The 244,620-nt window shown below is 34.6% G+C and overlaps 3 protein-coding genes across 21 annotated transcripts; 1 reads left to right on the plus strand and 2 right to left on the minus strand.

The window, feature by feature from the left end:
- Positions 1-43,458: 43,458 nt before the first annotated feature.
- Positions 43,459-61,392, minus strand: LOC149769962 (V-type proton ATPase subunit F-like). The gene is made up of 5 exons (XM_089949584.1): positions 61,260-61,392; positions 55,672-55,753; positions 54,035-54,117; positions 49,463-49,585; positions 43,459-46,415 (listed from the first exon to the last, which is right to left on the minus strand). Exons 1-5 carry the CDS (start codon positions 61,308-61,310, stop codon positions 46,386-46,388), a joined length of 369 nt encoding a protein of 122 aa, XP_089805710.1. The 5' UTR covers positions 61,311-61,392; the 3' UTR covers positions 43,459-46,385.
- Positions 61,393-62,249: 857 nt separating this feature from the next.
- Positions 62,250-82,403, plus strand: LOC149769963 (uncharacterized). Of its 2 annotated transcripts, none has more exons than XM_089949611.1 (3): positions 62,250-62,335; positions 67,128-68,249; positions 77,353-82,403. In XM_089949611.1, exons 2-3 carry the CDS (start codon positions 67,177-67,179, stop codon positions 77,726-77,728), a joined length of 1,449 nt encoding a protein of 482 aa, XP_089805737.1. In that variant the 5' UTR covers positions 62,250-62,335; positions 67,128-67,176; the 3' UTR covers positions 77,729-82,403. The 2 variants fall into 2 exon arrangements, with proteins under 2 accessions (XP_089805737.1, XP_089805738.1); XM_089949612.1 differs by having other exon boundaries at positions 62,250-62,312.
- A 7,985-nt stretch (positions 82,404-90,388) lies between these two features.
- LOC149769964 (bromodomain adjacent to zinc finger domain protein 2B-like) lies at positions 90,389-222,335 on the minus strand. 18 transcript variants are annotated; one of them, XM_089949591.1, is made up of 40 exons: positions 222,252-222,335; positions 193,325-193,446; positions 191,247-191,471; positions 188,361-188,552; positions 182,168-182,517; positions 179,215-179,331; positions 178,022-178,255; positions 177,093-177,299; positions 173,738-173,927; positions 172,455-172,616; positions 169,537-169,721; positions 168,122-168,223; positions 163,707-163,944; positions 162,178-162,270; positions 158,829-158,944; positions 157,117-157,182; positions 153,432-153,461; positions 144,021-144,065; positions 141,536-141,649; positions 139,673-139,735; positions 135,730-135,807; positions 134,303-134,414; positions 131,777-131,919; positions 131,444-131,551; positions 130,255-130,364; positions 128,467-128,541; positions 127,302-127,554; positions 124,813-124,869; positions 117,717-119,100; positions 112,265-112,423; positions 110,889-111,292; positions 109,282-109,451; positions 107,756-107,969; positions 106,897-106,986; positions 106,223-106,279; positions 103,482-103,594; positions 102,356-102,398; positions 101,450-101,661; positions 98,151-98,294; positions 90,389-95,928 (listed from the first exon to the last, which is right to left on the minus strand). In XM_089949591.1, exons 2-40 carry the CDS (start codon positions 193,392-193,394, stop codon positions 95,733-95,735), a joined length of 6,921 nt encoding a protein of 2,306 aa, XP_089805717.1. In that variant the 5' UTR covers positions 193,395-193,446; positions 222,252-222,335; the 3' UTR covers positions 90,389-95,732. The 18 variants fall into 18 exon arrangements, with proteins under 18 accessions (XP_089805717.1, XP_089805724.1, XP_089805722.1 ...); XM_089949598.1 differs by having other exon boundaries at positions 163,776-163,944; positions 179,215-179,334; XM_089949596.1 differs by having other exon boundaries at positions 141,536-141,601; positions 157,123-157,182; positions 179,215-179,334.
- Positions 222,336-244,620: the final 22,285 nt, after the last annotated feature.

Genomic DNA, 244,620 nt, shown 5'->3' on the forward strand with positions numbered 1-244,620 from the left:
AAATATGCGATCATAAGAGTCCATCTCAAATTATCGCAGTTGCTGGTATTATCTAAATTGCAGATTTGTAAATGCAGATACTAACAATTTTGTGATCTCTCTCTCTCTCTAATAATATATTTTGGTATTTTCCAAATGATCACCAAAAAGATTCTGAAACATTTTAAAGAATTCTCAGAGTCCATAATATACAAGAGCACATAATAACACTATACATATTGACGATACATTTACATCTTAATGCTAATGTATTCAGGACATACCGGGTAGTGGTCATTGATTGACCGCTCCAGTGGCCTAGTGGTTAGAACGTCCGCCTCGGATGCTGGAGGTCGTGGGTTTGATCCCCGGCCGAGTCATACCAAAGACTTATACAAATGGTACTAACAGCTGCCTCGCTTGGCGCTCCGCATTAAGAGGTTAGTGTTAGGACTGGTCGTCCTGGTGTCAGGATAATGTGGGTGGGTGTTGTGTATATTTAATTTAATTATTTGTCTGTTTTAGAATAAAAATACTATACAGATGGTATTATTTCGCTTGTCGCTCAGTATTAAAAGGGTAGTGTTAGGACTGGTCGACCTGGTGTCAGGATAATGTGACCGGGTGGGACATCGTGCTACATGTCTGCGGCATGATGCCCCAGGGCTAGACATCACTAGAAACTGTCACACTGCAGACATCGTAGCGATATGCCTGAAAAATGTTAAAGTTGCTTTAAAATAATAAAAAATCCAAATCCCAAGTGGTCATTGACGTTACGGACGAGTAACCTCAACTTTCCAACTGCATGTTTAAGGAATCAGTTCAAATGGCTTTGTAGCTGTTACTAGAAAATGGGTATTAACATCGCCATATGATGAAAACGATTTACAGGAATTACATCTGTGCCTAATCATTCTACTTAGATGAAATCCGATCCTATCGTTTGTAACGTGTTTTCGACCATTTAACATGGAATTAGACTGCATGTGTTATTAAACGCGACAGCACTCTGCTAGTAATGATTATTGTCTACGTCATATATAAAACCATAGTATAACATTGTTGATACCGGTCAATATGCAACGGTATTTATTGTAGTAAAGTAAAAGGTATGTATGTATGTTTGTTTGTATGTATGTATGTATGTATGTATGTATGTATGTATGTATGTATGTTAAATAAAGAAAATATGAATACATTACAATATTTATACAGTGACGAGAAAAGAAGAAAAAAACACGACTGATATATGAATATTGAAAATTTACGGCTAAGTGATCGTTAGTTACTGCTTTTAATAAAAGAGTGTGTGTGTCAAACTGACTTTTGATTTTTTGAGTGACACCCTTATCGTGTAAATAAGCGGGAAAAAACCGGCAGCTGGCCTTATCCGACCTTTTGACTTTTGGTTGCACGTGAGTACTCCACATTAGATGCTATTAGAATATGATGAATTATCTTCTGGCAAAACTGTTACACGAAAATACTCAAAACCCAGATAGTGTTAACTGTATCAGGAGTTACATATAACGATAGTACAGCATCATTAAAACAAAAATGTAGTGCTAGACCTCAGTACGACGATGCGTACATTATTACTGTACAGAGATTAGTGTGCCAAATGGTTTTATAAAACGGTTTATTAGCCAAAATAAAAACTAAATTTGACTGCGCCTCGAGTAGAAAAGGTACACTGTATTTCTTCTTCAACCTCACATATAAGAAATGATTTGTAAACATATTGCGATTGAAAAAAGGTAGACTATATATATATATATATATATATATATATATATATATATATATATATATATATATATATATATATATATATATATATATATATATATATATATATATATATATATTAGGCAAGGTTTTCAAATCATGATTTGTCTAGGAGCACCAAATCTAATCGGGTCCGTAGTTGGCCGAGTGGTCTAAGACGCTCGCCTTTAAAGATCACTGACATCTCACCGATGTCCGCGCGGGTTCTATTCTTGGGCTTTGTCGATTTTGGTTTGTGAGAAAGCTTGCCAGTATCTTCCCGTCGCTCGATAGTTTTTTTTTCTTCCGTTGTTTCCTTGGGTTCTATCTCCACCAGATATAATGACCGCCGTGTATAGGCAATCTTCTGCTGAAAATGGCATCAAACCCGTACCCATAACAACGAAAGCTAATCATTCATCCACCATGCCAGCATGCATGTAAGGAAGGTAGTTCCAAAGTATTCCAGAAAAAAAACCCACTTCGAACTGAACACCGGAAATATTCCAAAGTTAAAGTCGCGTGTTACACCTTGCACCACAATCCGTAATTTTTTCAGTTCTAAATGTTTTTTAACAATTATAAACGGCGCAGGCTTTCTTTATTAAAATTTTATAAAAGTAATACCGAAAATAAAATGAACTTTCCTTCTTTCTTTTTAATGTATTGTGAAATTTGTCAGATGTAAATAGAAAAGGGTGACCATTCCGTAGCATAGGACACACCACTTTGGAAGTGGAGTCACTGATTTTTGTATAACTTATGTTTTATAGCAATTTATTCAAAAATATTTTTAAAACACCCTCCAGACAGTCATGCTACCCTGTCGGGTGCATGACTATCATTCGTTCTCTTAATTAACGTGTGATTTGTAAAAATATCTTGAACTGCATTTACAAAAGGTGTAAAAATGAGCATAAACCACATGCTATATTTTTCACATTAACAGATTACGTCCATGATATCTACCAGGATGAACGTCGTCTTCAGGATCGAGCACCAGATCAGCACTAATGGTAGTTCTGACGTCATCGAGACGCACAACTATGAAAAAAAGAGGCCAATACATAGAATGGCCGAATCCTCTTGGCAATCACCCCTTTAAATTGATACAACAGCCAGGCGGTTGCAAAATGAAAGATGACCATGTGATACTAGTGACTGAAGACTGTCAGAACCAGAACCCAAGCCATGTGATGATGTCATTTACGCCAGAAAGGAGAACAAGGGCAACTGAACCAACCAATAGAACACCCACCAACTCGTCACTGAAATCGTCAAGTGGAATTAAATCAGATGCTTACAAATGACAATGGTATTTATTTTTAAATAAAGCAAAATGGTGAGTATCAATTATCTATAAGCAATTTTAATATCACCCTGCCCCGTGGTCTTTTTTGTGTGTGTGGGGGGGGGGGGGTTGTAACCTGCTTTAACGCGGTGTCAAACATTTGCAGTTCTGGAGAGAACGCATCTCTGAATGACTACATGAATACAACATTTGTTTTCAACGGTAATGAAGACAGAAAAATGTATCGAAATTCCGATCACTATTAGTTGTAAATTGAAGCGAAGATACAAGCCCTGAACAAAACTCCAAGTTGCACATTCTCTTCGTTTTATTCCATCCAGTAAATGGTCTTAAAAATGATTTCTATTCTGATGGGGCAAATCATCTTCCGGAAGTCAGCCAACGTTAGCATCTCTCACAGTGGACAAATGCATCCAGTACACTGTTTAGAATACTGTATAACGTTATGACAAATGCATCCACGATTCTGTTTAGAATACTGTATAACGTTATGAAACTTGTTGAGTTGTCGTGGCTGATTTTCGGAAGTGATTCTTTCTTATTATAACTTGTGTATATTTACAAGAATCACCGGTCTTTACGACATATTTCATAATTACTAAATCAGCAGGCTCTATCATTTTAAATGACTTTTTGAAGCATTAAGAATTTCCTTCTGACGACAAAAAAAAAGACATTGATCTTTAATAGATCAGTTTCAATCAGCTTTTTGAAAATCTTCATATTTAAGATCTTTGATGTATGCACGTCCTGATTTTTTAAAAATTAAATCGAGAAAAGTTGTAACTATGGGTATTAAGCATTGTTTCCATTTTTGTCATTAACAGAATGCGTCAACAGTATCAGCCAGAGTAAGCGTTAGCACCCGATCAGCACTAATGACAATTCGGACGTCATCAAGACACAAAAGTATTTAACAGACGCATGACTATAGTACTACCAACTATACCGCTACAGTTACAGTCTTGTCAGTAGCCAGTAGACGACAACAACCGGTAGACTGCAAATAAAAACGATATCCTCTACTAATCTGTAGACGGTTAGTGCATGAATGTGATCCATTCCATTATGAAGAAAACGATAATAACGGAAACAGAGCCAGACATGAAAAGAACGTCATCACCCACTGACATATTTTCTTCTGATGACAACAAAACAATATTGCTATAATTGGTAATTTTCAATCATCGTTTAAGTGACTTTTGATATTGAGATTTTTTGGACTTCTGTAATTTCGTTAGTTTGTAAATAATCGTAAGAACGAAAATAAATTGAGGGAAAAAAGACTTCTATAAGTTTGTATCTTTCTGTCTGATTATTATTTTGTTGTAGAGAAATGAGTTATAATTGATGAATTATAATTATGCAGTACACAAACATTAAATTCAAGGACTGAACATGCCAAGGGGGTATGAAGAAATATGATTGTTATTCCATATGTATGCTTTGCTATAATAACTAATTTTCAAATGAAATGAGACACAAGACCATGCCGACCACTGAATTCTGACCTACGTCCACGTGGCATCAATTCTCGGGCTTGACCAATGGGAATGTGTGAGAATGCTGCCAGTAGGTTCGCGTGGGGTGGTAGTTCTTACCGAGCTTTTCCCGGGTTCTCCGTCCTCCACCTGCACTTACGGCCATATAAAGTCTCTTGCGCTGAGAAGTGGCGCTAAACCCGGAAACGACAACATAACACCATCAAATAAGCATCTTTTTGAAAGGTCAAAGCAAGCGTTTTTCCGAAAGGTCAAAGCAAGCGTTTCAGTGCTTCTAAAGAGAGTACTGCTGTATACGTCATAATCTGAAGATTCATAACTTTATAAACGCAAACTGTACACCAGATGGCGCTGGTAGAAAACGACAATGTCTCTGTACAGACTGCTCGACTCCAGATCGATCACTTTTGCTTGAACTTGATTAGTGAATTTACTTTTACGCAGAGGTTCGATTAAAGTAATATATTTATGAGAATATTGGAACTAACACAACATGAACACTAGCCTGGTTATAAAGTGAGAGTTCGGGGCCCCGATTGGATTAAAGCGCTCATCGTTACGGATCACTGCCATCTCATCTTTGTCTGCGTGAGTTAGAGTCTCAGGCTCGGCTAACGTTGGTACGTGAGAAGGCCTGCCAGTAGCTTCTCGTGGGTCGGTGGTTTTTCGTTGGGTTTTCCAGGGTTCTTCCTCCACTATTTATACTGGCCGCCATGTATAGCCTATCTTGTGCTGAAAAATGGCGTTAAACCCTGCAACAACAACAACATCCTTCAAGAGGCACGATGAACAAGGACAAATAAAAATGTAAAGCAGAATCCTAAAAAATATTGTCACGCAAAAAGTCCCTCTACAGAGAGAATGACTGGCAGTCCTTTGTTTGCCCCTATTTCAAAGGCCTACAAGACAACATGACGCGCCGAAACTGAAAACAATGTCCTCTCCTCAACCATTGACCACATATAATACAACTATAAGTTATCATTTGCATGACTTCTCATTGCTTAAGATTCGCATAGCTTCTCCTTGTTAAACTTTCGCGCGATTGACCACTAATCTTTTTCAGTCGAACATTAGTACTTCCGTTTCCCTACCTGAGTAATTGAAAATCCGGCTTTGAACCACATTTCTCACCCTCGTGTGCTCTTCCACCACACTGCGTTCACAACTAAATAAAATGCCTCTCAAAATAAAGGAATGGAATGGTTCTTTCTCAGTTATGTCATTGTAAAATAAACATATCTCCCTGTCAGGAAGATTTTACACTAAAAGGAATAGCCAAACAACATGGCCCCCAAAGAGTAAATTAAAACTACATTTTGTGTAGTTTGTTGTTGGTTTTGTTCATCCAATAATAATAATAATAATAATAATAATAATGATAATAATTTATTCAGAAATTTAGACCACCGGCCTATATTACACGATACGATACAAGTAAATATAGTGCGTCCACTGGTGTATAGAAATTAAATGTGCTGTTCAACATGAGCATACATACATAATTTCCTAAAAACAATAACCAGTAAATAATATTATAAAGGTGCAACTACCACTAAGTAGATCATATTTCATTCATATGAAAGATGCAATTTGTCCTACAGACGGATAGAGATAGCGAACTTCATTAATATATTTCTTTCTCAAATGTTCATTATCTTGACAAACACAAACAAATGGAATTCATATTTTACTAAATAAACATTTTTTCCGGCATAATTCCCAATATCTATTATTTGTCTCAATCCAACTATGCCTACTTGCCTCTATTAGCATGTGCGCTGAACATCTAAATGTGGCATATAACGTCCTAACAATATGATAATTGACCTGAGCTTTTTTCCATTATAATTATTATTCAGTTTTATACATGCTATAATACATACATTTACATGAATTGTTAGTATCACGTTGCCAGTTTTCAAATGTCGATTCCTTCATTCTTTGTAAACGAAAATAGTGAGAAAAATTGTTTTCGGTCTTACATCTTGATTTAGCCAGACCTACCTACAACCGACGCAAAAAGTCTTTTACTTTGGAAGTCCAGGTGAATCTAATCTTTTCCACATTAAATAGCATTGGTGTGGGTAGCGAATTGAAGGCATTTTAAGAACCTCCAGCCAGTATTTAATACATCGTACAATAATTATTTTACGTATAACGGTTCTGCACTCCCATAACACAATAGCACTATTGGAAGATATAGGAACACAATTTCAATATCTCTACTAAATTTATGTCCCCAAATTTCTGATCTATAGCAGAACATATATTTGAACTACATTGCAACCATTAAGGGTTAAGCATGTGAACTGACCATTTTTATCATCGAAGAGCCTTCCATTCGTACTATGAATGTTACAATTTCTGTACATAAACCTATTAGAGATAAGCCAATAAAGTTATACACTTTATTGTCTTTTGTATGCCTCTGCATTGAAAAATTATCTGCATCGTAATCAAATGTGTATCCATACACAAGGTCAAGTGTATCATCCGGAATAAAATCTTCCAGATTCTGAATGTTAGCATTAAAATCTTCTGAAAAGAATACATAATAATTTCTATATTGACTTCTGAAATAACAATTAAAATCCACCGTAATTGCTATTAGCATATATTGGAGAATATTCAAGGGAAATGTATGTAAATACTATGAGCATAGTTTTATCATTATGCGAAGTTGCGGAGCGTAAGTATCTTGCTGGTGTCTACACATGGGTGTATACAATCATTAAACGTATTGAATACCCTTTTCTTCTGCAAGATCTTTAATCACGACACATTTGCACGCAAAAACGGTTACTCCTGCCGAATTCCATCCTTCACCCACTTTTCTGCGAACACAACATAAGTTGATATGCAACGTTAACATATCATCAAAACAATCGAATAGATGTCTAAACAATAGCGTTTGTTCAAAACCTTCCCTACTCTTTCAACATTCCTTATAAATGTAAATAATTTGATTTCAGGTGAAAAGAAAACGAGGCGGCTAGAGATGAGTGCTGTCACATGTCACGTGTGCCATCAAGAAAAATTAATGTTGCGAAAGGAGGATATTTGGGCCAAATCCAACGTTTGAAAAAAAAATTGGATTACAAAAAGGAGAAAACAAATATTCTAAAACAATAGTTTGTGTATAATAATATATTTAGAACATGTATTATTTTGTAAGATCGGATATCAGCATAAGATTGTAAGGAAAGCATTTTGACCTTTAAGGAATTACTATAGCCCATCAATAACTGTCTCCTTGACGATTCAGCGTGTTACTGGCCCTCTTGGATAAATGTCTTAAATGGGTGTTGACATACAGATTCAAAGTTTCGGCTTGTAGTACATTAGTAGCATACCTAGTAAATTATGTAGGCTTCGTTGTCAATGCTTCTCTTTTTATCAACACCCCCTCTAATGTTATACCTTTCAGCTGATTGTGTGAATGTAATCACCCTCGTATATTAGTTCTTAGAAGATCACGTATTTTGCAATTAACATGCATATAATAAATTCGTCTACTAAACGGTTCTGATCATTTTATTTTAGGGGGTAAGTGGGTAGGACTGCAATAGTCTTTGAAACTATTTTAAACTTTTTCATCTCATTATAATTTATTTCTTCCCTTGAAAGGATGTGCTGAATATAGCATGTGTAATTTTGCTGTAAATCAGAGCAAGGTATTTTTCACCTGTAATAGCTTGATATTTTTAACACTTTTCATGCCCTGCCACAAACAATTTAATTGTTGGTCCCTAATGTAATTGCGGTATACCGTGGTACGTATGGCAGTGTGTTCAGAAATACCGCTGTATTCCGCAGTACAGAATTATTGATGATACCCAGCTGCAATGATTTAGGAGTATATCTGAATTTTTTTTTCCTTTCTTACTTCGATTTCACCATTTAGAACAAAAATCTAGAGTTGCACAATGTTTGTATTAAAAGATTGTGCAAAATATTTTTGCGATTAATTCACTGTATGTTGTGGGTCTACACCAGAGGAAGAGAAAGACACCAGCTTTATTATAAGACAACAAATGTATATAATTTATATCCATTACAAGCCATGATTTACGAATTCCAAGACATTGGTGTAAACACAAGCTAGTCGTGGTATGAGTGTACATAGAGCGGTTCTAACCAAGCCAGGTATCATTGTACCATGAGGCTCGTGCGTGAGCTAAGGGTAAAGTGAAGCTGGAAATTGTAAGGCATGCCCTTTTATGGTAAAGCCGATGTCTCGCAGAATAGAAGTCGACTATATACCCTACGCCCCAAGGGTTCACCACGAATTGCCGTACACTTAGACATCGACTTTGTTTTCCAGGTAATAGTAATGTAATTAGTTATTATTCAAGATATTTCTGTGAAACACGTTTAGAGATTATTTGATCTGCCTCTGGAAATCTTGTAGCATGTTGTTGTTATTATTATTATTATTATTATTATTATTGATATTAGTAGTAGTAGTAGTAGTAGTAGTAGTATTAATATTAGTAGTAGTAGAAGTAGTAGTAGTAGTAAAAGTAGTAGTATAAATTATAAATTTTTAAATATAGTGTTTCATGGACTGTTTAAATTTATTTAGAATTGGTGTTAATTTAGAATATTGAGCTTGGTTTTTGTAGAAATGGTTTACTACCAACTTCATGCTACGAAATAATTTTATTTTATTTTTTAGAAATAAAAATGCCTTCGAAATTACAGAAAACATTATTCTATTTGAGAATTAAGATTTAATTAAATACATTGATTGCAAATAACCTTGGTATTCATTGTAATATTTTACTCTATCACTTTTGAACCATTGGCAAATTATTTGGATTTTAATTCTGAAGTACGGAAATTTTAGAATTGTGTGAAAATGGTTAGCTTTAATTAAAAGAAACATTTTTATTATATATATATTAAATGAATTGTGTGTAATTTGTCTTCAATATCTAGTGTAGTCTGTTTAATTTTAATAAAAGAATTTCCGTACACTTAGACCTCGACTTCCTGTATTCCAGTTCCATCCCACACCTCTTCGTACATATTAGCAATATAACCCCTATATCGCTAGTGTGACACCGCTTATGAAAGTCGGAATGTCATATTCTTTCTCTTCCTCTCATTTGATATACGACAACAACAATCAGATTCATTAAACATTCCCATTTGCATTTTTTCATGAAAGGTCCATGGTGAATGTCCTTTTCACTTCGTCTTATTAAATCTGAAAGTAACACTACAGGAGTAACTTCTTTATTTCATCACAAAATTCAAGCATTTTACATACTTGACTTGTCAATGAGTTGCCACCAACTGTAGTAATAGATCTATCGTACTAATAACGATATGGGTTTTGATACATGCCTTTAAAGAGGAGTTTGTCTGGGTTATGCCTCTACTTTTCACATCTTTCTTGTTTCAACTCACGAACGTGGATTTCACCAACTTCATTCCAAAATTTACTGATTTCAGGATGTAAATATTTATAGTAATCATGTAGCTGCCCTGTTTTCACTGCTTAAGAGCGGTTGGTTTCGTAGCAATCTCAGTAGGTTTTGTTGTAACAACGTTGGGGTTTCCAAAACAACCATCGATGGATTCGATTTGGATATTGTTGCGCAAACGATAAGATGCCTTTGTATGCTTGAGATCAATTTTCGGCACAGCAATCTGGACGAATACATATGGTCTTGTTGTGGGTCACGCACATGTTGAGTTCTCCCAGCATAGTGTCTCTGATGATAGAAACAATACTTTTTTTCATATGCCCATGGTCTTCAATATTGTCCTATATATGCTGTATGTAAAAATGCTATATTGTTGTGATTTTGGTATACGATTTTTTTTTGTAAAGACTGGCACCGAGTAGTCGTATTCTTTCTTTAGTTCTTTTTTACTTGTACGTTTATTTTAATAACGAAAAAGGAAAATGGAAGACGGGAGATTCTGAAAAAATCTTTATCATTATGTTTCTACTAAAGCTTATTTTCCAAGATTCGTAAAATTGGCTTTTGATAATTGTTATGTTTTGAGGAGACACATTTGTATGTAGGGCTAGTAACACGTAAAAATTAGAACGAAAATAAGCATTGTTTTCCCTTGTGCTGCTACTTACGCGTTATGCTTGTGTGATACTAATGCGTATATATTACATTCGTATCCTCCTAGTGGCTGCAAAGAGGACGCTTTACAGTGCCGTGTGAGGATTCATTTTCATTATTCCTTTACACCACACTGTAGAAGCTTCTAAAGGGATAAAACGTCGATCTATGAAACACAATCAACCCAAATTAAAAACAAGTCCAAAGGTCAAAGAAAGAATAACAAAAAATAAATTAAAAATTTGTAAATTTATAAGAGAAAATCTGCCTCTTAACTGAATGAGTACACATATATATCTTAGAAAATAGGTTTGTATTTGCAAAGTGTTGCATGTGTTTTGAAAAAGAAATATGTTTGTTTTCTATATGAGTGTAACTGTGCTTGTTTTTCCTTATTTACTTGTACTCTGTCCATTTTCCGTGTTCTCTGTTACAATTCGCCCCTCTGCAGGCCTGTCCACCTCGCGTGAGTCATGTAGCAGAGTACTGCAGTCTCAAAGACTTTTACTTACCGGGCGACTCGGGGCCTCAAAATCATCTGCTTTCTTTTTTGTACCTACCCGTGAGAGCTATGACTATGATAGTTTGCATAAATTAGATTGTCCTTTTCTTGTATGAGTTTTTCTTTCCTTGTTAGTCCTATGTTTTAATTGGGACGATACAGGGGAGTCCCTTCATCGTCTCAATTACTTATGGTCTGTGTGGTTTTATTATTTCCTTCAAACATGCAATGTGAGGGATAACCAGCACGCACAAGCGACGCTGACACCTAGTAGGGTGACCACAGGGACTCCTTCCCATACAGTTGTCCCTATATCGTGTCCCATGTGAGATCAGTACCATCATTGGTTGATCGCCTTTAGGTCTAAAACTTGGAGCCATATTTCTCCGGCTATGGAATATGACAATAACTTGTTCTAGTTTATGTTCGTAATGATGCTTCAGTGTTATATACTATAAAATTTAAAACATATATTTATCTGCAATGTTATCCATGTATAAAAAAATGATTCGTTAAAATGTCCCGTTTCTTGTATTTTATCCTTTATTTTTTAACTATGTTTTATTTGCATTACATTTTTCTTATAGGCCTCTGGGTAAAGAGACCACTTTTACAAAGGGGATATTTATTTAAGATTCGTATGATGTGTCCACATGTGGCTACCTCTCGTGTTAGCCATACGTCGTGTAAATATTTCAGCATCATGCTTTTCTGTTTAGTTGATTTTAAAACCGCCATTGTACCCATACTCGTTTCCAGTCTACATCTGGGTTCTTAAATTGTACCCTTATTCATTTATTTCTAGTGATGTTATGATACAATTTAACCGTCTATTCCCTCCAATACTCTCTCTCTCTCTCTCTCTCTCTCTCTCTCTCTCTCTCTCTCAATAATATCCAAGTTAATTTCAGTAGTTGGTCTTTGATACTTGTTTCTTTTTTATAAATTATTCCTGTTTATCTTTAATTGTGTTTCATTACAAAGCATAGCTATAATTGTATGGCTATTTACTATTTTAACCTGTTTTAAGGAAGGTATATTTACGCCACTTACCCTTTTCTCACTATATCAACTCTCTCGTGGCAGATAATGAATTTTCCATCGCCATATATAATTTATTATTTTGTTATGAAGTGTATCTAACAATTTATTATCTAGGTTTGGCGATTTTCGTAAGTAGTACACGTTACTGACCGTTCCTTTGGCCTACTGGTTAGAGCGTCCACCTCGGATGCGAGAGGTAGCGGGTTTGAAACGACAGCAGAATCATACCAAAGACTTATAAAAATGGTACTAACAGCTGCCTCGCTAAGTGCTCAGCATTAAGAGGTTAGTGTTAGGACTGGTCGGCCTGGTGTCAGGATAATGTGACTGTGTGCAAGACATTAATATAAACTGCCACACTGCAGACATCGTAGTGATATGACAAAAAACATTTAAAGCTATGTTAACAATCCAAATCACACACAGTAAACATTACTGCATATATAGATTTGAGCAGCCTGTACCCTTTCTATTATATCTAGAAACGTTATTGCCCATGTACCAGTGTTTGTTCCGTCTCCCTTAATATGCTGTTGTTTTTTGGGGGTTTTGCGTTCTTTCCAAAGACAATCCTAATCGCTCTGACTCTCGTCTTAAACACGTGGTGTGGGGTTCATAATCATCCACACCAAACCCCCGTCCTCTTACCTGTTAGTTAGATCTCAGTTTATCTTGATTTTTTTTTTTGCGATCCCGACGTTTATCCAAAATCGCAGAATGCTTGTTTGAGGGAATTGTGGTGAGTTGTAAAATTTTTGCAATCATTTAAATGTTGAATCATTCTTAATAATTCTTTGAGATTGGGTATCTTAATAATCTTGATGCTTTTGTTCTTCCTACATTTTGAGCACAAAACTTCCATTGCAATTACATATCATAACATTCCGAGGGGACATTTATGTTTCACAGACATGACTTCAGTTCCTGATTATCCTAATAGCAAAAGTAGAATATGCTAAGGGTCCCGCACTTTCAAGGGTCCCGCACTTTCAAGGGCCCTGCGCTAAATGCTTTCAAGCTATCAATTACCATCATGTAAATAATAATATTACTGACATGTCAGACGTATTTATCGTATTATTATTTGACTGTATATCAAATGAAAAAATAAAAATACTTTACCATGCAAGTAACAATTAAGTGTTTTAATATTGATGTGCTTTTGTTTTAAATTTAGGGACCCTTTATAACATATGCTATATGACCCGGACTAGTTTAATCCGGCAGTCTAACTTTACTAAATCCTTTAGGTGTCGTTCCATTCTCCTGTACCGCTCAAAAGAATTTTAGTCCATACGCAGAAGTTGCTCCCAAGTCCATATTTCTCTAAGATTTTCCCCGCGTACTTTAATTCCAGTATATCAAAGACCTTTTTTCTTGGTCAAATATCATTGCCCCCTTTTTCCCTTTCAGTATTTAGGTAATCAAATAATGTGTTTATACTCATAGTGTAATTCTGGATATTTCTCCCTTCCTCACCGCCTCTTTGTTCTTTATTTGCAACTCTACAAATACAATGCTGAAAATAAAATTAATAATCTCATAATTTCTTATGATATTTTGCTTTGAACTGTTCATCTTTTGTTTGTGATTTAAACTTGCATTTTGCTATTTGCTATCGTTGTTCCTCTGCAATATTCTTTTCCTACCGTGGCATATGTACAAGTGTGTCACGGGTAGAAATAGATTCCTCTGAGGTGTCATAAAATAAATAACGTAATATCCGAACATTCCGATCAATTGGTCGTCTGATTGAAATCATGTCAAGGAAGTATGAGTGAATACGTCATTGTTGTCTGACATGCATGGTTTTTTTCTTTTGGTTTTTTTTTGTGCATATTATGCATTAGTAAATTTCAAAGCGTAAAGTCATTACAACATTCTAACTATAAGAGCAGTAATTGATTGCAGAAATGAAACAGGTCAGAAAGGTACAATGGTGCTTTTCGACCAAGAAAAAGCTTTCGATAGATTAGAACACACCAATACGCAAAAAGTTTTAGAAAAATTTGGTTTTGGAAAAGAATTTCAAAGGTGGAACGAAATCCTGTACAAAAAGATAACCTCAGAAGTACAGGTAAATGGCGCTGTCACGAACGAATTTGACATACAAAGATCGGTGAGGCAAGGCTGCCCACTGGCTATGCTATTATATGTAATAGCGATTGAAATCTTAGGCCGTAGGATAAGAAACAAGAAATTTTTTTACGGTATGTGTTCAAAATGCTCCAGCATGCAGATGATTGCACCAACTTTATAAGAGATACCAGATCATATCCAATACCTAGTAGTAGAATTTGAAAAAACATATGCTAGATCATGTATAGGTAATATGGACGGCTCCTTCCCACTGAGTACATACATATATGCTAGCTGGTTAACAGTGCTGACGTATTTTAAAACCTGTTCATCATGATGGCACAGAGAGAGAGAGAGAGAGAGAGAGAGAGAGAGAGAGAGAGAATGTAAAGGAAAAAAGTCAAATAGGTCTGAATATCATAATACGTGCTGAATAACATGTATATATATTGGCAGAAATGTTTCTAAAATGGAAAATAAAATGGTTTCAAGTGTTATCGCCACTGTTCCGATAAAAGTGTTATCGCCATTGTATGGACATTATTTTCTCTATCTCATTCTTACGCGTTTCCTGTACATCTAGTGTAGTTTATCGTGACCATTGTAGGTGTTATCAATCATTATATCATTCATAATAATATGATATTCATCAAGTTCGGATATGACGTTGCATCCATAGCTTGTAGGTTAACATTAGTCAATACAGGTTCTTAGGTCGCCAGGAATTTCAACATATAATAAATTTCTTTCAAATTTATTAATTGCTTCCTTTGCTTCAACTATCCGTAAGGCATAAAGGTAATACGTTCTTGCCTCAGACTGATAGATTAGTTGGTGCAAAAGAATGCATTGCGTCACAGCTATTGTCAGTTCTATATCCTTCATAGTGCTAGCCCTTGCATAGGTCATACTTTCAAATGCTAGAGCAGCAGAATTATCAGTAAATAATTCCATTCTGTCATTTGCCCTATCTTACTCAACAAACAATTGTATTTGTTCCTAGTTGCACGGTTATGGAATGAACAGTGTTTCTGTGTATGTCTGTTTATTTTTCTCCCCCCCCCCCAATCTCAAGGGATCTGTGTATAAAGGTTATGTCTGTTTGGGTTTTCGTTGGGTTTGCAGTTTATGCAGCCATTTAAAGTGATATATATTCGGTTTGGTGTGCTCTTTAATATATCTTAAATTGTTAAAGTAAACGAAAAAACCCGGCTTTATACGCGTTATTGTATGTGTGTTTGAGTACACAAGTCTTGTATAAATAATACACCGATAAATCCGTTATGTTGATTACTTTTCAGCATTAATATCATTTTTTTTTGAATATCTGTTTTGTTGGATATGTGTATTGGTTTTCGTTGGATATTTGTGTTTGCTATTCTCTCTCTCTCTCTCTCTCTCTCTCTCTCTCGCACCCGCGTATGTGCATGTGTTTTGTGTTGAATGAGGTACAAACTTACCCTACAATCTAACCATTCTAAGTGTGGTGGTACATGTGAAGTGAGAGTCACTGGTTTCAGTCGCTCAGTTAATTGCGTACTTAACCAAATGGGTCGGTGGGCAGATAAATGGGGTTTTAAAATATCCAGCACTAAAACAGGAGCCATTATGTTCTCGCCACACAATAGAAATACCATAAAATACCCTAAACGGCACATGCAAGGGAAAATAATAAAAGTTGTCAAAATAGCCAAATTCCTGGGAATGTTCCTAGACGAAAACCTACCATGGAAACACCACATTAAAGAACTCACCCAAAAATGTAAAGCTGATCTAAGTCTATTACGTAACCTCAAGGGAACTACATGGAGGGCCAACTAAGAAACGCTTTTATCAATATATAAGGCACTTATAAGAGCACAAATAGAGTACGGATGCCAAGTCTATGCATCAGCTAACCAAACATCACTTAATAAACTAGATTCCATACAACATAAGGCACTAATTATTTGCACTGGAGCACTAAACTCAACCTCCCTAGAAGAGCTCCAAATGCTGACAGGAGAACTACCACTGCAACTAAGAAGAAACGAAAGAATATTAATATATGCAGCACGAGTATCGATCTACAAAACAAGCCGCCCCACCAGGAGAATTATCCAACAAAGTAATATCCCTTTCATTAAAAAACTGAAACCACAACCACCCGGTACAAAACAATCAACTAACTAAAGATCTTATCCTACCCACTCTATTAGCTGAAACAATACAGTTACCCCAACCCAACACCATGGACGGGAGGTAACCCTAATTGTAACACAATAGCCCTTACTTATGGCAACAAACAAGACCAGGTACATGATATAAGGACAAAATATTAGCCGAGCTAGACGAAAAATACAAAGGGTACACGAATATATACACCGATGGCTCAAAACTTACAAAACCGCACAAAACTGCTGCGGCAATAGTAATTCCTGAAACCAACAGAGAATTCGGAGATATATTACCCGACATCTGCCTCATTTACACAGCCAAATTCTGAGCCATTTTTGAAGCTCTAAAATGGATCCAACTAACAAACACTAGACAAGCAGTTATCCTTAGCGACTCCCTTAGCATCATCACCTCGATTAAATCAAACCGCTCTTATCACAAGAAGCAACTTCCTGAAGGAAACCAACCACTTAATTAAACAACTGCTAAATAACAAACATACAACAGAGTTCATGTGGGTGCCCTCCCATATCGGAATAGCAGGTAACGATAAAGCATACCAAGTAGCTAAATAATATCCCCATGACCTGGCTCCATAACATTATACTACAGCATCCAAGACTTCTATAGCATCATCAGAATTAAATTCGACAATAAGTGGCAACAACAATGGGATAGCAGCAAAATGGGACGCAAGCTATACTCCATACTAAATAAGGTCGCAAGACATACCAACCCACGACAACTCTTTAGAAGTCAGGATCAAAAGCGTATCAATAGGATACTAATAGGCAAAACTAAATTAGCCAGCAACTTTGGGAAATATTTGACAATCAACATAAACGCAAATGGCAAATGCCCGCACTGTCCACTCCAAGAAGATTTAGAACATGATTTTAACAAGTGCCATAAGTATGAAACTAAAAGAACTAGGTTTATGACTAAACAACATAAAATAGGGTCCTCAATGACCCATCCAGGTTTCCTTAAAGAACAAAAGTTAAACAAGGACATTACTTACACAAATATTGTAAACTTCCTCACCGACATTGGGGAAAAAGGGAGAATTTAAACAAAAGTGTATGACCAAATATACAATAAATAAATGCCATTCAATTAATTACAAATAGGTGGCGGGCTAACAAACTAAATGTAAGGAACAACAAGATCAGCTGTCTTTGACATGTCTTAGCGAACCGAGTATTCGGCAAAGATATCTGTCTTATCAAAATAGCTTTAGCCTGAAAATAACATCACATAAATTACTATATCCACAAGCTAGGATAATAATCAAGACAAAATAAATCCAAACCTACCAAAACTAGATTTAGCATAATAATAGAAAAACTTCACATAAATAAAACAACATCGGAACAATTATCATAACTAGTAGACAGGCTAATAAACTTAAAATTAAGGAATAAATAAGATCAAATGTCTTTGACATGTCTTAGCGACCCGAGTATTCGACAAAGATATCTGTCTTAATCAAACAGACGTAGCCTCAAAATAAAATAACAACATACTAATAGCTTCATCCAAACAACTAGGAAAATAAATCAAACATAAAAATAGATTAGCAGCTACAGTGCTCAACACTACAACTACACATATAGAAACAAATCAACAGCAATAAACTTTAATCTAAAAAAAAATTTTTTTAAAAGTATTGTCTTTCTCGTATTTTGTTCTTTCTTTTAAAATAATTGAATTAATTATTTTTTTATGGCACCACAATTCTACAAGAAATAAAGGACCCTAACATATTTTCCTACCGCAAGGTCATTGCAGATTACATGTAGTACAACAAACGCAAATCCAATGAGGCACAGCCTCTCCTCGAGGCACTAAAAACAATTAGAACACCTAGGTAAGACCCAAATTACTAGAATATATAAGGTGGTCTAAAAAGCCTAAGACCATCAGGACCCGCTGCACAAGGAAGCAAGTTCTTTCAAGATAGGAAAAGTTACTATAAGCCCGAAATTAATACCTATAAGGTGGTCCAAACCCCAAGGTCCATCAGGCCCGGCTGCACAAAGTGGCACACCATTCAGCCTAGGAAAGTTTAAATAACCATAGACAAAAGGACAAACACTAACCAAGAGCCACCCCACCCAAATCAGACTCCATAGACAAAGTTTAAATAACCATACAGACTATCACTAAGCGGTCACTGGTACGGTACTGTCTTTAAAAAAAGCACAGAATATATCTCAAAAAATCTATCAAGACGACAATTCATTAACCTGTTGGCAAGGGAGTAAAAAATATTATATCCTGGATAAACCAAGGTGCCTTCCTAGTGAGCAGGCTCCTCCCTGACAGAACCTTCCACCAAATATTAAATTCATAAACATGCATAACACTTATTAACTACATGAAGGGAGAGGCACTTTTTCCTCTCTTCAAGAACAACTAATTAACCGTCCACATTGGAATAAAAACCTAGGTGTCCCGATGTGACGTCATAGTAGTGACCAATCGCTACTGTTGTCACATACAGCTTGGTTGACACCTAGCGCAGTTAATGCAGACTGAATTGCTACCTTTAACTCGAGTGTGTGTTGGGTCTATCCCCACTCGAGTATAGCCTTACATTCAGGTCGCTAGGGTCTATGGAGCCAGTCACATTGACCTAAGATCTGACGGCTCAATTAAATAGTGCCTTTTATGCACACTAATGCCTGTGAGATGAGGCTCTAATTCTTTCCCCCGGGATCAATCAAATCGTCTGCTTATGGACATTAACCAGGCGGTACACATAAAGAAGGCAGGACCGGAGTATTAGGGGCTCATGAATGGATGCAGTCGGCAACAGCAGGCATTTTTCAGCACACAATAGGCTATACATGGCGACCAGTATTAATGGTGGAGGAAGAACCCGGGAAATCCACGGAAAGAACCACCGACCCTCGAGAAGCTACTGGCAAGCTTTCTCACATACCCACATTGGTCGAATTCGAGACTCGAACCTACGCATACAGAGGTGAGATGGCAGTGATCCGTAACGGAGAGCGTTTTAGACCACTCGGCCACTGTACAGAAAGGAGTGCGTTGAATAATATAATGAAACATTTTATTAGCCAAAATCAAAACTAAATGTGGTTGCTCCTCGAGTAGAAACGGTGCACTATTTTTCCTCTTTATTTTCGTGTATCAGTGATCATTTGTAAACATAAGAGCGTAATCTAAGGGCATATAAATTAATGCCTTCTTATGCCCGAGGAGTGTTTTAAAATAGTGTCTGGATATTTTTCTTTACTGCTCAGTTTACAGGACAAAAACGAGTGCAATTGTAAAAGTAGATAGGACCACGAATTTATATTATTTGACTTGCCTTGATTATGTTTACTTTTCGGGGTACATCAATGCAAGGTGAATTATAATGTACAATGGGGATGATTTACACTGATTCTAGATGGAGAAACATGGGGATTTACGTTTTCACTGTCTTCTTAAATCATTTGAAGAATCACACTATTATTTCATTTAGCGTGCGATAAAAAGTGTTTATATCTTTGGCATGTTTGCTAATTCTCAAATAAATGTCCGGAAAATTGTGGCTTCATGCTACTTTTAGATTTCAATTTTAAATCCGCTTTTGGCGTAATATCTTCCGGTTTACGAGTAAAAAAAGTAAAATAGAAACATAAATATGTAATAATGAGGGTAAGTCAAAAAAAGTTAACTTCTTAAAATGCATTTTTCAAAATACCTTGAGCATAGCTACATACAACCTTATAAGTGTTCAGATAAATTTAATAAATAATCTAAAAATAAAAATAGGAAGCATATATATTTTTTTTATCAAAATACCACTGTCTAAACACGCAAACCACGGCATTAATGGACTTCAAACCCTAATACAGTATTATTAAACAGATAGCAAATCTGGCATAGTAGTCAATAAATGAAACTTAATCTTACTTTTAGCCAAAGTATCCAAAAGATAATACCTATGAGCTGTGAGAATGTGTACACAATACCCATAAGGAACAGCTTCAAAGCTTGTTACAGCTGTCTAAGCTATCTATGTATGCCCCATCAACAGGGGCGTATCAGCACAGAACACTATTCATATACTGGTGAGGAACAGATTAAGGTCAGAAAATAAAATACAACAGATTAATACGTATTCAACTAGAGGCAACATATTTTGAATATTTTAATTTAAATAGGACTCAAACAGAGTATACTGGAAGAAAGTTAGATGGATATTGATGTAAAAGTATATAGTGAACTATGGCTTTTTCCTCCTCTCCCTCCTTTTCGTACTACCAACCCCAACCCCCAACCCAACCCAACCCCCCATTTTCAATAAAACACTTAAGTTTATACATAAATAGATACAATAATACTACATTGCTAAATTTGTGGTTTGGCAAATATGTATATTTGGTGTTGTTAAAAAGTTGGTTCGAGGCAAGAGAAGTAACTCGCGTTACACAAAAATAGAATACTAGCAGAGTAGATAAATCCTGTTACATGAAAACAGCATTCAAGGGAGGGAATTCTTGAGTGCTTGCCATCATTTTTGTGTAAAGGTCAATATATTTGGTATCATCAACTGCAACAATTTTTGTGTAAATCAGTATAAAAGATATTGTCCGCAGGCAAAGCCACCATTGTTATGTAAAATCAATAGATAATCACCATTATCAGACAAACATTTTGTGTAACCAAACACACAAGTAGCTTTAAATGGTAGTATGATCAAATGGGGCTAGTAGGCTCACCATGCGTTATTAAAAGAGCTAGACCAAAGTGTCTTCCGAAAACAAACGTACGCAGATAAGATTCATTAATTGATGTGAGCCGATGGTGGCATCCCTATCTCTCGATGAAAACTGATCGTTCATGTCTGTGCATCTGTGCATCTTTCGTTATACAGAAAAAGTTTGATGTGGTCTTGTAGTTACGACACAGGAGAGGCAATAGCCATCTATTACCTTCCTACTAGCTATTACCACGGAACTAGCACTCATTAAAGGTAATCTTCATTAAATCAACAAACTATTTCAGTTTAATGGCCCAAGCATTTATCACGTAACTGGCGCTCAGTCGATGCAGTTTTTTGATAAAGCCACAAACCACTATCGTTCAGTAGTCTAAATTATTACATCAAACTAGTACCCATTCAGTGTAATATTTATAATTTCCATTCAGTGCAATATTCAGATATCCATTCATTGTAGTATTCAGATATCCATTCAGTGTTAAATTCAGATATTCATTCAGTTTAGTATTCAGATATCCATTCAGTGTAATATTCAGATATCCATTCAGTGTAATATTCAGATATCCATTCAGTGTAGTATTCAGATATTCATTCAGTGTAATATTCAGATATCCATTCAGTGTTAAATTCAGATATTCATTCAGTTTAGTATTCAGATATCCATTCAGTGTAATATTCAGATATCCATTCAATGTAATATTTAGATATCCATTCAGTGTTAAATTCAGATATTCATTCAGTTTAGTATTCAGATATCCATTCAGTGTAATATTCAGATATCCATTCAGTGTAATATTCAGATATTCATTCATTTTAGTATTCAGATATCCATTCAATGTAATATTCAGATATCAATTCAGTGTAATATTCAGATATCCACTCAGTGTAGTATTCAGATATCCATTCAGTGAAATATTCAGATATCCATTCAGTGTAATATTCAGATATCCATTCAGTGTAATATTCAGATATCCATTCAGTGTAATATTCAGATATCCACTCAGTGTAGTATTCAGATATCCATTCAGTGTAATATTCAGATATCCATTCAGTTAAATATTCAGATATCCATTCATACTTGTTTGTGTTATCATACATACAGTCCATTAGATTAAAAAAAAATGGTCATAATACTTGACCTTGACATTAATGTCATAAGGCTGGCTACCAAAGTCTTTGTTGAAATGCAGCCAAATACAGTCTGGCCAAAATCAATTATTTATTAATCTGCGATCCCATCTTCATTTTTCTCAAATATAATTTTTTCCCCGATTGCCTTCAACGGAAATCCCAGGACAATATGACAGGCTATTAACAACAGGATGCTAAGTTACATTGTGGAAATATTTGTTGACCTATCTGTACCATTTTAACTGAAAGAAATTACATACTAGAATATGTATATTATAGTATGTAATTTCGTTTAGATAAAATGAGAGATACAACCATAAGTTCAAGAGAATTAACACAACAACAAAAAGATTTTCAAGATGGCTACCATAATCACCATTTTGGAACTCATACCAGAACTACTTCTGCAACCAATACCAACACGTGTTTTGTGAATTTCCAATTTTGTCGAGAGTAGTGATACATAGATGCGTAAGATAGCCACAAAGGCACTCACTGTTTGGGTCAAAAGTGCACCACTTTCATTTCGGTTGGTTGGGTTGGCTGTATAGCGCTAAGCAAGCGGAAGCTAAGTACCTTTCTCCAAATACACTCTGAAACAGCAAAACCCAGGCTGACTTTGGAAGGTATCGAACACACAACACTTGGGTTAAGAATGTGACACTTTATCAACTGAGGTGTTTTGACTTTCTTTGATTTAGGACTATGAGTACGCTTGCAAACAGTTGTGAAGTGAAAACCCTGTTTCGTGTACAAAACTTTATATTGAGCACCCCAGGCTGATATGACCATCTCTTCAAAGGCAGTTAGAGTGGAGGAAATATTTGCAACATTTTCATTTAAAATAAACTACATCTTGTAAGAAATGGTTGGGTTAAATCATCAAATGCAAAGAAACACTTATTCAGTAGTTACAATAATATTTTTTCTACAATGTCCACCTCATTCTAGAGACCACAATATATTTTACATTATTTTCGTTTAGGAAAAACTATATAAGACAAAAGGTATATTAATCTGATGTAACCATCTGTTCAGGAGGCGTAGCAGGAACAATGTTTTCAAGCTGCTTACTACTCTGGAAGCCATATTGCTTGCCAAATAGGCCCTTTTTCATATAAGACCAACTAGCTTCATGACGAAACTGTTTGTCATGCTGCTTGATTGTTTAATTAATAACTAAGTGTTATATGTATTTATATTCTTTGCTTGACCTTGTCTTTGATCGATGGTAGTTTTTGGGCCTACCTGACTTTTGTCATTTTTCTAGAAAGATGTTTAATTGGATTTAAATTCTTGAATTATTTTCCTAGGTGATATTATGGTGTCAAGTGAAATTAGTATATATAGGTTTATTAAACGAAGTCTTCATTCTAGTTTAATGACGGTCTTCGAGAACCTATGAACAGAGCTTTTAGTTGTGTTCCGATATAATATTAGAGGAATCATTTAATTAAATTATTCACTGAAATTACAAAGTGCTCATTCACTTTTTGAACTAAAACAATACTATCGGATTAGTGAAGGCTCATTCAAAGACATTCTGGATTATAGCATTGTGATACATCAAAACTTTATGCTCAACACATTCAAGATTTTCGATACATTAGTACATTCATAATTTTTCGAGTTAATTCGAAACATTGTATAGTTTGGACTTTTGAAAGAACATTTAGAATTAACTCACAATAATGTGTTTTTTTTAAATTGTTACTTTGTATTTTAAGAAAATAAGTTCCTGAATTTAGCAAAACTAGATGCTTTTACCTACTTATGTTACTTGTTTTAAGTTCTATGAATCATAATAGAAAGTGGGAACGTTCCGGGAATTCAATTTCTTGAAAACAATTCGGACATATTAAAACTTTTAGGATGACTTTCTTTCGGAAATTTCTTTGTTCTTGGTAAAGACTTAATTTCACACAGTTAAGAGACCTGTAGCGAAACCAGAAAGCTTTGACAATATTATCTGATGTACTGACCTTTGTTTCAAGTTCAACACAAGAAGGAGTAGAGTTAATGAAAAAAAACACGAGTTTCATCCTCGACCTTGACCTTGCAAGGAAAAACATCCTTGACCTTGCAAGTAGTATGATCTTTCTTAAACGAAAGATTATTTAACAAAGGACGAAAATATTTTGTTTCTATTTGATATGATGTAATATTTTGATTAGTATCTCTGGTTTTGATAGGAAATAAAAGGAATTGCAGATTTACACAAATTCAACCAAAGACGGAATTTGAATTAACAAAGCGTCAGCTTCAAACGGAAAGTATAGAAATGTAAATTCAGAGAGGGGAAAATGCGAATGTAACAAGAGGGCAGAGAGAAATAGGAGAGAGAAATACAAAAGCAGAGAGAGAGGGAGAGAGAGAAACAATTACTTATGCACATAGAATATAAGGAAATGCAGAGAGACAGACAGACAGAGACAGAGAGAGATGATGGTGGAAAATGCAGTATGGATTAACATGTTCAGACTTTGGTGTTACCAGAAATATTAGAATATTAGGTCCGTATCCCCTTTAAAAAAATAAATGCTACTTTCCTCACTTTCAGAAAATTGCTGAAAACTTAAATCAGTTGAGAACATTGGGTTTTGTTATTTAAAAAAAGTGTGCCAAAAGGCAAAGCTCGTGATGTCTACGCTTCACTGTAGTTACAAAAATGTGCTGATAATAACGTGGTTGACGATCGTATTTTGAAGGGTTATTAGTTCGTACCTGAGGTATATCAATAACGATTCAAGAATTGTAGAAATGAAATTAGATGAACCATGTTCAAATTAAATGGGGAAAAGAACAATCATTTCATAGGTGGTTCTCAGTGAAGAAAGTTTACGGTAAATCCAAACAGCTCATACTAGCTGATGTCAAGACCTGTCTCAATGAGCAAAAATGTGGAAGATGCTGCTCGTACAGCTGATGATGATTCCCTGACTCACAAAGTTTCATTTGTCAGTATCTTCCTTTAGCAGTGTATTTTGTAAAAACAACCTAAGATTCATAAGAGTACTTCTAAATATCAATTCGAAACAACTTTGAGAAATTAAACATCTGATAAGACCGGTGAGAAACTCTTATTCCTTTATACATGTTCCTATTGTATTGATATGTCACAAATCATTCCTGAATAATACAGGTTTAAAAAATAGTCAACATAATAAAGACAGACCTGTTCCATATGCTCTATCTCAAAGAGGTCAAGGTATTGTTGTTGTTGTAGTTGTTGTTGTAGGGTTTAACGCCATCCTTCAGCACACGATAGGCTATACATGGCGGCCAGTATTAATGGTAGAGGAAGAACCCGGGAAAACCCCGGAAGGAACCACCGACCCACGAGAAGCTACTGGCAAGCTTTCTCACATATCCACATTAGCTGAATCCGAGACTCGAACCCGCGCAGACAGAGGTGAGATGGCAGTGATCCGTAACGAAGAGCGCTTTAGACCACTCGGGGCCCCCTCAAGGTATTGTATTGAAAGCAATATCATTGGTTGGTGAACGAAACCCCAGTCTAATTCTTTTCTAGATCATTCTCAACCAGATTCTATATCATTTATTGGTGATTCTACCAAACCTATCCCTATTAAAATAGTAAAGGACAAAGTTTTTTGTTATCAGGTAATTTTAATCTGAGTGAGATTTCTTTTAGTGAAAGTGTTTTTATTCGGGGAATAGAGTGCGGCTTTGTTAATACTCCTGTCCATTATGTCGGTTTGGCATCAGACTTAGTCTCAGGTCCTGTGAATTCTTTACCGATTGAGGGTATTCATTATATTTTAATTAGGATATGACCTAGCTGGATATAAGATTGTGGTTAATTCACTTGTAACTAACAAGTCTTGCTTGGATCAAAAGGTTGATCCCGTTAAGAATGCAATCTTTACCCAGTACATACATATATGAGCTATTGCAGAAAGATCTCTTGAGAAAAATGTTTATCAGGAATTTATTTCTTTAGCTGACACATTTATGTGATACCTTTAATGAGGTTATTTTTGCTCCTGGTATTGATCAACCATTATAACAATGATCTTTTCGCTTCTCGTTTTCTCGAATCAGGGTGACAAAAGACAACCACTCAATGTCGAATAGGAAGATTCTGATATCTGCTTCTTGTTTCAGAATGCTATTAGCAATGATGACGCCACACAAATCCCATATTTTTGTTTATTAAAATTGGGATCCTTATGAGACACTGGAGACAACCTGAGGTACCCGCTGGCGACGAGTGATCAGTGACGTCATTTCGAAGTTATACCGACAGGAAATTGTTATTCTAGCCGATGGAACTCGTTTGCTAGTCATTTAGGAGTCAGTAAGACCAATCACAAGGTACTGATTACATTTTATTGGTTGACGATTATAAGTGATGTTTCTAAATACTGTAGATCTTGCCACAATTGTCACATAGTATTAAAACACAATCAGAAGATATCGAAGGCTCATCTGCAACATAAATCCTTTATTTGAAGAACTATATAGCAGAATAACTGTAGACGATGTCGGTTTCTTACCTAAGACCAAGTCAGACAACCAGTTAATCTTGAACATAATGTTTGCATCAACAAGATTTCCAGAGACAATACCTTTGAAAATATAAAATAATTTTTTTTAAAAAAAAAATGTAATGAAAGCATTGATAAAGTCTTTTACTCTGGTTGTTCTTCCAAGATCTTTCTAGTCGGATCATTAATCAAAATTTGTCTGGAATTTTCCATTAAGTTATGTACGAATTAGCATCCCACACTTTAAATCTTCCGACTATCACCCTCAAAGTCAAGTGATTTGGGAAAAATTCATAACCTTTGAATCACTGGGGGAGGGGTTGTCATTTTGAACTGATCATAAACATATTTTCCGTGGACCACTTAAGTTGTTAAATAGAGAAACGTCTTTCAAATGAATATTCCAAGATAAATATTGTTAGATATATCTCTGAATTTAGTCAAATATGTAATTAAGGTATGACAGAAACACAACGAAAAGGAATGTTTAGTTAGGCGATATAGTTCTAGCTCTCTTGCCCATACATCAAAATCCTCTTCAGGCTAAAGTGTATGGTCCTTATACAACTGAAAAGAACATAAATGACTTAAATTACATCCTTAATACTCCTGGGAGGCAGAAACTGAAACAACCCTATCATGCAAATATGTAAATATGTTAAAGGAGTATTTTGGTAGAGATGTCCTACTCAATCAATTTAGTGATACCTGTCCCAGGAAAAGATTGGTCAAAACAATTATTATCAAGATATGAGCACCTTTTTCCTGATCTTTCAACACAAATAAAACATATACTGACGTCGAGATTGTATATTCTACACCTGTAAAACCGCATCTTGACGGAATGATTAACTTCAATCATTAATATTTTAAAAGAGAAATTCAATATTTGCTGGAGAATGATTTTATACAACAAATTAAAAGCAACCGGAGTGCACCATGTATTCTTGTGGCTAAACCTTATAATACATTCCGTATTTGTACTGACTATAGAAAAGTAAACTTAACTACCATCTACAGAGATTCATATCCAGTGCCAAGAATTCAAGAATTGACCATGTGTACAACTTCAGAAAAGTCGTCAATATCACCATAACAGAATCATTTCAACTGCTAATAGATGTGTGTGTGTGTGTGTGTGTGTGTGTGTGTGTGTGTGTGATTTTGATTTTTAACGTAGCTTTAACAATTTTTCAGTCATATCGCTGCAATGTCTGCAGTGTGTCAGTTTATAGTGAAAAATAGCACTGGGGCATGATGTCCCACCCAGTCACATTATCCTGACAACAGGCTGACCAGTCCTAACACTAACCTCTTAATGCTGAGCACCAAGCGAGGCAGCTGTTAGTACCATTTTTATAAGTCTTTGGTATGACTCGGCCGGGCATCAAACCCATGACCTCCCGCATCCGAGGCGGATGCTCAAACCACTATGCAACCGGAGCAGTCCCAATAAGAGATGACTGCATTGACAAAATAGTAAATGCAAAATATATCACTAAATTTGACGTTTTAAAAGAATTCTGACATATTCCAATCACGGAAAGAGCAAAAGAAATTCAGGTCTACTAACCCAAAATAAGACCTTCTCAATAAGGCCGTCAATTCGTTTTCCTTAAGTTGTACCAGTTTTCAGTAAGGTGTAACAAAATATATTGTATCGATATGGTCAAGCTGGAAAATGCATATTTAAATTAAAAGTCAGAAAGTGTGATTCAAGACAGATGCAAGCATTGGTTTCAAATCATACATTATTTAAGTTTACTCGAGTCTTAATATTTTCCACAGAAAACTTTCCCAAACTGCAGTGTAAAACCATACAGAGTTCAAAGGCTTTGTGACATATCTCAACTTGACGTAATCCTTAAAAATCAATACATTTCACGTGGGCTGGGACGATGGCAATTATCTTTCCAGCCATGTGACATTCTCAGATCAATACATATTATGTCGCCTCAGCATATTTTTTAGCTTTCCTGCTTTCTATCCAAAGAAGCTGACTATTCCTTTCTATTTGTCTGTACTACTAAAGCTTTTTAAGAGGTTTGTTGTCCATTTTGTCCTGACCTGTTGCTTGTTGGATGTCATTTGTAACATAAGTAAGCAAAAGAGCAAAGTGCGGGAGTTTTTGCACCACAAAATGTGAGCAGTTTAAATCATACGGGGTATTGATAAAGTTAGTATGGTTCCCTAATTCCACGAAGTCTAATACGAAAAACCCCAGATCTGAATCAAATACGATCAAGCCAGCATCTAGATTTTACTGCAAAAATATGTACTTCATAGTTGTTGCTCTTATTCCGCAAGTCGGTATTTTACGCATGATTTCCATAAGACTTACAGTTGGCAGGTCTGGAAATACACCATTTACAACTCCAGATAGACTGTATTAATATCACATGGTGCCTTTTGGTGTGAAAACTTCTCCATTCCGTTTAATAAACATGACCAGAATCTGGTCAAGAAAAATTTTGTTGCATATATCAATCACCTCATCATCTTCAATGATAAATGGAAAGATCGTTTGGAAACCATTTGGAAAATCTCTAATCGACTGAATGATTCAAATCTGACAGTTTAAAAATAGGCAAGTCTTGCCCTGCATGTGTTACATTTCAGGACAAGATCAAGTTAAAGCTGCAGAAGAACAAGTCTGTCTCTGAATTCCCAGAGCCTGTTAGTAAAAGGCACTTGATGAGATTTCTGAGTATGACTGTGTGTGTGATTTTGGATTTTTAATGTAGCTTTAACTATTTCGCAGTCATATCGCTATGATGTCTGCAATGTGGCAGTTTATAGTCATGTCCAGCACTTGGGTATCATGCCGCAGACATGTAGCATGATATCCCACCCAGTCACATTATCCTTACACCAGGTCGACCAGTCCTAACACTAACCTCTTAATGATGAGCCTAGCAAGGCAGCTCTTAGTATCACATTTTTTTATAGGACTTTGGTATGAGTTACCTGGGAATCGAAACCTGCAACATCCCACATCAGAGGCGGATTCTCTAACCACTAGGCCAACTGAGCGGTATTTAGTATGACCGGATATTAGTAATTTTAATTGAATTTTTCATTATTGCTGAACTTCACAAATCTATTGAGTTAGAAATGCAAGTTTCATTGGTCTAACAAATGTCAGGAGGCCACTGATAAAGTAAAGGCCATACATATGACTGTATCAGTTCTTTCAGCTCGAAATCTCAATTATTTAAAATGTCTGTTGATATAAGTTATGTTGAATTGGTGGAGTATTTATTTAAGATGATAAAAATGGCACGGATCACCCAGTTTGCTATTTTTCTTTTTAAAAAAAAAACTAAACAAGCACCAGAGAAAATTATTTAACAATTGAGAAGGAATGTTTTAGTCTTTTTTGAGTTTAGCTCCTACCCTGATTATTATATTCAGTGTTCACAACCTGCTTACTTTCATTAACAAAATGAAAAGCAAAAATCAGATTTGTTGTGATCTAGTTTGATGGAATTCAAAATCCGACATTAGGCACATTAAAGGAAATGATTGAAGAAACACTCCCAGATATATCTAACTAGTATAATTCTTTGTCATCATAAGACATACATAATTTTAAGTATTATAATATCGTATGTTTATTTGACTAATATGCAAAAGAATGCTTTATTTATATAAATCTCTTTTTTTCTATACGATGAAAAGTGTTATGTACTCTCTCTATATTTATAGTGTGTGCCTGACATATGTCCATGACTGAGGGTAGAGTTTTGGCATGCCAAATTCTGCCATTCTTTTTAAAAAGATGTTTACTTGGAAGAGTTTTTCCCTAAGAAATTCAATTGCCTTAGGTCAAGTGAAATATATATATATATATATATATATATATATATATATATATATATATATATATATATATATATATATACATGTATATGGAAGGAAAACAAAATATAAACATATTTTAACTATTTTTATTAACTTTTCAATACACAAATAATATTCCTTAATATTTCTAATAACTTTAAGTTTCAATGCTTTATAAATGAATTAAGCACATACATGAATTAAATGAAACTCTTTTTCAACAAATGTTTTCATCACTTGCAGACAAAACTCATATATATATATATATATATATATATATATATATATATATATATATATATATATATATTAGATTTGCTTATCCCTCTTCTGGTTATCTGACATTTACATTGGTATATAAAATAATATCAATTAATTTGCCAGTTTGTTTAAATTGATGTTTTTGTAGGCACAACTTGCCTTGGATAAATGATATTACACTGCATTTCATCACCAGTAGTACTGGTTACACTGTAAAGATTTACAAATGCACTTGCCCGACTCCCAAGAGAAGTGTACTAGCCCAAAGACAAGGCCATTAAATTGAGAGAGGGATACAATATACAAGAAAATTTATTGAACATCAGTGGTCTGGGTAAAAATACAGTAACTATGTGTTGAGCTGCAATCTACCGAAAAAGGGTTGTGTTAATTTCCTAATGCTATATGTTCTGTATGTTTTATACCCTACGATCTTTCCAAAATACTTATATCAATGCCTTTTTAGTGATTATATGTAGCATTCATCCTCTGCATACATGGTAACAATTTCTTTCATCTTTCATCATATGTGTCATTGCCCTCTTATCAATATCAAGCGACAGTCTTGCATTTCCTCATGCAGAATATGCATTCATAATAAATATTTTCTATTTAAAGCCAGTTTATATATATAAACTTGTATTACATGGTAATCAACATGCTGACTTTAAGGTTCCAAGTTAGCTTCAGGCAGTTTGTCAGAGATTTACTAAGACTGTTTTGATTCATGCTGATGTTTATATGATGAAGTGTTAATTGCTAAAAGTACAACTTGTAATATTTCTTTGACAGGTGTGTATTTGGAAATAAAAGGCAGCCATCTTTAACAATGAAGTGGAATATTTCATTCAAAGTGCGATTATTTTAGGAAAATGAAGCACCCACAGGTAGAGTTTATATACTGTTATATAATAATTACAGGACACCCAATATATACTTCATGGCAAAAAATTAGATGGACAAAAATAGATGTTCCCAAATCATTCACAAAAGCTGGATTAACAAATATTTTAATGCATGTTGCTTATTTGAAGGCAACTTTATGATAAATGTTCAATTAATGGACCAAATAAATTTTAACAAATCTTTGAATTGTGAGTAGAAATAAATCATTACATTCTTACTTTAATTCTCTTTCTCTCTCTCCATGAAAATTGTCCCTACAAACATGTATAACTATGCATTTGAACCCTTTCAAAGACAGAGAGAGAGAAAGAGCATTAACTATTGGCATATGGTTGTAAGCTGCCAAAAGAAATACAAAGGGGACAAAAGTTTCAGTAAATATAATATGATTTCCTGAAAATATACCATATTTTGTCTTATTGTTTGACTCATGTTGGGATATTATATTTGGGGCAATCTGAAATAACCAAGGACAAGTTTAATTTTCTAGTCAGATTGCCTATTATAAAATTTTTAAATCCCTGCACTTTATTTCACTAGCCATTATGCCAGTGACACTATTTCACCATCCAAGTTAGTTGTTAAATTGTTTCCCTAGCAATAATGCTGGTTACATTGTTTTTCACCAGCCATGATACTGACTACATTATTTCAACACCTTTCATAAACTGTATTTATCCTGCAAAAGCACTTATTACACCGTGTTTTACTAGCCATTACACTTATTACACCGTGTTTCACTAGCCATTACCCTGATTATATTGTGTTTCACTTGTCATGATTCTAGTTACACTATTATACCATCCATGATAAACTGGATATCACCAGCAATGACACTGGTTGCAATGTGTTTCACTTGCCCATTACACTGTATTTTAAAGCCAACGCACTAATTACACTATATTTCACCAGCCATTACACCAGTTACAATGTATTCCACTAGCCAAGACACAAATTACACTATTTCAATGGCAACATTACCTGGTCATTCATCTTGTATCAATTATCCAGTCAACAATATCTATTGCTAACATTAACAGTTAATGAAAAATTTCTGCAAATAGTCTAGTGGAATGTACATTATGTTTAGCTGTCACATTTTTCTACAAAATGCATTCATGATTATAAAAAAAAAATGCATTACATCAGTGACAGGATTTTGCTGAAATAGCATGTTCTGACTTGTAAATAAGACATGAAAGCTTCTACTATTGTAAACCAAATATTTTAAGAAACGATTTCTACCTGTAAAGATCTTTATCAATAACTTGCTTTCAGATTATATTCACTGCATTTAAAATAATTAAAAGCTACTGTATTTCTTCCACTTTTAACATGTAACAGAATTTAGGGAAATTTTCCATAAAATAGAACTGATTTCTATTCCATAACTTTATTAAACTGACAATATAACAGATCCATACCCTTGTAAAGATTGTGCAACTTGATATTGAGAAGAAAATGAAAAAGAAACATATCAGTGTCTAATGTTAAGTACATATTTACAGTAAATACCAATGAATAAGTGTCATTTTATTCCTACTAGAAAATTCAGGGTTCAAATATTAACTTGTAAATAGCTTAGGACTTAAAATAAATCTTGCTGGACAACTCAAAGTTAGTATTATCTTTACTGAACATTACATTACACATGAAACATAACCTGTAAATCTGTTATTTCATCAAAAAGTCTGGTTCTGAGCTTGTAGAAAGTTTTATTATTTCAATGGTCCTGCAATTTTTAAATTTCTTAATGTTTACCTTATATTTACCCAAAGAATTTCTATCTGGCTATATAATAAACTATATGAAGATGTTGACACTAAATTATATAAAGTCTTCATCTCAAGTCTTCAGCAGAAAACATCCCCTGAAAAAATGAAAAATGTTCCCATAATTTGTACAAGAATTGAATCATAGAAAAATGTTCCCATAATTTGTATTGAAAAATAGGAAAATGTTTCGCATAATTTGTACAAGAATTGAATAATAGGAAAATGTTCCCATAATTTGTACAAGAATTGAATAATAGAAAAATGTTCCCATAATTTGTACAAGAATTGAATAATAGGAAAATGTTTCCATAATTTGTACAAGAATTGAATAATAGGAAAATGTTTCCATAATTTGTACAAGAATTGAATAATAGGAAAATGTTCCCATAATTTGTACAAGAATTGAATAATAGGAAAATGTTCCCATAATTTGTACAAGAATTGAATCATAGGAAAATTGTTATGTAAAATCAATACATAATCAACATTATCAGACAAACATTTTGTGTAACCAAACACACAAGTAGCTTTAAATGGTAGTATGATGAAATGGGAATAGTAGGCTGACCATGCGTTATTAAAAGAGCTAGACCAAAGCGTCTTCCGAAAACACTCTAATGCAGATAAGATTCATTAATTGATGTGAGCCGATGGTGGCACCCCTATCTCTCGATGAAAACTGATCGTTCATGTCTGTGCATCTTTCGTTATACAGAAAAAGTTTGATGTGGTCTTGTAGTTACGACACAGGAGAGGCAATAGCCATCTATTACCTTCCTACTAGCTATTACCACGGAACTAGCACTCATTAAAGGTAATCTTCATTTAATCCACAAACTATTTCAGTTTAATGGCCCAAGCATTTATCACGTAACTGGCATTCAGTCGATGCAGTTATTTGATAAAGCCACAAACCAATAATGTTCAGTAGCCCAAGTTATTACATCAAACTAGCACCCATTCAGTGTAATATTCAAATATCCATTCAGTGTAACATTCAGATATCCATTCAGTGTTAAATTCAGATATTCATCCAGTTTAGTATTCAGATATCCATTCAGTGTAATATTCAGATATCCATTCAGTGTAGTATTCAGATACTCATTCAGTGTTAAATTCAGATATTCATTCAGTTTAGTATTCAGATATCCATTCAGTGTAATATTCAGATATCCATTCAGTGTAGCATTCAGATATCCATTCAGTGTAATATTCAGATATCCATTCAGTGTAGTATTCAGATATCCATTCAGTGTAATATTCAGATATCCATTCAGTGTAGTATTCAAATATTCATTCAGTTTAGTATTCAGATATCCATTCAGTGTAGTTTTCAGATATTTATTCAGTGTAATATTCAGATATCCATTCAGTGAAATATTCAGATATCCATTCAGTGTAATATTCAGATATCCATTCAGTGTAGTATTCATATATCCATTCAGTGTAGTATTCAGATATCCATTCAGTGAAATATTCAGATATCCATTCAGTGAAATATTCAGATATATATTCAGTGTAGTATTCAGATATCCATTCAGTGTAGTATTCAGATATTCATTCAATGAAATATTCAGATATCCATTCAGTGTAATATTCAGATATCCATTCAGTGAAATATTCAGATATCCATTCATACTTGTTTGCGTTATCATACATACAGTCCATTAGATACAAAAACAAGGTCATAATACTTGACCTTGACATTAATGTCATAAGGCTGGCTACGAAATTATTTGTTGAAATACAGCTAAATACAGTCTGGCCAAAATCCATTATTTATTAATCTGCGATCACATCTTCATTTTTCTCAAATATAATTTTTCCCCGAATGCCTTCAACGGAAATCCCAGGACAATATGACAGGCTATTAACAACAGGATGCTACCAGTCAGGAAACAAAGTTACATTGTGGAAATATTTGTTGACCTATCTGTACCATTTTAACTGAAAGAAATTACATACTAGAATATGTATATTAAAGTATGTAATTTCTTTTAGATAAAATGCGAGATACAAACATAAGTTCAAGAGAATTAACAAAAAAAAAATATTTACAAAATTTCAAGATGGCTACCATAATCACCATGTTGGAACTCATACCAGAACTAATTCAATCTGAATTTGCAATAATTACCAAAACGTGTTTTTGTGAATTTCCAACTTTAATGCAACCCTATAGTTGAGAATAGTGATGCATAGATGCATAAGATAGCCACAAAGGCAGTCACTGTTTGGGTCAAAAGTGCACCACTTTCATTTCGGTTGGTTGGGTTGGCTGTATAGCGCTAAGCAAATGGAAGCTAAGTACCTTTCTCCAAATACACACTGAAACAGCAAAACCCAGGCTGACTTTGGAAGGTATTGAACACACAACACTTGGGTTAAGAGTCTGACACTCTATCAACTGAGGTGCTTTGACTTTCTTTCATTTAGGACTATGAGCACGCTTGCAAACAGTTGTGAAGTGAAAACCCTGTTTCGTGTACAAAACTTTATATTGAGCACCCCAGGCTGATATGACCATCTCTTCAAAGGCAGTTAGAGTGGAGGAAATATTTGCAACATTTTCATTTAAAACAAACTACATCTTGTAAGAAATGGTTGGGTTAAATCATCACATGCAAACAAACACTTATTCAGTAGTTACAATAATATTTTTTCTACAATGTCCACCTCATTCTAGAGACCAAAATATATTTTACATTATTTTCGTTTAGGAAAAACTATAAAAGGCAAAAGGTATATTAATCTGATATAACCATCTGTTCAGGAGGCGTAGCAGGAACAATATTTCCAAGCTGCTTACTACTCTGGAAGCCATATTGCTTGCCAAATAGGCACCCTTTTCATATAAGACCAACTAGCTTCATGACGAAACTGTTTGTCATGCTGCTTGACTGTTTAATTATTAACTAAGTGTTATATGTATTTATATTCTTTGCTTGACCTTGTCTTTGATCTATGGTAGTTTTTGGGCCTACCTGACTTTTGTCATTTTTCTAGAAAGATGTTTAATTGGATTTAAATTCTTGAATTATTTTCCTAGGTGATATTATGGTGTCAAGTGAAATTAGTATATATAGGTTTATTAAACGAAGTCTTCATTCTAGTTTAAAATCGGTCTTCGGGAACCTATGATCAGAGCTTTTAGTTATGTTCCGATATAATATGAAATGGAATCATTTAATTAAATTATTCATTGAAATTACAAAGTGCTCATTGACCTTTTGAACTAAAACAATACTATCGGATTATTGAAGGCTCATTCAAAGATATTCTGGATTATATCATTGTGATACATCAAAACTATATGCTCAACACATTCAAGATTATCGATACATCAGTACATTCATAATTTTTCGAGTTAATTCGAAACATTATATAGTTTGGACTTTTGAAAGAACATTTAGGATTAGCTCACAATAATGTTGGTTTTTTTTTAAAAATTTTACTTTGTATTTTAAGAAAATAAGTTCCTGAATTTAGCAAAACTAGATGTTTTTACTTACTTCTGTTACTTGGTTTAAGTCCATTGAATCGTAATAGAAATTGGGAACGTTCCGGGATTTGAATTTCGTGAAAATATTCGGACATATTAAAAATTTTAAGATGACTTTCTTTTGGAAATTTCTTTGCCCTTGGTAAAGAGTTAATTTCACACAGTTAAGAGACCTGTAGCGAAACCAGAAAGCTTTGACAATATTATCTAATGTACTGACCTTTGTTTCAAGTTCAACACAAGTAGGAGTTAAGTTAATGAAAAAAAGACGAGCATCTTGAGCAAGACAGTATGATCTTTCTTAAACGAAAGATTATTTAACAAAGGACGAAAATATTTTGTTTCTATTTGATATGATGTAATATATTGATTAGTATCTCTGGTTTTGATAGGAAATAAAAGGAATTGCAGATTTACAAAAATTCAACCAAAGACGGAATTTGAATTAACAAAGCGTCAGCTTCAAACGGAAAGTATAGAAATGTAAATTCAGAGAGAGGAAAATGCGAATGTAACAAGAGGGCAGAGAGAAATAGGAGAGAGAAATACAAAAGCAGAGAGAGAGAGAGAGAGAGAGAGAGAGAGAGAAACAACTGCATATGCCGATAGAATATAAGGAAATGCAGAGAGAGAGAGAGAGAGAGAGAGAGAGAGAGAGATGATGATGATGGTGGAAAATGCAATATGGATTAACATGTTCAGACTTTGGTGTTACCAGAAATATTAGAATATTAGGTCCGTATCCCCTTTAAAAAAATAAATGCTACTTTCCTCACTTTCAGAAAATTGCTGAAAACTTAAATCAGCTGAGAACATTGGGTTTTGTTATTTTAAAAAAAGTGTGCCAAAAGGCAAAGCTCATGATGTCTACACTTCACTGTAGTTACAAAAATGTGCTGATAATAACGTGGTTGACGATCGTATTTTGAAGGGTTATTAGTTCGTACCTGAGGTATATCAATAACGATTCAAGAATTGTAGAAATGAAATTAGACGAACCATGTTCAAATTGGATGGGGAAAAGAACACTCATTTCATAGGTGGTTCTCAGTGAAGAAAGTTTACGCTAAATCCAAACAGCTCATACTAGCTGATGTCAAGACCTGTCTCGATGAGCAAAAAGGTGGAAGATGCTGCTCGTACAGCTGATGATGATTCCCTGACTCACAAAGTTTCATTTGTCAATATCTTCCTTTAGCAGTGTATTTTGTAAAAACAACCTAAGATTCATAAAAGTACTTCTAAATATCAAGTCGAAACAACTTTGAGAAATTAAACATCTGATAAGACCGACGAGAAACCCATATTCCTTTATACATGTTCCTATTGTATTGATATGTGACAAATCATTCCTGAATAATACAGGTTTAAAAAATAGTCAACATAATAAAGACAGACCTGTTCCATATGCTCTATTTCAAAGAGGTCAAGGTATTGTATTGAACGCAATATATTCGTTGGATGAACGAAACCCCAGTCTAATTCAATTCTAGATCATTCTCAATCAGATTCTATATCATTTATTGGTGATTCTGCCAAATCTATCCCTATTAAAATAGTAAAGGACAAAGTTTTTTATTATCAGGTAATTTTAATCTGAGTGAGATTTCTTCTAGTGAAAGTGTTTTTATTCGGGGAATAGAGTGCGGCTTTGTTAATGCTCCTGTCCATTATGTCGGTTTGGCATCAGACTTAGTCTCAGGTCCTGTGAATTCTTTACCGACTGAGGGAATTCATTATATTTTAATTAGGATATGACCTAGCTGGATACAAGATTGTGGTTAATTCACTTGTAACTAACAAGTCTTGCTTGGATCAAAAGGTTGATCCCGTTAAGAATGCAATCTTTACCCAGTACATACATAAATGAGCTATTGCAGAAAGATCTCTTGAGAAAAATGTTTATCAGGAATTTATTTATGTGATGCCTTTAATGAGGTTATTTTTGCTCCTGGTATTGATCAACCATTATAACAATGATCTTCTTTTCGCTTCTCGTTTTCTCGAGTCAGGGTGACAAAAGACAACCACTCAATGTCGAATAGGAAGAAGATCCTGATATCTGCTTCTTGTTTCAGAATGCCATTAGCAATGATGACGCCACACAAATCCCATATTTTTGTTTATTAAAATTGGGATCCTTATGAGACACTGGAGACAACCTGAGGTACCCGCTGGCGACGAGTGATCAGTGACGTCATTTTGAAGTTATACCGACAGGAAATTGTTATTCTAGCCGATGGAACTCGTTTGCTAGTCATTTAGGAGTCAGTAAGACCAATCACAAGATACTGATTACATTTTATTGGTTGACGATTAAAAGTGATGTTTCTAAATACTGTAGATCTTGCCACAATTGTCACATAGTATTAAAACACAATCAGAAGATATCGAAGGCTCATCTGCAACATAAATCCTTTATTTGAAGAACTATATAGCAGAATAACTGTAGACGATGTCTGTTTCTTACCTAAGACCAAGTCAGACAACCAGTTAATCTTGAACATAATGTAATGTTTGCATCAACAAGATTTCCAGAGACAATACCTTTGAAAATATAAAATATTTTTTTTTAAAAAAAAACGTAATGAAAGCATTGATAAAGTCTTTTACTCTGGTTGTTCTTCCAAGATCTGTCTAGTCGGATCATTAATCAAAATTTGTCTGGAATTTTCCATTAAGTTATGTACGAATTAGCATCCCACACTTTAAATCTTCCGCCTATCACCCTCAAAGTCAAGTGATTTGGGAAAAAATCATAACCTTTGAGTCACTGGGGGAGGGGTTGTCATTTTGAACTAATCATAAACATATTTTCCGTGGACCACTTAAGTTGTTAAATAGAGAAACGTCTTTCAAATGAATATTCCAAGATAAGTATTGTTAGATATGTCTCTGAATTTAGTCAAATATGTAATTAAGGTATGACAGAAACACAACGAAAAGGAGTGTTTAGCTAGGCGATATAGTTCTGGCTCTCTTGCCCATACATCAAAATCCTCTTCAGGCTAAAGTGTATGGTCCTTATACAACTGAAAAGAACATAAATGACTTAAATTACATCCTTAATACTCCTGGGAGGCAGAAACTGAAACAACCCTATCATGCAAATATGTAAATATGTTAAAGGAGTATTTTGGTAGAGATGTCCTACTCAATCAATTTAGTGATACCTGTCCCAGGAAAAGATTGGTCAAAACAATTATTATCAAGATATGAGCACCTTTTTCCTGATCTTTCAACACAAATAAAACATATACTGACGTCGAGATTGTATATTCTACACCTGTGAAACCGCATCTTGACGGAATGATTAACCTCAATCATTAATATTTTAAAAGAGAAATTCAATATTTGCTGGAGAATGATTTTATACAACAAATTAAAAGCAACCGGAGTGCACCATGTATTCTTGTGGCTAAACCTTATAATACATTCCGTATTTGTACTGACTATAGAAAAGTAAACTTAACTACCATCTACAGAGATTCATATCCAGTGCCAAGAATTCAAGAATTGACCATGTGTACAACTTCAGAAAAGTCGTCAATATCACCATAACAGAATCATTTCAACTGCTAATAGATGTGTGTGTGTGTGTGTGTGTGTGTGTGTGATTTTGATTTTTAACGTAGCTTTAACAATTTTTCGGTCATATCGCTGCAATGTCTGCAGTGTGTCAGTTTATAGTGAAAAATAGCACTGGGGCATGATGTCCCACCCAGTCACATTATCCTGACAACAGGCTGACCAGTCCTAACACTAACCTCTTAATGCTGAGCACCAAGCGAGGCAGCTGTTAGTACCATTTTTATAAGTCTTTGGTATGACTCGGCCGGGCATCGAACCCATGACCTCCCGCATCCGAGGCGGATGCTCAAACCACTATGCAACCGGAGCAGTCCCAATAAGAGATGACTGCATTGACAAAATAGTAAATGCAAAATATATCACTAAATTTGACATTTTAAAAGAATTCTGACATATTCCAATCACGGAAAAAGCAAAAGAAATTCAGGTCTACTAACCCAAAATAAGACCTTCTCAATAAGGCCGTCAATTCGTTTTCCTTAAGTTGTACCAGTTTTCAGTAAGGTGTAACAAAATATATTGTATCGATATGGTCAAGCTGGAAAATGCATATTTAAATTAAAAGTCAGAAAGTGTGATTCAAGACAGATGCAGGCATTGGTTTCAAATCATACATTATTTAAGTTTACTCGAGTCTTAATATTTTCCACAGAAAACTTTCCCAAACTGCAGTGTAAAACCATACAGAGTTCAAAGGCTTTGTGACATATCTCAACTTGACGTAATCCTTAAAAATCAATACATTTCACGTGGGCTGGGACGATGGCAATTATCTTTCCAGCCATGTGACATTCTCAGATCAATACATATTATGTCGCCTCAGCATATTTTTTAGCTTTCCTGCTTTCTATCCAAAGAAGCTGACTATTCCTTTCTATTTGTCTGTACTACTAAAGCTTTTTAAGAGGTTTGTTGTCCATTTTGTCCTGACCTGTTGCTTGTTGGATGTCATTTGTAACATAAGTAAGCAAAAGAGCAAAGTGCGGGAGTTTTTGCACCACAAAATGTGAGCAGTTTAAATCATACGGGGTATTGATAAAGTTAGTATGGTTCCCTAATTCCACGAAGTCTAATACGAAAAACCCCAGATCTGAATCAAATACGATCAAGCCAGCATCTAGATTTTACTGCAAAAATATGTACTTCATAGTTGTTGCTCTTATTCCGCAAGTCGGTATTTTAAGCATGATTTCCATAAGACTTACAGTTGGCAGGTCTGGAAATACACCATTTACAACTCCAGATAGACTGTATTAATATCACATGGTGCCTTTTGGTGTGAAAACTTCTCCATTCCGTTTAATAAACATGACCAGAATCTGGTCAAGAAAATTTTTGTTGCATATATCAATCACCTCATCATCTTCAATGATAAATGGAAAGATCGTTTGGAAACCATTTGGAAAATCTCTAATCGACTGAATGATTCAAATCTGACAGTTTGAAAATAGGCAAGTCTTGCCCTGCATGTGTTACATTTTAGGACAAGATCAAGTTAAAGCTGCAGAACAAGTCTGTCTCTGAATTCCCAGAGCCTGTTAGTAAAAGGCACTTGATGAGATTTCTGAGTATGACTGTGTGTGTGATTTTGGATTTTTAATGTAGCTTTAACTATTTCGCAGTCATATCGCTACGATGTCTGCAGTGTGGCAGTTTATAGTCATGTCCAGCACTTGGGTATCATGCCGCAGACATGTAGCATGATATCCCACCCAGTCACATTATCCTTACACCAGGTCGACCAGTCCTAACACTAACCTCTTAATGATGAGCCTAGCAAGGCAGCTCTTAGTATCACATTTTTTTATAGGACTTTGGTATGAGTTACCTGGGAATCGAAACCTGCAACATCCCACATCAGAGGCGGATTCTCTAACCACTAGGCCAACTGAGCGGTATTTTAGTATGACCGGATATTAGTAATTTTAATTGAATTTTTCATTATTGCTGAACTTCACAAATCTATTGAGTTAGAAATGCAAGTTTCATTGGTCTAACAAATGTCAGGAGGCCACTGATAAAGTAAAGGCCATACATATGACTGTATCAGTTCTTTCAGCTCGAAATGTCAATTATTTAAAATGTCTGTTGATATAAGTTATGTTGAATTGGTGGAGTATTTATTTAAGATGATAAAAATGGCACGGATCACCCAGTTTGCTATTTTTCTTTTTAAAAAAAAAACTAAACAAGCACCAGAGAAAATTATTTAACAATTGAGAAGGAATGTTTTAGTCTTTTTTGAGTTTAGCTCCTACCCTGATTATTATATTCAGTGTTCACAACCTGCTTACTTTCATTAACAAAATGAAAAGCAAAAATCAGATTTGTTGTGATCTAGTTTGATGGAATTCAAAATCCGACATTAGGCACATTAAAGGAAATGATTGAAGAAACACTCCCAGGTATATCTAACTAGTATAATTCTTTGTCATCATAAGACATACATAATTTTAAGTATTATAATATCGTATGTTTATTTGACTAATATGCAAAAGAATGCTTTATTTATATAAATCTCTTTTTTTCTATACGATGAAAAGTGTTATGTACTCTCTCTATATTTATAGTGTGTGCCTGACATATGTCCATGACTGAGGGTAGAGTTTTGGCATGCCAAATTCTGCCATTCTTTTTAAAAAGATGTTTACTTGGAAGAGTTTTTCCCTAAGAAATTCAATTGCCTTAGGTCAAGTGAAATATATATATATATATATATATATATATATATATATATGGAAGGAAAACAAAATATAAACATATTTTAACTATTTTTATTAACTTTTCAATACACAAATAATATTCCTTAATACTTCTAATAACTGTAAGTTTCAATGCTTTATAAATGAATTAAGCACATACATGAATTAAATGAAACTCTTTTTCAACAAATGTTTTCATCACTTGCAGACAAAACTCATATATATATATATATATACTAGATTTGCTTATCCCTCTTCTGGTTATCTGACATTTACATTGGTATATAAAATAATATCAATTAATTTGCCAGTTTGTTTAAATTGATGTTTTTGTAGGCACAACTTGCCTTGGATAAATGATATTACACTGCATTTCATCACCAGTAGTACTGGTTACACTGTAAAGATTTACAAATGCACTTGCCCGACTCTCAAGAGAAGTGTACTAGCCCAAAGACAAGTCCATTAAATTGAGAGAGGGATACAATAGACAACAAAAATTTATTGAACATCAGTGGTCTGGGCAAAAATACAGTAACTATGTGTTGAGCTGCAATCTACCGAAAAAGGGTTGTGTTAATTTCCTAATGCTATATGTTCTGTATGTTTTATACCCTACGATCTTTCCAAAATACTTATATCAATGCCTTTTTAGTGATTATATGTAGCATTCATCCTCTGCATACATGGTAACAATTTCTTTCATCTTTCATCGTATGTGTCATTGCCCTCTTATCAATATCAAGCGACAGTCTTGCATTTCCTCATGCAGAATATGCATTCATAATAAATATTTTCTATTTAAAGCCAGTTTTTGACAAAATAAGAAATATATATATATATATATATATATATATATATATATATATATATATATATATATATATATATATATATAAACTTGTATTACATGGTAATCAACATGCTGACTTTAAGGTTCTAAGTTAGCTTCAGGCAGTTTGTCAGAGATTTACTAAGACTGTTTTGATTCATGCTGATGTTTACATGATGAAGTGTTAATTGCTAAAAGTACAACTTGTAATATTTCTTTGACAGGTGTGTATTTGGAAATAAAAGGCAGCCATCTTTAACAATGAAGTGGAATATTTCATTCAAAGTGCGATTATTTTAGGAAAATGAAGCACCCACAGGTAGAGTTTATATACTGTTACATAATAATTACAGGACACCCAATACATACTGCATGGCAAAAAATTAGATGGACAAAAATAGATGTTCCCAAATCATTCACAAAAGCTGGATTAACAAATATTTTAATGCATGTTGCTTATTTGAAGGCAACTTTATGATAAATGTTCAATTAATGGACCAAATAAATTTTAACAAATCTTTGAATTGTGAGTAGAAATAAATCATTACATTCTTACTTTAATTCTCTTTCTCTCTCTCCATGAAAATTGTCCCTACAAACATGTATAACTATGCATTTGAACCCTTTCAAAGACAGAGAGAGAGAAAGAGCATTAACTATTGGCATATGGTTGTAAGCTGCCAAAAGAAATACAAAGGGGACAAAAGTTTCAGTAAATATAATATGATTTCCTAAAAATATACCATATTTTGTCTTATTGTTTTACTCATGTTGGGATATTATATTTGGGGCAATCTGAAATAACCAAGGACAAGTTTAATTTTTCTAGTCAGATTGCCTATTATAAAATTTTTAAATCCCTGCACTTTATTTCACTAGCCATTATGCCAGTGACACTATTTCACCATCCAAGTTAGTTGTTAAATTGTTTCCCTAGCAATAATGCTGGTTACATTGTTTTTCACCAGCCATGATACTGACTACATTATTTCAACACCTTTCATAAACTGTATTTATCCTGCAAAAGCACTTATTACACCATGTTTCACTAGCCATTACCCTGATTATATTGTGTTTCACTAGTCATGATTCTAGTTACACTATTATACCATCCATGATAAACTGGATATCACCAGCAATGACACTGGTTGCAATGTGTTTCACTTGCCCATTACACTGTATTTTAAAGCCAACGCACTAATTACACTATATTTCACCAGCCATTACACCAGTTACAATGTATTCCACTAGCCAAGACACAAATTACACTATTTCAATGGCAACATTACCTGGTCATTCATCTTGTATCAATTATCCAGTCAACAATATCTATTGCTAACATTAACAGTTAATGAAAAATTTCTGCAAATAGTCTAGTGGAATGTACATTATGTTTAGCATTAGACTGTCACATTTTTCTACAAAATGCATTCATGGTTATAAAAAAAATGCATTACATCAGTGACAGGATTTTGCTGAAATAGCATGTTCTGACTTGTAAATAAGACATGAAAGCTTCTACTATTGTAAACCAAATATTTTAAGAAACGATTTCTACCTGTAAAGATCTGTATCAATAACTTGCTTTCAGATTATATTCACTGCATTTAAAATAATTAAAAGCTACTATATTTCTTCCACTTTTAACATGTAACAGAATTTAGGGAAATTTTCCATAAAATAGAACCGATTTCTATTCCATAACTTTATTAAACTGACAATATAACAGATCCATACCCTTGTAAAGGTTGTGCAACTTGTAATTGAGAAGAAAATGAAAAAGAAACATATCAGTGTCTAATGTTAAGTACATATTTACAGTAAATACCAATGAATAAGTGTCATTTTATTCCTACTAGAAAATTCAGGGTTCAAATATTAACTTGTAAATAGCTTAGGACTTAAAATAAATCTTGCTGGACAACTCAAAGTTAGTATTATCTTTACTGAACATTACATTACACATGAAACATAACCTGTAAATCTGTTATTTCATCAAAAAGTCTGGTTCTGAGCTTGTAGAAAGTTTTATTATTTCAATGGTCCTGCAATTTTTAAATTTCTTAATGTTTACCTTATATTTACCCAAAGAATTTCTATCTGGCTATATAATAAACTATATGAAGATGCTGACACTAAATTATATAAAGTCTTCATCTCAAGTCTTCAGCAGAAAACATCCCCTGAAAAAATGAAAAATGTTCCCATAATTTGTACAAGAATTGAATCATAGAAAAATGTTCCCATAATTTGTATTGAAAAATAGGAAAATGTTTCGCATAATTTGTACAAGAATTGAATAATAGGAAAATGTTCCCATAATTTGTACAAGAATTGAATAATAGAAAAATGTTCCCATAATTTGTACAAGAATTGAATAATAGGAAAATGTTCCCATAATTTGTACAAGAAATTTGTACAAGAATTGAATAATAGGAAAATGTTTCCATAATTTGTACAAGAATTGAATAATAGGAAAATGTTCCCATAATTTGTACAAGAATTGAATAATAGGAAAATGTTTCCATAATTTGTACAAGAATTGAATAATAGGAAAATGTTCCCATAATTTGTACAAGAATTGAATAATAGGAAAATGTTTCCATAATTTATACAAGAACTGAATAATAGAAAAATGTTCCCATAATTTGTATTGAAAAATAGGAAAATGTTTCGCATAATTTGTACAAGAATTGAATAATAGGAAAATGTTCCCATAATTTGTACAAGAATTGAATAATAGAAAAATGTTCCCATAATTTGTACAAGAATTGAATAATAGGAAAATGTTCCCATAATTTGTACAAGAAATTTGTACAAGAATTGAATAATAGGAAAATGTTTCCATAATTTGTACAAGAATTGAATAATAGGAAAATGTTCCCATAATTTGTACAAGAATTGAATAATAGGAAAATGTTTCCATAATTTATACAAGAACTGAATAATAGGAAAATGTTCCCATAATTTGTACAAGAATTGAATAATAGGAAAATGTTCCCATAATTTGTACAAGAACTGAATAATAGGAAAATGTTTCCATAATTTGTACAAGAATTGAATAACAGGAAAATGTTTCCATAATTTGTACAAGAATTGAAAAATAGGAAAATGTTCCCATAATTTGTACAAGAACTGAATCATAGGAAAATGTTCCCATAATTTGTACAAGAATTGAATCATAGGAAAATGTTCCTATAATTTGTACAAGAATTGAATCATAGGAAAATGTTCCCATAATTTGTACAAGAATTGAATAATAGGAAAATGTTCCCATAATTTGTACAAGAATTGAAAAATAGGAAAATGTTCCCATAACTTGTACAAGAACTGAATAATAGGAAAATGTTCCCATAATTTGTACAACAATTGAAAAATAGGAAAATGTTCCCATAATTTGTATCGAATAATACTAAGATCCTATATTGAGGGATTTAAAAGTGTTCTTCAGATATGTCATGCAATGAGCATAATGATATCAAATTCAAGAAACAAGCTTCAAGATATCAAATCCATAAAATTAGCTCTATGATATAAAATCCATGAAACAAGCTCTATGATATCAATCCATTTAAAAAGCATCAAGATATCAAGTCCACAAAACAAGCTATATGATATCAAGTCCATGAAACCAGGTCTATGATATAAAACCCATGAAACAAGCTATATCAAATTCAAGAAACAAGGTTCAAGATATCAAATCCATGAAACAAGCTATTGATATCAAGTCCATGAAACAAGCTATATGATATCAAATCCATGAAACAAACCATATGATATCAAATCCATGAAACAAGCTATACGATATCAAATCCATGAAACAAGCTATACGATATCAAATCCAAGAAACAAGCTATATGGTATAAAATACATGCACAGATTTTTATAATTCCATTGTCAATTTCAAACGTATTACTCAATATATTTCATAGCTTTAATACATGTGAATCATTTAATCACATAACATCAAAGTCCTTGTCATAGTATTATTTCTTGTGCACGTCACAGTGTAACATATTATGCATGTCAGTGTGACTTATATGATGCACATCACAATGTATCATACTGGATATGTGTGACATCTTACTGTTATTAAGAGCAAATAAAAACCTTGTTTTTCAACTTCCATGAGCTTTTATTCGTTCTGTCTGAATACATGCATTACATCAGTAATGTCAAAATTAAGGATAAAAACGTGAAACCTGAATCAACACTAGAGCCCAGTAAGACAGCCAATAACGTTCCATATTTAACGAAATAACACATACTGCACTTGTAGACTAAATACAAGCATTTGAAAAGTTAAGAAGTGTGATTTGATGTGGTGAATGTAACATGTTGCTTTTGTGGGTTTTTTTAATTAGGGTTTAACATCATTTTCAGCACAAGATAGGTGGAAGAACCCGGGAAAACCCGGAAAGAACCACTGACCCATGAGAAGTTACCTGCAAGTTTTCTTACATACTCACAATGACTGAGCCAGAGTCTTGAACACATGCAGAGGTGAGATGACAGTGATCCATAACGCTGAATGCTTTTGACCAAACATTATGCTTTATCCAAAGTGTTCATCAAGTACATTTTGACCTTAAAGATCTCCAGTTCAGTCTCAGAAACTGCTGTTCCAAACCCCATGGAAGTCAGAGACCTCTTGAAAGATTTCACAACTTTATGTAGTTCTAGCTGGATTGGTTATGTTTGGTTTTTTAAAATTATATCACAAGGAACAAAGTATGTCTTCCACTGTGACAAGTACTCAGACTGATATGACACAATCTCCAATAAATGTAATGACCAAGATCAGTACTCAGATTGATATGACACAATGTCCAATAAGTGTAACTGCCAAAAGCAGTACTGGCCCTTACATGACACAAGTACTCAATGACAAGACACAATGTTCAGTAAGTGTAATTATCAAATGCAGTACTCAGATTGATATGACACAATGTCCAATAAGTATAATTACCATCAGCAATATTCAGACTGATATGACACAATGTCCGATAAGTGTAACTGCAGAGAGCAGTACTCAGGAACACAAGTATCCAGCCCGCATTAGCACATGGGGTGTTTCTCCACACTGAAGACTTTGTCCATCCAACAATAAAGAAACAAGTCATTGAACAAGGTCAATACTGATCATTGAAATCACCATTTTAACAACCTTCCCAGATGCTGAGTATTGTACTGTGGCAATATTTCTACACTATTTTCAAAAATGGGTTACCTTAGCACGTCGGAGAATGGAATCTTTATTGGCATCATATGGACACTCCTTGCTTGGAATTTCCAGAACAGCTGGTATGGGCTGCACGTGACTGTCAATTACATGTCGGATCATCTCAGCCACCTTAAATTAATATTAATAATTCATCATAATTTATTAAGTCATGATGGACTTTTTCACACACAAAAACAAAACAATGATCAACAATTGATCAATCAGTTTAGTATGTTCTAGTACTGTAAAAACTGTACTGTAAAAAAAATTCCATATTGTCAACATGCAATATACAGCAAATAAAATGCTTTCTCTGTAAGAACTTTTAAGTTTGATTCCCCTTGTCAAGCTCCTAATTTCTATTGTTATATACTCCAAATGCATTGTTATAATGTTCCTTTCTTAAGATGTTTAATTGATTAGAGCATTTGAACTGTATGATCCATCAAGGAAAATGAATTCAATTATACTGTTTCTCCTCTCTGGATGCAACGAAGCCACATAAACAATGGAGGTCATAACAAAGGTGCAAGGTAACAATGGTGTGATAATCAATTCATTTATAATTGTTAAACAACAGAGGCACAAGGTAACAAAAACATGATAATCACCCCTCATTTATAATCAATAATTCATAACCACGATTTGCTGGTTTGTTGTAATTAAAGCACGAAAAGAAATATTTTCTTGTCATTTTTGTTGTGTGGGTTTAATGCCAGTTTTGCTATGTGGGTTTAATGTCATTTTTGCTGTGTCGTCATTTTTGCTGTGTGGGTTTAATGTCATTTTTGCTGTGTCGTCATTTTTGCTGTGTGAGTTTAATGTCATTTTTGATGTGTCGTCATTTTTGCTGTGTGGGTTTAATGTCATTTTTGCTATGTGGGTTTAATGTCATTTTTGCTTTGTGAGTTTAATGTCATTTTTGCTGTGTGGGTTTAATGTCATTTTTGCTGTGTGGGTTAAATGCCATTTTTGCTGTGTGGGATTAATGCATTTTTGATGTGTGGGTTTAATGCCATTTTTGCTGTGTCGTCATTTTTACTGTGTGGGTTTAATGTCCTATTTGCTGTGTGGGTTTAATGCCAGTTTTGCTGTGTGGGTTTAATGCCATTTTTGCTGTGTCGTCATTTTTGCTGTGTGGGTTTAATGCCATTTTTGCTGTGTGGGTTTAATGTCATTTTTCCTGTGCGGGTTTAATGTCATTTTTGCTGTGTCAGTTTAATGTCATTTTTGCTGTGCGAGTTTAATGTCATTTTTGCTGTGTGAGTTTATTGTCATTTTTGCTGTGTGGGTTTAATGTCATTTTTGCTGTGTGGGTTAAATGCCATTTTTGCTGTGTGGGATTAATGCATTTTTGATGTGTGGGTTTAATGCCATTTTTGCTGTGTCGTCATTTTTGCTGTGTGGGTTTAATGTCATTTTTGCTGTGTGGGTTTAATGTCATTTTTGCTGTGTGAGTTTAATGTCATTTTTGCTGTGTGGGTTTAATGTCATTTTTGCTGTGTGGGTTAAATGCCATTTTTGCTGTGTGGGATGAACGCATTTTTGATGTGTGGGTTTAATGCCATTTTTGCTGTGTCGTCATTTTTACTGTGTGGGTTTAATGTCCTATTTGCTGTGTGGGTTTAATGCCAGTTTTGCTGTGTGGGTTTAATGCCATTTTTGCTGTGTGGGTTTAATGTCATTTTTGCTGTGTGGGTTAAATGCCATTTTTGCTGTGTGGGATTAATGCATTTTTGATGTGTGGGTTTAATGCCATTTTTGCTGTGTCGGTTTAATGTCATTTTTGCTGTGTGGGTTAAATGTCATTTTTGCTGTGTGGGTTTAATGTCATGTTTGCTGTGTGGGTTAAATGCCATTTTTGCTGTGTGGGATTAATGCATTTTTGATGTGTGGGTTTAATGCCATTTTTGCTGTGTCGGTTTAATGTCATTTTTGCTGTGTGGGTTAAATGTCATTTTTGCTGTGTGGGTTTAATGTCATTTTTGCTGTGTGGGTTTAATGCCATTTTTGCTGTGTTGTCATTTTTGTTGTGTGGGTTTAATGTCCTTTTTGCTGTGTGGGTTTAATGCCATTTTTGCTGTGTCGTCATTTTTGCTGTGTGGGTTTAATGCCATTTTTGCTGTGTGGGTTTAATGTCATTTTTGCTGTGTGGGTTTAATGTCATTTTTGCTGTGTGGGTTTAATGCCATTTTTGCTGTGTCGTCATTTTTGCTGTGTGGGTTTAATGCCATTTTTGCTGTGTGGGTTTAATGCCATATTTGCTGTGTCATCATTTTTGCTGTGTGGGTTTAATGCCATTTTTGCTGTGTGGGTTTAATGTCATTTTTGCTGTGTGGGTGTAATGTCAGTTTTGCTGTGTGGGTTTAATGCCATTTTTGCTGTGTCGTCATTTTTACTGTGTGGGTTTGATGCCAGTTTTGCTATGTGGGTTTAATGTCATTATTGCTGTGTCATTTTTGCTGTGTGGGTTTAATGTCATTTTTGCTGTGTGGGTTTAATGCCATTTTTGCTGTGTCGTCATTTTTGCTGTGTGGGTTTAATGTCATTTTTGCTGTGTGGTTTTAATGCCATTTTTGCTGTGTGGGTTTAATGCCATTTTACTGTGTGGGTTTAATGCCATTTTTGCTGTTTGGGTTTAATGTCATTTTTGCTGCGTGAATTTAATGCCATTTTTGCTGTGTGGGTTTAATGCCATTTTTACTGTGTGGGTTTATGCCATTTTTCAGTACATTCTATGTTAATCCTGGCAGCCAGATTATCTGGTAGAGGAAAAATCCGGGAAGAACCACTGACCAATGGGAAGCTGCTGGTAAGCTTTTCCACTTACCTACATTGGCTGAGCCAAGACTCAAGCCTATGTGAACCTAGGTGAGATATCAGTGATCTACAAAGGTGACCACTATGCCACCTGGGGTTCCGCTTTGTTTTGTACTTTTATTTATTTAAAGTATCACAATAATTATCTAAAAAGAATATTTTTATGTAAATTCATTTGGCCAATTAAGGTCAGAACTTTTGAGTAAAGGTGGTGGAACTGAAAACACATTTTAGGAAAATATAAAAGAGTCTTACTGATCAATGAAGAACTATTGCTTTTCACAACATGGGATAAATTCAAACAACTTGATGCTTGTATAATACAGATTTCATGGACCCTACATGTAATAAATTTAAACAAAATGTAAAATATTTGTCAAAGGCATGTAAAAAAAGATAAATAAGAACAAACATGTAACTCAAAAAGAAACAAGAACTTCTTGGCTGGCCTACTATGTCTGATCTCTAGGACCTACTACTGGCCTACTATGTCTGATCTCTAGGACCTACTATGATCTCTAGGACCTACTACTGGCCTACAATGTCTGATCTCTAGGACCTACTATGTCTGATCTCTAGGACCTACTACTGGCCTACTATGTTTGATCTCTAGGACCTACTATGATCTCTAGGACCTACTAATGACCTACTATGTCTGATCTCTAGGATCCACTACTGGCCTACAATGTCTGATCTCCAGGACCTACTAATGGCCTACTATGTCTTATCTCTAGGACCTACTACTGGCCTACTACGTCTGATCTCTATACTTAACATGACCTATTATTCCCCACAACGGAATTTGACCCTGATCCACAATAACCCCACCCCAACACTTACACTGGGGCAATAACTCAAAATCTGTTACATATATACCCTACTTAGGTGGCTATCTGCTAAGACCACTTAATTAATTATATGTTTGATAAAGAGAATAATCAGGTCACAGTAAATAAAATATTTTATGTTTGACCTTAAATCCTTTCCCAGAAACACCAGGAGAGAAAGCAAGTTGTTACCTCTCTTGAAATCCCAGTGAGTTGATAAATTCAAGAATAAAGGCAGTGTTAAAACTAAATCTGATAGCCCAATGCCCCTCTAATTTCAGATCGGGCGTGTCAGAAACAAAAATGTAATTTGCCATAGAAAACTTTTATTTTACTGATGACATGCATAATTTTATTATCATTTACTTATATGTACTTCAATCAAAAGCTATAAACTTTCTGTACAAAGTGCTCACCTGGTTTTGAACATACAAGTGATTATACTGGCAGCAGGACAAAGATGCAACACTGGTTAAAAATATTAACTGGCATCTATGAAAACATCCAAAGTATAAAAAGAAATTGCATAAAGCAAGAGAGCCTTAGATTCTAATGATCATCAACACCACTGATCCAATGTGTATGGAGGACACAGGACCTTGGGGAAAACATTGCTTTACATTAAATATATTGGGATCTGAATGATCACACAAGTCAATTTAATGATTTTATTTCTTGTCATATTTAAAATACAGCAGTTGCATCTTTGTGCAACAAACTAAGCCCTTATGGACACATGGAACTAAAGTCATGGCTCATGGCATTTGATTCCAGTCTTGTCATTTTTTTAAAAGTCAAGAGCCCTGGGCTTGTGTCAAGCACTGAAATGGCACCAATACAAACCCCATATCATCCAAATGTCTGAGGTCAAAGGGCATGCACAACATCCATGCTCTACTAATACCTCAAATGTAAAAAAAAGTTTACTTACATTTTGAACTATGAGAATTATGGCGATGTCTTCTCTCTTTAGAAATGACCTAAATGCTTCCTCTATATCAGGTACACTTGTATCTGAAAAAATAAATGGATAAAACAATTATTTGAAATACTAACTCAAAGACCACCCCTTCTGCCAAAACAAAACATAATGATTTCTCATGACAGGTGTCCATGGGATCCATAAAAGTCTACTACCTTATATTGAGAACACCTTATAGTAAATACATGATACAGTTTACCCTCTTTAAGACCACCCCTTCTGCCAAAACATAATGATCTCTCATGACAGATGGTCTCCTAACAGGTCATAACACTATACAATCAATAAATCTGTACAAGGAGACCCAGGTCTCTCAAGACAGGTTTTACTGTACATACAGTACTCCCTTGCCATAATATTTTCCATGGAAATCATAGACTGCCTTGTAGTGAAACTACCTTATCATGAAGTTCATATCTATATAATTGTACTATCACTTAATCAAACAGGATCTATATTTTTCTTGTAAAAGGAACCACGATATAATCAAGGGACATACAGTTTGAGTTAAAATCATTTAAGTCGGCATGTACTGAAAAAAACTGACGTCCCCATTTTATTTGGAAATGAAGACCTATACTGTCCACAGCTTAAATCAATCAACTGTATTTGTACAGCCATCAAAAAACCGTGATTGTTACAGACAATTGGTAAACAACAACGAGGCTTAATGACACTTAATTTATTTACCATATGTTATGTCAAAATGTGTGGACAATTTTATCCCAGTGTGTTTATTTAATTATTAACACCCTGACGGTGACTAGCTAAAACAGACATTGTTTATGCAATTGCTTGTTACAATATGGTCACACTACTTAGTTTTTCCACAAATATGATCCCGTGATCAATTTATAACTTTAAAATACCACTAGAATTTGACCAACCAGAGACTGATACATTGACACACCTCCAAATTTGCGTTGGTGAATCTGTATTATCTGACTGACTGTATTTTCACGTAAGATTTTTCAAATTTTCTTAATATTAGACAGATTATTTCCAGATTAAACAGAGTCTGGATTAACGAGGCTCCACTGTACATTGATGACTTCAGTGCTAGAAATTGACATCTACATAGCTGTCTTAAATGCTAGAAATTGATGACTCCATCACAAGAAAATGACATACATTGTAACTTTAATGCTAGAAATTGATGTCTACACAGCTAATGTTAATGCTAGAAAATGACATATACATTGATGACTTTATGCCAGAAAATGACATCTACACAGCTTTAATGATAGGAACTGATGTCTACATAGCTGTCTTTAATGCTAGAAAATGACATAAACATTGATGACTTTAATGCTAGAAACTGACATCTACATAGCTGACTTAAATGCTAGAAAGTGAAGACTTCAGCACAAGAAAATGACATACATAAAAGCAACTTGATATCTACAGCCACTAAAAACTTACTAATTTAAGGCCCTATAGCAAACAAGGGTGCTGGATTCACAATCACTTGGTTATGGATTCAAATTTACACACAAGCCATAATCAAACATATAATTAGCAGAGCATTGCCTTCTTGATGGATACAATTACCAAAAATAGAATTAAATGGTATACACATTTCTTACTTTTATCAACAACCAGAAAATTGGGCTCTCTCTTCTTGTTAATCTCCCCAATTCCTCCCAAAAGGAATCCAGTGCAGGTGTCCTGAAATTGAAATTATCAAAAACTTTTGTTTGTCATCAGTTAACAATCAAATCTTCTGTCGCAAATTCCCTAGCTGTTATTCAATTTTCCCTCCCCACCCCATTTTATGACACAACCCCACCCACCATCCCATGACCACTGATATCGTGTATTCCTCAGATACATGCTAATCATCAACCCAGATTTGTTTGTTTTTTCACTCAATATGACTTCCAGTTCTAACAAGGGGAATTTTTGAATCCCAAAATCGCACCTCTAGGGGATACACTGTACATGTATCACAGGGGCAGTGACTTTAAAAATCACTTACGTGGCCCAAGCAATGATGGAAAAACATTTACTAGAACGCAGTCAGACAAGAAAACAGTGTCAAAAAGGATATTCTTTGATTATCTTTTATTTGCTGATCTTAAAAAATTAAATAAGTGTACAAACTTGTGTGACACTTTCCATTAGGAGTGATGGTGAGATACAAGTATTGTGTGGAATTGCCATGAACTACTATGTATGTATGTGTGTCTATGTATGTATGTATGTATGTATGCACACACACACACACACACACCAACCTTGAAGGCCAATACAGTAATTTACCAGGTAACCAGATTTACAAAGCTGGTTACACAGGACAACTACAATGGATTTTCAAAAAAGCTGGTTGCCAAGTGGTTGCCAAGGGACATCCATGGACTTGTACAATTTTTCTACATGTAATTTTTACAGAACAAAACAGAATTTATATAAAATGTAAAAATTTAAATTATTAAAACTAATGGATACCTTAAGGGCCCTTAAAGCTCCACCCCAGTTTTGTAATTTGCACAGGTAAAATTTATCAATAGAAAAGCAAGTCCTAGTATTTGACCATTGGGAACATGTTATTATAACAAGAACTTGGAATGCTTATGTTGGCATAAATCAGTTTTATTAAGTATTTTGTGCATACAGTCAAATGCTGATTTAAGAAAATCTACATTTCTGCATTTGGAAACCAATCCATCAAAGCTGCTGTCCATTACTGACCGGATAAACTAAAGTAGTCATCAGTTTTATTGCCCCTAATAGAAGTTATAGCAGTACAGTTATATAATAGTGGCCTTCCATAATATCAAATGGAACTTGCCAATTGGCGGAACACTATTTTTATGCTGTACAAAAAGCATTTGATGACTTGCCCATTAAAACTCAACTCTTTTAAACAAATAAAACCCCAAAACCCACACTTTAAGTATTTGGACGTTGATGAGAAGGAAGATGACAATTAAGTTTAGGCAAGTAATCAGCTAATGAGAAATGAATTAGAGAAATGAGGATTGTATTTATTTCTTCTACTGCTAATAATATTCCCACACAGTGAAATATATCCAAAAAATATTCTCAAGTCCAGCCAATGTTTAATTCTTCCACACTGGGGATAGCACATGTTTTAATTTACTGAAGACCTGCTGTTTTTAAGTGAATTCCTCCAAGCACTTGCTACTGTAATCTACTTCAAAGATTATTACCAAAATTTAAGATGCTGGTTTGGTCATCTGACAAGTTTAATATACTGAATTTAAGATTATGATTTGGTAATCTGACCAGTTTAATATTACCAAATTTAAGATGCTGGTTTGGTCATCTGATAAGTTTAAGACAGTGAAACCTGTCTTGAAAGACCCCTGCTATGAGAGACCACCTGTCTTGAAAGACAACATTCTCAATGCATGGATATATTCATTATGTAGTGTTATGACTTGTCATGAGAGACCATCTGTCTTGAGAGATCATTATTGTTTAGCAGACGAGGTGGTCTTTCAAGACAGGGTCTAATGTATTATTATATTTAAGATGAAAACATTATTGTAATTTTTTTATATACAAAAACAATCATAATTAAATACATTTTTCAGCAGGAGTGAATTAACCACTATGCTTATTTTAACTTGTTGCAGATAAGACATCATTCAGTACTATACATTACAGTACAAATGTACTGCCAACTATTCCCTAGTGTCAAATCTGACCCAACTATCATTTATAAGTACTAAACACAAAACATTTTGTCACTAAAGAACATGTACAAAAAAGGTATTTTGACCGGGTTTAGCAATTAGGCCAACATGATGAAATTTGGCAATATTTAAAAAAGACAAATCAATAGAGATTTTAAAAAATTTGAAAGAGTAATTCATCAGTGATATAATACAGCCTTCAGAATTTGTGGACTTGACTTTATGGCCTTTGAACGAGAGTTAAACATGTTATATAGACTAGTTAAAGTGAATGACGTGTATTTTTTTTAAAAATCACAGGGATTTAACCAGTTTGTGATAAGAATTTTAACTAACTGCAGATCCAGGTAAGTAGCAGAAATAAATTATGTTTTTCATATGGTTTTCTGTAATTATGGCATCTAATAAATTTATCACTCTTTTTATGTTTAGATTCTGCTTTTTTGTCACTCATGTTTGAAATAATTATGCTTATACCTCTAAGGGGGATTGGCATGCATCAACTTACAACAAAGCAGTTCAATATAATTTCCCTTTGATCTGGGTAACTGATTATTAGGATCGTCGGGTTTCTAAAATTTTGACATCTCTATAGGTCTCTCTTGCTAGCAAGAACAGTACATTGGTACATAAAAAATGTGAACAGTGGCAACAATATGGCATAAATCAAGTTACAAAATACACAAAAAGTTCAATATCTTTTCATTCATTATACTAAATGTATTACAAAATTTGGGTACAATATTTGGTGTGTAATGTATTTTTGATGTTAAATGTGGACTTTATGTACATGATGGGTGATATCACTGGTAGGCCTATTTAATTTAAAATTTTCATGTTTAGTACAGTAAAAGCTGTTATGAGAGACTGCCCCTTCTGCCAACAAAAAACGGTCTCTCAAGAAGGTGGTCTCTCATAATAGGTTTGTACAAAAAGACCAGTTTTCAAGGTCCAGTTTCAGAACAATTTAAAGAAACATAATCACAACCACTGTGTATATATTCTATTTTCGATTAATAGTTCTTGCTAAATTATTCATCTAAAAAAAAATAATTATATAACAATAAAGATGTACTTCTATCATTAAACATGAAATCACATTTATACAGGAATATCATATGTACACATATAAACATGTGAAATCATTTCTGATTTACTCCTTTTCCTTTATAACACCCTAAATTTGTATTACCAATGTTTTAACTGCTATTTTTTGAGTGATCTGCTCTTTTTCACTTCTTTCAGTTATAATAATTATTATTTTCCCCATGCATTAAAATTTGTCTCCTTTTTGTTGGCAGCTCTTCCATTGTTATTAAGGTACTAGTTGTCAACTTTATTAGTGCTCTGTTGTAATATCGACTGTAAAGACGGCTTTGGGGACAGTATGATAAATCTATACATGTGCATTTCATGTGTGTAATTAATGAAATAAAAAGAAACAGTTATATCATCCTGAAACAGAACTCAGAAACAAAAAGCTTAACTGAAAGAAGGCATACAGGGATTAACTTAAATAAACTAAAGACCTAATAATGTTTCCTACCTGAAATATTCTCAGGATGATTTTTTTATTTTTTAATGTTTTTCTAATTTCATGGTGTTTGTTTTTGTAATAATATTATTATATGTTTTTTTATCTTATAGGTGTTGTCTAATGTTGTAAAGCGCTTAGAGCTTCTAAAGATTAGGCGCTATACAAAGTCTTCATTATTATTATTAACTTTAGAAAACAAAGTATGCATCCCAGTCGCACCAACTCGAATAGACGACTGGGATGTAGCAACATAAAGCATCACAAGCCTTTAACACTATTAGTTGAAATCCATCAAATGATTCTCACTTGCTGATTTAATAGATAAAGACCTTATTCACCCCCAAGCAATACAGATTAACTCTATTGACAAACAATGTACACAACCACTACATTAATTTGGGCACTAAAATGGCAAATTTGCGACATGCATATTAGACTGGTTTAGAGATTGTACCATCTGTCACTATATATAAACTAGGTAGCCAAAATCCTTTTTTTTTTCCGTACATGTTTTGATCAGAACAATATTTACTATTCAAATGATCGTTGTACAAATGAGTATACAAAAGTCAGTGGTGTTTGTCTCTGTTCTCGCGATACAGACAGTCGTTCAGAGTTTGATATGGCCAGGAACCAGGCTAAGTGCTGGAATACTCTACAGGTACTTTTAGTCCGGTTTACAATGGAAAATATGAAACACTAGAAACAAATTCAGATACCCATAGGCAGCCTCTTTTTTGAGAGGTGGGTGTTAGAACATCATTTGATTAAATTCAGTGGAGTTTATCCCTATTTTTGCTGTTCATAGCAGTATCAAAGTAAATATTTTGCCAAGACATCGTGGTTGCTGGTCGCATTCAGCAGGTGGTTGCTCATGACAGAGCCTTTATATAATAAAATCAATCTGTGCATTATGATTGTGGTAAAAAATTACAGGTGATCGCTCATTAGTTTTTACTGTATAAGCAAAAAGGAGGTAAAATTGAAATTATTTTGAAGAAGCAAAAAAATTCATGGCATTTATTGTGAATATAATCTATTCAGAATATTGACATTAAAAAGAACAATCAATCAAACCATAGCATGGTGTTTTCTAAAAATAATTATAAATATTTGTGAGAACTCGGTGCCAGTTCTGTCACTTGCACTCTGACTTAACAATTTAATACTACTCAATGAACTGTATAATGCTCAAAATTTAATGTTGCAACATAGACAATTTACAACACAGAAATGCAGATTGTCTGTAGTAATAAATTAATGGATAACCTGTAGTCTGTACATTATGAAAAATGAAATTGTAAAGAATTGCCCATGTGACTGACATTTGAAGAATTGTGGAAGTATTCAATGAAAGTTATTTTTCTGTTGGTCACTAATTTTAAAGATATGGCAACTTACCAAAACTATCTGATCATAATTAAATTCTTAAGTGTTTACTAAATTACAACACTGTAATGATTGTGTATGACTCGTCATTATATTTCATGCAAAATAGAAGGGGGGGGGGTGTCTTAATAAAAGGCACAAAAAGGCTGAAGACGTATTCTCAAAAAATGAAAAAGGTGTAATTATTATTTTTAAAAAATGACCGTTCAAAAAACATCTGTGTATTACTACTATATGCCAATTTGATCTCGAAATATATGAGATCAAGTTCTTGCAAAAATTGACAAATGACCAATATTAATATGGTGGAAGTTGCATGTGTTTGAATGCTTCCTGTAAATTTATCTGAAAAGATATCATGAAGATGAGTTCTTTTTTTTATTTATTCAGAACACTTGCATTGTGCAGAAAACATTCCATTTTTATTGATTTTGGATTGTGAAAAAATCTACCCAGTTTGCAATCTGCAATAATACCATTGTTTCTTTTAAGTTACTAGTCTAGTTTTTAAAAACGTGTTCACTTCGCACGAAAAGCGACGAACATTCTCATGCACATAAAATCTCTAATGAACTAATGAACTTACTTCATCTCCAATAACAGCAATTAAACGTCCTTTTTGAGAGGAAAGCGCCATCTTGAATTATCATGTGATAAATACAAACTTCAAGTTCCGGTGTTTTTCTCAAATCCGATTTAGCGACTATGGCAAAGAGTGGTGAAAAATATTCACAATTTCAAATTCCGATTGCGCGTCAGATGCCAACTTATTATACTTCCGGCGAATCCTGGTCCGATGATATTTAAGCACCTTATTCAAAGCAAATCTTACAACTTTAACACAGCTTACTTTATTTTAATGCAAAAAATTAAATTGATTAACTCTGATAAAAGTAGTGTAAACGGATCCAAGTAAAAATATTTTCCCCGTGTATCAGATGATATGAATTAACCTGGTATTTATCTCGAATCAGCAGCGTTTTTGATTAAGCGACAAGTTGTTTCTCTCTCTCTCTCTCTCTCTCTCTCTCTCCTGAGTTTACAAGTTATGTGTTCTGCATAGTTTTCAATAAGGTATTTTGATCATTAAATGCTATTATTTATAAGTCTGTCCTGAAAGAACCAGGTTCAGTGCTGACTGTTTGCATTAGTTGATTTCCCTTGTCGTTCGCAGTGTGTGTGTGTGTGTGTGTGTGTGTGTGTGTGTGTGTGATAATAATAAAGTAATCATTAATCCATTCAAATATGTTTACCTCTCTCTCTCTCTCTCTCTCTCTCTCTCTCTCTCTCTCTCTCTCTCATGGCCGAGTAGTCTTTAGCAATAAAATTTACAGAATTACATTATCACGCATCCATAACTCTGCAAAGTTTAACTAATATACAGCTGCGGATGTCTGAAGTCTAGTATTTATAATACTCCGTTTTGATTCGTCCAATTAAAGAAAAGCAACTAAAAACAAATGTTTTATAAGTACACGAGATCATTTCATCGGTATGAAATTCGTTCCTGGTTAATGGTAATTATCACTTACAAAGATCTCTGACGTTTTGTTAGCATTTCAATCTTAGATGGTACCGGAAGCGGAAGTATGTCCCCCCGAAGTTGACGAATGACAGGGAAGTCGATTTCTGGATTTACGTCAGTGGAATAGCAATTTTGAAGTAAATTGATTTATTTTATGCGTGTGTTTTGAAGAAATTCCAGTTAAATTTAATTCAGCTTAATGTACTTAACCTAATAACACATCGATTAAAATTAGGTTGCTTTTTTTCCAGGTTGAATTGCCGTTACCATCTCGAAATGTGGCAATTCAAATGTCATTGACTCATATGTTTCGGTGCGCTTAAGCACATTGTCCACCTTCTTAAAACTACACCTTTTAAAGTGACACCTCTTGAACCTACATACTTTTTATAGTTATACATTTTAAAACTACACACCTTTTATAGTGATACCTCTTAAAACTGCACACCTTTTATAGTGACACCTCTTAAAAACCACACACCTTTTATAATGATACCTCTTAAAACTATACACATTTTATAGTGATACCTCTCATTACTTTATAATTTTTTTAATTTATTTTAGCAACGTATAGATGGCAAATGACTGATATATTCCCTCGTACTCTTCATGACTTGCTTTCAGCCAGGCGACCCCTTCTTGGAAGAAGTCTTTCATTTTTTAACACCATTACATTGTACATATGATCTAGTCCTACAACGTAAGACACATCACCCGATACTTTTTTTCTGGAGTGTGATGGGTGTTACTGCCTAAATAACGGGGCTGTGTAGCGTTTTGATGTCCACTAACAGTATAACAAAAGTCAAATTTTCAGAAATATCACACACAACTGGCAACCAATAATGATGCTTTTTCTACAAAGTAAAGTTATAATATTTTTGTCAGACTTTATTTACCCTGATGTCTTTTCTCTAATAAATTCAAATTCTCACAAAAGAAATGGACCTGTTTTTAAGTTTTGTTGGCCTAAACTTCAGTTGGCTGGAAAGCAATGAAAGCTATGAATGCTAATATTGGGTTAAGTTGAAATATTATTTTTTTAAAAACAAATAAAAAGATATTATGCCCATTAGAACTGTAAAGCAACGTTTCGTTTTGTTCAAGAAATATATCTGCCACATGAACCTACTTAAACACACTTTGGCATACCTCGACTGCTGTCGCATTGCAAGAAATTAAAATGTCTGTCATGAACATGAAAATGCTTCCATTTGCTAGTGTCATATTTTCATTCCACCAGGACAAAACCAGCATAGTAAGTATATTAATTACACATAAATTGGTCGAAGAGTGTCAGTATATGCTGCCCAATGTGTGAGATATTCCTGAAACTTTGACTACTCATTCTGATGTCAACAACATCGGAAGATGCTTAACATGGTCATTATTTGGATAGTAAGACATAGCACTAAAACAAAACCAACATTTGCAATGTCTTAGTTGTTCAGTTAAATAAATGATGAGCATCAGCACCACATAGAAAACTTAATAGGAAAAATTACATAAATTTAATGTAACATCCCAAAAGCTTTTCTTGTATATAAAAGTTTGGTGTTGGAACAGATTTTGTTGCAAAAACTAAATGAATTAGAGTGAACACTCATGATGATATTATAATAACATTGTTCAGTTGTAGTTATAAAAAAATATTACTCATTATTTTTCAATGCTTAATTGGTATTGTGAACCAACTTGTGAATGTTCTATTTTTAGAACCTCAAAGCTATTCTTTACAATTTATTTCTCTAGAATAATCAGAAGCAAAAGTCATAATGTTTCATTATTATAATTCTTACCATTATTAAAAATTAAAACAGAAATTGGTCTAAATTAGTTGAATATCTAAATTCTCTTGAAGAATGATTGAAAATTTACTGTTAGAGTAAAATTGCTTATTTGTCATAAAAGTTCCTAATACTTTCATTTAAATAAGCAATTATGAGAAGCCGAGTGGTCTAAAGCGCTCTCCATTATGGATCACTGCCATCTCACCTCTGTCTGCGTGGGTTCGAGTCTTGGATCCGGCCAATGTGGGTATGTGAGAAAGCTTTCCAGTAGCTCCTCGTAGGTCGGTGCAGAAAAATGGTGTTAAACCCCACAACAACAACAAAAAAGAGAAAACTGATCCCATTGTGAAATATGTTATACAAGTTTGATATAAAATTTTCCAAGTTATAATAAGAAAGAAACATCAGTATCAACAAATCCACATATACCTTTATAATTGTAAAAAGTGTTACTCATGCAGTTATTAGCCTATAAGCCAGTGGTGACTAGGGTTCTTTACTTGGCAAGAAACTAAGCCTATAATCCAATGGTGAATAGGGTTCTTTACTTGGCAGGAAACTAAGCCTATACACCAATGGTGACTAGGGGTCTTGACTAGGCAGGAAACTAAGCCTATAAACCATTGGTGACTAGGGTTCTTTACTTGGCAGGAAACTAAGCCTTTAAACCAGTGGTGACTAGGGTTCTTTACTTGGCAGGAAGTTTATAGATCAGTGGTACTTATTGGGGTCTGTCCTAGGCAGGAAGCTTAGCCTGTTGACCAGTGGTTTCTACAAGGCAGAAAGTTGGTTATTTTAAGGGGAGAATTAAGTGGCCAGGGATAGATATAGGGGTCTGTAATTAGAAGGAAATTGGACATTTTAGGGGAGAATTAGGTATCCAGAGGTAGATGTAAGGGTCTGTAATTAGAAGGAAATTGGACATTTTAGGGGAGAATTAGGTATCCAGAGGTAGATGTAAGGGTCTGTAATTAGAAGGAAATTGGACATTTTAGTGGAGAATGAGGTATCCAGAGGTAGATGTAAGGGTCTGTAATTAGAAGGAAGCTGGACATTCAGGGGGAGAATTAAGAGACCATGGATAGCTGAATAGGTCTGTATTAGACAGGAAGCTGGACATTTAAAATGGAGAACAGACCTGCAACTTATCCCTGTTTATTTGGGATCATCAACAATATTTGTTTAAAGCTCAGATAATTCTGATTTTCTTATTTCTGGTTTGAAAATAAATCCAAAGACCACCTCCTTTCACCCAAAATAACTTTTTGTTCCACAGAAAACATTTTGTTCTCCATACATACAACACTTATAGAAAACATAAAATGTATTTATTTTACTTTTAAAGTTGGAGTTCAATTGCCATTAAAAATGGCATTATAGATTTTTAAAATATTAAAAAATGTTTCTACGTGGCTGATGTAAAAATGCATAATGAATAAGGAATATAAACTATACCAAATTAGTAAGGCATGATACCCAGCTGAAGGCATCTGCAGTCAGTAAAATGCATGGTAAAAATATGGCAAGTAAAGCAACTGAATTGTGGTTTAACAGCAAAATTCTTTGATTTGGTCAACATTAATGACATAAGAAATTGCTTTTGGTTATGTAGATATCATGCACTGCAGTCATGCACTCAGGTAAAGGTCAAACTGATGACAGTCCACGTTAATTTCCAGTAATGATAACATTATTTAATATCTGTTTTATGCATATCCATTCCTCCATCATTAATGTGAACTGTCACTGTGACTTAAATTTGCTTCAAGCATTGACTGGAAATTCTGGTACCATCAAGATTTTAGAGCGGTAATAATCCAGCATATGCATAGTGGTTTCGACATACCCCTCAATAACTCAAACAAACTCACATTAAGTCATTTTCCATATACCACTCAGGTGGCCTAGTGGTTAGGAACATCCACCTCATCTGCGGGAGGTAACAGGTTTGAACCCCAGCCAAGTCATACCAAAGACTTATAAGAATGGTACTCACAGCTGCCTCACTAGGCGTTCAGTATTAATAAGGTCGTGTTATGACTGGTCGGAATGGCGACAGGATAAATGTGACTGGGTGGGACATCATGCTACATATTCGCGGCATGATGTTCCAGTGCCAAACATCGCTATAAACTGTTACACTGCAGACATCGTTGTGATATGACTGCAAGATGTTTAAAGCTTTGTTAAAAATCCAAAACACACACACACACCATTTTCCATATAGGATAGCATCTAGCTCTATTGTATCTTTGTCCTCTCTCTCTCTTTCTTCTTTCTCCATCTTCTTTATCAAAATAATCACATATTTGACAGGCAGATTTACCACAAAACACGTTCCTTCTTCTGGGATGTGCATCTTCAATAATCCGAATGTTTACATGGCATCCGATTTTCGATAGAAATAGCTGTCTGAGTATGTTAACAATCCTATGTGCTATTTTCGGAACTCCAAATTGATGTTGTCATCTGAAGTCTGACTTGGATTACCTATGCCCATCCAAATGTTTGATATGTACTTGATGGGGAAGAAAGATGTGATTTTTTGTGCAAGGACAGCACTCCTTTTGATGAAATTTTTTCTTCTTCCCATATTCAGTAGTTCTTCTTTAATATAAAAAATGTAGATAATATACATGGTGGAAATCTATGAAATGTGACTTGATTATCAGTACTTCAGTATTAGTGGACAGCTGATGTATTATTATAATTAAATGTGTGAATCAATGTCAAGAATTAAAATAATAATGATAACAATAAAAATATTAGTATTTATTATTGTTATTATTATTATTATTATTATTATTAACAGTGACATCAGGATATATTATTATTATTATTATTATTATTATTATTATTATTAACAATGACATTATATATTATTGTTATTATTATTATTATTATTATTATTATTATTATTAACAATGACATATATTATTGTTATTATTATTATTATTATTATTATTATTATTAAACTTAAATGTAAAAACATACATATTATTTGGGAATATTTGTAGCTTAGGGAACAAGAAAAATATACTGCTGCTGATGTGTTAGATTGAAGTTTTGTATTTCATATTTATTATAAATCCATTACTTTTTATTAGTATGTAAATTTTGCATATAACTTTCATTCCAGGTTACAGAAGTTTTTGTGACAAAGAAGGAAGGAAAAGGACATCTTGAGGATGACCTGGATTGAGGGTGTTGGTGATGAGGTTACTGTCTTCTTTGGCGTTGTACTTATTGTGCTTGTTATCTCCCTTGCATGGCTTTCCACAGGAATAAGGGACATTCCTTTAATTGGTGTAATTATCATCGAATTAACAACTCGAAGACGACGGGTGTCACAGATAAATAATGAAGGTACCCCAACTGTGCGGACATCAGAAGATTCCACTCCGGAGACTGATTCCTCCACTGGTGACATCTCTCAAACAGAGGATGCCAGTGTAGTACAGGAAGATAATGGAGTGCAAGGTCATCAAGTGCAAGAAGGTCATGTAGTGCAAGAAGACCATGAAGGTCAGGGATTGCAGGAAGAGAGCACTGAGATTGCAGAAGGACTGGATAATATAAACTTGAACGAGGTTAGAAAAGGACAGAATGATTCAGGAAAAAGAAGTAATAAAGTAATTGAACACAGTGGGGATTCAGTTGAGGATTTTAGTGAAGCAGATGAAGCCATTAAAGCAAAGGCTCAGTCACAGGAAAATAAAGAGAAAATGTTGAAAACTGAATTATCAGAAACTGAGCTTAGGCATAGACGAATGACATTCTTTGAGAAAGCAAACAAGTTAGGTAAAAATGAAAGTGAGTCATTGGATCATAATTTCATTGAAAGCAGACCTGCTAATAATTCACAGACAACAGGTGTGGATAATTTTTCTATATTGGAAAATAAACCAATCTTACTCACTGATTTTGCAAAAGATAGTTGCTCTGAATGTGACATGAAAATGGCTAGTTCAGGAAATGGAGAAAAACCTGTGACACCTGATTCTGTATCCCCTGTTGTAGTGTCAAAGGGCGATAGGCCTGTAATGGAAAATGAGGGACTAAGGCTGCAGTCAGAGAGAGAAGCTGAACAGCTTTCCACCACACCACAGTCAGAAAATGTGACAACTCAACCAGATGGATCCGCTGAAGAGAACATGATAAGTTCAGACTCCAGCATGATCAGGATTAGACTGAAATATTTCAATGACAGTCAGCGACTTGTGTCAGCCTGTCCAACAGACACTGTGGAAAACTTCAGAAGGTAAAACTTTATATGCCATGGCCACATTGTTTCAGGGGTATCAGATTGTATTTTGGTTGCAAGTCCATCACATTTATTTTAATGCAATCAATAAAATTCCTTATCCTAGTTGTGAATCAGACCAAGAATGTAGATGCCTTTGGCTCTAGCAAGATCCCTGTTGGGGTCAGATTCAAGGTAACTACAGGTATTACTGAAAATAGAAAATTTGTTTGTGTGAGATTAACTGAAGGTCTAGATCCTGGATGTCAGTCAGACTCTGTCCGACTGTGTTCAGATAACTTTTGCATTGCAGGTTCGACCCTCCTTCGAGTCATTCTAAAGGCTTATGAATTGGTACAAACAGCTGCTCACTTGGCACCCAGCTTTAAGAGGTTAGTGTTTGACTTGGTGTCAGGATAATGTGACTGGGTCGGACTTATGCTTCATATCTGTAGCATGATCCCCCATTGCTAGACATCACTATAAACTGCCACTCCGCAGACATCGTAGCGATATGACTGATAAGTTGTTAAAAATCCAAATCACACACACGCACACACACCTTTTGAAAAATCGCTATTAATCTAACAATCTGTTGGTTGTAGACCTGGAACAGTGTTAGAAAAAGTAGAAATTTTATTTTGTTGTGATATTGTCAGTTTTCTGTTGGGGATGTCTACCAGACCTTATTAATGTTGATACTTCTTATGACTTTGATCTTGTAACAGAAAGTGAAACCAACAGTTTAAGTGAGTTCAACAAACAATATATTTCTGTACATTACAAAGTAAAAATTGAAGAAGGACTTACAGTATTGTGAATTAAATCATGTCAGGGGCAGAGTGGCCGAGTGATCTAAAGTGCTCACCATTACAGATTACTGCCATCTCACCACTGTCTGCGTGGGTTCAGATATTGGGCTCAGCCAATGTGGGTGTGTGAGAAAACTTGCCGGTAGCTTCTCATGGTTCAGTTGTTCTTTCGGGGTTTTCCAAGGTTCTTTCTCCATCGTTAATACTGGCTGCCATGTATAGCCTATCTTGTGCTGAAAAATGGCGTTAAATCCTATAACAACAACAACAACAGTATTGTGATTAAATCCCAAATAATCATAAATGTCCTATCACATGTCCGAAAGCATAGAATTTTCCAAATGAATTCAAGTTGTCTTGAATATCCTGATGTACCACAGTGACGTAATCCAGATTGTCTTTGAATGAGATGTCAATAATCCCAAAGTAATGTTGTAGTGCAAAACATCAATGAGTGCTTTGTGATTCCAGTGTATAATTTAAATAAATGATTCCTCCATAATTATATCTGAACACAAGTAAATATGAGTGATCTTTAGATAGGAATACTTATTTCACTTGACCTGCAACACAACAGTGTTTTTTATGGAAATATCCACTAACCTGTAAACAAGGCCAGGTCTTAAATTTTAATTGAAGTAAAGGTCTTGCTTACTTCTTAGAATTATGACCAAAACCGGGTAGGCACAATCCTCAATCCTGCACAAAACATTAAGCACACAATATAGATAAACATGATACCTCCCCTCATAAAGAAAAGAAAGAGTAGTACAATAAAACTTTCTTGTACATAGTCATCAAAAATACACATGATGTTATAATAATTAATATTATATGGGAAGTTGTTTATGAATGACATTCAGCTTAATGAAACAAGATATATAAAAAAATAAGCAATATAGCACTTCTATACTCTTGAAAATGAATCTGCATTGAGATTATCTTTTCACATGATGTGCCTAATGTAAATGAATATTTCTTGCAGTATCCAACTCAACAATATCTGCTTTTTGTTTTTCATTTTGTTAATGAAAATAAGCAGGTTGTGATCAATGGATACAATAATCAGAGAAGGTGTTGAACTAATATTTACTTCAAAATGTTTCAAAGCCAGTATCCAAGCTAAATATTCTTTCTTGATTGTGGAATAATTCCCCATTGCTTGTTTAGTTTTTTAAGGGTAATATCACACTGGATGATACACACCATTTTTATCTTCTTGAATCAGTACTCTCCACCAACCCTCCATCACTTGCATCATCAGGCATTATGAATAACTGGCTGAAATTTTGGATCTGAAAGAACTGGTGCACTCAAAAGTATGGTCTTTAATTTATTAAAAGCGGTGATCAAAGAATTTCTGAATAGTTTCCAGATATCTTTGTAGGTGATGATGTCATCAGTAGATGCATTAGAATTATCAAGACCAGGTTCATTAAATGCTGGAATGTTGACAGAAAAATTTTCATGCCAGATATCATTACTTTATATTGATAAAGTCCATCTGGAGTTGCAAATGCCAACATTTCTTTTGCTTCTTCCCTAAGTGGCATTTGCCAGAGACCTTTTAAAAGGTCAAATTTGGTGACATATTTTGGATTTCCAATGTTGTCAATGCAGTCATCTATTCATGACATTGGAAATTAATCTCTTTTGATGATAGTTTACTGACCACTCTGGTGGCCTAGTGGTTAGAGTGTCTGCCTTGGATGTGGGAGGTCCTGAGTTCGATCCCCAGCCGAGTCATGCCAAAGACTTATAAAAATATACTAACAGCTACCTCTCTTGGTGCTCAACATTAAGAGGTTAGTGTTAGGACTGGTCAGCCTGGTGTCAGGATAATGTGACTGGGTGGGACATCATGCTACATGTCTGCGGCATGATGCCCCAGTGCTAGACATCACTATAAACTGCCACACTGCAGACGTCATAGCAATATGTAAAATTGTTAAAGCTACATGAAAAATCCAAATTACACACACACACATGAAAGTTTACTTTTCTATAGTCAGTTCACATACAGAAAGTATTATCTGGTTTAGGCACAAGAACACATGGTGTACTCCAGTTACTTTGACTTGGTTCTGTAAAATCATTCTTCAGTAAATATTTTTATTTCCTTTTTCAAACATTCCTGCTTGAGAGAATTCATACTGTTTCATAGGTATAGAATCTACAATGAAACCGTCATGATAGATTATATTTGTTCAGTTTGGAGAATCAGGAAGCAAGTGCCCATATTCACATTATAACTGTTTTAGTACCACTTTTTCCTTTTGGTTGTTGATGTGAAAGTTTCTTGTCCAGACAGGTGCAAATAAATTGATTGAATAATTAAAGGTGCTATCTCTACCAAATTACCCCTTTAACACATGCACACACATACATATACACAAACTCAGGTAACTGCACAAGCAGGATATAAATCAGGGATATCAGGGATTTCACCATCTATCCAATCAATCTTTAGATCCAAGTAGATTAAACCAAAACATTATCTCCAGTTAGGTTATAATAAATGAATACCCTCAATAAGTACGAAACTACTGCACCAACAGGCACAGGTCCTCAGGCTAAGTCTGATGCCAGATTGATGGAGAATATTTGCAAAGTTGCACTCTACTCCCTGAATAAAAACACTTTTAATAGAAGATTTCTCAAAGGCAGAAGAAAGAAATGTACTTCTTTTTCTTGAAAAAGGGTTACTAACCTAATATATCTGGTAAAATTAAACCTGAACTTGAGTGTAAAGGTTGTGAGTGTGCTCTGCCTGCCAGTTCTGGTTCTGTTAATCTATATTGCGTTTCCTTTCTTTCTTCATTATTTCTCTCTCTCTCTCTCTCTCTCTCTCTCTCTCTCTCTGCACTTTCCTGTATTCTCTCTTTATGTCCCTTTCTTTTTTTCTCTTTGCCTTTCTCATTCTTCTCTGTGCATCTGGATTTCCCTAATTTTTTTCTGAAGTAGAAGCTTTTTTTGATACTATTTCCAACTATTTTTTTTAAACCATAATTCTTTTTATTTCCAATTAAAAACAGATACAGACCTATTAATCAACCCAAAACAGTTTAAAATGTTTCTCCACCAAAGCTTAATCAAAATATTCCTTATCTCTTGATTATTAAAGAAGATTTTGCTTCAGATAGATATTAATGTTTGGCATTAATGTTTGGCAAGCTCAAGCAACTTGTCCTTTTTGAAAGGCTCGAACCCTTTTTAGGTAGACTTTAAAATGAATGTTTTCCACTTTAGATGACATTGTGAAAACCTGATGGTTTCACTGAAGATTCTTAAATATGTGAAACTAAAATCTTTATCAGGGTCAACAAAACTTCTGAAACAAAGTCAGTGTAAATTTTAAAAACAGGTTTTTGTTGTATCTCTGAAATGTTTTGAACAAATTCAGATCCCAGATGATCTCCCGATATCTGTTATGACTCTGTGGTCTTAAACTAAGTAACAGAAAGAAATCAACACATGTAGTAACATTAAAAATAATTTATTTACAAAGTGGAACTTTAAGAGGAAAGTACAGTATTATGAACTGAATCTCAAATAATCCTAAATGTTCTATTGCAGGTCCAAAATATAGTGTTTCTGATGAATCTCAATATTGAATATGCTAACATACCAATAGTGTTGAATGTGCTGATGTACCAATATTCTTGATGTATCCAGATGATATAATCCAGTCTGTCAAATCTGTATTGATTGAGGGGTCATTGCCAAGTGAGATTATTTTAAGGGCACAAATTCTAAAAGGAAGTTTCGCACATAGATTTAGATAGCAACCAAAAAGTATACAAGCGATTCCATCTCAGTATTAATGAGCAAGAGACTGGTCTCTTGAGTACAAGTATCTGATAGTTCCAAAAGGTCTGAAACTAAAGTGAAGCCCACTGTGAACTTATGAGTTAGATTTTGTCGAAATTCCAGCCCAGAGAAATTGGAGTATTCAAGGGGTCCCTGTTCAATTTCCAAACTGTCAAAAAGGAGAAACATGAGAGGATGGAAGTGCATCCTGCCAAGGGGACCCATGTCTGCTATGGAGTTCTAGATCCCCAGCAGAGATAGAAAATGACAAGCTGACAACATGGTTTTTACTATTGATTCATCCAATAGAGACAGGATCTTGTCTGCTCTGTCCAGAGGGACACAGAGAGACAGGATCCGATAGAGAAAGGACCTTGTCTACTCTGTCCAGAGTGACACAGACAGGATCTTGTCTACTCTGTCAAGAGGGACACAGGATCTTCTATATCTGTCCAGAGGGACACATACATGATCTTGTCTATTCTGTCAAAGGGACACAGGATCTTGTCTCTCTGTCCAGAGGGGCACAGAGAGGATCTTGTCTGCTCTGTCAGAGGGACACTGACTAATAATCTTTTCATGAGGAAATTCATCTCCACATAGACAAAACATTGAGAAGGACTATGTTCTGATCTATCCAGATTTGGCAGAAGACCCATCCTGGTCACTCTAGACCAAAAGTAAGACAGATCTAGTCTGAGGAACTCAAGGTGGCAAGTGTGGATCAATGAGTGGTCAAATTATTGTATGATTTGAATACCTTGTGACCTTAAATGTACTTTATTACTTTCATGACTCTTGTAAAGCTCTGGGATTGGAGGTTAGGACAAACAGCAGACCTAGAAATTGGAAGAACTCCCCATCCAAGCAAAATCCAGAGGTACTTACGGTGTGGGGAGAAGATATGGATATGATGGCATGCATCATGAAGATTGATCACAAGGTCTTATGGCATTCCTGACTGAGACTGTGGCCTCCATCGTCAAAGGGACTCGCCAGCAGAAATTTGTTTAGGGTAGAAAGATTAATAATTAGATGGAACTTTCTCCTTTTCTTGGAAACCAAAGGAAATCTGGGACTAGGAGGAACTAGAAAGTCAGAAGTTGATTGGAAGAACACAGGGGACATTACTTAGGAGGGATTTCTCGAAACCAGAGCTGGTAGCCATCTTTTATGACAGAAACGACTAAAGACATCCCTAAGACTAGAGTTGTCCTTCTTTCCTTTTGATAGGGGAAGAACCAGCAAACTTTTAGCTTTTTGATAGATTTTGAATTTTTATAGGTATTTCACATTAATTTTTGTAGGTTTTTGACAAAATTTGGCTGCTACTGGAAATTATTTACTTGAAAACTAGGAAACAGAAGCTTGTTTAAGCAAGACATCTAATAATTTTCATAATGAATAAAATCATTGCAAATAAAGGTGGTAATTTATTGAAAGACATTGTGTACCTCTATGGTATACATATTTCTAATATACATGGTAGATACATACATGGTATATACATGTCAGTAATGTATATGGTAGACGCTTACAGTATATGGTATATACGTATCTGTAATATAGTTGGTGGATACATATATGGTATATACATACCTCATATGTATGGTAGATACATGGTATATATATATATATATATATATATATATATATATATATATATATATATATATATATATATATATATATATATATATATATATAATCTCTAATGTTTATGGTATATACATATATACATATCTCTGGTGACCTAGTGGTTAGAGTGTCCTCCTCGGACACACGAGGTCGTGGGTTCAAACCCTGAGCAAGTCATACCAAAGACTTAAAAAATGGTAATAACAGCTGCCTCGCTGGGTGCTCAGCATTAAGGGGTTAGTGTTAGGACTGGTTGGCCAGGTTTCAGGATAATGTGACTGGGTGGCGAGACATCATGATACATGTCTTTGGCATGATGTCCCAGTGCTAGACATCACTGGAAACTGCCACTATGCTACAAATCCAAAACAAACACACATACACACTCTAATGTATATGGTAGATACATATATGGTATATACATATCTTTAATATATATCTACATCTATGATGTATACCTATCTCTAATATATATGGTAGATACATCTATGATGTATACCTATCTCTAATATATATGGTAGATACATCTATGATGTATACCTATCTCTAATGTATATGGTAGATACATATATGGTATATACATATCTTTAATATATATGGTAGATACATCTGTGATGTATACCTATCTCTAATATATATGGTAGATACATCTATGATGTATACCTATCTCTAATATATATGGTAGATACATCTATGATGTATACCTATCTCTAATATATATGGTAGATACATCTATGATGTATACCTATCTCTAATATATATGGTAGATACATCTGTGATGCATACCTATCGCTAATATATATGGTAGATACATCTATGATGTATACCTATCTCTAATATATATGGTAGATACATCTATGATGTATACCTATCTCTAATATATATGGTAGATACATATATGTTATATACATATCTTTAATATATATGGTAGATACATCTATGATGTATACCTATCTCTAATATATATGGTAGATACATCTATGATGTATACCTATCTCTAATATATATGGTAGATACATCTATGATGTATACCTATCTCTAATATATATGGTAGATACATCTATGATGTATACCTATCTCTAATATATATTGTAGATACATCTATGTTGTATACCTATCTCTAATATATATGGTAGATACATATATCGTATATACATATCTTTAATATATGTGTTAGCCTATATTTGTCAGTACATAAACATTTCCATTTAATACACCATTAAAAGTAATAACTGGATAAAATCACATGGTGGTAAAAGATTCTGGAAAACAGATGAATACTTCATGTACATGTTCATGTCATTTTTTGGGTTTGGGTATTAAACATTTGAGCACTGAAATATCTGCAATTTAAACTTTACAAACAATCAAGTAAAACTGTTTTTGCAATAGCTACAAGAAAGTAAACAGACTTGAAACATTAGAAATCTGTTTTTAGCTAATTTGCAAATAAACAAAAGAAATAAACTCTGTTGCCTAAATTATAAATGACATGAATATAAAATGTTAATGAGATCTTTACACTACAATGTTGTGATGCAGTTCATGCATATGTACTACAGTGTATTCAGCACCCCCAACCCCCCAGTAGGTTGTACCCTCTTCCAGTTTTAAAACGAAATGTGAAACAGAGGGTATCAAAATTGCATAAAGCTTAACAATTTAATTGATTAGTTCATAATTTTAATACCAATTGTCACCAAGGGAATCCTAATATTGTCCTTGCATATCAGATGAAAGTGATTTTCCCTGTTTAAACCACATCCATATTTTTTATCAACTTGTAGAATAAATTTACAATTCTTCAGACTACTTTTGTGCATATTTTTAGATTTGAGGGCCCCATTGTTTTGTTTTTAAATATTTTTGGAAATATTAGAACTAGAAAATTAAAAATGCCATATGCTGATGACATAGTATTGAACTCCTATGTATATGTCATCCAAAGACCACACCTCTTCATTTAAAATGAACTTTTCCAGGAACCAGAAAATGACCACACCTCTTCATTTAAAATGGACTTTTCCAGGAACCAGAAAATGACTATGAGCATACTCATCATCTGGACATATAATGCAATTAATTTTACTATTTGTTCTGTACATTTGTTTCTCAGTACTGACCTTTCCACTGTGTGACAATCATTACAAATCATATGTTAATCTAAAATACCTTCAAAGATGACTTCACGGTGAAGTTCTTGTCAAAGGTTGACCTGCATTTTTGTTTGAGAGGCTGGACTGTCAACAGAGCAGCATGTAAACAGAACACGGGTTTCACTTCTAGATTATCAAGACCTTATTACTCACTGTGCCCTGTTGCCAAAATACACACAGTAAACCATATTCTCAAGAATAAACAATTACCTTTAAATCCCTACCAAAAATGCATAAATATAACTCTTCTGTCACCACCAAAATGAGAGAAGAAAAAATGTTCTAAAAATAGACTAGAACTAGATTCATGGGTACTGAACTGGAAGTACTGATTGTGACCTTATTCCATTTGCATTGGAAACTTCCATTTGGTATGAAACACAAAGGAGACATTGTTAGGGACTGTATGCTGATAATCAGGGTAGAAGTTATAAATTGATGAATGAAATGACTTCAATTTTGTTCATTATTTATTTCCTTCATGTTTTTCATTTTTAAAATTGAAAAAAGGGTACAAACTATGTTGTGGTGGTGAGGGATGTATGTAGACCAAAAAACGAAATTTGGTAGTCCTGGATGCACATGCTACCTATTTTTTCACTCCTGACCTCAAACAGTACAATAGTATTTAGTAAAGTTGAGTCATGTTGACCTATGTAGACCATGTCTGTTATCAAACTATTACAATTTATTTCATTCTTGCAGGACCCACTTTTCTGTGGAATTGTCGGAAAACAAGCTGATCAGGTTCATCTTCAATGGTCAAGAACTTCGCATAAACTCATCCACACTTCAGGCATACAACATTGTGGACAACAGTGTCATCCACTGTCTAATAAGCCAGAATCCTTCCCAAACTGATGCCGCACACACTTCAGATGATGACTTCGGTTTTGACATGGGTGTATTCATGTTTCCTTTGTTCGGATTTCTCCTTGCCATCATTTGGTATTTCAGGTTCACGTACAGACAGTTCTTCAATGTGACCTCAACTCTTTCTCTCGGAGGAATTACCTTCTTATTTTTAGCAGCCCTCTGTGCATCTTTCCGTAGACGTCATGGTCATGAGCACTTGGAATAGTGCAAACAGAAAATAAGTTAGTGAGCTAAATAAGTTGTGATGGAATGCCGCTTTCGTTGTAATTGCTGTTGAATCCTGTTAATTAATTTTCATTCGCACTGTAAGAAATAGTGAATAAAACCAGATGGCCTCACAATTCATTTCTGTTTGAATTCTTTTAATTTGTTTTCAGTCATCTTATAAAATTGAATACTGGATAAACCAATGGTAGATTGATGAAAATAGTCACTATAATTCGATTCTGCATTGTAAGTGTACCAGGTATGCTTTAATAAATGTCAATAAATGTCTCGTCCATTATTTCCATACAGAATATAAAGTTGAATATACAAGTAAAACAAAGTTTTCCTACTGATGTGTTTTCGTCATGGTCTGTCATTGCTAAAAAACATGATTTCAAACAGAATCATGTTTCACATTAGTGCAAATGGAAGAAAATGACGGTCAGAAGACAGCATAATAGTTTTATCAAGCAGGTGTTTTTTTTATGGATTTATATCTGGACATGTTCAGAAATGCACACTGGCCGACTCCTAATCTAAAAGACTTTCAATATGATATTGTAGCACATATGGCTAGATGTCCCTTGTGGAAATACAACATATGGCTAGATGTCCCTCATGGAAATACAACATGTGGCTAGATGTCCCTCATGGAAATACAACATATGGCTAGATGTCCCTCATGGAAATACAACATATGGCTAGATGTCCCTCATGGAAATACAACATATGGCTAGATGTCCCTCATGGAAATACAACATGTGGCTAGATGTCCCTCATGGAAATACAACATATGGCTAGATGTCCCTCATGGAAATACAACATATGGCTAGATGTCCCTCATGGAAATACAACATATGGCTAGATGTTCGTCATGGAAATACAACATCATGGAAATACAACATATGGCTAGGTGTCCCTCATGGAAATACAACATGTAGCTTGATGTCCCTCATGGAAATACAACATATGGCTAGATGTCCCTCATGGTAATACAACATCATGGAAATACAACATATGGCTAGATGTCCCTCATGGAAATACAACATGTGGCTAGATGTCCCTCATGGAAATACAACATATGGCTAGATGTCCCTCATGGAAATACAACATATGGCTAGATGTCCCTCATGGAAATACAACATATGGCTAGATGTCCCTCATGGAAATACAACATCATGGAAATACAACATATGGCTAGATGTCCCTCATGGAAATACAACATGTGGCTAGATGTTCCTCATGGAAATACAACGTATAGCTAGATGTCCCTCATGGAAATACAACATATGGCTAGATGTCCCTCATGGAAATACAACATGTGGCTAGATGTCCCTCATGGAAATACAACATGTGGCTAGATGTCCCTCATGGAAATACAACATATGGCTAGATGTCCCTCATGGAAATACAACATATGGCTAGATGTCCCTCATGGAAATACAACATATGGCTAGATGTCCCGCATGGAAATACAACATATGGCTAGATGTCCCTCATGGAAATACAACATGTGGCTAGATGTCCCTCATGGAAATACAACATATGGCTAGATGTCCCGCATGGAAATACAACATATGGCTACATGTCCCTCATGGAAATACAACATGTGGCTAGATGTCCCTCATGGAAATACAACATATGGCTAGATGTCCTTCATGGAAATACAACATGTAGCTATATGATTCTCATGGCATTACAATCTGTGGCTAGATGTCCCTCATGGCAATACAACCTATAGCTATATGTCCATAATTGCAATACAACCTGGGGCCCCGAGTGGCCAAGTGGTCCAAAGCACTCTCCATTATGGATCACTGCCATCTCACCTCTGTCTGCGTGGGTTCAAGTCTAGGATTCGGCCAGTGTGGGTATGTGAGAAGGCTTGCCAGTAGCTTCTCGTGGGTTGGTGGTTCGTCCCGGGGTTTTCCTGGGTTCTTCCTCCACCATTAATACTGGCTGCCATGCATAGCCTATCGTGTGCTGAAAAATGGCATTAAACCCTACAACAACAACAACAACAACAACAACAACAACAACAATACAACCTATGGCTTCATGTCATTCATGACAATGACAATATGGCTAGATGTCCCTCATGGAAATACAACATAAGGCTAGATGTCATTCATGGCAGTACAACACATGGCTAGATGTACCCACCTGACAATACAACACATGCAGCAATAAATTGATTTTCCAAGGTGATTGAGAATTAGGTCCAAGAATTTTCTGGGCAATTCCATCAATTGCATAATTTTCAGGAAAATATTAGATCACCTGTGAACAATTTTCAGATGTAATTTGTAAAGAGTGAGTTCTGTATGATTCTGAAATTGCAAAGTCAGAGGCTGAGCATTTGTGCATGATAAATCCATAAAACTCCCTGCAGACAATGTTCTTTTTAATAAAGTTCTTTGACATTAATAGATCAAAGAAGAATCTGTTGTCTGGTGCTTAAAGTATACCACAATATTTATTCTACCTAGTATGCTTACATTGAGTTCTTTTGTTTCCTTTCTCTTCAAGAGAAGTGTATATATAAATATAAAATACTGTAAATAAAATTTGGTTTAGAGTTCTTCTTTTCACTTAAATTCTTGTATTGTCTCAGACAGAAATACCATTATGGTATAAACATTAATGGGTTCATATTTGTTTTTCCACTAAAATTTGTACACCACAAATAACTATGATTCATGATATATTTTTCTTAGTGAACATTTAAATACCGTATTCGTTTGTCTGCTTTTTAGATTTGAAGTTTTGTGCCATTTTATTTTGTTCACCTGCAAAATTTATTAGCAAAATATCACTTATTGGTCATTTTGTCTTTTTGTGTTGGATTTAATTATAAATTATCTTAAGTATTAATAAAAAAAAGCTCTTACAGAAATCTCTTCATTTTTATCCTTTTTAGCAGTGTACTATGGAAGTTTGTGTCTCAGCTGTGTTGGAGACCAACAGACTCCATCATGTGCAGTGACATTCAGACTAATAGACTCCATCATATACACTGATTTGCAAGACTGATAGACTCCACCATATACACTGATATTCGAGACTAATACATCATATACACTGATTTACAAGACTCACAGACTCCAAGACATCATCATATACACTGATTTGCAAGATTAATAGACTCCATCATATGCACTGATGTTCAAGATTAATAGACTCCACCATCTACACTGATTTGTGAGTCTAATAGACTCCATCATGTACTCAAATAGATCGATCATATTCACTGTTTTGCAAGATTAAGAGACTCCACAGTATACAAAACTGACTTGCAAGACTAATAGTCTCATGTACACTGATGCATGAGAAAATAATATGCTCCATATACAATGACATGAGACTAAGAGACTCCATCATGCATTGGTGAGAGAGAATAATACTAATGTTTGAGACTAGTTTACTCCAGCACAGACAATGATATGTGAGACTAACAGACCCCATCATATGCATTGATAAGTGACACTAATATCCTCATATGACGTGAGACTAATAGAATCCATTATGTATGCTGATGCATGAGACTAATAGACTCCAAAGCTGTACAATGATATGTGAGACTAATAGGCTCCATTATGTACACTGACCTGTAAAACTAACAGACTCTCATATACATGACATGTGAGACTAATAGACTCCATTATGTACACTGACCTGTAAAACTAACAGACTCTCTCACATACATGACATTTGAGACTGTGTGATATGGAAATCCCACCTGAGGGTCAGAATTTGGGAGCAAAAATCAAGCCCTATAAAATTATGATCCCAAGGGTGGATTTTATATTATACATGCTTATATAGGAATAAGAGAAATTATGTATCCCTTTGAATATGATGCGCAAAAATGTGAACACAAAATTTTAATGTTTATAACATTCCACTGTAAAAAGTTACTTAAACAGGAGTAGAAAAATGGTGAAAATCCATGGTTGACCATTGGCAACAAGCTTAAATAAGCTGGATACCCAGATATTTCTGGTTGGTCAGTAAATTATTGTGGTTGTCCTGTATCTAACATTTTGAAAATGTTACTGTCAAACCTTTCTCTGTATTGTGAAAATGTTACTGTCAAACCTTTCTCTGTATTGTGAAAATGTTACTGTCAAACCTTTCTCTGTATTGTGAAAATGTTACTGTCAGACCTTTCTCTGTATTGTGAAAATGTTACTGTCAGACCTTTCTCTGTATTGTGAAAATGTTACTGTCAGACCTTTCTCTGTATTGTAAAAATGTTACTGTCAGACCTTTCTCTGTATTGTGAAAATGTAACTGTCAGACCTTTCTCTGTATTGTGAAAATGTTACTGTCAGACCTTTCTCTGTATTGTGAAAATGTAACTGTCAAACCTTTCTCTGTATTGTGAAAATGTAACTGTCAAACCTTTCTCTGTATTGTGAAAATGTTACTGTCAAACCTTTCTCTGTATTGTGAAAATGTTACTGTCAAACCTTTCTCTGTATTGTGAAAATGTTACTGTCAAACCTTTCTCTGTATTGTCCAAATGTTACTTTCAAACCTTTCTCTGTATTGTGCACAGAGCCCTTATTATTTAAGTTCAGACTTAAAATTAGTTTCAAATGTTTACAAGCATTTTTCATATACATGTATTAAGTTTACATGCAATAAATATCTTCTGTCTTCATATAAAACTGTTTTTTATTTATTTTCATGTACATAAATTGTCTTGTTTATTTTATACATTGTTTTACTTCATTTTATCTGGTGCAATTTTTTTCCTCATAAACTGCCTATGAATGTATCATGCACATTACTTGATTTATTTTGGTAGCTTAAATTATCTAGCCACCATACGTTCCCAGAAAAAATAAAATGAAATTAGTCATAAGTATTTATCATTATAATGAATCTGCAAGGAATCATGAAAGGGTAATTACCTTTAAAGTCATTGATATCAAAGCAATATGACAAAGGTGCTCTACCTGATGGAGAGGGATTGCAAACAACTACAGTAACTACAGTCTTAGCATCTATCTGTAAAAGAATGGTGGCTAAAGAAAATGTAATTATTTGAGTACAGATTTGTTCATGTTGTCTCCACAGTTGTTGTTTTACAATACCCAAATCAATGCCAGAAAATGAACAGGCCTGTTATAGTGAACATGACATCTGGCATGAGCCAGCCCTAAATAACCTGATATGTCCATTATAGTGAACATAATATCTGGCTTGAACCAGCCCTAAATTGCCTGTTGATGCCCATTACAGTGAACATAATATCTGGAATGAGCCACCCCTAAATCATCTGATGAATACAGGAAGTAGGATTATTATGCAAGCCAGGTAGGTATCTAATTGCATAAATAACAACTGGCAGACCTAGCTGACCCATAGGCTGCCAATACATATTTTGATATTTAGTTCTACTGGCCTTAGACCAGAAGAGCTTGTAGGATGATCTGTTGTCCATCATCCGACATCCATCCATCTGTTGAAACAAGTTTGTTATTTATACTTCTAAACTGTGTGTGGGATTGCCTTAAAACTTGACACACAGAATCATCCTGCTGGATAGTTGGTCCTAAATGAAAATTGTGCTGCTCAGACATTAAGTATGGTCACCACAGTGGCCATCTTGAAAATCTTGCTACTTCTCCTGACTGGATGGTCATATAAACATAGGGTTTTCACAAAAAGACTTTGTACGATGTCTAGATAGTCCTAAAGAAAATAGTGTAGATCTGATAACAGATTTATTTAATTATGGGTAACACATACTGTATTGGGCTGATCTGTGAGACAAAGAATCCGAAAATGTCTGAAATGCATGTGAGATTAAAACAAATACTTAATAATCAAGCTGGCACAGATTAGGGCTGAAAAGATGCTAATCTGTTGTCTTCTCACCATTTTAAAAAATGGCTTTTAAAGTGAATTTTTAATACCTAAATGCTTGTATATAAGCCATTTATAAAGAATATGTTTATATACCTATCAGCTATTAATTGATGCAATTGATTTATCTACAATATCAGTCATACAATGACCTGAATTAAATGGTATTTGTTGATGGAAATACAATAAAATTTTCACGTTAAGTAGGAATTGTGTACACATACCCATGGAGTCTTGGTAGAGTTGGAAATTAGTGATAGGTAAATTTAGCAATGATTTGTTGCTGACATGGAAAGTGATACTGTCATGATTTTTGTTGATGTGGATAAAATATGGGATCACCTTTCTGCATGAATTTACTTCCACCACGTCGGTCATCCTGAAATCTTGTTAAGGAGGGTCATATCACCATTGGGTTTTCACTGAAAGACTTCTTAAAATATATGTTTGGTGCCAAATTAAATCATTTTGGCATCCAATATGGCTGCCACAGTGGCCATCTTGAACATTTTGTTATTGCTATTCATCCTACATGGATGGTGATAACATGAGGTTTCTGTTAAAAGACTTCCCATGTTATCTAGTTTATCTTAAATGAAACTGGCGCTGATCTGAAATCAATATTACCACCATGGCAGCCATCTAAAAAATATTGTTATTGCTACTCCACATGAATAGATGGTCATATCAATGTGTTTTCCATCAAAAGAAAAAATGGTACTATTTGATTTCCAATATGGCTACCATGGCAGCCATTTTTTAAATGTTCAACTTGTCACCCTGAATGGATGGTGATATCGACATGGGGTTTTCACTAAAGGACACATTATGATGTCTAAGTGTGAAATTGACATGGGGTTTTCACTAAAGGACACATGATGTCTAACTGTGATATCTACATGAGGTTTTCACTAAAGGACGCATTATGATGTCTAACTGTGATATCGACATGGGGTTTTCACTAAAGGATGCATTATGATGTCTAACTGGTTAATCTTGTTGCTTCTGCTCCAGAATGTAAAGTCGTGTCTTGAAAATGTGTTAACTCTACTCCTCTCCAAATGGATGGCTATATCAACATGGAGTTTTCACCAACAGATTTCTTATGATACTTAGTTGGTCATAAATGAAATTGTTGTCAGTTGTAAATTCAATTCAGTTGTCACAATGACTGTCTTTAAATCTTCTTGTCACTCTTCCCCTTGAATGGGGTGATCATCATTATGATAGGGTTTGAAAAAGACTCCAGCGGGATCAGATCTTCACTGAGTATCCCAAGTTGCTGCAAGAACTCTCACTGAAATCCTTGTCATGTTGGAAACGGACTTGACAAGTTCAGTGATACAAGGATGCATACATGAGGGAGACGTACTAGATTGAGATTAGTTATAGACCACATACCAAAGTGGACAAAACACTGGGACGAGTTAAGCTTGGATTTTCCCTGGTTCACTAAAACCAGAGATGGTTAAAAAGGAACAGAATATTGCTTTTGCTATTGAGGAAAATGTCACTAGTTTTTGGAGGAAATTGACTCTTGGGGCGTAAATGATCCATTTTCCTGGCTCACCTGTCATTCCTCCTTTGTGGCTGTGACAGGGGGATCCTATGCAAGGATACAGTCAAATGGGCAGTTTCCAAGTGGTTAGCCTCTGAACATCTTCAATTTTCTCTTTAAACAGCAAAGGTGAGCCAAATGGAATCACTCTTAAAGCCAGTGTATGATATGGTTTTAGCGATGTGGTGCATAAACAATGATCATATAGTAGCAAGTCAAGTTTCACAGAGGCAGTCAACTCATTAGCCATTGTAGTGTGAACTTCTTTTCAATGACCTGAACTCATAAGCTATTGTATTGTGAACTTCTTTTTAATGACCTGAACTCATTAGCCATTTTATTGTGAACTTCTTTGATAATGACCTGAACTCATTAGCCATTGTATTGTGAACTCTTTGTTTGTTAATGACCTGAACTCATTAGCCATTGTATTGTGAACTTCTTTGTTAATGACCTGAACTCATTAGCCATTGTGTTGTGAATTTCTTTGTTCATGACCTGAACTCATTAGCCATTGTATTGTGGACTTCTTTTTAATGACCTGAACTCATTAGCCATTGTATTGTAAACTTCTTTCTTAATGACCTGAACTCATTAGCCATTGTATTGTGAACTCTTTGTTTGTTAATGACCTGAATTCATTAGCCATTTTATTGTGAACTTCTTTGTTAATGACCTGAACTCATTAGCCATCATATTTTTAACTTTGTTAATGACCTGAACTCAGTAGCCATTGTATTGTGAACTCTTTGTTTGTTAATGACCTGAAATCATTAGCCATTGTATTGTGAACTTCTTTGCTAATGACTTGAACTCATTAGCCATTTTATTGCAAACTTCTTTGTTAATGACCTGAACTCATTAGCCATTGTATTGTGAACTTCTTTTTTAATGACCTGAACTCATTAGCCATTTTATTGCGAACTTCTTTGTTAATGACCTGAACTCATTAGCCATTGTATTGTGAACTTTGTTTGTTAATGACCTGAACTCATTAGCCATTGTATTGTGAACTTCTTTGTTAATGACCTGAACTCATTAGCCATTGTATTGTGAGCTACTTTGTTCATGACCTGAACTCATTAGCCATTGTATTGTGAACTCTTTGTTTGTTAATGACCTGAACTCGTTAGCCATTGTATTGTGGACTTCTTTTTAATGACCTGAACTCATTAGCCATTGTATTGTAAACTCTTTGTTTGTTAATGACCTGAACTCATTAGCCATTGTATAGTGAACTCTTTGTTTGTTAAGGACCTGAACTCATTAGCCATTGTATTGTGGACTTCTTTTTAATGACATGAACTCATTGGCTATTGTTTTGTAAACTTCTTTGTTAATGACCTGAACTCATTAGCCATTGTATTGTGAACTTCTTTGCTAATGACCTGAACTCATTAGCCATTTTATTGTAAACTTCTTTGTTAATGACCTGAACTCATTAGCCATTGTATTGTGAACTTCTTTGTTAATGACCTGAACTCATTAGCCATTGTAGTGTGAACTGTTTGTTAATGACCTGAACTCATTAGCCATTGCATTGTGAACTCTGTTTATTAATGACCTGAACTCATTAGCCATTGTATCGTGAACTGTTTGTTAATGACCTGAACTCATTAGCCATTGTATTGTGAACTTCTTTGCTAATGACCTGAACTCATTAGCCATTTTATTGTAAACGTCTTTGTTAATGACCTGAACTCATTAACCATTGTATTGTGAACTTCTTTGTTAATGACCTGAACTCATTAGCCATTGTATTGTGAACTCTTTGTTTGTTAATGGCCTGAACTCATTAGCCATTGTATTGTGAACTTCTTTGTTTGTTAATGACCTGAACTCATTAGCCATTGTATTGTGAACTTTGTTTGTTAATGACCTGAACTCATTAGCCATTTTATTGTGAACTCTTTGTTTGTTAATGAGCTGAGCAATTTGGGTCATTGAGTCCAAGTGTGTTGATTTGCCAAATTGTGGAAAATCACTAATGAGGCCAGATTCATCAACAAAAACATGTCTTGCTTTATCCAGTTTCTCTTTACATTTTTTATACTGATGTTTAACCAGTGTTGCAATAATTACTCTCATGTTTCAGCCAAAATCAGTTTTGGTCAGTCTTTACTGTTTTTCTCAACACTCTCAAAGGATGGCAGATTCAAAAACTCTGAAGCTATCATGTACCAAGTTTTACTTACAACGGCTCAAAAAGCTTCTTGCATCTGGCCCAAACTTTCCAGATTAAAACACTACGGTAATCAATTATCAGCTTGTTGTATACATATAATAGCAATAATCTGATTATACACACTACTGCACCAGTAGCAATGACTGTTGGAACAGTTTTGGTCCTCAGCATAATGGTTCCGATTGGTTTCTGTAATGAATGGACAGAATGTGTTAAAAAAATCTAGTTTTTGTTCTTCCTCTTTTTATTTAAATAAAAAGTTAATTTTAAAAAGCAGTAAATTTCAATTATAAAATAGTATGTGTGGTAGACGGCCCTGCAAAACCAGTACTACCAGTAGAACCACATGAATGTTAAAGAGAAGTGAGCACTAATTATGAGCAACCCAAGCAATCTGTTCCTTGTTCGTAAGTCATATGCTTCTCTTTGTACACAAAGTTTACAGCTTTCAAAAAAAAACAGCATGGTATGTAAACAATCTTCACATCGGTAAGGGGCACACATTGAGATAATTGTTAATTTACTAGTCTTTATGTCAGGCAAATTAACATTCTTTTCGAGAAGCCCAATTAGCGGTGACCTGGGCATCAGGCTATCAGATGTTTTGAGCACCAACTATGTATTTCATTACTGTTTCTGAGTCAATTTGATTTAAAATCTTCAAATGTAAAACCTTAATGATCAAATTGTCACACAGTTTGATGACTTACAGGGGTCCAATGAAGAGGGATCAAACTCAAGAACTGCATACAGAACACCAATGCTGGTGATATATTCTGGCCTCTAGCAATATATCTACAAATACCTTTTTTGATGCGTTACATAGAAACATGAAGCATGTTGATGTTAGAATTATGGACAAAGAAACATTTTGCTACACTAAAACTGATCGGCTATACAGCAAGTACACAAGCTGGCCAATTGCTGTATCAAACACATGCTGTATAGCCAGTACAAAAGCTGGCCTATTGTTGTATCAAACACTGGCTATACAGCAAGTACAAAAGCTGGCCTATTGTTATACCAAACACCAGCTGTACAGCAAGTACAAAAGCTGTCCTATTGCTATATCAAACACCAGCTGTACAGCAAGTACAAAAGCTGGCCTGTTGTTTATCAAACACCAGCTGTACAGCAAGTACAAAAGCTGGCCTATTGTTATATCAAACACCAACTGTACAATACTTACATAAGCTAGCTTATTGTTAACTGTGGTAACAGTGACCACTCTTGAATATCTGCTTGCAGCAAATAGTTAAGATATATTAGTGGTTTTCTCTTCTGCATACTCCCACTATGGATCTGATCCAATATTTTACAAGAGAGCTGGGTCACTCATACATTGCAGAGCCAATCCCTTATGTTTTCCGACAGAGGCAGGTCACACATGGTGGAACCAATCCAATATTTTCCACGAGAAGTCGGTCTCTCACACGTTTTCCAACAGAGGCAGATCACACTTGGTGGAACCAATCCAATATTTTCTGAGAGAAGTGGGTAACTCATAAGTTTTTGAAGGGAGGTGGGTCACACACGGTGGGCATAACTGGTGTTACTCAAATTGCACTTTATGAAAATGATCTATCTCTTTTATTCTTGATTTGTGCAACAGACAGTCAAGAACTAATGCACCCATTTCACCTTAAAAGTTCATCATGCTAAAGAATACACATCTAACAGACTTCAAATATGTTTGTGACATGAACTAGATACTTGCATTTCTTTTTAGGCTCAGTTTCTATTATACACTGACAAATCCACCTCAAGAACATGGTGATAATAAAAGTCCCATGAGTCATGTACATTTTTTGTAGGCGCATTTAGCGATATAAATTAAAAACTAATTTTATATTTAAAGTTTAATCATAATATAAGTTAAAGTTTATTCAATTGTGATTTTTGACTGAACTACACATAACTGTCATAACAAAATTTCCAGATGAAAACTATTGATTGTTATGCACTTTTACGAGGGTAGTTTGGCATTACACTGGGTCAAGAAAGTTGATATTGGATTGAACTATTACTAGTGCAAGGATTATAAAGGCACGATCATCTGAACAAGAAGTCATGTACATTTTCATTCATCTCCTGTATAGATGTTCAGCTATGAATGGAACAGAGGAGTAATTTTGTTCTTAGCTTGCATATATGACATTTCTTCAAAATGATAATTTAGCATGATGTAAAATTCAACTAAAATAAACCTGAATTGTTAGCTGTTTTTCTACAGAAAGAACATGTTTTTATGGGAAAAATAGGTATTATGTATGAATTAAAATAAAAGATATGACCTATCATAATGAAGATGTATACAAATGACATAATTGCCTCCAATATATTGATCTTGTTTGATATTTTTTATTTTCCTGCTGATGGTTTCCCAGACTTAGTTTATAAATGACATTGTTGCACATCTTTTTATGTTTGTAGTACTGCACTTTTTCCCAACCACAGGCATGTTCCCTCTTACATCATAGTGCATGACAAAACCCAGTTCAAACGGGTTCCCCCCGCTTGCTCAGATGTGCCTAAAAATATCGAAGTAGGTTATCACTGAATTTGCCATTAGGCATTTTTCGAGGGATTTATACAATAATCTTCAATGGAATTTGATGGACAAGGCGTATCATAAAAGTGAATAAATGCCATTTATAGGTATGTATATTCAAAGTCTCCAAAATGACACCTACAGCTGCAAAAAAATGACTTATAGTGATTACATGAGCTATACGAGTTCAGTTGTACTATAGTCTTTTGTTATGCATTGACAATCATAATGAATCTCTCATATTTATATTATTGGAATATACTTATAATTAATTGGTCTATGTACAAGGTCAAACATGCTTATGTGAATTTTCATGTCACTGCTCCAACAGGTCACCAGATCTAAGTGCTTGGAATGGACCAAAACTCGAACCTTTGCTGTAAAGACTGACTTGATGAATGGTAGAAGTGTACACTGGTTCCATGTCATGTCACTGCACTAACCAGGTTACAGATCTAAGAGGTTGGAAAGGACTAAAACTAAAACGTTTGTTGTAAACTTTTTTATTGAATTGACAGATGAACGATTGTTTCACATCCAGGCAGTGTACATTGGTTCCAGTGTAGAGGGCAAATGATGAAGATGCTGATAGTTTTGAATAGGGACAAAACAATGAACAGAAAAAATGGAATTAAGCACCACTCTCTATGTCAATGAATCATTCTAAGTTGTGCTCTTTTCTCTGTCAGCAAATTAACTGGTCCCCTGTCTTAAGTAAAACATCAAGAGGGTCAGGAGCACTTACTGAAACACTGATTGGTACAAGATAAATATCTAAAGAAATATAACTGTTGTTGAGTTTGTTTTCTAATGGATATAATGTAAAAGTAGCATCTTAAAAACACTGTACATTTAAATTTGTAAGATGAATGATATTATACAAAACCCCCACAAGCATCAAAAGTAAATTAAACTAAATATCCTGAACTTGCTAAAGCACGAAATGAGCCAGAGTAGGTGAATGTGTACATGCCAAAGTGACGCATTGTTTTATATTACAGTGACACCACATGCTTGTCTGTTACTTGTCACTGTGATGTCACACTGACTGCATTTATAGCATGATCAACTTGACCAATCAGATTACTGGAAAAATACTGTCCAATGACAAAGCCCCTGACCTGTCCCAACTTAGAAACAAGATGTTGGCACAGCCACATTGTTTTAGCTACAGTGGTACAGGGTACCAGTCTAGATCTGCAAACCCCACTGGTTTAGCTGAAGTTGTACACGGTACCAGCCTAGGTCTGTAAAAGAATATAACTTGTACTTGATACAACATCTTAATACAAAGGCATCATATTTGTATATCATGAAATGTAGGTCCATTATGTAGCAACTGCATACCAGATATCTATTTTCTAAATGTGAATTTGCGATTTCCAAATAAAGAAAACTCATCTGAAAGTCTGCAATTGTAGAGCAGATTAACTCTTGAGTCAATCAGAATCAATACACAGACTACATAGAAGACTTAGAAATACACCTCAAGGCAAAAATCCTTTCAAAGTCTCACTGTAGTCTGACGAAATTTACTTGCTACAAAAACAATGAAACCCTACCTACAATATATTATTAATACCATGAAATCAAGTGGGCAGGACATGGAGTTGCATGACTAACAGAATGGTTCATTTACATAGACTGTGCTCTGCAGTACTGTACATGGAACACACTGAAAATTACGAAAGAATTCTATTATTTATGTCAAATAAATAAGATATAAATTAAGAGCAATTTTACATGCGCAGAGCTAACAAGAACACAAACTATTTCTGACAAATTTACTTCTTTTCAAACAAAACTGGTGCATTTATAAACGCAGATACCTAACAAAGATGATGTTTGATTTGTCAAGAACACTTTGGGTCCCTCTACTTAGCAAAACTGACATCAAACATGTGTGATATGAAATGGTCTGATTGTATATATACATGATAATGCACTGAGTTAATAAAGAAACATTATATATTGCATGTCTTTGTGCCTTAGTATGCACACAGTATTGTTCCCACAAAACTACACTTATACAGAAAATATGCATACATTCATATACAAATATACATGTACATCTATACAATATTAACCATAAATTTTCTTACAAAGCTTGTTTGAAAAGTTTTTAAAAGTTTCTTTGGGGGGAGGGCCTCAGTCATACCGTCAACGAGGTAGAAAAGGAACAAAAATGTCTGATTAAATAATTATAATCCAAATTTATGGTCCAAAACTTTCCTTAAAAATACATGCAACGTTTTTCCTTTTTTCTTGCATTTATTTCACAGAAATTAAATTCTATCATTACTGACTGTGGTTTCCATGGAAAATATGGTATTTTATCAGCTCAGCAAGCATTGAGGTATTTTGATGTAATGAGTATGAAATTTGTGGTCATTTTGTGATACATTTCTTGTGCTTGCTTTATATCTATTAAGACACTCCTGCGCTGCAATTTATAATTCGAGGTAGATTACCCACTCTTTGTTTTGTCTCAATCTCTCATGAAGAATACCTCATCTACAAAAATTTCCAGTATCTGAGAAAGATTCAAGATCAATTTATCAAGCTTCTGATTCACCTTCCATCAAATACTACAACTGTCATTTATTTTACAAAAGTTGAAAGAAAAAAGAAAGAAAAAGAAAGAACAATTCTGAAAGCTGTGATTGTTATCTGTTCAGGGGTCTGCACCAGTTACTACATAATCAAAGAACCAGTTAGCACTGCTTATTCCTCTCTATAGTTGATGCAAAGAGCCAGTTACATCATTACTCATTCCTGATTCTGCAGTTTATTTTGAACCAGCAAAAGAAAACAACACATACAAGGTGTATTTTATGTTTAAAATTAAAATACTGCATAGAATATTGAACAATTATGAGGTTACTAGTGCAGAACATCTACTGATATGGCTACAGTAAAACCTGCCTTTTGTGGACACCACATAAAAAAAACTCTGGCTGATTAAGGAAATTATCACACAATTTTCATGTGATCTGCACTAACTGTTGACACCATACCATCATAACATAATATTTCATTTTTATCGCACTGTGTACTTGAAAAGGAATTTTCCCTAAATTAAAAAATCTGAATTTCAAAATTTTACACTAAATTAATAAAACAAATAACTTTATACTGGTAAATATTATGTTTCATGAACTGGCAAACGTATATAATGGACCAACACTTTGTGTTACTGTGAGGCTCATAAACGTACATATCCACCTCAACAAAGGTCAGTATTTGTATAGTATTTATAGACCTATTTTCTCAAGTTTACTTGCATGTTTCAGTACTGCATAATAAAGACCTGTCTGTAAAAGACATAAGTTTGATGTGCCTTGACTGTCGTTGATAGACAGATGCCAATGAAGTATTCACTATACTGAAGGAAAGCCGACACAAATATTTTGAATTCTGAACCAACATGAAACCTAACCACCATAAAAAATGAGATTCCAGGACACACTGCTTTAATTAGCATTTTGTAATAGTTAACAAATTATATTTACATACTTTCCTGATGAAAAATAACATATATTTCAAATGTCATATTTTTTATGTTGGTAAGACTAGCTTTTAAAAAAAAATCAGCAAACAATTAATAGATCAAGATATAAAAAACCCAAAATAAACAAATAAACAAAACATGATAATACTTGTAATCTGTAAACTCCAATTTTACAAATCTGCTGCATAGAGCACCTGCTGTATCAAGCCAACATCTAATCATAAATTTTGTGTAAACCAATCACAGATCACTTTAGATCGAAAAGGAAACTTTTGATTTGGTTGAAAATGAAAACTCAGTGTCAAACTTGAGCTCAGGCTTGTACGATTTCCATGCCAAATCTGGCAGTGCAGTATGGGTGACAATGGATTTAAAGGTAAGTTATTACACCATGAAATATAGGTCACAATGATCCAAGTTTCACTGAGATAACCTACAAATGCAGCTTTTACAGGATGACATGTGGCATGTAATTTTTGTGTCCCCAGTAAAAACTGACAAGAACATCACTTCTTTTTAAATAATAATAATAATAATAATAAAGATATGAAATCTGTGAAGATTGCAAAAAAATTCACAGTTGAAAACAAATACAACCCGTCATTTCAGTTTGAAATTTTCAAATGATACAAACATGTTCATAAAACATGAATCCCCAATCGGAGTCTGAAAACTGAAACAAAAGCAAAACTTCGGCACAAGCACTGTGTTGGGCATTCAAAATATCTTCATAAATGATTAAAAGGGCTGACAAGGAAGATGCTTAATTCTTGTTCTAAACTTAACCTAAGAAACTGGCCATGAGTCAAAGCATGACCAACCAAACATAGCAAAGGAATTGTCAATCTAATTAAAATATAAATAGCTCAGTCAATAGCCAGTGCACATTTACTTTGGACAACAGTTTTAAAAAACTGTCATTTGGAGAAAATACTACACACATCCTATACATGGAGGACATTTCTGTGCATCTAGTGAATGGTACGTTTCATGAGGTGGTGGAAAACCAACAGTGAACATTCTAGCACTTTTCACCCACAAAATGATCTATATTCCTTACTCACTCAGAAAACAACCATATTTCAAAGAACAAATTTACACTCAAATGTATTGGCTAGTTAAGTGTATGTCAGACTGAAGCAGATTTCTTAGGGAAAATGTCAGCTGTTTACCATTTATGTGCTGCTGTGTTTTGCATTCATCTAAACATATAACATAATTCTCTTTCAAAAAATTTGCTTTGATTTGAAATCAGTTAAGTTTGCATGTGTCTATTTTATATGTGCACTGATGGGCATGCAAACTGATACAACTCTTTTACAAAGCTTCTGAATGAACAAAACTGACAGTGTGGTAAAGATTGTCACAAAAAGAAAAAGAAGAGATGAAAAGGCAGAATTTGATATTTGTTTTGGTTATGGCAAAGCAACACAAGTAGGTTACCAAGACAACTGCATTAAATGCACTGCCTAAAGACAATACAGTAGTTGAGCCGATGGTCCGATTCAAATCTAACCCTTCAGGTAACCACTGGATATTACAGCTCATTCAGAATTAGTGATATATAAACAATGAGTATATGTATTCATTTTTGCAATGAAACTGTGGACAGCCACTGTTTCCATGTAAGATTAATTTATGTGTAAGTTTATTTTCCATGTAATCTGATTTTCCCCTTTTTTTTTTGCAGTACCTAAAAAAATCCTTTCATTTAAAGCCTGTAAAATGAAAGTAATCAAGCTGACATTTCTCGTACAAAAAAGGAATTAATTAAGTTGTAAGAAACAGTACAGAAAAAGGTAAAAATATGCTGAACCATAAAAAATCGAATGACTGATGATTAACCTAAAAAAGTACCTATGAATTTACATATACCACTGAAAATGTCTTGATAAAAGTGTCACAAAATAACATGCAACTCCTTGACCGCAACCTTCTGATAGTATCCTTGTAAAGAAAATACCTGACACATTTTCAGAAATGAACATTAGAAAAATACTTATTTTATGGCTCTCCTCTGATATGCACTAACTTTCACATAATAGTCCTGTCCCTCTTTTAAAGAGAGACTTCCATGACTTAATAAAATCCCACTTGTTATCTCAAGCAAGCTCATATCTCAAGCAAGCTCAACACATAAACTCCTTCTCAGCCTTAAGAGGTACTAGCCTGGTCATCCCGAAAAATGGCTTCATCTATGAAATTTAATCTAACACATGGATGAGTCTATAACCTGCAGCAGTCTCTAGAAGAGCTGATGACATACTTTAGGGGAAACAGTTATCACATTACATAAAGTCCCTGATTTATCTGCTGCTATTCATGACTGAGAAGATGCATTTTCACCACATACATCCTCTGAGGATGAAGACAGGAGAAGTTCTTTCCATCGTCGTTCGAAAAATTTCCGCATATTATGCCCAGCCTGTCCCACCTCGGAATCATCTTCATTAAATGTTTGACAGTTCTGGAAAATTATTCTAGCATCAGCAGCAAATTCAGCCCTGGTTTTGTAGCTGAAACAAAAATTAGGCATATTCATAAATCACCTATGCAAAACGTTTTACATACAAAGCAAGGAAATTCCATGAACTGATATCACCCCCCCCTTCTTTTGCCTGCCTGTTAAATATCAAGCTGCTTATACAATCTGAATAAAATCAAACAATAATTTAAGGTAGTTAATTTCGCTCAAGAAAGTTGGATATTATGACAATCTGGGATTTTAGCTCTTTTAAACATCCTGCAAAACAAATTAGAATGAAATAATTTAATAATTTAGAAGCAATCATGCAGAAACAGTAGGCAAGTCACATGATCAGGGGCCATAACTCTACACACAAAAAAGACATTTATCAAGTTTCTCTGAACCAATTTTTGCATCATTAATGGATTGATCTAAGTTAGTTTTATCATTTGCCTCAATGGCTAAATTGTAACTTTCACTCTGTGAAGGAAAACCACATTAAAAGATTTGCTTCAAGAGTATCATTAAAATAAGCACTCATTTAAGATCCCTTTAATAATGATGATCACTCATGCAAGGTCACCTTAAGGAGAAGCACTCATGCAAGATCACCTTAATAAGCACTAATGCAAAATCTCATTAATGTTAAGCACTCATGCAAGATCCCCTTTAATGTTAGGCACTCATGCAAGATTCATTTAATTTTAAGCACTCATGCAAGATCTCCTTTAATATTAAGCACTCATGCAAGATCTCTTTATTTATAAGCTTTCACCCAAGAACCTCTAAATTGAAGGACTTCTGCATGATCCTCTAAATGATAAGCACTCATCCAAGATCATCTAAACGATAAACACTCATCCAAGATCCTCTCATTGATAAGCACTCTACCAAGATCCTCTAAATGATAATCACTCATCCAAGATCATCTAAATGATAAACTCATCCAAGATCCTCTCAATGATAATCACTCATCCAAGATCCTCTCAATGACAAACACTCTTCCATGATCCTCTCAATGATAAACACTCATCCAAGATCCTCTAAATGATAAACACTCATCCAAGATCCTCTCAATGATAAGTACTCATCCAAGATCCTCTCATTGATAAACACTCATCCAAGATCCTCTCAATGATAAGCACCCATCTAAGATTCTCCAGATGATAAGCACTCATCCAAGATCCTCTCAATGACAAACACTCATCCAAGATCCTCTCAATGATAGACTCATCCAAGATCCTCTAAACGATAAACTCATCTAAGATCCTCTAAACAATAAACTCATCCAAGATCCTCTAAATGATAAGCATTCACCCAAGATCCTCTCAATGATAAACACTCATCCAAGGTCCTCTCATTGATAAGCACTCATCCAAGATCCTCTCAATGATAAGCACTCATCCAAGATCCTCTAAATGATAAGCACTCATCCAAGATCTTCTAAATGATAAAAAGTACTCATCCAAGATCCTCTCAATGATAATCACTCATCCAAGATCCTCTCCATGATAATCCCTCATCCAAAATCCTCTAAATGATAAGTACTCATCCAAGATCCTCTAAACGATAAACTCATCCAAGATCCTCTAATTGATAAGCACTCATCCAAGATCCTCTCAATGATAAGCACTCATCCAAGATCCTCTAAATGATAAGCACTCATCCAAGATCCTCTAAATGATAAAAAGTACTCATCCAAGATCCTCTCAATGATAATCACTCGTCCAAGATCATCTCCATGATAATCACTCATCCAAGATCCTCTAAATGATAATCACTCATCCATGATCCTCTCCATGATAAGCACTCATCCAAGATCCTCTAAATGATAAGTATTCATCCAATATCCAGTATATGATAAGCACTCATCCAAGATCCTCTCAATGATAAGCACTCATCCAAGATCCTCTCAATGATAAACACTCATGCAAGATCCTCTGAATAAAATATGATCTATCAATGACATTACCCATTTAGCAAAAAAATGCTCACAACTCTCTATTTCTAGGCAGCATAAGTATGACCAACAACATTGGCCCTTTAGCAACAAATGTCCACCACTCCCTATTTCAAGACTGCATATTTATGACCAACTACAATGCATGTTTCACACAAAATGCCCACCAGTACCTATTTCTAGGCAGCATAAGTTTGGCCAAAAATGTCCACTGCTCCCTACTTCTAAGCAACGACATTGTTTAGTAATCTTTAAAATGGAAGTAGTTTATAATGACAACAGATGCTTTATTATATGATTTTATTACTCACCAGTTATCCCTGAGATTATTTTTCATCGTGCTGAAGTCCATGGGGATTTTGATGATTTTTTTGTAAGAGGGGAACTGTTTAAGGTTGACTGGAACAAGAAATGGCCAACCATCTTCATGTTTCTCCATTTCTGTCAATATCAATCTGAAACCATACAATAATACTCTAAACTGATCAACCAGTCTTGAGTGGAATTAAATGTCTTTACCTATGAACATCATTATAAGATGCATTACTCTGCTTACCCAGGCATGACAGAATACCTAGCATATAGCATTCTGCTTACCCAGGCATGACATAATACCTGGCATATAGCATTCTGCTTACCCAGGCATGACAGAATATCTGGCATATAACATTCTGCTTACCCAGGCATGACAGAATACCTAGCATATAGCATTCTGCTTACCCAGGCATGACAGAATGCCTAGCATATAGCATTCTGCTTACCCAGGCATGACAGAATACCTAGCATACAGCATTCTGCTTACTCAGGCATGACAGAATACCTAGCATATAGCATTGTGCCTACCCAGGCATGACATAATACCTAACATATAACATTCTGTCTATGCAGGCATGACAGAATACTTAGCATATAGCATTCTGTTTACACTGGCATGACAGAATACCTAGCATATATCATTCTGCTTACCCAGGCATGACAGAATACCTAGCATATAGCATTCTCCTTACCCAGGCATGACAGAATACCTAGAAGATAGCATTCTGTTTACACGGGCATGATGGAATACCTAGCATATAGCATTCTGCTTATCCAGGCATGACATAATACCTAGCATATAGCATTCTGTTTACTCTGGCATGACAAAACATCTAGCATGCAACATTCTGTTACAACGGCATGACAGAAAAACTTAGCACACAGCATTTCTGTTTATAGTGACAAAACAGAAATCGTAGCACACATTCTGTTTACACTAGCAATAAAGAACACCTAGCACAAAATATTGTTTACACTGACATGACAGAACAACTAGCACACAAGATTCTGCTTATATTGACATGAAAGAACTCCTAACTTGCAATGTTCTGCTTACCTGGGCACGACAAAACAATTAGCAACAGCATTTTGTTTATACTGATATGACAGAACCCCTAGCATATCTGTGTACAAACTTTACATAGATAATAAATTAAATACTTTTAAAAAAGTTTCAGCTGAATCTATTAACTAGTGTAGAAGCTCTGTGACCTTGCAAAGTACCAGTAGTATGTTGACAATAGTTATATAGCCACATTTGAAAGGGTTAGACAAAGGCACCATCTAACTAGTGGAATAAACCAAGCAAAAATCACTTAGTGGGACCCATGTTCTACTGGCCAAAACGAATTTCCAGTCATTCAAGATATGACCCTTCTGCCTTTTAATTTTTGAATGCTGAAAAAAAATTTCTGATTTCTTCCGTGACGACAAGATTTTCAAATTAACGTCTGTGAGGACCATAATGGGAGAATAGTAAGTACCTCTTTCATTTAGGAAAAAGTAGACATTGTTGTAAGTCTTTTCATGAAAACCATGTGTCGATATGACCATACATTCATGGAAAGTCATAACCATGTGCCAGTGAAGACGGACATTGTAACAGCAACAGATATAAAATTGGCAGTTTTTATTTACGACAATCTAGGTATAATAAGAAGTAAATGGGTAAAAAAAAACATGCTGATATAATTATCCATTTGGGAGTAATAAAGATACCAATATTTTCAAGATGAACAATATAGTGGCCATACTGAGTATCAGTTTGCATCAGTTTCATTTAGGACCAACTAAATAACATAAGAAATCATACTGGGAAAACCTCATTTCAGGAGTAGCGATAACAAGACTTAAAGATGGCTGGTGAGTTGGCCACACTGAACATCCAAACTGCACCATTTTCATTTAGAACCAACTAGATATCATAAGGATACTTTTCATAAATATCCCATGATCATATACAAATCTATTTATAAGTAACAGCAATAGCAAGACATTTAAGATGGCTACTGTGGCGGACATATTGAATGTCTGGGCAGCAGCTTTTCTTTTATAGAGGACCAATCAGATCAATTCTGCTACCAACGACTGGAATATTTCTTTTGTAAAGATTATTTTCATTGGCTAAATAGTTCTACTAAGATTGGATGTTTTCAATTTCATCCAATGCAAAGCTTTAATATCAACACATACATGCCTCTCTGGATTTCCAAACCTTGTCCAGAAACATATGTACAAGTCAACAAGGACAAAGAGAGCATTGCTAATAACACACATATGTTGTCTGTGGAGACGCAAGGGTATTTTCAGCAATGCATATATGCATTATCAGAAGGTAAAGAGTTAAATGCACACTGTACTAGCAATAGGATGCATCAATTAGCTTAAATGCAATCTGTATCAACAACAGGATGTGTCAATGAGCACAAATCCACATTTTAATAGCAACAGGATGCATCAAATTAGCTTAAATGCACTCTGTAACAACAATAGGATGTGTCAATTAGCTTAAATGCACACTGTAACAGCAATAGGATGTGTCAATTAGCCTAAATCCACACTTTTATAGCAACAGGATGGATCAAATTAGCTTAAATGCACTCTGTAACAGCAATAGATGTATCAATTAGCTTAAATGCAATCTGCAACAGCAATAGGATGTGCCAATTAGCTTAAATGCACTCTAACAGCAATAGGATGCATCAATTAGCTTAAATGAACTCTGTAACAGCAATAGGATGCATCAATTTGCTTATATGCACTCTGTAACAGCAATAGGATGCATCTATTAGCTTAAATGCACACTATAATAGCAATATGTATCAATTAGCATAAATGCACTTTGAAATAGCAGTAGGATTAGTCAATTAGCTTAAATGTACTCTCTAATAGCAATAGGATGTGTCAATTAGTTTAAATGTACACTCTGATAGCAATAGGATTAGTCAATTAGCTTAAATGCACACAATAATAGCAATATGACTGGGCAATTAGCTAAACTGCACACAATAATAGCAATAGGATTAGTCAATTAGCTTATATGCACTCTATAACAGCAATATGACTAGTCAATTAGCTTAAACACACACTATAATGGGAACAGGATTAGTCACATATGGTTAAAGTAGTTTAGTAGAAGTACTACATGTTCAGAAATAGTGGCATATTTACTGATGCTAATGCTAATGTTCTTGGAATAAATCTGTAAGGTTTGACACTAGGATGTTCTCTGTTAAAGATAATCTAGAACATATTTTATAATTAGTACAGAAAGAAAACTCAATTCACAATGTACCTGCATATCACCATGTCTGCTGATGACTCAACAACCTTCCTCTTCTCTTTATCCAAGTGACCACTCTTCCGTCTGTCTGATTTCTCTGGTGACACAGATGCTTCTGATTTACTCGTCTCTGAATCTCTTCGGTCTCTGGAAGATGTCGTGGAATCTGACCGCCGTCTTTTGGATACACCAGGATTGCTTTTTCGACCACCTTTCTTCTTTCCCTGTAATCAGTAATATATAAACTAATTCATGGTCTTGATATGAAAGCTTACATATGAAATACGGTCCAAATTTTATCAGAAATAAAGCCTTGAGAGTGTTCAATAGAAAGTGTTGATGGACAAAACACAATGAATGATGGATCTGAAGGACATACTCCAAGACCACTTTCACCTGTCGAGGTGAACCGAAATTGAAATTAATATGGTACATATACATATTACCTTCTTCTCATCATCGTAACCATACTCATCACAGAAAATTGCTTTGTTCTTTTCTTTTTTCTTTCCTTCTCTTTCTCTTTCAAATCCTTCTCCACCTCCTTACTAATGTACATTTTAAAACAAATAAAACATTTAGAGTCACTGTAAAGGAGGACTGACATCCTGGAATTAACACTTTACACTTAAATAAATGTTGGTTATCAAGATCACCTTTTTAACTGGAACCCAATATTATTATTAATGACGTCCCTGTAAATAGTTCAGAATAATGAAACAAATTTATAACGACACCCATTCCTTTGTTGGATGGTTGGTTTTAACATCACTTTTTAACATGTTATTGGCAATATCATGCCAAGGATATTATAGCAGAACGTGTTTCCCAAGGACAAATTGAGGCAACAAACCCAATCTGGCATTGAGATCAGTTGGAAACTATATTATGGACATACTGAAAAGAATAAATACATACCTTTAATTCATTACATGAAGCACAACTCCATTTTCTTGGAACCCTGAAATAATAATAATAATAATAATAAATTTAGAACTATATGTTCAATGTTCCCTTTGGAAATACCTAAAACCTGGTGGAGATCACAGATATTCCTCAACCTATGAGGAAAAAGAAAACAACTTTGCTTCAACTGTATCTTTTGTTTTTGGTGCAAATTTCATGTTATTACTTATTCAACAGCTATGTGTGTTCTAACCACAAAATAGTTCCTGAACGATTCCAACTTCAAATCAAGTCCCAAAAGCATTAACCTGGAAGAAATTTTTCATTATTTTGCTTCATCTCTTTTGGTGTAACATTTGCCAGTACCAATTTCTAATGGTTGTTCCAGTAAATATTCTTGGGACCCAAAGAAGGCACTTTTAATATGGGGTAGTCATCCTTGGGTGTGATTTATAACTATGTGTTGTTTTCATATCAACTCTTTTAGTAATGCCTACCGTAGGTAACGTGGAACAGCCCCATGAGTCAACATAGTAAATTTCATAAAGAATTGTAAACAGATTCACATGCTTGGATAGAAATTAGAACAGACAGAAGTACAGACAGATCAAAAGAAGAATAAAGTTTAGTCTGTCAGTGCAAATTTAAACTAAAATGACATTTGAAATTAAAAAATCATTACTTGTTTGAAGAAAAAAAATAGTTAATACAGTGTCAAAAGTTCAAACAATAATCAAAGACCCCATACAAAATTATTTTCTGATGCTCAATTCTGCTTTTGTTCTGTCCTGAATGGTATTGTATTGAGCAAGGAAAAATCAAAGCAATAAGTACTAATTGATCCAGAGAAAGAAATTTACCTGGTATGACATAACGTTCTGTTGGGTAGGTAATACATTTTAACATTCAATGACAAAAAGAAAATCCACATAATTAAGAGAAATATATACTGTAAACATTGAATCTTTAACATCATTAAATACTTGTTTTTCATGAATACTTTTGTAAAATAATGTTTGACGAGGTATACACTACCATGCAATTCTTTAGTATATAAATATTTTCTCAAATTCATGTTAGGCTTATGAAAAATTGTTCATTTAAATTGTGTAAATTAAATATTATATCCTTGTCTTACCGAGATAATGGAGGAATCATACAATCAATGTGTATTGCCCGTGGACAGGTATCACATTCGGCAAGTTTACCCATTCTCTTCCCACACACCAGACAGCATGACTCACCAACTGCCTGCAAAAGTTTACAAACCACTATCACATGATGATATTGTGAAAAAAATAAAGCAGAAATGAACACGAGAATTCAGTGGAATGCCTTAAATTGCCAATTCTACCACATATTCCAACAACAGTTCTGCAGAACTGAACACTAGAATTAAGTGAAATTAAAAGTTCTGCTAATGCATCTTCCAGGAACTGAATACAGTATCATGCCTGTGAATACCATTATCCTATAACAGAATACAACATCTTGCCTGTGAATCCCATTATCCTCCAACAACAGAATCCAGTATCTTGCCTGTGAATGCCATTATATCCTCCAACAAGAGAATACAGTATCTGCCCGTGAATCCCATTATCCTCCAACAACAGAATCTAGTATCTTGCCTGTGAATGCCATTCTATCTTCCAACAGAATCCAGTATCTTGCCTGTAAATGCCATTATCCTCCAACAACAGAATACAGTATCTTGCCAGTGAATCCCATTATATCCTCCAACAACAGAATCCAGTATCTTGCCTGTAAATGCCATTATCCTCCAACAACAGAATCCAGTATCTTGCCTGTGAATGCCATTATATCTTCCAACAACAGAATCCAGTATCTTTCCTGTGAATGCCAATATCCTCCAACAACAGAAATCAGTATCTTGCCTGTGAATGCCATTATCCTCCAACAACAGAATCCAGTATCTTGCCTGTGAATGCCATTATATCTTCCAACAACAGAATCCAGTATCTTTCCTGTGAATGCCAATATCCTCCAACAACAGAATTCAGTATCTTGCCTGTGAATACCATTATACCTTCCAACAACAGAATCCCATATCTTGCCTGTGAATCACATTATCCTCCAACAACAGAATACAGTATCTTGCCTGTGAATGCCATTATATCTTCCAACAACAGAATCCAGTATCTTGCCTGTGAATGCTGTTGTATCTTCCAACAACAGAATCCAGTATCATGCCTGTGAATACCATTATATCTTCCAACAACAGAATCCAGTATCTTGCCAGTGAATGCCATTATATCCTCCAACAACAGAATCCAGCATCTTGCCTGTGAATGCCATTATCCTCCAACAACAGAATCCAGTATCTTGCCTGTGAATGCCATTATATCTTCCAACAACAGAATCCAGTATCTTTCCTGTGAATGCCAATATCTTCCAACAACAGAATCCAGTATCATGCCTGTGAATACCATTATATTTTCCAACAACAGAATCCAGTATCTTGCCAGTGAATGCCATTATATCCTCCAACAACAGAATACAGTATCTTGCCTGTGAATGCCATTATATCCTCCAACAACAGAATCCAGTATCTTGCTTGTGAATGCTATTATCTGCCAACAACAGAATCCAGTATTTTGCCCGTGAATACCATTATATCTTCCAACAACAGAATCCAGTATCTTGCCTGTGAATGCCATTATATCTTCAAACAACAGAATCCAGTATCTTTCCCGTGAATGCCATTATATCATTCAACAACAGAATACAGTATCTTGCCTGTGAAATGCATTCTAATTCTGTCTGCTAAACCCAGCAAGACAGCTGCTCCGAACGTATCATGATACAAGCTTCAGACATATTGTAATCTATTTTATGCCTATTAGTGGAATGTTCAATATAAATATTATGGATAATTCACTGAAGTGAATGCCACTGGAGTGAATTATTACAAATATTTTTACTGCATTCAAACAACATTAATATCATTATGACCATGAAATATGATCCACCATTTTGTCACTTGTTTGGTCCAGTGTTAAGCTGGCACACTATCACTAAGAATACTGGTTTCAAATCCCACAACATGCTTATTTTGTTTTCCTTAATTATTTTTGTGTAATGGATTTTATGTGCTTTTTTTTGCTTTGAATTTGGAAAGAGAATTATGTTACTGCTCATATTTTCCATGTACAAAAAACACAGAATAATACAAATGGTAAACAGCTGAAAGTATCACATGGGATAGCATACAAAATCTGATACTCGTATCCACTGTACATATTACAAGCCAATATGTTGAAGCATAAAATAAAAAGAAAATTTGCTTGTTCAAGCGAAAAATGGATATACTTCATTAAATGGCTTTAGTATTTTCATTTGTGACTTGACTCTTGAAAATATGTATTTTATGCAATATATCCATTATTCTCTTGATATAAGGAAATATCCAAAGTTACTGTTAAATAATGCTAACAATGTAGAACAGACTGGTCCAAATATAGGTCCATGGCCCAAGCTGATTTAAAACTCAGTTAAAATTACAGTACACGGCCCAAGAACTTCACATTTTTGGCCCATGTGGCCCACTGTGTTAAAGATGTCAGACCCCCCCCCCCCCCCCCGATGTAAAGGATACATGACTTTCACAAATGTTTATTATAGCACCTTAACATTGCTGATGTCACTGATGCCATATAAAACATGAACATGCTTATCAGAAATCCTGGCTAAAAAGTGTGCAGAATTTAGGAAGCATGTACAGAATCAGTAACTGGCAATAAACTTCTATGCAATCATCTTTTATCTTTCTATGAGCCTCAGCATATATGTTGACAGAAGGCATTCCAAACTATACAAAATAAAAATAGCAAACTGTGATCCAATCTGCATTCCGCTTACCTTTGATATACATTCAAAACAATACCAATCTCCCTCAGGAATGTTCTCCAGTTTTGGCTGGAAAAAAAGAACGACATAAAAGTGTTAGAATTTGATAGAAATCTCAGGACATGATGAATAGTTTAAGAATTTATGAAACAATCAAAGACGTCAAATAAATCTGTGATATAAATGGTGTGCAGTTTATTGCTGTAAATACACTGCCACTTCTCCCCCATCCTACAGCTATCCACATACTGCCACTTCTCCCCCATCCTACAGCTATCCACATTATGGGATAAGTCTGTAATCTAAATCTTCTGAAAATAGTGCAATTATAATTATTTGTCAACATGCATATTTTCTTATGATGATCTCAATTCGTACAAGGTTTTCCAGCAGTCCACTGAAAATTGAGTGTAGCTACATTCATAAAATTATGCAAAGATTATCAACAAAGGGCAATAACTCTTACAAGAATCTCTGTAGCACAAAGATTGATCAATATGCACATCGCTAGGTACTGATCATAAATATAACAAAGCTTTAATGTGATATATAAAAAACAGCAGGAAAGTTGCATTCACACTATCATGAATTCTGAGAGAGATCTGAAATACCTAAGTGATTGTAACATCCCATGGAAAGGATATATATATATATATAAATATATATATATAGCATGGTACATTTACCTTGAAACAATATGTATGATATCCTCTATCACAACCATCACATAGTAACAGCTCTGCTTCATTATTATCCTTCCTGCAGATCTGACACAGCTGAAATAAAGGAAAACAGACAAGTCTATATTTATTCTTGATTTGAAGAATTCTGACTCGGGTAAGTAAAGCAAATCTTCAATTTTAGGTAAACCTTGATAAGATATAATAATACTCAATAATACAAAATTAAATTTTTTTAACAATCATTTTAAAAATATGTCACCCAAAACATACAAATCTGAAATTGAACTGGCCTTGAAAGTAAGCATGCCTCAATAACATGTCACCATAATAAGCAACTGGACATGAAATAAACTGACCTCAAAATTAAGATGACATAAATAACAAGTGTTCCATGGAATGCTGTTGCTGTTGTTGTAGGGTTTAACACCATATTTCAGCACAGGATAGGCTATACATGGCAGCCAGTATTAATGGTGGAGTAAGAACCCAGGAAAACCCCAGAAAGAACCACTGACCCACGAGAAGCTACTGGCAAGCTTTCTCACATACCCACATTAGCCGAATCCGAGACTCAAACACACGAATACAGAGGTGACATGGCAGTGATCCGTAACGGAAAGCGCTTTAGACCACTTGGCCACTCAGGGCCCCTTCCATGGAATGCAGTGACTCATCTGTTATCATGATGATGTGCAGCTTTTAAACGTTTGTACAGAGCATCTGTTTGATGACAATATTAGAAATGTGATACCTATGTATTGCCACTCAATGGCAAAAGAATTAGTTGAACATAAGTTATAAACTAGAAAACAGCTTTTATTCTTCTTCCGTTTTTATTGTTTGGACAAATTTATATTCTTACCACTTTCATGATTGACTTTTCCCACGCTATTGATCTGTCTATTTGATGTATACACAACATGATCTGAGCTGGGGATGTTGCCTTGGTGACAGCTGTCCTCCATGTTTGCAATCCAGGTGGCAATGTTTCCTCTACATCTTCTCCATGATCATCTGCATTGTCACCATGGTTACTATTAGTGGAGCTATTGAGGTTACTCAAATTCAACCTGACTCTGTAAGAAATATAAAATGCATTGGTAGTCAAAGTAACTCAAGAGCTACTGAGGATTCTCAAATTGTACCTAACATTGTAAGAAATATTAAATGTATTGGCAATCAGGTAACTCAAGATTTAAAGAAGACTGTCAATCATAAATAATTGGCAGTTACAAAGCATAGGCAAATTTAAAGCTACTAAATTAAAAAAAAAATATAAACAAAATGCTATCATATAGTTTGTAAAAAAAATAATTGACAAAATAAGGTAATTCAATGATGTTGCATATTTCTAACATTTTTCCAACTGGGTTTTAGTTATATCTGCATTGGATGATATATATATATATATATATATATATATATATATATATATATATATATATATATATATATATATATATATATATATATATATATGTATAGTTACTAAAAGTAATTTATTCTAGATATTATGCCTGGACTGGAACAATTTTTCATTCAATGGTCCTTCAAAATTTTTAACAAAAATTTATAATCAAGGATCAAATTAATTTAACCTTTAAAAAAAGTGAAAATTGAACATGAAGTAGTGTATTATTAATATAAAGCCTCAAGTCAAAGTTGTTTTGAATCCCTAAAGTCCATTAAAAAGTTATAAAGAAATTAAAATTATAACATATAAGCAGATTTATTATATGGATGGGGTGAAAAGTATGGGTTTGTAACTCAACATATCTCACCTGTTCCTTCACCTGATGCAAATACCTTTTCATTGTCAATTACACGGACCCTGCATGAAAGGCCAGAGTGAATGTAAAGGTTTAAACAAAAAGGGAAAGCTTACTAGTTCTACAGTCCGAGTATGAAAGCTATGTCTCCGAGCATTGTCAATATATAAAAACTTAGAATACTCAACCAACAGTTTTAAATGATCCTCTCTCAGCTTATGGTGTGTGGTTTGCTTCTTGGAGTATGAGTCTTGTGACCCTGCAGAAACACTATAAACCAAAAACTTGAACCTAGATGTGTATATGACCATGACCTTTTCCAAGGTCAGAGGAAGGGTTGGGTGCATGGATGTGAAAGGGCAATGAATTCTCATTCTATATTCCAAGGATGAGCATTATCCCATCACAGTGTTTGTGAGTTATGGCCCTAAGAAAAATCTTCAAAGAAAACCTCATCCATTGTTATTACTATGCATTGTATATAACAACAGGTAAGACATTATCACTCCTCCATAAAATATGGTAGGGCCATACAAGTTAATGTTTGATGAAATTAACAGAACAAAAGAAAAAAATTGGCTTCCAAGAAGAATAGAAACTAATAAAAAAAATGACTTACGCTTTGGAAAGAGGTGGTTTGAGGTAGCGTCTCTCTATATTAGACTCTAGTTCCAGCAGTCTATGTTTAGCAACCTCTAAAGGGTATCTCTCACTTGCTTCTGATTTGACCTTTGACCTTGGAACAATTATGATCTCTTCTTCTTCATCTTTGTGAGGAAGCTTCCATCCCTGAAAAAGATGTGATATGTGTGATTTCGATTTTTAACATAGCTTTAACAGTTGTTCGATCATGAAGTCATCTCAAACCACCCCCACTTCCATCACCACCATATGCTTAGAAAACTGAAAGTTACAATGCACATCATTACAAAGTAAACTGCCTGCATTAATGAAAACCAGTGGAGGTAAATTTATAACAGTGCATACAAATTTATGAAAGTGTATTTATAAGTGTATAAAAACTAGCAATGACATATTTATTACAGTGTATAAAAGCCAGGAAATGTATACTTATTACACAGTATAAAAGCCAAGTGATGTATAATTATTACACAGTATAAAAGCCAGGTGATGTATACTTATTACATAGCATAAAAACCAGGTGGTGTATACTTATTACACAGTATAAAAGCCAAGTGATGTGTAATTATTACACACTATAAAAGCCAGGTGATGTATACTTATTACACAGTATAAAAGCCATGTGATGTATACTTATTACATAGCATAAAAACCAGGTGGTGTATACTTATTACACAGTATAAAAACCAGTGAGGTACAGGCAGTAGGAGCAAAGTGCCATACCCAATGATCCACCACAGCAGTCAACCAGGTTTCGTCTAGGCAAGATTTTAACCTGCACCTTTTTAGTCACAAGTAAGGAAGACAAACCACATGGCACCATGGACCTAGTCACAAATCAGGCAGACAAACTATACAACACCACAGATCTTGCGATAAGTCATACAGATAACAATACAGCACCATGGATCTGGTCAGAAAACAATGGCTCACTTTCCTATATAAAGCATTACAAAATGAGGCAAAGCAATAGGCTATTTAAAAGTTCTAAAAAGACACCAGGAAAATTCGTTTGATTGAGATTCTTGGAGTGAAATAAATGCTGTAATAAATGCTGTATGATAATCAGTCCATTTAAAAATTAATTCAACTTAATCTACTATACCTTGCAAACCAAAATCAGCCCATTTCAAGAATAACCAAGACATTCTTGCAAAATTTATGATGAAATAAGTATTTACAGCATTCTATTTACTGTCAATGATAATCCATTGGTGATTAAGTGTTATTAACTGCACATCAAAAGCAGTTTTCTCTTGGTTCTTTTTTTTTTCTTCCCCCAATTCCAACACCATTTAACATCAGCTGTTTACAATTCTAAGTAAGTTGGTCAAACATGTCTCAATGATAAATGCATTAAATTCAGTGCTTTTGAAAATTTGATTTCTTAGCTAAATCTGAGTAAATTTTATATTCATAATTAAAAGTATACCAATTTAAACTAAATTAATCAGAAGACTGGTCATTTATATACAAACGTTTTCTCAGAGCCTGGCTGTGTATGGCAGGCTGGCTGGCTGGAAGGATACATGGGCAATGATGGAAAAGATATGAAGATTTTACAACTAAAAAAAACAAAAATACCTTCATTTGAAGACTTGCTGAGGCAACCCTTTCTTCAAGATTCTGTACCTCCATCAAAGCTCGCATCTCACCATCATGAGATTTCTGCTCATAATCAGGTTCTGGAACTGGCTGAAATTCTTTCCTCTTTTTCTTCTTCTTCTTCTTTGGTGGTTCTTCACTCGTCTCTTCCATATTCTCCTCTTTATTATCCCCCTCTTTCCCCAGTTCTAATTCATTCTGTTCATCTTTCTTTGATTCCAGTACGTCCTCCTTTGTCTTTTCTTCCTCATTATCTGTTTTTCCTTTGGATTTGGCATTTTCCTTTTTAGAATTTGGAGATTTCTTCTCTTTTTTCTTTTCTACTTTCTCTTTTTCATCTTCCTCTGATTCTTCCTCTTCTGAAGAGGACTCAAGGGAGATGACTGAAATAAAACACAGGTGATAACTAAAATAAAAACAAGAAACTGACTATAACATACACGTTCCTGATATTAAAGCTTAGAAAAAATTCAACATTGGCATTAAATGAAGAGGGCATTTACACAGCAAGAAAACTCTTAGAAAAATTCAACATTAGCGTTGAAAAGTCTTAGAAAAAACTTCAAGACTGAGGTTTGATAATGAAGGCATTTCCTCAATAAGAATTTTTTTGCAAAGATTTCAATACTGAGGTTAAATAAGGAGAGCAACCCAAAAAAAAATGATAATACTAGGAACAAAACATCTGCATCTCAGGCCCTATAATATATAACCACTGTCCTCTCACTCGTCACATAAGCACTTACAATTTTTTCCACATTTACAAAAATCTCAGTAAAACGTAAAACTGTCAAAATGAACTTTTGTTGTGTCCCTAGAGTTTGTGGTTTTATGGGGCTTCATTGTATATACAAACTAATTTAAATACCTGAAATAACTCCTAACTTGCCATGCAAATATTCCAAGTCTGTTTCATTCATTTTTGACTTTGTTAGCAATGCTAATATTAGTAATAATAAATATTTACTCCTACGAAAATCCCTCTTGCTGGCTAGTTCAGTCAACAGTCTCTCTATGGAATACCTATGTAGTTTGCTTTGATGTACCCACATCATACATGTCAACCTTGTCATATAAGTATTAACTATGCCACAACTGTTAAAATAGAAAAGTGATACCTTCAGGCGCTTAAGTAAGGAGGAAGACTGCATGTCAGGTACTCTTTCAATCTTTTCTGGTATTGTTTTTGACATGTGTAAAATGCAGACAAAACTAATTAGCTTTGAAAAAAAACTGTTATTGACAGTTACAAGAATGAAGCCATAATCCGAAACAGAGATGCTTACAGGTAAGGGCCACAACTTTTACTTTCCAAGTGATAATGAAAGATACAAAAATGAAGTCACAACTCTTACTTTCTGGGTTGCCCTTTGTACAGGAACTGATGGCATACTCAATGCCTTTCTGCAGCGACTTTTGCATCCCTTTCTCACGGATTCCTCGTGGATGTAGGCACTTCTGAAGCTCACGTACTTTTTCTTGATCTGTAATCCGCCACCAACCAGATCTGTATTCTGAAGAAGAAAAAAAAGCAAGATTTTTTTACATGAAATTGATAATTTCTAAATCTAGATAACCAAAAGTACTAGAAGAAGGACCTGCTAATAGTGATAAATTTGCGTTATTGGAAAAGGGGTGCACTTTGAAATTGTCCATTCATTTATGCAAGATTTTCTCTTAATCAATTGGGTAACATGTATCATTAATACAACCTTCAAAGTACATTGCACTAGCAGATGGCACTGCTTTTCCAAGTACATTACACTAGCAAATGGCATTGACCTTCCAAAGAAAATGTTAGTTTGACTAAAGAAGCCTAAATATTTACAATCACCTAAAACTTCTTGTTGTAATCATGGAAATGAATCAAGTTTTGGAAGTCTGTATTATCATTGGTGACTGCTAGCACTACTATAGCCATTCCTGATGTGAGAAAAATAAATGACCTTTTTTGAGTTGACCAAGCTGAAACCATGCACCAACATGCTGTGTGTGTGTGTGACATGTACCTGTGGTGCCATTTACCCACAAGGTCCCGACACAAAATCACTTTACAGGAACCTCATACAACGTATTTGCATACCAGTGCTAATCCGCTATAATGTTTCCTGCTATGGTTTCAAACAGTATTTCAAATGACAACTGTGGTGTGTCATCTGAATAAGATAATCTGGCATAAAATTATTTTCTATCAGCACTTGTCTACTGTACCATGCAGGACCTATCAACCCTTTTCCACCATACCATGCAGGACCCATCAGACCTAATCTACTGTACCATGTAGGACCTGACAGCCAGAGTGAAACTAGGACCTTTGAACCTGGATACATCTTTTCACTCTTACATGATCAGCCAGTGAAGACCGAAAATAACGATCCAAAGAAACAAAATTCTAGTCTAATACTGAATGGAAGATTTCCTATTTTTTTGGGTGGAAATCATTTAATTGGTTGTTAATTCATTATCACTTGGTTTACTAAGCAATGTGTGGGCAGGGATGAGGGTGGTGTGAAGTGGGATCATATGTGAATTTAAAACTGCTTGGTGATTTGTAGGATTTTTAAATCTATCTATTTTTGGATTTTATTGTTGTCGTCTTTTTCTGGAACATACATGTGATAAGAATTACAGGATGAAAAAAAGACTGCATCTTCTCCATAGTTGCTGTTACTTTTACTTCATAGAATTTGAGCAGAAAAGAATCTACCCATTCCACTCGATTCATAGAATCATAACTTTAAGTGGAAACTTCCTAAGTTATTTCTTTCTCTATCAAGAAATAAACAGAGCAATTTTTATGTTCAAATTATACTTGTTTTAAACAAACACTATTCAAAGAAAACACTCTGGATTATTCCTTCATTTACATTTCAAATATTTTCTTTTCTTCCAGACTGTAAATGACTTGGTTGTAACTGCCAAACATTTTACCACCACCACTCCATTACAAAGACATATGTTTTTCATAATGCAAAAATATTAACTTTACTTTACAATGTCATTTGTTTTTCTATAATGCAAAAATATTAACTCCACTTCACAAAGTCATTTGTTTTTCATAATGCAAACTATTACCTCCATTTTACATCAATTGTTTTTTCATAATGCAATAACATGAACATTACACAGGCATTTGCTTCTCAAAAAGAAAAAAAATATTACTTCCACATTACACTGACATTTGTTTTTCATGATACACTCCCCCCCCCCATTTAATGGCATTTATTTTTCATGATACAAAACCCCGTCCCCCATTTAATGGCATTTATTTTTCATAATACAAAAATATTACCTCCACATGACACTGGCATTCATATTCCTCATGCAAAAATATTACACACACACACACCCATTATATTGGCATTTGTTTTTCATTCAACAAAAACATAATAACACATTACACATGTATTCGTTTTTCAAAATACAAAAATATTACCTCCACATGACACTGGCATTCATATTCCTCATGCAAAAATATTACACACACATACACCCATTACACTGGCATTTGTTTTTCATTCAACAAAAACATTAACCACACATTACACATGTATTTGTTTTTCAAAATACAAAAATATTACCACCACATTACAGTCATTTGTTTTTAACAATACAACAGTGACTGATTTATAATTTAGATACATCTTTTGCTGCAGCCATTAATAAACTCCTTTTCTGTGTTCAATTTTACAAAAGTACCTTTTGCAACAATTAACAGGATAATGAGTGTGCTACACAATAGACTTTTAATGTGTTTTAATGAATAAAGAATTTTACTTGAAAATATGTGAATTAGGGAAATAAGGAACACAATAATAACATATTTATATTCTTGCAATGATTTTTGCCACATTTGATCATAATAATAGAAAACCCTACTGTGATGCAAATGCACGCAAATCCGGTGATATAAAAGAATGCTCTGGAGAGAACATTAGTCACCATGGAAATGAGGATTGGATTTAGTGGAATGGACCAATGGTATGCTTAGAAAGATCATGAAATTCAGAATCACCAAATTTATTGTATTTTGCTATCTCAAACATCTGATCACCTGTGTTAGTTTTGGCAACTCGGGCATATGGATGACTCTGTCCTTATTTAAATGGTGAAAAGCAAAGCAAGCATTTAACTCCCCCATATTATAATGCTAGGTCACCACAGGTAATCCAAAACTGGTAATGAACTAATGATGTATTCGTCATGCAAAAATATTACACACACACACCCATTACACTGGCATTTGTTTTTCATTCAACAAGAACATTAACCACACATTACACATGTATTTGTTTTTCAAAATACAAAAATATTACCACCACATTACAGTCATTTGTTTTTTTAATAATACAACACTAAATGATTTATAATTTAGATACATCTTTTGCCACAGCCATTAATAAACTCCATTTTTGTGACACAATACTCTCAATGTAGGACCAGAGCTATATAAATGTCAGTCGGTAACAGATGTTGACATTGATATATTGACCAATTTATAAGATTTGGGGAGTAATTTTAAATTTTGTTTACTGTATCATTTTTTATGGTATCACTATTCTAACCGAGTTGAGAAGCTGTTATAGCAACATACACACCTTTGCTAGCCAAGGTTCCGATGTGTCAAGTACATGGCAGATTATTATGATATTTCGGACCTTCGGGTCTGTGAATTTTATTTTGATGCAGTAGTATGCCACTGCACCCAATCAAAATCAACTTGTTCAAATTTGGTCATTGTTCGCACAAGATCAAGACACGTGGAGCACACAAATGGAATGGACTCATAAATATGCAATTTTCCACTGCCAGTCCATGTTTGTACAAATACATACTTTCACTAAAATACACATGTAATTGCTTCTCTGGTATACAGTCATACTTTCAGTGCTAAACATACAAAGTATCCTTTTGAAGCCAATTTAATCCACCATTTTCAGCAGACATACAACGCATTGCTGTTGCATGCTATTAGTAAGTTGGCATTAAATACTAAGGGAGACAAATCAAGAAATACAATAGATGTCACTAGGACAATGCTCTGAAATGTCTGTATGATCTGCCAAGGTGTAGAGAGGGTTAGCACATTGGAACCATGGCTAGTGAAGATGCAACCTACAATATTATTAGAGAAAGTCATTCATATTTTTTCTTATATTTTCTGGAGATTAGCTAACTTGTGAGTAATGTTGCTAACATTAACAGACAACAGCACTAAAGCCTATATTGACAATAAAATGTTTAAAGCCTAAACAGAAAAAAAAACGTTTTAAAAGTTCACCATCTTGACTTTCGCATAGGATGAAAGCAAATGGGTGTGATTCAGCTGGTTCCAGAAAGGTCAGTGGCACTAAAATTTAGGCCGAGTCCAAGTTAATGGCTAATGCAAATAACATGGTCTAAGTGCAACTGAACATAAAACTAATGTACTGGATTTTATGCAGTGGCAACAAAAGTTTAATTAAAATATATATAATGTGAAATTATAATGTTTGGAGAGCAAGTTCTTTTGATGATTGTTGTATATATTTGATTTAGTTATATCTGATCTAATATATACTTATTTCAATTTAATTGTTTGTTTGTCAGTTTTACATTTTATTTATTTTTCATTATATGCTATTGTAATGTAAATTTATTCAATGGAAATGATACTTGTTGCAGAAAATAGTTTGACCCTGACCCTTCACTTTGTAAACACCAGGTGTTGACCTAGATCCTGACCTTGATTCAAAATTAGTAGCAACCACATAAATAAGTTCTATTTTTATTTTATAATGATCGGTTGTCATCAAGGTCATGATGGGGCTATGTGTTTAAGATGTAAACAATGTTTATAAATTTTATTTCTTAGAGTAAAATGATTGGATTTTGTCAGGGCCACACTGTGCATTTTAACAAGTAAATAATTTCAATGAGGTTCTGCAACATGATCACGTTGTAGAATACAATTTAATCTTTGTTTTGGAGGGATATTCTCAGTTAGTTGGGCTCTTACACTGAAAGTTGTACGTTGTGCTGTTTGGAGTTATTTCAAATTACTTGGATTCAAAAGGATTCATTTTTTTCTTCTTGGAAAATACGTGTGCTCATACTAAATTGTTGAACAAGGGCAGTTTATATAAAAATTTATTCAGATTTCCAAAATCGGAGTGATATGTCTTGTTTCTACAAGGAACTGTAGACTTCAACATTACAGATTACAGTATACGTCACTGTGTCCCATCTTGGATTCTTTGTCAGGACTTGTAACTTTAATCATTAGAACATTTTATTATTAGGACTACTAAAATTTTATTCATTGATTATTCTCGGATTATTTTTGGATTTGATTCTTAAAACCTGTAGGTTCATATTTTTTTCATTTTTTGCAGAATTTTTCCGGGGAAATAAATTATTATATTTTTCAAAGCTTGTTGTTTCACTCTTTCTTGTGTTACTGTTGATTCGAGCCTAAACACATAAGATGATAAAAACAGGCTAATTAAAGCTGTTCATATAGGAAATCACAAAGTTTATTATTGTGATACATATTGTATCAGGACTTTTGTATCATTACACATATCATAGCTGGACTTTTGTATCATGATACATGCTGTATTAGGACTTTTGTATCATGATATATATGGTAATTGATTTTTATATGACACATGGTATCATGACTTTTGTATCATGAAACATATTTTATCAGGACTTTTGTACCATATATATAGTATCAGGACATTTGTATCATGGTACATATACTGTCTCATGTCACCAATGGGAAAACAGTTTTATCAAGCAGATATGACAAAAAGGTCACTGTACCTTCTGGTATAGGTTGTGCTTCTCCCTGTAGGGATCTGAGCAGCTCTTCTGGATCTTTTTGAGACATGGACGGATTTTCTCCTGGAAGGTCCGGAATTTTAAATGAGTTGTCTGCTGACCCTATGCTATAACAAGACATGCCAGATACATTCATATCTGATGGACTTCCAAACAACTGTCCCATCTGGAATGAGGCAAATGGTGGACTTTGCACTGGAAAAGCTCTGAACGATAGAGGTGATAAAAATGGTGATGAATTAAACATTCCCATAGCCTGATGCTGGCCTCTCGTCAATGACATGTCATCACATGGAATTCTGGGTAAAATACTAAACCACGGTTTTTCTGTGAAATCTGTGGGTAAAGTTCTCAGCAAATTATCTGGTGAGAATGTAAATGATGGAAAGGTACCTGATGGACAAAATGGACTATTTGGCATCACGGAACCTGGTTCCTTTTTTAAAATCGTGTCAATGCTCATGAAACTGGGCTTTGAGCTTGTGGAGGATTTGTTGGAATGAGCAGGTGGTGGTATGGGTGATGATATTGCTTTGATATGAGACAGTCCATTTGAAATCCCTGGCACAGTTGGAAGTGAGGTTGATATTGGTGATGATGGAAATGGTGATGTTGATGATGATGTTGATGATAAATGTACATTATTTATGAATGACTTTGATTCAGTTTTGATTTCTGAACCATTTGAAAGATGACACAAATCACTTAGCTTACTAATTTGGGGTTCCTGAAGAAACAAGTTTGAATTGGACTTGTGTTTCTCACTACATCCCTTAGATGAATCTATTTCACCATTACATAAAAGTTTTTCCTTTTCTTCCTTAATATCCAGTTTTGCTGAGAATTTCTCACCTGAAGAATCATAGTCTTTGGCCACAGACTTTCTTTCTAACTTTCTTTTCTCATCTTCTTCAGGTTTTACTTTATGATAATCATTCTGTTCACATTTTACATCCTTTTCAAACGAATCACACTTTATCACCTTCTTTTCTGAAGATTCACATTTCACATTCACATTTTTCACAACCTCCTCTAGCTTTATACCCTCATTCCTTTCACCTCCAATTTTTCCCTTTTCCTCCTCCTCCATGTCTTCATTTTTCCTTTTATTTGAGGTTTTTGTAACCTCTTTCTCTTCCTTATCAGTATCACTTAAGATTTTAACTTCTTTTCCCTCTTGCTTTTCCATTTTATGTTGCATCTCTTCCTCTACCAGCTTGAGGTCACCAGATTCCAATCCTTCCACATAAATACCCCCTGCCACAGGCAGAATCCAGTACCGTCGCTTATAACGATCCTGTCCAAATGTTATTGCACGTACTTTGTGTGATGCTTGAAACACGTTTTCTCTGTATTGGGCATGTTGCTGAAAATAAATGACTCCAGATTAGAATGCATTATTAAACAATAATGACTAATATAAACAAGTGGCCCAAGTGGAGATGCTCACCCGATTGATAAAAACAAGAGGCCCAAGTGAGTTGCTCACCTGATTGATAAAACAAGTGGCCCAAGTGGAGTTGCTCACCTGACTAATATAAGCAAATGGCCCAAGTGGAGCTGCTCACCTGATGGATAAAAACAGGTGGCCCAAGTTGTGTTGCTCAACTGTTCCATATAAAGAAGCAGCTTCAAGAAAAAGCATTTGACAATCTGTCTATCCAGGTATGTTGAACTATTCTTGAAAATATTCTTGATGGGGCATTTCAATTTCTATAATGGCAAGCACATTTGAGGGTGGGTTATCATCATCTGTATAAACCTGAAGAGTCTACATGTCAGAATGCTGTCAAATATCCTATGCTCTTGACGATTTACTGAGAAGTAACAATTCCGTATTTAACTGCAGACTAGAATCATTTTTATAAAACTCAAATTTTGTTGAAGTGTTTTGGAGATGATATGAAAAGGTTTTTCATGGCCACAATCTTTTATAGGTAAAAATTTCATGGCTTTCACGCCAGGACATTTGCTGTCAAATTCTGATCAAAATTAGCTTTCAGAATAAGCCAAAAGAAGAAAGCGCTGATGGTTGATACAAGACCGATGGTACATGACAAACATACAACGGGATATGAACCGTATGTCCAGGCCAGATACAAACTGTAATGAGTGTGTTCTTCGTTTCAAACATTACTCATAGAAAAATTTCCTGAACCTTCTTAAATGATTTTTTCCTTATTACATTAACTTTAACAAATTTATCTATTTTTTTAAATCTAAATATAAACTAATATTGTTAATTCACTTTTGCATGGGGTAATATTTGGAAGATTTCCTGGCTGAATTGGGGCAAATAATTTGATTGATTTGGGGAAAATAATTTTAAAGGCAATAAACACTTGTGACCAAACAATCCCCTTCACAGACAAAACCATATATATGTGACTTTTAATTGTGAGAAAAAAATGTAATTATTCTATTTAGTGCCAAGATACATTTTTTTCTGGTACTAACTTGAGACAATATTTGTATTTTTCTAGGGTACTAATTTGAGTCAATGTTGCTATTTTTTCAAGGGTACTAATTTGAGTCAATATTGCTATTTTTCAAGGGTACTAATTTGAGTCAATAATGCTATTTTTCTGGGTACTAATTTGAGTCAATATTGCTATTTTTCAAGGGTACTAATTTGTTGTTGTTGTTGTTCTAGGGTTTAATGCCATTTTTCAGCACAAGATAGGCTATACATGGCGGCCAGTATAACTGGTGGAGGAAGAACCCTGGAAAACCCAGGGAAGAACCACCGACCCACGAGAAGCAACTGGCAGGCTTTCCCACATACCCACACTAGCCGAGCCTTGGACTCGAACCCATGCAGACAGAGGTGAGATGGCAGTGATCCGGAACGGTGAGTGCTTTAGACCACTCGGGGCCCCCGGTACTAATTTGAGTCAATATCACAATTTTTCTAGGGTACTAATTTGAGTCAAGATTGCTAATTTTTTTACAGAGCACTAATCTGAGCCAATATTGTTGTTACTACAACCCACAAATTTACAGACCCAACAAAACAATGATTCTTCACTGTGAAAAAATAGTATCCCTTCTTTTATCCACAAACGTGTCATTTTGATTGTAAAATGAAGAAAAGTTACACCCACAGAGAATATCAATTCAGTGTGCCTGGGAAATGCTGAATGCAACTATTGTTCTATATTTTTGTTAAGTCACTTAAAACAACTGAAAAAAACCGATGTGAAAAAACATCTTTTTTGCAGGTCCACGGTTAACTACTAATAGAAGAAAAGTAATTCACTGGTATCCATTCCTCCCTTGTATGAATTGTAACTTGATAGCTTTATAGCAAGTTCATGCAATGACATATAAATAGTAGCACTGTCTATAAAGTTTATGACTATGAATCAGAAACAAGTAGATTATGATAAACAGGAAGTTATAAACAAAACAGTCTGCTTCAGAAGGCATGAAGTCCAAGTGGAACTAAAATCAATCACCTGTCTGACATCTACTTTAAAGTGAAATGTATGGGCAACTGGCCAGGAAATATTGACTATGATGTTTGCTGACATTTTAAATTGTTTTGTTTCATTGTCAACAAAATAGTGGCAATGTTTGGTCATGCATTGACATGATTTGTACTAAGGAGGCCTCCTAGACACTTTTCTGTAACTTATGTCAAATTCTGTTAGCAACTTATCAAAAGAAGTCACTTTGAAAGTTTTCTACTTTTAGTAGTAGTGGCAGTATTTGATATCAGGTCCACATTATGTGTACTAATTTGAAATGCCACCACACCAGAATTCTTTGTCAAATTTAGTGGAATTCTGTTCTGCAGTTTTCAAAAGTCACTTCAAACTTCTTCTCACTTTAGTAACACAAATCACATCTGATCGCAGATTGGTATCCTTTGTATAAATTTGAATGGCCTCTTTGCCAGGATACTTTTGAAAAGTTTGATGAAATTTTTTCCAATAGGTTTTTGAGAAGTGATGTTTTATTCTCTTAGTAACAGCAGTCACATATGAAGGCATATGGGCATCATTCATAAAAAGATTACAAGATCTCCAGGCCAAATTACGTTCTCTCAATAGCAGTCAAATTCTGTTCAGAATGTTTTATGAAGCTATTCTTTTTGTAACAACAGGATATTCAAATGTGGATCAGCATTATTTGTATTAATTTGATTGGCCTTCCTGACTTGTTCCTTTCAGTCAAATTCTGTACTGAAGATTTTCAGATTAAATTAGTCAAGGCTGTTTCTATATTTAGTAACAGCTAGCACATCTAATAATACATTGGCATCATTTGTACAAACTTTAAAGGCGGTAATGAAAGAATACTGCTAATGTTACATTGACATCATTTGTACAAACTTCAAAGGCAGTAATGAAAGAATACTGCTAATGTTACACTGGCATCATTTGTACAAACTTCAAAGGCAGTAATGAAAGAATACTGCTAATGTTACATTGGCATCATTTGTACAAACTTTAAAGGTGGTAATGAAAGAATACTGCTAATGTTACATTGGCATCATTTGTACAAACTTTAAAGGTGGTAATGAAAGAATACTGCTAATGTTACATTGACATCATCTGTACAATCTTTAAAGGCGGTAATGAAAGAATACTGCTAATGTTACATTGGCATCATTTGTATAAACTTCAAAGGTGGTAATGAAAGAATACTGCTAATGTTACACTGGCATCATTTGTACAAACTTCAAAGGTGGTAATGAAAGAATACTGCTAATGTTACATTGGCATCATTTGTACAAACTTCAAAGGTGGTAATGAAAGAATACTGCTAATGTTACATTGACGTCATCTGTACAATCTTTAAAGGCGGTAATGAAAGAATACTGCTAATGTTACATTGGCATCATATGTACAAACTTCAAAGGTGGTAATGAAAGAACACTGCAAATGTTACATTGGCATCATTTGTACAAACTTCAAAGGTGGTAATGAAAGAATACTGCTAATGTTACATTGGCATCATTTGTGCAAACTTCAAAGGTGGTAATGAAAGAATACTGCTAATGTTACATTGGCATCATTTGTACAAACTTCAAAGGTGGTAATGAAAGAATACTGCTAATGTTACATTGGCATCATTTGTACAAACTTTAAAGGCGGTAATGAAAGAATACTGCTAATGTTACATTGGCACCATCTGTACAAACTTCAAAGGTGGTAATGAAAGAATACTGCTAATGTTACATTGGCATCATTTGTACAAACTTTAAAGGCGGTAATGAAAGAATACTGCTAATGTTACATTGGCACCATCTGTACAAACTTCAAAGGTGGTAATGAAAGAACACTGCAAATGTTACATTGGCATCATTTGTACAAACTTCAAAGGTGGTAATGAAAGAATACTGCTAATGTTACATTGGCATCATTTGTACAAACTTCAAAGGTGGTAATGAAAGAATACTGCTAATGTTACATTGGCATCATTTGTACAAACTTTAAAGGCGGTAATGAAAGAATACTGCTAATGTTACATTGGCACCATCTGTACAAACTTCAAAGGTGGTAATGAAAGAATACTGCTAATGTTACATTGGCATCATTTGTACAAACTTTAAAGGCAGTAATGAAAGAATACTGCTAATGTTACATTGGCATCATTTGTACAAACTTCAAAGGCGGTAATGAAAGAATACTGCTAATGTTACATTGGCATCATTTGTACAAACTTCAAAGGTGGTAATGAAAGAATACTGCTAATGTTACATTGGCATCATTTGTACAAACTTTAAAGGCGGTAATGAAAGAATACTGCTAATGTTACATTGGCATCATTTGTACAAACTTCAAAGGCGGTAATGAAAGAATACTGCTAATGTTACATAGGCATCATTTGTACAAACTTCAAAGGCGGTAATGAAAACTGCTAATGTTACATTGGCATCATTTGTACAAACTTCAAAGGCGGTAATGAAAGAATACTGCTAATGTTACATTGGCATCATTTGTACAAACTTTAAAGGTGGTAAAGAAAGAATACTGCTAATGTTACATTGGCATCATTTGTACAAACTTTAAAGGTGGTAATGAAAGAATACTGCTAATGTTACATTGGCATCATTTGTACAAACTTTAAAGGTGGTAATGAAAGAATACTGCTAATGTTACATTGGCATCATTTGTACAAACTTTAAAGGCGGTAATGAAAGAATACTGCTAATGTTACATTGGCATCATCTGTACAATCTTTAAAGGCGGTAATGAAAGAATACTGCTAATGTGGCCAAATTCTAGTGATTTTTTAGAATAAGATCTCTAAAGGTTTTCCCTTTTTTTGTGAATGTGACAAAATGTGATGGCAGATCAGCATAAATTTGGATAAATTTGGAATGGCTCCATAACACGATGATTCCACCAAGACTTGGATGAAATCTGTTCAATGGTTTTTACAAGAAATGAAAATAGCATTGATTGTTGATGGATGCTTGACTGACACAAATGATAAATAATGGGTACAAGGTCATACAACAAGCTCAACTTGCCTTACATTTATGAGGTAAAAAAACAAGGATAGTGCAGAACACCAGGTCTCCCATGTGTTCTTAAAAAACAAGGATAGAACATAACACCAGGTCTCCCGTGTGTTCTTAAAAAAAACAAGGATAGTACAGAACACCAGGTTTTCCCACAAGTTCTTAAAATCAAGGATAGTACAGAACACCATTTCTCCCAGGAGTTCTTAAAATACAATGACAGTACAGAACATCAGGTCTCCCATGAGTTTTTAAAAACAAGGATTGTAAAGAACACCTTTTCTCCCATGAGTTCTTAAAATACAATGATAGTACAAAACACCAGGTCTGCCACAAGTTCTTAAAAAACAAGGATAGTACAGAACACCATGTATCCCATGAATTCTTCACACAAAAAATCAGGGATAGTATAGAACATTGTCTCCCATGTGTTCTTAAAAAACAAGGGTAATACAAAACAGAGGTCACAGATGTGTTTTTAACATAGTGACAAGTTTGTTGTCACTGGCAATGTGATATCCACATCTCACTTTCTGCAAAAGCTTGCAGGACAAATACATGGCCTCAAATGTAAAACAAATCCTGATTTCTGCAGATACTGACCTTTTGTAACTTGTCAATCTTCTTTTCACACTCTTCAGCAGTCTGGGGATCATCCTCCTAAAATGGCAAGCACAAAATACCAACAAACGTGACAACAAGTGTTCTGCAGAACCCGACATATAACCCATGTGGATAGAGTAAGTGCCACCCACCCCACCTTTAAATAACATGCAAAAATATCAACACAAATCTTAAATACAAAACTTTAATGCAGATGACTAGGCCTCAGTCACCACAGAATATAAGACTGTATATATGTCTGATGATTCCTACACAAATTGTTTCCTGCCTTGATGTAAACCTCTGTGTCTGCAGACCTTATCAATGACTTTTTCTACTGATTCATGCCTTGATTTAAACCTATGTCTGCAGGCTTTATTACTGGTTCATGCCTTAATTTAAACCTGTGTCTGCAGGCTTTATTACTGATTCATGTCTTAATTTAAACCTGTGTCTGCAGGCTTTATTACCGATTCATGCCTTAGTTTAAACCTGTGCCTGCAGGCTTTATTACTGCTTCATGTCTCGATTTAAACCTGTGTGTGCAGGCTTTATTAGTGATTCATGTCTTATTTAAACCTGTGTCTGCAGGCTTTATTACTGATTCATGCCTTAATTTATACCTGCTGCAGGCTTTATTACTGATTCATGCCTTAATTCAATCCCGTGTCTGCTGGCTTTATTACTGATTCATGTCTTATTTAAACCTGTGTCTGCAGGCTTTATTACTGATTCATGCCTTAATTTATACCTGTCTGCAGGCTTTATTACTGATTCATGCCTTAATTCAATCCCGTGTCTGCAGGCTTTATTACTGATTCATGCCTTAGTTTAAACCTGTGTCTGCAGGCCTTATTAGTGATTCATGCCTTCATTTAAACCTGTGCCTGCAGGCTTTATTACTGCTTCATGTCTTGATTTAAACCTGTGTGTGCATGCTTTATTACTGATTCATGCCTTATTTAAACCTGTGTCTGCAGGCTTTATTAGTGATTCATGTCTTATTTAAACCTGTGACTGCAGGCTTTATTACTGATTCATGCCTTAATTTATACCTGTCTGCAGGCTTTATTACTGATTCATGCCTTAATTCAATCCCGTGTCTGCTGGCTTTATTACCAATTCATGTCTTATTTAAACCTGTGTCTGCTGGCTTTATTACTGATTCATGCCTTAATTTATACCTGTCTGCAGGCTTTATTACAGATTCATGCCTTAATTCAATCCCGTGTCTGCAGGCTTTATTACTGATTCATGCCCTAATTTAAACCTATGTCTGCAGGCTTTATTACTGGTTCATGACTTAATTTAAACCTGTGTCTGCAGGCTTAATTACCGAGTCATGCCTTAATTTAAACCCGTGTCTGCAGGCTTTATTAGTGATTCATGCCTTAATTTAAACCTATGTCTGCAGGCTTTATTACTAATTCATGCCTTGATTTAAACCGGTTCATGCCTTGATTTAAACCTGTGTCTGCAGGCTTTATTACTGAGTCATGCCTTAATTTAAACCTATGTCTGCAGGCTTTCTTACTGGTTCATGTCTTAATTTAAAACTGTGTCTGCAGGATTTATTAATGATTCATGTCTCGATTTAATCCTGTGTCTGCAGGCTTTATTACTGATTCATGTCTTATATAAACCTATGTCTGCAGGCTTTATTAGTAATTCATGTCTTGATTTAAACATGTGTCTGCAGGCTTTCTTACTGGTTCGTGCCTTAATTTAAACCTGTGTCTGCAGGCTTTAGTAGTGATTCGTGTCTTATATAAACCTGTGTTTACAGTCTTTATTACTGATTCATGCCTTAATTTATACTTGTGTCTGCAGGCTTTATTAGTTATTCATGCCTTAATTCAAACCTGTGTCTGTAGACTTTATTACTGATTCATGTCTTGATGTAAATATCAGTGTCTGCAGGCTTTATTACTGATTCATCCATAATTTAAATCTGTCTGCAGGCTTTATTACTGATTCATGTCTTGATTTAAACCTGTGTCTGCAGGCTTTATTACTGATTCATGCCTTAATTCAAACCTGTGTCTTCAGGCTTTATTACTGATTCATACCTTGATGTAAATATCAGCATTTGCGGACTTTATTGCATAAGACAAATGAAATGCAGATGGAAATCTTGTTATACATTTAAAGAAATTCATTATCAACAAACATTTGTTAAGATTTTAACCTAAACATGTTTTGTTTCAGTTTTAAACACAAACTGAAAATGCTCAAGACAAGAAATAAAATCAGTTTCCAAATTTATCAAAAACTATTTCCCTTATTCAATTTGGTATGGCATGTTTTATGGAAGAAAGCTTAATAAAAAGTTTTGAAATTACACAAATATTTTAAAAAGTAAAATGTCATTAATTCAACTTTCTCTGCTATGATAATTAATACTATTTTGCATAAGTTTCAGTTTTGTGTTCCTTGGTTCTTTTTCTTACAAAATTTTGAAGTTTATTCAGAGCTGTTATCGTAACTACCTCAGCTTCAGAGCCATTGACTGTATCTTTGCCTGCATTTATGGAATCACTTTCATTGCCACTCTCGTTATCATTTTCATCATTATCATTATTGTCCTTTTCCTCATCATCACTGTTGTCCTTTGTCTGGGTTGTCATCATGCTGTCATCACCCATAATGCTGGTATCACCCATGGTGCTGGTGTTGTCCATTTCAACTGCTGGTGGGTTTATCATATTCTTTTTAAACTTCTTGGTTTGTAAAACTCGCAACCTATTCGAAAAATAATAATTTTGTTCAAGTTAGGTTTTTTGTAACCCTTACTCCCACATAACCTTTCCTCTCACATAACCCTTAATTTCACAGAACCCTTAATCTCGCTATTGGACACCTCTATCTGATTCACAAACAAGTGTGTCTGGACGCTGACAGTAAATATTGGGCATTGTTTCTGGTCATCATTGTGCAACGTTTGGGAAAAGCCCACTTTGACATACTACAGGGATTGAGGTAAATAACCTGGGTCATATTCTCAACTCTCCTAAATGGAAGATGTGGATTTTTTGAGTTCAGATAATTAGAATTATGACTATGAAGGCTGCATTAAACCGGATCTGACTCAGATGTCAATGTCGGCAACAGTGATTTTTTATATTTACCAACTTTTGATGATTTGGTGATACAGATTTTTTTAGATGCTGAAGATTGCCTACAGTTGGTCATACAGCTTCACTATCTTATACTGAATAAATTCTCATGTAAACATGTAAAAATAATTATTCCACAGGAAATAATAATAAAATTATAAAAATCAGATTTTACTCTTGAACCTATAAACAGAACAAACATGTACAAAAATGGCAAAATGGTTAAAATGTGGCTCTGGCACATGTATGTCAACAGCAACACAGTAACAGGAGATGCAGGATTAATGCTGATTTGCATCATGTTTCCACATCTTGCAGTAAATTAGTTTTGTGTGTTAAGATGTTGATATAAGTGTTATCTTCGAGACTAAGACAGGCTGGTGAATCCAAAGTTTGCAAATGAGAATTTAGAAGATTTCCAATCAGTACTAAAATACAATTTATTGCTTTATTACCTGCATTATGGAAATTCAAGAGCTGGTTAAACAGATGTTAAATCAATGAAATATGACAGTAAATGATGAGAACCTCTACTAACCTTCGTAACTTTCCTTCAACGACCCACTTATTTCTTCTGATACCTCCAATGTGATCCAAATGTTTCTCTATCTCCCTGGAAATAATGAAATCAGATCCTGATCAACAACAAACAGGATTCAAAATCTCCATGACCAGAAATCATCTATTTGACAGAAAATGTGTATCTTATTAATATCCTTGTTGGTCTAATGCCCAGCTTGTGCTTCAAGTTGATTTGTACACTGGCAACAAGTAAGCTGGCATGGCTTAGAAAGTTAAGGAACAAAGCAAAAAGACACAAAATCACAGACAAACAGAACATCTACATAGGTGTTAAAAAATCTAAATAAGGATATACACTTATTTTAAAATTTGTTTTATGTATTATACTTAACAGCCAAATGCAATGATTTTTTAAAATATATTTACATGGTTCCCACACTTTTCTAAAGATAAATTTCCAGGGTTTTTCCAGGATGAAATTAATTTGTTCAAGGTTCACATGTGATCATTACTGAATGGAATTAAAACGCATTTTAAATTGTAAAACATGCATTTTCTAAACATAAAGATATTTCTTTTTCAAGACTCTCCAAAAAATCCAAGTCAGAAAAGATGATCATGCAAAAGACCACAAAACGTATCACACAAAACAAGTATGATTATATTACCATAAATTGGCACGTAAAGTCATTTCAATGTACAGAATAAAAATTCTAGCATTATTTTGCTGACCTGCATTATGTTGCCAAGTGGGAACAACATAATGAACATGAATTCGTTTTGTTTCCTTTCAAACCTTTAATTCTAAGTTCCTTTTATAGTATAAAAAAACAATAAATGCAAATAATTAAAATCATGTCTTGTAATGAAAAGAGTTTAACCCTAAATTTATCTGTGCCAATAAAATCTGAATCAAGATTTTTCAAACAACCTAATCTCCTTATGTTGATCTGGTTAAAAATCCATCATTTAAAAAACTAAATCTGCAGCCTGCTCCATGACCTGAAATCATCCATTCGACAGAAAATCAGTATCTGTTTTGTTCGTTAATATCCTTGTTAATATCCACTTATTTTAAAATTTGTTATATGTATTATACTTAGCAGCAAAATGCATTGACTTTTTATGATTTATAACAAAACTTTATGGTATATAAAATTAAGCTGATTGGTTAAAGAAAACAAATTAAAATGTGATTTAAAAAATCACGGTGACTAAAAGAGGAGTTTTCAGCATGTGATTAATTTTTCACAATTATATTACTGTAATACTACAATTTAATGTATCTGCGTGGGTGTCAATTGTTTTTTGTGTGTGCAAAGATTATTTCCAGGATAAATAAATCTGCGGCTTTAATAAGTGGAACAATTGTTTCACAAGATGAACATTTGTTTACTGGATCCCCATAACTTGTGATCTGAAATCTGTTTATTGGATCCCTAAATTTGTGGATAGTAATTTGTTTACTGTATCAATAAATTTGAGGATTTGAATATTTCTTTGCTGGTTCCCAAAATGTTTGGACTTAAATATTTCTTTACTGGATCCCTAAATATTTGGTTAGTAATTTGTTTAGCAAACATGTAATTGATAAAAATTAGTACCCTACAAATAACAGTGAATACACTGAACAAGCTGTAATTGGCCCCTGGCCAATTAACCTCCCCTGCAAAAAAATGCAATGAGATCAAAACTTTCTGGGTTATTAGAATGGTCAGCAGCTGGATGGAACTCTGCTGTGCAATACTTGATTAACAGTCATACTGCTTGTCAGAGATGTAAACAGATGTCATAGCAACCTTACCCTGTGATGTTTCTACTGCAGATCAGCTCGTTGACAAGAAAGGCCAGGATAGAGGCTCTCTCCGTTACAGTGAAGGCTTCTAAAGGCTGGGTCTGAAGCTTTAAACTCACCTGCAACAGAAATAAAAAATATGAATGCAGACTTTAAAAGATTTTAACATAGCCATACTTTAACATTGTTGATGAATAGCTATATCTTTGTGACCCAGGTGCATATTTGTCATGAATGAGTGAGCAAGTGAGAGAATGAGCGATTGATCACTCTGCATGAAGCACACGATAGGGTGGGTGGCTAATGTCAATCCCATGCCAACAACAAAAGTCCTTTGCACTTCTACTCTTGTCTTTGGAGGAACAAAACTATAACCATTTTACTCTGGCAAACAGCCATCATTTGAGAGAATTGTAACCTTTGTATGTTTTGTAGTCGTATCTGCTTGGCCCTGTATGCTTCCTGTTTGTTAATAAACCCCATAACCAGAGTGATGTAGTCATTTCTATTAATACAACACCCAGCACACAATGGCGCCCACTGTAAAGTCCCAAAGGACAGTAAATGACATCAGGCGGATAAACTAGATCTAAGTACCACTACCAAAAGAATCTGCATTGATGAGTGCCAGTACAGCAGAGGAAGCTTATGCTTTTCTAGGTGATTTAGTGTTTTATTCAGGCCCGAACAGTTAAAAAATGATGAGGTCATTTTACTTTCACAGACTCTAAAACCTGACATTCATCCATATGCTCAAACTCCTAACTATGAACCCTGGCATTCACCCATATGCCCAACTCCTAACTCTGAACCCTGGCATTCACCCATATGCCTAACTCCTAACTCTGAACCCTGTCATTCACCCATATACCCAAACTCCTAACTCTGAACCCTGGCATTCACCCATATGCCCAACTTCTAACTCTGAACCCTGTCATTCACCCATATGCCCAAACTCCTAACTCTGAACCTTGGCATTCACCCATATGCCCAAACTCCTAACTCTCAACCCTGTCATTCACCAATATTCCCAAACTCCTAACTCTCAACCCTGGCATTCACCCATATGCCCAAACTCCTAACTCTCAACCCTGGCATTCACCCATATGCCCAAACTCCTAACCCTCAACCCTGCTTATGTCAAGTTGATCTGGGACATACTCTATCAGTCAACAGACAATGAAGTTTTGAATCTCACCTCATTTTCTTTACCATTTCTGGCCACCATAAAGATTCTCAGAATTTCTGGCACAACTGACTCATTGATCTCAACATCGGCAATTTTTTGTCCCAACTTGGTTACTGCCTGCAAAAAAAAATTGTTTGATGTGAGAGAAAAAACCCAACTAAAAATTAATTTTAGACTTCTGAACATGCAAGTAGTCTTTCATTTATGAATCCTCTAACCCAAAAGAAATTAAAAACAAAAGTCAGCCAATACATTAAAAATGCAGTACATACTATTTTTGTGTTTGACTGTTTTATCATTGATTTTTAAATACAATAAGACCAATACTTTATTGTATTCTACCTCTTTTGGATTTGGAACACCTGGATCATCCACGGCATATTTTAAGAGATGGGACACGAGAGCTAAATAATCGTCATTATCATCCTCAGATCTGTTTAAAACACCATCCTGTAGGCCCTTCAGTGTTGGCAGGGTTGTCTTGTCTGAAATAAACATAAGAAATTAAATGCGGTACAATAACAGGAGAAACAAAAATTGATTCAGCATTTAAACTATCTTTTTATCATGTCATTTCACAAAAGTATTCAAGAACTATCTTTTCAATGATACAGAGTAAACAATGAAAACTCTTAAAGGTCACAAGCTGTCTATATTGTACAAATGTGTGATACAATTATGGTTATTAAAAAATGCATTTGTTCTGTATGCACAATATAAAAATGTTTAATTAGATTTAAAAATCCACTTTATTTAATGAAAAAATTATTTGGCAATATCCATAAACAATTGGTAGTTTCCAAGTGCCAAAAATGGATATGGCGTACATTTATCCCATCTATTCAAACTAGCCTTTCAAGTGTTTAATTTCCCCATGTAAATATGTGATATATGTTATGATCATGCATTTGTACAGCAAATATGGTGCATTGTGTTGCATATGGATGTAACCAAAAGATATATATATATATATATATATATATATATATATATATATATATATATATATATATATAATGGGACAAAGCAATTCTTTCTTTTTCCAAAAGACCCTGTTGGAACCCCGAGTAGTCTAAAGCGCTCACTGTTATGGATCACTGCCATCTTACCTCTGTCTGCATGGGTTTGAGTCTAGGATTTGGCCAATGTGGGTATGTGAGAAAGCTTGCCAGTAGCTTCTCGTGGGTTGGTGGTTCTTTCCGGGGATTTCCCGGGTTCTTCCTCCCCCATTAATACTGACCACCATGTATAGCCTATCTTGTTCTGAAAAATGGCATTAAACCCTATAACAACAACAACAAAAGGCCTTGTTTACCACAAAAAATGTGGATTGAAGCTGTGGGATTGAATAGGGTGAGGGATGGCTAAATGCTGTAGAAAGCTCTACGGTGCATATGAGAAGAGGGATAGAAAGAGCATACATAAAATATATCAAATAAAGGATTAAAATACAGTAATGTTACTGCAGATGTAAAATATTAATGTTTAAAATAACCATAATGCTTTTTGAATGCGCAAAGTGTAGACTTTGATCAAACTCTATATGTAGCGTTATTAGAACCAATAGGAATTCAAAAGGATTTTAAAAAAGAAATATGAGCTATTACTCTGGGACGTTTATCATTTATAGGCGTGCAAGTCTGAAGAATCAGTCATATATATATACAAATACGTGTGTGTGCACGTATACACATTATTTGCTGTATATATTGGGACACAATATAATAATTTTTTTCCCGACCCAGAATTTACGGTGGAACTTTTTCCTCAAGGTACTTGTCCAAAGACTTCAGAGACAAAATAATTTTGTATTGAATTAGTGCCCTCCCACTACTGCATGGTACAGTAACATAAACAAAACACTTATTTAAAATAAAATGAATGAACATAACCTTGCATTGTTATCTTTTATTTTCTTTTTTCATCATATGAAATTTATTAAAGAAAAAAAATATATCCACAAACTCCATGTAGCAGATGCCCAATGGCATCTGCATCCTTACTTTAGTATGTATTGCTTATGTCAGATAGCAAAGTTGCAAATTAGACGGAACTATCACCCGATTGCTTGAAGGCACCTACCATTCATGCCTGATACGTTATTAGGTGCAAAATGACCAAGACTGTATTGTATCAAGGTTAACTATATGATGGTATCTCGCAGATAAAAATCATTATTTTAAAATACATTCACTGTGAGTGCCAATGATAATCTTTTTGCTAGCTGGGATACAAAAGTATTATTAAAGGAGACCAGAAATAAAACCTTTCCTTTTATGTGTGTAATTCTCTAAAAATTTTAATTCGACTATAATGTCTATAAATTAAATATCGTAAGTGGGTACTGATTAATTGCGCGCAAGATACCACGATTCTGTAAATTGCAGAGTTTTTCCGAGTTTTGATGAGACAACAGACCACGTGGTCCTGTGATGCAATACTAGCCAGTCCCTGAATACAAACAGAAACATGGCAAGCCAAACAAGGCTGGATGCTCTTGGATTAAACTGTCAGCAGGCTGATATGTAAGGTGGCTGCTTAACTTAAGCATATTAAGTAGGTTGGTAACTAGGCCAAAGTATATACACAAAAACATAGAATCCCACAGGTTCAAATTATGGACTGACAGATGGGTAGGTCAGTTTGTAGACTTGTTGATAGAAACACAGACAGGTAGGTCAGTTTGTAGACTTGTTGATAAAAACACATAGGTAGGACAGTCTGTAGACATGTTGATAGAAGCACAGATGGGTATGTCAGTCTGCTGATATAACGACTGATAGGTCAGCAGGTAGATACAAAACTGACAGACACATAAACATATGAATATATGAATAGGTAGACATAGCATGAAAGTGATTTTCTCACCATATCCCAGGGCATCAGCAAAGTTGTGAAGAAATTCTAGGACCATGAGAATATCAGCATAAGCAGCTCCTTGTAACCTCACTCCCTCGAGTCGTGGGAACACAGGCATTGGCTGTAGCAAAGTTTAAAGCAGTTTTAATATAAGCAAATCATTCAGCTCTTGTGTGTATACATTGTATATGTTATAAAGTAGGCTAATGTGCGTATACATTGTATATGTTATAAAGTAGGCTAATGTGTGTATACATTGTATAAGTTACAAAGAGCCTAACGTGTATAATATAAGCAAGGCATTCAGCAATAAAAGTAGGCTAACGTGTGTATACACTGCATAAGTTATAAAGAGGCTAATGTGTGTATACAATGTATAATTTATAAGGAGGTTATATATATATATATATATATATATATATATATATATATATATATATATATATATATATATATAGAGACATGCACACAGTTAAAGTTTTCTAGGAATTTGAAATAATTTCTGTTCATGTCAGACTTAGACATCCAACCCCACCACCCTTCCCTGATAATTGTCTGCTGTGTTTGGGTCAATCTTTCACGACATGCTTTTGACAGGAAGAACTATTTGTGATAGCAAATAACATATGGCAGAGAAACAAAATGCATCACGGATATACTTGTGTTATTCTACTGTTATCAATAATGCATCTTTGGCATTACAGTATTAATAGCATCATCTTTGTTTTTATGTCTTTACTATCATGGATGTATGGGGGGGGTATTATGAGGGTTCAATTTAATGGGACCCATAAATATTCCCATATTATATGAGAACACGTGGACCACTGTCTGCAGGCAGTGTGTGTGTGTGTGTGAGTGTGTATGTGCATGTGTGTATGCATGTATGCTTGTATGTATGTATGTATGTTGTTGTTGTAGGGTTTAACGCCATTTTTCAGCACACAGTAGGCTATACAGGGCGGCCAGTATTAATGGTGGAGGAAGAACCCAGAAAAACCCCGGAAAGAAACACTGACCCACGAGAAGCTACTGGCAAACTTTCTCACATACCCACCTGTGTGTGTGTGTGTGTGTGTATGGATGCATGCATGCATGCATTTATGTATGTAATCCCAAATTGATCCAGAAAATTTATTGTGCCTAACATTTGTTGTTGTTGTGGGGTTTAATGCCATTTTTCAGCACACGATAGGCTATACATGGCGGCCAGTATTAATGGTGAAGGAAGAACCCGGGAAAACCCCGGAAAGAACCACCGACCCACGGGAAGCTACTGGCAAGCTTTCTTACATACCCACATTGGCTGAATCTTAGACTCATACCGCAACAGACTTAGGTAAGTTGGCAGTGATCCATAACGAAGAGCGCTTTAGACCACTCGGTCACTCGCAGCCCTGCCTAACATTTGGATCAGAACAAAAATACCAACAAACCTTGTGATCTCGTAGCTCCATGTCCTCTCTTGGTTTCTTTAGCTCCTGTGCCAGGACTATCTCCATTCTTCTTTGTTCCTGGATGAAATAAAAACGTATTTTACCTCACTGAGCTAACATCAAGTATTTCGTTTTTAAAGGGCCATCATATTTTGCAATCTCATCAATGAATGCTTTTATGTTAGTAAAAGCTTTGTCTAACTCCGGTAAAGCTTGACCAGTAAATCCAAACGTGGTCACAGGGTTATACCAGGCTGGAATGACTGTGTCAAAGAACTACACAACTTTGCACGAAATGCTTACCTTATGTGATGTGATAATGGTAAACCTCATCATGGCCATCTCACTAACCAAATGCACCAAACAATAACACAATTTAAGTATGCTCTTAGACTTTGTAAGAAGGCAGAAGTAAAACATAGAACAGACTTGCTAGCATAAAAATTTGAAAATGTCAATCCACGTGAATTCAGGAAGAAAGTTAAACAAAATACTACAACAACTTCCAATAAACTACCAATTTGCATTGATGGGAACCATGGTCAGAGAAATATATGCAACATGTGGAAAAATCATTTTGAAGACATACTTAGTAGTGTTAAAAATGAATCGAATAAGAAGCATGTGCTTTTAGCATTGAATACCCCTTCTGCTCGTATTGAGGTAATTACATTATCTGAGATCCAAAGTGCAATAACAAGACAAAAAGGTGATAAATGTCCAGGATCAGATTTTTTACTTGTGGAACATTTTAGATTTTCAGATACTAGACTTCATGTGCTATTGATGATTTTATTTAATCGTATGTTTGTGCACAACTTTTTACCAGATGACTTCACAAAAGTTACAATTATACCGCTACTAAAAAAGCAAACTTGGTAACCTGGCGGACAAAAAAAACATCAGACCTATAGCTCTTACGACTATTATTTCAAAAATATTTGAATGCATCATACTGCATTGATGTGAAGTCACAATCTCCGATAATCAGTTTGGTTTTAAAAAGCAGAATTCAACAGATTTATGCCTATATGTTTTAAGGAAACTAACAGCTATTATGTAGAACATGGCAGCCATGTGTTTGCATGCTTCTTAGATGCTAGTAAGGCATTTGATAGGGTCAGTCATTGGGCACTCTTTAAAAAGTTGATTGATATTAAAATACCTGTCTACATAGTTCATATTTAGTTAAATGGTATGGCAAACAGTTGTATTATGTGTATTATGTATTATGATGGGGAAGTGTAATATCCAGCACTTTTCATGTAACCAATGGGGTGAAGCATGGGGTATTCTTTCCCCCATGTTATTTAGTATATTTATAGAGGAGTTAAATCATAAGCTGGGTCAGTGTTACATGGAGTTATGTCTGCCACCAAATGAGCTGTTTCTCAACAATTTTAGTTTTGCTGATGATATGACATTGATAAGTCCTTCTATCGTGGGTTTAAGGAAATTATTAAAGATATGTGAACAATATGCATTTCAGGATGATATAATCTATAATACAAAAAAATCAGTACGCATGGTCTTTCAGCCAACTTCTTTCAAATTACCATCTCCTCCCCCTGTACATCTTAACAGCAATGCTCTCACGTATGTCATCAGTTATACGTATTTGGATCATATTTTGAAATCCAATCGGTCAGATAATGAAGATATTACCGATTTTTGTGTACTCGAACAAACATGCTTCTATGTAAATTTAAGAATTGTTCACTGAATATCAAAATTAGATTATTCCAATTTTATTGCTGCACTATGTATTGTGCACCTCTGTGAACAAACTTTAATGAATGTATGAAAAGAAATCTAGTTATTGGTTATAATATCAGTCTTCGTTTTCTATTAGGTCTTGCTAAATTATAATGTATTCAGTTTTGATGTAGTAATGAGAAAGTATGTATTCTCAATTATGACAAGAATATCTAATAGTAAGAACTGTATATTGAAATCTCTTTGGAACTATGACATTCATTTAAATTCTCAAACTATTAGCAGATGGAACAAATTATTCTTTAAATGTACCACTTAATTTCATTCTTAACAATGCATGGCACAATTAATTGTTGTAGATGTATCTGTATACTTGTACATATGATATGTTCTTTTAGTTTACATTGTTTTTACTTAATATCTATATTTAATTTAGATGTATGGACTATGTAGTCTGAAATAAAGAATTCTTATTATTATGTTAGCACAGTGGACTCCCTCACTATAAAGCAGCTTACTATAAGACTACCTCTGCATAATGTGCATTCAGTCATGGATCCCATTAAACTGATTGGACTGTATTTTGCACATCATTCGTGTATCCCAGTATATGGCAACCTTGTATATATCACAAATGCATACCAGTATAAGGCAAACTTGCATATATCACAGATGAATACCAGTATAAGGCAACCTTGCATATATCACAGATGTACACCAGTCAATCAGATTAAAATCAGATCTCCACTGTTATACATGAAGATCTGACAGTAACCACTTAGGGGTCATGTTCTGGTAATGTATGTTATTACCATAACCACTAATTTTATCAGTCAATCAGATGAAGTCTTATATCTTTATGTTTGGAGACTGAGCAGTGTCAATTAAGAGCATCAGTGTGTACCGAATGATTTGATACACTTTCAGATTTTTGAACGCTGCATTTCCATTGGCTAATTCAAAGGTCATCAGAACATGACCCTTAAGCGGTCATCAGATCTTCATGTAGGCGAGTGGAGATCTGATTTTAATCAGACTGGTACACCAGTACAAGGCAACCTTGCACATATCACAGATGTACACGTTTATGCTAATATTGCATATATCATGTATGTAACACACTATAAGTGTCCCTGAATAGAACACAGAACAAAGAACAATGGTACTGTAAAAGAACTATTGTATTCAAATTTATAGCTATGTCTCTGATACAGATGGAATTTTCAACTAGGTAATTCAAAATTTAAGCAACCACAAATTCTGTCAAAATCAGTAACAGACAAGGTAAAGTGAATTCCTTGGATGACGACAAAAATGGAGTACTGAAAAAACGAAAAGTTAAAATGACATCATCATTTAAAGACTAAGTTCCAAAAATGGCCGATAGAACGGGTTGGAAGCAGTAGATACTACCAGTCTTCTAGTTAGGAATTTGCTATACATATTTAGGAAACAAAGTTCTAATTTCTGAGGTGACCAAAAGAAAGTTTTTCTTGCAACCAAAGGACTTACTGCATGATGAAATTTATTAATTCAATCATTTTGGCAGTGGGTGGACGAGTAAAAAAACAGACAGTTATATTCACCAATGAATTTTACATCAATCATACTAATATATTTAAGCCATAGAAAATAGCAGTTTAATATAAAAGGTATTTGAGGAATGTGGTGAATAGCAGTGGGACAAACCCCAAAAGGGACAATGGTAGAGCATTAGGGGTGGCAGGAGCACCTTCCAACTTGTTTGTGCATTGCAACACAATAATCAACACTTTGCCTTTCTACACACTCAAGAATTCCAAAGATCAGAGGTCATTTGGGGGTAAAAGATTGTCCATTTAGAAGGAATTTCAACAATCACACACCAAAATAATATAGATGTTAAGGTATAATTGTGTAAAACATTGCATATACTGTCAATAAGACTGATCCTTACCTTTTTGTGTTCTAAATTATTTTTTTGATTAATGTGAATGATCAGCCCATTACGTATTAAAACTCTTTACCTCAAATGACCTCTAATGTTAAATAAAAGGATGTCACTCATATCTGCATTCTGAGAGTGTAGATTGGTGAATACAATGTAAAACAAAACAAACTGCTTTGCAAAATGAACAGATGTTACAATATATATATATATATATATATATATATATATATATATATATATATATATATATATATATATATATATATATATGACAGTTCCAATGATCAGTATACTCACAATTTTTCTTTCTTTGCTCATTCTCTTCTCTGCTAATTTCTCTTCCTTTTGTCTTTCTCTTTCCTGTGAAATAAACGAGTCACTTGTAAATCATAAATATAGTTTGGTCAGACAGACAGACAGAGAGAGAGAGAAAGAGAGAGAGATACACCTCTAACTCATCACAACATGGTAGTTGGAAATCTACCAATATCTGTCAATCATGATATGTACCAAACTCGTGTTGACACCATCAATAGGCCTAACATTTGCAATGATGAAAATATTGACACCATCAATAGGCCTAACATTTGCAATGATGATGAAAATATTGACACCATCAATAGGCCTAACATTTGCAATGATGAAAATATTGACACCATCAACAGGCTTAACATTTGCAATGATGAAAATATTGACATCATCAATAGGCCTAACATTTGCAATGATGATGAAAATATTGACACCATCAATAGGCCTAACATTTCCAATAATGAAAATATTGACACTATCAATAGGCTTAACATTTGCAATGATGAAAATATTGACATCATCAATAGGCCTAACATTTGCAATGATAAAAATATTGACACCATCAATAGGCTTAACATTTGCAATGATGAAAATATTGACACCATCAATAGGCCTAACATTTGCAATGATGATGAAAATATTGACACCATCAATAGGCCTAACATTTGCAAAGATGAAAATATTGACACCATCAATATGCCTAACATTTGCAATGATGATGACAATATTGACACCATCAATATGCCTAACATTTGCAATGATGAAAATATTGACAACATCAATAGGCCTAACATTTGCAATGATGAAAATATTGACACCATCAATAGGCCTAACATTTGAAATGATGAAAATATTGACACCATCAATAGGCCTAACATTTGCAATGATGAAAATATTGACACCATCAATAGGCCTAACATTTGCAATGATGAAAATATTGACACCATCAATAGGCCTAACATTTGCAATGATGAAAATATTGACACCATCAATAGGCCTAACATTTGCAATGATGAAAATATTGATACCCTCAGTAGTTGTGAACTATGTGCCCATGATGACCATGCTGGCCATGATGACCATGCTGCCCATGATGACCATGCTGGCCATGATGACCATGCTGCCCATGATGACCATGCTGCCCATGATGACCATGCTGCCCATGATGACCATGCTGGCCATGATGACCATGCCGCCCATGATGACCATGCTGCCCATGATGACCATGCTGGCCATGATGACCATGCTGGCCATGAGGACCATGCTGCCCATGATGACCATGCTATCAGCAGTGGAAAAGTTGTATTTATGCTTCATTACCTTTTAGTACAGACATGACAAACATAATCTACTGGAATTCAACACCATTTTATGTTTTCATTACCTTTTAGTACAGACACAACAAACAGAATCTACTTGAATTCCACACAATGCTATGTCTCATCTGTCTAGCCAAAGCATATTCTGAAATATCCAGCAAAATCAATGGAGCGTGAAATAAAGGTCTCTTTGAAGAGCAGTACATTTCACAACAAATATAGCCAAACTTCATCACTGTACATATAACGGTATCAGGGAAACTGACCACAATGCAAAACGATGACGTTGATGCCTATGTCAACTAACAACAATCCTGTTGGAAAGGTTAAATAATGCCAAAAAAGACCAAGATAACTGATCCAAGTTTCTAAGATTACCAACCAAAGATCCAGATTACTAACAAAATATCCAAGATTACTGACTCATGATAACAAGAGAAATGTGATTCCAAGGGATTTTTCTGCCACATGGATGAGAAATAAAGCAAGAGGTACTGAAAGCTAATAAAAGCAAGATTTGAAATAAACATACCTCCTGCTTTTTCCGCTGTTCCAATGCCTTCAGCAGAATCAGATGCTGCCGCCGTCTTTCTCTCTCCTGTAGAGAAGCAAATATTTCAGTAGTCTCAGCCTGTTCATACTGTATCTGCATTGAGAATTTGCAGATATCAGTCTATGAATGCAGATATCAGTCTATGAATGCAGATATCAGTCTAGAGGGGAAAAAACCCAGTAAAAACTACACCCTCGTGCAGTTTGTTTACATCAAGTGAATGCAGATATCAGTCTATGAATGCAGATATCAGTCTAGAGGGGGAAAAACCCAGTAAAAACTACACCCTCGTGCAGTTTGTTTACATCAAGTGAATGCAGATATCAGTCTATGAATGCAGATATCAGTCTAGAGGGGGAAAAACCCAGTAAAAACTACACCCTCGTGCAGTTTGTTTACAGCAAGTGAATGCAGATATCAGTCTATGAATGCAGATATCAGTCTAGAGGGGGAAAAACCCAGTAAAAACTACACCCTCGTGCAGTTTGTTTACATCAAGTGAATGTAGATATCAGTCTATGAATGCAGATATCAGTCTAGAGGGGAAAAAACCCAGTAAAAACTACACTCTCTTGCAGTTTGTTTACAGCAAGTGAATGCAGTTTGTTCTCACCGCTTGAGAAAGAGTTGATAAAATCAAGATTGCAACACTATAATGTATACAATGTCAACAAGCTTATTTATCACATGACTATCACATGACTATGCTGTCATAAGCATTAATATACCCATGTTTTTATACATGTAACATTTATATTAACACATTATCATGTCATAACAGCCTCCAAAGGAATGGCATAATCACCAAAGCACCAGCATTCATTTCAAATCTGTCTTTTGTTTTGTCATGTCCTAAACAAAATCTTACATCTAAATTCCTTTCAAATTAAATTTAGGAAACTGATTGAAAACATTCAATTTTTTCCAGCCTTAGCCAGCAAAAGCTGAGTTTTCAAGGCAAACCCTCAAATTAAAGGATTTTTCAAGATTGTACAAACCATGGAATAGAGCAAATACATGTGGACAACTAAAATGAAAAATATTAATGGTCTGAGAGAAAATAAATCCTTTTGTGGAGATACAATTTTGTTTTCTTTAACACTAAATATGCAATACTCTTTTTCACATAGTTTAATGTCAAGGATAATCGTTTCCTACAGGAAACAAAGATAAACTACTCTGGCTTGAATATAAAATCATTTTTCTTCAATTTTAAGTTCCTAAGTACCATAAATTTAAGGACCCAACTAACAATGAACCTCCACAGTAAAAAAAAAAACCCTGCTATTCAATAGACAAATTTCAGGACAAACAAAAATGCTTTTTTTCATAAACACTATGGAAACTAAAACCAACTAAAACAACAGAATGTACAGTAATTATATCTTCAATGAATATTATGATTTTACAGTTACCATAATTTAGACATTAAATCTTTCAAGTTTTTACATTTATTACCATTTTATGTTGCATATTTCATATAATCATTTCTTAAAAATGTCCTTAAGATCTCAAGCCTTACATAATTATAGATGGCCTTGCCAACCAGGCCTTACATAGTTACAGATGCCCCTCCCAATTTGTTACAGATGCTCCTCCCAATCAAGCCTTACATAGTTACAGATGCCCCTCCCAATCAAGCCTTACATAATTACAGATGCCCCTCCCCCTCAAGCCTTACATAGTTACAGATGCCCCTCCCAATTTGTTACAGATGCTCCTCCCAATCAAGCCTTACATAGTTATAGATGCCCCTCCCAATCTGTTACAGATGCTCCTCCCAATCAAGCCTTACATAGTTACAGATCCCCCTCCCAATCAAGCCTTACATAATTACAGATGCCCCTCCCAATCAAGCCTTACACAGTTACAGATTCCCCTCCCAATTTGTTACAGATGCCCCTCCCAATCAAGTCTTACATAGTTACAGATGCCCCTCCCAATCAAGCCTTACATAATTACAGATGCCACTAACCCTCAAGCCTTACATAGTTACAGATGCCCCTCCCTCTCAAGCCTTACATAATTACAAATGCCCCTCCCACTCAAGTCTTACAAAGTTCAAAATGCCACTCCCACTCAAGCCTCACAAAGTTACAAATGTCCCTCCCACTCAAGCCTCATGTAATTACAGATGCACCTCCCACTCAAACCATACAGTTATAGATGCCCCTCCCAATAAGCCTTACATAGTTACAGATGCCATTCACATGCAAGCCTCCCACAGTTACCGATGCCCCTACCTATCAAGCCTGACAGTTAAGATACCCTTCCCAGCCAAGTCTTACATAATTACAGATGTCCCTTCTACTCAAGCTTATATAATTACAGATGCACTTCCCAATCAAACCTTATACAGTTATAGATGCCCCTCCCACTCAAGCCTTACATAGTTACAGGTGCCTCTCCCACTGAAGCCTCATATAGTTACGGATGACCCTCCCACTTAAGCTTGCTACTTTACCTGTTCTTTAATTAACAAAGCTTGCTGTCTCTTCAATTCACGTTCCTAGCAAAGAAAATCAAAACTTATGTATATATATGAATACAGATTGTAAATTATGTGTCAGATAACACTCTTTTTGAAGGCACCTGATCTTGGGAAACTGTTTTATGGCTAAATGATTTCAAGATCTACTCATCCTTTTTTTTCATGGTGGAAAAAACAAACAAACAACACTTACAAACACAAAGTCATTTACATACTTTTTGTTAGTAACGATCACAGAATCTAACACTAATATAGCTGGGAAAAAGAGTACAATGTTGAAATCTCTCTTCCTCTCTCTCAGTATATATACAAAGAAATATTATAATACAAATTGGAGAATTGTTTATTTATACTCTATGGAGAACCAAATCTGAGTCTGTGAATTATGGCACCCACGCCATTGCCTGCATACCCATTTGACTATGCACACATCACCAATCAAAGATGCTACAAAGTCACTGGTATAGGCATTTGCGCATAGCAGATGCCCACATAATGACCCAGTAATTAATTCTCATCCAAGTACACAGTCACTCCAGATTCCTACGACAGAAATCAAGGTCCACAGAAGTTATTATAAAGAAATACAAATATACAACAAACAAAGGGATATCCCAGGAGAATGACTGATAACATTAGAATTGTAAACAAGTGTTTATCTTATTATCATTGTTTGCATGTGTTTAGTATTGTGGTTACATATTCAGTACAGTGATGTCCAATGCCCAAATGCATGTTGTTTTGTTGTACATACACACATTATACACTTTGTTCAGATCCATTTATTGAGACCAACCAATTAAACTTTGCAACAACCTTGGTGGAGATTATGCCCACAAATGGAGGCATTTCACTGTGTGTGATTGGCAGCTCCAAAAATGTCACTTGTACTAAACTTTCCAGTCATCTTATTCAAACACAATTATCAAAAAAAAGAAAATGCAGCATAACTTGTGTTGATTTGTTACATTGTGCCGATCACAAGACAGTTCTCGCATATCTGAATTCTTAACAATATGTGGTTAGTTTCATACAAAATACAGAAAATGAAGGAAATATAAATCAGGGTATTCATCAATAAGTGTAGTCACCTTATATTCCATGCAATACAAAGATATATAGAATCTATGTTGGGGTTTGGGCCGAGACAAGGAAATCCCAGTCAAGGGTTTATATTATATGTCTCCCCACTTGGGCAAGCCTGGTGGGGAGACATATAATATAAACCCATGACTGGGATTTCTTTGTCTCGGCCCAAACCCCAACGTGGATTATTTTTCTCACCCAATATTTTCCTTTAAAGTAAAAGGAATTCTGCACTAGTGTTCATGTCCAATGTTTACATGCGGTACATTAATATAAATATGTTAATGAGGGCTGTGGTGTGGCCGTTGCATCCAAAGTACACAGTTTATACGTGTGAGCAAAGAAAAATAACAGCATAAAACGTCGCATAATATGAGGTATTATCACATTTAATATATGGATGTTATATGAAATTGACAATAAATAATTAATATTTATTACAAGAAACTGTTTTATTTTTATGTTCCAATTTTGAAAAGTTATATTGTAAATAACAAAACGATATTGGCTACTCAGCTCTACTGTAGTTATACTTAGTACAAGCTGTAACGAAGAGTAACATCTTTCTTTAGATTATTCATGGGTAATTAGAGATCTGTGTCACTATCGTATATAACTATTCTTTTCTTTCGAGGAGGTGAAACTGTGTGTGACATACTTGTGTTGTCCTTAATATTGATTGTAAAATTACCTCTGTGTATAATAATAGACCCTCCAAAAACGGGCTCTAGCGGATAACCATGTGCTAAACTTTCAAGTTCACAGATTCTTTGAAGATTTATTTTTCTGTCCTGGAAATATGGCAAGTGCTACAGTGAAATTTGCTTATGGAATTATGTGCTGACGGATAAATGATTCCTTCTGGCTGGTAAGTGTATTATTTGTCATTAAATATTGTAGGTATCTTTTTAACATGGATTTAACTTAAGTTACTATGTTTTTGTTATATATTTGTTGCTGTTGTTGTTGTTTGATTTTAGTACAACTACGTCAGGCACAGCAGAAGACAACAAGGGTTTCTTTTTTAAAAGTAGTTCTGAGGGCGTGGACACCTTGACTGAGACGATTGGTCTGAGATGACTAGAATGAGACAGGAAAAGTAAGGTTAGCAAAACAAGCAGATTTCTCTGTCACATGGGTGAGAAAAATAGATAATTATTAAAACAGAAGTACAATAAATATATGGTAGATAAAATTTGGAGTGAGCTGCCAATAAAAATCCATTAGATATGAGGACAGAAAATTAGAACCAACTTAAAAGAAAAAGCCTGTCACACCAATAGTGGAGAAAATGCCTGATGATTAGTTTTGTTACTTTTATTTTTAAATGCACTTTTTCTGTATGTATGTCAATGTGATCTATCAAAGGATGCAAATTTCTGTATACATGTCAATGTGAGCTAACTCAGAATGCATAATTATGTATGTATGTCAATGTGATCTAACCTAGAATGCATAATTATGTATGTATGTCAATGTGATCTAACCTAGAATGCATAATTATATATGTATGTCAATGTGATCTAACCTAGGAAGCATAATTATATATGTATGTCATTGTGATCTAGCCTAGGATGCATAATTATGTACGTATGTCAATGTGATCTAACCAAGGATGCATAATTATGTATGTATGTCAATGTGATCTAACCTAGGATGCATAATTATGTATGTATGTCAATGTGATCTAATATAGGTTGCATAATTCTGTATATATGTCAATGTGATCTAACCTAGGATGCATAATTATGTATGTATATCAATGTGATCTAACCTAGAATGCATAATTATGTATGTATGTCAATGTGATCTAGCCTAGGATGCATAATTATGTATGTATGTCAATGTGATCTAATATAGGATGCATAATTCTGTATGTATGTCAATGTGATCTAACCTAGGATGCATAATTGTGTATGTCAATGTTATCTAACCAAGGATGCATACTTCTGTATGTATGTCAATGTGATCTAACCAAGGATGTATAATTGTGTATGTATGTCAATGTTATCTAACATACGATGCATACTTCTGTATGTATGTCAATGTGATCTAACTTAGGATGCATAATTATGTATGTATGTCAATGTGATCTAATATGGGATGCATACTTCTGTATGTATGTCAATGTGATCTAATATAGGATGCATACTTCTGTATGTATGTCAATGTGATCTAATATAGGATGCATACTTCTGTATGTATGTCAATGTGATCTATAGGATGCATACTTCTGTATGTATGTCAATGTGATTTAATATAGGATGCATACTTCTGTATGTATGTCAATGTGATCTAATATAGGATGCATAATTCTGTAGCAATAGCTACAATCAATGTAAATAGAAAGCAACAAATTTAAAAAACAAATTAAAGCTGGGATTTCAATCAATTAGGTACAGTAAGCTACAAACATATTTCACTAAATCATATAGAGAAATGTTGCTATTATTTGTGCTACCTATCTATTGTTGGAAGTTGGTTACAATGCTACCTTTCTATTGGTGGAAGTTGGTTACAATGCTACATTTTTATTGGTGAAAGTTGGTTACAATGCTACCTTTCTATTGTTGGAAGTTGGTTACAATGCTACATTTCTATTGTTGGAAGTTGGTTACAATGCTACCTTTCTATTGTTGGAAGTTGGTTTAGAATGCTACCTTTCTATTGGTGTAAAGTGGTTTACAATGATACCTTTCCATTGGTGTATAGTGGTTTACAATGCTACTTTCTAGTGGTGGAATGTAACTTTGCAATAGTAAAATTCATAAATGACAAGGACAAAATCCTTTAAAACTACTGGATTGTATCAGGCAGGTAAATATACAAATATACACATTTTCTCATCTATAGCATGTGCCTACCTGTAAATACTTTATAACCTTATGTGCCAGCACAAGATGCTTCTAAGTGCTCTACCCCCCCCCCATTTAATGCACTTACATGCCCCTCCATTACACCCTCATCACTGAAACGTCCCCAAGAAAAACCGAGTTTATTCTTATTTATTAAATATATTTCCATGTTTATTTAATGTATGATACATATCTGTATGCGATTTACAACATTTCACAACTGGTAGCCAGTTTTAGGATCACAAAAAGATTTCGCCCGTTGGACCCTAAAACTTCATGCCTTCAGAAAAACAGTCACTATCATAAAGCCTGTCATATTGTTTGTACAGAACCAGCCTGGTGGTTAGAGCTCTATTTTTTTAAATCTGAAAGCATTTTTCAGCATGCATATCGATGTGAGCTAATCCAGGACATGTAAGTCTGACACAGTCATTACAATATGAAAACAGCACTTCTTGCCATTCTCTCAGTAACAAATTCTGTCTAATGCACATTTGGCAAAACTTAACCAAAACATGATAGACACTACAAGAAAAGTGATCCAACCAAGCTGTCATGATAACGCAAGCAAACCAAAAGTGGACGTTCTCTGTAATAAATTCCGCCACACAAATCTTCCAATCAGTAAATTATGAATTTATAAATTAAGACAGACTTTATGTTTATCAGACAGTTTGAGAAATTTGACAGGCAGTATCTATAAGAGAAATCTGACAGACAGTATTTATGTGAGGAATAAAGCAATGTTAACTAATGGATAAACTTGTATTCCTTTAGCAAAGCAAAATATATTCCTTTGGTATATTGCAAATAGTGTATCTGATTGTGTTACAAGTTATGCCGAACTGTTAATAGCATAGAATCAGATGTGCCAATTCAATAGGCAGATCAGGGTCTATATGTTTTATCTATGATGTTGAAGAAAACAATATTTACTCTGACCTGCTGGAACACACGGTAGATCTGGGTGTATGTGGTGTACACTTGAATCTACATCATTCATAAATAAACGTGTCATGGTCTGGAACCAGTCATTTTGTGAACAGCCCAAAGTACAATACCTGACTAAGTCTTAATCATTAGGATGATAATCATACCTTATAGAATTTATCAAACAGCTTAGTGACTGTAGCTAATTCAGGGTGCATGACTGTTGTCAAGTTAACATTCACACTGTGATTAAGTACTATCACATAATCATACACAAAATACCCTGAGCTTGTACTGATACAGCGCGTTTTATACTGGTCAAGTGTATCGTCATCAAACGTACACTGACTCAGACCGTGCCATCATCAAACGTACGCTGACTCAGACTGTGCCATCATCAAACGTATGCTGACTCAGACTGTGCCATCATCAAACGTACGCTGACTGAGATTGTACCGTCATCAAACGTACGTTGACTCAGACTGTACCATCAAACGTACATTGACTGAGACTGTACCGTCATCAAACATACGTTGACTGAGACTGTACCATCATCAAACATACGTTGACTGAGACTGTACCATCATCAAATGTACATTGACTGAGACTGTACTATCATCAAACGTACGTTGACTCAGACATAAGCAATAAACTGGCTACTCTGGATTAATTTTTAAAACTGTTGTGTTAATTTAGAACTTCATGTGCTCTTAGCCAATCTGTGTGCACAAGAACATTTTCATATTCTTAGTCAATCTGTGGACATATGAACTACTTTGTGTTCTAAGCCAATCAGTGTACACAAGAACCTTTTCATATTATAAGTCAATTTGTGTACATAAGAACTTCTTTGTGTTGATAGTCAATCTGTGTATATATGAACTTCTTTATTTTTACTGTCAGTCTGTGTATATATGAATTTTTCTGTGTTCACAGTCAATCAGTGTACACAACAACTTCGTGTTCTTAGTTATACTGTGTACATATGAATTTCTTTACGTTCTTAGTCAACCTGTGTAGACATGAACTTCGTATTCTAAGTCAATCTGTGTACATAAAAACTTCTTTGTGTTCCAAGTCAATATGTGTACATATGAACTTCTTTGTGTTCTTAGTCAATCTGTATATGCAAGAACTTGTTTGCCTTCTAAGTCCATCTGTGTAGATACAAACTTTATTGTGTTAATAGTCAATGGAAGAATATATATGAAAATATAGCTACAAGGATTACTACAAACAATGGCTACATGGATTACTATACAGCCCTGCCTCTATAGCAGTGGGGATAATAGAGGCAGTAATATAAAAAGCAGGGTATAAATAAGTAGAAGAAAACTAAACTAAATATATTAATCAATCTACAAGACCAACTCTGCAATTCAAGTACACTACAGAAAAAAGCAATCAAATTAAAGGTTTTTGATGATTTTTAAGCCTTGTTATGCAGTGGCTAAATAATAAAAGCCACAAGCTCTGCATCAAGACTGCTTTACAAACTAACTACCAAGAAAACCTTACATTATAGCTATTCTATAAATGCCTTGCAAATTAACATCTTACCAACACTGTCACGGAGTGACCTGATTTTCATGATCATGCATCACAAAATATTGAACGTATCTTTTATATGAATGACATGCATCCAACTGAAAACAGTATAGACCAAGGTCTGCTGTCTAGTATAGATCCATATCTGCTGTCACAATACAGATCTAGATACGCTGTCACAATATAAATCCCTATCTGCTGTCACAATATAGATCCATATCTGCTGTCACAATATAGATCCATATCTGCTGTCACAGTACAGATCCATATCTGCTGTTACAATAGATCAAGCTCTGCTGTCACAATACAGATCCAGATATGCTGTCACAATAAACATCCATATCTGCTGTCACAATACAGATCCAGATATGCTGTCACAATATAGATCCATATGTCACAATATAGATCCATATCTGCTGTCATAGTACAGATCCATATCTGCTGTTACAATACAGATCAAGCTCTGCTGTCACAATACAGATCCAAATATGCTGTCACAATATAGATCCAGATCTGCTGTCACAGTACAGATCCATATCTGCTGTCACAATACAGATCAAGCTCTGCTGTCACAATACAGATCCAGATATACTGTCACAATATAGATCCATATCTGCTGTCACAATATAGATCCAGATCTGCTGTCACAATATAGATCCATATCTGCTGTCACAGTACAGATCCATATCTGCTGTCACAATACAGATCAAGCTCTGCTGTCACAATATAGTTGAAGCTCTGCTGTCGCAATACAGATCCAGATATGCTGTCACAGTATAAATCCAAATCTGTCATCAAACAATAAGCAGGCCAATTAAAGCTTACACTGTCTGCTTAATGTAACAAATATAGTTCCAGATTTACTGTAATATGATATGCACGCAGATTAAGGTCTACACTTCCTGTCTGAAGTAAAAGGCATAAGAAAAAAGCCAAGACCCTATTCTATGCAGTACATAAAAGTAGATCTGGGCCCATACTGCATGCACTAGGATGCTTGTTTCTCATGAAAATAATACAGTAGCATTACATTTTAAATCATAAAAGTTTTAGTTGCACTGATAATATATCATCAAATAACATTTTAAGACAAATAGATACTGAATAAACAAAACTGATGAAAATTTAAAGATGCTTCAATTGCTGTTTTACAGTTACATGTAGATAAGATACTTATATTACTGTTCTAGTTACATGTAGATAAGATACTTATATTGCTGTTCTACAGTTACATATAGATAAGATACTTATATTGCTGTTCTAGTTACATGTAGGTAAGATACTTATATTGCTGTTCTAGTTACATGTAGATACGATACTTATATTGCTGTTCTAGTTACATATAGATAATATACTTATATTGCTGTTCTAGTTACATGAAGATAAGATACTTATATTGATGTTCTACAGTTAGTTACATGTACATAAGATACTTATATTGCTGTTCTACTGTTACATATAGATAAGATACTTATATTGCTGTTCTACAGTTACATATAGATAAGATACTTATATTGCTGTTCTAGTTACATGTAGATAAGATACTTATATTGCTGTTCTAGTTACATGTAGATAAGATACTTATATTGCTGTTCTAGTTACATGTAGATAAGATACTTATATTGATGTTCTACAGTTACATATAGATAAGATACTTATATTGCTGTTCTAGTTACATGTAGATAAGATACTTATATTGCTGTTCTAGTTACATGAAGATAAGATACTTATATTGCTGTTCTAGTTACATGTAGATAAGATACTTATATTGCTGTTCTAGTTACATGTAGATAAGATACTTATATTGATGTTCTACAGTTAGTTACATGTAGATAAGATACTTATATTACTGTTCTAGTTACATGTAGATAAGATATTTATATTGCTGTTCTACAGTTACATATAGATAAGATACTTATATTGCTGTTCTAGTTACATGTAGGTAAGATACTTATATTGCTGTTCTAGTTACATGTAGATACGATACTTATATTGCTGTTCTAGTTACATGTAGATAATATACTTATATTGCTGTTCTAGTTACATGAAGATAAGATACTTATATTGCTGTTCTAGTTACATGTAGATAAGATACTTATACTACTGTTCTAGTTACATGTAGATAAGATACTTATATTGATGTTCTACAGTTAGTTACATGTAGATAAGATACTTATATTGATGTTCTACTGTTACATATAGATAAGATACTTATATTGCTGTTCTACAGTTACATATAGATAAGATACTTATATTGCTGTTCTACAGTTACATATAGATAAGATACTTATATTGATGTTCTACAGTTACATATAGATAAGATACTTATATTGCTGTTCTAGTTACATGTAGATAAGATACTTATATTGCTGTTCTAGTTACATGTAGATAAGATACTTATATTGCTGTTCTAGTTACATGTAGATAAGATACTTATATTGATGTTCTAGTTACATGTAGATAAGATACTTATATTGCTGTTCTAGTTACATGTAGATAAGATACTTATATTGATGTTCTAGTTACATGTAGATAAGATACTTATATTGCTGTTCTAGTTACATGTACATAAGATACTTATATTGCTGTTCTACAGTTACATGTAGATAAGATACTTATATTGCTGTTCTACAGTTACATGTGCATAAAATAACCAACAACTGCATAATAGGGATTACTATCAATTCGTTACTTTTCTTAGAATACCAATTTTCGTGGATTATGTGGTCACTAAATTCAGAATTGAAAGACCCATTGTAAAATTATCCTTCTATGGAAACGACTTCTTCCCACTCTAAGAATTACATAATGACAAATATGTAATTTTGCATCAAACCACGAAAATTGATACCTACAAATATGAATGCCTTTAATGTACTTACAAAAAGGAAAATAGACTACTAAAAGCAAAAGCAGTTTGGGATCTGGGAAAAGGTATGGTTGCTATGGAAACAACTGCACTTACTTGTTCCATTTGAAACCACAGAAGATTGGACTAAATAAATAGACAGAAAGACAAAACTTTAGACCACTATGAGATTTAAAGGTAAGGATACACAACATCTATTATCATAACATTAGATGGAGAAAATTTTTCTCTATCATGTATAGAGAACAACATAAGGAAAGAAAAATATGAAAGCAAGGGTTCCACGGAACAGTGTCTCATCTGTGAACAGCACTGTCATGATATAGCTTTACACTTATGCAGATGACAGGGAAAAGAATACATGAATTTTGTCCCCTAGTCATAATCTAGGAAGTAACTGAACAGTATCTTCCTGTTTACGTCATCAAGTACCATGTCAATGATATTGTCTTGCATCATGGTACTTTTTATTTCATCACGTAATCCAAATGGCCTGATATGGTCGTATGCATATTACATTTGTCCTCAGTCATAAGCTTATGAACCACATGCCAACATTTTTTGCATACACAAGATATCACAGTATATACACATAACTCAATCTGCAAGCATGTCAGGGTGCAACCTCAAGCATACGATAACATTATAACAAAGTTCAATACAGATGCCAGTACAAAAGTTGTATGACTTTCATACATTCGTATACAGTGTTGTCAACAAAACATCAACTTCCTCAACAAAGCTGTATTATAATTAGTGGGTGAGGTAATAAATCTACAAATATATTAGATTTTTAGTGCCTTTCATGCTATCTGACAGGTTCATTTTCAATGAAAATAATTTCAACAAAAGTGGGGTGACAGGGGCTTAAATGTATGTTACATCACCTTTTTAAATCATTGCACTGGCACACAAAAAATCAAAACCTTGTAGAGCTAAATTTTAATCGCATCTCCTATGCACTTAAGGCAATGAAACAGTGTACATAAAGTAAAGAATATAGGAAATTAAAACATTTGCAATGGCATGTCATATAATTGCCAAGCCTGGGTTTATGAATGCATTCTGGAAGACACATCTAGATCGAAATGTCATTAATGAGAACCTTGCAATTATGACAAAACCTGGAACTTGATGCAATGAAAGTAGATAAATCCTAAATGATGTTTGAGTGATTTGGGGGTTGGGGATCCCACTCCCACCCCATTGCACCCTAAATCTATACATAAATTAGATAAATGAATGGCAAAGCATGGCAACAACTTATGCCAACAGACAATTTCTTCCATTATTATATAATCAAATATTAACACAGAACAAGCATTTGGATATTATAAGGAAAAGATTATAAAAATCACTGAAATGACCGAGACTAACTTCATAACATCAACCCTCATCTGGTTTTTCTTTTCCACCATTAGAAAAGCAAATATATATTGGATCTAGAATGTATGAATTCATTTACAAACTTAACTGATGCCAAAGAAGATAAATGAACTTTCAGTTTCACAATTATAAAAAGGTCAAAATTATATATTTAACAAATCCACTTAAATAAATATAGAAAAAAATGAAACTTGAATGGGGTCATAACAAATTATGTCTTGGATTAATAATAAAATTATACCGGTCTTGGAAAGTAAAATAATTAATGAATTTATATTTCAGATTCAGCTCACACTGACAAAAATAAAATGTCAGCTGCTTCCTTAGTAAACCAATACTTGACTAAAACATCTGACCTAAGAATTGTGACCAATCAAAAGGTTCCATTTGTCCAGTATGAGTAAGATTTCCAAATCTGGAGTAAATTTTACGGCTCTACGTCAAGTTTTAAAATGATGGGGTTGAACTTGATGCAGTAGTAATTCAACTAAAACGTAACTGCATTAACCTAAGTATAATACAGACAACCGCTCTAGCAGCCTACTGGCTAGAGCGTCCACCTCAGATGTGGTTAGTCGCGGGTTCTAACCCTGGGTGAGTCATACAAAAAACTTATAAAGATGGTACTAACAGATGTCTTGCTAGGTGCTCAGTATTAAGAGGTTAGTGTTAGGACTGGTCAGCCCTGTGTCAGGATAATGTGACTGAGTGGGACGTCATGCACCATATCTGCGGCATGATGCCCCAGTGCGAGACATTACTACAAAACTGCCACACTGCAGAAATCATAGTGATATGACTGAAAAATTGTTAAAGCTATGTTTAAAGTCCAAATCACACATGATACAGACACACCATTCTGATGATGAATAAAGGCAAACACAATAGACCATATCAACTAATGCCTGCAAATCACGATATGCTATGTTCTTTGAATCATCAATTCTAGCAACAACAAAAAAAACTTTTGCACTAAAGTATCTAATGAAAAAATTATGGACCTTTGTTTCAGTGAATATGAAGTCTGATGAACTATTAAATATATTACATTGACCTCCACTTTTGTCAGCCAATATGGGGTTTAATAAACCAATACACCTATTCTATTGACCTCCACTTGTGTTAGCCAGTATGGGGTGGAAAGCTTCATAAAACTTAATTTCCATCAAAAAAGTCAAATAACTGTATTAGAAGGTAATGAACTGCATTAAACGGTTTTTTGCAATATCTGGTAAAAGTGTTGTCTGTTACAGGATTTCTTAAGTGAATGAAAATTATATATCAAAACAATAAAGGGAGATAAAAACGCCAGTAACACTGTTACCTGGAAAGGGACTTGTTAAGTGAATGAAAAATATGTCATCAACATGCTTTGCTTGCTATATTTAAATACAAACTGATATGTTCCAATGGCTGTCAAAATTCAGTTCTTAAACACTGTGATAACTTCTTGGCTTTTTTAACACTTTCTTACCATAACTTTGAACATAAAAACCCCAAAAAACTGCAAAGAATGAAATGAAACATTACATATTGTATACCATACAGCTGACTCCTACAACATGTAAATGTTACTAAATGTTTCATCAAAAAAAGCAAAAGGTCTGTTTAGATAGGAGGACAGGGATGGGGATGGGCATGAAATACACACTCTCACGACCAGTCTGGATGTGTACAAATAAGTGAAACTCACTTCCCCATTTCATGGCAATAACTCTGTACTTATTGTTGAACACGACATAACCATGGTTTTTTGTTTATTCTCATTGATCTTTGTTGGCAATAAATAGGTGCAAAGACCACAAATGTAAATACTGTGAATTCATTTATGTGGAATCATTTTCATGACTTCACGAGATTGACATTTTTATGGATTTCAATGTTCATGACTTTATGAACAACGTTATTTTCATTGATACATCAATTTGGTGGATTTGGAAAGTAGTCCTACTGTTTCCATAGTAGTATTATCATGTACTGGGTCTTTAAATCTGTGGATTTGGGAAGCAATCCTACTGTTTCCATAGTAATATTACTATTCTTTGGGTCCTTAAATATGTTGCTTGTTGCAAAGATGAAATGCACAAAAATTTTGTACCACATGAAAAATAGTGACTTCACAGTATGGTTTCTGTGATTGTTTTTTTTAGGCCTGAAAATAAGAATAATGTTGTTTACTTCACAGTATGGCTTCTGTAAGTGTGTTGTTTTACACCAGAAAAATATAGTGTGATGATGTGTGCTTCCACTAAATCTGACAATGAAAGAAAACAAATCTGAACGTTTCTGCTGATACCAACATGGCCACTAACATCAACTCCAATAAGGACATACAATGATACCCAAGTCTCACTATATTTTAGTGCAGGTAGGACACAAAAGAGAAATTGCAAACCTGTACTTTTTTAATCGCCTCCACATATTTCTGTCTCTCTATTTCTTCCCTCTGTTTATTGCGGGCCTGAAAGAATGTTACATTTCCAAAATAAAACTATATTCACCTGTTTGGAACCTGAATGCCCGAGTTATTTCTGTCAGTTTCTACCAAGAAAGTCGATAAGAATGTAATATTACCTTTTAATTAAAATAGTCGCAAACAACAAATACAGAAGATTACATGCTACCTTATAACTAATGGTGATCCAATTAACCAATGCATCAATAGTTTTGCCATTTTTGTCAACACGTTAATACAAAACAATACTCGCCTTGTAAAACTTCAATCATCATGGCCATGGAAAATTATTATTGGTCATTTACCTCTCTAGTCTTGAAAATAACACTTCATCAGAGTGAGTGGTCATGACATTTGTTCGGCAGAAAGTAGAGTCAGGGGACTTTGTTGGCAACTCCACTCCTGCACCCACTCAATACAAGAATTTCCTTGCATGAGAAAATGGCACTATAGCTTCTTTGTTAAAGATAATACTGTAATCAGGGTTAAAAGTGTAATTAAATTTTAAAATATGAAGATCTTGTTTTAGGTTTTTGCAAGGTTTAAAAAAAGCCAGCTTATTTTGAAACAAGTATTACTATTGCTAACCATTTTCAAAGGGATTTCAAAACACTGTTGATAAAATCTCAATCCGATCAATCGTTGAAACAAATGGACTTTGTAAAGGTTGAAATGACCACAACGCTAACGTTGTTGATGATCTGACAGCAAGATGCTGTTATGGGTCTATCATATGAATGATAGAATAAAATGACTGGATATCTTTAATTTGCATAATTTCTAAACTGCTAGACTAGCATATAAAAAAACGGGGCAAAAATGCATTTTTTGTGGGGTCGGGATATATCTATTCATCATTTTTTCCCATGTTTAGAGATTTATTATTTAGGTTTGCTTCAGTTTACTTTAGGATAGTGGGGAGGGGTCTATGGACAAGATGAAATGTTAGGTTTTTTAAGGTATCTGAGGTCTGCTTCTTACCCTGTGTAATGCCTTCCTGAATTATTCCTACCTTCATGTTGATACATATTGTATCACAGGTTGTGTATAGCATTATGTATGAATGTGTGGCACGGGTATATCATTTAACTCATTTTAATTTTAACTTTAATGACCTTGCGTGCCAACACTGCTAAAACTGATATCTGAGTGCCAACACTGCTAAAACTGAAATCTAAAGTCTCTTGACCACAAAATCTCTCTTTTACTTCCCCTAAGTCACACTCAGCAAAATCTCATCTAAATAAAATCTAAACTGAATGTGACAATATCTTTTTAGAGAACAGTTTTCTCTGGTAAATATTTTACCACAAAAGCTTTGAAGTTATGAAGAGTGATTCAAACCTGCTCCTCTGCAAAGGAATTCACTGTGTATGTTTGAGCACTAGTTCTTTACCTTATTTCCAGCAGACATGTTTGAGCACTAGTTCTTTACCTTATTTCCAGCAGACATGTTTGAGCACTAGTTCTTTACCTTATTTCCTGCAAACATGCTTGAGCACTAGTTCTTTACCTTATTTCCAGCAGACATGTTTTCTTCTGGATAGGACCAAGTTACACATATGAAAATTGCAAGTAATGCAAAAATAACAATACAACATATAGTCTGCTTAAAGAAATTATTTACATCTAGACAATTGAGTAAAACACACCTCAAGCATTTGCTGTGAGCGAAGTTCTTTCTCCATCCGGAGCTGTTCTTGCTTCTGAATCTTTTCATGCTCTTTCATAAGACGTAACTGCTCCAAGTGCCTCCGACGCTCCACAGCTACAATAAATGAAAACAACACACATCAGGTTTGATTTCCAATCATCTTTGCGATATTCCTGAGACATGTATTCATCCTTTTTATGTATTTATTCATTTATTTATTTATTTATCAACATCACCCATTTAAGTTCTCATACTACAATATCAAACTTTTAACACGTGTTTTACACCAACTGTGATGGGAATGCATCTAACCACTCAGTCCTAGATGTTTAACACCAACTATGATGGGAATGCCTCTAACCACTCAGTCCTAGATGTTTAACACCAACTATGATGAGAATTTATTTCAGCATCCAATCCAGAATGTATAACACCAACCGTGGTAGAGGCCCCCGAGGGGCCGAGTGGTCTAAAGTGCTCTCCACTACAGATCACTGCCATCTCACCTCTGTCTGCGTGGTTTCAAGTCTAGGATTCGGCCAATGTGGGTATGTGAGAAAGCTTGCCAGTAGCTTCTCATGGGTTGGTGGTTCTTTTCCTGGGTCCTTCCTCCACCATTAATACTGGCCACCATGCATAGCCTACCATGTGCTGAAAAAATGGCATTAAACCCCACAACAACAACAACCAACTGTGGTGAAAATGAACCTGAATACCCAATTTGGAATGTTCAAGACCAACTGTGAAAATGTATACAAAAATGTATATTGAGAATGCTTTCTAAAAATATACTCACATATGTTCTAAACTGCAGAGAAAATAAAACGCTAGCTTTAATTTCAGTCTTGTGAGATAGAATATCATTTGTGTTATAATTTTGTGTATACCAAGACAAACTGGTTTGGAAAGGGACATAACTGTTACAACTAATCATCTTTGGTTATTTTAATGTACAATACAATTTTGGGTTAATCTGGAAAATTGTAAAGCACTTACCAAACTTTGTTTCAAAATTATCAACAAATGTTGCTTATTATGTTATTTTGTTTTAACATTTTATATGTATTATACAGCCATAACATAATTCATCCCAAATTCATATATATGTAATATAAAGGCATAACATAATTCATCTCAAATTTATACAGGTGTAATATACAGCCATAACATAATGTATCCCAAATTTATACAGGTGTAATATACAGCCATAACATAATTCATCCCAAATTTATACAGGTGTAATATACAGCCATAACATAATGTATCCCAAATTTATACAGGTGTAATATACAGCCATAACATAATTCATCCCAATTTTATACAGGTGTAACATACAGCCATAACATAATTCATCCCAAATTTATACAGGTGTAATATACAACCATAACATAATTCATCCCAATTTTCCTACATGTTTAATATACAGCCATAACATAATTCATCCCAAATTTATACAGGTGTAATATACAGCCATAACATAATTCATCCCAAATTTATACAGGTGTAATATACAGCCATAATATAATTCATCCCTAATTTATACAGGTGTAATATACAGACATAACATAATTCATCCCTAATTCATACATGAGTAATATACAGCCATAACATAATTCATCCCAATTTTATACAGGTGTAATATGAAGTAATAAGATAATACATTCTGACTTCATGCATGTGTCATATAAAATCATAATATAATTTACCCCAACTTCGTAAGTTTGTATTATAAAGACATAACATAAAATAATTCATCCTGAATTCATAAGTGTAATACAAAGACACAAATACTTATCTCATATAAAGTCACAAGATAATTCATCCCAACTTCATACATGTAATATAAAGTCACAGGATAATTCATCCCAACTTCATACGTGTAATATAAAGTCACAAGACAATTCATCCCAACTTCATACGCGTAATATAAAGTCACAGGATAATTCATCCCAACTTCATACGTGTAATATAAAGTCACAAGATAATTCATCCCAACTTCATACGTGTAATATAAAGTCACAAGATAATTCATCCCAACTTCATATGTGGCAAGTCGTAATGTACGCAATATAAAAACATACTATCAACCCATCAAATGCACATTCTAAAAATAAATGTACTTCTTTAATCATAATACATTTGCTGTAAAAGAACTGTCTATACCAGCATGAACAATTTAATTATACATGTCAAAATCATTACTAAGAACTCTGTATCATTATGTGCATCATATTGGTCCTTTGTATTATCATATGACCTATGTATCATGGTATGTATCTTATTACAACCTGTGTCATATGTATCTTATTAGGACCTATGTGTCATGTGTATATTATTCAGACCTCTGTGTCATGATATGTACCTTATTAGGACCTCTGTGTCATGTGTATATTACTGAGACCTCTGTGTCATGATATGTATCTTATTAGGACCTCTGTGTCATGTGTATATTACTGAGACCTCTGTGTCATGATATGTATCTTATTAGGACCTCTGTCATGTATCATATTAAAATCTCTGTGTCATGATATGTATCTTATTAGGACCTCTGTGTCATGTATCTTATTAAGACCTCTGTGTCGTCATATATATCTTATTAGGACCTGTTTCATGATACATATCTTATTAGGACATCTGTGTAATGTATCATATTAAGACCTCTGTCATGATATGTATCTTATTAGGACCTCTGTGTCATGCATCTTATTAAGACCTCTGTGTCATGGTATGTATCTTATTAAGACCTCTGTGTCATGTATCTTATTAAGACCTCTGTGTCATGCATCTTATTAAGACCTCTGTGTCATGACATGCATCTTATTAAGACCTCTGTGTCATGATATGTATCTTATTAGGACCTCATTGTCATGATATGTATCTTATTAGAACCTATGTCATATGTATCTTATTAGGACCTCTGTGTCATGATATCATGATATGTATTTTATTTGGACCTCTGTGTCATGATATATATCTTATTAGGACCTATGCGTATTGGTATGTATCATATTAAGACCGCCTGTCATGATATGTATCTTATCAGGAACCCTGTGTCATAATATGTATCATACTGGGAAGTCTGCATCATAATTTGCACCATACTGAGACTGCACCTCTTTATTGTGGTATTTATCATATCAGGACCTCTGTATTGTGATGTATGTTAAATCTGGACTTCTGAATTGTGACATGTATTATATTAGGATCTCTTTAGTGTGATAAATATCCTGGCTGGGAACTTTACCATATGTATCATACTGGGAACTCTGTATCATAAGTTTTATCATAATGGGACCCCTTTAATGCGATACGGAGTGTACTGCAACATCAGTGCTTAAAAAACACACCTCTCATTTGCTTGGCTCTCTTCAGCAACTCCTTCTGTCTTTGTTTCTCAAACTTTTTCTGCATATGAATCTCCACTGCTTTTCTAGCTATCTCTGAAATACACAATGACATCAAACTATTGCAACTGAATATTAACTGATTCAAAATTAAATGAGAAATAGAATCAACATGTGGTATCTTAAGAAAGGTGCATTAATGGACACCACTAAAATAAAGGGGCACCTGCTCTGAAAGGGTAACATCTGTGCGCATCATTAAGTTTTTAAAAAAAATACTTCAACTGTTAATAATGAACAAAATTTAGTGATCCGTTGAATGTTGTTTACAGATAGGTTCTAATTTAATTTGTAATGAAGATGATAATATTCTGCATTGATAATTATCAAATGCATCAAGTTTCAAAGAGATTCATAAAACACTGCAAAACAAACTCTATTCACAATTTTTTTCTCTCACAATTTAGCTGTAGGAAAAAAAAGGCAAAAACTCTGCAAAAAAAAAATACAAGAGGACACTGACCTTTCGCAAAGCACATCATAAAATGATGGCCGTAAGTTTCAAGGCAATCCAATGAAAACTGTAAAGTAGTGTGTTTACAAGAGTCTGTAATGTACTACATACAGCTCCAAGTAAAACACAGAAGTGACTCTAGGTTTGGTTTTTTGAACATGAAAGAATATACATGACAACCAGTACATTTGGTGGAGGAAGAACCAGGGAAGACAATGAGAACAATCATTAACCCAATGAAAGCTGTTGGAAAGTATGCAGACAGAGGTGAAATGTGTGAGTGATTAGTAAAGACTAGTGCTTTAGACCACTCTGCCATCCAGGGTCCCTCAACCACTGTAACAACATCCCAGGTGGATGGAAGGATTGTGAGAACTGATGGATATTGGATCTTACATAACGCCACCACTAACCCTACTCGATAGGGGTATAGTTACATAAATATAAAAATAACTAGAAATGTGTTCTTGGAATATAAATACCTAATGAGTGCCTGACAGAACTAGAAATGTGTTCTTGGAATACAAATACCTAATGAGTGCCTGATATAACTAGAAATGTGTTTTTGGAATATAAATGCATCAACAGTACCTGACAGAACTAGAAATGTGTTCTTGGAATATAAAGGCATCAACAGTACCTGACAGAGCTAGAAATGTCTTCTTGGAATACAAATACATCAGCAGTACCTGATAGGACTAGAAATGTGTTCTTGGAATACAAATACCTGATAGGACCTAAATGTGTTCTTGGAATACAAATATCTCAACAGTACCTGACAGAACTAGATATGTGTTCTTGGAATAAAATACATCATCAGTACCTGATAGGACCTAAATGTAAAACTTGGACTGTGATTGACATACACACGGATTATGAACGGACAAACAATGAAAAAACTATAAACCCTGCCAATGATATGGTGGGGAGTAATAATTTTTTTCCAATCTCCTCCCATATCATAATGATGTCCAAATAAAGTCAAGGTTTAAGACAGTGTATTATATATTTTACTGACCTAAATTTGGATATTTAAACCATCCAGTGGTATCTTCCAGTCTTGGTCGCCTTAGAAACTGTACTTTACCTTGCTGTTCATTTTTCTGCCTTAGTTTGACATCCATCAGCTGTCTGGCTATAAGCTGCTGCATCTGAAGTTTTTCCTGCTTCTTCTGGATTTCCATTTTTCGCTTCCGCCGATTCACTGTGGCTGAGAGTCGATCCATTATTTCGGATTCTGTTAACTTCACAAAACCCTGAGAAACAAATAGTTCAATTAAAACAATAAAGCAAGAAAAATTAACATGACTGATTTGTATGAATTTGAATTCTCATAATACTGTTATGAATGTTCAGTGGAAATATATTTTTAACAGAGTTACTAGTAGACTTCTTTAACAAAATTCCAGGTTTTTTTCAAGGTTTTTCAAGGTTCAAAATCATGTTTTTCAAGGTGCAATATATTACATTAAGGATTCATAAATGAAATTGGATATAACACAAGTTACTACTTACTACTTATTATTAATTCATATGAGAAACATTTCTTGCAATTTAAAAAAAAGAGAAGAAATCAGGAGTATTACCAATGATGTCATTCCCACTGAACAATGTTCATTTGACTCTAATAACACTACACTATTTACAAAGTCCAAAATATTTTAGAGTGAATATTTCAGTTCTTGTAGACTGTCATCAAACTGTGTTTCAAGAGCTCCAAGTTCAACGATTTTGTCCTTAACACTTTTCCTCAAAGAACATGATGTTGTAACACTTTAAATTTTCCTCTCTGCTTTCAATGCACAGTTCTCAGTAGCAGCTGCCATTGTCTCAATGTCTTTTTCAGTGCCTGCCTTTCTTCTCTAACTCTGCTATTTCCTCATCTAGTGCTTTCTTTTTTGTCCTCCTCTCTCTTGCTCAAGGTTTTTCCTCTGTTCATCCAAGTATGTGCTGTACCTACTGTAATCATTGCCTGCATTTATAAGCATTTTTGGTGTTATACCAATTTGGCTAATTCCACCAGCATTTCTTATACTGTCAATAATCACTCTCTTTGCAACCAGTCCTTTCCTTCACATTTACATCTTCACACTCTTTAATGATAGAATACCCCTTTCAACAGTAGCCTGTCATGGGAAGACATTACAGGACCCCCATTCAATAATTCCAACTATGAAAATGAGATCCAAATAACAATATACTATTTAAAGAGAAACCCTGTTGTAAACCTGTCTGAAACCCACCTATGAATATTAAAATCATGGGAAAAAATCTAAATTAATGTGGGCTCCTGTGCTGAGGCCTCATTATTTATACCCCAACCCACCACCATAAAACAAAAAAAAGTAACAAAAATATTTATTATATATATATATATTATCACTTATTTAAAAACATCATATTGACGTTTTAAACTATTTCATATGAGATATATTAATTAACTTTGGCTGTATTCTATATTTTTAGATTTATTTTGCTCATTGCAATTATTGTCTGTCCTATTTCCACTCAGTCCCAAGAAAAAAGAAAGATCCAGATTGAAAAAATTTCATAATTAAGACTACATACAGTTTTGTTTTTAAAAGTTGAAGCTGCATGTTCGCAGACGTACCTCTTTCGTCAAACAATTGCATTATTTATGAGAGCTAGGTTTTTTTTTCTTCAGCTGGATGTGACCATAGAGCAGCCTCCCCCACTGCAAGCAAATCAATAACCATCTGGCATAATTTGCATTTTGCAAAGTTGTCTGCGAAAGATCTCATAATCCAAATTGTATATTTTCCTTGTCTAGCCACCGAAGTTGGAATCAACAGCCAGCCATTTAGAAGCTTACAATTGATTCAAATTTAAACCGCAGCTACATCCAGATGTTCAAAATGTACGACTGCGCAGTAGCCAGTTGTGGAAATTTCCATTCTGGGACAAACTTAGTGATAGATCTTTTTTTTTCTCTCTCTCTCTTTTAAATTTAAATCTGCAAAAGGAAACTATTTATTAATTCCTTTAGTTTTCAATAAAATCAAGACTTTTCAAGGTACCCAGATTTGTTTTGAATTTTCAAGGTGTTTTCAAGGCTTTGAAGGAAAAATTCATCTTTCAAGGCTTTTCAAGGTCCCCTACGGACTCTGTTTTAATATCCTCTGATATTGTCTAGTAATTTGCAAAACATGTAATTTTTTTATCTGTCATTTGGAACACACTTGTATATTGCTGGTTTGAATAATATTTGGCTCCCACCTGGGCCAATTTTACAGCCCTCTGAGTTAGAGACATTTAACTGCAATTAAACAATACATTAAAAATCAAGGTATCTGCCATTGTCATCATCTCAAAAGAGGATACAGTAAAACCTGTCCTGAGAGACCACCCCTTCTGCCACCAAAGAGTGGTCTCCCAAGACAGTTGGGCTCTCATAACAGGTTTGTGCAAGATTACCATTTTCAAGGTCAAATTGCTGCAGGTGTAAGATGGGAAAAATTGCTGTACATGCATTAAATTTGTAAAGCATTTAATATATATAATTATATTTGAAGATCATGTGTACGTGTACATTAGCCAATGAACTGCACATTTAAGGAGGTAATATTTATTGATCCCGTCTGTAAGTGAACTTGACATGCCCATACACTGCAGACTCACTTCCATCAGAGCAGAAAAACCTATTGCAACACTTCCAGTGTATGAATTAGTGGCCTTGGTCAGGCTTAAGGTAAATATGTACAAATTAAAGAAATCAAAAGACAGGATTAACCCATCAAGAAGAAATAATTTATTTAAAGAAACAAGCAAAATCCTTAATTCAAGAAAAACATAGAGGTTATCTTGATAAACAAAGGATGCAACAGGCCTGTATCAGTGACAACTTGGTGTGGGTTGTAACAACAGTAACATCAAACAATCAACAAGTCATGAAACATTTGCAATAAAATCAAATCTGGAAAATGATAATCAGTAATTAAAGCCACGGGCCCCTTGCATTACGGATTGACTCCAAAGACCTAATTCACCCCAGCCATTGCATTACAAATCAACTCCAAAGACCGCAATCAGCCAGACCATATGGATCGACTCCAAAGACCGTATCGAGCCAAGCCTTATGGATTGACTCCAAAGACTGCATTCAGCCAAGCCTTATGGATTGACTCCAAAGGCGTCATTCACCCAAGCTTTATGGACCGACTCCAAAGGCATCATTCACCCAGGCCTTATGGATCGACTCCAAAGACTAAAAAGAATGAAGCCCTTTCAAAAGAATTCTCATTAGAGCATTATCCGGATATGGCAGTTTTTCATAAAAGATAAATAAACAAGTAGCCAGACTTGACTATTATATGTAAAAAGCAATCTCAATAGCACAAACACTTTTATAAAAAGATCATGGCCTCAAAGGGTTCAATGGTACTTACTGTGATGTGGTCATACATAGCAGTGTCATTTTTGAACAATTTGTACTTAGCAGACAATCCAAAGCAGTCATGGTTACAACAGAATAAATATGCATCAACAATGTCAATTTGTATTTTTGAAACAGTCATTCGTAGCAATGTTTTATGGATAACTTGAGGTATTGTGCACAAACGAAATCAGTATTGGAACCAGATCTGTAGCATTTTCATTTAGAACAAACTACATGTCCTAAGAACAAGCAGCAATGGCAAACATATTTAACTGAAAGTTTGTAAAGTACATGTAGGCCTTATTTACCACTAGCACAGTTGCACAAACTTCAGTTCCAAACCCTATGCAGCTAAAAGGCTTGTTGATGTTTCTCAGCTTAACTCAAGACCTGGCGGTTTTTATTCCATTGCACATGACAACGGCAATCATATCTCCCGCCATGAGACATACTCAAATTGACAGGTATTGTCCATTAAACGTAATTGTGTCTCTTCCTGCTTTTATTCCAAACAAATCTGAATATTTCTTTTTATTCTTCTGAGCTGATTATTAACACTTTTTAAGAGGCTAATTTTCCGTTTCATCTTCAACAAGCAATGCTTGCTGGAAGCCATTTCTGAAAATTCTATAATCATCAGTTTGATCATGCAGATGCTTAGCATTAAAAAATATGCAGTTTAATGCATCTGAGGTACTGCTGTAAAGTTAGTCTGGTTTTCTGACTAATTCCACTAATTCTAATTTTAAATCCAGAATCAATTATCGGATTTTTTGGCAAAATTTATTTTACTTTTTGCTTTTATTCCATAAGTCCATATTTTATGGGTCATTTTTGTAAAACTTATGGCAAAATTGTAAGGGTTGACAGGTTAGAGACAAGGCACACAAATTTACAGCCACAAAAACGTCTGATATTGGAAAACAACTAAATTTTATTAGCTGTGAAGAAATGTATGTTTTCAGTAATTGGTCTATATGTTATTTTGGCTGGCTAATATAAAATCAGAATATTTGCAGGCTGCATCATATGCTTACATTCTGCCCTTGCCGAGCCTCATAGAACTCTCCAACATTGACTTTTGTGTTAAAGGAAAAGTTGTCTCGTCCAAATTCCGTCACACCATTTCTGTCTAAATACTGAAATTAGAATAAAATTATCTGCTGATGATTCCATTTTGTTTAATTTTAATAAAATAATTAATAAAATTTAGCTTTGTCCATTGTAAATTCTTTTGACACTAGACAAATCTTTGTCATTATTATGTGTAGTTCTTAAGTAATGTATTGTTTGATCATTTAATCTGCAAACTTAACTTTTTGTTATTTTAACTACATCATCTGAATAAAGACTAGACTGCAAAAATTTTTACATAATAAATGTCCTTGTACAGCTGTCAAAAACACTGCTCCCGCACTTCTACGTTCGAAGAAAACTCGTAGACCCATTTATAACACAGAAATAGGTGTGGAATCTATTTTTTCTTTTAAAACATTCATAAATAAGATTTATGTATATTGTTCATTATATTGTCAAAAATGGTGGTTCTTGCCAAGAAATTTTAAGAAACAACACTTATTAAAATATGTCATATATTTTAAGATTTCTCAGTACACTGTAAATAACAATATATACAATGAGATATTAAAATGTTACAAATGCCTACTGATGATATAAATACCATTTAAATAAATCTATGTCAAGTGAAATTTGTGTTTCAATTTTTTAAAATTCGGTTTCAGAATAATCATCCTAAATGTGATAGTCTTCTTGCATTGAAATGTGAGAAGAATCAATTAATCAGCATATCTGTAACGATCTTGTCAAGGGCTGACTGTGTTTTAAACTCCAACTTGAGGAATTGCTTCAATCAAAAGAAGACATGCTTGTTATCACATTAACTCTGTTGTTTGAATCCAATCAATCAAAAGAAGGCATGCTTGCATTTTTATGACATCAATTCTGTTGTTTGAATCCAATCAAGCAAAAGGCGTAGATTAAAAAGAGTTATAAGGCATACGATCTTACTGCATAAGAGCTCACAGCCACAGTCAGGTGTCAGGTCAACTCATTACATATAAGCAATCAAACAGTTTTAAATATTATTAAGCAAGTAACATACCTAAAGTATCAAACATTATTCAGTGATTTATCCTACTCATTTGCAAATGTGATCAAGGATAGCAAGGGAACCGAGCATTATAATCTTAGTTTCACAGATACAGTTCATCATGGAGAAACGAGCAAACTAAAACTTCCTAAACTGACACTCAGAAGTTTGTACAAGAATGAGCAGAAATTTTGCTACTGCAAAGAAATGAGAACATCTCTACTTTAAAATATGAAATCAAGTTTTGACATTTTATTTAAAGAAATATGTTTGTCATTTTAAAAAAAAGGATCTTGAAAAACTTTCTATAGCAATTTAAAGATAACAATTGATACAACATACCCTCATAACATCAGGAATAGTCTTCAACTTTCGTCCACAGGGGGCGAAATACCACACCTCGCCAACTATTCCACGACGCCCGTATGTGTGAATATTGGTTTGCCGACGCCAGCCATGCTGAAGTGGAATTTTTAGCTCCTTTTCATCAAGCTGGACTCGCCTTTTCTTTAGAGGGATAGCTATTCCTGTGTATAAAAAATAAAGAAATAAAAAATTAAAAAATTATTTTAATATTTCACGAGTTGGGTTTCACCAGAAAGAATTAATCAAGAAACATCTCTCAATATTTGTCAACAATGTGTTGTGCACCACAAAGCATCATACATGAGTCCTGTTTCACAGTATCATTAATTCAATCCAGTTTCACTATATCACAAAGTATCACTTCATCAATCCAGTCACTGTATCACAAAGTATCTTTACATCAGTACAATTTAACTGTACCACAAACTGTCTTTTATAAGCCAAGTTTCACTTTATCACAAACACATTATACGTTGATCAAGTTTAACCATATCACAAAGTGGCAGTTTCACCATATCACAATATATGATAACATCAGTCCCAATATCACAATGTATCATATGTCAGTCCAGGTTCACCATATCACTAAGAATCATACAGAGTCCAGTTTCACTGTCTCACAAAGTGTCATTATATCAATCCCATTTCACTAGACACAGTACTGCTTCCAAATTTAAAATAAGTTCATACTTTCAATTTGTTTCAACAAAAACAAGTAGAAGTGTTTGTGTGTGTGTGATTTGGATTTTTAACAAAGCTTTAAAAACAATTCAGTCATGTCGCTACAATGTCTGCAGTGTGGCAGATTATAGTGATGTCTAGCGCTGGGACATCATGCCGCAGACATGTAGCATCGTGTTCCACCCAGTTAGATTATTGTGACACTAGGCTGACCAGTCTTAACGCTAACTTCTTAATGTTGAGCGCCTAGTGAGGCAGCTGATAGTACCATTTTTATAAGTCTTTGGTATGATTCTCAGGGTTCAAACCAGCAACCTCCTGCATCCATGGCGCTCTAACCACTCGGCCATCGGAGCAGTTGCAACAAGTGTAAGTTTTGTAAACAAACTATTATTAGAACACATACTGTATTTTGTATTAGAATACATACTGTATGTGTATTAGAATGCATACTGTTTTTGTATTAGAACACATACTGTATTTGTATTAGAGCACATACTGTATTTGTATTAGAATGTATACTGTATTTGTATTAGAACACATACTGTATTTGTATTAAAACACACTGTATTTGTATTAAAACACATACTATATTTGTATTAGAACACAGAACACATACTGTATTTGTATTAAAACAAATTGTATTTGTAGTAAAACACATTTTGTATTTGTATTAGAACGCATACAATGTGTACCGTATTTGTATGAGAACATATACTGTATTTGCATTAGAAAACATACTGTATTTGTATTAGAACACATACTGTATTTGTATTAGAACTCATACTGTATTTGTATTAGAATGCATCCTTTATTTGTATTAGAACACATACTGTATTTGTATTAGAACACATACTGTATTTGTATTAAAACCCATCCGTTATTTGTATTAGAATGCATCCTTTGTTCTATACTATATTTGTATTAGAACACATACTATATTTGTATTAGAACACATACTGTATTTGTATTAGAACATGTACTATATTTGTATTAGAACACATACTGTATTTGTATTAGAACACATAATATACATGCTTTTTTTAAATGAGAAATAGTTTAAGGATTGCATATTTTTTTACCATTATCTTTCTTTTTTATATGATATTTGGAATTTCAACATTTTTATATTTATCTTTCTTTTTTACATGATGTTTGGAATTTCAACATTTTTACATTTATCTTTCTTTTTTATGTGATGTTTGGAATTTCATTTTTACCTTTGCCATTTTTTTGTAACTTTATTTGGAAGTGTTTATCTCCTTTGCAATTTTCCCCTTTATAATTTTGTATAAAAAATATTTATTTGCACAATGTAACCAGGATTGTGCTGACATGACATTAAACCTTATACATACATAACTACACACATACATTTAAACAATTAAAACCCTTTTAGGATATGCATCTTCCTTCACATTTCAGAAATTATAATTTATTTTTCATTATTACATTATTAGCAATCACAAATACCAGACTCAGGGTGTGATACAATGTCATATGGAATATTATCAAGATTCAAGAATGCTTTGATATATTATATCTAAATATTCTAGGATTCCATGAAATAAAGTGGAATCGTGTTGGCTTGAGTTGCTTTAAATAGCCTGACCAACCTGCATCACTCAAGCTCGTATGAAACACCTGACAGAATGTTTATAATTAAACAGTTTTCTCTACAGCTTTCATGAACTTAGAGGTCTCTTGTGCATTTAACCTATCCAAATTCTGCAGTAAAATATACGTTAAAGTTGTCCACTTTTATATCATGTTGCAACTATTATGACATTTCAAAGTTTACAAAGAGGTCTGCAGGGGAGATAAATGTTTGTATGGCTGTATTACCCTCCAGAAATAAAACACAAATATTACTATTATCAATCAGCTGTCTCAAGCACTGTCAGTTTTTCATTTTGCTATGCCTAAAAGTAAATCCACTCATTTTACAAACCTTTCCATACTGGGCACTTCAAAATGTTTGTATTGGGAAAGAAAAATTCCCACAGGCATATGCAGATGCAGTTAACTTCATTTATCTGCTCTTCTTAAACCTGACATTTTGTTTTAAAAATTGCTTTTAAATTCTGATTTAGGCTCTACACTCTAATTTTTTTAAAAATGTACAGAAGTGCAAATATAAGGTGTACAATATTGTCAAGGAAGAAAAAAGTGTTTTCATTACTACTTTTTTTCTGAAAATATTCCGTTTTTACCGTCTAAAGAGCTGTCTGCGCCCCTTTTCCGTGCACCAGATGACCTCTTGACCTTGGTTGCATGACTCTGAGTACCATCCGCTTCCTGAACTTCAGACTCTTTATCATCACTATCCGAGGAGGAGTCACTGCTGGATTCACTCTCGCTCTCACTACCGCTTTCTAAAATTTGAAGAAACAATGATACGAACTGCTGCCATCAAGCAAATGACTGAAAATATGGTCAAGGTATCTGGTACAGAAGTCATGTTATTTTGTGTAAACAGTCTTCCTTCTTTCAGTCCCAGAAACCTTGACCTTTGATCATTTGAACCCGACTTCAATAGCTTTCATCTTTGCTGCAATTGCAACCCACTTACTTGGTAATGGTAGATGGCAGAGGACCAGAGTTATTATGCAATTGCAACCCACTTACTTGGTAAAGGTAGATGGCAGAGGACCAGAGTTATTATGCAATTGCAACCCACTTACTTGGTAAAGGTAGATGGCAGAGGACCAGAGTTATTATGCAATTGCAACCCACTTACTTGGTAATGGTAGATGGCAGAGGACCAGAGATATTATGCAATTGCATCCCACTTACTTGGTAATGGTAGATGGCAGAGGACCAGAGATATTATGCAATTGCATCCCACTTACTTGGTAATGGTAGATGGCAGAGGACCAGAGTTATTATGCAATTGCATCCCACTTACTTGGTAATGGTAGATGGCAGAGGACCAGAGTTATTATGCAATTGCATCCCACTTACTTGGTAATGGTAGATGGCAGAGGACCAGAGTTATTATGCAATTGCATCCCACTTACTTGGTAGTGGTAGATGGCAGTGGACCAGAGTTATTATGCAATTGCATCCCACTTACTTGGTAATGGTAGATGGCAGAGGACCAGAGTTATTATGCAATTGCATCCCACTTACTTGGTAATGGTAGATGGCAGAGGACCGGAGTTATTATGGGAACAGACAGACGGACGGTCAATATCATAGGAGAATATGCTGCTGCTTATCATAGGAAAATAAAAAATGCAAATTTTACGGCGATACAAGAAATGCTACTATGATCCACTGTCTCCATAACAAATGAAACTTTTCCTCTTGAAATATCATAAGCACCTTTTTCTATGTAAGTAAATGGAAAAGATCATATGCATTGGACAATTGGTTTCTGTTGTTGATGTATATTTGTCTTTAGATGTTAAAAACTGGACAAACAACTTGAACTGAAGCTCTATCTATTCATCCAGAATGCTCTGGAACAATTTGCACAACTTTTTTTTCTTACCAGATTCCTCAGAATCTTCAAAGGATGTGATGGAACTTTCATCATTTGTGTAAGTTTTGAATTTAGCAATGAGCGGTTCTGAGTTTTTCAACTTGGGGGAAGACCCAGGCACAGTGGCAACAAGTGGTTCTGAGTTTTTCACCTTGGGGGATGACCCAGGCACACTATCATACTTTTCTGGAGACAAGGCCTGCAAAACACAAATACAAAATGCAAATAAATAAATAAATAAATAAATAAATAAATAAATAAATAAATAAAAATGAGATTAATACATTTTACATTTTAACCCAAACAATAATAATAAACTTTATTCTTGTGGATTTCATCCCTTTTTCTTTTGAATTGTTATTCTTCTAAAATGTTTTGGCACTATTTAGCTTATTAGTTATTCCATGACGCCTGTAAATCATTATTACACCTTTTTCCATTAATTAAAGCCCCAATGCTGCTGTTTATCATAAATTTCACCATTCTTCCAATCTAACTAAAGTTTGGAAGGAAGGAAATAATCTGTTTGAAAAGCTATCTGACATAACCTGTTCTGTGAAATAATCAAGATGTTAGGTTTGAAGGCAGTTCAAATATTCAGTTTAGAGTTAAGACGTGCCAACACTCAATCCAGTCAATGAAGTCACTTGTAATTCCATTCTTTTTCAAAAAATGATCCAAAGGTAGTGATGTGATGTAGTGATAACAACAACATTCGCATGTGGTGCACAAATTAATTTGAGCAGGAATGAAGAGAGGCAAGCCCTCTTTTGTTAAGAAGATCTGAGAAAAAAAAGCATGCATTTGCTAAAAATAACAGTCGGGTGAATGCTGGTGATCAGTGGAGCACTGCAATAGTTAAAAGGGTTCAACCTGGGCAAAATACAATTTGTCTTAGCATGATTCTGGTTTCTTGTTTACAATGGTAACATCATCAAATTATGTGTTGCAGTTTTCTGCTGAAATTGGGTCAACCACAGATAAATATCGAATTAATTAGTAAACATATGAAAAATGGCATGGCTTCTCAGTTGGAGGGAGAAATTACATGGTTCATAATGTGATGAAACATCAATATTATCTGATTTTAATGGAACCCAACATTGTTTAGGAGAAATATTTTCCAGTGTTATTCGGATGATCTGGTATATATCACTTTGTGCACATAACTGCGCCATTGGGGCAATAAGGATAATACTGTATTATTATATTATTGCCATCTTCCTTAAGAACTGATCTTTTACAGTATTTTCTGTAGGGTATATCTTCTACAGTGTTGTCAGTGGGGTAAATCTTCTACAGTGTTGTTTGTGGGGTAAAAATTATACAGTGTTGCCTGTGGGGTAAATTCTCTACATTGTTGTTTGTGGGGTGGCTCTTCTACAGTGTTGTATGTGAGGTAGATCTTCTACAGTGTTGTCTGTGTGATAGATCATCTACAGTGTTGTATGTGAGGTAGATCTTCTACGGTGTTGTCTGTGTGATAGATCTTCTACAGTGTTGTATGTGAGGTAGATCTTCTACGGTGTTGTCTGTGTGATAGATCTTCTGCAGTGTTGTATGTGAGTAGATCTTCTACGGTGTTGTCTGTGTGATAGATCTTCTACAGTGTTGTATGTGAGGTAGATCTTCTATGGTGTTGTCTGTGTGACAGATCTTCTACAGTGTTGTATGTGAGGTAGATCTTCTACAGTGTTGTCTGTGTGATAGATCTTCTACAGTGTTGTCAATGGGGTATAATGTCCAAACATAAAATCCTTGTAGTAAGAGTTGGTGAATTTTTCAGGTGATGTAATACATGCACATAGAACATGTGTTTAGCAGTCATCTCCATGAAAGACCATCATTTCAAGACAAGAGGTTCCTTAAAAAATGTCATCAACAAAACTGTTTAACCCTTTATTTTACATAAGCACTTCTGGACTTCTCTATTACATTTCAGAGGAAACACATTTCGATGCCATGAGCCATTATGCATATAAGTGCATGATGATGCCTTGAGTCAATTTGAATACAAGCAAAGCTTGATGACTTGAGTCAATTTGCATTCAAGTGCATTTTGATGCCTTGAGCCAATCTGCTTTCAAGTGCATTTTGATGCCTTGTGCCAGTTTCCATACAAGTGCATTTTGATGCCTTAAGCCAGTTTCCATACAAGTCATTTTGATGCCTTAAGCCAGTTTCCATACAAGTCATTTTGATGCCTTAAGCCAGTTTCCATACAAGTGCATTTTGATGCTTTGAGCCAATTTGCATTCAATTGCATTTTCAATGCTTTAAGTCAATTTCCATACAAGTGCATTTTGATGCCTATGCATCATCTACATAGAAACATGCATCTACATCTAAATTAAAGGGGCCCCGAGTTGTCGAGTGGTCCAAAGCACTCTCCGTTATGGATCACTGCCATCTCACCTCTGTCTGTGTGGGTTCAAGTCTAGGATTCGGCCAATGTGGGTATGTGAGAAAGCTTGCCAGTAGCTTCTCGTGGGTCGGTGGTACTTCCCAGGGTTTTCCCGGGTTCTTCCTCCACCATTAATACTGGCCACCATGCATAGCCTATTATGTGATGAAAAATGGCTTTAAACCCCGCAACAACATCTAAATTAAACATATGCCACTTTTAGCTTGTTTTCAAATCGTCTCCTTTAGTGAAAATCCCATATTAGAAACTATAGGTAATGAAGAAAATGACAATGATATCACGCATTACAGAATGTGGCTGCTATTTAAGATAATGAAGTAATCTGCCATTAAAAATGACTGAGTTAGATTTTATCTTATCCAAAATTAAAGTGACAGACTTTGTTCATTACTTTCTGGAGTTACGATAATTAGAATTATGACTATGAAGTCTTCAGTAAATCAGATATAGGCTACGATATTCTTCATATTTGGATAATTTATTGATACAGATTTAGACACAGGACTGGTAGATCTAGACACCGTGATTGGTTCCAAACTACATAGCAATAAATATCTGATTTTACTCATAAACTTATCTATAGCTAACAAATACGTACCAAAACAAAGTTATGGTTACAAATTATGCAGGCAGATCTAATTAAGACAGAAACATTTGGGTAAGATGTGTTCTACTTATAGCACACTGTACACATACGATGAGGTTAGGGAACCTCAAAAATGGCTTACTATGGCAGCTGACTGCCTTCTGTTAAAAGGCATGCATCCTTGAGATACCTTCATAAAAATAAACCTGTATACGTGAAAAAACTTCCCATTTATTAACTGTTTTAAACAGTTTTCCATTTATGTATGTATTAGTCCTTTACATTATGACTGCCTGACAAAATCCACATAAGTAAAATGCAACATGAATTGTATTGCTTTACTGAATTTTTACCTGGGCCAGTTTAGACTGATGAGGCTTATACTTTATACCAGTCAACATCTGCTCCTCTCCAGCCTGCTTTTGGAACTGGTGTGACCGCCATGACACCTCCTTCTCTTTCTGCACACCAGCCTTCTTCATCAACCTCAATGCCAACTGCTGCTGTTTCAACTCCTGCTCAAGCTGATGCTTCAAGTCTTCTTGCCTTCTCTTTTGATCCTGTCAAGAACAAAATAATGAAGTTAGGATCACGGTAACCTATTCCGAAGTAATAATGAGGTACTGGTTTCCATGACTGCTCAAGCTGATATTTTAAATCCCTGTCCTATCTTCTGTTCCTACTAATGACAAAAGAAATGGTGAGGATCACAGTTACCTATTTTTTAAAGATATTATGAAACACCAAATATATATCCCCTCAAAAGCTTTAACACAGTTAATGTTTCAGAATAAAAGTAAAGACAAATGTTTGCCAAAGTCTGGTATGAAATCTTGGACATGGTGACCTGCTTTAGAGACAATCATTATATACTCCTTTCCCACTAAAAAAGGTTCTTTAAACATCCATCAGTTTAAGTATCTCAATCCCCATTAGGTGAAGTATGTTAATGCACTGCTTAAAATCTACAGCTGCATTGCATTTAATTCTAAAGTTTATGCATGCTGATGCACTATTCCAACTTGCAATTGTGCTACACTTAACACTTACATTGATACATGTTACTGCACTCTTCAGACCTACAGCAGTATTGCATTTAACATTTAAGCTGATGTACACCACTTAACATTTAAGCTGATGTATGCCATTTAACATTTAAGCTGATGTACACCATTGCACCATCGGAGTAAATCACAATTATGACTGGGTCATAAAAGTCAGTTTGGGGTGGGATGGATGAAGGAAGGCTTGCAAACTGAGCCTATTGAAAGCCAGGTCATACCTCCAATTCCTTAGGTGACAGACTTTTCTGGCTAACATTTTTTGGAGGCCGTCCTCTTCCACGATGCCTGGAGCCCTCTTGCACCCCACTTCCTGCAGACTTGTTCTGCACTCTCTGTCGTATTTGATCAGCTATAAGCTTTTTCTTCAGGCCGTCAATGTGGATGGAGGTTTGGGAACCAGTCTGCTTACTGGGACTAGAGGCACCTGAGGTTGACTCTTTGGTTGGATTTTCCTGTAAAGGGAGACAACCTGTCATAGTTGGAAAGATAACCCTGCAGACTGGCCACATACATATATTTGGATCCCAATAAGCCCATTCTAATACTAATCAAAACTCAATATGCTGATCACTTCTGTAAAACAGCAAGAGTATGATTAAGCAAGTTTTATGGTAATTCATAAAATGAAAATTTACTCCACTAGTTTGAGAAGTAGTCTGATTATAATACTGAAATGTAGACACTGGTGGACAAATCTTTGTCCTCTTTTTCCTAAAAAAAAAAAAGACGGAATCATTACAAGTCTAAAGAATAACAATAGCACTAAAAACACTCCTTACGGACACTCCAAAATTTAGACCACTTCATAATGACCTTGATGCTGGTTCATTACTATCAGTGATGTAATGCATCTTTGAAAGTCTGACTGTCTTTAAATTCATACCACTCTTCACTAGCTGCATTAGTTTGTACGGTTCTAATGTATAAACAATACAATGAAAGGAATTAGGTGGTTAGAAATTACCATACATGCTCGTGTAAAAAAACAATTAAGTTCATAGATGCTGATGATTATAATGTGATACAACTGCATTGGACATTATCTCACTCAGTGGCATGATAACATCAGTTCAATGTTATCAGGATCATTCATGTTGATTAGGTAATCCCACACTCGTGTGGAATAGGTAATCCCACACTCATGTGGAATAGTCTCACACTCATGTGGAACAGGCAATTCCACACTCATATGGAAAGGGTAATCTGACACCCATGTGGACTCGGTAATGTCATGCTCATGTGGAATAGGTAATCCCCCGCTCATATGGAGTAGGTAATGCCCCGCTCATGTAGAATAAGTAATCCCCCGCTCATGTGGAATAGGTAATCACCCCCTCATATGGAATAGGTTAAACACATATGACTTCTTCATTTGGGCAAACAGTGAAAACACAGTAATGAAAGAACAGACCTTTCTTTCTTTCCTCTTTTCAATTTCAAGCAAGAGCTTCTCTGCTAAAGAATCTCCATTAGACCCTTGGTGTTCTGAGTCTTTACTCTCAAATCCATTGGTTGTTGCATTCACTTCCTTCTGAAAGAAATTTTAAAAATGCTACCTTGTATGTCCATACAATATGATGCAAGTCTACGTCACGCAAGTGCTACAATATTTTCAAATATTTGTAAATGGTAACGGCTGCCCTCAACTGTAAAACCTGACTAAATTTGGCTCCCATCCACTGTGTCCCTTGAAGTTACTCAACATAAATAAAATTCTCCAAAGCAGAGACGTCAGTCCCAAGAAACATGATGCCAACCCGAAGCAATGTGATACTAACCTCTAGCAACATGATGACAACCCCTAGCAGCATGATGCCAACCCCAAGCAACATGATACAACCCTAGCAACACGATACAACCCTAGCAACACGATACAACCCTAGCAACATGATACAACCCTAGCAACATGATACAACCCTAGCAACATGATACAACCCTAGCAACACGAAACCGGAATCTGATCATTTATAAAAAGTTGGAATCTGAGCATTAAAAAAAGAACATTTCTATTTTTCCAATACCTTATTGTAAGCATTAAACCCTACTGATTTTAATGGATTTTTCTTTTTTTCCAATACCTTATTGTAAGCATTAAACCCTACTGATTTTAATTGATTTTTGGATGAAACATGCTTCCTATGGTATTCTTTTCCAAGTGTGATGCTGAAATCTGTCGAGAAAAAAAATGCCAAGGAATTGTATAAGTCCAATGTTGATGCATTGTGCATGGTTCATATGGGAATTTCAAATTGAATTTAAGGAAATTTTAGGTTTTTTTATCACCCATTTTCAGGCCCCATTAAACCAATTAATCTTACCTTACACCAACACGTTTCTGCATGATTTTACATATATAAGAAGTCTTTCTCTTACAACCTGAAAATCAGTCAGCAACGTTGCAATCAGGAAACATAAACTGGAAAAGCTTTATGTTGTTTTCATCGGATTTATAGGAGATACGGGTCACAATCGTTTGTACTGTCCAAGAAATTGCAGCTTTCAGTACATTTATTTTAAAACCAAAGGCATCAAAACATTGATTGCTGTAGGAAGAGATGCAAGGACTGGATGGTGGAAGGAAAGGGGTTAAATGTACGCAGAATAAGTCCCTTGAACATGCAGCTATATTATATGTTTCCATTTTTCACTCAACCATATTCGAGTTTACAATTTTCACTGACATTTTTTATAAGCACAAGCAACCAATGAATCTGGAGATAATCAACAGTTTATTTGAGTTCATAATTTGAGTGGCTTTTGTATTTCTCCAGGGTACCTCCTGTAGATTTTGTAAGTTGAAAGAATATTTTCACATGGGTAGAGGGCAGTAGAGAAACTTAACTTATTAAGAGATTCATATTTTAGAATGGGGAGAGGGCAGTAGAGAAACTTAACTTATTAAGAGATTCATGTTTTAGAATGGGGAGAGGGCAGTGGAGAGATATATTACAACATTAATATTTTTTGAATGGGTAAAGGGCAGTACAGAAATTTCTTTAGATATTTTTATTTTATAGTGGAAAAGGTCAGTGGAAAATATATAAGATTCATACTTTAGACCCCCACCTAAAAATAGCATACCTGACAAAGTCTGACTTTAATCTGATAATTACAAGTTTTAGCACTAAACTTTAACTTTCTGAGTTGCATATCAAATGAGCAAAATGCAGCTGAAACTGAATCTTGTAGAAATAACTTAACATCTTTAGCATCCCCTAAATCATACTGGGCACTCATCATTTTCCTCAAAAACCAGGAATATGCATCCATGACAACACTGGGAGGTAGAAGCATAATTTTTGCTAACATAAGTGGCAAAAAAGCGTAATCTGAACATAAAAAGCGTATTCTATAAATTAATGGTACCAATAGTAGTACCCCTATTTTTTGAGACCACGACATCACAGCTAATATATTACATGCCATAATTACAGCACACTATATGAAATGTACATTTTTACTAATAACCTAATAACAAAAAAAAGGCATAAATGGGCAAAATACTTGCTTAGAACCCGTATACAAACAAAAAAACATACTGAAAAATTATTTATATTCACACACACTTTAACTAGTCTACATGTCAAATTTTTGACGAATGATCATGAAGTCGACAAATTCTGCCATATTACATCACTCTCATATTCTTCTTTACAAATTTGAAAAGTGGTGTTGATTTTGTCTGTTTTCTGATTGGATATGTTTGGAAGTTTAAAAACACCCATCTACTCTAAGTCATCCATAAGTCAAACTGAAAAGCCAATTTAGCTTAATACCTTGAGTACAGACTAGTCCCTAACTAACTATCAATATAATGAATCCATGAGACAAAGTTTCATATTAAAGAAACTCATCTGTTTTCTTGAAAATGGGTTGCATACAGTTGCTATGAATAAATAGAAAATCAGGAAAGTAATGTAGATCTATGATGGACAAATTAAACTCTTTTTATGCAGCAATTATTCTCAAATTTTTATGATGAGTGGAATTAACGAGATGATAATATAAAAACAAATACAAAATTTGTATTGCTTCTTTTTTTTTTTTTTTTAATGTACTGGAAAAGAGTAATCCATATACAGGCAAGCAAAAGATGAGAAAAAAGTGTAGTGATTATGCCAAAAGCATAATAGTCTGTATGTACGAATTTCTTTAAAAGCTTCACCACAGTACCCTAAAAAGACTCAACACAAATCATACAAAATATACAGGCAACACTAAATACCACTTCCACAAAGAAGGTTGGGAATAAAACAATAACTGCAAATCTGTACAACAGAAATGGTTTGATTTTATCTATATGCATACTGTATAGGTAACAAGAAAATTCATGTCCATGAATATTGTAACAGAAAGCTTCTTACCTTTTTCAACTTTTCAATCTGTGTAGGTGAGAGAAGAGAGGTTCCTGAAGTTCCTGGCTTGTGTAGCCCTGTCAGCAAAGACAAATGCATGGGGGTCTGTTTTAATGACTTCCGCGGACGCCCCCTTCTTCCGCTACTATTGGGGCTTATTACTAATGAGGTACTGTTGTCCCTCCCACTCAATGAGGGACTGGTGACAGGGGTTGGTGAGGTTCCATTGGTTTTATTGGCACTGCTGCTGGTGGATGAGGTTGCTATGGTAGTGGCTGCCTTGGTGATGGTTGCCTTGGGTGACATTGAGACTGATGTGTAGATCGGAGAGGATGTTAATAATCTTAATTTTTTTGAGCCTGAAAACAAAAATTACACTGTCCTGTAATAGCATAAAATGTTATTTTCACTATAAATTTTTTTTTATAACTTTCCATACTGCTTCATATACAAATATATTCCATTACAAAAATATGATGCAAACTTATTTTCAAATATTTCAATTTTCTACATGCTGCACAAGCCTTATCTCATATATGGAGACCTTGTTAGTCCAAACTTGATGCTAAAATTTTGAATGGCCTCTAAGTTGAAATGCTTTCTATTAAATTTGGTCAAATTCAGCTGAGTGCCTTTTAAGAACAAGTTGTTTCAAAATTTGTTCTATTTTGGTATTGGTGCTATATTTAGATAGTGGATCAGCCTCATCTGACAGATGAAACAAAACACCGCTACTGAGTATCAATACGATTTATGATACACAGCCTATAATATGATACATTATCAATACACATACAACTATGAAAGGTCAGGAAGTGGTAGGTGGTGGCTGTTTATTTGTGTTGACAGATCGGTTGTATCTGCCGCACGCAGATTACAGACAGACATAGACTTAGCGTCTATTTATATGCCACTATCATCAATGACGTTATACAAAAATATATTTTCAAACTGACTACACATATATGATCTGAATTCAACCTTTTAGGTTATTCTGGGCAGCCCTATTTGACCAGATTTTATATCTGTCTCGGATGAATTCTCAATTTGAAGAAAAAAGCAGATTAATAATTATTCATGACAGCTAAAAATGAAAGTAATTAGTGTAAGGTAAGTATCACTTTGCATAGATTCTTCTCTTATTTCATCAAAATGTGTATCGGTATGGGAAAAGTATAAATTGCATTGATATACAATGTATCATTCCAGCATTAATAATAATAATAATAATAACAATAATGAGGACTTTGTATAGCGCCTAATCTTTAGAAGCTCTAAGCGCTTTACAACACCTATAAGATAAAAAACATATAATGATATGATTAAAAAAACAAACATCATGAAATTAGAAAACAAAAAAACATGCTGAGAATATTTAAGGTAGGAAACATTATTAGGTCTTTAAGTTTGTTCTTGCAGTCGAAATAAGTGAGATCTGAGAGCACTCTTGAATGGGATCACTGTGTCTTTGTGTCCATGTTCAGTGGGCAATTCATTCCACGTTGCTGGGCCCTGGTATGCAAAAGAATGCTGTCCATATGACTTTGTTTTCATAGTGGGAATAATGAGTATACAATTGTCTGAAGAGGAGCGTAAGTATCTTGCTGGTGTGTAAACAAGGGTGCGGTCGGATAGGTATGTTGGACTTGAGTCCAACAGTGAAACGAAGCACAGAGAACACATTTTGTGTTTCATTCTGGATCGAATGGATAGCCAGTGTAGGGTACAGAGCAGTGGGGAGGTGTGCTCTGATTGTGATACTCTAAGTATGATCGAGCAGCTGTGTTTTGAACTTTTTGAAGTTTATAGAGCAGATATTGAGATGAACTAGACAGAATTAGGTTACAATAGTCCAGTCTTGAAAGTACTAATGAACACACAAGTGTTTTAGTGGCATCAACTGAAAGATATTTGCGAATTGAGCTGATGCGTCTCAGCTCAAGATATGCAGCCTTGCATATGTTCATTACATGTTGGCGCAGTGTGAGAGTACTGTCCAGAGTAACGCCTAGGTTTCATACTGATTGTGTGAATTTAATGTTGATGTTGCTGATATTTATTGTTTGAGGTAAAGGATGTGAATGAGAAAGTCTTTTTGTTGTGATCAGAATGGCCTCAGTTTTATCATCATTCATCTGCAGCTTGCTACACGTCATCCAGCTGAGTGGTCTAAAGCGCTCACCATTCCGGATCACTGCCATCTCACCTCTTTCTGCGTATGTTCGAGTCCAAGGCTCGGCTAGCGTGGGTACGTGGGAAAGCCTGCCAGTAGCTTCTCATGGGTCGGTGGTTCTTTCCTGGGTTTTCCAGGGTTCTTCCTCCACCAGTTATACTGGCCGCCATATATGGCCTATCTTGTGCTGAAAAATGGCGTTAAACCCTGGAACAACAACAACATGTCATCCATGATTTCACATCAGAAATGCACTTCTCTACACCTTGGATGGTAGCATCAACTTCATTTGGGTGGCTAGATTTGTATATTTGGGTGTCATCAGCGTACATTTGGATGATGATCTATGACACTTGAGAGCGACTGAGTGTATAGAATGAAGAGAACAGGTCCAAGAACAGACCCCTGTGGAACAACACAACATAGATCAACTGGGCTGAAGTGTATTCCATTTGCAGATACAATTTGTGTCCTGCTGACCAAGTAATGCTTGAACCACAGTAAGGCTGTATCATGAATGCCAAATCCATGCTGGAGACAGCAAAGTAATATATCATGGTCTATTGTGTCAAATGCTGCAGACAAATCTAGGTGGGTGAAGACTGTAATCTTTCCGCTATCCAATGCAGAGAGAATGTCATTAACTACTTTTAGAAGAGTAGTTTCAGTACTGTGGCAAGGGCGATATGCAGAATGTACATTGCTAAAAAGACTGTTTTAATTCAGATATGAATGGGAGATTAGAAACTGGGTGGTAGTTCTTTAAATCATTATGGTCTAGTGTTGGTTTCTTCAGCAGAGGCTTTATTTACAATGGCAGTTTTGAAAAATGATGGGAATTCCCCAGATGAGAGAGAGGTATTAATATCAGTTAGTGAAGGCAATACTGGCATTCAAGCAGTATTGATGATGGAACTGGATCAATCACATGACTTTGGAGCGCTCTTCATCAGAATTGTACATACAAAATCCATAGAGACAGGTTCAAATGCTGCTAATGGTTGCCGCTCAAATTCTGTATCCCAGTTGTATGGTAACGACGAGTCAATTGAAACTGTGGTGTCAATCTTATCTCTAATGGTTTGTACTTTGTCAAAGAAGAAATTTGCAAACATGTCCAGAAGGTCGACTGGAAAGAAGGTAGTTGAAGTGGTGTAGAATAGTTCCTTGACATTAGCTTGTTAGTAATCTCGAAGAGCTCTTTGCAGCTGGAACTTTCCTTGATCTTAGTAGTGTAGTGGGCTGATTTCGCTGCATGGACTATATTTAGCCTTATTTCATAGAAATTATATCATATTGTCGTATAAATCTAGAGGCACTTCATGTCATGCTACTTTCTGTAAATTATTTCTAAATTCTGACGAAAAACAGCTTTTCAAAACAATTTTTAAAAAAATTGTATTGTATAATGATTGCCATATTTGATGGCAAATCAACATCATTCATATTTGCTTGAAAGGCCTTTGTGGCATTCTTTCAATTTTGATCAGACTCATTTTGAGTGGTTTTTCTTATAATGAAATGTTTTAAGGTTTATATATAATTCTAGTAAAGAAAGCCATATTTCATGACAGGTCCGGATCATTTGTATGAACTTGAAAGCACTTCAAACCAGAATGCTAATGCCAAACTTGCCTGCAATTTGTCCATTGGAGTTGAAGTTACCAATGTTTGGCACAACCCAAATGCACAGCCACACCATAAACACAAGTGAGCAAAAAAATAAGTAAATTGCTCTCTGAAAATCTGAGTACTTAATAAAGAGAAAATTGATTGCCATGTACACTTACGATTTGCATAAAAAGGTGAAAACTCTAAGAAGCGGGTAATTAATGTAAATAAACCTGTTTAAATAAGTAGTCAACTCAGTCGTTCTCTCCACGCTTAATTAGTCTACTATCACACTTATAAAACAAAATATCAAGAAACCATACTTTCCTAACTGACTTTCACTTCTCCTTTTGGCTGCAAAATGTTTGAATTCTGTTACTCATTCATTAATCCAAAGTTGTTAATCTAATGGCTCATTGGTATGATATAGGGCTAATTAAGTTGTGTTGTCGAAAAATGTAGTCATGGAAACAGCTCTACATTATTCAAGCTCAAGGTTAAGACATAACTTGTACACAAGTGAAAATAAAATGTAAAATGAAGGTGCTTAGTCAATATTTATTTATCCAACAAATTTCTTTCATCTGATGATATTAAAAAAGGGCAGACTGTATTTCAAACAAAGATTAAATCACACTGAAAAACATTAAAAATATTGTAGCAAATCTGCAAAGAAAATATGTGACAATGAGCAAAGTTACTGCAAGTTGAAGTTCTTATAAAACATTCTTTGCATAAGCTGCGTCCATGATCAATTCATACAACTTAGCTGTAATTTACTATACTGAGTATTCTTTGTGAAGGTTGATATTTGTAATGTAATATATAGAAGAATCTTTGCATAAGCTGTATCTACAATCAACTCCAACCACTCAGTTTTAATTTATTACATCTACAATTTTTCTTAAAGATTCCATCCATGATTAAGTTGTATATTTAGTTGTAATGTACTATATCAAAAATCTGTTGTGTAGACTGTACCTGTGATCAATTCCATACCTCTTAGTTGTAACGTACTATATCGAGGATTTTTTTAATAAAAAAGGGTGACGAAAAGAATACTGTAAAAGTAATATGCAAGCAAATATATTGCAGTCCAATGAGGGTAACAAAGGAAATAATATATTCATTCTGGACATGCACAGTTGAAACAATGCTGGTTTGAGTCAGTAGAACTAATAACAGCTGCAAACTTAAGTAAATAAGCAAACTTTGGGAGCAAAAGAACCTGCAAGATATAAAGTCACTAAATCTGTCAAATATTTGAATGGCTTCATCACAATATTAATTTGTTTTACTTATTTACAAATATTACAAATTTAGAAATCTCAATATCCATATTTACAATAAAAATTTCAAAATTTACAAGAGCTGAGGGCCCACAAATGTTCTTTGTGGGTGTGTGTCTTTAATTTTTGTTTACTGTTTCCCTAAAATTCTCAAGTTTGAAGACATAGGACTGCTTTACACTTAACTAAGAAAATACTATGAATGATGCAGAGAGTATCCAAATGATCCAGTCTTACTTATGAAAGTCCTGCTGTACACAGTATAACCTGGCTAACTCTAAAAGATTCACTACTTTCTTATTCCATGGTGTTCCTGGCCTTGTATATTGTAATGTTATTATTACCAGCTTGTAACATCCAACCTCAAAAAGTCTGACCAAAAAAAAAGAAAAATTCACAAGCAGTAATTTCCTAGATCTATCACAGAATTACAATTCCTTAATATTTTTATATTATGGGTCAATTCACTCTTCAGGCATTCAAACAATGAAGAACCACAATTACTTTCTTATTCTAATGACGTACTGTCATGATCATATTGAAGGTAGGAAGCATATGTGAATGCATACCAAGCATATGTGAATCCATACCAAGTATATGTGAATCCATCACAAGTGTATATGCAAATGGATCACATGTATAAACAAGTCCATCCCAGGCTCAGTGTATCCCCTAGGGGTGCAAGACTGAGAGTCAAAAATCACCTTGGTTTCAAAACTGGGGGTCAGACTGAGTAAAAAACAAACTTTGGTACCAAAAATGGGGGTCAAATTAAACATTTGGGGGTCTCTGAAGTGCAAATGAGGGTAAAGGGAAACAGTGAATCCCAGCCATAATTGCAATTACAAATATGAAATGAACTAGAAGTCTATCTTATGAAAGACCATCAGATCCTAATAAGTTAGTTTGTATTGTCATGTGCTTCCTTCTTTTCAATACCACTTTTAAGAAGGCAATATTAAATTGATAAAAATGCAGAGAGATAACAAAACAGGAGATAAAAAGCAAAACTCTAAATATTAAATAAGAACATGGAAATATTAAATCATAATTTAAAATGCCTAAAATAAGGCAAGGTCAAATTGAAGAACACAATCAATAAATGAAAACAGCCAAGCATATGGCTTACTGTTAAAGCTGTTGTTGATGAGGTCATTGGTAACCTTAGCAATGACCCCAGGGTCAGGTGTTTGACCCTGAGTTACAAGTACAGGACTAAGAATGTTGCCAAGGCTACCAGTGAAAATATTCAATCCCAGACCATCACCAAGTGCAGGAATAGGCGCGTGTCCTGAGGATATCTTCCACCAGTCTTCACCACCTAGCAGGAGGTCAGATCATATCAAAATTATTCTGAAGTGCTACATTATCACCATTAGTATCTTATACTATTATTGTGCAATTACAATGCATTGTATGACATGATCTTATACTATCGGTGTGAAATTGCATTGCGTTGTATGACATTATCTTATATTATTATTGAGCAATTACAATGCGCTGTATAACATCTTATACTATTAGTCTGAAATTACAATGCACTGAATGACATTATCTGATACTATTATTGTGCAAATACAATGCATTGTATGACATGATCCTATATTATTACTGTGCAATTACAATGCATTGTATGACATGATCCTATATTATTACTGTGCAATTACAATGCATTGTATGACATGATCCTATATTATTACTGTGCAATTACAATGCATTGTATGACATGATCCTATATTATTACTGTGCAATTACAATGCATTGTATGACATGATCCTATATTATTACTATGCAATTACAATGCATTGTATGACATGATCTTATCCTTCATGGGGCAAGTCAATGAATTACTGAGAGAGAAGACTCTCTCATGAGAAAAAGGTAAAATTTAGTAAATACAAATTATAATAATCTTACATACAAAATTTGCTAGGAATTCAGAATTATCATTGTGATTCTGATCAAAGGTAGTTCACTAGAAATTGAGTTATTTCCCCTGCAACATAGTCAAACATTTCTGAACATGCAATTTTGTTTTTATCATTCAAGCAAGATAATAAAAAAATCTAGCTTCACCAGCTTCACTGTCTACAATATATATATATATATATATATATATATATATATATATATATATATATATATATATATATAATTGTGTCATGAAGAAGTATGATTTTAATATGCAATTACTGACTTTTTCTGTCCCTAGAGAAAAGAAGCAGATTATGAAGCCAACTTTCATCATCACTCTTTAAGATGGAACCTACCATAAACTGAAATGTAAATGGGCAAAACCCCTTCAAATATCAGTCATGATACTTGTATTTTTCTATCCATAGTTATTTAGGAAGGTAAGCATATAATAGTCATGAAATGTGCATTACACGTATAATGTTTATGGATGGGGTGAATTTGTTTTCTTTTTCTCATTCATATTCTTAAATCAATTCCTCTTTTTCAGCAATATCAATACAACGTAACAAGGGTTTCAGTTATGGACGGAATTTATATACAATTTCTTACCCAAACCACAGGCCTCCTTAAGCGTTTAATCAATTTACATCCAGCAACAAAAAAGGCTCAAAAGACCAATAGAGAGAGATGATATTTAAAGGCCCAATATAAAAAACAGAGATGATATTCAAAAGGCACAATAGATCAAAACAGAGATGATAGTTAAAAGGCCCAATAGACCAATAGAGAGACGATATTTAAAAAGCCCAATAGACAAAAGCAGATATGATATTTAAAAGGCCCAACAGACCAATAGAGATGATATTTAAAAGCCCAATAGACCAAAGAGAGAGACGACATTTAAAAGGCCCAATAGACCAAAAGAGAGACGATATTTAAAAGGCCTAATAGACCAATAGAGACGATATTTAAAAGCCCAATAGACCAAATCACAGAGATGATATTTAAAAGGCCCAATAGACCAAAACAGAGAGATGATATTTAAAAGGCACAATAGACTAAAACAGAGAATATTTAAAAGGCACAATAGACTAAAAAAGAGATGACATTTAAAAGGCACAATAGACTAAAACAGAGATGATATTTAAAAGGCCCAATAGACCAACAGAGACGATATTTAAAAGCACAATAGACCAAAAGAGAGAGACAATATTTAAAAGGCCCAATAGACTAAAACAGACAGACAATAATTATAAAGCCAGACAGACAACATTTATCATAACCCATCATTTCCGGTCTAGTACAGACAGATAATATTTAATGTAACCTGGTCAGCCTCAACCTAATAAGTGGAGCTATATTTTCCCCAAACACTGTTCCACCAGATGTTATGTAAAATGAAGGACCTTTTCCAGATCTTGCTTGCAAGTTTCGTTTGTATGCAGCCGTTAAGAACCAGCACTTCAATTAAGTTACCCCTTTCATCAATGCATTTGCATGGATGGTCAGATTATTCTAAAATGATGCCATAATGGACCTTATTCAAGAGTAGTCAGTTACTATAGTTGAACAAGGTCACACTATATTAACTTTAGCACTAGATATCAGAAATTCTACTGGGATAAATCGTACAGGAAAAGCTAACCTGTAAGTTACAACAGTGGTCCACAAAATTCATGAAAATATGAATATTGCAGATTTTCTACACATCTGACCTTGACATTAATACATGTATAAACAAAGCAAAATTTAATTACTATTAGTTACAGTATGAACTTTTCTCTAGGTTGCTCCTTACCTCAGCCTATGCTCTTTTTTCTTATTTTATTTTACAAGATTCTTCAAAAATACTTTTCTACCATGTTTTTTTTTCCAAACGATTTACAAACGTTTACTGACAAATCTAACCTTGCCATTATTCACTAATCTTTTCTTTAAACAGCTACTTTAAATGAAGATGACTTATGGTCAAACATCCTGAAAAGTGCAGTGCAGTATAGATGTGCCAAATGGAAGTCTGGGAAGCAGACATATTTGTCTCCCTTTACTCTTGGTACTATTGAATGCAGTGCACTCCCTTTATTCACCTCATACCCACCTGCTGTAGAGCTAGGTGTGCTTGACCTTGCCAGAGAAGAGGAGGTAACAGATGATGTTGATGTGGGAAGGCCATCACCAAAGCCACCAAAAAGTGAGGTAACAGGAAATGGTGATAGATGACTACCAAGCATGGAGAATGACATCAGCGGATGGGTCAGATGGGCAAATGGCAGACTAGAGGCTGTTGATGCTAGTGACAGTGCTGCACTGAAGGGTGAGGAACCTGTTGATTGGAGGAAATTAAGAAATCAAGCTCATGTGCAATTCATTTGACATCAGCTAATGACATCTCCGAAATGTGCATAAAACAGAGAAAACTTTCATACAATACATAACACAGTATGGAGCATCAGAAAACAATATTATGACTCACCTGAGATGCAAGTCAGTACAGTAGAACCTGTCTTGAAAGACCACCTCATCTGCCAAAAATTGATGGTCTCTCAAGACAGGTGGTCTCTGATAACAGGTCATAATGCTATACAATCAATAGATTTGTGCAACGAAAATGTGGTCTCTCAAGACAGATGGTCTCTCAGAGCAGTGGTCATTTCAGGACAGGTTTTACTGTATAAGGTTTCCTTTAAATTAAGAAGCAGGCTTTATGGAAGTTATTGCCAAATGATGCTTCCCGATAAGGTCACTAGTACACAATATTCTGACCACTTTACCTGGACGATGGGCAACCTGGCAGTTTCTCCTATGTGTGATCACCAAAATTTACCATTTTTAACAAGGCACACTGAAGCAAAGTCAACTTATAAATCACAAATATTGAAACAGTAGAACCTGTCTTGAAAGACCACCTCATCTGCCAAAAAATTATAGTCTCTCAAGACATATGGTCTCTCATAACAGGTCACAATGCTATACAATAAACAAAATGTGCATTGAGAATGTGGTCTCTCAAGACAGGTGGTCTCACATAGCAGTGGTCTTTCAAGACAGGTTTGACTGTACTAACAGAATGTTTGATCTGCATTCTGTTTATGTAATTTTCATAAAAGTATATTGAGATTCAATGAATTTATTTAAACTTCCAAAGACCATATAAAGTCAACGGTAAATCTGCCAGTTTACCACAAATATGGCTGATGATGTCATTCAGGAACTATCTATAATGAATAAAGAAACTAAATGTTATAATTTCAGAAATATAAATAAGTCACAGTGAACTATTTCTAGAAGCAGAGATGGGTATTCCTTCAGATGAACATGTGACTCACCTTTTGTGCAAACTAGTGCCTTACGATTTTGTTGTTGTTGTTATAAGGCTTAACACCATTTTCAGCACAAGATAGGCTATACATGGTGGCCAGTATAAATGGTGGAGGAAGAACCAGGGAAAACCGCGAAAACAACCACTGACCCATGAGAAACTACAAGCAAGCTTTCTCACTTACCGGCCAAGCCTGAAACTCGATCCCATGCAGACAGAGGTGAGATGGCAGCAATCCATAACGGTGAGCATTTTAGACCAGTGCCTTATAAAATGGGTATTAAATCATCTTTTGACCTGAATATGCTGTTAACGGTCATTGTAAATAGTAGTCAGACTTATCTGAATACAAGCAATTTTAAATCATAACTAGATTTAATCAAAGTTGTCATGGTTGTAAGGACCTAATTTCACCAAAAATATGTCCTCATCTTCCAAATTATCACACAAAATCGACGAAATTTAAAAATTTAACTGTCTAATGAAAAACCTAAACTTAAAGAAATTGTTAATTGATTATACAGAAAGATCTTTTCAGAAATCAAGCAAACGTCTATGGACAAACCTTAATAAAAAAAGACACTGAGTGTGTTTATGAAAACTTAGATGTAACAATGATGACATTTATTTGTGATTCAGTTGCATTATAGTCATGACATTTTTTGTTCGGAGCTTACATTAATAATTGGTGTGCTGTTTATTTTAAAAATAAAATATGCCAGTGTGCATTATAGTGTTTTTGCATAATCGTGTAAATGAGCATCTTGGAAAGGACTGGACCAAATGCCCCCACTTCTTGCAATGGGAAGTATAAAAGCATATGAAAAAAAACAAAAAAAAACACAACATTAACATACCAAGCACATTGCTGGAGGTACTAAAGATGTTCTGGCCAGGAGTGGGGGAGGATTTATCTCCCTTTTCCATGGCAATACCGTATTTTCAGTCAGGTCCTGTCCAATTATAATTGGGCTTCTTTCTGAAACACACAAAGCAATAATGAAAGAAAAGATACAATATAAGTACATTCAACAACTACTACAAAATTTCTTCAGCAATATTATCTAGGAAATGTTAAGAAAATTCTACAGAAGTATTATCTAGGAAATGTATAGAAAATTCTATAGCAATATTATCTAGGAAATGTTAAGAAAATCCTATAGCAATATTACCCAGGAAATGTTAAGAAAATTCTATAGGAATATTACCCAGGAAATGTTAAGAAAATTCTATAGGAATATTACCCAGGAAATGTTAAGAAAATCCCACAGCAATATTATCCAGGAAATGTTAAGAAAATCCTATAGCAATATTACCCAGGAAATATTAAGAAAATTCTATAGCAATATTACCCAGGAAATGTTAAGAAAATTCTATAGGAATATTACCCAGGAAATGTTAAGAAAATTCTATAGCAATATTACCCAGGAAATGTTAAGAAAATTCTATAGGAATATTACCCAGGAAATGTTAAAAAAATTATATAGGAATATTATCCAGGAAATGTTAAGAAAATCCTACAGCAATATTATCCAGGAAATGTTAAGAAAATCCCACAGCAATATTATCCAGGAAATGTTAAGAAAATCCTACAGCAATATTATCCAGGAAATGTTAAGAAAATCCCACAGCAATATTATCCAGGAAATACTTATAACATTTATGTATATAAATGGTACTCATCAGTCCATGACTGTGTGTCCTTTGTAATCAGGTGTCCATTATATACAGTTGAAATATTCAGTCCAAACATTTAAAAAGGTGCCATATTTGAAACACTACCTGCCATAAAAATGCACGTACCCATCCCATTTCTTTTTGTCACTATGCATTTATCATGCATGTACACATCCCATTTCTTTTGGCTACTGTGCATGTATCATGGTTTGTTAACTATATGGATTCAATCATTTCCCTAAACTGATCTTGCCTGTACTTTGTTCTCTACAACCATTTTGGAGGGAAAATGAGCTTTCAGAGTGGAAAGGTCCAAACATAGGCAAAGACAGCTAACACATTCATTCACACGTACATACACATTAATGAGCTTTCTGTGTGGAAAGGTCCAAACATAGGCAAAGACAGCTAACACATCCATTCACACGTACATACACATTAATGAAGACATTCATTATGATGAGCTTTTGTTTTCTATAAATTTACTGGGCTAATATTTTGTATGTAATGTGTGTATTACAGAATACAGTATATTCACTTTCTAACACAACATTTTTACACTGTTGAGAATGACTGTTCTATTATCACCATCACATCTGATGTCAGAAATGTGTTACCTACATCCCACCATTCCTAGGCTAGATTAAAGATGTTCATATATGTTGTGTTGTTTATCAATACTGGACCTGCATATGGAGGTGCAACTATTTCATGGTACATGTTATTGTATTAGACAATATGTTACTATGTATATTTCATGGTACATGTTATTGTATTAGACAGTATGTTACTAGTATATTTCATGGTACATGTTATTGTATTAGACAATATGTTACTAGTATATTTCATGGTACATTGTTGTACAGGCAATATATGTTACTGCATTAACAACCTGTCACTATGCAGGTTTCATGGTATATGTTACTCCAGCAATAATAAGTCACTATGTGTATTTCATGTCACATGATATTGCATTAATAACACGTAACCCAGGAGGTTTCATGTTACATGTTATTGCATAAACAACACATAACCCAGCAGGTTTCATGTTACATGTTATTGCATTAACAACACGTAACCCAGCAGGTTTCATGTTACATGTTACTGCATTAATATCATGTAACCCAGCAGGTTTCATGGTACCTGTTATAGAATTTACAACATGTCAGTCACTTATGCAGCTTTAATGACACATGTTGTTGCACAGAGAACATCTTGATTATACTTCTACATTTAAACAAATTAAGTAAAGAAAGCTTGAAATTAAACTTTGACACAATATTTCAGTTCCAGAGTTCTACAATTTTTGTTTCTCATAGAATCCTCAAAATTAAAAGAAACATTTGCTATAACTCCTTATGAAATACTGTTGTAAAAATCTGGCTGGTTATCTCCATCAAAATGGTAAATTTGATGAAGGAAAAGACGCACATGATTTGCCACCAAACAATATACAATTAGTATGACAAATACATGTATAATACTTCAATATGATAGATATCTGTCTGTTAAGTGCAATTTGTGGCACTGGTAAATGTCACATACATACATACATACATACATACACTAAATAAGACACAGAACCATCTGTTACGTGCAACATGTGACACCAGTCATGGTCAGCTGCGCATGTGAGAACCCTAATGCAAGTAACTATATGTACACAACACACACACATGCACAGCACTATGGGTTTTCATAAATATTTATAGCAATAAAACATGGACTGCCCCAGAATAGGGTGGACAGCTTGCCCACATTCCAACCTTTGAACTATGCATGATTTTGAGACATCCATGCATTCAACACAAAGAAGGGCTATGTTTAATGTGCACAAATAATCAAATAATGTATAACACAACCATACTGACTGGGATTTCCTTTTGACAATTGGTTCATAACCTAAATCTCCTGCTGATTACAACCTGGATTAACAGATGTTATTAAACTGCGCTCTGTGTTGGATTATTGGGTAATTTATCTTGTAATAAATAAAATGTACTTCAACTAATAAATTTAAAAAATCCAATTACTATACAGTGTATAGTTCTAGCTAGATATTTATCTGTCCTGCACAATCTTCAAGCTCCAGGGTTAAAATTATATGAAATATTGGACAGGGGTACAGTACTGAGAGCTTCTTTTGTACACTTACGGGGTAAGTGGGGTGCAAACCATTATATACAAAGGAATTTTTTATAATTTGGAGTTGGTTCCTAATGAGGTTCCAAACTCTCGACAGGGTTTGACAGTTTCTGTATGAAACAAATGCAAAATTTATGGATTGACGAAATCCAAAACATTTGTAGGCATATAAATATTCAACCTAAAGTGTATCAAGGGGAGGAAATGCACCAACTGCTAATTTGACAGATGGGATGACCCTTGTTCATGAATAACTCATACTTGTTTGGTAAAATTCTATTCAAAAGCAGAGCCTGAAAATTTGGTATTTTTAAAAAAATCTTTTAAGAAATCAATGATTCATAGACAAGGAATGAAATACGTTATATACTGGTCAATTATTTTTAAAAAATTCTTTTCCATTATAACAATGGATTTACTGCAAAAGAAAATCTGGAGTTGATTGAGAAGTAAAAAATAAGCAATGCTAAGGTGGGAATCTTTCAAATATTGCCAGCAGAAGTGCAATTATTATATTTGCTTTAAATTAAAGTGTCCTTAAAGAAAAGTTTATGGACAGTCGTGGCTCTAAACAATTTCTAATGCTGATATGAAGAAAACACTTAAACCATTGTGACTCACAACAGGTGGAGATTCTCTCAAATGAACAACCTACCTTGTTTATTTCAACTCTAGACCACTTGCCTTTGACAATAGTTAAATCGAAATGTACACGACCTACATCTCGACAAAATTACTGGGAGAAACAGATCCCTGTTTCTGTGAAACGGACAGTGAAGCCCCTTGCTTGTTCACTTCAACATTACATCAACTCTTAAGGCCATTTTCAGCGCATTTAGATAGCGTGTACATGACCCGTCGATCAAATCAAGTCTAAAATTGCTGGTAGAAAATTGTGATGAACAAAGACTTGTATCAGCCATTTCACTAATCCATATCTCTTCCCCACATGGAAAAAAACAACAAAACAAAACAAAACCGATCAATGCCAACTACAACAGTTTCTGTAGACTAAGAGTTGGGGTCTTGACTCGAACGCCATCAATACAATTCCTCCACTATTCTAATTCAGTGATTAATCATACCAACTTGTGAGATCTTCAATAGCTAACTACACAAAGGCAGATTTTTATTTGCTCTCAACTCTAGAGGATAAGGTGACAGAAAGGTGACATACATTTAGATACACGTATACATATATACATACAGACTAGATATTTATACAGGTAAACTGGTCTGCTAGGTTTTTAAATCTATATATCTACTGTACCTGGCACTGAGGTAAAATTCACGTTCATGAACATATAAAAAGTTGAATCATAATGGCGAATCACCTGTTGTCACAATGCTGTACTATAAATAATTAACTGCTTTAGCTTCTCTCTGATTTGACACTTGGAAAACACTGCATAGCTTCCTATGCAAGACTTATATGGGATAATTTAAATGCATGGTACTCTGCTTTTGTGGCTGCATATATACCCGGACAGACCTGTAAATAATGTGTTAATTACTAGGAACATTCTACATACATTACATCATACCTGAGAAGTGTTTATTTACCAATGGAAACATGTTTGCAAATTAAATATATGTATCATAAACGTGTGACACTGCAAAGGGGTTAATTATTTTTAAGACAAAAGCGTGAATAAAGTATTTACTCTAATAGTTTCGAATTTAAAAAAAATCAACATTTTAGTTTTAATACAAAACATTCTAAACTATATTTGTAATGAAATGTCAACTTTCTAATATTGTAGATAACTCTAAAAGTACAGGCCAATTTTGATGGGGTGGGGGTAGGGGTGGGCCAGGGATTTCTTTTAATGTCTATGCCTAAGTAGCTTGAATAAAAATATTCTTGTTCATTCTTGAGGTTTGAATGAAAATATAGCTGCCCCCCCCTTCTCATATTATTTGATTGGTACCTAAATAAGAAAAAAATAATTTTAATTTCTGAAATTTTCCCTTCCTGTAATAAAGTATGGTATACATTACCACAAATTCTATTAAGAATTTTTAAAAACATTTTCCCCCATTATTTCAAATTAGGCTCAAATATTTCTTTACAATATGGTGATATGTTGGCAATAAAGTGGGAATTCCAAATTTTACTTCATAACCTTGTCCAGCAAAATACTGAATATTCAACTGCCTGAAACACAAAAAAACTGATTGGGTATTATGAACAAAAAATAAAGATTTTTATATGTTGTTGTGAGCATAGACCCAAGGGATAAGTCTAATTTGGCAGAACATGAAAAGAGATGAGGGATTACGACATGCAGGGATGGGGAATAGGATATTTGAGGTCATACAAGGAATGTAACACAGTTGTATCAAAACCTGTCTAAGTGGATGCCTTCATACAAAAGAAATTGGTAATATACAACATTTTAGAGTCCACTGGCTTCATTTCATCATTTATTCTCCATATAAAGGACACTTGTAACAAAACAATACAATTTTATGGTCCCCCAACTATTTCTCAACGGACAATACAATTTTATGGTCCCCCAACTATTTCTCAACGGAAAATACAATTTTATGGTCCCCCAACTATTTCTCAATGGAAAATACAATTTTATGGTCCCCCAACTATTTCTAAATGGACATGTTTTCTTAAGTTTATAATTATATTGAACTGAAATGCTAACATTTTTGTTTAACCTGCCACTTTATTTGCCAGAGAAATACCACATGCAACACTGGATCCAGTCCATCATGGTCATGAGTTCAACGCCTTAATTAACCCCTAAACAATTATGGTTGCCATTAGAGAAGAGAAGGCTAATCTTACCAGCCTTACTGACAATATAATAAATGTTACATGTCCAGGGTGGAGTGGGTTGTTTGAGGAAGTTGTACTCCAAATTCTATATGGTATAAAAATATGTACCATCTTTTGATCCTCTTACAATGTACAAATCTGTACAATGTGCAGTGAATATTATCAACTTTAATGCTGGGGCAATGTAAACTTGCACAGTGTGCAGGAAATATTATTCAAACTAATGCTGGGACAAAACAAACTTGTACAGTGTACATTCACTATATTAAGTTTAATGCTGGGGCGATACAAACTTGTACAGTGTACATTCACTATATTAAGTTTAATGCTGGGGCAATACAAACTTGTACAGTGTACATTCACTATATTAAGTTTATAAACTTGTACAGTGTAGAGTAAATAATAATGCTGGGTCAATACAAACATATACAGTGTGCATTCAGTATCATTAAGACACAATACTAGGGTAATATAACACCAGAACGCTAAAAAAAACATGCCGATTGTAATATTTGAAGAAGCCATCAAAAACCTCCATAACTGATTAATGCATGCATGTATATACAGTATGTATATTGTTGTTGTTGTTGTTATAAGGTTTAATCCCATTTTTCAGCACAAGATAGTTTATACATGTTGGCCAGTATTAATGGTGGAGGAAGAACCCGGGAAAACCCCGGAAAGAACCACCAACCCATGAGAAGCTACTGGCAAGCTTTCTCATATATCCACATTGGCCAAGCCAAAACACATGCAGACAGAGGTGAGATGGCAGTGATCTGTGACGGAGAGCGTTTTAGACCACTCGGCCACCACAGTATGTATGTTGTTATTGTTGTTATAGGTGTTAATGCCATTTTTCAGCACAAGATAGGCTATACATGGTGGCCAGTATTAATGGTGGAGGAAGAACCCGGGAAAACCCCGGAAAGAACCACCGACCCACGAGAAGCTACCGGCAAGCTTTCTCACATATCCACACTGGCCGAGCCCAAGACTCGAACCCACACAGACAGAGGTGAGATGGTAGCGATCCGTGACGGACAGCGCTTTAGACCACTCGACCACCACAGTATGTATGTAAGCATGCATGTATTTTTTTGTCTTCATCTATCTCTCTCTCTATTATAAGGCACAAAAGTTGGAGAAAAGCGGGGTGGGGGAAAGCAGTTTCCCTTACTTTTCAACCAAGAGCAAGATCATTTTCGTCAAAAATAAAAAAGGCCATACAAAATGAAAGAATGAGTCAAAAACAGTTTCTTCAAGTGAAAAAAAAAGGCAACAGGACATTTAAAGCGAATTCCACTCCATCTCAAAACCAAACCCTAAATAAAATGCTCAGCATCTTAAGAACACAATCCTTTTCAAAGTCCATGCTTGTAGGACGTTTGACAGAACACTCACTTTGGCATCAGTGAGCATGTCTGTACATCTGTCCAAACCCTGGAAAAAGGTCAAAATTGGCTATGCTCTCATTTTACTCACTGCTGCCCATGACAATATTTCCTAGTTTTTCATAAACAGGCATAAACAAAAATATGGCATCAACAAACAAATTAAATAAGCTCCTATACATGAAACTAAGTTCTCTTTTATTGATCAACTGATCAATCACTGATAGGGAAAATCAACCGGTGTAAAAAATCATGTTGGCTCAACCTTGTAATAAAAGTTTACTCAGATTAGCAATGGCTGGTTAAGCAGGTTTATGCATATTCATGAGTAAAAAAGAAATTTGAATACAGGAGCCACAAGTGAAAAAGCAATTGGCTCATGAAAATGTAGCAGGGCATCTATCATTTTTAATGTATCTTACTCTGTTTTAACGCTGTTTTATTTGTAACATATAATATATAATTTACTTGTATAATATGCAGTGGCAGTTCCTGGACTATGCTGTATATGGTTGGGTACACGTTTATACATGAATAAATATACTATAACATTACACAGAGCAAAAAACAATTAGGAAGTGACTCAGTTCAGCTGACCAGAAGGTCAAGTCAGCTGGTACAGCAAAACTGACCAGAAGGCAATGACTCAAGTCAGCTGGTACAATATGTGACCAGAAGGTCAAGTCATTCATACTTTTACGCTCATTTTAGAGAATTAGAAACCAGGACATTACTGCCTGTTTTTAATTCACACAATTTAATAAATCAGTAAAACTTAATACAGAAGCTTAATAGAACAGCAAAATGCATTTGGAAATTGCAAAAATCATTAAAAACAAATCTTTTTCACGGCTGGAATTTTTTAAAATGGTAATGACACTGAAATTTTCCAAATTTTAGTGTTCAAAATGCCCTGTAAGGATGCTTGGCAATCCTCCATGCCACATGGCAACCCTTTATGAAACTTGGCAACCTTTCATGCCACATGGCAACCATTTATGAAACTTGGCAATCTTTCATTCCACATAAATTCTGATGATTTAATTGTAATTATACACTGCTATGCAGGGCTAAGTAAATATGCTGATACAACAGATCAAGTGTTATAAGTACTGTATAACACTCTCATGACATATATTTATTTATCCCATGATCAGCTCAGAGAGCCCACATTGTCATTTATCAAGAAGTCATGGGTTGATCTAAATCATCACTGGCTATATATTTCTTGAAGAAGAACAAAATTAGAAAGTTTGTAACAAGTCGAGGGTGAAATTTTTAAATTGATAAAAATTTTAACAAGCTGTGGGTATAATTTTTAAATGAACTATGTTACATATAAAAGCTTGCTACACAAACACTGAAATGTCAGTGCCTGATTTATCTATATAGTTAGCAGTGGGAAATGGTTAACTTTAAAAGCTTGATGAACCAATCAGCCACAGAATTTAATATGTCGGAGATATTTCTATATATATTTCAGCAGATTTGGTTAAGTAGCTTGTATCTCAAGACCTATAGTTAGCTGGCTGATTCTCCTATGTCATACATGGACACTTGGATTTTAGTAATCAAAGAGGGTTCCATAAGTATTGGACACTTGGTTTGTAGTAATCAAAAGAAGGCTCCAATAGTATTGGACACTTGGGTAGTAATCAATACTGGGATCCAATAATATTGGGCACTTGGTTTGTAGTAATCAACTGAGGGCTCCATTTGTATTGGGCACTTGAGTTGTAATCATCAGTGGGATCCATTAGTATTGGACAAAAGTTATTATAATCAATATATAATTATATTAGTATCGGTATTTGGGCACATGAGGTGTAGTAATCAACAAAAAGTTGTGTTAGCATTAGGCACTTGGATGTTGTTGTTGTTAGCATTAGGCACTTGGATGATGTTGTTGTTAGCATTAGGTGCTTGGATGATGTTGCTGTTAGTATCAGGCACTTGGATGATGTTTTTGTTATTAGCATTAGGCACTTGGATGTTGTTAATAGTATTAGGCACTTGGATGATGTTGTTATTAGCATCAGGCACTTGGATGATGTTGTTGTTAGCATTAGGTACTTGGATGATGTTGTTGTTAGTATTAGACACTTGGATGATGTTGTTAGCATTAGGCACTTGGATAATGTTGTTGTTGTTGTTAGTATTAGGCACTTGGATGATGTTGTTATTGTTGTTGTTAGCATTAGGCACTTGATGTAGTAACAACAAACAGTTCTATTAGCTTCTTGATTCTATTAAATTTTATTTTACTTTCCTAAGAAGATTTTTTCAGAATGAGTTGAATAGTTTTCTTTTTTATAAAAATGTTTATATTCAATAACTAAACGTCATAATTGAACATTCTGTCATTTGGTTACTATTGTAAATAATCTTTAATTATGCATTAATCATCATGTGACAAATTCAAGTTGTAAACAGTACCACATATACACACCTATATGTCAGGTCTAACTGCAAACACAGACCATGATCTGACATTGCATAATGCACCAGAAGGTCAGACCCTACCTTGACTAACCTCCATGTTTAAACTTTGTTTACTTTCCTTATGCTGTACTTGAATACCATGTTATCCCACCATTGACAGGTTTAGAATATAATGGTAGCTGAGGGGCATATTTTGACATGCAGACTTTGTCCCAGATAAATGTGGTCAGTTTTGGAGTGCTATTAATACATAATACAGTGGAATAGTACTGCCTTATGCTTATGCTGCCCATGTATAATGCAACAAGATGACCAACTTGACCATTATTCAGACTGGTTTTCTGAATGACACAAGTATCCATTCTGTATAATTGCCTGAAGTAAATCTGATAGAACAAGAAACCAGTCCATCTTTGGCTAATCATATTGATTTTATTATATTAGTTTTCACCATAAATGTAGCTAGCACCATTACTGCAGTTAGATTATCACATCTCCTGCCATCATGTACAAGTCACATCTTGTCAACACACTTCCAATCAATTCAAGCTTAATATGGAGTGTTCAATATAAATTATATATGGTACATTATATAATATAACCACATGAAATCATGTGATAGGTCTAGATAGCTTTTGAGCACAAAGTTTGCAAGATGTGTTAAAGAAAACAGAAAGCTACACAGGAAAAATTAAGTTTCTCAATGTCAAGAATTTAGAAAATGATGTTGCTGGAGTTAACATATCGCTCCGATGGCCTATGGTTAGAGCATCTGCCTTGGATGCAGGAGGTTGTGGGTTCGATCCCTACCAAAGACTTATAAAATGGAACTAACAGCTGCTTTGCTTGGCACTCAGCATTAAGAGGTTAGTGTTAGGACTGGTCAGCCTAGTATCAGGATAATGTGACTGGGTGTGACATCAGGCTACATGTCTGCGGCATGATGCCCCACTGCTAGACATCACTAGAAACTGCCACACTGCAGACATCGTAGCAATATGACAGAATTTTTTTAAAGCTAAATTTTCCAGTCATATTGCTATGATGTCTGCAGTGTGGAAGTTTATAGTGATGTCTAGCACTGTGGCATCATGCCACAGATATGTAGCATGATGTCCCACCTGGTCACATTATCCTGACACCAGGCCAGCCAGTCCTAGCACTAACCTCTTAATGCCCAGCACCAAGAGAAGCAGATGATAGTACCATTTTTATAAGTCTCTGGCATGACTTGACCAAGGTTTGAACCTGTGACCTTTTGCATCAGAGACAGATGCTCTAACCGTTTAGGCGACCGGAGTGGTACTGAACTTTTGTTGTTGTTAACACCATTTTTCAGCACAAGATAGGCTATGCATGGCAGCCAGTATTAATGGTGGAGGAAGAACCTGGGAAAACCCACTGACCCACGAGAATCTACTGGCAAGCTTTCTCACATACCCACACAGACAGAGGTGAGATGGCAGTGATCCATAACAGAGAGAACTTTAGACCACTTGGCCACTCGGGGCATGTAATACATGGATAAAAAGTGTGACACACAAACCACCAAAGTGTGGACAAGTTACTATTAGAAGCACCCTCAATTATCATTTGAAATTAATCATTTTCTTTTCTACCCGAAAAGGTTATAAATCTGTAATGATGTCAGCTACACAAAATGACTGAGAAAACTTCATTAGCATTTTTCCACAACCTGTCGCTATTAAATCTGATCTTCTGTATACATTGTGAATACACACATAATGACAGCATGACTTATGCCTGCACAATAAACTAGTCCCTTTTCTGTCTTGTTAAAAAAAACAAGCACAGCTACAGCTATTATCCAGCATGATTGGCCATAATGTTGCCTTTGTTCAACAAAAAATTTAACATGTCCTATCAAAAAGGAAAAGGGGGGGGGGGGCAAATTATATGAGAGTCACTTTTTCAAAAGAAGGGTTTTTTGCTGTCCATGTCTGCATTATACTGCATTATTATCTTGTGGCAGTAATAGACACAGACAGTTTCATATTTCTATCCTCAAAAAAGAAAACATAATTGCTGAGGATTAAGTGTTAAAGTATGCTCGACCTTTTCCTCTAAAACATCTCTTCCTGAGGCAGCTATTTTCTATATTTATTCCTTACATCAGCCTATCTTGTGATGATATACAATAATGGGTATATGAAAGCAAAAGTATTGATTCATTTCTTTAAAAAGAATTTAAATTTTAACTTCAGTTAACAATATATTTGTTTGCTTGATTATGTTTGATTGACCACCTTTTATTTAGTCCATATATATTAAGAAAATGAATCACCATTGTGTACTCATTTATTCCACAAGAATTTTGTTGTTCTCATCCCCCACCCCCACTCAATGGGGGGAATTAATTTACACAACTTACTTCTACTCAGAGGTTGCCCTGACTGACAGTTTAAGTGAGGAATTTTAAAGAAATGAGGATTGAGGCAGATCCTGACAGTTTAAGTGAGGTATATTTATAGAAATGAGGATTGAGGTGGATGAGGGACAGGAAGGCAAGCATAAGGTTTACTGAAGGCATACGAATGGGAGGTGGAGAACATTTTCACCTTGCAAAAGCACTATTAAGTTGTTGTTGTTGTGGGGTTTAACATCATTTCTCAGCACACGACAGGCTATACATAGCGGCCAGTATTAATGGTGGAGGAAGAACCCGGGAAAACCCCAGAAAGAACCACCGACCCATGAGAAGCTACTGGCAAGCTTCTCACATACCCACATTGGCCAAATCCGAGACTCAAACCAGCACAGAGAGAGGTGCACTATTAAGTGTCAAGCAAATAAAAAAAGAAAGAAGAAAACAAACACTTTTACATATCTTCCTAATTTGCAGGCCTCGAATTTAACACAAATGTCTTGGTAGTCAAGTCAGATCAATAGAGAAATTAACCAGTTCTTCACTAGTCCTTCCCACAAACACTGACCGTCTACAACAAATACTCCACTAGCCACTGGTCTACTGAAACTATGAACAGCCATTGAAGTACTAACATTATTAATACAATTCTGACCACTGATATTATTTTTAGCAACTGAACTACTGAAATTATTAAAAGAGTGTTGAAATTATGAATAGCCATTGGAGTATTACTGAAATCATGAATGGACACTGAACTACCGAAATTATGATTAGACACTGGACTACTGAAATTACAATTAGCCACCGGACTGCTGAAATTATGAATGGCTATTGGAGAATTGAAATCATGAATAGCCACTGGACTACATATACTGAAATTACGAATAGCCACTGGACTACTGAAGTTTCAAATGGCTATTGGGCAACTAAAATTATGAAAAGCCACTGGATTACTGAAATTATGAAAAGTGATGGTATTGAAATTATGAATAGCCACTGGATTACTAATATTATGAATGGCTTTTTGGAGTAATGAAACTATAATTGTCACTGAGCTACTAAATACATGAACAGCCACGGGACTACTGAAATTATGAAAACTACTAATCCAACAGGTCAGCAATGTTTCCTCTGGCTAGCAGATTACTGCAAGTCTGGAATCCTGGTTCAGTTAAAGGCCAAGAATTTCTCTTTTTCCAAAGACTACACTAATGACACACTAACTATAGGGAACAAACCAAGAACTAGAAAAACACGAAAATATCGAAAATAGAAAACACCCTAAAAATTCATAAAGCTACAAACTTTTAACTGGAGTTTTAAACTATGAAATAATCTATGATTTACAAAAAAACACAAGTATTATATATATAAATGGCAACTTAATAAAAAATTTAAAAGAATATATTTTATCCAAACAAAATGTTAACACATAACAAAGAAACAATGGCTTCAATGTTATCAAGTTATTCATCTCTTCCCTGAATTGAGAACAGCAAGCTCGTTATTTATAAATATAATTTGCTTGTAACAGAATACAAGAAAGGTGGCCTATCTATATTGACTAGAACAGTTGTAGCTGGAAGACTGGGATGAGTCATAGATGTTATGTCAATTATAAAACAGTCTTCTAAATATGTATACACCAGTTAGTTCCACTCAAGGAAATTATATTTACAACTAGATTATATATAAACTAGCTGGCTGACTGAGAGACTGAAAGAATAACTTGTGATTTATTAAACCTGTAAATATAAAGAGAGTCAGTGATTCAGTCTACTGTAATCTTACTCCACTCCAATTTCTAGCCTAAAATACTGTCAAACTCAAATAATTTGAACATATATCTCTCAAATATTCAAAATGGTTCCAATAGCTAACTGTATGGTCTCTGCATTAAAGCCACAATCATATGCCTGAAACCTCAAAAATACAACCAACGAAAAACTGATGAAATATCTGGTCAAATAGCACTTGAAGGTTTTGAATTAATTATACTGTACTTGCAAAGAAACATCTTTTTCATGGATTCTCTAGTACATAACATTAAGGTCTGAACACAAGTCCCTCCATGGGACTGACACTCTACTGGCTAAAAAGAATTTACAGGAATTCAAGATAAGATCATTTCTTAATTTTAAATGATGACTTGAAAAACAGCTCTGACATTATTCGGATAAAACAAGATTTAGCTGCTGTGATGGTCATACTGGTCATAGTGTGATGGTCATACTGTGATAGTTATACTGGTCATACTGTGATGGTCATACTGTGATGGTTATACTGTGATGGTCATACTGTGATGGTCATACTGGTCATACTGTGATGTCATACTGTGATGGTTATACTGGTCATACTGTGATGGTCATACTATGATGGTTATACTGTGATGGTCATACTGTGATGGTTATACTGGTCATACTGTGATGGTTATACTGGTTGTCAAACTGGCACCATTTTCATTTAGAACCAAATAGACATCAACAGTAGTCTTGAGGGGAAAACTCATAATGTTGACACCCAAACCAACTACAATAATAACAAGGGCATTAGAAAAGTGATACTTTTGTCTTACCAATGCTGTTTCCACTGAACAGACATACACTCCAATTTACAACCTCAGCCCTTATCTTTAAAATCTTTAAAAAAAAACCAGTGCTATTTACCAGCGATCTGTCTGGCACCGACACCAAACTACATATTGCAGGCACTACTTACAACAACATAGGAACCACTAAACCTTGCAATACCAACTACATGGCCTTTGAAAAAATGTCAGTCTGTCTTCTCATCTGCTTGCAGCAGGGTTTGTGTGCCAACATCAGATCATTCTGAAATATTGTATCCATCAGTATAGACCCGGATGTGTGTGTATTACACAGACCTTAGTTTATGCAATTTGCAAACACACACACACACACAAACACACACACACACATATATATATATATATATATATATATATATATATATATATATATATATATATATATATATATATATATATATATATATACACACACACACTCACACACACACACACACACACACACACACTCATGGATCTAGTAATGATTTAAAGCAAACCACAAAAATCCTGATCTGTCAGCAAATCATGAGTCTGCTGATCCTGGTGCACAGTGTTGGCATTTCAGACTGCATTATATATGGGGCAAATACAGCATGAACAATCAAATTAACACAAAGAAGACTCCAGTATTAACAAACTTTCTGCCTTGAGCCAGGCACCCTAATGCCAACCACCTGCCATGAGCAGACAAGTGAAATAATTTACCAGAATCGGCTCTGAGCAGGGCTACAATCTCTGACATTACTACCTTATGATATCAACATAGAAAGTTGTAATTACACTACTTTTCAAAATAACAAAACATCCTGTTGTACCAAGTGCATACTACAGGCAGGTTATAAAACCAGACTGTTTAAGTGATTACAATCAAAACTGTTTCCATGGAAATTAATCTCTCTCTTTCTCTCTCTCTCTCTCTTTCATGGTATTAAAGAGTTACGGTAATCAAATTTATCACAAACAATTACATGCTGCATGATGGTTAGCTTTTATGAAAGCATGAACCAGCTATATGGATCTTGCAAAAATGTATGCCCACAAAATGAATAAGATTATGACAGTCTTATATCAACACAGAGGCCAAAGAAATGACACCTATATCATGGCAAAAAGTAATTAGATGTATATGTCTAAATTTACATCAATATGGCCTAAGTTAAGAAAAAAAAATTCTCCCTCCTGTGACCAATCCGTCCACCAAAACAATATGAACTATCCCCAACATGTAAGTTCATTTCACGTGATTGCTTTCCTGCTGTGCCAAACCTGCACCCTTAGGGTCACAGTACATGCCTCAACCTCTGAGGCACCATGTAGGTTTACAAGAGTACATTTACAACCTATCCCCATAGAACTATAATCCTAAATAATCCCTGGTATCTGGTATAGCCTCCATTATATCCATCTATAACTTGTCACTTCCAGTGCCTAATTCTCAAACCATTCTAAGTGTTTCAACCATACCTGGAACATGTCAAGCACACTATTCTGTGGTACATTTTCGTACTTAAATTTATGTATATGGTACCATGGAAACAAAGAGCAGGATATAAACTGAGAGTGCTGGAACATATGGTACTTTCAATTGGAATCTAAAGATCTATTCATAAGCATGGGACCCTGGAAGGATATGTCATCCTTAGTTGGGAGGGAGGAATGCCATCCCTAGTTGTGGGGTGGGGAAATGTCATCACTAGCATTTTTGCCGAGGGGATGTCATCCCTAGTTCGTTCATTCATTTTGAAGAAATGGATTACAAGTCTGACATATGGCTTTTCTATCTGAAGTCAAAAGTATTTTGATTTTAAGAGAGATATTTTGTCACAATTTGGGATTCTTAGTTTTTCTTTATGTTTAAGATAAGTTTTATTGGTTTTAACATTTTGATGTACCTGCATACTGTAACAAAATGCTGAAAAAAGAGCTGAAAAATATGTTCACCTTCGAGCTATCCGTAAATCATCTATCATTGAACCTTGTAACTATCACTGAATCTCTTAACTATCCCTGAACTTTGTAACTATACTTAAACCTTGGAACTATCCTTGAACAATGTAATTATCATTGAATCTCTTAACTATCTCTGAACCTTGCATTAACTATCTCTGAACCTTGCAACTACCTGGTAACAATCCCTGGACCTGGTAACTATCCATTAACCTTGTAACTACCTGGTAACAATCCCTGAACCTGGTAACTATCCATTAACCTTTTAACTATCCTTGAACCTTGTAATAATCACTGTACCTTGTAACTACCTGGTAACTATCCCTGAACCCAGTAACTATCCCTCAACCCTGTTAACTATCCTTGAACCTTGTAACTGAAAAATCCAACTATCCTGGATCTTTGTAACTATCCTTTAACCCTGTACATATACTGCAAACTTTTAACTATCAATGAACAATATAACTATCCTTGACCCTTATAACTATCCTTGACCCTTGTGACTATCATTGAACCTTTTAACTATCTTTGAACTCTCAAACTATCCCTCAACATTCAAGCTATCTCTTAACTTTTGATAGCTATCTAAAAGTGAACATGACAGAACACAGCAAGAGTAAAACCAGATTCATGGTAAACTAGTATAAAACATTTTTATGACACTTTCAAAGTTCAGCTTATACATATGTTAACCCATTAAAAAAACCAGGAGTTACATTTGACTTCAGTTCTCAGCCTTCATTTTTTGAGAAGAGTTTAAAAACCTCTGAATATTTAAAAACTACCATTAAAAATGTTTCAGTTTTATTGTCTTTAATATGTCAACCTTTTACAATATTATCTTGGATTTAAACAAATAAGATGTTGACAAAGTCTGTGTTAGTTTTAATCCCAGTATATCCTTGCACATGTAAATCATGTTTAGTCACCATGGCATAAAATCCAATTTATTCAACTACCTACCTACCCAGTCCTAAAAGTGAGGGATGGATAAGGGGAAACAAACCCATAAAATGCCAGAAATGTTGAAACATGTATAATTAATATATAAAAAATTACTGAAAATTACAGTTACACAACTTGCAAATACATTTTTACATTTTTTATAGCTATTATGATTGTCCTTGTATTTCTGCTTTACTTCATTTTATGGCCACAACATGGTAGTCAGTAGTATAGCAACTGTCCGAGCAACCCAACAACTGAATGGGGTCCCAAAATTCCTATCAGTCACTTTTTTAAAGGGAAGTCAGGCAACATAATTAATCGGGGAAGGGGGGGAAGAATTTGTTTTGGCATACACCACAGATGGTAGCCATGACATAAATAATCATTACATACATTAAAGCCAAATTTTCTATATTATGATTAAAATAATTAAAACATTTATTATTGCAAATACTTTGCAAAATACAATTTATAAGGTCATGGCATTCATGTTTATTTTATAAAATCTTTTCTAGTATTATATACGTTGAGGACTATATACATCTTATCAAACAGTTTCCCCATGTGATAAAAAAAACCCAGCTAAATATCAGTTTCCCCATGTGATAAAAAACCAGCTAAATATCAAACAGTTTCCCCATGTGATAAAAAAACCAGCTAAATATGAAAGTTTCCCAATGTGATAAAAAAAACAGCTAAATACCAAACAGTTTCCCCAATGTGATAAAAAAAACCAGCTAAATATCAAACAGTTTCCCTCATGTGATAAAAAAATACCCAGCTAAACATGTACATGTATCACTTAAGAGAGGAAATTCACAGTGAAGTTTCAGCCCAAACAAAGCTGGCTGTGTAAAAAAAAAAAAAAAAAGGACAATAATATGAACCTATAACTCCTTGCAGAGAATCTAGCTAGGCAAGTCTTTAGAGTGCAACTCCAGACCTGTGTATCATTTAGAATGCTTAGCAATCTATGGAACTGGTTCACTAATATTCAAGTAAAGAATATTATTCTCTTCATCATTACCATACACCAGTCTGTTTCTGTTGCAAAAGATATCAGCTTCAGCCCATGATGGCAACAGCTATGATTAATATAAATGCAGCTTTCTTTTTGTATGGCAATTCTAAAAATCAATAGATACAATAACATTATCCACCTTAAAGTATTCAGGTATGTAAGCTGTTAAAGCAATCTCCATGGTGGCAATTGTGTAATTTGCCTGTCCCCAATGCATTAGTGTCAGTCTTACTGCTGTCTGTCCATCTGTCCTTTCTGAATCTATTTTTGTGTCCTTGCACAAAAAAATATTAACTTTAAAGGCACAACATTCAACACACTTTATCATTAAGCATAGTAGATCACCAGATTGCATTTTCAGGCCATTACTGCAGCATTTAATTTTGGGCATACTTTTGAACTGGGACATTTTTTTAATAGCATTGTTTAGACGAATTAACAACAACCTCTACAGGTTGACTAAAGAAATGTGGCATGCACCTTTGTACAGATAAACTGATGATATGATCAGATTTTTGTACCAATATAACAATTTTCAACCTTTTTCTAATAAATTTATATTCTGGGGTGTTTCTTCTCTGGCCAGTAGCAGAAGTATAAAGGTTTTACAAACAAAGCTGCTGGATCATAAGCAAAGTTTAAGAATAAGTCATTCTTTCCTTCATTCCAAACTCTATAATGAGAATAGAAAGAGACTAACTTCATACAGCATGGACCTCAATTTACATTTCATTAACTTTTCCCAAATAACCCATAAAAGAAAATAATGATTACCCATTTTGTGGTTAAATACTTCAAAACACTACTCTTAATTCTTATCAGTTGTGACCTTTTGACCTGTTTATAACCTAGTTTATATTCCACTTACTCATTTGACAAAATATAGTTAAGATTGGACTATACAAGACTCAAAGGACTTTCTTTGAACGCCTACTTCAGGCCATCAGCATTTTCCCCCTCACTGTTCTGCCCACACCCCCTTAATTGGTACATACACACACACACACACCATCCCACCCCAATAATTGACAAAACTTCTCCTGTCAAGCTTTGGACAAACATTGCACCATCCTATTTCCATATCAGGATACATAGCTTAAAAAATTAAGAAGAAATATCAATAAGGCATGTTTTAGCCAGGAGGTGGGGTGTGGGACAAATTTGATTATGTAACACGTATCTAATTTCAATTGTTGTATCTGCAACTTTGCTATCTTACACCAAATGTTCATGAAATTTTCACTATGAACCAGAACAAAGGCAGAAGCATTTTTAAGAAACAAAAACAATTTTAAAGAAAATTCTACACTATTGTAATTACTAGGTATGGTTATCTCTGATGTGAGGATTCATCAATTTCCTCCAACTATAACTAATAAAGTAACAGCTAGGTCTAAAAGAAAATAGCAACGCTCCTGGTTTCCCATATGACCCTATTTTTTGGTCAGCTAACCATATAAATGTTTCTGACCAGATGACCCTATAAATGCTGTGATAGACATGGTACTCATCAAGATGCTTTTGCATTTATATCAATATTTTTAAGCACCTACCTGAAATAAACTTGAAAACCCGATTTGATAATGGACGTTTGCATGCTGTTTGCTTGACATTGTCAGCTTTAAATTTATGGCAAGTTAATGGAGACAAATGCAAATTATGTAAGAAATTTTAAAGAGAATGCAGATCTAACTAATGTACATCAGTGTGTTGGTAAGCAACGCTTACAAATTCTTCTACAAATGGAATAAGGTTAGGTCTTGCAAGCTGGGTTGACTTTATGCAAATGAAGGAGGCAAAAAGTGAGTAAAAACCATTTCTGAATAAACTTTATTTTGTAAGTATCAAACTGGAAAAACAAACATTATTTTTAAGATTTATTTGGTAACCTCTTCTTGACAACACACAAATGCCCATATGTAAGTGACATTCTTTGTGTCACAGGTAACAACTTGTAAAACTACAGGTAACCACCTAGCTGTCAACTGTGTCATCAACAGGTGAACAGAACAGAAGAGACAAAGCAAATCAGGCCTACACAGGTAAGCAGGGTTGGTGTCAAGGACAAATGAACAACAGTAATCAATAGCCCAGCTTCTCATCTCATATGTACCAACTGAAAACACTTGGTGAAAAAAAAAAACTTTACTCATGCAGTATAAAAAATTTCAATATTTTTTTTTGTTGAAAGCTGCACTGACCCATACTTTAAAAATATTTACTTACTCTTACAATAGTCCATTTTACAGGAGTTTGTATCCTTTTCACTTGCATCTATTCAGCTTTTAAATTAATAACAGACTAATAATAGTCTATTCATGAAGCAATTTTTTCAGAAAGAAACAAAGAGTTAAAAATCTTGAACCCTGCAGTTCAAAAATGTACTAGAGGCTGCACATTAACATTTAAAATCCATGGATAGCTTTCACTATCTTATGCTATGTTTTGTGTTTACACTCAATGTTCTTCAAAAGCTGTCTTTAATATATTCATCTACCAGTCTCAAGATGCTATTACCATACATAATGAGCGATGTAAACCAAATGCATACCATATCACACCATGTTGGTGTACCCTAACAACTATAAAATGTGTTTCATAATTCTATGCCAGAAATAATAACATGCATCCTTAAAGTTTCAGCATGGAATTGTATGATGTAGAAGTAATATACAAAATAATCTGCTTGAGATGTCACGCAATCTCCTGCTTCAGCAGCCACTCTCCTAAACTCCCCTTAAAACCAAGTAGAGCAAAAGCTAAGTTCTGTATTAAGCAATCAACTGTCTTCAGAGAATATTTATTTAAAGTTTCTCCTCTGGGAAGATGCCTTATACAAGTTTTATTAAATATGTCTCACAGGATTAACTTTACTCTATCTGTAGGAGCCCCAAGTGGCCTAAAGCACTCACTGTCAAGGATCACTGCCATCTCACCTCTATGTGGGTTCAAGTCACGGGTTCGACCTATGTGGGTATGTGAGAAAGCTTGCCAGTAGCTTCTTGTTGGTTGGTGGTTCTTTCTGGGGTTTTCCTGGGTTCTTCCTCCATCATTAATACTAGCCGCCATGTATAGCCTATCTTGTGCTAAAAAATGGCGTTAAATCCCACAACAACGGCTCTATCTGTAGCCATGGTAACTAAGTTGGTGGCTCATCAGATAAATTTTCAATAGGTTGCATGTTCAATACCTATCTAGGCCAGTATGGGTCAGCTGACCTGGCAAGGCCTTGGAAAAGGCACTTGGCTAGGTTGTAAGTTCAATAACCACCCTTGCCAGTCTGGATTGTCTGTCTTGGGAAGTCATTGGAAATGGTTATCTCCCATTTCCTTAACTTGACATTGTGTTAAAGGTACTGCTAAAACAAAAAAACAACCACCCAAACACTATTTGATATGTTATGGTGAGGAGATAAGAATGAGTGGAGGCTTCTGACCTTTCAAGACCCTTTTACTTTATGAAATTCTGATATCAGTCGGAAACTCAAACTACAATAGAGCTTTTAACATCAAATATCAGTTATCGAGTTCATTGTAACGATATAATAATGTATCAGTAGATCAGATTTCTTAAATATTCAAATACAAACCAGATACAGAATTTGTTTAAAGGTGATCAAGGACTGATAATGGCTATTCCTTGTCACTATACAAAATATTTCACAAACATTCCATATTCCAATATTGGTTATTTACTTCTCCAACATTTGTTACAATGGATCTAATTTGTTCTCCAAATTATGGGCTCAGGCACCATCCCAGTCATGTAAAAATAATCCCCACTGTAAATCCAAACACCCAACTATCCAGTTATTGTCAAATTGTTCAAGTTTCCAGTACATACAGTGGATTCACAAATTTCTCTAACCCTATCTGTGAAAATGGCAGACAAATGTTTTGGAAATGGGACAGAGAGTTCAAAAACAAATTTTCTGCAATAAAATTGTCAAAATACTGAAGTAATAACTTCCAGAAACAAGGACTGGGAAAATCTGAAAACATTCAACTTAGTATTTAGATTTTCTTTAAATAAAACTTGATAAATAATGTTGAGTGAATCATGAAAAGTTATAGTAGTTAATGGTCAGACAGGTTAAGAACTCATCCTCATCTGTATAGTGAATACTACATACAGAGATATTGCAGAATTTGACTTTAGAAACCTAGTGCAGACCTCTTTTGCTCAATATTCCTTGTTTTGTAAATACAAATCATGGAATGTTTAGCTTGTTTTGTTTTATGCAAAGATAGGGTTCAAGTCTCAGGCTCGGCCAACGTTGATATGTGAGAAAGCTTGCCAGTAACTTCACGTGGGTCGGTGGTTCTTCCAGGGATTTTCTTCCTTTCTTCTTCCACCAGATATACAGGCCAACATGTGTAACCTATCATGCACTGAAAAATGGTGTTAAGCCCAAAACAACAACATGAAACACAGACCAAGGTGTCACTATTTTCAATATTTGTTCTGCAAAATTTAGTTTTTAAATTAGTTATAAAGCATACCTACAATTAAAAGCACTGGCATGATTTATATATCTTGTACACCAGCAATTGATAGTTTTAGTTAACACTTTTAAGCCAACAAATTATATCAGAAAAACTATGTAATATAAATCAAACCAATGTAACTCAAAATAATAAACCCTTTGACTCAAAACATACATCACTACATCAACAGCGGCTATTTGCATTAACTGCTGAATGCTACTGTACATTTGGTGTCAGAAGTGGGATATTGGTAATATAATCATCATCCCTGGAATCAATCAATATTAAGAGTCCAGTCCCCAGATCTTAATGTGTCACTGTTTGTCATATGTATGACTACTTAGAATTCCAGTACAAGCACAAACATATCTAATGAACTTGGTCCTGGATGAAGACTTATTCTAAGGCAGTCGACAATGACCTAATAAAGTTCAACCAGTATACAACCAGGACCATTCAGAAAACAGAGACATCTATTCTTTTGGTCATCTGATTATATGGACCAGCCTTGATAAATTCTTGCTTTACTGTCCTTCAACCAAAAACTTTTAGTATGAAGTGGTAATATTCTTTTTAGTTAGCTGAATGATTTTAAACAATTTGTACATCTAACATTAGAAAGTATGCAAGAAAATGTTTTAGAAATGTGGGGGGAAAAAACGTCAGTTTTAATGGGTTATTCACACAAGAGCAACCAAAGAATTTTCAATAATGGACCATTTACAGCTGCTTAGATTACATAAGGCTGTGATATTTTCTTAGCCAAAGTTTTTGGGGATTAAAAATCTGATTTAGATTTTTTTAAATCTGAACTATGTATGTATGTATGTATGTATGTATGTATGTATGTATGTATGTATGTAAGAATGCATGTATGTATGTATGTGGTTTAACAGACTGTCAGCACAATACAAACAATACTGTGCCAATAAAACTTTATGTTCTAAAAATATAAAGGTAAAGAAATGGACAACTAAAACCTGATCATGATAATGTTTCTTAGCTAAATTCACATACAGAAACTTAGGTGACAAAGGGTGCAAGTAGTAAACTCAACAAGAATGTGTTCACTGCATGGCCTCTGCTTGAATAGGTATGTACAAGTTAGGTACATATAACCTAAAGCATTTAGGTTTGTATGGCTTCAATGTGTTGGGCATGTAAGGCCTAAATGTTTTGAGTATGTAAGGCTTCAATGTGTTGGGCATGTAAGGCCTAAATGTTTTGAGTATGTAAGGCTTCAATGTATTGGGCATGTAAGGCCTAAATGTTTTGAGTATGTAAGGACTCATTGCATTGGGCATGTAAGGCCTAAATGTTTTGGGAATGTAAGGCCTAAATGTTTTGAGTATGTAAGGACTCACTGCACTGGACATGTATGGCCTAAATGTTTTGGGTACATATGGTCTGAATAAATTGGGTAAACTCTTTGGCTTCCACGGAATGTTATGATTGAGTACTCTATCATGTACTTTATAAGGCCATCTCACTACAAGGCAGAATACTCAAACAACTCCAATGGAAATTTATGAGCGAGTACTGTATCGTGTACTTTATTATAAGACTCTCTCTCTATAAGGTGGTAAACTATGGCTCGCATAGAAGGTATTATACTGAGGGAGTACCACTCATGAAAATATGCATATAGCAAAAATAAGTGTACAAAATTCTGCAGGTATTGTTCTTTTTCTCATTATGTTGTTGTTGTTGTTGTTGTTGTTGTAGAGTTTAACGCCATTTTCCAGCACACGATAGGCTATACATGGCGGCCAGTATTAATGGTGGAGGAAGAATCCGGGAAATCCCCGGAAAGAACCACCGACCCTCGAGAAGCTACTGGCAAGCTTTCTCACATACCCACATTTTTCTCATTATGTGACCAGTCATTGATCTAATAAAAATATTGTGCCTCTTCTATGCATATTTCTTTATTTAACCATCTGTAATTTGTTGCAAGAATGGAAAAGCATGAATAACAAAATCTGAAAATCCCAACATCGAGATAAGTGGTAATGTAGAGCTCCAAACCCTCCCGAAGCCCTCCAAAAGAGTAAACATGTTTAAGGATAAAACAGCTATTCTTTGGAAGATGTTTTATAAAAATCCCACAATCCTACACCAGCTTATCACATAATCTAATAAACAGTGCAATGAGTAAATCAAGTAAGGGTTGTTGTTTTGGGTATAATGACATTTCTCAGTGTGAGATACATGATGGCCAGTATAACAAACGAAGAAGAATCCTGAAAAACCGTGAAGATGCATTAAACCACAGAAAGCTACTCACACAGTCACACTGACTGATGCTGAGACTCGAACCCATGTGACAGAGGTTTGCTGGCAGTAATCGGTAAAGGTGAGCACTTGAGACAACACTCCCACCCAGGGCCCCAAATCAAGTAGGGAGAACTAAACAAATTGCCTGCACAGAGAATATTCTCAAAACTGAACCCTCTGCATAGAGGAATGCCCCAAAAACCAAAATGTTCATGGAGTACCAAATTCTGCCTTTCATAATATCCTCAATTCTTTTTCTCCCAGTAAACATAAACTCCTCAACTCTGAATACCAAACAATTGCAATCCCAAAGTTAAATTTTATGCAGGAATGAACCTACATAAAACTGAAACTCACATCAAACTTTGGAAATATATTTTAGCCTGGAGATTCTTGACACACTGGAACAGATTAATTATGCTTAACAAGTACTATGTTATGCATATCTGTGAGACACAATACTTGACATTTGTGTAGGCAGAGATTAGAGTTGACAAGAGGTTAATCTGAAGTCTTTGCATTAAATAAAACCTCCATTTTAAGGCAAATTAACAACCAAGTGCTTGTATGTAACTCATTTAAGAAATATTAGGTTTATCTGCTTGTTATCTATCTGTACCTAACGTCATTCATTTGTAACCTGATCCTTCAAACATTTTATTTTGTATTCATAATTAAATATCAGTCTTATTAATTAGGCATGTGGCCTCACTTCTGATGCTTTGCTGACAGAAGCTGACAAAACAGTAATCAAAACGACAGATTTGCTCAGATGAAATCTAATGGAGAAGAACCATTACATAATTAGAAAGATATGACTCATTTGTGGTCACACACATCAAGAAGACAGAATGACCAACTAAGCATCACTGGATTGAACTATCATTAAAGGATGAAATAGTCCGATCAATAAGTGTAAATCTATGTCAAAACTTGCATCTAAGAAACTAAAGTAAAAATCTGGCCAAGTACCATCTACTATTTCATGTTAAAGAAAATTAAATTCAGCAAGAACAAATTTTAGACAACAGTCATGCAAAAAAGTATGGTTTCAATGATGCCAGCAAATTCAACTGATTGATTGATTTTGTGTGGCAAAGGTTTAACAACGCTAGGACAAAGACTTTCCAATTACAGGTTTTGAAGTATAAAATCTCTTTTTCCCCCATAAAAACCTCAGTAAATACCTACAAAAACTGAACTTGTGTTAGGTGTCCCATTGGTTGTTGGTTTTGAGGGGCTTCACTGTACATTCCCAAGAACCTATCTAAATTGTTCACAAAAACTTTCAAAATGACAATGAAATAAAAACTGATGGAAGGTGTAGCAATATCTACCAGTTAATTACAGTATAATGTCTTGTGCCCACCCCAACAACAAACAAATATGTAATTCAAAAACAGTGTAAACAACTCATAAATATGTTATAATGCTGAAATTTTCTGAGGATATAACAGTTTTCACTTCATTTCTTTCAAGTCAAGCAGAAGAAACACGTCAAACTGGCAAAAATACAATACAAGCTCAACTTTCATTAACTAAAATTTTGTGATCACCATTATCCGGACACCGGGTCAAATACTGTAAATGACTGTTACAATTCTTAATATTTTAATCAACCGTAAACCATTAATGAGAATTATTTTTACATTAAAAACTCTACAACTACCTGACCAACCCAAAACATCACCTATTAGGCACATCATACTAAATTTTAACATACATGTATTTGTATATTTTTTAAAATCAGCAACAAATATTTAATTCACCCAAACAAAAGCTAAAGATTTGTACTGGCGTTAAAAGGATTTGGTTATGACACCCATATTTTGTCATAAAGTCACGGCATGCAAAGGCATAATGACCAAGAATTCATAATTTTTGTTACTTGATAAACAGAATTTTACGTTTGTGTTCATTTCAGGTTAAATTTATGAAACTCGAAGAATATCGTAAATCATCTGCTCATCAATACTTTGATAAAAATATAAAAAATTTCCTCACTTCATAAATTTAATAAAAAAACAAACACTCGTGTACGATCCTACATTTCTACAACAATATATATGGAACTGATAGCTCAGAACAGCTGATAGAGGACTCAACTCATATTTCTGGAGATCCTGGTTAGATACTTTCCTGCCCAGGGGATGTTGGATGTTTTGGAAAAGGCACCTATCAGATTTCTTTCGCATAAAATAAACTAACCACCATTAAAAACCAACCAACTGTATTAATTAATACACGCCTATTTTAATAAATATGTCACAGCAGTTGAGTCCGTCAAAATCTGCATACACTTTCAACTCATCAAAATGTACTGTATTTACCATGAAATTATCACATTAAAATTCTGGCCCCATGCATGCGCGTTTAGAATAAAAACAAGAGAATGAAATTAACTTACACATATGAAGTAATGAAAAACAACACAAGAATAATCTAAACAGAACAGTAGAATTATTTAGAAAAATAAATTATCTTATACAAAGGCATATTTCTTTATTATGAACAAAAAGAGAGAAATATACTGAATACTGCCATCAAAGATTTTATCGTGGAAACAGTTCGAGCAATAAACTCAATTAAGCAACCTAACGAAGAAAATTTTAACAATTACTTAATTCCAGTTTGGTTTAAATAAAATGTGGTGCCTATAATCTAAATACGTAAAAGCATACGCATTGAAAATCATGTTGTTATGAAATGGGGGGGTACGTATATCAAACTTCAAGAAATACGACTAAGATAAAACTAAAAGTAATGAAAGTTTTGGAAAAATTAAAGCCTTCGCTGATTTAACTATATCAAAGTGAGAAATACTGATTAAACAATCAATTACTACATACTGAAATATTAGAGGACGTTTGTGAATTTTCACGAAATTTTAATTTTTACATACACAGCTGCTAGTAGTTAAATACATAAAAAAATAAAAACATCAATCAGAATGAAGAAATAAACTAGATGCTAATTTTGCCTGCCGTTTTTATTGACGAGTTGGTTGATATGAAAAGAAAAATGGAGTCGACTCTGGCATTCAATGAAGATGCACTTAATAGCACCTGCACATAAACATCGAAATGTTCTTAAAACATCAAAATCCCAAACACAATTCAAAACAGAAAGTTCACGACCCCAATGAATGTTTAAGTTTTAAATAACTTTTAAAAACTTCTAAAAAGTCGAAGAGATGGTTAGAAAAATATGGCGATATTGGCAAGGAACAAAGAACAGGCTATTGAATGTACAACAGTGCGAGCAAGAAGTAATCTAACAGTCGATATATTTCCTACAGATCAACGCGGCGCGACAAAAAATTTCACTTGCTTTGCGCCTAGAAAAGGTGATCAAAAATGTACACTTACCGGTCAAATTATACATGTATGTACTCATTGGACATTCTACTTTGTCATGTTACTGTTTATTTTAGATAATTTTTAAAACTTATGTCGAATTTTGCGGTTGAACGAAGGCGTGTGTAAAGCGAGAAATGTAAAGGATTACACCGAGTCAAACAAAGTAACATCAGCGAAATCTAATTTTTCTCAATGAAAAACGCATCAGTTCCGTTGCATCCCTTGATGATTACGGGTCATCCCAACAACGACAAGTACCCCCAGCCCTTTCAAAATCATTGATAATAAATTTAAGACGAAAAATAAAAAATTACCTGCAAAATTTGCCGTCTCAGGATCCCGAGGAATTGACTAGTAAGCACTGCTTAGTTTTCAGGTTAAGCGCATGTGGCTATTTGTGACGTCACAGACTATTCCAAACAATGCAAGCTAAATTTGTTGGAGGAAATCCCGAATAAATCTTTGATTGAAACGTCTTTCCTGTGACATATTCGAAATAATTTCCAGATCAAGTTCGATAAACAATTTATCTATGAGTAAAAATTAAATTCTGAGACTTTAAATCAGTGCTCGGAAGAAATCTAGCCCCAAACCGACAATGTACATGTAAGTTTTCTTGATGATAAAAAAGATATCACATGTACTATTTGATTTACTGTTACATTCTTATTGCAGAACCATATATCAAAAAATATTCAAACAGGGAAACCATAAGACTGAGCTGTCCGAGAAGGCAAATGTAGAAATATGCAAACCGTTGGATATAATATTCACACAAGTTAATTTATCAAACATGTACTCAAATGCAGGTGTAATGTAACAATTTTCATTCTCATTTTAATAAGTTCAAGCATAATTGCTTTTTCTTCTGACCATACACACACACACACAAAAGCATATGACCAGCTATATTATAAAATAAATATGTGTAAAAAAATACATATATATATTTCGTACGATGACAAACACTCGTGTCAGTAAATAAACAAACATGTACTTATAAATAGCTCCTCCCCCACCTCGGCACGTGTGAGGTCTGAGAAACGAGAACGGAGAACGGACAAAAAGAAGGAAAATTATGTTATAAAGTTGAGCAGCCGACAAATTCAGTGGAGATAACTTATGATTGGATTCACGTATTCGATGCCAGCTCACCGCAAAGCGGACTGAATGCACACACTTATAAACTCGATATATCTGTTGTAGCGAAGGCAAACCATGCTAAATTTAGGGCATTCAAGTTGTTCTGTTTCTTCGTAGTTGAATGATTTAGTGGACGAGTTCATTTTATAAAGGGTAAACAGCTATAGGTTTGATAATAGAATTATTGAGTGGCGAGGTTTCTTGTGCTATTGAAAAGTTCATTCTGTGAGTCATATGAATTACACTGATATGACTTCACTAATATTGATATAAAAATTTTCAGTTGAATATTTTTGTGCGGTCTGGATACCAAATCTCTTACAGAACTAAGCCTGCAAGGAAGAGAAATGAGCTGCCGCTCGCAGCTGTGTGGATTCCTCGATCCAAAAAAAAAATAAAAGGGCACAACATGGAAATGGTTGTAATACTTGCGTGTTTTTGTTTTGTTTTCTTTGTTTGTTTGTTGATCCACCTTTTTTTGCTCCAAACAGCATCCTAAAAAGATATTATGTCATGATGAAAATATACATTTCAGGACAAAGTTTGAATATTTTCCAAAATAAATCTCAGAGGAATTGTTCGAAATCGTGCAGAAAGTTGTTTTACCCTTTGCAAAAATATAAAAAAAATGTCCACAGAGCTACCCTCCACAATGATATTTGCCTTTTCTCTTTTCATTTATAGCTAATGACGGTATCATGTAATCTGTAGTCTTCCCTCCTAATTAATTTATTCACCTGATCTCTCCTTTAAAGATCGTAACCGGTCGCACGTACGTACGTACATACAATACATACATATTCTTAGCTAACGAATGCAAAATAATTTTTACAATCAACAAAAGTAAGCAAAACAGATAAACGCTACTTCTTTGATCAAGAAATCTTTAAATTTAAATAACTGCATCTTTTTAAAGCTTACTATATTTTTACTTGCTACTGAACTTTTTTTTCTTTTTCAATTGTTATCTCAGCGACACCAAAAGAGAGTCGTCTCTTGCCAAGCTTTATAGCACATTATTTACGTAGATTACGAGAATGAGGGACATACAATATGGGACCACACAAAACCTCTCTTTATCAAGTCATGTAAATTCATAGGTGGAGGAAGATCAAGAAAATCTCGGGAAGAACCAACGACCAACGGGAAGCTGCTGGCAAGCTTTCTCGTGTAACCATGCTGGCAGGAGCTAAGACTCGAACCCACGCAAACGGAGGTGAGATGTCGGTGATCTGTAAAGGCGAGCGCTTCAAACCATTTGGTCATCCGAGACCCCTAGGGTAAGGAATAAAGTCGAAATTATTTTCATCCTATAAATACCAACTGCTACACGCAGTACATAATGGTCAACCGGACCCAAAAACTGTAGTCTCGAGTCTTTGAGCAGGTGATCACTTTCTACAGACAAATTATATTGGAAATGTTGAGAAGTGAGAAAACCAGGTCGCAAACACGGAGCTCCGTTTCGCATGTTTACCTTGTTTCACTGTGAGCTGCGGTAGCGAACTTGGTAGAACATCGAATTCGTCATATAAGGATCGCAGGTTCAATACCCATCTGTGCCAGTCCTGTCGCCTTGATGTGTCTTAGAAAAGGCATTTCCTCAGCTCGATATAGTCAGCAATGTGTTGATAGTGCCAACAACCAAACAATCTGAAACGGCAACGAGTCGTTTCGCGACCTTTACTGGTCCTAAAAAACTTCTCGTTTTAAAACGTACCGGGTCGTTTCGTAACGGTGCAGTTTACTAGCCAGTCAGTTAACCGACAGTATCGTAACAATGCATTTTTTGTTGGTACTTTGAAGACGTATTGTATTAAGTGAACTCTGTTTATCGCATGACATGATTTTCAAGTTATATCTACCAAATATAGTCTGATGAATTATTGCTGAAAAATAAAAACGAAGGGAAAATAAATCATCCATTTATATTGTACAGTGTAACTCCTTTCATACCGTTTTGAAATACAGACTTAGAACGTTATATGATTATGCATTTACAACGGGTTATGATCCACAAAGGAGATGCCATGGAACAGGGGTTGATTGGGAGGAGGTGGGGGGGGGGGCAATAGGTTCAGGGACGACAGGGGGGCAACGGGGGATATATCCCCGAGGCCATGGCCCAGGCCGAACAAACTTTTTAATTTTTTAAATGAAAAAATTTGTTTGAACAAGAACTTGGAGAGGCCCGGGTGTTTCTTACCCCATGGCCCGTGGTCGCTCTCTACAGCCCTGGATAGATTGTATGGTTATCGTGAGGACTGTCTGCCTTGATGAACGAAATTTGTTAAGTTACCATTAAGCTATTCACGCGTCAAATGCGTCCTGTATGGTTTGATATTAGCGAAATTAAACTTCTCCTAAGTGTACGTTGCCCACAAGTTTGCAGATTTCCTTTTTAAACTACGGAATATTCTAATAGAGTTACAAAACATAAGCAGAAAAGCCATTACGTAATTTTTCTCAGAAAATATAGTACTGCATGCTTTCCTATGTGTGTGTGTGTGTGTGTGTGTGTGTGTGATTTGGATTTTTATCAATTGTTCAGTCATATCGCTACTATGTTGGCAGTGTGTCATTTCATAATGATGTCTAGCACAGGGGCATCATGCGGCAGACATGTAGCATGATGTCTCAGCCAGTTACATTATCCGGACACCGGGTCGACCAGTCCCAACACTGACCTCTTAGTGCATAGCATTAAGCGAGGCAGCTGCTAATACTACCTTTTTTTAATAATGTTTTTGGTATGACTCGGCCGATTTCGAACCCGCGACCTTCGTATCAGATGCAGACGCTCTAACCACTTAAGCCATCGGAGCGGTCTTTCCTAATTTGGAGCTATTGCCAAATCAGTCATTGTTTAAGACGTAGATTTCGAATTTGTAGGTATGACAAAAGATATTTGTTTGTTAGCATCCTTTATATTTTTGGTACAATTATAGGGAAAAAATAAAATTTAATTTGTCCAGCAATCCTTTTCACTTGCCCTGACTTGTTAGACAATATTGCCAAATTTTGTCCAGACTTTGAAATTTCTCGAACAACTTAAGCAAATGTCACTGACTGCAACTCCTATGTACAACTCAGAGCACTGATAGTGTGTTTTTCTGTATCTGTTAAATCATGAGATGAGATGTAGGAGTCACTATTCTTATGTCACGTGTTTAGGCTCGAATAAACAGTAACACAAGAAAGAGTGAAAACAACAAGCTTCAAAGAAATAAAAGAAGAAAAAAATTTATTTTCATGGAAAAATTATGTAAAAATGAAAAAAAATATGAACTTATGGTTTTATAGAATCGAATCCAAAATTCTAAGAATAAAATTTGAGTAGTTCTAATAACAAAATGTTCAAATGATTACAAGTTCAAATCCCGACGAAGTATCCAAAATGGAAGAAGATGACGTATGCTGCAATCTGTAGTGTTGAAGTCTACAGTTCCTTGTAGAAACAAGAATTATCACTCCGGTTTTGGAAATCAAAATAAATTTCTTATAAGAACTGTTACTGATTAAGAATCTCATACGAGCACATGTATTTTCCAGAAAAATAACAGAATTAATCCTTTTGAATCCAAGCAATTTGAAATAATTCCAATCCAAGTAATTTTAAATAACTCCAAACAGCACAACATACAACTTCCAGTGTAACAGCCCAGCTTCTACTGAGAATAATTCTCTAAAACATAGGTTATATGTCTTCTAAACGTAAACAAGGGGGTCACGTGATCATGTTCTGGAAGCTCATAGAAACCAAGTACTTGTTAAAGATCACGTCAACCCAGTGCGACCCTGACGAAAACCATACAATTTACTCTAAGAAAAGAAAAATAAATAAATATTGTTTATATCGTAAACACGAAGTCACACCATGACCTCGACAACAACCAATCAATTTAAAATAAAATAGAACTTGTTTAAGTGGTTGCTAAATATTTTGAAACAAAGTCAGGAACCAGATCAACACCTGTTGTTTATAAAACAAACAGTCAAGGTCAAACTATTTTCTGAAAAGAGGTATCATCTCTAGAGAATACATTTATATTACAATAGCATGTAATAAAAAATAATATCAAAAAACCCTCACAAACAATTACATTGAAATAAATATATATTAAATCAGATACAAGTAAATCAAATATACATAACACTATGTTCAATATTTCTTCTGTATGATTTAGTTTTTAAATTAGTTCTGTGGCGTCTTTGAAATTAGAAGCACTGGTGCGATTTGTACATCTCATATAATATCAGTAAAAGCTTATTTAATTAACAAATTGTATAGATGCATGCAAAATAATTTATTTTGGCACATGGACTATGTGATTCGAAATAATAAACCCTTTTTCACAACAGTGACTATTTGCAATAATTGCTGAATGCTGCTGTATGGTTGGTGTCAGAAGTGGGATATTGGTAACATTATCATCATCCATGGGATCAATAAATATTATTAGTCCAATCCCCAGCTCTTAACGTGCCTCTGTTTGTCGTACATACAATTACCAGGAATTCCGGCACGAGCACAAACATATCTAATGACCTTGGTCCTGGATGAAGACTCGATTCCATGGTAGTCGACAATGACCCGAATAAATCGCTACCATGACCCGTCTATGATTCTTTTTAACGTCGTAAGAAGATGTGGACGAGCCTTGTAAATTCTCGCTTTACCGTCCTTCCACACCAAACTTGTAGAACGTTTGAAATGGTTTTTTTTTTTCTTTCTAGTTATCTGAATCATTTCAAGCAATTTTTAAACATTTTACATTGCAAGTAAGCAATAAAAATGTACCTTGATTGTGGAAGAAAATCATCCACGTCAATTTTGATGGGTTAGTCATATAAGAGCAAAGATTTTCAAGGATGGACTATTACTGGTGCTTGCTTACATTACAGGTTTTATTTAATTTAATTTATCCAACTCTAGTTTTGGAGAATAAAAATGAACTACACACACACACACACACACACACACACCTACATACATACATAGAAATATGACACCATGATTAAGATATTATTATTAAGTGGTTTTATAAATACTCAGGGATCTGTTAAATATTTGATGCTTCTTTCCATGTTCAGATACTATGCTCTTTGGGTGTACGTATTGAAAAGTGTAGGGTACTAGGGTTGGCGCACCGTTATGTTTTGTCAAATTTGTGTCTAAAATATAAGAGACCACAACCTCTTTAAAGACATTTTTTTATATAAAATAATTATTATAATATAGTAATTTTCATACATATTTAATTTAAGACGCATCTCACTCAGCTTTGTTTGCAGACCAAGAGCAAATAAATTTATGCATCTCCAGAACTACACTTCCGTCAATATATTTCTGAGTGAACTTTAATGTGTTCGCATCAGCAATAGGGACTGTTGGCGTATCATCAACCCCCTTTCATCAATTTAATTCTTATCATATTTCTCTTTTTTTTTTGTTGTCTGCCTATGGGAGAGGGTTGTTGAATGGGAAGCAAATATAATTGGAGGTTTGGTACGAGGCAAGAACGTATCAATAGTGACGACCGGGAAGGCTGTGGTTCACCCCCCCCCTTGTTGTTTGCCTAGAATACAATAATGTTACACACTGATTAGTTAAATGAAAGCATTTTGGCACCTAAAGAACTGCGCCACGTTTTGAAAAATATTTCATGTTTGGACTGGTGACATAAACATGGCAAATATATATGGCTGTTGATAGCACGTGACTATTATTAAATTGCACGGTGCAGAATTTGTACATTACTCTTTAGCATCGATGTGCAGGCCTTTATCATCATGACAACATGGGTACACTTGCTGTTCTCCGTTTCATGCCATTTTTTTCCCAGCGCATGATAGGCTAAATACATGTATGCAGTATACACGGTGGAGGTAGATCACAGGGGAAAACCCCAGTGGTAATCTGCTAGCAAGCTTTCTCACATATGAACATGAGCCCAGTCCGAAACTCGAACCCACGCGGACAGGTGAAACGGCAGCGATCGGTAAATGCGCGGGCTTTAAAGCACGGTCATGCGGGACCTCCGTGGACATATTTTAACCATCACCTGCACATTGATAAATACTCTGTTGAATTGACACATCATCTTTAGGTATAAAACGTAATAGATATACATGTATACTAAAGAAATTTCATGGAAAAATTAGTTTTCAAGTTCAAATCACGACTGTTTAAATATATCTGTGATATCTGTACGGATACAATCGCATAGGTGTCAAAACAATACACATGATTTATTCCAAACAGTATTATGTAGGCCCCACCCCTTGCCCCGTCCATCATATATATATATATATGGTAAGGATTTAGAGATGTCCCTTTGTATGTTCTAAAAATGAAATGGCTTCAAAGTTCTACTGTTTTCTTTCCCTGCCCTTCATTTTTTTGGGTGTTTTTGTATTGAAATAATAATAAATGTTATTTTAAATAATTTGGAAAAAGAGTTTTATACGAAGTTGTTGTGTTTTTGTTAAGCTATATTCCATTTGAGTTTTCTACACCCCGCCCACATCCCGTTTTTTTTTTTTTTGTGTGTGTGGGTAAAACTAGATAGGTACTCACTTCCCTTCAAGCATTCTATCCTGTTGGGATGGTCACCTGGCCCTTTTAATGTTTTATTACTTTAATTTTCTTTTATACATTTTTGTTTTTAAAGTGTCCTTTGTCATGGTCTATTTTTGTATCCACGTGCTGTGCTTTTGTGTTTGCATTGTTTGGTCTCTTGTTTGTGTATGGAGATTGGCTTAGGTCATATTTGAGAATTTTCTTTGACCTATCTTTACGTTTAAGGTATAATATAATTTGTTCCAAACAGCTGTCAGCGCCCCACTTCACACTATTTCACACTATTTCCAGCGACTGTTTTAGTCATCAGTTCATTGGTATTTGCATAATCTGAATTTGGCTAAATGACTTGCTGTATTAATGGCGGATGTATGCTCCCAAAAGACACTTGTCTAAAATTTTCATTTAATAAGTTATATTCTAGCTAGACCATATTTAAGCTGGTCCCTTTGTAAACAGTTCAAACAATAAGCCCTTGACCGCGTTGTTTTCAGCTCAACAAACTAAACAATACTCAAGCGATCGAGATGATCGCAGAGAACTGTGATAACTTCATATGTGGGACATAAAGAAAGGACTCTGACCCAGGCTTAATACGCTTCCGTATATCAGGATCCTCGATATCTACATGTCGACACTGTTATATTAGATCGAATTACTGTATTTACATTAAAAATAGTAAACAATCGTCAATTATTTTGCAAGGTAGATAATCCAAGTGGACAAATAACAGAGATGCTTTCTATTGCTACTTATGTCCCTTGTATGGCCATTTAGCTTATCAACCAACTTCAAGACGTCGATCCCAACGACTTCCAAAATCGGAATATGTATGCGTTTCGTCTTGACCCTCCACAGTTTTTACTGGTTGAAACTTTGTATCAGCTGGTATGGTATTCTAATTTAGCATTCACTATACATTTTTTTCTCGGGCTTTAAAAAAAAAGTGAACAAATTTTTATAATAAACTGAAATTACCTATATTATCTCCAAATATTTGTTAACTTTTAAATTTATTTAAACTTAAATTTGTGAAAAGATGTCCAAATTGGTGTCATCTTGTTTACATTAACTAAAATGAATTAAATGATGTTCAAATTGTTGATAAATTATTTATTTAAACATAAATGAGCTAAAAGATGTGCAAATCAGTGCTAACTTTTAAAAATAAAGAAGTGTTTTGCAAAAATCATATTTTACTTTTGTTAATGTAAAACCTGTGTCAGAAGTCTTTGTGAAAATAATGAAAACAGACAACATAAGATAGAGTATAATGCTTTACTTAAGCAAATGTACCCAAAAAAATAAATGCAATTAAAAATTTTGTGTACAATTCTGTGCAAATAAATGTGACATGATATTACAAGTTAAAAATAACTAATGATAATTCACATTTCAGCATGTTAACATAACATTAAAAATCAAAAGTAAAGGACGAGAATTTTATATATGTTAAATTCTTCTGTCTATTTTGTGCCATATTGTTATTTAATTCTAACATAATGAAAAAATTGTATCACAAGACACAAAACCTACCCTTAAATACACAAAGCTTAGGTTTTAAATGAAAATTGGATTAGTTTAACATTTTCATAGCAGCTTTTATAGGACAGGCAAACATTTGTGACAAAACAAATGCCTATTGCATGTTTTCTGCTATGCTGCAAGAACATAAAATAACTGTTAAAAAATTGTTGGAGAGCATTTTCGATCAAACATGAAAGTGAGGTATGCCTTTAAATTTGGCATTACATTTTCAGCAAATAGGAAAATGAGGTATGCCTTTAAATTTGGCATTACATTTTCAGCAAATTCAATAATTCTTCTCCATACTTTTAATATGCAGAATATTTTGTCTTAATTTAATTTCTGTACTAAAATTTGGAAACAAAATGTTAAGTTTGTAACACTGTGATGTATTACAACTGTTAAAATCATTAATAATGTATTTTTTTACAATAGATAGATCCTGAATAACGTCATCAGCAGAAATATTTCTGATATTCTGGCATATTTATCATTGATTTTGTACAGTGTTTGGAAGCTGAAATAAATTTATTGAACCACAAGTTCCTGGTACAAAACATAAAAGTTCCTGTCACAAAACATACATATGTAAACAGAACACAAAACAAACTTTCTGTTAGTATCTATATTTGTAATTTATAAGTTTATTTGTCCTCAGTGTGCATTGTTCAAAATGGTCAATTTTGATGCTCACATATAGGACAAAATGCCAGTTTGCTCATTTTCCAGGTAAAATCGTCAGAAGATCGTTTGCTAGTGACCTTATCAGGAAGCATCTATTGGAAAAATCATCTAAAACGTCTGTCTGGCAATAGTTAAAATCATCTATAATGTCTGTTTTAAGACTGATTAAAAAACAAAATAACTGCATGGATAGTGTGATAAATAAAGCACCATATTTAGGCTAAAATGGCCAAGGTCAAGCTGGCTAAACAGAAATGTCCATCATCAAATGGGTCTTTACATTTTCGGTTCATAGCAACAACAAAATCAGTGCAAATGAATGCTCCACAAAAGCAAGGCATCCTGGGCCTGCATGTTGAGCCCCATTCTCAAACAATTATTGATCAAGAGGCCAAGGTAAGCCTGATGTTGCTCACCTGTTTACATCTGCCTAATAGGCAATGAAAAAGCAGGTGGACAAGAAATTTGGATCAGAAACATTTTTTGTTAAAATGTCTCCAATGCTGCTGATGTGTATGTAATGAAAAACGATTCCTGGTTCCTCTAATTTTTGCATCTTCATCCATATTTAACTGCAGCCATACTTCAAGGTTTACTGGCATCATCTGTATAAACTTTAAAAAAAACCTTTGTGCCAGGGTGCTATGGGCTAAGTGTGATTGAAATTGGTATGGCAGTTTTTGAGAACCTGATATAAACCAGATGGATGCTAAATGGCTTACAGCTAGTAACCTTAACCTCAAGAAAGTGCTGAGACCAATGGCACTGAAAAGGTGATCACTATGTTTTGCTTCCCTTTGTGTCAGCTTGATAAAATCCATTTCACAGTTATTCAGGTTTGCTGACATTTTCAAAAAGTGGAGATGGGCTTTTCATCGAGTGTGGATTTACCATATGATACTTAAAGAAATTTAAACTCAATTTGACATACCTTACAAGTATATCACAGGAATATGAAGTAAAAACAAACTAGACATTTATGACATAACTTTCTTTCTATCTACAGTATAAAATGATGTCAAAAAGTTCACAGAACACATTGTGACATAACATCTGTCAATGTACAGTATGACTGGTGCAAAGTCTGCAGCATCGTGTGATAAAGAGAATATCAAACTTGCGATAATTTCTTATAAAATTCAAATAGTGCAAGCATCTGATGACATATCAAAACTGTGTTCTAACTAACTACTCATTTTATAAATTTAATATATCATGTACACAAAAACAGCAAATTCTGCACATACATCACTAGTAAAAATTATTCCATCTAACCAACGTCAAACAGTTTTAATGTTATTAAAATTTGCAATTTAACAGAATAGAAGTCATAACTGTTTAATTTCACTTTTAATTTTAATTTTAAACTGTTTAATTTAAGACCCTCTCATGAATTCTGTAAAAAGGAATACCATGTGAATCAAAGTAAGTTATCAGTATTTAAGACTAGGTTTTGTGATTGTGCATTGGTGCAAAAGTATATTGAAAATAATTATCATGATATATGTTTTAACAACACCACGATTCACTCTATAGTATAGCATATAGAAAATCAATATATCATATGTGTCCAATAAAAGACAAACATATGAACAAGAAAGTATGTCTGTATGTGATAGAATGTCCAACCAAAATGAAACACATAATTGGCAAAAGTTTACAACAAATAAAAAAAACCTCAAAATAAATGTCCCCCCAAAATGTGAAAATCAAAGCTGATCTATGTCATTTCTACTTAAAGCCTTATACTGAATCTAGTTTGAATCATTTAAGACGTTCAGTGTCAGTGAGTGAAAACTGAGTGGCAAAGTTTTAAGACAAAACTATGTTTAGTTCTCAAAAAGTTATTAAGTTGAAACTAAACTAAAGGCAAAACTGCCATGTCAAACAAGGGCCATAACTGCATTAAATTTCACCACAAAATGGTGAAAACTGAAACTGACCTATGTTTTCCTACAGTTTTAAAGAAAATTTGATTTTGATGAATGAGTTACTTAGCAGAAGCAATATTGTTGGGCAAGTTCTAAGTAAACAAGGAAACAGAACCCCATCGGATTTTAGTAGAAAATGCTGGAAAATGAACTTGTCACGGCTTGAACCAAATTTATTTTCAGTCCATTATGTCTTTCAAAAGTAATTGAGTAGAAATTCCATGATGTAAGTGACAGGACAGACGGAGGATGAAAGTAACTGAGTAGAAATGATATGACACAATGTGAAGTGATGGTACAGTCAGATATAGTAAGATTACATGCATCCTCCCTAGAAATGACACTGGCATAGTTGCAAAAGATAGAGGCTACCTCACAATGCTCTATTCCACTGAACCTCCATAAAAAGTGGCAGTGGCATAATTATAAAAGACACAGGTTTCCTCACCATGCTCTATTCCACACAACCTCCATAAAAATGCCAGTTGAATAATTATAAAAGACACAGGCATCCTAACCATGCTCTATTCCATAGAACCACCATAAAAATGCCAGTTGCATAATTATAAAAGACATAGGCATCCTAACCATGCTCTATTCCATAGAACTGCCATAAAAATGCCAGTGGCATAATTATATAAGACACAGGCATCCTAACCATGCTCTATTCCATAGAACTGCCGTAAAAAATGCCAGGTGAATAATTATAAAAGCCACAGGCATCCTAACCATGCTCTATTCCATAGAATCGACATAAAAATGCCAGTGGCATAATTATATAAGACAGAGGGTAACTCAATATGTTCTATTCTGTAAACCCAAAAACCCCCACCATAAATACTAGTGGTATAATTACACAAGACAGAAGGTGTGTGCATGTGATTTGGATTTTTAATATAGCATTAAAAGATTTTCAGTCATATCACTATGATGTCTGCTGTGTGTCAGTTTATAGTCATGTCTTGCACTGGGGCATTATGCTGCAGACATGTACCATCATGTTCCACTCAATCTCATTATCCTGACACCAGGCTGACCAGTCCTAACACTAACCTCTTACTGCTAGAGAGGCAGCTGTTAGCACCATTTTTATAAAAATCTGGTATGACTCAGCTGGGATCTGATCCCGCAACCTCCCAAATCTGAGGCAAATGCTCGAACCACTTAGGCCACCAGAGCATTTTAAGATGAAGTTACCTCACAATGTTTTATTCTGTACAAATTTTCATTTTAAGGACACTTCAAGGTATACAGACCTATCCAAATAAATCCATGCTCAATGTAAGGATTGTGTTGTACCAATACTTACGTTTGTCATTAAGTGTAGCCACAAAAATGATTGACTTCTTTTATGGGAATAATTTGTTGACTTCTTCAAAAAAAGCTGTACATTTTGCAATAAATATTTCTTGTCACACAAAATTTAATTTTAATTCACAACTCAAACTAAATCAAATTACCCACCAAAAAAGTACTATGTAACCAGTCAACTTTCATTTCATAAGCAGTTTGTGTATTGAAACAATATATAAGAAACAGCCAAGTTATGTGGAGAACTAACGAGAGAAGATGAACAACACCTATAGTGCACTTACATGCTGTGCATACCCCTTAGTATTAATTTTCCTTGGAACTATACACAAGTAATATTATCAATTAGCACTATAATAATAATAATAGTAATAATAATAATGATAATGATGGTAATAACAATTAAAATACTAATCATAACAACAAAAATAATAATAGCAACAACATCAATATCATCATCAACAACAACAACAACAATAATAATAATAATAATAATAATAATTCATACTTTGTTTTATGAAGGCAACAGTTAATTATGAACTATTCTCCCTGGAGACCATCAGGATGAAAACTACTGTAACTACCCTAAAAAAATTGTAAACTATGCATAACACATTAAGTATAAAAGCATAAAATGTATATGAAATGCATTAACGAAAGGCATTAGTGTGTACATATTTGAATATTTACAATGTGTGTGTGTGTGATTGGATTTTTAACGTAGCTTTAAAAATAATTCAGTCATATTGCTACGATGTCTGCAGTGTGGCAGTTTATAGTGATGTCTAGCACTTGGACATCATGCCACAAACATGTAGTATGATGCCCCACCCAGTCACATTATCCTCACACCAGACCGACAAGTCCTAATACTATCTTCTTAATGCTGAGTACCTAGCGAGGCAGGTATTAGTATAAATTTTATATGTATTTGTTATGACTCGGCTGGGGATCGAACCCATGACCACCAGCAGATGCTCTAACCACTAGGCCACTGGAGCGGTCAATATTTACAATGAAAACTGCCTTTGGTGATGTCATATGATTTTGTTTTGAATATATTTAGACTGGTTTCTGATCTGGTTGCTTTGAGGAGTTCATTCCACTGAATGGCAATAGAGTAAGCAAATGACTTTGTACAGGTATTTATGTTTGTTTTTGGAAATGGTGTTCTGCACTATCATTTGTAATTGATGAAAATGTAGGTACTAAGTACTGTTCTTCTGACTTAGACAAATATTGTGAAAAATGGCCATTCTTTACTTTCAATATTACTTCGGACTTTTGGAAGGCTAATCTGATTTCAGATTTCAGTGATTTACATTTTGATAATAGAATTCCACATGGTGTATCCAACATTAAATTTAGGACAATTCTTGCTGCCCTTTTTTTTTGAAAATTGTTAATTGTTTCAATATTTGTATTGGTTGTAATTTTCCAAATTAATCAGCAGTAGTCCAAAAGTGGAAGAACAAATGCAGTGCAAAATATTTTCAATAGCTAAGTGGTAGATAACATTTGATTTTCTGTAAAAATAAATTCTTGAGCTCAATGTAAAACAAAACTGTTTCACTTGCTAAATCAGTCTAGCTACTTATCAACATGAACTTTAAAAGTGTTTCTTTCACGTCAACATTTTCAATTTTATTATTGAAGATAATACGAACTCAAGATCAGGACTTCTGTACACTGATAATCTTTGCCAAGTTCCATGCAACACTATCTGGTTTTTAGGGGATCGATAAATCATTATTCAGTGAGTACCAATATTCAACTTGATACAAATCTTTATCCATGTGTTTTCACAAAGTTATAACTTAGAATCAGATGTAAAAAGAAAAAAATCATCAAAATATAGATCAGTTTCTGAAAGTTGTAGATACAGGGTTACTGTACATGACTGCATACTTATGCAAAGTACAGTAGTATCATCAATTTATAGACAATTTTTTAAATGTCATGCATATAGGGATACTGTACATGACTGCATACTTATGCAAAGTACAGTAGTATCATCAATATATAGAGAAGTTTTTTAATGTCATGCATATAGGGATACTGTACATAACTGCATACTTATGCAAAGTACAGTAGTATCATCAATTTATAGACAAGTTTTTTAATGTCATGCATATAGGGACACTGTACATGACTGCGTACTTATGCAAAGCACAGTAGTATCACCAATATATAGACAATGTTTTAATGTCGTGCAGACTTATGCAATGTACAGTAGTACAATCAGTATATACATCAGTTTGTGAATGTTGTAGATACAGGGGTACTGTACATGACTGCATACTTAAGAAAAATAGCAGAATAGCACAATCAGCATAAACATAAATATCACACACCATTCCTTGACAGAGTTAGCATTTGAACAGCATTTTACATTAAGTCTATACAGCTCTGTCTATTTCATGTTTAGAGTCCTGCTGGTCTGATTTGCCATGGGGTAGGACATGACTGTTTTCAATATATAGGTATTAAGTCTAGACAGCTCTGTCTATTTCATGTTTATGATAGAAGTCCTGCTGGTCTGATTTGCCATCGTAGGACATGACTGTTTTCAATATATAGGTATTAAGTCTATATAGCTCTGTCTATTTCATGTTTATGACAGAAGTCCTGCTGGTCTGATTTGCCATGGTAGGACATGACTGTTTTCAATATATAGGTATTAAGTCTATACAGCTCTGTTTATTTCATGTTTATGATAGAAGTCCTGCTGGTCTGATTTGCCATGGTAGGACATGACTGTTTTCAATATATAGGTATTAAGTCTATACAGCTCTGTCTATTTCATGTTTATGATAGGAGTCCTGCTGGTCTGATTTGCCATGGTAGGACATGACTGTTTTCAATATATAGGTATTGCATAATAATCTTTGTTACAATTACATACATGTTCAAGTAAATATTTAAATCAAATTACAACAAGTAAGGATTCATTCCATTCAAATGTCCATAAGAACTGGCACTAATACTGTATGGAGAAAACTGATAACACAATTATAAAACAGTGAAGGCTATAAAAATAATCTGTTACAACATTACATTCAAACAGAACTGCCCTCGACCTTTCTTTTGTTATATAGTTTGACCTCTACATCCTACCCATTTTTCAACTGTCTTGTACCACTCCTTCGTGGAGGATCCTAATTAGTCTTGTACCACTCCTTGGGAGTGGATCCTTAATATACAAGTCTGTATGTAAATCTTGCTTAATAAGACCAAAATGTACCATGTGTGCAATGCTATTCCATATTAGTCCAAAATGTATCAGGTGTGCAGTGCTATTCCATATTAGTCCAAAATGTACCAGGTGTGCAGTGCTATTCCATATTAGTCCAAAATGTACCAGGTGTGCAGTGATATTCCATATTAGTCCAAAACGTACCAGGTGTGCAGTGCTATTCCATATTAGTCCAAAATGTACCATATGTGCAGTGCTATTCCATTTTAGTCCAAAATACACCAAGTGTGCAGAGCTATTCCATATTAGTCCAAAATGTACCAGGTGTGCAGTGCTATTCCATTTTAGTCCAAAATGTACCATGTGTGCAGTGCTTTTCCATATTAGTCCAAAATGTACCATGTGTGCAGTGGTATTCCATTTTAGTCCAAAATGTACCATGCATGGAGTGCTATTCCATATTAGTCCAAAATGTACCAGGTGTGCAGTGGTATTCCATTTTAGTCCAGAATGTACCAGGTGTGCAGTGCTATTCCATATTAGTCCAAAATGTACCATGTGTGCAGTGCTATTCCATATTAGTTCAAAATGTACCATGTGTGCAGTGGTATTCCATTTTAATCCAAAATGTACCATGCATGCAGTGCTATTTCTTTTTAGTTCAAAATATACCATACATGCAATGCTTAAAGCAGAAATCTGAACTGTTTGACCAATCTCAAACACAACCAAAATGGCCACATGTTCAGAACTTATGAAGGAGTACCAACAGAAAGCAAACAAATGAGCCTGGAAAAAGACTTGCTTTACCATCTGAACATACAAGGAATATAAATAATTTATTTATATGCTCACATCATTTCTGTATTTATTAACCTTGCTTTCAATGTACAAGAACAAGGGTAGAGATTTAAAAAACCCAATCAAACCATATCCATGGGTTAAAAATATCTCATGAGAACAGTGAAACAGCAATTACAAAGATATACCCTGCTATATGTGTTATTATTCAACCTTCACCCATAATGTAATGTTTGAGTAGGTCTTGGCCTATGCTATTCACCATCATGTAATGTTCCTGTAGATCTGGGTCAATGCTATTCTTCATCAAGTAATGTCCCAGTAGAACTGGGTCAATGCTATTCTTCATCAAGTAATGTTCCAGTAGAGCTGGGTCAATGCTATTCTTCATCAAGCAATGTTCCAGTAGAAATGGGTCAATGCTATTCTTCATCAAGTAATGTTCCAGTATAACTGGGTCAATGCTATTCTTCATCAAGCAAGTAATGTTCCAGTAGAACTGGGTCAATGCTATTCTTCATCAAGTAATGTTCCAGTAGATCTGGGTCAATGCTATTCTTCATCAAGTAATGTCCCAGTAGAACTGGGTCAATGCTATTCTTCATCAAGTAATGTCCCAGTAGAACTGGGTCAATGCTATTCTTCATCAAGTAATGTCTCAGTAGAACTGGGTCAATGCTATTCTTCATCAAGTAATGTTCCAGTATAGCTGGGTCAGTGCTATTCTTCATCAAGCAAGTAATGTTCCAGTAGAACTGGGTCAATGCTATTCTTCATCAAGTAATGTTCCAGTAGAACTGGGTCAATGCTATTCTTCATCAAGTAATGTTCCAGTATAACTGGGTCAATGCTATTCTTCATCAAGTAATGTTCCAGTAGAACTGGGTCAATGCTATTCTTCATCAAGTAATGCTCCAGTATAACTGGGTCAATGCTATTCTTCATCAAGTAATGTTCCAGTAGAACTGGGTCAATGCTGTTGTTGTTGTTGTGGGGTTTAACGCCATTTTTCAGCACGATAGGCTATACATGGCGGCCAGTATTAATGGTGGAGGAAGAACCCGGAAAACCCCGGAAAGAACCACCGACCCACGAGAAGCTACTGGCAAGCTTTCTCACATGCCCACATTGGCTGAATCTTAGACTCGAACCGCCGCAGACAGAGGTGAGATGGCAGTGATCCGTAACGAAGAGCGCTTTAGACCACTCGGCCACTCGGGGCCCCAACTGGGTCAATGCTATTCTTCATCATGTAATGTTCCAGTATAACTGGGTCAATACTATTCTTCATCAAGTAATGTTCCAGAAGAACTGGGTCACTGCTATTCACCATCATGTAATGTTTTAGTAGAACTGGGTCAATGCTATTCTTCATCAAGTAATGTTCCAGCATAACTGGGTCAATGCTATTCTTCATCAAGTAATGCTCCAGTATAACTGGGTCAATGCTATTCTTCATTAAGTAATGTTCCAGTAGAACTGGGTCAATGCTATTCTTCATCAAGTAATGTTCCAGTAGAACGGGATCAATGCTATTCTTCATCAAGTAATGTTCCAGTAGAACTGGGTCAATGCTATTCTTCATCAAGTAATGTTCCAGTAGAACTGGGTCAATGCTATTCTTCATCAAGTAATGTTCCAGTAGAACTGGGTCAATGTTATTCTTCATCAAGTAATGTTCCAGTAGAACTGGACCAATGCTATTATTCATCAAGTAATGTTCTTGTAGAACTGGGTCACTGCTATTCACCACCATGTAATGTTCTACTAGAACTGGGTCAATGCTATTCTTCATCAAGTAATGTCCCAGTAGAACTGGGTCAATGCTATTCTTCGTCAAGTAATGTTCCAGTAGAAATGGGTAAATACTATTCTTCATCAAGTAATGTCCCAGTAGAACTGGGTCAATGCTATTCTTCATCAAGTAATGTTCCAGTAGAACTGGGTCACTGCTATTCACCATCATGTAATGTTCTAGTAGAACTGGGTCACTACTATTCACCACCATGTAATGTTCTAGTAGCCATGGTCACTGTTATACACCATCAAGTAATGTACCAGAAGATCTGGGTCACTGCTATTCACCATCATGTAATGCTATAGTAGATCTGGGTCACTGCTATCACCATCATGTAACAGTTTGGTAGATCAAGGTCAGTGCTATTCTTGAATGCTATTCATTCTGATGTCAATGATTTTGCTTTTGCAAAATCAACTATAACTGTTATCTGTATTTTAATAAACCAGTCTTGACTGATACAACAAGCTAAACCAGTATTGACTGATTGAACAAGCTAAACCAGCATTCATTGATACAACAAGCTAAACCAGCATTCAATGATACAACAAGCTAAACCAGTATTGACTGATACAAGCTAAACCAGTATTGACTGATACAAGCTAAACCAGCATTGACTGATACAACAACCTAAACCAGCATTCATTGATACAACAAGCTAAACCAGTATTGACTGATTCAACAAGCTACACCAGCATTCATTGATACAACAAGCTAAACCAGTATTGACTGATACAACCTAAACCAGTATTGACTGATACAACAAGCAAAACCAGTACTGACTGATACAACAACCTAAACCAGCATTCATTGATACAATAAGCTAAACCAATATTGACTGATTCAACAAGCTACACCAGCATTCATTGATACAACAAGCTAAACCAGTATTCATTGATACAACAAGCTAAACCAGTATTGACTGATACAACAACCTAAACCAGTATTCACTGATACAACAACCTAAACCAGTATTCACTGATACAACAAGCTAATACAATAACCAGTAATCATTTCGGACTGTATCAGTTCAATAGGAAATTTTAAATTTTCAACAAGTTCAGCTTGTCATGCATAATTATGTTTAGTATATGAAACGGGACTATAAAAGATCTGTTTATGATTTGAATCTGTGATTCACACACAATGTGAAGTAAACACGATTATGTAGAGATGTATATATTTGTCCAAGTTTTGCATGTGTCTACACAAGCAATGGTGAAGCAAGCATGTTCCAATTAAATGTGATTGTCAATATTTATGATGCCTTGTAGTTTTGTACCATGATACATATCATACTGGACTCAAGCTGCTGATACCAAGGCCTAATTGTATCCACACATTATGTCCTCATCGATGCAACACATTACTTCTTATCTAATTATGCATAAATGCTTTATACATGGTTCTGACACTTTTCTAAAGATAAATTTCCAGGTCATTTCCAGGGTTTTTCCAGGATGAAATTAATTTTTTCAAGGTTCACATATGACCATTATTGAATGAAATTAAAATACATTTTAGATTATAAAATATACATTTTCTATATCTAAAGATGTTTCTATTTCAAGACTCTCCAAAACATCTAAGTAAAAAATGATCATGTACAAAACCCAAAAGATGTGTCACATGAAATATGTCTGACTATATTCCTATAATTTTGCATGGAAGTCATTGTGCAGAATAAAATTTCTAACTTTGCTGCCATGCTTTATGTTGCTATGTGGAAACAACATAACGAACAAAAAATAGTTTTGTTTTCTTTCAAACCTTTAAGTCTAAAGAATTCTATAAACATTAACAAAAGGGTTGATTTAGATTCTGACAAAAACCTTCAAAATTATATACTGTATTGTTGAATAAACAAGGACTGAATTTTCTGTAAAATCTACTTGTCTTCTTGTAATTTGATAAACAAGTCCCCAAACCTGTTTGGGGTCACAGCAATTGCAAATAGAATTTGTTGCCACCGTGCAGTAATGACATAAGGAAGTCACTTACCAGCAGGCCAAGAAAATTTAAATGATGTTATAACGACTTATACCTACATGAAATCAATAGGAAAATGATTTATTTTTTCAGAAATGGCAAGTATTATAATCGTTATTTCTTTAATCTGCTGACAGACTAGACAAAACTACAGCATAGCTGAAACCTGACCTTCTATTTGCCATTTGCATTACTAATCACATGACTTCACAAATCTCAAACAACTACATCAGAAGTCCAATAGTCATGTGATATCAAGACCAAACTCCATTTTAATGTTGTTGTACTAAAATTCAATAATATTACAGGAAAGTCTGATACATTTTGTAAAAAAACCCAGAATGAACATAATTCTCAATGTAATTATTTCAAGAACAACAAGAAACTGGTCACTGTCACAGCAATCTGGCCAGTCAGATTCATCAAGCAAAGTGCGCATCATCACAGTAGTCATGTGATAAAACAAAACCCAGTAGTTGTTCACGGAATATGTAGAGAGAATTTTGTGTTCTTTTGTTTTTATATTTTTATTACAAACAATATATAACTTTCATTTAATGTTATATTTTTTTCAACATCTGAAAATATGGATTTGTGTACTCATGCAACTAGCAATGCAAATCCAAGAACTAGGTCAAATTTCATGAATGCTGTAGTTTTATTTTGTCTTTCAGCAGATAAACATAAAGATTTTAATAATCTCAATTTCTGAGAAAATAAATAATTTTCATATCGATTTCATGCAGGTATGACTCGATTTAACAACGGTCATCTGGTAAGTGGCTAAGTTTTGCTGCCACCATGTTGGCCTCTTCTGATGCAAGATTGGTTTTCATACTTTCCATGTAAGTGAAAATATGGATATTCGAGTTATCTGTGGAAAAAATCTACTAAACAAATCGACTGCACTGAGCATGTGGATTGACTCAAATTTGTTTATAGCAAGCAACCAAATGATCCATTCTGGTCAGAATTTGAAACATTTAACTCGGGATCAGTTCAGTTACGACTCAATTACATAATTGTTTCTGGTGTCAAGTGGTGGAGGAAAATTCCAGGGTTTTTCTGGACTTTAATCAATATTTCAAAAAATTTAAGGACTTTATACGGTCGGGGGAAAAAATCGTTTTTCCTGATTTTTTCCCAATTTCCCAGTTGCGTGGGAACCCTGTTTATACTCTGGGAGAGTTTGAACATAATTGACATTGTTGTGAATTCTCTTATAAAATGACTTTTCAAGTAGTGAAAGGCCATTGTGTCAACTTCTTTTAAGTGATTTTTTTTCTATACATAGTTGTGTACATGTATTTCTATTTTTAGCAATGGTGGCCGTATTTTATTCTGGATTGACTTCATTTGTAAAGCTACAAAAGGATCCTTTCTGTCAGATTTAGGACAAATTTTGTTAAGCAGCATTTTATAAATTATCAAGTGTTTTCTACTTATAGCAGCATCAACCATATTTTAAGGCTGATTGGCATCATTTAAATTTTTTTTATAAGCCATTCATTTAAAGGTCTTTATATTTTTAGTAATGGTGGCCAAATTGGGATCATCTGTACAATGTTTCTGAAAGCTATCTATACCGAAAAAAATTCTGTCAATTTAACCAAATTTGTTTAGGTGCATTTTGAGAGGTTATTTAAAGTCCATCCTTTCTACTTTTTCTCAGCAGATCAGTATCATCTGAATTTGAAGACCAGAATGCGAGGATGCTTCT

Source organism: Sinohyriopsis cumingii, unplaced genomic scaffold, assembly GCF_028554795.1.
Source record: "Sinohyriopsis cumingii isolate HCF-2022 unplaced genomic scaffold, ASM2855479v2 utg002917l, whole genome shotgun sequence".
NCBI lineage: Eukaryota > Metazoa > Mollusca > Bivalvia > Unionida > Unionidae > Sinohyriopsis > Sinohyriopsis cumingii.

Coding starts and splice junctions, on each gene's coding strand:
- LOC149769962 (XM_089949584.1), bottom strand. CDS start 61,310: ATGGCGCTTTCCTCTCAAAAAGGACGTTTAATTGCTGTTATTGGAGAT. Junction 49,586..54,034: donor TAATTCTCATAGTTCAAAAT/GTAAGTAAACTT, acceptor TATTAATTTAAG/GTGGCTGAGATGATCCGACA. Junction 46,416..49,462: donor CCATTCTCCGACGTGCTAAG/GTAACCCATTTT, acceptor TCATTTTTTCAG/GGGATGTTTTCTGCTGAAGA.
- LOC149769963 (XM_089949611.1), top strand. CDS start 67,177: ATGACCTGGATTGAGGGTGTTGGTGATGAGGTTACTGTCTTCTTTGGC. Junction 68,250..77,352: donor ACTGTGGAAAACTTCAGAAG/GTAAAACTTTAT, acceptor TCATTCTTGCAG/GACCCACTTTTCTGTGGAAT.
- LOC149769964 (XM_089949590.1), bottom strand. CDS start 193,394: ATGGAAAAGGGAGATAAATCCTCCCCCACTCCTGGCCAGAACATCTTT. Junction 191,472..193,324: donor TACCTCCAGCAATGTGCTTG/GTATGTTAATGT, acceptor TCCAATCAACAG/GTTCCTCACCCTTCAGTGCA. Junction 177,300..178,021: donor TGTCACCTAAGGAATTGGAG/GTATGACCTGGC, acceptor TGTTCTTGACAG/GATCAAAAGAGAAGGCAAGA.